The sequence below is a fragment of the Mchenga conophoros genome, linkage group LG4 (assembly GCF_057382185.1).
Source record: "Mchenga conophoros isolate Kocher_MC1m ecotype Shallow Benthic linkage group LG4, M_conophoros_male_GT1.1, whole genome shotgun sequence".
In the NCBI taxonomy this organism is placed as follows: Eukaryota; Metazoa; Chordata; class Actinopteri; order Cichliformes; family Cichlidae; genus Mchenga; species Mchenga conophoros.
The window spans coordinates 25,051,949-25,295,741 of record NC_140529.1 but is presented as its reverse complement, the minus strand read 5'-3'; the positions used below and the strand labels follow the sequence as shown (position 1 = coordinate 25,295,741).

Genomic DNA, 243,793 nt, shown 5'->3' with positions numbered 1-243,793 from the left:
AGACATAAGCTCGACTGTGTGCTTGGCTAGTACTTCATTGTAGTTTTCTGTTTTCTAGTTAGTTTAAATATATATATATATATACACACACTCATACTCTGAAAGGTGCTTCTTCCCAAAAATTAATCATCTACTTTCACACTTCACAGAGAATCTTCACTTGATTTTTATATAAGTAAGTAGACATAAGTTTGATGGGATAATATGTAAGTTTTTAAAACCTTTCCTGTAAGCACCAATAGTCACATACTGGTTTATCATAGCTTGTGTACTTGATAGTGTGTTCGCTAAAAGTAAAGGCTGCTTTATCTGTTTCTATATAACAGTGTATAGCATTGACTCGCGTTTTAGCCTGCGAAATACAAAAAAAAGTTCCATTTCAGGTAGCGACTGTTGGGTGTTTGAAAAGTTTGAAACAGGTAGCTCGTTTTTTCTGTGTAATCCACCCCTAGAGGCAACTTCTCGTACGTCCACATGACGCACGGTGGGGACACAGGTTTACGTCAGGGCGTCAGCGCGCCTCCCCCCTCCCCCCACAGTCTAGCTGGGAAGAAAAAAAAAACTTTTTTGTATCGGAGGAATCAACAGCCGCCATCTTGACGCGGCTCATAGTCTGGATTTCGGGGGGAGCATTAAATTAAAAAACCGATCGGAGCCACACGGAGCGGACTCAAACGGCTTTTTTCGTGCAGAAAATCGAAGCGTGAGCGCTTCCGATTAGAAATAATGCAAATATGTGAGGGCTAAGTGGGGTTTTGTCGTCTCGAAAGCCCTCTGTATATTTGATTTCCCTTTTAGAGAGCGCCGCTTCTCGCCGTATCGCCGTCCCGAGACGCTTTATTTATCGGGAGACAGCGACCAGAAAAATAATCCGTCTCATAGAAAATATTTTTCGAATTTTGATCTTTTTATTTAAGCCAAAAACGGAATTTATGGCTGCTCGTTTCGACTGCGAAAAAAATGATTCTGTGCGGACGTGAAATCGGCGATCTGCGGAGAAAGGGATTCGCTTATGCTTCGTGCCATATTTTATGATTGATTTTTATTTATTTTTCTCGGACTGAAATAATTTTTGGACGTGATTATTGAGGATAATTATGTGGGTGTTGGGTGTTGGATTATCATGGGGTGATCTTAGGTGGCGAAGCGTGGCGCTGTTGCCTATCTTTTGAAATCCTTTTTCTCCAGGCGGCGTTTCGCCAGTCTGCCAGTCAAAGAAAAGGAGGAAAAAACTGTTAAATTGCTCCTTGGCGCCTAACAATACAAGTGACCAGCGACTGCAAACCGGGGGGCGAAGATTTGGACTGATTTCTACTTTTATTCGTCGGTGTCTTTAAGCGCTTGTAATATTTGCCGACGAGGATGGCTGACAATCTTATGGATGTGGGACCCCCCACTGCAAAGCGACCCAAGATCAATTCACCTCCCTCAGGATCAGATGGCCCAGGTAAGGACAGGGCATTGTTTTTAGTGTACCTGTTGTGACGAAGGTGTAGTAATAGTGGTAATCACAGTTTTCAAGCTACACTGTGCACAGTTTGTGCCCCTCAACAGAAGTGAACGCATCATCTATGTACAGGAAAGCGGTCACTTGAGCGGACTGCAACTTTTCACAGGAAAACAGCACATGGTGATGTTATAGGAATAGTTTGCTTTAATCTATAGATCACAAAATAATGGCTGTAAAAGACAAATGGCGTAAAAGGGGCTCAAGCTCAATGCATTTCCATCACACGAGGTTTTCAGCTGCTCAACAGGCAGAATTTGCTCCCAACTTTTCAACCTTTGTTGGGATAAATGTTAAATGCCTCAATTGTGTTTTATCATCATAATATATCTTAAGATAAGGAAAACTACAGGGCTCTGGCAGCACTGATGAAAATGCTGCCTCGGTGTCTGGAGTTGAATCGCACTTTGTGTCGTGCTCCTTGACACTGGAGCCGTGCAGATTCGTGACAGCACAAGCTGTTGATAAACCTGCTGTTTGACTGAGTGATAGTCGGACTGCCAGTGAAAGATCAGGTCTTCCTCACATGCTGAAATAGGTTTTTTGCTTTAAGTTAGTTTAGAACACGAACTTTTCTGCTGTTTTTTCTTCTTCAGGGAAGCATATTTGCATATCCTTTCCTGTTGTAAAAAGCTATCATGGGGAAGTCTGAGGCGTTTAGAGGGTAGCCCAATGGTCTGCCTGTTAAGCGGTGAAACCTGAAGAGCAACTTTGCTGATCCTACTCGAGAAAGGACTTTCGAATAAGACGGAAGGACTTTTTTTTCTTTCCTTTACACGGCATGCCTCCTCCTTACAGGTTATGTCACCCTGTGATTTGTGTTTGTGGTTAGGAAAAGAAAACATAACAGTCTATTGGCTTGTTTGATATGATGAGCTTACTTTTTATTTTTGTCCCATTAAAATAAGAAACGAACGCATGACTATAGTAACAATGCAAGGATTGCTTCGCAATTACATGGGGACTTTTTAAACTTGAGGACATCCTTTCTTATTATGTCTCTTTAAGGTACACCTCAAATAGTCCAGTTGTATTGAAAAATACACTTTTGAATCAGAGCTGTGGAAAAGTAATATGCACTATTTTCACTTTGCTGAAAAGCTACTGCTGCAGAAGTACTCTGTATATACTTTCCATCTGTATACAGTGTAGTTGTCTACCAATTTAAGCCTTGATGACGTTAAGGGTTTACTCGTTGTAAGCATCAAAAAAGCATGTAGGGTCTTATTTCAGTGAAGACTTGCATTTCATTGCTGGGTTTGCATTAGTTAATCGATTCCTAATAAGATTCCTAGGTAATGCTAAGAATCTTAATCTTCAGGTGGCTTATTAAGCTGAAGCATCAATTTTCAGGAATATGTTGAGCTGTCAAACTTAGAATGGTGAAATGAGCTGCTCATATATTAAAATGCATGGCACTAAGGTGCTACCAAAGATGTGAAGGGGAAAGAACACAGCATGTTGTGGAGATAAGCAAAAAGAAAACCACCAAAAAATACACTGAGCAGAAATTAGGTGTAGCTTAAGGGGAGTGATAAAACACAGTCGGGGTTAATGTAAAAACTAATCTCCAGGTCGCCTACCCAGAAGGGTAGCGGGAACCTTCAGATGTTTCTAAATCTCCCTGTGGGAAGCACTTAAGTAGAGAATCTCTTTAAGTTTGAAATGCAATTTTTTTTTTGGGAATGCTCAATAAGGTTTAAACCCATGTAGGTCACCCACCCAGAAAGGTGACCGAAACATTCGCTGGGCAATAAAGCAGCCCTACCTGGGGCTTCTTCCTCCTCCACTGCAGTTGGAAACTATCTGTTTTAGTTGATGTTCACACAAAATGTATGTTTTTAATAAGCCATTGTAGGATGTTTAGTGTTTTCCACAGGAGCAGTAGAGATGCAGGTAGATGGTTGCGCACCCATGTTTTCTTTAAAGAATTATTAAATGTTATGTTTCAAGAGGTGTCCCTTTGCATGTTTAAGTGGGGCTATATGTTAAAAATAAACAGGGCAATAATGAGCTGCATCTTTCGGATATTTCTGTTCTGCTGGTTGGATTCAGCATAAAGATTTTGCTCAGCAGCCACCGGGGGTTTGTTGCAGGAGCGCATCAAGCATATTTCCACACTCTTTGGGTTCTGCTTAGGGTGGACACCCCTCCCCCTGACCAGGAGGACCACTGCAGCAGTGCTAAACAGCTAACCCTCATATTTCCCTGGTTTAAAGGGAAACATGAGGGTTAGCGGTGTAGCAGGCACACAACTTTTAAATTAAGAGCAAGGCGATCGTCCACTAGTAAATCAATAGAGGAGCGTGTCACTCGTGGTGCAACACTCATTTTCTCTCGGAGACCTCCTCTAGTTTAAATTGTGGCATGCTCGAGGGATAAAGACCAACTGTAAAAAAACGATTGTTCTGTTGCTCGTCAAATAAACGGAATTCATATTAATTCCAAAGTAAATTGTGTGAATGCAGTCCATTCAAATTTCAACGCTAATTACTGACTGATCATTTAAATATTGTGGGGCTTCAGCGTGTTTGTCCAAATCATCCTGACTGTTATTTACACATTATATTGCCGACTGAGTCACCTTGGTAACTATTATTAGTAGTTGGGCCGATAGGAACGACATCACCCTATGCCACATCAAGCCAACTGTGTACAGAGCTGATGTTCACAGGCACAAATTAACAAAAACATCAAATACTGCTAATGTGTGACTTTTTTGTTTTTGTTTTTTCCCCCATGGTGCACTACTCTCTTGTCAGTATGTGCCTGTGGCTTCAGGCCAGTGTCGCTTGTTTTCATTTGTATGACTGAGTGGGCGTGTCAGCACCACAGGCAGTAGCAGCCATCTTCAATCCTACCGCTCACCTAACGGGTTTCTCTCTTCCTCTTTCTGGCCTCGGTGTCTAGGAGACTACCAACTCCTGGGTGTATTGGTAGTGTTCAAGAGTGCTAAAATGTGCTTTTCACCAACCTCTGGATGTGCTGGCTGATGTCTCGTGTGGCGTAATTGGTGGAGATGAGAAGCAGGTGTGGCACTGGATCGCTAAAATCCTCTGAGAAAGTATTTTCAGCAGTTTAATTCATTCAGTTCCTTGCCCCAAAATTAATAAAAAAATTTATATTTTGTGATCTTAGATCGTTTTGCCCAGAAATTTTCTTGTCCATTTCTCTAAATGGTTGCGGTTTTTATAAACACACGGCCGCAAATGATTGCAGCCCCAGCTTTACATGTTTCGTGGGCAGCTAATTTTGAACATCTTGAAATCATCATAGTTCTTATAAAACACCATATTAAAATTTTTACAGTTGCAGTGCCACTCAAATGAGTGGAAAACAGCCCACTCGCACGTTTTCTCTTCACATACAACAGTACGTTTCCTATATTTCTTTGTTTCATCAGTTCAGAGGTTTTCTTTGATCATCATACCTAATTAAAAGGGAGCAGATTGTCATATTGGTCTTTTAAACAAGATTTAAATGTATAATTAACATAATAAAAATAATTGGTACAGAATACATTAACAACACACAAACAGTGTTTTGTCAGAGGTCATACAAGATGTTAGTAAGTATCGTGCTCTCACTATGTACCTATAATTTTTATACAAAAAACTTTGGCGTATATTCAAATAGAAATCTTTTAGAAACAAGTTCTGTCACTCTGCAGCCATGTTGGTAACACCTTGGGGCAGTTATTTAGAAATAATAAGAATAAGCCTCTAGGTGTTGTGTGCCATGGGTTTTATGATAACAATGTTACAAAGGAAATGGCAAGAATAAGCAGCCGAATGAACCCATTGTATGTTCTTTGGCCAGTTTTTTGAGTGTGTGCAGTAAATAATTTTTCCCATACACCCCTGTTAAGGTCTTCCCTTTGCATTGCTCACACTCTAAAGCCCCTTTTCCGTTAGTACCTACTCAGATTGACTCGGATCGGCCGGTTTTCCATTATGATCTAGTACTACCTAACCACATGCGTGGTTGTCGTCATTGCAAAGTGTTCGAGCGTACTGCGCCATAATTAATATGCGACATGAACGCTACAAAAAAGGTGGACGTTGAGGCAAGAATATACCTGCAGCTCGGTCTGTGGTGGTTTTTTTGTTTTTGTTTTTTTTTTCCTTCTTGGTACATATTTCCCTCGTTGCCGGGTTTCAAAATTGGCAGTTTTAACTTTCGTGAACTTAGATACTGAGTAGACTCTAATGGAGAAGGGCCCTTGTCCACTAGTAACTACTTGGGTTGACTTGGCACAGCTTGAATTATTTTTTAGGATTTTCCATTAGGTGATGGTACCAGATACTTTTGTAGTGCCTACTCAGCTGGAGTTCCAAGTGATCTGAAAATTTTATGTCAACAGACTGCATACCACGGATTGGCAGAGGTGCCATTTGATGAGTCTTGAGAGTGTCTCCTTCACGGAAATCAAAACCGCCATTTTTAAAAACCCGGAAACGAGCACAAAAAATACTGACAAAAAGCCGAGCAGCAGGTACACCATTACTTCAACATTCTGCTTTATTGTGGCGTTTGTTTGTTTGTTTTTTTTTGTTCTTTTGTGCCTGTCCCGTTTGGCTCTTTTGCCATCAGAATTGTTGTCTAAAGGCAAAGAAAGATGCCCAATGGATTTACTTTACCAAATTGACCATCCCAGCCTTGCCATAATGGTCCATTTGATTCACCTTTTATTGTTTATTTTATTTTCACTTACTGAATATGGGACAGACTTGACTGGGGGAAAGAAGGGGAGAAAGAAAGAGGGAAAGAGAAACAGCTGAGAAGAGGGACGGGGGAGAAGGGCAAAAACCAAAAACCAACAGAATGAGCAGAAATAAAAAAAAAGGAAAAAAAATGCATATATCAATCACCTGGGTCACCTGCTGAGAAAGAAAAAAGAAAACAAGCAGAAGAGAACAAGAGTAATAGAATAAACAACATCACAATGATATATGGGAATATGACAGTAAATATTAAATATTAAACATTATTGTGCAGCACATAAGATCAACAGAACACAGTGTGCTTTGAGGTAGGAGCCAAAAAGGGTGTAGTTTGTGGGTGTGATCACCCGTGTGTACACCTGTGAGCATGGACGCGTTTGTTTTTTGTTTTTTTAAAAGGTTCCTTCATGTAATGATCTGCTAGAGGGTGTGGGGGGGCCACAGCCCCGTCCTCCAGGGCATGAAGCAGGTATGGAGGAGATCAAAACTCCAGACATCCAGAGGCCCCCAGAACACAAGAGACCAAGGAAGACCAACAGAGGGGCAGCCGCGCCACTGTCCCAGAAAGAGCTGAGGAGAGTCCCAGATGAGGGCTCACTCAGCAGCCGCGGAGCAGAAGCCAGGGGGAGTTGCAGTGACGCGCCCGTGAGGTCCGCCGGCAGCCAGCCGTGCCTGAGTGACCGAGCCCCAGGCCGAGAGGCCGGGGGCACCCCACCTCCGAAGTGGCCCGAGCAAGCCCCAGGCTCCAGGCCCCGATAAGCGGCCGCCAAGGAGTGAGCCGGTGTGTACCTGGACGCCCACCCCCGGACACAAAGAACCACCAACGCACCGATGTCTGAGGGAGTCCGCCACTGGCAGGGGAAGTGGTGGTAGGGGGAGATATTGTGGCGTTTGTGTCACATACAGATAACGTCACGGGACTTTCGGCTGTGTTGCTATAATGACCCCATGGACATTAGGTGGTAAATGATTGTAATGGAAAACAACCAATACCGGTTTGAGTTTTGTCCAACCTCCTCGCTTTGAGCCAAGTAGGAACTAGTAGACAAAGGCTATATGTGGGATGTCCAAGGCAGCAAGCTGAACTGAACAATGGGCTTTGGCTAAAATTTTCATTTTATTTTGTTTTATTTTTTAGTCAATGTGTGTGAAGAAGGCAAAATTGCTCCATTTTCCTCATTTATAAAGTCTTGATTTCATTGTTGGTTTATGTCATTTTTTTTATTTTATTTTATGTTTGTATTTATTTTTAAAGAGCTGTAGTGGCTTCATAGTGTAGTGGTTTACACAATTCCCTAACATCCGTCATTCAATTCTGCGAGGAGAGACGGATCCCTTTGCAAAAGGCATCCAACGCTACCCGCTGTGGTGACACCTTGTGTTATCTTTTAGTAGCTTTTTTATTAAGGCAGTATTCGCATGTTGTGGTTGCCAGTGCCGCAGCATACACGATACATTTGTCGTCAAACTTGGTGCACTCCAAAGTTTCCTCCCTTTCAGGAGGTTACCTACCTTAAAGGAGGAACTATAGGAAAAGCAGCTTTTCATATCAATGGTCACTAAGTCATAAAAACTGCATTTAGCGAATTATCTGATAATAGAGAAAATTGATAAATGCCAGATAAAAAGTTTGGTAACTGAATAAAAATAAATCTAGAACCTCCTGCAGTTTATACTTCCACTCCACATGTGCAGTTTCACAACGCAACTTTAATTTACAACAAGTCCAACAAAATTGAGGCCTCTCATCAGTGTTTGAACAAATGCCATGCTAATTGATGGTGTATGGACAAAGAACAAAGCACAAACGCAGGTCGGTTCCTGCCACAGAACATTGGCTGAAAAGGCACGCAGTGATTGCTGCTACAGTTTAAGTTACCGCAAGAAACTTGTTAACTTGTTGGCGAACTTGGGTTCTAATTCACTCACATGTTGCCTGCATATCTAGATTAGATTAGATTAGGTTAGATAGAACTTTATTAATCCCTCGGGTGGGTTCCTCTGGGAAATTCGATTTCCAAAAAAAAGCACAGCACCGACAGAAGTTACAGAGTTACAGAATATTTTATATGTATATATATATATATATATATATATATACACACACACACACACACACACACACACACACACACACACACACACACACACATATATAAATACAGAGACAATATAAATAAAATATACGAAGGGGATAAAAAGAATAAATAGGAATAAAAAATAAAAATACAAGTGAATTGCACATTTCAAGTATTGAGGTCTATTTGCACCATTGACTATTTACAAAAGTGTTGCACAAAAGGTATTTCACAGTGAGGTGAAGAGGCACTACAGCTTAGTTGTTCCCCCCTCCTTTGTCCTCCTGTTTCCCCTCCCTCTCCCCTCCAGAGAGGAGTTAAACAGTTTGATAGCGTGTGGGACAAAGGAGTTTTTAAGTCTGTTAGTTCTTGTCTTTGGGAGAAATATCTATAGCTGATATAGCTCTGCTGTTTATCCAGCGTTAGAAAGACGCCCCATATCCACATTATCATGTTGTTGTTTGACTGCTTTTTGCAGCGTGGCGTTCTTTTCGTGCTGATGTCTTTTTACTGTCTCACATTTTCATTTTTTTCAGAAAAGTCGTCTTTCCTTGTTTCGGCCTTACATGCGTTAGGCACATAACCATGTTGGCTTGGAGTGATTGTGTAGATAACAGCTGAACACATTTTACAGTCTTTACTTCACCCCCTCTGCAATTAAAACAACAATCTTGTGACTTTACTGATTTTGGAAATTATTGCACTTAAATGAAAGGGGGACAAATGCCCACACAGCTTTGAGCCATCTAACGCGAGCTTGCCTGTGATTACCTGTTTTCCAGAAATTGTAATCTCTTCGCAAGAACTAATGACACTGTCTGTATGTCCTGATTTCTAATAAGCATTTCTATTGTGCTATATTCCTTTTTTGATGAGAGGGGACGCTTCAGATCCAGCTCAATTTCTACAACAGATGCTGGAACCATCTTAGCTGGATGCAGCTGCTGTTTATATGACCCAACACATTGGTATAAGTCAAATTTGTTAAGTTTGCAATTAAAACCGTTTTTGGCTATTTTCTCTTTTTCATAAAATGAAGCTGCCAGTAGGGCAGGGCAGTATGACCAAAAATATTTATCACGATATATATTTGAAAATTTGCGATAACGATATAACTGACGATATAATTGACGTGAGAGAAAAAATACTTTACAACTCCACAACTTTATTACTGCAAAAAAAACCCATCAATGTATTTTCACTTAAACAAACAGCTGTTTTTTATGTGCATTAAAGCTAAATAAAAATTTAACAGTGAAAATGCTAATTCCTTGCTGACCGTTTAACCAAAAGGCATTTCCAGTGGAATTTGGCCGACATATCCTGAGCATAACCATGTATAATATCCACAAAACTTAAAAAGAGGTTATACATACACACACACACACACACACACACACACACACACACACACACACACACACACACACAATATGGTAATACAGTGGGGCAAAAAAGTATTTAGTCAGCCACCGATTGTGCAAGTTCCCCCACCTAAAATGATGACAGAGGTCAGTAATTTGCACCAGAGGTACACTTCAACTGTGAGAGACAGAATGTGAAAAAAAAATCCATGAATCCACATGGTAGGATTTGTAAAGAATTTATTTGTAAATTAGGGTGGAAAATAAGTATTTGGTCAATAACAAAAATACAACTCAATACTTTGTAACATAACCTTTGTTGGCAATAACAGAGGTCAAACGTTTACTATAGGTCTTTACTAGGGGTGCAACGATATTCGTATCGATATTGAACCGTTCGATACAGTGCTTTCGGATCGGTACGCATATGTATCGAACAATACAACATTTGTAATTTATTTTATCAACTTTCCTTCTGACGATGCTGTCTGTGTTGAGCGCTCAGTGAATCTGCGTTCGACTACTCCGCCTAGGCTGCACTGTCGAGCGCAGATCCACTGAGCGCTCAACACAGACAGCATAGTCAGGAGGAAGAGCGCAGGGCAAGCTAGCAAGACAGAAGTTAAGCTCTCCTTGCAAGATGGACCTCCCCCACCCTCATTCAGATCTGGCGTTTGGAATTATTTTGGTTTTCATGTGACGTATGACCCTGAAGGTAAGCGAGTCATGGACTAAAGTAAAACAGTATGTTGGATGTGCCATGGAATGCTTAATTACATTGGTGTGAACTAGTGTGTTAGCGCAGTTAGCTCGTTAACGTGTTGGCCGTCTAGCCCCATGCACGGGGCGATCGGCGGTAGCTCGTTAACGGAGATTTGCCGTGTTGTGGCGTTAAGGTCATTTCAACGAGATTAACCTGAAAGCACTAGTGGGAACACAACGAATATGACTGCACATTTACGCCGACATCATCCTAGTGCAAAGACAAAAACAACAAGCATGCTACTAACTTTAGCCGAGTCATTTAGACAGCTGTTAGCACGTGATTCTCCTTATGCTGCTGAGAATATAGCCCAGAAGAAGCGGATAGTATAGCTTTTATTTTGGAAAGAGACATTTCTCTGTAATAAACTCTCTTTTCCAAAGATGAGTGATTCCTCAATCAGATACAGGGCTTGCAAAATCGCTAGCCCGACGTCCCAGAGCTAGCGATCTTTCCAGTCGGGCTACAAAAATCTCTCTGCCCTGCCCGTCGGGCTATTGTAGGAAAAATATATGTCAATGCTTTTGCATTCTTTCAGAAATGTAGCTGGGTAATTATGTCATTGGCATCGGTGAGCCACTGTCAATATGTGACATATTGAAATCGCGTTTGAATTTGCGCTTGTTTTTTTGCTTTCACTTTGCAATGACAGCACTGATCTGTGAGTGATGATAATTTGTGCACCAATTCCTCTGACATCGTCTTATTAATCGTTAGCTTACTATGCAAACATGACAAGTGAAATCTCCCGCAGCTTAAACATGTGAGAGGTTGATCGCGCAGAGAATCGCTGAGCTTATGTGAGTCCGTGTGTAAAAGTAGCAGGATTTATATTTCAGCTCTGCTGAGCCAAATAAGACAGGTCGGGGTGAAGAAGTGACAGCCAAAGAAAAGCTTACCACAAAACGGAGAAGTTATGACAAATGAGACTATAAGGCAAAAAGAAAGTGCAGCTTTATGGTTTCATGGACAAAAGAATTTCTGTGGCTGCAATATGACGAGCTAAATAACCAGGGGTGCACATAAGTGGTCCGCAGGTGCGCATTCGCTGTCAAAATAAAAAACGCGCACAAGGGTTAGGGTTAAATTTAAAAACTGTACTTTTGAGTTAAAATATATATTTATAATTTTAATAAATGACAAATTAAAAAGGCATGAACATTTTTTTGTATCGAAAAAATATCGAACCGTGACACCAAAGTATCGAACCGAACCGTGAATTTTGTGTATCGTTGCACCCCTAGTTTTTACCAGGTTTGCACACACAGTAGCTGGTATTTTGGCCCATTCCTCCATGCAGATCTTCTCGAGAGCAGTGATGTTTTGGGGCTGTCGCCGAGCAACACGGACTTTCAACTCCCGCCTCAGATTTTCTATGGGGTTGAGGTCTGGAGACTGGCTAAGCCACTCCAGGACTTTCAAATGCTTCTTACGGAGCCACTCCTTTGTTGCCCGGGCGGTGTGTTTTGGATCATTGTCATGTTGGAAGACCCAGCCTCGTTTCATCTTCAAAGTTCTCACTGATGGAAGGAGGTTTTGGCTCAAAATCTCACGATACATGGCCCCATTCATTCTGTCCTTAACACGGATCAGTCGTCCTGTCCCCTTGGCAGAAAAACAGCCCCATAGCATGATGTTTCCACCCCCATGCTTCACAGTAGGTATGGTGTTCTTGGGATGCAACTCAGTATTCTTCTTCCTCCAAACACGACGAGTTGAGTTTATACCAAAAAGTTCTACTTTGGTTTCATCTGACCACATGACATTCTCCCAATCCTCTGCTGTATCATCCATGTGCTCTCTGGCAAACTTCAGACGGGCCTGGACATGCACTGGCTTCAGCAGCGGAACACGTCTGGCACTGCGGGATTTGATTCCCTGCCGTTGTAGTGTGTTACTGATGGTGACCTTTGTTACTTTGGTCCCAGCTCTCTGCAGGTCATTCACCAGGTCCCCCCGTGTGGTTCTGGGATCTTTGCTCACCGTTCTCATGATCATTTTGACCCCACGGGATGAGATCTTGCGTGGAGCCCCAGATCGAGGGAGATTATCAGTGGTCTTGTATGTCTTCCATTTTCTGATGATTGCTCCCACAGTTGATTTTTTTCACACCAAGCTGCTTGCCTATTGTAGATTCACTCTTCCCAGTCTGGTGCAGGTCTACAATACTTTTCCTGGTGTCCTTCGAAAGCTCTTTGGTCTTGGCCATGGCGGAGTTTGGAGTCTGACTGTTTGAGGCTGTGGACAGGTGTCTTTTATACAGATGATGGGTTCAAAACAGGTGCCATTCATACAGGTAACGAGTGGGGGACAGAAAAGCTTCTTACAGAAGACGTTACAGGTCTGTGAGAGCCAGAGATTTTCCTTGTTTGAGGTGACCAAATACTTATTTTCCACCCTAATTTACGAATAAATTCTTTACAAATCCTACCATGTGGATTCATGGATTTTTTTTTTTCACATTCTGTCTCTCACAGTTGAAGTGTACCTCTGGTGCAAATTACTGACCTCTGTCATCATTTTAAGTGGGGGAACTTGCACAATCGGTGGCTGACTAAATACTTTTTTGCCCCACTGTATTATGTTGAAGCACGGCACGTATTACTCCGCGAGGCTCCTAACTACGGTAGCCATAATTCAATTGTCACAGCCAGTTATTATGAATACAGAATTTGTGAAAAGACGAAATGATTAAAAAAAATAATTCCCCTGCTGTCATGCAAAAACACCCCTTTTGCTTTACAGTGGGATGAAAATGGAGCCTTTGGGGAACAAGATCTTTCTAGAGGAAGTAAAGTTCACAAGTTTATAGTAGGGAAACCTGTTAAAGGATAATTAACAGTTGATTTTGTCTCCATTTCACTCATGGTCTCTTCATTGGTTTGTTTTCGGCAGCATGAAATACTTTGCTTTTAGCGTTGGCTCTCTGTTACACAACCTGTGGCTGCAGTACATGTTTTAAGAGGCATACAAGTCCATCCATCCATCCATTTTCTTAACCGCCTATCCCACCTGTCTGCGGCCAAATTATATTCATTTAATTAGGATGTTTTTCAAACACTTGCCATACGTAAAGCCTTTCTAATGGTTATAGGGGAGCTTGTGTCCTTGTGCTTTCATCTGGTTTGCAGTGCAAATTAATTACTTAATTACACTTAATTACTTTGATTTTCTCCATACACGTTTATCCAGGTTTCTTATAAATCTAATGTTGCTTTAGTACTGCTGTAATTGCTCAGATTTTTTTTTTCTTCCTTTGTTGTTAGGAGAAACTGAAGCACTTTACAACTGTCTGCTACCAGATGAAGAGAAATTAAAGATTTTAATGTGACTGCTGAAAACCTTTTGGGTGAATTATAGCCGATCGTAGTCTGTCGTCTCCAGAGAGAATAGTGTGGGATGGTGGGATTCTCTGAATAGTGGTTACTACCATTTCCCACTACTTGGCATGTAGTAGTAGTAGTCTGCTTCAGACCGTACTTTTTATTTTTTGGATATGGTCATCATATTGAAGGTCTTAAGCGAGGCCTGGGTGCTTGCTCTTTGCCTACACCTAGTTCACATAGTTTTCTTGGTCCACCAAGTCTTATTCCTCTAACCTTAAGCTTACCTCCGGTATTTTATTTAATGTTTGTGACTAGAATATTTAAGCTTTTTGTAGTATCTGCCACATATCATTGAGGAACAGGTTTGATTATACTCCAGTCGTAATTACCTAGTGGCCCTAGACATTGAGCCAGGCGTGCGTGCGGGTGTGGTTGTGGTGCTAGTAAAATGTTTATTGGCTGGCGTTCACAGCCACGCTCACGCCCCTACGTTAAGGACCTTGGCATAAATGCGATTTGGACTATAACCTTCATTAATGTTATCTGTGTGTTGAGTATTCATGTTTACTCATTCTTTGCACCATGAGTGCTCTGAGTTTCAGAGCAAAAGCTCCCCTCTGTATGATTTATTTTTTATTTTTTTGTACTCAGTGTTACTGTAAGGTCACAGCTGGGGCTGTGTTACTTTATTATTTTACTTTTAAGTTTGCTGTGTGTGAATGTAAACATTGCAGACATGCAAGAGTTCATCTGCAGTTTAATTATTTTCTCTGTTCAGCCTGATTGTTTCTAAACTGAAGGTTAGTCGGTGTGAAATTTCAGAAATGCCCGCTAATTGTCTAAAGTACTCACTCACCTATACAAATCATGGAATTCAGGTGTTCCAATCACTTCCATGGCCACAGTTTTAAAGTCAAGCACCTCGACATGTAGACTACATCTACAAACATATGTGGAAGAATGGATTTCTCAGTGAATTCCAGTGTGGTACCATGATGGGATACCACCTGTGCAACAGTTCAGTGATGAAGTTTTCTCACTACTAGATATTCCACAGTCAGCTGTTAGTGGTATTATAACAAAGTGGAAGCGATTGGGAATGACGGCAACTCAGCCACAAAGTGGTAGTCACATAAAATCAGAGAGCGGGGTTACTGGATGCTGAGGTGCATAGTGTGCACAGGTTGCCAGATTTCTGCAGAGTCAGTTTCTACAGACCTCCAAACTTCATATTTGGAAGAATGGCCATCCAAACCTTACATCACCAGTACAATGCTGAGCGGCAGATGCTGTGAGTAAAGCATGCTGCAGATGATCCGACTATGTAATAATGGAAATGGGGCTTTAGTTCCAGTAAAAGGAACTCTTATCGCCTCAAAGACATTTTTGACAATTTTATGCTCCCACCTTTGTGGGAACATTTTGGGGATGACCCATTTCTGTTCCAGCATGACTCCTCAGCAGCACATGATGCAAGGTCCAAAAAGACTTGATTGAACATGTTTGGTGTGGAAGAACTTTACTGGCCTGTACTGATTCCTCATGGATCACCTTTGGGATGAATTAGAGCAGAGACTAGGAGCTAGGCCTTCTCATCCAACATGAACATCTGTTCAAATGCACCTCTGGAGATTGGTCTAAAATTCCTAAAAAACACACGCATAAGTTGAAGTTGTGAAAACCCCCTCAAAGGACTCTACATATGCTTAAAAAGGAAAAATGATTAGGTTATTGTTTTGTATTTTTATGGCTCCATAGTCTAGTGATTTTCACGTGCTTCTAACAAGCAAAAGATCCCCTGATCACTCCCAGGAGGGAGACATCAATCTCTTGAGGGTTGTGTCACAAAAGGCATTCGGTGGAAAAATCTGCCAAATGAAAATATGTTGAGCCACCCACTCTGGTAGCCCCTTCTGATTAAGAGAGCAGCTAAAAGTACCTTTTATTGTTCAGTAACTTCCATGAAGACATTGATTCACTCTAAACCACTATGTACTTTCCCCCCATTGTTTTCTGAATGAATGAATATATAAATAAATAAACGAAACATTGCTGATTTCCTTTTTTTTTTGTTTTTTTTTTGCCTGTCCCGTTTGGCTCTTTTGCCATCAAAATTGTTGTCTAAAGGCAAAGAAAGATGCCCAATGGATTTACTTTACCAAATTGACCATCCCAGCCTTGCCGTAATGGTCCATTTGATTCACCTTTTATTGTTTATTTTATTTTCACTTACTGAATACGGGACAGACTTGACTGGGGGAAAGAAATTGCTGATTTCCAATAAAACCTTGGACGATAATGGACGATATTTCTAATGTAAAAGAACAGAGCTTCTATACAGCAGGGCTTGCAAAATTTCAAAATCACTGGTAGCCCTTCGGGCAGGCACTCTTCGGTTTTTGGTAGCCCAAAATAAATTTAAGTAGCCCGAATAAAAAAAGAGATAATTTTTATTGTATAATATTGTAAAGGAAACAAAACATCAATCAAAAAAAATTTGTTAAAACACAAATTACAACAACTGTATAAAAATGGCAATCATCAACTCAAATATCTGGTTTTAAAAGTTTGTGAACTTGTAAGAACTGTGTGGAACAGGGGTGGGCAATCCCAGGCCTCGAGGGCTGGTGTCCTACAGGTTTTAGATCTCACCTTGGGTCAACACACCTGAATCACATGATTAGTTCATTACCAGGCCTCTGGAGAACTTCAGGACATGTTGAGGAGCTAATTTAGCCATTTAAATCAGCTGTGTTGGTTCAAGGACACATCTAAAACCTGCAGGGACACCGGCCCTCGAGGCCTGGAGTTGCCCCACCCCTGGTGTAGAACTTGAATCAGTCTGTGTCAGATTCTGAATCTGAAACTTCCACTGAAGTCACGGATGAGAAAATGCCACTCGACGTTGAGGGCATAGCATCTCCTTCATCGGCTTTCTCTTCCTGTGCATTGCCCTCCATTTCACTGCTCTTTGTTCTTGTCGGGGTTTTATGATCCAGGTGTCTTGAACCTTTCAAGAAAACATCCAGAAATGAATAGACTTGTCAGGGCAAAAAGATTCAACTGTTTCCCCATTAATGGAGAGTTGCATGCAGTCATTTAGTGTTTCAGGGTGTAGAGAGGTACGATGTGTTGTCTTCACTCAGTTCATGCAAGAATATCCTCTCTCACAGATGGCTGTTGATGGAATAAGTGTCAGCATTAATTTCACCACCGCTCTTTATACACAGTTTGTGCGATTTGCAAAATTAAAGTGAAAGCAAAAAACAAGCGAAAATTCAAACGTGATTTCAATACATCACATATTGAAAGAGGATCATTGATGCTAATGACATAATTACCCAGCTAAATTTGCAAAAGAATGCAAAAGCACTGACACATTTTTCCTTCCTATGATAGCCCGACGGGCAGGGCTGAGATAGATTTTAGTAGCCCGACTGGAAAAAACGCTAGCCCCGGAACGTCGGGCTAGCGGTTTTGCGTGCCCTGTACAGTCAGCTAATAACTAACTGGTAGCTTATTGACTAATTCTTGTTTTCCTTTCTCTCTTCTTTAGATCTTGTCTCACTGTTTGACCTGGAAAATGACCTTCCTGATGAGCTCATACCCAATGGAGACTTGGTAATGGGAATGTCCTCTAATGGTGGCCCAGGTGCTGGTCCTGGTCTTAACTCAGTGGTTCCTGATGCTGCTGCGAAGCACAAGCAGCTGTCTGAGCTCTTGCGACCGGGAAGCTCAAACAATTTAGGAGGTGGCCTGCCACAAGGAAGCATGGTGGGAAACCAGCTAGGTGGTGTGCATGGTAAAAATACACTAGGGCAGGGATCCCCCAATCACCAGTCTCCCCAGGGCCAGAAGGGAGGTCCAGGACAAGGCAATGGAAGTGCAGGCATGGGCTTCAGCCAGCCTATGGGCCAGGTTCATGGTGGCATGAGCCAGACAGGACAAGTGATTAATGGGGCTATGGGACCAGCAGGGCGAGGGAGACCTGGTCTTGGCATGCAGTACCAGGGCCAGCCCATGCAGGGGACACAAGTGGGTGCTGGAGCTGGAAGCAGTGTGGTGGGAGATGCACTCACACAAGGAGGGCCACAGATGGGTGCGCACAACACGATGAGTGCACAGCAAGCAGGAAACATGAATAAGGTAAGGTTTGAAACTCTGCTCAGCTAACTTGAATACCATATTTTTCAGATCATAAGGCCCGTTAAGCGAAACAAAACAACCAGATAAGTCAAGCTTTACTCAGCTCATTTTTCTTGCTTCCTCCACTTCCGTACCATTGATTCATTAATGTTGAATTCTCTCGCAGCTGCTCTGTTCACATGTTTTTGCAGTATATTAATGACTAACCTCGTGTTGTGAATGGATTATTTTAGCTGTTCTCCTGACTGAAGTTTGGTCCGTTTACAGCATCCTGCCATGCGATTGCATTTGTCGCTAACCCTCACATTAACTTTTGAGTGGAAAAAAGTTATCATTCATCCTCCAGCTTCACTATCGATATAACGATATGTATCAGATGACGATATAAAAACGTCTATCGTTTCATTTTACGCTATTGTTTGTTTCGTGGTGTCGCAAAATAAACTGTTTATGGCAATATTTGCCACTACAATGACCAATTGTAGTGGCAAATATTAATTTCCTAAAGTTCTCTCTTTCTCTTATATTTAATATAACCACACTACGGACGGACAAGTGCCTGTTTTTATGCGTTGTCGTTAGCAACAACGACAGTAAAACATCGCGTGTCCGCTTGTTTATTTTCCACATAAACCTTTCACAATAAAGCTCAAGATCCTGTTGAGACTTTTCAAAATAAACTGAACCATGTGAAAGATTATGCAGTGTTTACGGATGAGAAGCAAAAAAAGAGCCGTCAGAACAGGCTTTTCCCCGCAGCACCCTGTGTAATAAATACTCACAAAGAAAACGGCGGACGTTACAACGTATGTCTAAAAATGTATAGCTTCATGCATCGGTTAAAACACTCGAATCCAGGTACATGACGTGCAGCTGGAAACACTTCACGCAAGTCGAGCTGCCCGAGATTCACTTGAATTTACAGAAAATGATAAATTTTTGTGATTTATATCGTTATCAGTAGGGCTGCTCAATTAATCGAATTTTAATCACGATTACGATCTGGGCTTTCAACGATCATTAAAAATGACTGAGCCGATTATTAGCCCCTCCCTCATTTATCCGCGACACCTTAAAGGCCGGTCCGTGAAAATATTGTCGGGCATAAACCGGTCCGTGGCGCAAAAAAGGTTGGAGACCGCTGATTAAGAGGACCCGAGGGAAGCTCGGAAAGCTAAGCAGAAGTTATTTGGAGAGGAGAGTGACTGCCGTTGGCTGAAAAGAGAGGTAAAAAAAAACTTCAGTGGTGTTGCACACTATTTTATATTATTTTTTAAAGTCATTGTTAACCCTTTAAAGCCGGTCAGAGCAGCACGCTCCGTTTTGTGTAACTATTTTTTAAATCCCTGTAGAACCTGAACCGTGTAAGCTAGCGCAATAATTTGTTTTGCATATGAAACCGGAGGAGTTGTACTTACATCTTATGCCATCAGCTTGTCCTCGGTCACGGTTTCCTTCCACATAAAGCTTTGCAAAAATTGCATAAAAAGCGCTTGCAGGAACAAAAAACATAATATTCCAGAAACACGCTTTGCCGATCCGATCAGCTGTTCGTAACACTTCCCACAGTGAAACAGACGCATGTCCGCCTTTTCCTGGCCGAAACCGGAAGTGACGTCATTTTCGCGGAAATTGTAGTTTTTTACTTGTAGGCCTTAAAAGCCTATACTGGTCATGTTTGACTTTTCTGAATAGTTGCTGGGATGCTTAGAACTCGAATTGCACTGCTGGAAATAGTTTATTTTGATGCACATGCTGTTTTCTTTGCAAATTTGCATCATAAGATTGTTTTTTCGTTTTTCCTGCAGTATATAAAAATTGGTGTATCTCCAAAATAAAACTATGAAGACACTCAAAATAAGTTTCCTGTTATTGTAAACTATTTTTTGCAACTTTTTTGTATTTAAAGCTTTGAGGGATAAGCCTCTTAAATTTCTCCAAGTAGAAATATATGTAAAAAATACAAAAAACGATTTTCAATTTATTTGTAGTTTATTGCACCTTTTTTGCAATTAATGTAGTTACTATGGACTTAATGCATACATATTATTAAAATATGGGCTATAACAGTTGTATAGCAACTTGAAATGCTCCCACAAATGGCACTACAGCATGTAAAAATATAATATAAGCTCTGGCGGACTTGGTTCTATAGTAGGTCTTAAAGGGTTAAATAAATATCGTCAAATAATCGAGATCTCAATTTCAGTGAAAATAATTGTGATTATCATTTTTGCCATAATCGAGCAGCCCTAGTTATCAGGACGATAGACGTCCTATTTCAGGATATGAGATTTTGGTCATATCGCACAGCCCTAACTGTGTTTATGTTATGCTAACATAGCTGTGTTGCTAGCGATCATGCAGCACATCATTATATACCAGCTAGTCCAAGTCCAACCCTACAAACGTAACTGCTGTTTAGTTTTCTGTCTTCATTTATGCTGGAAGTGACAGCAGAGCTGTACGTTTTAATTTTTTCAGAAATCTCTGTCAGAACATGCTAAATCATGTTTGGGTAGAAACTAGCGAGCTAACTTCCTGCTAACTTCTAACTCGGTTAAATTTAGCAAATTCTGTTTTCATGGATGCCTGAATGTTAAACTTTATTGTTCCACCTGGTAAAGCAGCAACGCTGATCATTTTATTAAAGATCAAAGAATTTAGACCGTTTTTATCTCTCAATGATGTTGCAGTGTTCGTTTGACTTTGGGACCTGAAGCAGAGTTTACACCCACACTGTTGATTTTTGAGAAAATTAAAGGATTTTAAGTGCGCCTTATAGTGCAAAAAATACAAGTACATACATTCTGAATAGGGCAAATGTGACGAGACCTGAAAATTGTGTCATCGTACTTCTACAAAGCGAGTCAAAGTTTGTGAATGAAAAATAATTTCCATGATGTGCTGCTGGTGCAGTTGGTTGTGATAATCTTTACTTTCACAGACTTTGAAGTGCTCATTGTGAGAACATGTCTTTCCTTTTGTCTGAGAGCTTTGCGGTTTGACAGGAAACCAGGGTTAAACCAGCAGGCTAGTTCTCACTAAGATTATTTGAACAGACATTGCCACATGAAAAAAAGCCCCTCCTTTCCTCATATAGACACATACGCAGTAATATAGGACTGTTTGTGTTATTTCATTGTTTAACAACGTGCATTGCTTTGAATCTCCCTTATATATTATGTCATTTGTACGAAACTGAAACTGTCACCTTTTGATCGTACTGAGACACCATGATTATGTTTGAGGTGAGGAAATGGGGTAAGAAGAATAGGTCGATTTGAACCAGCTTGTGAGCAGTATGACATGCGATCAAGAAGTTTTGTGATTCGATTTGTAAAAAGGAAAACGTACTGTACCTTATTTCAATATGGCTGCTGTCCTCGCCATAGTTGTCTACTTGTGGACCGAGTGTAGTCTGATCAAATTGTTGTGATTTTTGTGAGGAAAAAGGTTAATTTAAAGTAAGATTTTTTTTTTAAATTATTTTTGTTTCTTTTGTTTGGGCAGATATAGCTAACACAATTTTTAAATATGGAGCAATTTTTTTTATCTTTTTGACCAAACAATATAGTAACATAGCATGATTATTTGAATTTTTTTTGAAAGAATTCAATTGAATTGCCATCATACAGTAAAGTGGCAATAGACAAAAAAACCTCCACTTTAAAATAATCAGTTAATTTTAGTACAGCATTTTTACATCTCTGATAAACGTTTATTAATCAGACTGTAAATACTTAAAGAAGATGAGAAAATTAGATCCACTGAGAATGAGGGGAAAGAGTCGGTGCTTCGTAAGGCCGCTTTTATGCTCAACACACTCAGCACTGCTGTTTCGGAGTCACTTTAAGTAGCCATGCACCGCTGCCGCTATTGCTAGGTTGACAATATGTCAAGTGTAGAAGCTAAGAGATTAACAGGTTACACATAAGGAGATTTTGACTTCTCAAATCAATGCTTCCGGTTTTGACCTCTTCTCTTCCTAAATCAGCGGTGATGTGGCAGTATTTGTCTCCAGGTGCGTGCGAAGCCACCACTTTTATTATGGTGTCTTTCCTCAACTTTGCTCGACTTGCAAACAAAACTTGTTAGCGCTGAAATGGAAGAAGTTGAAATGTGAAACAAAGCGTTTCTGGACCCTTTAAAAAAACGTTTTCTGCAGAAGTTCTCATGTTTTCCAATTGTTGCTGCAATCTCCCACTAAGCCATCTGGAAATCTTTGTACTCCTATCGTTGAAATTCATGTAGAGACCAAACGGCTCACGCTCTCGTGTCTCCAGCCCAGCTGTGCTGCGCGGGCCAGCTTACAAGCTAAAACAACACCAAAGCGCACTGCACGGAACAACAGAAGCTGTCACGTCATTTTTGGCGCGTGCCACCGTTTGCAGGCAATAACTGCCTGTAATACGTACAGATCATCAAGTGGGGGAATCCATGTGGGAGGCAGAATGTGTGAATGAGAGAGCGGTAGCAGGAAAGCATCTGTGTCTCTCTGTGTGGAGAAGTGGAAGGGGGAGGGGCAGGCAGCAGTGCAGTGCTCTGCTCAGCTGTTGTGCAAGCTTTGTGTTGTCACCTCCCTTTTTTTTTTTTCCTGGGCAAGCCCTGCCCAGCAGCGAAAGCAAAGCAGACTGCTGCTTTGGCCACCACAGAACAGCGTCAAGCAGAAGCAGCAGAACGGTTCAAGTTGAGGGTATCAAAGGGAACAAAAAGCTAATGTCGGCTGTGGTAATAAATGGTGGTCGGAGCTCTTGATAAGGAAGTATCTGTATGTGTGGCCTTAATGTTGTGTGATCAAGTCTGTAAATTTTGCTCCTGGTGAAGCCTGCCAAGACGCGGGAGATGATTGAAACTGAAATTTCATCAAAAAAAAAAAGGAAATATTTAATTTTAAGAAATTGAAATAAGCTTCTGGAACACTCTTTTAAGAAGATGTCACACTTGCTGGCTAATAAACGAGTGTTATGTACCTTGAGCTAATTTTCCAATACGCACACAACTTTGGTAACATAGATACTGAAGAGTATTTGTAACCACATGCTTTTGTTCTTGCAGGTGGCACATTAAATTGTCATTTTAATTAGTTCTACTTTCACTTGTTTTCTACAAAACACGTTGTCTGGGCGGCAGTGTTAATCGAAGCTGCAGATTCATTAGTTGTAATTAGATTACTATAACTTATGGACACGTCAGGATTTTCCAAGTCTGCTGCCAACACGTCTCACCAAAAGTTTCCTTCGTTGGCTGGGAAAGCAGGACGGTCTTTCGGTCTCTTCATCCATCTTCATTTTGTTTGGGATCATTTTCTGTGGACGATGGCGCAAATAAATATGGCCAACCGTTTAAAATCAAATGACTGATTGTCCACATAGTGGTATGTGGAGTAATCACTGGTGGGGGAAGGGGTTTAACCAAGAGGAAATGCTGAACTGTGTGTGTCAGTGATTAGTTCGGCTCGCGAGTTTTCATGCAAGGCAGCTAATTTCTGTTTACCTTCAGTCAGACGGAGGACAAATGATTCGTATAAAAATCTGCTGGTTTGAAAAACTGCATGGAGCCCATGCTAGCTCCTTCACACAACAGCATTTACAGCTTTTTTTGTGTCATTCCCTGTTTCCCTGTGTCTCCCCACAGTGGAAGTGAAACATGTGGAGTAGAGTCATAAAGCCAAACACATGGTTGAATTAAACTGGAATTATCCTTTAATGTGACTTTTCTTTATTGGGAAACACTGATGAGAAGACTGACCATCATTTTGTAGACTTTGAAGGATTTGTTTTTTACCTGCGCTTTCAACATAAACAAAAACAACAACGAAACTTTATAACAAGCGGCAGCAGCAGTGCTCCTTTTCTTGAAAGGAGAGTGCTTGAATTTGTTCTGTGTGTTCGTTATCAGATTAACCTCCTACGGTGCCCAGTAGGAAAACTCTTCTTGGGCTCCTGTTGACCTTCATTGGATTTGCAGTGTATGTTACAGTCTGTCCCATTTGCAATGAGACACAAGTGAGTGGAGCGGTAAAGGAGCTGTCCACTATGAGGGTATGCTGCACGATAGGTCTTCTAACTAGCCTGCATCCTGTTACTCACTGTAGATGCCGATCCCAGGAGCTCCATTTAGCCAGCAGTATGGCCAGCCTGGGGTGCAACAGATGGGGGCAGCGGGGGTCAACGCCCAACAACTGCAGAACAAGACAGCGATTTCCAACAACCTTCCTCAGTTCCCTGCTGATTTGAAGGGAGCTGGGAGTGTGCCAAACATGGTGAGTGTCCGTCCGTTGTTTAAAAAAATAATAAACGAGGGTAAACGTCCCAGGCTTTAGTTTAAAGTTAGTTTCTGTCCTTGCTGCTACACATTAAATTCTTATTTTAGCTTTTTTACTCTGACACAACTTACTGAGCCCTTCCTGAACTTGTACCTGTTGGCCTGGTTTCAGCTTTTTTTCCACTGTCATCTTCCTGTTGTGGAGATGAGCACCAGGAGCTAAACTTCAGCAAGTCTGTTTCAGCGTACTTACAGGGAAAGTGACTCAGTCCTAGTAGAGCTGTTGCTTTTGACTGGTCAACCACAGCTGTCTGTTGTTGATCATCAAACAGATGTGACGTTGCATCTGGTTTTGTAGGTCAAGCAGGGACAGTAAAAACAGTGTTTGATAAACCGCGTGGTCTGCCTTACAATGCATTTCGTTGCACTTATGGTTATTGAGCATTTCATGTTCTCCACTGTCTTCTGCATTGCTTTGCACTTTGAGTATGTCAACACCATGAACCAAGTTTAGTTGCAGGAAGTCCCCGGGCTTCGCTGTTGCCTTTTTAAAAAATGCATCCAAATGGTTTAAAGCGCACCTCTTCTAACTTGGTGCTATCCACCCACCCTAATGCGTACTGTGGCTAATTGGGACTTCATAGATGGACCTCTCACTACTGCCACTGGTAAGAGAGGGAGAGAAACATAACAGGAAGTTTATTTCATGCTTCCAGCATGATGGCATAGTAGCATAAGTTTGTTCTCATTGAGCAATGTATGTTAGTCAACCCTTATTACTGACCATAAGTGGACAGCAACCAGGATAAGAGGTTAAACTGTGTGAAATGGTATTTGGAGGGTTCTTTGTTTTTAAACATCTTTGTAGATCTTACAGTCTTTTATAAGATTTTTGGCAGTGTTGGCATGGTAGTTTGTGAGGTCGGGGATGGAGGATGGAACAAAATTTGTTTTCTTTAAAGTATTTAGTGTTGGAAATAAATCAACTTTTGTCCAAATTTAGTGAAGACTTGAGAAAGAAAGGATGACTTTTGCTTTAACTTGGGTTGGGTGTTGAATTTTCCAGTCACAGCACGCCTTAAAGTAAATCTTCTGTAGCATTTTAATAACCTTAATTAGCTTGAGACTATTAATTGGCCCGTTGAAGTTGAGTTGTTTTGATGTAGCGAATGCCAGCTCTAACAGTTTGGATGCAACTCTAGTTTTAATGTTATTTTGATGGACTTCTTTTTTTAAATCCACTTGTGTATAATGTTTCACTTATCTGAGTATCCATTTAACATTAACGGTCGTTACCACTTTTTCCTGTGATTACACTGTATGTCGTCTTTGCTGTTAATGCAATGTTATACGTGACATACATGACCGACAGTTGCGATGGTGTGTGGGAGCGCATGTGCCCGCACACATGTTCATACCAGCGCAACGGCACTCTTCCAGTTGAGTGTAGATGTACGGGCTACAGTGATCATTCACTTACAAACAAGAAAAAACAGACGGGGCATTTCTTTGGGTTTTTTTTTTTTTTTTTTTTTTAGTTGGAGTTTAATGTAGCTGTGCACTAGCAGAGATGGTAGGTTAACTCTTGTGTATTTGTTGGTGAAAGAGAGTATGTGTGTGAGGAGGGTTTGCAGTGTGGTGGGGGAAGATGGGTGCGCTAGTTTTTATGTGTGTAAAAACAGATTAAAGTTGGAGGAATTATATCAGTGGGGGGAAAAACTGAAAAGAATAGACTCCGGCGCACCATTCGCGCTGTCTTCTCTGCATCTTTCCCCTTTTCCTCTGGTAGAGTCGGACTCATCCAGAGGAAATATTCCTGTTTACCCTCAACTTTCTCAAGATGTTTGTCCACAGTTATTATTGTTTTAACTGTTCTGTCCCCTCATGGTCAGTAAAATTCTTTTTTTTTTGTGTGTGTGGTTAATGCTGGAAATGGGAAATTGTTTCACTTTCTCTCTCTGTCCGTCTGGTTCTCTCTGAACACGCTAATGTCTGCGACGGAAATATGTAAGCAGAGGCAGACATATTTGTCCCTAAAGTTTTGTCACTATTTTGCATTTTCCCTCATCGTCATTCCAACATTTTGTCATCTCCTTCCAGGAATTTGCTAATATCTGCGATTCCTTACAGTGGGGGCAATAATTATTTGATCCCCTGCTGAATTTGTAGCTTTGCTCACCTATTAGAAATAAATGTCTCTAATTTTTAGGTAGTTTTATTTTAAATCGAGAAAGAATATCAATCGAAGTCCCAAAAAAATATGACACACAAGTTATAATTTTGTTTGCATGTCAGTGAGTGAAATAAGTATTTGATCGCCAAGCAAAATTTGGAGAATGTGGGAAAACCCTTGCTGGCAAACACATGCGTAAGATGTTTTTGTAGTTGGACACATCTCAAGATTTAGGTCCACTCTTCTTTACAGAAACTTTCTAAATCCTTTAGGTTTCTCAGCTGCCGCTTGGCAACTCAAAGCGTCAGCTGCCTCCACAGATTTTCTGTAAGATTGAGCTCTGGAGACTGGCTAGGCCACTGCATGTTCTTGTAGTTGGTCACCAGGTTTGGCCACATCTCAGGAGGGAATGTTCTTCTTCTTTAGCCCCTCCTTTTTGCCTTGGCAGTATGCTTTGGGTCATTGGTCGTGAATGGGTCTTCTAAGGTTACAATCTTCAGTCTTCTGGCTGTGGGAAGCTTCTCAGTAAAGATTTTATGGTATTGGCCCCTCAGTGTGGTAAACTTGTCCTGTAAACTTAGCAGAAACACAGCCTCAAAGCACAATGTTTCATCCCTGACTGTGGAGAGGTGTTCATTGGGTTATACTTAGCATTTCTCTTCCTTCAAAGATGACAGCTCAAGCTAGCAAATTTAACACGGGCTTGTACATGTGCCTTCTTGAGCAGGTTGTCTTTGAAGGTGCTGATTACAGTTTGATTGATTACAGCATAGTGTGTTGCTAATGGTGTAATGCTTGGTGACTGTGGTTCCAACTGCCTTTAGATCGTTGACAAGCTCCTCTGTATTTTTGGGCTGATCCACCATCTTTTCTCATCATCATCCTCAATCCATGAGGCAAGAGCTTGCATGGAGTTCCTTAACGAGTACGAAGATTTATTTTTCTTCCATTTCTGATTAATCTCACCAAGCTGCTTCTTGATGGGTCTTGCAGCTCATTGCAGCCTTGTGCAGGTCGACAGTCTTGTCTCTGACATTCTTTGACACTCTTTGGCCTTGTCCATGGGGGTACAGACGATAGATTGGGGGGAAAAAAAAGGATTCTGTGGAAATCTGCGTTTCATACACTTAAGTTGTAATCAGGAGTATCTGCAAAAGACTCGTTGTAAAGGGAAAAAAACCTGATTATTTATCATATTGAGGTGAAAGTTGTACAAATGTAAAAAACAACTGCAATTAAAAAGTAGCCAGAAATGCATACTGGCCTGCAATGACATGTGTAGTTGCATTTCCAGGGAGGTGCACATCAGGTTACCGCGTAGATCACGTTGTGGGGTTTCATACCTATGATAAAGACTTAATTCTAAGGCCAAAAAAATATGCATAGCTTCAGTCAGAGGAATAATATTTTTCCTCTCCTCACGCTATGATCAATCATATATCCACATTTAAGTTTTTGCCTCCCGGGGTTTCACATCTGTGTCTGAGTTTGCACCTCTGTGCGTATCCATCACTAACTTGTGTGCGTATTGTGTGTTTATCACAGATGCCGCAACAGGTAGCATCAATGGTCCCTGCTCCCGGTGGTGTGTCCGCAGGCCCAACGGCCGACCCTGAGAAGCGAAAACTCATTCAGCAGCAGCTGGTCCTGCTGCTGCATGCACACAAGTGCCAGCGGCGGGAGCAGGCCAACGGGGAGATGAGGACCTGCACCCTGCCCCACTGCCGCACCATGAAGAACGTACTCAACCATATGACCCACTGCCAGGCTGGCAAAGCCTGCCACGGTGAGTGAAAGTGATGAGTTTTTAGAGACTGAATTAAAAAATAAATAAAGAGAAGCCTTGGATCTACCCATATGAGCTTTTATGTGACCGTGTTCTTCTAATTTGGTATTTTATCTGCTAACTGCTGCTAATAATCTCATAAAAACGAGATTCAGCTTCTAACAGATGGGTTTACTGTGCCATGTGTTTGCAGCCATAATTAGAGCCTGTGATGTGGGCCTGATGCCATTTCATTTAGCATCTAAACAAAATGGCAAGATGTCTTGCAAGTTTCATCCAAACGACAATAAACACCTGTTTCTTCAGACTCGCACATATACCATTACCACAATAGTTTTGAGTGAAATTTCAAAAAATAAAAAATATCCATGAAATTTGCCTTTTTGAAAATTACTGACTTAAAATTTTAAAATGTGGCTTTAAAATAAAATGCTGAGGATTACAATTGTGTCACTTTTCGATTTATTGCTTAAATGGAGACAGTTCAATTGTTTCATTAACCAAGCCTCAGTGATTGACATTACCCAACAAAAGTTGAATCTTAAGTTACAAACAAGTTTCTCCTACAGTTTGGTCCGTGTCTGTTAGTCAGTAGCTTCCCTCTGACAGTTGTTGGTAGTGATGAAGGCATCCAAGAGTTATAGACTTGGAAATTTGTCATTTTATATTTTTTTTCTCCATTTAACCAGCACCTGTTCTTCACTGTAGTGTGTAGATATTGGGGTTCAATAGTCTTGCGATTTCTCCTGAATTAACTGTCACCAGCACCTCACTCTATTTTTCCTATTTGTGCTTTATTTTTCTCCAGTTGCACACTGTGCATCATCCAGACAGATCATTTCCCACTGGAAGAACTGTACGCGGCACGACTGTCCGGTGTGCCTGCCTTTGAAAAATGCAAGTGACAAAAGGAATCAGCAGCGTAAGTAACTTAGCAGCTCCATAATTTTAATCTTAATTATTCATTAAACCCATATGAAAAAACCCCACATGGATTATAAAGCAGATATCTGAAATGCAGGTAACTTTTCAGTAAAGCAGTCATTACTCTGGGATAAGCCTCTCATGTTTGTGGTATAAAGTGGTGCCACCTGCAGGTTGTTTCACTGCCACTTCTCTGCTGGCTCGCAGACTGTGAGGGCTCGAGCTGCAAGAGGATTCCTCTAGAAATACTGGGCCTGTAATGTGACACCCAGGGGAGGGGCTCAGTGGCGCTTTTAACACTGGGGGCAGGTTCTTGGGACAGCATGCTCTCTAATTGGTTAAAAAGCCCTATGACAGATTTAAATCCCCCACAGAGGCAGCATGCTCCCTGTCAGCTATCAACACAGCAGGGAGCAGCACAGGGATGTCAAAGTCCCAAAAAGACTATTTGTAGGGTTTTTTTTTTTTTTTTTTTTTTTTTTTTAATTTTCACATAAAAAAAAAACAACAAGTTTTTCATTTTTATGTTTAAAATTGTTATAGTCATATACTAATCTTATTTTTTTTTTCTAACAATTTATAGGCTGACATTATTAATACAGGAGAGCATAGAAGCACATCTGAAGCCGCATTTACTCCTCAGTTATTGCAGGCTATTACTTGAGTTAATTCTTTAATATAATATTTATAATGCAAAACCAATTATCATCCTGTTTTCTCCCTACAGCTACGCTAAGTTCATCTGGAGCCAGTCTACAAAATGCCATGAATGCAGTTGGACCTGGCCAGCCCAGTGCAACAGCCATCAGCAGCGCTGCAACACAAATTGACCCCAGCTCCATGCAGAGGGCCTATGAAGCCCTGGGCCTGCCATATGGGAACCAGTCTCCTGCTCAGGTGCAGGGCCAGGGTCCATCTCAGCAAAACCCACAGGGCCCCCAGCACCAGCAGATGCGAAATATGAACCCATTAGGTATGGAATAAAACGAAATGCCAGTTTAGAAGTTTGTGTATAATTGCTTCTGTGCCAGTTTTTCATAAATTCTTCTGTGTTTTTACCAGGCTCTAATCAGATGAATCAGATGGCAGGAAGCATGGGTACCCCCTCCTCAAACCAGACTGGCTTGCACTCTGATTCCTCGTTGTCTGCGCTTAGCAGGTAAGACTTTTCATTCCTTCTGCATCACTTGAAACGAGGTCTACTGTACTGCCCTTCCCAAAATAAATTTATGCCTCTCAAGTCAGTCATAAATATGTGTTCTCAGTCTCTTCTGTAATTTTATTTTATTTTATAGAAGATTATTTTTCAGTGTTATTTACAAATTATGTTCAAATTGCGTCCGTCGTACAGTCAGCTGATGCCAGATGGGTCAGTAGTAGGAGGCATGGGAAACCTCCCCGCTGCCACCCCTCTGTCTGCCACAGGGCTAAGGAAGGCCTGGCATGAACATGTTACTCAGGACCTGCGCACCCATCTGGTGCATAAACTGTAAGTGCAACAATAAAACAGCTGTGTTTGTAGATAGATGAGTTCTCATATGGTACAACAGGTTATATTTGCTTATTTTATTTTATTTTATTTTTTTCATCAGAGTACAAGCCATATTCCCAACCCCAGACCCAGCAGCACTGAAGGACCGACGCATGGAGAACCTGGTGGCTTATGCACGCAAGGTTGAGGGTGACATGTATGAGTCGGCTAACAGCAGGGTAACTTGATAAAGCATCTTCACGCTATTCCACCTTCATCCTTTTTGAATATCTTTGAAGCTCTTTGTGCAGCTATCCTTGCGACTGAGATGAAATCATTTTTAAAATATCCCCCCCTTTGTTTTTGTTTTTTTGTTTTTTTGCCTCCTCACTAGGATGAGTACTACCACTTCCTGGCAGAAAAAATTTACAAGATACAAAAGGAACTGGAGGAGAAAAGGCGCTCCCGGCTTCAGAATCAGCCTAGCATGGGACCAGCTGGGCCACAGCAGCCTCAGCCCAACCCCATGGGCCCAGGACAAGCCATTCGACCTCCTAGTTAGTAACTTAAATTCTTAATCAGCCGTTGACTGTCCTAAGTTGACAGTACCAAAATACCTTATGTTATAATTACTTTAATGTTTCATCAAATCTCTGTTTTTATCTGAAAGAATCTTTTAAAAGAACCTCGACTTATCCTGTCTTCTCAGATGGACCTACACAGATGCCTAACATGCAAAATCAGATGATGCCCCGCATACCACAAGGTATGTGTTCATCTTCTGGTTTTTGTTTTGTTTTTTGGGGGGGAGGGTAGCACTTGAATTTGCGTCTTTTATTTCTAACATGCTCTAGTGGTTTGTCTGTTGAATGCCACTTTTATTTGTTTCATTTGTCCACACCTGTTAAATTGCTCTGATACAGGATATCAAATTGATCTGGTTAAGTCTCCCTTATATCCCATTTGGTTATGCATTATTAAATTATATTAATTCCCAAGGATCTTAACAAGATATGTACTTGTCCCCCACAGGAATAAATCAGTTTAACCCAATGGCAGTGCAGAATACACAGATGCCTCAGGCACCCATGGGAGCAAGGACTCCCTCCCCCAGGAACCATCCACAGCAGATGAACATGAACTCCATGCCAGCGGTTAGATACACTCCTTTGTTTCGTTTTGTTTTTGTGTTTTGTTTTTCTTTCCCTTTTCTCTTGCCTTGAAGCAGTTATTTTTCTCTGAGCTCACTTGCTTGCTCCCTTAAATTTCTTTTCCCTCTTCTTGACCGTGAAATACGCGAGTCTTTAACTGTATATTTAGTTAATGCTCTGTTACTATTGTCACACGGAAGCATCAATACAAAATGTGTTTCCTGTAGTTCACACAGATCTTGATTCATTTATGAACCAGCTGCTAATGAATAATCTGTACTGAAACTACTGCCCAGGCCTGGGCTTACAGCCGTCCCAGGTGTAGTTTGCATCTGTATTCTTCTTTGAGTCAGCCGAGGCTGTTAAGTTTACACCACAGGACCTTCAGAAAAATAGCAGGATGCCCTTGTGGTAGCTTGCATGTTGGTAGCATTTCCTTTAGAAACAAATGATTTTACCTGGCAGACACCTTCATAATAGGTGTTGTCTGTTGTTTTGATTTATCTATTTGATCTCTTTGACTTTACAGATGGGAATGTCTCCATCAAGGATGCCTCAGACTCAAGGAATTATGGGTAGTCATGCTAATAACATGGTATCTCAGCCAGCCAACCAAGGCCAGTTCCTGCAACAGGGCCAGTTTCCTGTAAGTGCGGGTGGAGCGATGAATGTGAATATAGGTTTGGGACCTGCCATGTCACAGGCTAGTGTCACACAGGTGAGAAAGATGCTGAGGTTTTTTCTTAATTCTCCTAGACTTTTTATTGCACATTGCTTGTTTCTTTTTAAATATACAATCTTTTGTGTGTGACTTTGGTGTCACACGCTTTGTAAATGGTTGGTAAAGTTATTCTAATAGTGCGCACACCTTTGTTCCAACAGCCACAAAACTCTAACCTCCCTCTGAATGCACTGAGCTCCATTGGCTCTCAGCTGCCCTGCGGCCCTACAGCTCAGCCTGCCCTGGGTACCACCCCTCCACCCAGTGCCTCTGCCACCCAGCAGCAGCCGCCGCCACCACCACCGCAGCCACAGCCACACCATACTCCCACCCACTCCCAGATGCTTCCACAGCCCTCCACTCCCGTGTCCACGGGTGGGCCCTCCTCCACCCCAACCCACATACCTAGTGGCCTCCCTCGTCCCCCCTCAGCCTTGGGGACACCACCTGACCCTTCTCACCCTCTCACACCCCTGCAGCCCCAACCTGAGCCCTCCAGCCAGATGCAGCAGCCCTCCTCTGTGCAGGCACAGCACCCCAGCACGCCGGTGAGATACTAGTTTTTCCCTTTCCCTTATGCCTTTTTCACTTTCCTTTAAACCAAACAATATTTCAAATTTTATTTAATAAAATTTAGCTGTCAATATTTTAATCGCAGGAGGGGAAAAGTTTTTTTTCTTATAAATCAGAATTATTTTTTAAAAACTGGCAGCACTAAACAGTTTCTGTTTCTGCTTTAAGTTGTCCCATCAAACAGCAGCGAGCATCGATAACAGAGTGCCTACCCCAGGCTCTGTGGCTGAACTGAGTTCCCAGCAGGCCCTGCCTGACATGAGCAGCACTGAAGCCAAAAGTGAAGTAAAAGATGAAGAAGACGACAGCAGCTCTCTGAAGACGCAGAATGATGTAAAAATGGAGGTATGTGCAAACTTTCTCCACCACAAATAAACCAGTTCTGTCAGTAAATCTGTCTTGTGGGATTTCAGTAACTTAATCTAAGGCGTTATGCTTCCATGGGTGTCAAGTGCTTGATGGTTTGCTGTCTTATCAGTGTTGGATAGATGGTTAACAATCATTGTGTTAATATATAATCAGGAGGAAGAAACCAAACCCCCAGTGGTGAAGAAAGAGGAGCCAGATGCAGCAGAACCAAAGCAGGAACCAATGGAAACTGAGGAAAAGAAGCCAGAAGTGAAGACAGAACCCAAAGAAGAGGAGGAAAGTGGGGCCAACAGCACGTCAACTACCACCGCTCAGAGCCGCAAAAAAAGTAATGTTACTATATTTAGATATAAGGTGTAAAAAAATTAGACATAGGATGAAATAGTTTTTTGGTATTTTTCAGCACGCTTGAACACCCAAATGCTTGCTCTTCCTTGGTAGAGTGCTCAAGTTAAAGGTGTTATACTTAAACAGCAGCACAAGGAAAATGGCTTTTTCACTCACTCACCACAACACTTTCACTAAAATATCAATGGATGCTTTTCTGTGTATATAGGAAGTACACTCTTGGCCTCAAAATCTTGTTTAGACCCTTTTAGCACGACGGTCTTTGTGCAAGAGTTTTGCGTGATTGTCCACAAGTCTCATCAGACAGATGAAAAGCTACATGTTAGCTAGCTGTAAATGTTCTATTGTTGAGGGTTGTTTTGCATAGACTATTTAAAATCACTCCACAACATTTCAAAGGAAATAGCCTATCTTTCACAAAAATAGTTGAGCTGTGAGCTGCCCAGCCCCGGAGGCAGGTCGCTGGCCTCAAACCACAAGATTTTTTTCCATCATACTTAACAGGTGGTCCAAGACGCTTCCTCTGAAAAGCCACTTTTGGTCCGAGCCTAACGACTGCTATTGTTGTATTTGTTTGTCCAGAGCATGTTCTTGTCAAAAGCCCTTTCTTTTGTATTCACTGGCAGACTGTAGTTTTGCGTTAATGCTTTAATAGGACAACAAAGAATTTTCTGGCATGTCTCCTGTACATGTTAAACGTATGTGATCTCTAATGGCTGATGCAATCTGGTTCTTATAGTGGAATTCCAATGAGCTGCTGTTTTAATTTAACAGATAAAGTAACTAGTTGTTTGAAGCCTTAGCCACTTGTAGATCATTTTCCTCATGGTGGAGCAATTTATTTATTTGTACATCTTTTTAATCCTTTGCCAGACTTAAAAAAGTATCTAGAGACTATTTTCTGAAGGTTTTTTAAATTCCTGGCATGATGACAGCAAACACTTCAAAAGCATAAAGAGAACTGGGCCCTGGATGTCAGAGGCAGGTTCTACTTGTCACTTCCCAAGAAGGCTGTAATCATTGACACCTAATCGTGATATAAGTGCGATTCCTTTTTTTTTTTTTTTTTTTTTTTTTTTTTGGTATTCGTCCCTTTTGTCAATGTTTATCAACAGCATTATCTACTGGCAGCGTCTTTGAAAAAAGAACAGCATTTGCCTTTCAGACATTTTAACATGAAGTCAAATTTTTTTATGGGTATTAGTATTTTGTGTGTATGTGTTTTATTTAAATATTTAAACTAATTCTGGAGTGGAAATCTATTGAACAAGACACAATTTTATGCCTGCATCACCAGGCATTTAATTTGTAAACCCAGCTGCACGCCACTGATCAGTACTGAGTCCATTTAGTTAAGGAATGTCACGATTCCTTAACTACCGGTAAATGGCTCAGGCTCAGGGGGTTGGGAAGCGTATCCGTAACTGGAAGGTCGCCAGTTCGATCCCTGGGCTCTCTGTCCTGGTCGTTGTGTCCTTGGGCAAGACACTTTACCCTACCGCCTACTGGTGTTGGCTAGAGGGGCCGATGGCGCGATATGGCAGCCTCGCTTCTGTCAGTCTGCCCCAGGGCAGCTGTGGCTACAACTGTAGCTTGCCTTCACCAGTGTGTGAATGCGAGAGTGAATGAATAGTGGCATTGTAAAGCGCTTTGGGTGCCTTGAAACGCGCTATATAAATCCAATCCATTATTATTATTAATAATTATTTTATTTTTAGACATAGGTATGCTGTTTATGTGTTTTTCCTCATGGGCTTATTCTTGTCTTTAGTTTTCAAGCCAGAGGAACTGAGGCAAGCCCTAATGCCAACACTTGAAGCCCTCTACAAGCAAGACCCAGAGTCCCTGCCTTTTAGACAACCTGTAGATCCAATGCTGTTGGGTATCCCTGTAAGTATACTTAATGATGTGCCTTTACTCAAAGCTTCGAATTGTTATGGGTCATTTGCTCAATCCTGGAATTGCTTCCCTGCTTCTGCTCCTGTAGGACTACTTTGACATAGTAAAGAATCCCATTGACTTATCCACCATCAAGCGGAAGCTGGACACGGGTCAGTACCAGGAACCGTGGCAGTACGTGGAAGATGTGTGGCTCATGTTCAACAACGCGTGGCTGTACAATCGTAAAACATCCCGAGTCTACAAGTACTGCACCAAACTGGCAGAAGTGTTTGAAGCAGAAATCGATCCTGTCATGCAGGGTCTGGGCTACTGCTGTGGTAGGAAGGTAAGATGGCACATCCTGGATAGTCAACACAAGCTACTTAGGGCAGCACACCATTCTGCTTACTGATAAAAGTCACTTACCCTTAGTTTAGTCTTTATTTGGCTGTTGACTTTAGATGAAAGCTGATTGTCACATTTACGTGTACCTTAATGTTTTGTGGTTTTTTTCCCACCCTGCAGTTTGAGTTCTCACCACAGACACTGTGTTGCTATGGCAAACAGTTGTGCACCATCTCGAGGGATAGCACCTACTACAGCTACCAGAACAGGTAAAGGTGCATGCTTTCTCTGCTGAAGGGATTGGCATGGGTAAAGAGGTGAAGAATTAATTATACAAAGTGGGTGTGAAGTTAAACCCTCAAAAGTACAGCATGACTAAAGATCCCACTTCACATTCACCATTCTGAAAAACTATAACCCAGGAATGTGGGAAAAAAACTTTGATCTTAAGTGGGCCGGACCAATAAAACTTCCCTTTTTCTCCTTGTGTGGAAGTTTAACTTCACATTGAATCCCTTAGATACTCAAAAAAGTACGATTCCAATATTTATTGTTGCTGTTTTGTAACACCCCCCCACCCCCCCCAAAAAAAAAAAAAAAAAAAAATCTGTCTGATCAATTGCTGTCATTGAGTTATACATGGCCATGGGGAGGTCTTCATCAGCAGGAAAAGCTGTAATACCTATTAAAATACAAGTCTAATACAAGTTTAAAAGTCCCAAATTTATACCTTTTTCGCTGAAGCCAATCTGTGGGCAGGGTTTGAGTTTTTACCTGGCCAATGCTGGTCTCTGGGCCTTATGTTTGACACCCCTGCTCTAAGGACATAATTCTCACCGGCTTTCCTTTATAGGAGTATTGCACCACAGTTTGAGTTGAGTGAGTCATATAATTAGGACAAGCAAAACGCATGATGGGTCCATCCCTCACATCTATCCCTTTAATTTCTTTCTAGGAAATGAGCTCCAAAGCACCCCCTTCTGTGCAGAATATGTTATTGCAGCTTAACATTAGTCCAATGGAACACACTTTAGTTGTAGATAATCAATGCTAAATGCCTCAAGATTTCCCAAATTAGAATTAAAGACTTGGACACTGTTAAAGGGAATTTAGTCATGTTGTTTCTGCTTAAAGGAACCGGCACAATTGTTTTTGCATCATCACTCCGGTCTCTTCTGACATGATCATCCATTCATCAACTCTTAATGCATGTTGCTTCTCATAAATGATTTCAGTGTAAATGTCTTTACCGTTTTGATTTTGCAGCATGCATGTTCGATGACGATGTTGAACACGAATTTGTTGTTGACGACAATCATTTAATGTCCTTAACATAGCATCTGAGCATGTTTCCCCACATTTCTGTTCCACTTTGAATGAGAGTGGCTGAATCATGACCGTTTTGACTAACCATGTACCTCTACCTGTGTGTGTGTGTGTGTATGTGTGTGTGTCCTTCCGTCTGTCCGCTGCTCATGCTCCATCCTCGGTTGTTGCTGTGTGCTCCGTTCACTCTGCATTCTGCCACCCGTACGCCGGTTTGCCTGTGCTGCTACTGTGTGTGCTGGCTGCAGTTCACCCAAATATGGCCTTATTGCCGACAGGTATCACTACTGTGAGAAGTGCTTCAATGAGATCCAGGGCAACAGTGTGACCCTGGGAGATGACCCGTCACAGCCACAGACGTAAGTTCCTTGGTCCCCGGATGTCTGAATATCACCCCGTGATCATCGTGGAACCATTTGCTTTCTGGCTCTTGTTCTCTGGAAGGGAATAAATAGTCACAGATTTAACATGAAGATCTCTCTTTTTGTGCAGGATGATATCTAAAGATCAGTTTGAAAAGAAGAAAAATGACACGTTGGACCCTGAGCCGTGAGTATTCTCTAGACAGTTTCATTTTGATGTGTGTGACTGCAGTGTTGCTTCTTTGCTGCTTTTTACCGAACAGAAAGAAAAAGCATGTTTTTGTCATCGTAGGTATATTGAATGTAAAGACTGTGGACGAAAGATGCATCAGATCTGTGTGCTGCACTATGACGTCATTTGGCCGTCAGGGTGAGTATAGCTTGACTGCTACGCTAGACAAATATCTTCAAGCACATAAAAGAAATGTTTGACCGTCATAGAATTTATATTTGTTAGTTGACACTAAAAATAATTAGATTCTCGTTTCAGTTTTATCTGTGACAACTGTCTGAAGAAGTCTGGTAAAGCAAGAAAGGAAAACAAGTTTTCAGCCAAGAGTAAGTTACATATACAAGTAAAACAACTTCTGACAAAGAATGTCAGTGTTTAAAACATGTCTTTGTGTGTTCGTTAAGGGTTGCAATCCACAAGGTTGGGTTCATACATTGAAGACAGAGTTAATAAGTACTTGAAAAGGCAGAACCACCCTGAAGCTGGTGAGGTGTTTGTGCGAGTGGTTGCCAGCTCTGACAAAACTGTGGAGGTTAAGCCTGGCATGAAGTCTAGGTAAGTGTCACACCTGCTTTACAGCGCTTATTTTTAAAAAATTTTTCCTTTGGAGGGTCCAGATGCATAAAAGCATCTGATAAATCTTCAATAGCATTGTGTTTTCAATCTTTTCAATCACGCGGCTGATTCCACATTTATCTCAGCTAGAAACTGAACTGCATAATGCCTCAGAGAACAGTTTTTGTATTTTGCAGCTCATAGAGTAGAAGGACCGATGAGCTTGTTTCTCCTACAGTATTGGGCAGAATTTAATCAAACTTGGACACCATGGTATGATGACAGCAAACACCAAAATGATCACCATTTTGGGTTATTACCAAATATCCCAAAGGTTTTTTTTATAGGGACTCATCACTCCAGCTGGACTATTGATCAGGATTTAATCAAATTTAGATACAATGATCACGTAATTGATCACCAAAGGCATATTTTTCATTTTATGAGCAATAACCTGGATCGTTTGCTGAATGCACTGTGCCAGTGATGTGCTAGTTTTAGGAAAATGTTGTTGGATAGCCTTGGCTCAGAAGGTAGAGCATGTCATCTACCAATCGGAGGTTGCTGGTTGGCTGCTCCAGTCTGCATGCCAATGTACCCTTGGCCAAGATACTGAAGCCAGAGTTGCTGTCAGTGTGTTCATTGGAGTGTGGATGTTGGATAGAAAGCACTCAGACAAAGAAAAAAGTGTGTGTTTGTGTGAATGGCTGAATGAGATGTCTCAAGTATAGTAGAAAAGCTCCATATATGACTAACTAGTCCATTTGCCTGTCCATTTGTGTATTTGATGCCTTGTGCAACGTCACAATGTCGATACATAATGCAATTTGTTCAGATATAAACAGAAATCTCCATGTTCATACTTTCATATCAAAGATCTGACTGTGGAAAGGGAATTGGTTCCGGAAAACATCAGAGTTATATTTAATCTTATGAAAATTGATTTACTTTTTTTTTTTCTTCTTCTTTTCACAAATGACTTGAGTTTGTCTTTTAAATGCTGTTGTATCCATCCATTCAGTAATGCATTTTAAACTGCCTGTCCAGGTCTGAGCTGTCTGGGCCTCTCAAGCTAGCTGAGAGATACAATCCCTACAGCATGTGCTGGGTTTGTCATACCCGAAGCATCTCATCTAGGTGATACTCAGGAGGCATCCTAGCCAGATGCTTCAACCATCTCAACTGCTTCCACTGGGCTTGAGTAGAGCCTTTATTCCTCCACACCAAAATGACCTCAGCCCAGACACTCTTCGAAGGAGGCTAATTTCCTCCACTTCCTATCACTACTCAGTTATTGCCAATAGGTGATTGTAGGAACATAGATTCACCAGTAAAGTGAAAGCTTTGCCTTTGTGCTCACCTTTAAACAGCATTTACATTACTGTAGATGCTGTGCTTATTTCTCAGTCTCCCACTCCACTCTTCCCTCACTCATGCACAAATCTTTGAGATATTTGCCCTCCTTTGCTTGAGGCAGGCACTTGTTACCAACCTGGAGTGGGAAATCCATCCTTTACCGGGTGGGAACCACGGCATCTGACTTGGAGGCGCTAATCCATGCCAGTTTGTAATGTGCTGCAAACATCCCCACTGGGAGCTGTAGCCCATAGCAGAGTGAAGCCAGCAGAGACATGTTAAGACCAATGAACATGACACCCTGTGCCATTTGGCTACGCCTAGAAATTCTGTTCATAATAGTAATGAACAGAATCGGAGACAAAGGGCAGCCCTGGTGGAAAACAAGCCTACCTTATTGCCAGAAAGATGAACCCAATGACCCATAATCATGAAGCAACCCCTGAGGGGGCACAGTTGAATTGCTTCTTCAAGTCAGCAAAAGTATCTGTAGAGTAGTTGGGGGCAATACCCCACACACATTCATCTATCATCATAGAGGGCACAGAGCTGGTCCAGTGCTCTGCAACCAGGTTGAAAACCACATTACTCCTGTGAATGGAGGTGGACTTTTCTCCACAGGGGAAGGGAAGCTAAAAAGTGTGATTTCCTGTTGGAGTTGATACCTCTGGCTCCCCACGGCCTACAGTGTGGTCAGAGAACTGCTTTCACCTCCCGAGTTATCTGACTTGAGGTTGCTAGATTTTCTTCAAGACTTATGGGAATCTTGTTCCATGGCTCTATGTACCAAACCCCTCCCACACTCGAGTTGGCGTAGTTGGCGGCTAAGAACGCTGTCTTCTGCCAGTACCAGTCAGCTGCTTTCAGAGTTGCACAAGTTAACCAGTCTTGAAAGAATCCCTCCCTTTTGATTGAGAACTCCCTTCACTTATGTCCATCTTCTGCCAGAAGCCATCGTAGGCGGATACTGCGTCAGGCACCAACAACTTTATAATCACAGTTCTGCACATCTGCGTCAGCAATGGAGGTGTGGTACACGGTTCATTCAGACTACATGACCCCAGCTTCCCCAAGGATGCTGTTGACATGCCTCTGCCAGAAGCTCTAAGAGCACCCTGACTATACGTTGAGGTGTACTCGATCTGTCCATTGCTGCTGTTGCTTACACCTTCTCTGTTTCCACAGGTTTGTAGACTCAGGTGAGATGGTGGAAAGCTTCCCCTACAGAACCAAAGCACTTTTTGCATTTGAGGAAATAGACGGGGTGGACGTTTGTTTCTTCGGAATGCACGTCCAGGAGTACGGCTCAGAGTGCCCCTTTCCAAATACCAGGTAACACGGGCAAAATGTTAGAGGCATTGCTCTAAGTTTCCTTTTAGTTTGTGTGCATTATTCTCACATCACATATTCTGTATCTCTTTTTCAGACGGGTTTACATATCATACCTCGACAGTATTCACTTCTTCAGACCGCGTTTGCTAAGGACTGCAGTATACCATGAGATCTTAATAGGATACCTGGAGTATGTGAAAAAACTTGGGTGGGTAAAAAGTAACTTTATGCAGTGTTGCATTTTAGCTCCTTTCAGTCATGTATTGATGCATGTTTAATTCTTCTAAGTGCTAAGTGAGTCATAACTTAATTCCTGACCAGGTATGTGACGGGTCACATTTGGGCCTGCCCACCCAGTGAAGGAGATGACTATATTTTCCACTGCCACCCTCCGGACCAGAAGATCCCCAAGCCCAAAAGGCTTCAAGAGTGGTACAGAAAAATGCTGGACAAGGCTTTTGCTGAAAGAATCATACATGATTACAAGGTCAGAAAATTATACCAGTAAAAATAACTTTGTAACCACCTGTGCATGTTATGTTTCTCAAGACATTCCCAGCTATAATTAACATTTTGAAGTCTGGTGTTGGCGGCAGGCGGTTACCACGCTGTTCAGCTGAACTAACGTAGTTTGCTTTAGGAATATAAATGATTATCTTGTAAGACTCTGGAGTGGCTGATGGGCACATTTACACTGGAATATCAGTGAATTAACATTTATTACCAAACGACTTAGACTTGATGTACACTCTGATGGGAGTGACTCCCCCCCCTCATTTTTCATAAATCCAACTTCCAACTTGACCCAATTAGAAGCTCTTGTTGCCCAATTCCATGATAAGAGCCTTTGTGTGTCTGTGTTCAGGACATTTTCAAGCAGGCAACAGAAGACAGGCTGACCAGTGCCTACGAGCTGCCGTACTTTGAGGGTGACTTTTGGCCTAATGTACTGGAGGAGAGCATCAAGGAGCTGGAGCAGGAAGAGGAAGAAAGGAAAAAGGAGGAGAACACAGCCTCCTCTGAGACAACAGAGGTGAGTTTGATGGATACATGGATTCAGAATATTTTTATTAATGAAAGAAAGCCTCTTCTGATCCCAGAATCAACAGCCCAGTGTTTTAAGTCCTTTGTCTCGCCCCAGATTGTATCATTCTCAACTACCCATTATATAAATGCTTTTGGCTTTCTGGCACTGTATAAACCACTCTGCTTAATTGCATAATCTCATCTTGCCTGTTGTGCAATCTCAACTTCTCTAAATGTCCATGTGTGTCTTTTTACAAGGGAGCCCAAGCTGACAGCAAGAATGCCAAAAAGAAGAATAACAAGAAAACCAACAAAAACAAGAGCAGCGTCAGTCGAGCCAATAAGAAAAAGCCTGGAATGCCAAATGTAGCCAATGATCTGTCCCAGAAGCTCTATGCCACAATGGAGAAACATAAGGAGGTGGGAAACCCTAGCAACTATAACAGATTTTTTTTTTTTTTTGTCTCTCCTAAATGAATAAAATTTCATTTCATGTAACATTTCAGTAACTTGACTCTTGTTTTAAAGCTTGGGGAAAAAATTCAGACAAAGCTGGTAGATTGTTGTGTGTGAAATTCTAAGTACAGAGCAGCGTCTCTCTTACTGTGCTGCTTCCTGAGGATAATTGAATTCCACATGAAAATTTTCTTCCACACAAGAGTTATGGAATTTGTCACATTGCACTACACTTCAGCAATGCCTATAGCTAACAGTGTTGCTTCCCCTCCTGCCACCAGGTATTTTTTGTTATCCACCTCCATGCTGGGCCAGTCATTAACACCTTGCCACCCATCATGGACCCTGACCCTCTGCTGACTTGTGACCTGATGGATGGACGTGATGCGTTTCTGACCTTGGCCAGGGACAAGCACTGGGAGTTCAGCTCACTGAGAAGGTGTAAATGGAGCACAATGTGCATGCTGGTGGAGCTGCACAACCAAGGCCAGGACCGCTTTGTGTACACTTGCAATGAGTGCAAGCACCATGTCGAGACTCGCTGGCACTGCACAGTTTGTGAGGTAAGATACAGTTGTGATCATTGACCGTGTTTTAAAAGCAACATCTCCATCGGTTTTGAATTAACACCTAGTTTACATTTTTAACTAAGGTTAATGTCATCTCTCTCCCCTCTCATCAGGACTATGACCTATGCATTAACTGCTACCACACTAAAGGCCATGATCACCAAATGGTGAAGTGGGGTCTGGGCTTGGATGATGACAGCAATGGTCAAGGTGGAGAGGCCTCCAAGAGCCCTCAGGAGAGTCGACGCCTTAGTATCCAGCGCTGTATCCAGTCCCTGGTGCACGCCTGCCAGTGCCGCAATGCCAACTGCTCTTTGCCGTCCTGCCAGAAGATGAAGAGGGTGGTCCAGCACACCAAAGGTTGCAAGCGCAAGACCAATGGTGGCTGTCCTGTGTGCAAGCAGCTCATCGCTTTATGTTGCTATCATGCCAAGCACTGTCAGGAGAACAAGTGTCCCGTGCCCTTCTGTCTCAACATCAAACACAAGCTTCGACAACAGCAGCTGCAGCACAGGCTTCAGCAGGCTCAAATGATGCGTCGCAGAATGGCCACCATGGCTGGAAGGGGTATGCCTATGCCATCTCCACCTACCTTAAATGCCCCAGACACTCCAAATTCTGTGCAGCAGCCTAATACACCCCAGACTCCCCAGCCCATGTCCAACCAGCCCCAACAACAGCAACCACCAAACCCCACCAATATGTCCCAAGGCTTTCCCAGCAACGGCCGCAGCAGTCAGCCTCCAACACCAGTGCCGCAAGGTAAACCGGGGCCTCAGTCATCCCCTCTCCATCAACAGCAGTCACCCATGCCCAACATGCCGCACCAACAGCAGCCTCCACAGCCTCGCCAGCAGCAGCAACCGCAGGAGTCATTGATGGAAGCCCTGAAGGTGGCCAGACAGATCGAGATGTTAGCTAAGTCAAAGCAGCCGCAGCAGCAACAGCAGCAGCAGCAGCAGCAGAAGCAACAGAATTATGCAATGAATGGGATGCCAATGAACCACCCACGCATGATGGGGCCCATGCCAAGCCAAATGCAGATGATGCAGGGGCCACGCGGGCCCCAGGTGATGCAGCAGGGCCAGTGGGGTCCGGGGATGCAGAATCCCCAGGGTCATCAGCCACAGGTTCCTCCTCAACAAGGCCCCATGCCCCCTCAGCAGCCTCAGGGAAACCCAATGCCCCAGCAAGGTCAGCCCATGCAGAGGCCCATGATGCCCCAGCAAGGTCACCAGATGTCTGGGGTCATGCCTACACAGGGCTCCTCACAGCAGGGCATGACACCACAGCGACAAAACATGCCCCGAGGTATGCCGGGTAACATTGCTCCAAGTGCCCTGCGGGAGCTATTGGACACCCTAAAATCACCCAGCTCCCCACAGCAGCAACAGCAGGTCCTGAGCATCCTCAAGTCTAACCCCCACCTCATGGCCGCCTTCATTAAACAGAGGACGGCAAAATACCAAGCCAACCAACCACAGCAGCAGGCCCAACAGCAGAACCCTCAGGCCATGCTAGGATCCCAGCCAGGAATGCACACAATGGTGGGCATGGCAAACCAGGTGCAAAGGCCAGGAATGGCACCTCAACAGCAGCCTCCTCAGCAGGTGGGACCCCAGGGAATGCCATCCATGGGCACCCAAGGCCAGATGGTACCAAACGGAAATCAAATGTTCCGCAGACAGCAAATTCTTAGGCAGCAGCAGTTGCAACAGCAGCAGCTGCTGCTGCAACAGCAACAGCAGCTGCAGCAACAACAGCAGCTGCAGCAGCAACAGCAGCTGCAGCAGCAACAGCAGCAGCAGCAGCTGCAGCAACAACAGCAGCAGCTGCAGCAACAACAACAGCAGCAGGGAGGTTTGCCTCCAGCCCATGGGCAGTTCCCCCAACAGCAGCCGGGACCAGGAAGCTATATCCGTATGCAGCAGCAGCAGCACATGGCTATGCAAGGAGGTGGGGGGCCTATGGGACCGCTCCCTCCCACATCTCAAATGGGCCAACCTGGGATGGGAATGGATGGACAGCAGAACTTCCAGCAACGCATGCTTCAGCAGCAACAGCATCAGATGATGAAGCAGCAGATGGGCTCTTCGGCACAGGCCAACTCGATGAGTCCACAGCCTCACATGCTCCAAGGCCAAGCCCAGGCAGGAGCTCACCTACCTGGCCAGACAATGGCAAATACCCTGGGAAGCCAGGTACGCTCTCCAGCCCCAGTGCAATCGCCCCGCCCACCTTCGCAGCAGGCACCTCATTCCAGTCCCTCCCCTCGGATACAACCCCAGCCGTCACCTCAGCATGGCGCACTTCACTCCAACTCTCCCCATCCCAGCTTAGGAGGTCCCATGTCAGGGTCCATGGAGCAGGGTCACATGGGAACACCAGAGCAGAGCGCCATGCTCCCGCAGCTTAACACACCAAACCGAGGGGGGTTGAGTAGTGACATGGGTATGGTGGGTGACACGACGGGAGACACACTAGAGAAATTTGTTGAAGGATTGTAGCATTTTGAGACAGAAGAAAGGCATTGTTCTGTTTTCAGCTGCAACATTTTTCTATTTGCTGATGTAAAAAGCTAAAAGAAATCACAAAATAAATTAGTCTTACGAGGCCTACGGACTGTGAACCAAGGACTACTTTTTCAAGTACACAGAGTGATTTAATAATTGCTGTTGAAGAAACAACAAAGACACAATGAATATATTTTTGGTTCAGACCAGCCTTGCAAGATTTTGCCCTGGTCTTTGTGTTTTAATTTGTTTTTCATTTGTTATTCTCTGGTATTGACTTTTTTAAAAAACCTTCTCTAAAAAAAAAAATTTCATTTTATTATTTTTTATTTTGTACGTTTGCAAATTAATATTGTATTTGTGTAAAGAAGACTGTAAAATTATTTGTGTGGGAATTGTTTTTGCCAGGCTTCACCTCTTGCTCAGTTTCTCTGTTCCTGGCTAATTTATTCTAATATGCCATTTTTCAAAAAGGACTGCCTTTAGGAAAGCCTTAATTTCTTTCCTGTTTGCAGAGTCTAAAGGAGATTAACGTATTTGTATAGATCTAGGAACTATTGCACACACCCAAACACAATTTGCAGGTTGAAGGTAAACCTGCGTTGACTCTTCATGTTCACAGGTGCAGGAATGTTCTTTTTACTGGCCTGGGCCCAGTGTTCGTCTTGCAGATGTTCAAAGATTGCTTTGTCTCTCCTTCAGTCTAAAGAAATTCTCATTAAGTCCTAAACCTCTTTCGCCTGTGGTGGGAAATTATCTTGTTTGACTGCTGATTTGTGTTCAGAGAGTTTTGTGCATCATTTTCTCTCGCATTAAACTTGACTTGATGATGAACTATTCTCTAATGTAAATCATGCAGGTGGACAGTACTGTAAATATGCAGAAATGAAATCACTGTACAAATTGGTTCAAATGGCTCATTTCGTACTTATATACCATATTGTTAAATAAACCTGTGTGCCACAGACTCTGCCTCGAATCTTTCTGCATGGGGGAAATTCGTATGTGTTCAGCAGCTGGGCTGATTTTTATTTGCTCAATCATTTCTCTATATTTAAAAAATAAATAAATAAAACGATCCATTAGATTTTCATCAGTTGCGTGTGGAAGCTTGTTTGGGCCACTGAAGAATTTGTTTGTTTTGGTTTTTTTTTTTTTTTTTTGGGGGGGGGGGGGGTTGCCCTCCTTAAGTCAAGGTTTCAGGTAAATTCAAATGATCACTGACATTTCAAACTTAGTTGGACATTAACATTTTGAAATGTGTAACCTGAAATTTTGAGAGATGATGAAATTATGAGATGTGTAACTTAAAGTTTTAAACTGATAACCTGAAGTTATTGAGATATGTGAACTGGAATATTGTGAAATGTAACTCAAATTTTGAAATAACCTGAAAATTCGAGGTAAGATTTTGAGAAAACTGAATTTTTATGTAGGTAAGAGGACAAATTGAAATATAAAACTTGAAATTTGGAGATGGGTAATTTGAAATTTTTGTTTTATTTTTTTCCCCCAGTGGTAACGACAAGCTTTCATAGTTTCCAAGAGTTTATTTTGATGTGAGAACAGGATCAAGAAAAATCTTCACATTTAAAAAATATGAACCATCAGATTTTTGCCATTGACAATTTGAAATGTAACAAATTGTTGCAAAAAAAAAAAAAATGCTGCTTGCATGAACATAACGCACTACTTTTACATTCTGTTTGACCTTGAATTGTAAATTGGGAACAAAGAAAAAAATCTAAATTTTAAGTAATCAGAAAACTCTAATAAATAACCGTACTAAAGATGAATATAAATATATACACATATAATATACACAGGTGATTAGCCGTGTATTATGACATAAAATTATGCACTTACAGTTTAAAGAGCATCCTATTCTCATCAGGCAGATTGCGGTCGGCCTTTTGGCGTCATTATCGCGCGCAGTCGCAGGTCCTTTTTCCGCTGTAGTTCAGCGTGTGTCCCTGTCGGTCAGTTGACCTGTCATTTGTTTCGTCTTTGGGTCCCACCTGAGTGTCAGCATGTCCCGCTGTCTCGCGCTGGCTCGGTTCGCTCTCGGTTCCTCTCAGAGGGCCAGCTCGCGGCTGGTGTCATCTACACGCGGGCTGAGCAGCCGACCTGTCTCGCGCTCCTTGACTGGAGGTAAGCTGTGCTTATTAGCCAGCCAAGTTAGCCTAGCCGCCTAGCTGACAGCACCAAGATTTCAGTTAAATGTAAACTCTGCTTCGGCTAACCTTTGTGGCCATGTTTTATAAACTAACCTGCGGCTCACGTGTCTTACAGTAGAAACCGATTAACGGTTAAAAATGAATTTAAAGCGATTCGCTTATAAATTTTATTGCATGGTTACATCACACTAAACACAATAGATTTCATTTATCGTTTAATATCCCCCATCTTTGAGGAAAGCTTACAGAAGTACCATACCATAAACCCCTGAGAACCGAGGAAAAAAAGTGTCTTTCAGTTGAACCTTTTTGGTAATTTCCTGCCTCTTTGGAGCAAAAAGAGGCCACCCAAACAAATAAGATATAATTGAAAAGGCCAGGATGTTCTCAATTGAGAGGACACCAGGACTTAACGTTACTGGTAGTGTTACACAAACACTTAAAAACACAAAGGTGAGACCCTTATTTTTTTTTGAAAGAAGGCTCATGCACACTGCTCAAACGAGTAAATCCATTTCACCTGCTTTGTTTCAAATCAAAGTGGCAGCAAGATGGAGCCCCCCTCCCCAAAATAAGCAATGGTTGTGCAGATGTTGACTACAGACCCTTGCTCGGAACTTACTTTTCTCTAGTTTTGCTTTTTGCTGGTGTCTTTGTGAGTCCTGGTAGCATGAGACGTCACCTACAGCCCAACTGCAAAAGCCCGATCCTCTCTATGCTTTAATCTGCTTCTCAGTACACCTGGATACAGGAGTCGAGCTACAGCATTTTGAACAAGCAAGAGATGTGAACGCAGAGCCTGACTAATGCCCAAATATAAGCTAGTGTGATAACTAAGCCTGGATGACACGAAGCCATGAATCACTTTCTTGAAGGTCTGTTTTGCTGTAGGCAGCATTCGGGCATTGTTTGGGTAAACTTGTGGCCTCAGAGGGTTAAGTAGATCCTGATTAGAGAGATGATGAGGGATCTAAAATGCTACTGCTTCCCTGTTAAATGGCCTCACCATCTTTACTTGTCATGCCATCAGGTTTGTCGGTTGGACAGCTGCAGAGGTGGAGCAGTCGCCCCAGGGTGTGGAGTTCGCAGCAGGCCTGCCTTGGCGTTAGCCCACAGTATTATTACAGCACCCAGGAAGCAGAGAAAGAGCCAGAGGAGGAGCCTCTGCACAATATCATCAGTGATACAGAGGCTGTGCAAGGTACTGGGACAGCTGCAGACATATTTCCTATGAAAGCTTGTTCTCAAATTCTGAATGTTGCTCTGCCTTTGATCTTTCAGGTAGTTTCCACAAACATGAGTTTCAGGCTGAAACCAAAAAGCTGCTGGATATTGTCGCCAGGTCCCTGTACTCAGAGAAAGAGGTGATGTAAAGTTGGACAAAAGCTACTATCATTACAGTTTACCTTCACTGCTCTCCTCTGACTGACTTGTCTTTCTTTCAGGTCTTTATCAGGGAGCTCATCTCTAACGGCAGCGACGCACTGGAAAAACTGCGCCACAAATTGATATCAGCAGGTGGTGAAACGGCTCCAATGGAGATCCACCTGCAGAGTGATGCAGCAAAGGGCACCTTCACCATTCAGGTACACCTGTTTACTGACTTTAGAAGTTTTGGACAAGTTTTAGAACAGGAAGAGTAACATTAGATCAGAAAGCGAGTCGTAATCCTAGCAGATCAGCTGAGCTCGGTGCCAGCAAAACACCAGCCGATGGCTCAGCTGTTACCTTTCCATGTATCCTGTCTTAACCAGGATAATTCTAAATTTGTTCAAGCTGCTTTGCAACCCATCTCCACCCCAGGTCCTCCTCTTTTCTTGCATTGTTACTTACTTAAATCAGTAGCATATCTCTGCTTTTTGTCCTGAGATCCATACAGCCAGCTATAAATAACTATAGCAGGTTGTTCCTAGTGCTTCTAGTGCACTTGAAGCCCTGAGATGGTTTACTGCCCCCTGCTGGTAAATGGGATACAACACACTAGGATAGCTTAACTCTTGAGTGACTGATTTCTATATTCAAACAGGACACAGGAATCGGCATGAACAAGGATGAGCTGGTGTCTAACCTGGGCACTATCGCCCGCTCTGGTTCTAAGGTGAGTGCTTCATTGTGACATTACTTATCTGATATAGCGCTCCTGTTTGGCTTTTAAAATGCAGCATCGTGTTTTCTGATGCTCACTCCTTCTGTCATTATTGTAACTTTCTCCCCACTGTAGGCGTTTTTGGACGCTCTTCAGAACCAGGCGGAGGCCAGCAGCACCATCATTGGTCAGTTTGGTGTTGGATTCTACTCCGCCTTCATGGTGTCCGACTGCGTGGACGTGTACACTCGCTCGTCTGAGCCCGATGCACCTGGATACAAGTGGTCCTCAGATGGGTGAGAGCAAAGAGTGGCTGTAGAGAGGTATCCTTGGTTTGAGAAGGGCTGCTGTGAATCAGAAGTGTAATCCTCAATATTTCACATGGTCTCCCTCAGCTCTGGGGTTTTTGAGATTGCTGAAGCCACCGGCGTTCAACAAGGAACAAAAATCGTGCTCCACCTGAAAGACGACTGCAAGGAGTTTTCCTCTGAGGACAGAGTTAAAGGTAAAAGTGCTGTCGCTGCTTTGGTAACTGTAGGACGGCTGCAGTGAGGAGACGTATTCATGCATCAGTACTTATTGTTTCTGTTTCAGAGGTTGTAACAAAGTACAGCAACTTTGTAAGCTTCCCCATCTTTCTGAATGGACGGAGGCTCAACACTCTGCAGGTGAGCTGCTGTTCTTCTGTTTTGGATGCAAAGGTTGTCACTGAATGGTCCAACCTCACAAAATAAATGGCACAATTGTACAGTACTGTGTAAAAGTCTTTAGCCGCCCCTGATTTCTTGATATTTTGCCTCCAAGGAGCCAAACGTTTGCTCCTTGTGTTTGTCCTCGTACCTGACAATTTTAACCAGAATGTTTTTGTTTGTTTGCTTTTTAACCCTGACCTAGGAATTATTTATTAAAAGGCACTAACAAATAGTAAAACTATCGTTATTTCTTTATTTTATTTTACCTTAGTTTGTTGTACAAGTTCCAAAAAAACAATTCAGTTAGATTAAATACCATGGGTGTGTCTACTAGGAGGCTGAGGGGTAGCACTGTCAGTCATTAGTATTTATTTAGTTAAGTTGAATTTAACTGTAATAATCTTGGTGTCTGTTTATAACAGACGACTTGGCAAAGAACCCGTTTTATATTGTATTTTGTGGCATTTTGTTGCTAGCATAAAAATCCAAAGACAGCAGGCATAAAATAGTATTTTTGCACCAACAAGCTGATTCCCAAAGACCTCTCAGCCCAAATTTGATATACATCGTAGCTGTGTATGTTGTGCAGTTTCCTTAAAGAATTTTAGGCACCTGGGGAGGTGGGAGACAAAAGAAGAAGTATTAAAGAAATGTAATGATTTAACTGGGTTTTTTTTTACCTTTATTTATACAAGTAGTTTCATTTAGACTCAGTGTCTCATTTACAAGAGAGCCCTGTTTCAGACAAACATATTAAAATTACGACAATGAAAATAATAATTTTTAATAATCGCTGTCTGTCTTCCTTCAGGCTTTGTGGATGATGGAGCCGAAGGAGATCAGTGACTGGCAGCACGAGGAGTTCTACCGCTACATCGCTCAGGCTTACGACAAGCCACGCTACACTCTGCACTACCGCGCCGACGCCCCGCTTAACATCAGGAGCATCTTTTATGTCCCCGAAGCGGTGCGGAGTATTTCGCAATGCAAACTTTACTTCAGTTGCTGTTTGGTTGCAAAGCTCTGTGAGAATCTTCATTTAGGAAACCGGCTGGTGTTCAGGTCCAGTACTGATAGATGACGTAAACTTTACAGCTTTATAAATTGTTCTTTAGCGACCTTTCAGCAGTGTTGAGTCGAGGAAGCTGGTTTCCTGTAACGTGTATGACAAAAGAATGTATTTGCCAACAGAAGCCATCCATGTTCGATGTGAGCAGGGAGATGGGGTCCAGCGTGGCTCTGTACAGCAGGAAGGTCCTGATTCAGACCAAAGCTACTGACATTTTGCCCAAGTGGCTGCGCTTCCTTCGAGGTTTGTTCCTCCTCGAATGCTTCTAGCATGCTCTGTATTTTTTTCTTCACGCAACACTTTGCAGAATGTTTTTGTTTTGTTTTTAGGTGTGGTGGACAGCGAGGACATCCCTCTGAATCTGAGCAGAGAGCTGCTGCAGGAGAGCGCCCTCATCAGGTACACTAGCAGTAATGCAGCTGTTTTAGGAATAAGTTTGGTTTAATGAAGGAAACGTACTGTACTCCATATCTGTATTTTTATTGTGGAACTTACTCTCCATTAATCAAATAACAGTCCCTCATGTCTCAGGCCACATCTGCATACATTTGCATTTTAACGGGGCGATTGTGGCTCAAGAGTTGGGAGTTCGTCTTGTAATCGGAAGGTTGCCGGTTCGAGCCCCGGCTTGGACAGTCTCTGTCGTTGTGTCCTTGGGCAAGACACTTCACCCGTTGCCTACTGGTGGTGGTCAGAGGGCCCGGTGGCGCCAGTGTCCGGCAGCCTCGCCTCTGTCAGTGCGCCCCAGGTGGCTGTGGCTACAATGTAGCTTGTAAAGCGCTATACAAATACAGACCATTTACCATTTTAAAACGGTGTTTTAAAAAAAGGGACTGAATTATCTCCCAACACGGCTGTAACCACGCATCTCATTGACCGCTCACCTTCTTCTGGAAACCGCTCCACACAGAGTTTCGTGACCTCAGAGGAAACGACTATAGTTCGTTACAAAAAAATCTCCTCTAAAATATGCATGTGCAAAATCAAAGCCATGACGGTAACCTGTGCTTTGACTATGCATTAAAATAGACGTTTGACATCACTAGAGCATATCAGCGAGAAGACTGACCCCTTACACTAAAACCGTGCAGTCAATTTTTCCGTTCTTCGCTTGTTCTCCCCTCGATGTTTGCTCATTCCTCTACCGTCTCCTTTCTTTAGGAAGCTTCGTGATGTTCTGCAGCAGAGGGTGATCCGCTTCCTGCTGGACCAGAGCAAAAAGGAGCCAGAGAAGTACAGCAAGTTCTTTGAGGACTACGGCCTCTTCATGAGGGAAGGCATCGTCACCACACAGGAACAAGATGTCAAGGTTTGCACCAGAGCTTTGCATTGAAATGACACAGAACTTTAAAGGTTAGCAGAAACACTTTGAGTCTGAGTCATGCTCCGTGCCCTCGCTCTTTGTAGGAGGATATCGCAAAGCTGCTGAGATTCGAGTCGTCGGCTTTGCCGGCCGGCCAGCAGACCAATCTGATGGAGTACGCGTCCCGCATGAAGGCAGGCACGCGTAACATCTACTACCTGTGTGCCCCCAACAGACATCTCGCAGAGCACTCCCCCTACTACGAAGCCATGAAGCAGAAGGACATGGAGGTAAGACTTGGACTCGAGTTAGCCAGCAGCCGGGTAACCCGAGCTGATCATTATCCTGATTAATCAACAACAGGTGCTGCTTAGAGCTTCACTATAACAAACTGCCGTGTCTCCATTTGCGTGCGTGCACGTATGCAGGTGCTCTTCTGCTACGAGCAGTTCGATGAGCTGACCCTGCTGCATCTCAGAGAGTTTGACAAGAAGAAGCTGATCTCAGTCGAGACCGACATCGTGGTCGATCACTACAAGGAGGAGAAGTATGAAGACAGCAAGCCAGGTGTGCCCGTCTTTCACAAGAGCCTCTCGCTGTTGCAGCTGTAGACTTGACTCCTGCTCATCGTCTTTTCTTCCTCGCAGCATCCGAGCGCCTGACGCAGGAGCAGGCTGACGACCTCATGGCCTGGATGAAGAACTCGCTTGGACCCCGTGTGACTAACATAAAGGTAAGAGAGGAACATTTGCATGCCTGAGATACCTGAAATGACTGTTTCTGAATTCGGCTGATGGGTTCTTGGAGGCTTGTTGGTCGTCTCTATCCGCACCTTCGATCGCTTTGTTTCCTTTCTTTTTTGTCCTTTTTCTTTCTGCACAGTTGTAGATTTGTAAAGTTTTGTGGGAAGAGCGTGAACTTTAGGTCCTGAAGGAGGGTATGATGGGAAAAGTTAAACACTTTTCTAAAGTGCTGGTTAAATCAGATTGGGAGCTGTGGTGAATGATCGGCTGATTTCCTGTCACGGACTCAATTTTAACCGTCGTGTCGGTAAATAAAAACCAATGATGTGGAAGCTTGCTTCCTCTATGTGAACTAAGCAAAGTGTGACTAATTCTGACACAGTTAGGGCGACTCGGACCTTAGTTTTTACGTTCGTAAACAGATTACAAGCCAACATCTTCACAGAAGCTCCAAAGCTTCACGTCAGGAATTTCAGGATGAAATCGGCTTGAAAATGCGATTATTTGTGAGTTTGACTCAGTTTATAATGTGAATACATGAGAGACATCAAAGTTCAGCACAACCAGGCTTTCTTTGGCTCAACAAAACCTAAAACCCCAGGTGGAGAGAACGGGTATCACTACAGGAGTAATCAGCTTTCTGCTTCAGGCTCTGTATGAGGAGTTTTGTGGGTCATGGGACTCTTCTTTCACACAGTGATCAGTATGAGTAGCACCTGCTCTAATCACAGATGTTATCAGAGGGTGATAATGAAATGGTGATTAAAAATCTATAAGGAACATAAAACACACAAAAAGGACGAGACAGTCCGAGCAGAGGACAGAAGATCGTTGAGCAGAGGACAGGAAATCACCTGATTGGATTTTTCTCTGTACAGAGTAGTAATAAAAACATTTTAAGTTAATCATTTTAATTGCTTAATTATTATCAGTGCTAATAAGGTGACGGCTGCACATTAAAGGCCTGAAACTTTAAACTACATTTAAACATTTAAGGTGACTGTCACACAGCGTGGGAATCGATTTGGCTGAAAACGATTTGGCACATTAGAATCAGGTTTCACATCATCACCTGTGGCGGCAGACGGCCGCCCCTCGCTGAGCCCGTTTCTGCTGGAGGCTTCTTCCTGTTAAAAGGGAGTTTTCCTTCCCACTGTCGACAGAGTGCTTGCTCACAGGAACTCACCTGATTTTTGGGGTTTTCTCTGTAATTTTGCAGGGTGTTTAACCTTAACTGTTGTTGTGATTTGGTGCTATATGAATAAAACTTTAAGGGAAATGAACATTTACACATTTCCTGCATCATTAAATGGACATTCCAGTAACAATGGGCGTCACAGTTTGTCCTCGGTTTTGGTAACAACCATTTCATGTTAAGCACCTTTAGAAACAGATTTAAACGTCTCTTTGTTACCACCGTGTGCTGTAGTTAATTTTCTCCTCTGGCACTTTAGCTGACGCCTCGTCTGGACACCCACCCGGCCATGATCACAGTGCTGGAAATGGGCGCCGCACGCCACTTCCTCCGCACCCAGCAGCTGGCCCGCACTGCTGAGGAGAGAGCCCAAATACTGCAGCCCACACTGGAGATCAATGCAGGGTGTGTGTGTGGACAAATTGTACTGGGTGGAGAGTGGGAGAAAGTGGGTTTTTGTCCTCTTCTGACTGCGCTCTGCTTTCTCACAGACACGATCTGATCAAGAAGTTGTTCGCACTGAAGGACACAAACTCTGAGCTGGCTGGATTATTACTGGAGCAGGTACTGTGCTCAGTTATTTCATCTCTATTTGCTCTTTGCCCATTTTTTCCATTAATGATTTCTAAACCAAAAAAAACAAAAAACGCCATATCACAATTTTTAACACTTTCCTTATATTTAGAAGAACAAAAATGAAATGTCAAATGTGTTTTAATGAAAAAATAAAGGCTGCGTTGTAGTGCTGTCAGATACTGCAAATTTTGGTAAATACAGGGCTAATATTGCCAATACCGATACAATAAGCATGTTATTATCAGTGTAAAACGTTGCCCAGCCTTTCTCTGCAGGCAGGATGCCATTAGCTTGTTCACTGGAGAGATTTTATGGTAATTAGTTTTAACTGGTAGCAGTGCAGCTTCTATAGTTTTACTTTTTTTTTCCAGATCTATGACAATGCCATGATCGCAGCCGGCTTGAACGATGATCCTCGACCGATGATTTCCCGCCTCAACGACCTCCTGACCAAAGCTTTAGAGAAGCACTGAGAGCGGCCCGCAGACACACTCTGCTTTGGTGAAAGCGGCCTGTAGACTGGAGCATTCGCAGCAGCTCAATGGTCGATAAAGCCAGAGAACTAGACTTGATAAAGAATACGCCACCTCTTTTCCCCTCTCAAGACTTTCATTTCCACCGGTGCAGCAGGCGTGAAGGCTGAAACAGGAACTGCCTGAAGATTCTCCATAAACACTTCAGTGTCTCTGCGCTTTGTGTTCTTTGGTCCTGCCATTAACAGGACATGAAGGTCATGGTTGCACCGGTCTGTTGTTACAGTGTGACTTTGCCATTACACTCACTCTTAGTGTACTTTCAGTTAATAGCCAGGCTCATTCTTAATCACATCATGAATACTCCAGGCTTCTCAGTGAGCGCTGAACTTCTGATGTGCTGCTGCCAGCTGGACTCATCTTAAATATCTGATATTTTTCCAAGTTTGGATTTATAAGCTTTATTGGTCTTCCTTTTGGAAATGTGCCACTTCTAAGTTTCCAGATAATCTGGTTTTTCAGAGTAAAAACGTTGTCCAGCTCAGCCACAAGGACACTTAAGAGTAAATCTTCACCTCTCAGCACATTTGAAATTCAGCCTGGTAGTTTGTAATCTTTCGCTGTTCTCACTTTTTTTGCTTGAACCATTTTTCTTACGCTCGTTAGTTTTGCGGTGTTAAAATGTTTCTGAGCAGCGGTTTGCGCTCGTACTCTGAGACTCTGCTGCATTCAGGAAGCGGTAAACGTCATTTCAGATAGTGTGAGGATTTATGGAGTCTTGTCAGCAAATAAACACTGATTCAACATAATGCCCGGTTAAAGAAATGAAGCTGTAATCTGGAACTTAAAATACAATTTTACTGCATTTCAAAGTAACATCTCTGCTGTGAGAGAGAAAATAAGATGAACCTCAGTTTTAAGACTTCATCCTTCTGTGTGCAGTCTGTCTGCACAGCTGTGTGACCGCACAAGTTCAAGTGGTTCTCAGGAGTTTCTCTGTCCACCGTTATCAGCACTGTCAGTCCATTTCAACCACATCTGGGCACTTTGACCCATCAGAACTCCCGCCCAGGCTTCCTCTTCTTTTGTGAGCCGTCATCGCGGTCTCACCTCCAGACTGTCCGAGAGCATCGAATCCCAGAGGAGCGTCAGGAGAGCTTATCTATGTTTTCTAAGAAGCGTTGGGCCCACCATTCATCCAAATCTATGGGCACAAAGTCTGAGAAGAAAACAGAAATTAAACCATTAGATACATCTTTGTCCATGGCGTGGATGGTTGAGAATAAATGTCAAAAGGATGAAAAATAAAGAACCACTAAATATTACGCTTTTCTCTTCATCTTTAAAATTTTCCTTACCACCTATTCAATACACTACTCCACTGCTGCATTTAGCCCAGTGGTAAAAGGTAATCCACTCAACCTGTGAGCTAAACCATCACAAACTGCAACAACAGCATTTTAAATGAGTCTTCGGTGCCCTCTTGTGGTCACAAGGAGGAACTGCGACGGTGTAGTAAATTCAAAGTAAACGCATTTTTAAATCTCATTTAAAAATAAAAGAAATGAGAAACGTAAAAACTTCAAAAATAAATACTAGCATCTTTTACATCAAGCTGTCTTACATAATGCTACGATATATATTTAACACTGCCGACTTTTATCAGTTACGTCTGCCTGCTGGGAATCTAAAGTGATCATCGCCCTCCGGTGGTCATAAGGCGGAACTGCAACAGCTCAGTCACACCACCACATTAAAAGTTAGAGAACCAACGAGTTGTATTTAATGTATTTTTATTTGACTCATCTTATTCATGAGTTTTGGATTTTTGTTCTGGGCTAGAGGTCTTAGTATTATTATGATCACTGTTACATTTAAAAAACCTACAAATACCATGAAAACGTGTGTGAGCTTTGCCTATGCATTGCTATAATAAAATTTTAGAATGAGTCAACAGATTTGACCCGTGACTTTGGGCTATGCTATTTGGCTGTTATAAACCAGTGCGACCTTCTGCACAGGTTGCAACAGTTACAGGCCTGTGAGCTGCAGCTAGATGAAATATGATTGTTACACTTGCACTAAATAAATAAAATCTCAGGACTTTTTTTTGTCACAGTGCGTAAAAAACAGACTTGGGGTCTGAAGAGAACACAAAAAGGAAAAACAGTAGCTATACTCACCGTCCATGTGTGGGCTGGGAGTGGCCTCTTTATAATGCACTGCTTTCTGTGCAGCCTGGCCCACCTCCTGCTGTAGCACCTCCTGCCAGGCTGAAAACACAAGACTTCGGTCAGTAAAGCCACCATGAACACCAAAATGTCCTCTGTCCAGTCCTACACTCCAGGGCCACACCCACAGTGCCTAACAAGTAAAGTCCAGCAACTGTTTCAGAGGCATACCTCTGACCAATGTTTGTGTTCCAAACAGTGAAGCACGTGGTCACAAACTGTGTGTGTGTGGTTGTACACTACGATTGAGTTCAACTTTGGCAGCTGTCTCCAGGTCACGACTTTGAGGAGCCCCCAGTGGATACGTTTGATTATACAATTTGTATTTCAGTGAACAGAAAAGAACCAATCCAACCTGAACAGAAAGGCGGTGTCAGGCCTACTTTGTGCCCTTGTCCAGTCAGTGCCAAGGTTACTCAAGTCGTTTATGAGCTGCTGTGACTGAGCTTCAATGCCAACAACAGGACACACAGTGTAAGAACCACTGAGCCAAGTGGGGGATCTCCTGGAGACCTGCTGGGTTTGTGAATGTTAAAAAGAAGCCCAAACTTCAAATCCGGGTCACCAGACCCAACAATCCTGTCAGAACGCTTTGGTGCTCTTCTTTAAAGTGATGCCTAGATTTAAACCCCAAGCCTGAAATGTCATTTCTTTCAGCACATGTGCCAGCGTGGGTCAAGAGGAGATTGATGTGGGCGTGAGAGCATTTTTCTGCTCAGTGCCTATCAGTGTCAGAGCAGCTGTGTGGGTGAGGCCTTGGAGGGAAGAAGGGGCTGGTTAGCATCTTGATAGTAAAACAATGTCATTCACAAAACAGCAAGTGAGGAATGGGTGTAACGGTCTCTCACTTTCTTACCCTCAGAGACAAACTTGACATTTTCTTCATGTGACGGGGTGAAACTCTCTTCGTGATGATTGTGTGCAGGCAGAGCTGGAGCAGGGTGATGGTATTTCTTACCATTCGGACGGTTGAAAACGATCTTTGGAGCGGGAAGTCTGAAAGGGGGACAAGAGAAGTACTGTGTTGATTTCTGCAAGAAAGAAAGTGCTCATTATCATTCCCAAGCAGGAACTTTCTTAAGTGATATCCTATATCCAAGAAAGGCTGGTTAAGCAGGAGTAAGAAGTTACAACAGCTGAATGAGGGACCTTGTGATCCAAGGTCACACACACATGAACAGGGCCAGTCTGCCTGGCTGGTTCAAACCAAAAATCATGAAAACCCAACAGAGTAGGCAGGCCAAGCTCAGAGAAAATCAGAGCGGAGTTTTATTCAATCACCAAGGCATCAGCTGATGAACAATTGCTGCGGTCTCTAGCTGATGACGTCCACAGCTGCTAGGACACAGTCATTCACAATCACAACCAAAAGTATCTGTAATGTCCTGAGACTATAATGCAATCATTTCTTTACAATTGTCTCCTTTCACGACCTGTGCACCTACCCAGGCATATTCCAGGACGTTTGTTTGTGCTTGAAGTCACTGATTTTGCTGTCCAGCTGCTGTGTGGGCCCTGGAGAGCAAGACAAAGAGGATAAAACAACTTGTTATCAGCAGTCCGGAGAGGTGAAAGTGGGTTTTCCGGTGTGCCGTGCTTCATAGTTTAGCCCCACAGTCTCACCTGTGCGTCGCTGCGTGACCAGTTTGCTGGGACCTCTTGTAATTGTGTACATCATGCGCGGGCGGCTTCACCTGTGATCCCCGAGTTCGACACTTTGAAGTGTGAAGCGAAGCACGTACATCCAAGAAGCTCTTCTGATGTGAGAAGCTGATCAATCCACTGTTCGGTAACCTCGTGAAGCAGAGCAGTGCGCCACGCGTAAAAAACACAACAACCCCAAAAACTAGCGACCAGTGCACAGTCAGAGTCCCGTCTCTCCGTGTGCCCCGATCACTCACAAAATGTAAGTCACTTTGGTGCTAAGGTGTCCTGGCCGGCCACAATGTCACATAACCTGAAACAGCGGCAGTCATTCGTAAGACACGAGACGCACACGGTCACCGTCTCGACGTGCCTACACGCCTCCTTTGGCGCTTTAAAGCGACAGCGTCCCCCGAGTGTGAAGTGAGACTTGCAGAGGTGTAATGAAGCTTGTTTCACTAATTTGCCTCAGGTGAGAGCGAAAAGGCAGGATGATTTCACGTTATCGCGATGATTCGGCCTCAGTGTGACGAATAAGACACTAAAATCGGGTCAGATGAGTGACGTGTATGTGCTTCAACAAGCAGCAAATGCGCCAACGATGTCTGTGTTTACAGTACACACAGGTGAGCACAGGTGCACCAACAGTAACACATCTGTGGGAGTTCTCCCCCAGTTCAATTCTGAGGCTTAAAAAGTTAATTTTGTGCGTTGGTCTGATATTGTTTGCAGCATTTCGCACCATTAGTGCGTCAATTCATGATTGAAATATATTTATTTGCGTCCTGGTTCTCAGTCAGAGTGTAACCAGGTCGATCCCAAGCCCGGGCGGGAGTTCTCGATACCAAGGCCCCTTTTTGTTTCTTCTGTAACCTTTTAAGGGGAAAAAACTTCCAAATCTTTCGATGTCTGTATCTCAGATGTGTTGCAGTTAAAGACAAAACAAATACTGCTGTTTTTGATATATATATATTTTTACTTATCTTTACACGAGTACAACTCAAGTGTTCATTAAGAAAGTAAGAAAGCAAACTTTGACCCTGTAAATGAAACTATTAGCAGCAGTTGGACACAGAAACACACCTGAAACATCAGAGGAATAAATATGAGTTACAGTAATGAATGAGATGTTCTGCGTGTGTCACCTCGCATGATTCATGACCCACTTTTTCTCAGATTAAACAAAACCCTCTTTTATTGACACACGCATTAAAACAATATAGAAATATTTGAGTTGGTGCTTCTGCTTGGACTTTTGAATTGTACAATTAACCCATATTATCACTGTCTTACATGCAGCACAGTTTCTTGTGTTTTTGTGCAGCTGCAGGATTAAATAAACATCACATAGCCGTGACATGAGATCTTTTACCATTATGACAATGTCATCATGACAAGCAGTAAATATGATGCCTAAATGTTATGTAACCACTATATACATACATTGTTGTCTCTTTAAAGGTGCAGTAAAACCTGTGGAAGATCAGCAGCACAGCAGGTAGAGAAAATGCTTATCCCTGGTCCAGGTGAGGTGGAGGTGTTACTGCCGGCAGTAGAATAAAGGTGACAAGTCTGCACATGTTCCTTCATGGTGTCGCATGTTTGTATAGCCTGTGTGCCAGCTACAGGTAACTAGAAGAAGAGTCAGATTTTACTGGAAGTTTTCAAAAGGTGGTCTTGAGCAATAGTTTTTTGGGCTTTCTGAAGGTCTTTCAAAGTTTTTGTTTGGACTTTGGCTGCTTTTTCACTCATTTTCAGTCCAGTCCTTGTACCTGATCATTTTCAGGGGAATAATTTCGGTTTGTTTGTTTTTGTTAAGGGACTTAACACTTGACCTATGAATAATTCCTATTGTATGTGTCTACACATAACAGACAACTTTGCAAAGAACCCATTTGAAATTGTGTGTTTAGGCACTTTCTTTCTAGCAGATATAAAAAAGTATTTTTGCACCAACAAGGTGATTCCCAAACAGCCAAAAACTGAAAAATCCCAGCATGGTGTGCAGCCGGTCCTTACAGCATTTGAGGAAGCTGGACAAGTGCAGGATAAAAGAAGATGTAGTAGTTTCTAAAAACTATATATATCTACAGCATCTGCAGATATATATATGAGCAGGAACAGTACATGAACAGTATGTGAAAGTCATCTTCTTAAGACATAGGAAAGAAAATTCAGGTTTGATACAGAACTTGAGAGATGCATCTGAACCTTCAGTTGAGCCGTCTGCTGTTCACTGAACGCTCATCACAAATGGTCTCGGTGGAAGGACGGCGGTCACGGAGCCATTTGTAAGGAAGGGAAAAGAGGAGAAAAGGCGGAGGTATGCTGAACTACACAAGAACTGGACTGAATGATGTGGACAGCATGACAATGATCCAACACACTCCCAATGCAGTAAAAACAACATGGATAACATACAATAGGAAACTATCAATCATGGATCGGCCTCTGCAGAGCTCGAGCCTCAACTTTACTGAAGCGTCTTGACACAAAAGGCAGAAACATCCAAAGAAGAGCTTTGAATGTCCTTCAAGAAGCCTGGGAACTACTCCTGAAGATTACTCAAAGATATATAAAGAAACAAGTGTTAGCTCAAGACTTTTGCACAACACTGTAAACCGGTGTATTTCTGTGGAACTGGTTGCCATCACAGAATTAGCTAGCACCAAACTTCTAGCTTTATTCCATTTTATAATTTATCTTTCAGTATTATCAACACTCTCACTTTATTATATACGATTTTTAGGATTATTAAAAGGAAAAATGACGTGTGTTGCTATTCTTTAAAAATTATCTGCACTGGTTATGAATCTGACTGATCGCCACCTAAAAGTCAGCTCCTTGTGAGGCGCTGCAGCACTTCAGTCGTGACCACTCGTTCTTGTGCCTCTTTGATTTCACTACACACCACGCACGCTCATCATTTTTGCAGCACCGAGCAGGTTTTGAGCTGTGACTGTTCCCATCCCAGGCTGACACTGTTCACTCTGAGGTGTACTGTAATGTCCTGAGATTTCTGAGGGAATTCAAGTTGAAGGGTCACCATTTTGACACAGAGGAGATTTATGGAAGAGCAAGAGGACTTCCTAAGGAGGCTGCCTTGAAGGGGAGATTAACCACTTTAAATCGGGTATGGTTTTTATTTACTTGTACGCAGGAGTAGAAATGAATGATTGCACTTCTTAATTATACCCTTTGTCAAACCAACGAGTTTCTAAGATCTAATTTGGTTATATTGAGAACCTGTAAGTCTGGAAGATTTCTGTGTGTGTGGCTGTGTGGTATCGCTCAATAATGAGGATCACAGTCCTCCAGCAGACTGTCAGTCATGTAGCTGATCTTCAGCAGGTTTTGGTAGTACTCCTTCTCCACAGCAGTGTTAACAGTCCAGCCCACCACCTCCACTCCTCGCTCTGCCCAATACTGAACATAGTCCCTGATTGAAAGGAAAGAGAACAAACTCAATTGTGCAATTCTCACGCAGCAAAAATATTTCAAAAATCGAGAGGTGGCTCGAGACTTTTGCACAGTACTTTTAAACACTAAATATGAAGTTAATCATTTATGAGTAACAGATGAATCAAAACCACCTTCCTGTTGGTCACCGTTGGTCTGCAACAACACAGTTTACGGCAAAATAAACTACCTGTCAACTCTCAATTACCGTGAGATGAAGTCTTTCTGCACAAGAATGGCAGAGATCCCACAAAGTTTCCACAGTACGCGATGGTGGGCCCAGTCCAACAAGACGTCCAGAACACCGGTCCACAACTGGCTCCACGTCGACAGAGAACGAGGCGTGCCGTCTCCAAAACGGCTCAGTCTCCAGGGCCGGTGGGTGAGAGCTGTGATCACGTGGGGGTCAGTCTGACGCATCTGCGGACCAGAAGAGGACAAAGGTCAACACAGTGCAGGTTTTAGTAGTTAGTAGAGCCTTTTATTTCGTTTAAACAAAAACAGTGGATTGAATTCAATCTGTACCGGTGGTGAGCAAGAAAGTCTTGGGTGATAAATCTCAGCAGGGCCCATCACTGCCACACAAAATGACATCACTGCCTCCATAAAACAGAGGCTGATTACGAGAAGCTGAAATCACTCACAGAATTCCTCCTCCTAAACATTATCCTAAACCGTTATGATTGGAGTTGTTTTTGACTGATTTTCATGATTAGTGTAATTCAGGAGTTTTTGAATTACCTTGTAGATGACTTTGGGTTCAAAGGAGGAAACGACGCTGGAGTTGTAAAGCACCGGGAACTTCTTAAACATGTTATGAAGCACTGATACAGCCTGTAAAGCAGGGGAATGAACAACACAAGTACTATAACTGTGCGGTAACGTCAGTCTCTTTCTTTTTTTATTACAATCATTGCATTAGTTCAGCTAGCGTGTAGTTTTTCTCTTTTCTTCGAGAGCCTTGTATGTATGTTGAGTAATGTATCCATAAGCCTGTTAGGTTAGCGCTTAGTGTATGTAGTACCATATCAGGTTGACCTTTGACATCAAAGAAGATGGTCAGCTGGTGCCTGATGCATTCCTCCACAGCTTCCTGCAGAGTTGGAACCTTCTCTACATTAAATCTGTCCCTGCAAATTAAAAGAAACCATTGGAAAACTGACATAACTCCCTGTTCTTACTGGTTACTGGTCTATGAACTACATCTGTGTAAAGCTGGTGGTCAGAAGTTTGCATCAACTCATTTATGCTTACAATGAGCATAAATGTCTCATTGTAAGCATAAATATATGATTTCTTTGAGCTGTTCTTTTTCCAGGATGATTTCACATTACACATCTTTAATGACTTTGAAAGCAAGAAGTGGGTGCACAAGTTTGAATTTATTTTGGATTTTCTCTAATCCACACACGGTCAAAAGTATAGATACACACCCACTAATATTTGGTTAAATGCTCGCAGTAAGTTGCACCTCAAACAGATGCCTTTGGTAGCCATAAACAAGTTTCTTGCTTCTAACTCAAACTGGATATTTGACCACTCCTCTTGACTGAATTGACAATCTACAAGTATAACTGGCAGCAAAAGAGCCCCAGAGCTTGATGCTACCACCACCATGCCTGAAATTTGGTATAGTGTTCTCAGGTTTGCAACCACAAGATATTTGACTCATCCGTGTGGAAAGACGCGAGAATAAAGGTGTCATTTTTGGAGCATGATGAGTGTATGTAAGGTTTTTGACCACAACTGTGTACATTCTATTAGTTTTATTCTACGTCTATGAAAAGAGATGCACTATTAAATCATTTTGTTGAAAAATACACATATAGACAAAAATAAGGAGGAAAAAAAGACAAAAAGAGAACCAAAGTTTCTGCATTTCTAAAACTGTGAACTTTTGGTGAAACACACTTCTAAGACTCCACATTGAGCAGCTTATTGTTCACAAACACTTTCCCCTTTTTAATTAGCCTAAACACGCTTGAATCACTGATCAATAGGCAGCCTACTTCATCCTGTGGTGAGCAGCAGCATTGAGTCTCCTGAGCTGAACAAACTGAAGTTTGCTGATTGGTCCAGACCCATTGGTGGTTCGGTCCACGGTCTCATCGTGCATCAGGACTGGGACTCCGTCGGCTGTGAAACTCAGGTCCAGTTCCACTCCGGTGGCCCCGTTCCTACTAGCCTAGAGCAGATGTAATGGGACAGACTGATACAGTGTGAACCAATGTATGATTATATACATGGATGGATGAATTCTGCTGTCCAGAAGACAGATAAGATTTTATCTTTGCTTCATACTCATAAAAAGCTGAAAACCAGCCTGTTGAAATAAAAGAAGCATTTCATCCAGAGGTTTAGGCATCTGGATAGATGCTAGGAAGAGAAGGCATTGTGAGATGGAGAGCAGATCTTCATCATAAAGATGGCATCAGATTATAAACGGCACAGGAGCAGAATCAGGTGCAAGATGAGTCTGACCTACTTCCACTTATTTCTAACCCCCCCCAAAAGCAGGTGAAAAACACCAAGAAAACCTGCTTTTACTGCAAAAGTAACAGCGACAGCATGTCTCAGCAATGGCTTTTAACCCAAGGGGCTGTTATTCCAGATAACACCATAATTAAATGTCCCTGCACCTGTCATTTGCTGCAGGTAGATAAGAGACAAGAGGCCTGTGGTTATAAATCAGAGCACTACAGCTCTCACCTCTCTGATCGCTGCCAAGGTGTTCTCCGGAGCGTCGTGGCTTCCTCCGCGGTGCGCCACCACCGGGACGCCGCCGCCTGAGGAGAGAGCGCCGGGCCGCAGGACTCGAGCGGCCCGGTCCGCCGGCACCGGAGGGAAGCGGAACATCACCATGAAGATGTAGAGAAACGCGGTGAGGAGGGTGGCCCAAGTGGCGCTTCTAGTTACCAGTACAACCAGCAGAAACACCACTGAGAAATACACCACCTCATCTCCGATCTGCAGCATGGTGAAAGAACACAGGACGGGATGTTTGTGTCACGGCCGGCTGGGTGGATGCAAAAGTCGCTGTTTAGACACGGCATGGATGGAGCTCTGCTATCAGTACGCGGGTGGCTACATGTTGGAGGCAGATCTCAAATAGATGAGCGAGAATCAGCAGATTGTGAAAAGGATGGATACAGGAGCGCTGCTCTTATCAGTGTGGTGCTGCAGAAATCTATAATGTCCTATTTAAAGAATCAGATTTCATGAAATATAACCTGGATTTAAACATCCAATCAAGTCGGTTTGGACAAATATAAGAAAAGCTTGTGCTTTTATTTTGAAGGCAAAAATCACATGACCAGCTCCTCTGACCGGTTTAGTACAAACAGGATATGCACAAACAACCAAACATACACCATTTTGAAAACATTTTTCTTAAAATCAAACATTAGAGCCAAAGGAGTGCAGCCGAGGAATGAATGCAGAACACAGCAAATTAAGGAGACTGTACATGAATAAAAAGAAATTATTAAAAAATCTTTTCTTTTTTTTTTTTAAAGAAAATTTAGTCATAAAACTCATAGTACTTTAGAACAATGGTGAGGTAATGAACAGGTCTTGGAAATGTTTTCTACTCTTGCTAAAAAACAAACAAAAACAATTAAATAGACTTCAAAGAACAGAAAGTGAACACTTTTTTCACAGTTAAGGCACAAACATCTGTCCGTTTCTCCGTGTGCAGCGTCACTCCGTGCAGCTTGCTGTGGACTCTGTGGGCAGTGAGCTGATGTGCTGGAGCAGCTGATCGCAGTAGACAGGACTTCGCTGTTTGTCCCGGACAGCCTCCACCTCCTCCTTCAGAAGTGCAGGGTGCACCGAGCTGCCTTTCTTCAGGATTTCTGCGCGCGCGCGCGCGCACACACACACACACACACACACACACACACACACACACACACACACACACACACACACACACACACACACAGAGAGAGAGAGAGAAACAAATTCAGAAAGATAGCACACATTAAAGTCAGCGTTCTGGATTTGAGCTGAACATCAAATACTTAAAAATTTGGGCCCAAAAATAAACATCTCCCATGATCTTCAATTCCACTCTACACTAAATAACAACAGCGAGCTGATGCTGTCACTCAGTGAGGGGTGACAGTTTTAACAAGCTCAAAGCCACTTATAATATTTGCACCATCATCATACTTAACAACTGGCACACTGTACTTCTCTTAAAGTGCTGCCTCATATTTATCTGTGAACATAAAAATAACTCAGTTTAAAGTTTTAACTACTGGCTGGATGTGTTTTTAAAAGCACTCTGGCTCATCAAGATGCTGCACATCTCACACAAATTGCAGCTAAGGTTTCCTTCCAGCATTTTTCCTGCCAGTAAGAAATTCTGACATTCCCACCCCAAAACGTTTTAGCCAGACCCAAAGCAAAATCTCTTTCCCCCATTCAACTTATAATAAGCTATTTTTAAAAAACCTTTTATGCTTAGGCAGTTTACAAAATCATAATGCACATTTTTGTTCAGTAAATAGTCATAAAAACGAAAGAAATGCACAGATTTCTGTCAAACAAGGTAACAGATTGATGATGTGCAGGTTTTTTTTCCGTTTTGTTTTTGCACTTCAAGTTTTTGCAGTAAAGAGTTGACAAGAAAGAGTCGGAGAAGATACTTAGCAACGGACTGCAGGTTGGATTCGAACCCTGGATGCTGTACAGCCATAGGGATTTTCAACCAGTGAGCTAAACTAGCACGCACTGATGCGCAGTTTTAATCTGAAAATTTTCATGGTCTTCCAGATCTCGTTTTCCATAGTCCCCTTAATTTAACAACAACAACAACAACAACAATAATAATAATAATAATAATATTTTAGCTAATAAAGGTGGGCGAGGCACTGTTTTTATAGCTTTACAGCCTTTCCTTATTTTATAGGCAAGCAAAGGCTGTAAGTTGACCTTTGAGCTCCAGGTGGATGCCGTCTGTAGAACAACCTAACCACGCATGCACTTTAACTACAAGCTCTGTGGTTTCCACGTCAACAGCACTTTTATGAGTTTTATTGAATTTGTTCTCATGTTCTCTTTTATCAGCTGGAACGCTCACTAAACCTAACCCCCCCCCCCCAAAAAAAAACAGCAACAGTGTAGCAAAATTGCAGGTGTGACCCTGAATCATCTTCATAACCTGTACAAGGTAAGGACAGGCCCAGCCTATCCTGGATGACTCTAGCCACCCTTTCTCAGAGAAGTTTGCCATTAGTCTTGTGAATAGCACGCTATTTATTGCATTTTGCTTGTTGATTGTGTGTTTTTTGCTGACTGTAAATCAAATGACCCTTTTGGAGATAATACAGACCTCCATGACAGCTTTTTTGAACATTCTTATTCGCTTAAAGGACTGAGCACACCAGCAGGTGGCAGCGATCAACTATATTATAGACGCCAAGTGTGCAGATCCTTAAAGAAAAAAAAAAAATCCACCAGGAGGCGATAAGTCACTGTTAAAATCCTCTCCTCCATTGCTCCCACACGCTGTGCTGATTTTCCAGGTATATTGAATTACTTCTATTGCTGTCCCAGTGGGTAAACACTCCACAAACAACAATGCAAAAGCGCTGTTTCAGTGGTGACAGAATATCACTCTGGATGAGTTATTGCATGTAAGCTAATCATTTGATACCCACCTTTGTTCTTCAAGGGGATTGAGGGGATTCTTAGCTTTTGTGTGTCCTGTACTCAGTTGGGATGGATGTGGTGGGGAGAGGCGGGACTTTGAATTAAAAGAGAACAATGATGGCTTGTGAGAAGCAAGTTACGCCCGTGCCAGCAGTGACAGAAGGAGGGATGGGAGTGTTGTCCATCATTCTGTCAGGACATGCTGCAGACATCAAGACAATTCGCAGATATGCGTTTGAAATACAAGAAGCGTAAGAATGGGATCAGCTAAAGGAAGAAGTAGAGAGAGATAGAGGGAAAAACAGAGGGTGGGAAAAAGAAAGCTTCAAACAGAGCCATGCATGAGAGGGAGGAATGCTTCCACCAGGATATGGGCTGGTTATGGGTGCTGTCAGATATAGATCACTCAGCGAGACGCGAGGTCGTGTATTCCACAAAGAGTCTCTGAGCACAGTTTGAAGAGCCCGACTCACAACCATATACTTAAACTGCTTGAGGCACATCTGCTGAAAAGAATACGTTCTAATGCTCTTGTGTCATTTATTTCAGCACTTCTAAAACACTTTGGAGCCTCTTGGAAATTTGAGAAATTTCCAAAAACTGTAACATCATTTAGGTACCATTCAAACCATTGGTATTCCAAACCCTTTCAGCCTAAATGCTTCAGACACACGTGACACAATTTTACACAATTGTATCAGAAAATAAATCTGGATTGAAAAGATAACATGGGTGAAGGTGGAATATGTTTATTTTGTTTGTGTAAATGTCCCTCATTTTTTCCATTTATAACAGCAATGTGCAAAAGTCCTGCGCCACCCCTCATTTCTTCAAATTTTGCTTCCAAGGAGCCAGTGTTGTGTCTATAAATAACACACAATTTTAAATTGTATCTTAAGGGAATTTTTTTACTGGCAGCCTGCTGCAAAACAGATAATTTGTTACCATTTCTTTAGTTGAATACATGAAAAATACCAACGATAATGCAGTTTGCCAAAAAGCATTTTTGCATCAACAAGGTGTTTTTACAAAGCGCTATTAGCCTAAAACTCCCTAGATTTCGGCACTGGTGTGCATTGTGTCCTTAATAAATTTGAGGAAACTGGACAAGTGGGGGACAAAAGAAGATGTAATAAGTCTTAAAAAATATCCAGCACAGACCTGACACAGGACCTGAGTGGTGCCTCTGGACCTTTGGGTGAACCATCGGAAAAACTGGAATTATGCGTTTGTACAATCGGATTTTGACCCATCATGTATAGAAAACGTGATTGGCTACAGCTTCCTTTTTCAGCATGAAAATGATCCCTAATACTGTGCCAATGTGGTAAATGAATACTTGAATTGAAAAAAAAAAACAAAACCCACACAATGAAACAAAACTATCACTGTACTTTTTGGCATCAACGATGGATGACCCCAGTGTGAGAGTCACTGGTTTCAGCTGAAATAACTAAACTAGATATTTAAACTTTTAAATATCAATTAAAAGAAAAATCTATTGTCTGTCACAGTATGTTGACCTAAAATCAGCCAATAATGTTAAAGAGGGCTGATGCTTTTTTTATACATTGAAAAGACCAGCAGTTGTTTATAAATTTCATTCAAACAGTCTTTTTTGGTAGTTGTGAGTGCTGCATCAGAGTCTCATGGCCAAGGAAAATGTAGGAACACTTCACCCAGTGTGACACGGAGTAAAGACTTAACAGGCTTTGGCTATGCAGGTACTAACTGCTAGCAGAATAAACCCAACAGTGATGTGGGACTTTTCATGGGATTTGTTGCCATTGTGTGAGATACGCAACTGTTTCGTGTCCTGGATAAGTTGAGACAGTAACCACATCCTCAATTATTCATTTCATGATTAAACTGAAACAAACAGAATCAAGGCCATGGACATCTTTCTCTCAGTTTTAAAGAAAGTGAGCAAGATCCAGGCCAGCGCTCTTCCTAATGCTCCACCTCCACAAGTGCGGCTAAACGAACGTCCTAGCCTTGCCAAGAGGAATCCCATTATTTTTTCCACCCACCAAGGAGATCCTTAAAAAAATAAATACAACACAGAAACTGCTCTCAATAAAAAAAAGAAAAGAAAAAACACTGAATGTGGGTGTGCATATAGTAAGTCTCCATCACAGAAACAAACAGTGTCTTTGTAAAGTCCTCTTAAGTGTGAGGCTTCATGGTATTGAGGCTTCGGCGGCATTGGGCGAGTATGAAAATGCTTCTTTTTTAAACCCAGAGAGAGAGAAAGAAAGAGAGGTCCCCTAGCGAGGCCTCCCTCTCGCTCATCACTGGCAAAGGCATCAGCACTCACCTGCGTCCTGTCAGAAGCAATGACAGCTAACATCCATATGAGAGTGGGAGGGAGTGCAAGTCCAGAGGAGCAGAGGCTTGGTTAGACAGTTCAGGAGGGAAAAAAATGTGCTCAGACTTTCCACTGATACGTAAATAAAACACAGCCGTGGACAACAGAGGGCACGAGGAGGAGGAAGAGAGAATGACAGATAAAAGATGAAGGGATTAAGTGGGATGTGAGGGCAGATGTGAAAAGGTGGCGAGGGGCAGAGTGGTCTGAATGTGGTTTTCATTTCGTGGGAGCGTTGAGAAGAGAGATCCTGAGCAGAGAGGCAAACCACACACACAAACACGCACACACTCCTGTGCGTGTAGGAGGGAGTTAATATACAGACATTAAAGCTCACATATTTAACCTGTGAAATGAACATCTTAGGTGGGGAGGTCTTTATCTGCAACCCCTGAAGCCCAAGAAAAGCCCAGCTCTTAATGGTCTTAAAATACTTTGACAGGGGAAATTGCACATGCTGCTTCTGGTGATAAACTGTGTGGAAAAGAGGGATAATGGTAAGCTTTGGAAAAAGGGAGCAGAGGGTACACTGGCCGACTGCCAGTAGCACAGTCTAACGTTTGATAGAAGACACCCCAAATTCCTCTCATCCCTGTCTGAGTGTTTTGGACACAGGGGGCTGATCTGCAGAGCGTCACACCTAAACTCTGCTTTCACCACTGCCTCACACTCACCATCATATTTCTCAGATAATCAAGATCGTAAGATCCGTCGCACATCATCTGAAACCAAACAGCGCACACGCAACTTGAGAACGGTGCGCTTAATGTATCCCAATGAATACAGTAACAGTCTTGCACTATTCTCACAGCATCAGGGACTGTTGATGTCAAGAAAAAAAACAAGCTGTACGAGAGTTTGTCATTGTACGTCAAGAGTTATGGTTTGGATTAAGAGTGCAGACCCAGAAGGAGCTACAGCACATTTCGTTAGCAGTAAAACGTCAAATTTAAATATTTTTTATTTGTTTTAAAAAGCAGGTTGAGGGCATGTTTGCGTCCTGCTATCAACACTCTGTCCTCGTCTCTAAACCCCACCCAGTCTTACCGAGCACTTGGTCCTGCACTGAACTGTCAGGGTCATCCAGGTGCAGGAGCAGCTGCTGAAAGAGAAGCTGCAGATGAGCACCGCAGAGCACAGGGTTGTAGTCTTTGGTCAGGCTGGAAAACCACAGCCCCACAGCCTGCAGGGCCACACCGCGCACCTCCTCGCTGCTATCATCCAGACGCTTCAGAAGCTCTGTGGTAATAAATAAATAAATAAATAAATAAATAAATAAATAAATGTTTTTGACTACATCAGGTTTATAATGAAAAATGTCAGGTACTGACAGGTACTAGAAAGAAAGAACATATTTCACCCATACTGGCTTCTTCCAGGCTCTTTACCTTACAATTTAAAACACCTTAAGGCAACAGTTTTGGTGCGATATAAATAAAAATGACTTGAATCGAGCCTGAACTGCATTCACACAAAATGACAGTGCACACTGTGACTTACCCGGGTAAATCTTATTGAGAGCCTCGTGGTGCAAACTGGTTCCTGTGAGTCTGAGTATGGAACACAGACAGCGACAAGCCAACAGTCGGCTCATCTGAGAGTCCTCCTCCAGGGCCGACAACACCAGGGGATGCATCCTCTCCTCCAGACTGATCAGCTGCGTACAGAACAGGCAGGGGGTCAAACTACATCGTTTCTAAAATGCAAGCCAACCAAGAAAGAAATTCTATCTCTACATAAGATGTCAAAGCCATTTTCATTTAGGGGTCAGTCAGCACCACATGAGGTTTTATTTGCTTAAATTGCGAAACATCAACCTGAAGTATAGCATTTACAGGTTTGGATGAGTTCACAATCACGTTGAGCTCGAGTCCAGCAGGAACTGATGTTTTAATCACACCGGCAGAGAAACAGACTGATGAACAAGGTGAGGCTCCAAGAAGTGATGGCTAAAACCTCTGTCGCCCAGTCTGTTTGCTATCGAAACCATGCAGGCGAAACAATAAAAAAAAAGAAAAAAAAAAAAAAAGAGAGCAAGGAAGGGGGGGGGGGGTCAAAAAGAGGAGGAAAACTTGGCAGAGAAGTGATCCGGCATTACATCAGTGACAATCTGACGGTGCCAAGTGCAACTGGAGCTGCTAATTGTTTTCACAGGGAGCAGAGAGGAAACAATGTCCTTTTAAACGAGTCGCTGTCGAGTCGCCTGTGGAAAACACACATGACTTTCTGTTCTCGCATCGAACTGGATGTGTTGTTCAACTCAAACCCAAAATTTCTCTTTTCGAGGCTTTCCGCTCCTGCAATCATGGACACGTACGCCTACGTTCACACCGCCCCACCCCAGATATTTGCAGCTAAAGATGTCTGAAAAGACCAGGTGCTTGAGCTAGTTTAAAATGGTCACTCTGTGCACGCGAGGGCAAGTACTGCCAGATGTGCGGGTGCTTGTGCGAACGCACATACTGTAAACTCGGCACATGCTCCGGCAGGCAGGTGCAAGGGCATGTTCCGGTGACAGTTCCTACATATAACAAGGGCCCAGAACAGTGGAAGCATTGTTCCTCTGGGACAAAGGTATGCGAACCCGATTGCCCCCGCGTACACCTGCTACCTGCCGTGGCCAACTCTTTCAGCCAAGGAGAGAAAGATGGCGGACAATATATTTTCCTAAAAGGCCGAGTGGGACCGTCTATTTTGATGTGAAATGGACAAAACAGAGAATCTGAAGTAAATGTCAAGCCCTGATGGATTACAGGAATGCACTACCACATCTTTTCCTTTACAGAGTCAATAAAAAGAAATTTCCTGCAGATTGGAGATCAAAAGTGCTGGAGGGAGCTCACATCCGGTATGTGCCTCCAGTGCTTATGAGTCACTCTGCACAGGTGGAAACAGAAAAAACTGTGCGCATCATACTATACATGTGATGGATTTGCTGATGTCCTTCAGTAAATACCTGTCCAGGTGTGATGGCACCTCCATGCAGCACTGCCAGCAGACAGCTGAGGGCAGAGGTGCGGACGGCAGCGGCGATGCGGCCTGCGTGCCACACCAGGTTAGGAAGCAGGATGTCACTCAGAAACCTCTCTGAATCGTCATGGAAACACCTGGGATGACGCACAGGAAGGGGGGAAAAAGACATGATAAGTCAGCAGGAGTACAGAGAAAACATCTGTTTTAAGTACAATACAGCAATCGGCCAGCACCGAAACATTTCTGATGATGTGCAAATGTAACATGACATGCAGCATTACAGCTATACCATCAATATCATGGACAGTCCTACACTCGCTGTCGTAACGCAGAAGGGGGAGGAAGGCAGCAGTGGAGAAAAAGCCTGACGCAATGACTAGAACATCTGGGTATCCTCCTTTCACTTCTCTCTGCCTCTGGCATCCATACCACAGTCTGCAATGCCCTTAACTGCAAACCAGCACTGGCCACTAGTTCTTCAGCTTATGCCACTAACCTGTCATATGCCACATGCGTTAAAGTGTTGCAACGATTCCCTGCCAGTAGAGGGGGACTGTGTGTCGCAAATACAGCAAGAATTGTGCAGCTGGATGGGCTCAGTCACCTTAACAGCTCATCACGAGTGATGCCAGAGGATGGAAAGACATATTCCCACATTACAAGGATGATGTCAAGTGGTTAGGGAAGCAAGATTTTGTGTTGTACTTACACATCCGTATGCATGCACACCCGTGCACGCAAGTGCTAGGTAATTTTGACTGTATACCTAATGGCTTTATATGTCCTTGAGCAATCTCTCAGAGGTACAGTGGGGCAAAAAAGTATTTAGTCAGCCACCGATTGTGCAAGTTCCCCCTCCTAAAATGATGACAGAGGTCAGTAATTTGCACCAGAGGTACACTTCAACTGTGAGAGACAGAATGTGAAAAAAAAAATCCATGAATCCACATGGTAGGATTTGTAAAGAATTTATTCGTAAATCAGGGTGGAAAATAAGTATTTGGTCAATAACAAAAATACAACTCAATACTTTGTAACATAACCTTTGTTGGCAATAACAGAGGTCAAACGTTTACTATAGGTCTTTACCAGGTTTGCACACACAGTAGCTGGTATTTTGGCCCATTCCTCCATGCAGATCTTCTCGAGAGCAGTGATGTTTTGGGGCTGTCGCTGAGCAACACGGACTTTCAACTCCCGCCACAGATTTTCTATGGGGTTGAGGTCTGGAGACTGGCTAGGCCACTCCAGGACTTTCAAATGCTTCTTACGGAGCCACTCCTTTGTTGCCCGGGCGGTGTGTTTTGGATCATTGTCATGTTGGAAGACCCAGCCTCGTTTCATCTTCAAAGTTCTCACTGATGGAAGGAGGTTTTGGCTCAAAATCTCACGATACATGGCCGATTCATTCTGTCCTCAACACGGATCAGTCGTCCTGTCCCCTTGGCAGAAAAACAGCCCCATAGCATGATGTTTCCACCCCCATGCTTCACAGTAGGTATGGTGTTCTTGGGATGCAACTCAGTATTCTTCTTCCTCCAAACACGACGAGTTGAGTTTATACCAAAAAGTTCTACTTTGGTTTCATCTGACCCCATGACATTCTCCCAATCCTCTGCTGTATCATCCATGTGCTCTCTGGCAAACTTCAGACGGGCCTGGACATGCACTGGCTTCAGCAGCGGAACACGTCTGGCACTGCGGGATTTGATTCCCTGCCGATCGAGGGAGATTATCAGTGGTCTTGTATGTCTTCCATTTTCTGATGATTGCTCCCACAGTTGATTTTTTCACACCAAGCTGCTTGCCTATTGTAGATTCACTCTTCCCAGTCTGGTGCAGGTCTACAATACTTTTCCTGGTGTCCTTCGAAAGCTCTTTGGTCTTGGCCATGGCGGAGTTTGGAGTCTGACTGTTTGAGGCTGTGGACAGGTGTCTTTTATACAGATGATGAGTTCAAACAGGTGCCATTCATACAGGTAACGAGTGGGGGACAGAAAAGCTTCTTACAGAAGACGTTACAGGTCTGTGAGAGCCAGAGATTTTCCTTGTTTGAGGTGACCAAATACTTATTTTCCACCCTGATTTACGAATAAATTCTTTACAAATCCTACCATGTGAATTCATGGATTTTTTTTTCAAGGGTTCAAGGTTCAAGGTTCTTTATTTGTCACATGCATAGTTAAACAAGTATAACACACAGTGAAATGTAGCCTGACACGCTCCTCGACATGTGCAAAAATTGGGGGGGGGGGGGGGGGGGGGGGTTTAGAAGAAGAACATTATATATACACATATATATATATACATATACACATATATATATATATATATATATATATATATATATATATATATATATATATATATATATATATATATATATATATATATATATATATATATATATATATATATATATATATATACATACATACATACACTGGGTGAATGTGCAGTAGTAGCAGCAAGCAGGTGAATTCTGTACATTAATATGAATAGACATCTGACTATTTTACAGGATAGACAATATAAACATATTTAAAATTAAAGGAATTCACATTCTGTCTCTCACAGTTGAAGTGTACCTCTGGTGCAAATTACTGACCTCTGTCATCATTTTAAGTGGGGGAACTTGCACAATCGGTGGCTGACTAAATACTTTTTTGCCCCACTGTAAGTGTCACTCAGAAGACAGCACAGCAGAAAATTGGTCTCAAAGATGGGGAAGGGAACAAGTCTCCTGGGCATCATTGGACAAAGAAATCCACAGTAACATTTCAGCATACATTAAGTGATCCAAAAGGAAAGCTGATCTACTCTGGTCTTTCTTACAAACCCCCATGGTTCCACACGTTACTCAATTACAGGTTTATTTAAATCAGATCAGAGCCTTCAGATGCAGTTGAAAAAAGGTCAAGTGGTTCATTTTCTGGCATGCTCCACATCGCACAACAACTTAAATCAATCATTAATAATGAAAAATGAAACTGAAATTATTTTAATATATATCAATTGGCACATTAACAGAAGTACACTACTGACTGTTTTCTCCCTAAATAAAATCATATGAATTTAACTAGATTTCACTCTATTTTTAATCTGTTTTTCTAGACCACACCTGCAGTCACCCTACATCCCACATTCTGAGAACCACTGGATTAAACAGAAGTGAATTTTGAATCTCATGTGATGCCAAAAGTCATCTTCAGACTGTGCTTTTTTCTGTAGTTGGTCTTATGCAGTGCACAGACCTCAAATAGATTTTGGGTCTTTCAAAATCATCATTGCACGTACACAATGTGGACAACAAGATTGGACATCTTAAACTTGAAATCTGGTGTTTTCAAGGTAGTCATGCAGTCTGCCTTTTCAACCATTTGTCAAAAAAAATAGCTTGTTTGGAAGAGCTCACTGAACTTGAGCATGGTAATGCAACTGGACGCCCCTGTAGCAACAAGTTAGTTTGTACATTTTCTTGCAGCTGAGATATTCCACAATTAAATGTAAGTTCTATCATTGCAATGTGGAAGTGTTTAGGAACCACAGGAACTCGGCCACAAAGTGGCAGACAATGTAAAGCTACAGAGCGGTGTCACTGAGTGCTGAGGAGCAGAATGTGGAAAATTCACCAACTGTCTGCTGACTCAATAACTGCAAACCTCCTCCGGCATTAACATCAGCACAAAAACTTTGCACTGGGAGCTTCATGCCATGGGCTTCCATGGCTGAGGTAGGAAGGTACCCCCCCCCCCCCCAAAAAAAAAAAAAAAAAAAAAAAAAAGGAAGGTACCCCAGCACTTTTGCCCAAATGATGGCGTCATGGTAGAAGGTAGGGCTGTGCGATATGACCAGAATCTCATATCCCGATAAAAGAATTCTATCGTCCGAATAACGATATAAATCACAAAAATGTAACATTTTCTGTAAATTCTGTGAATCTCGGGCAGTTCGACTTGCGGGAAGCGTTTCCAGCTGCGCGTCATGTCGGAGTGTTTTAACTCCGAGTGAAACTATACATTTTTAGACATAAGTTGTAAAGGCGGCCGTTTTCTTTGTGAGTATTTATTACACGGCGTGCTGCGGGGAAAAGCCTGTTCTAACGTTTGAGTCTAAGGTTTATTTTTTAGCACCTGGCGGCTCTTTTTTTAAAAATTCTCATCCGTAAATAATCTGCTCTTTCGCGTGATTCCATTTATTTTGGAAAGTCTCAACAGGATCTTAGGACTTTATTGTGAAAGGTTTATGCGGAACATAAATAAGCGGACACGCAATGCTGTTACCGCCGTTGTTGCTAACCACAACGCATAAAAACAGGCGCTTGTCCGTCTGTAGTGTGGTTATATAAAATATAAGAGAAAGAGAGAACTTTAAGAAATTAATATAGCCACTACAGTGACCATCAAAACCATGAAAAAATATTGCCGTAAACAGTTTATTTTGCGACACCACAAAACAAACCATAGCGTAAAATGAAACAATAGACGTTTTTATATCGTCATCGATATATATCATTATATCGAACAGCCCTAGTAGAAGGTGTATTGGAAGGTTTTTGGAATTTAGCCATATTATTATGCAATATTCATTTCAACTACCCTGTCATTTGTTTCATTCTATAATGTGTTATTACAGGGTCAATTCTGATAAAAGCACAGCTCAGTTTATTCTTTTTTCATGTTACTAATTTATCTGCAATAAAAAAAAAGATAAGAAACCACATTTGGAACAAGAGAAAGAGCTCATCTCTTTTTCCCTCCCGTTTCATATCTTGAAACCTGACATTAAGACTAAAGACGTATCTATTGCATATCGTTCATGCATGAAAGCACACCGTTGTCTTCCTTGTAACTCAGATTATTTTGTCCAGCCGCATACGGTGGAGAACAGAGGCACACACTTTCATTTCTTACACAACACCTTCTACTTAGATTTCATACTCAGCTTTTTAATCACGACACACAAATCCACATGAAACAAAAGTGTTATGAACGTGTGCGGATGAAAGGCACGTGAACGCACACAAACTTTCCCTTTCAGCTTGTTCCATAGCGGCGCTGTCATTATGCCATTTTGGTTTCAGAACAAAGACGAGAGGTTTTCTCTATGACTATCATTGTGCTCTTGATGACATATAGCACGTGTGTGGCCTGCAATCTGCCAAGCATCAAGACCAGTCCATAAATCATGAGGGGAGAGGACTTTGGCAGAAGGCAAAGCCCCATATAGGATAATTTAAGTTCACACTATATGAATCTGAAACCTTTTGAAGGTATACCATGATTTCCGTCATACTGAGGGTTTGTGATTACAGGAGATATAGCTCAGGGATGAGTGAACCAGTTAGCAGTGCAGGTGGCCACGTTGGAAGTGAAGAGACAGACTTCTTTTGTGCGATATGCCAAATTATGGATTAAAAAAACAAAAAATCTCACGAAAGCTGAATATCCAACTTCCACATTTTTGGCAAAGATGGCAGAATATTCTGGCTCAAGAAGACCTCCTGTTTATGTGATACTTTTCACTGAAATACATTATGTTGCCTTCTGCTGCCGCTGCCAACTCGAGCCAAAGGGGACTTCTAGTGTGTTCCCATACAAAGATTAGCACTAGTTTCTTCCTCCTATTAACAAAACAAACTTTCTGACTGCAGCTTTAAGATTAGTTACACACGACACAGATGTCTCCGTCTGAGGTTTTCTTTCTGATCGACGGGAGCAGCTGCTGCGAGGATCTCGGGTTTAATGCATTCCATCAGACGCAACCCCGAGCCCATACTGAGGGCTGCACAGCTGAGGGCTCAGAGGGGACCCTGTTGGGGTGGTGTTGGCGTGGGGGGTGGATGTCAGACATCCCTGCTAGACCCCCTCATATCTCCTTAAGCAGTCAATAACCATTCAAATTAGCGACGAGAGATTCAGGCAGCATGCGCCGTTTGCTTCAGGCAAGCTGTGAAGTGATTAATTAATCAGCGTTAGTTGATCTAATACTCCCAATGAGACCATCTGAACTCAAATGGGACTCCCCTGCAGTCTGTATGGTGAGTGAGGAATGTGGTTTATAATTTCAGGATGACTGGGCGTCTTACTGATTTTAGCAGACAACATCACATAACCCTAGCTTCTCTCCATTGGCTTCCTGTTTGTTTTACAATTGATTTTTATGACTTTTTTATTTAAAAAAAAAAAATTAAAGTATGTCTGGGCCTGGTGCCCAGCTATGGAGCAGAAATTATGACCTTGTGGCTTTGGAATTACCTGCCTGAAGAGAAATGTTTTACAGATTCAGAGATTCTTTTAAATCCCCGGTTCTGGCAGAATCGTTTAGACTTTTTTTCATTGTTTTCATCCATTTATTTATTTTTTTGATGGCATTTTGGAGCCTCCTAGGAGAGCCATTTCAGGCATGTCCTGCCAGGAGGAGGCCCCCAGGAAGACCCAGGACTCGCTGGGGAGATTATATCTGTCGGCTGGCTTGGGAACGATTTGGTATCAACCCACTGAGATTGGTGCCCCAAAGACCCTAGCCCAGATAAGCGGTAGAGGGAGCGAGGAAAGATGGATGGATGGCATTTTGCATTTGTCCTTATTATTTTACATGAAGATTTCTGGATGTAAACATAGTGGAAGCTTTCTGATTTATATTTCTTGTCTGTGTGCAGTTTGAGTCGTACTGACTAATCACATTTGACCAGGCCTTGGTTGCATGCAAGTAAAACTGTCCATGTAGAGAGAAAAAGGAGTACAATTTCACGCAATGATGTTTTACCCACGTAAAAATTATTTTCACTAGTAAACAACGACCAAGATGTGAAACTGGAAATCTTGGCCTTTGGAATATTAGATAATTTACATTATCTGATATTCCGAATTTCCTGGCCACACTGAAAGCTCCAAAATATTGGCCGTTGCCTCAGACGTTTTCCTGTTGTGTGTCAAAAACACTCTGCAACCTCTGTTTTTATAGGTGTGAATATAAAGCTAATTATCATTACATATGAATCCTATCACCAACCATCTCAAACAACTTCTACAATTACTCATTTTGTGCATGCAGTCCTAATTATGGTTCCTTGTTAGCATGTTTTGAATGAACACAGTGATGTAAAATCCAGAAAGTGTAAACTAAAACTGATTAGTTGGAAATTTAAAGTCTGAACCTCATCCAGAGAAAAGGATGAAAAAGGAAACAGCAAATGAGCGTGCTGTTAAGTGTGAAATATTCATGAACGTCAGACAGAAACATCTCATTCCCGAGTTCTGTTCTTTAGTGTGAACACGTGTCACTCTCACCCCTGAGAATCCAGTGTTTTGTTTGCATCCAGCAGCAACTTTGCAAGCATTGTGAAGATGCTCATCCTCATCTCTGGGTCTCTGTTTGGTTGGAGGCAGTTATGGAGAAGAGGCATTAACTGGCTCAAAAACTCGCCGATCACTGGACCTTTAAAAACACAGACAAAGTTGCATTACTACAAATAACATTTCTTTTTCTGGTCTAATACACTTTTGCACAAAAAGGAGTTGCATGAAACTGTAGATGCTGACTTTGTGTGGCCTGTATTTTAATCACTAGGCCACCATATGCCATAGGCTCCATTTATTTATGCAAGGACAAGGACAAAGCTATTCCAGGTCTACCTGCTACCTTTGTAATGCAGATGTTTGCAAAAGAACTGGGTGAATTTGTGACAGTGGGGACAGTATGTATTAAAAAAAGGCTCATTGGTGTACCTCAATATGACCTCAAAACACCTCAAAGCCTTCGCCAAAGGTATACTGAATGTTTTTTTTAATCCAGTGATGGCAAAAACATGACTGTACCCATCTGAACTTCAGTATCTCACTTTAATATATAAACTTTGATACACCACCACCTGACACCATGTGAATATGTAAGGGGAAACTCTGTGGATAGACATGCACAGTGGCACTGCATCCTTAAAATGAAAAGGTTTGTATACGGTATAAAGCTAAAAAACAAATTAAAGTAGTGTAATGCGGCTTCAAAACACAATAAAAGTTCATTTCTATGCCATTTAAAATTCAAGCACTGATTTGGAGGGACAGAATATTCAAACTTGATTTTCACATTTTAAAAAAAAACTTAGACTGCCTTTATAAAATGTGTGCAACAGTGGAGAGTGGACAAAAAGGTGGGGACAGAGAGTTAGGGGAAGACACGCATCAAAGGTCACCAGATCGAACTCAAACCCCACCTGCTGCCTTGCAACCTATGCTCACCTGCCCACCCTGTGAGCTAAACTGGCGCCCTAGAAACAGATTTCTGATGAACACGAAAAAGCTGCTTTGCGCTGCCATATTTAATCAAATCTCCTGTGTTCTCATACCTTTCCTCAGACCAGCTGACTGTGCGTTCTGCATTTGGAAAGAAAAAAAAAAAAACGCACAGATGCACAATGGAAATTTCAGTGTCCAGAAAGACTGTTGTTCAGCCTAATTCTCGCATTACCAATATAACCATTATCACTACTTCAGCAGTGCTTAAACCTGGATTCTTCATCCAAAGGACTGAAGTTCATTCAGTCTTTCAGTCTTATTTTTACCCAACTACTAAATGCTAAATCCCTCCATAAAAAGCAACAGTGCTGGTTTTACAGAGAAATAATATATTTGCGTTTGTGAATTTTCTCAACAGGACTTTGTCAGGACAAAAAAGAAAAAAAAAGCCCCTGTTTTTTGCTTTGTTCTTACCTTTTTAAAAAGGCACTGACCATATTGTTGAGTTATTAAAAACCGTGGACTGGTGAGGCATTAACACTGAGTCAGAGGAAATGAGATGTAAGAAGATCTTTGTGCGCCACTGTTTTTATACAAATGTCTTTTACAGGCAAATATCCCCAGTTACATTCATGCCTACGCACGCTTATCCACTTACAGTCTTGCAGCATGTTTACACAGCTATATATAGTGATCTCTCTATGTGTAATGAGCGATAAGTGTCCAAGCCCTGTTTGGACAGACAAACAGAGTTCATGACCTGTTTATACAGACACGAGTGGAGACGGAGGAAATCCTGACATGGCCCGGGGATGCTAGCCAGCGACATAAAAAGATATGGGAAAACAGGCAGGCCTTTTCCATCCAAAGGGAATTTGTGAATCAATCAAGAATGTGTTATTTAAGCAGAGGGAGCTCAAAATGACTACTGATGTGGCAAGGCAGAAACAGAATATTTTGATTATAAACAATTAAAAAACAGTCAGCATCTATTTTATCCTTTAACAAGAGAGAATGGGAGTGAGAGAGATTGTGAGTAATTGTGCCATACTACATACAAGCAGACATTCTGACACCAGCTGGAGAACAAAAGACTGAGGAGGATATGAGCAGGCAATAATTATTCCTGTCTCTTACAAACACAGATGGAGTGTTTGAAGAGCTGATGAGCAAGCAAAATGACCAATTCTCAGTTGTCATATCAACTACCGTCAATTGTCCAAAAGGGACCCAATTTTCCTGAATCACGTGGACATCAAACACAGTGATAAAACGATAACACGGCTGTCTGTTTTGCTGCCCGTAGCAAAGTCCTTGGGATGTGTTAATAGAACATCTGCAAGAATGAAGCGAAGCTTAACCCTGGAAAACATTTTGTGCAGTTCTGCTTTTTATTTCATGCTATTTTGGCTGTGCTGAATTAACATAGCTCATATTTGCAAGACAATATATTTTATTTATTTCTTTTATTTTAGAATTGTTGTCTCAGTTCCTTAAATTAGCTTAAAATGGCTAAGCAACGCAAAAACCTCCACATTTCATCCTCAGCCCCCCCCCCAAAATGCCCCACTGAAAATACAATTTTTGATCCCGCATTTATCTTGACATCAACTAACAAATTTCTTTATGTTAGGATTTTATTTTGGACCGCTCTTAAATTTTTATATTTGCCCACCAGGTGGCGCTACTTTTTACAATTCAAAGCATGCAGTAAAATTTCAGAGTTTTTTTTCTGTTTCCCTCAAGGATGCCTTGCTACTGAAATCATAAGTGTGTCCAGGTATTGATGTTAAATTATGGTTTGTTTGTGTGTGTGTGTGTGTGTGTGTGTGTGTGTGTGTGTGTGTGTGTGTGTGTGTGTGTGTGTGTGTGTGTGTGTGTGTGTGTGCATACCAAGTTTACACATCTTTGTGGGGACCAAAAATTGGAATTTTACTATACTTGTAGGGACCAACAGCCCTTATGGGGACAATCCCCACGAGTTTGAAGGCATTTTTGAGAATCAAAATGTGGTTTAAGTGTCAGGGTTAGAGTTTGGCTAAGGGTTAGGCATTCATTTTTTATAGTTAGGAGTAGGGTAAGCATTAAGTCAATTAGATATCCCCAGTAAATGATAAGTAACTTTACAGAGCTTCAAAGATGTCTCAGCAGCAAGAACAAAAAAAAAAAAGAAAAAAAAAATTGACTTTTTTGAAAATTTGGTTCTTGCTCAGGCAGTTTATGCAGCTGCACTGCAGCCATGGTTAGAAGTATGAACAGTACCTCATCCTCCTCTGAGCACTCTGAAGCTGACGTGGAGGCCTCAGAGGTAGAAACAGACGCAGTGACAGGATGGACCTCTCCATCTCCATATTTTGGTTATCCCCATATTTTGTCTCCCACAAAGACTGCAATGCCCTGCTACATCCCAGGAGCCAGAGGTTTGACCCCAGGACCGACACACCCTGCCACCAGCTATGCACTGGTGCTGACGGATGAAATCCTGCAGCAAATTGTGGTTATGAGAACCTGAAAGGAAGAACTGCTTATGTAGAGATGCTCATGTTGGATGGTGTTTATAGGTCAAAAAAAAAAAATCAGTTCCAATCTGCAGGGTGCTGCTGCAAGCCCCTTTCATCAGCAAATGTAAGGGCAGTGTGACCTTTGCACAGACAGAAAGAGAAGAGCTGGCAGCACCACGTGGAACGCATATAATACTTTTACAGCCATTTGTTTGTGGAAAGGTGGTATTATTTTCGTTAGGATGAGTTAAAAAAAACAAAAACAAAACAAATCTGACTCTGTATTAAAAATAAAAATGGATGAAAATAAATAAATATAATGACAATATAATCCTTGAAATGTAGTTTATTTTATTAGTTTGTTTGTTTTTTTCAATTAAAAAAAAAGAGTGGAGCTGTGCAAACATAATGGCCTTTAAAGGGTTAAAAGAAAAAGAATGATTAATCATCTTTTATACATTTCAGGCTGAAGTAGTTTTAGAAGACTGAGTCATTTAAAGTACAAATTATAATATATAATTTATATATAATATTTCTACAGCGGTTTTTGGGAAAGTGGCATTTTGTCGCTTTAGGGTAAAAAGAGTCCGTTTTTTTAAGGCTCATCTAAAGATTAAAGCATTATTCAATATGAAAACAAAACACACCTTTACACAGACACGCACATGGACACACAAACACTGAGCTTCAAAGTGTCCTTGATCCAGGAGAAGGTCAAGAACAGGCAGCTTTGCTGCTGTTTGATGTAGTGACCTGCACAGGGATCACTGGACTTAGAGTGGACTGGTCAGTAAGTGTGTGAGAGTCTGTGAAAGAGTAAAAGAGAGAGAGCACGTGTATGAGTGTGTGTGTGAGAGAGGGGGGGGGGGAGAGGATTATGAGGGGGGGGACCCAGCTGCCCAGTCAATTAGAAAGGGAGTAGTGAGATGGAGAAAGAGATGGAGATAAAAGCGTGGTGCAGGGAGGTGGTGATGATAGAGGGTTTTATAGGATAAAGGGGCGCAAAGAGAAGTCTCAGAACCAAACCGAGGGTCACAGCTTTTAACCCTCTGTGTCATCCACATACACACACTCTAACTGCTTTACAAACAGAAGGGAAGACAGAGATGTACAAAAGTCAGGAAGCCAAATTCTCTCCTGTGTGGACAGTCACTCACAGGGATTGATCTTAGACAGTGACACAGTATGCGCTGCCTTGGGAACTGTCAGGTATTAACTAGCATAATTTTTTTATCCTTAACATTCGACTATCGACATGGATTGTGCCGACAGCACTGACATCAGCTCTGACTGCTGAGATTAGAACCTCTCCAGCTTCTCTCAGGAGGAGTTGGGACCAGCAAGAACCAATGAGAGGTGGTAGGATGTGTTTTCATGATTCCTCCTGCTTCTGTGCATGCAGGACAAAGACAACAATACAAACCAAACTCCCCAAAAACCCAAAGCTATCCCAACTATTTGTGCAGTAAAGCGTATGTGCTGCCTTCAATATGGACTACATGTGAGGGACAAATAACTTTATTCTTAAAATATGATGTAGTATATCATGTCCGAACAAGCTGAAAAATTACTACCACATGAGGTGGACGTGAACCTGCTCAAACTGATGGATGTAGTGATTTTCTTCATGTGGCAATTCGAAGTACCCATGTCTTAAAAACCTTACTGCATATTTTTTTCCTCCACTTTTACCACTGTAGAGTCTATACATGCAAAGACTTCAGCACCTGCAGTATAAAGTGGCTACATCTTGCACACATACAAGCTTCAGCTCTCACCTGATTGTATGACTACGATATGCAGCTGAAGTCTCTCTGGGGAGTAACTGGACCAGGTGTTGACAGAGGCAGACAGCCAGTCCAGCAGCTGGCCCATATGTTGTCTATAGAGCTCCATCACCGAGTCCAAGCCCTGCACCTTACACAAGAACTGCACACTCTCCAACGCCTGAAGAAGAGAGGGGGTAGGTGGAGCAAAATTAAGTCAACATAAGTTTAGACTGCAAGGTTTACTTGAAATCATGAAGTGTCTATAAAAAAATCAAAAATCAAACAACAAACAAACAAAAAAAGCAGAACTGAGCGGGAGTAAGGCTTAGCAAAGATGAGAGAAAAGTGATAAGAGAATTATTTCAGCTGAACAGCTACTGGTTTCCAATAATTTCAGGAATTCGGATGAGACACAAAAGCATCGTGTGAAGCCATGGGAAGAATAACAGAGCAGACATGACAGGGTCTCACACAGACAACCACTCAGAAACTAAAACATAGATACACAGGATGTCACAAAGGCACAGGAACCGCCAGTACATGCACACACACATCAATAAAGCTGAGCTCAGAGGAAAGGGAAAGATTGAAAGAAAAAAGGGATAGTAAATACTTAGCTGAGTTCTTATGGCAGGGAAACAGACCTATGGGGCACTTAATAATTCCCGTTGTAGTCCCTTAGGGATGGACGGGGACAGATACATTGTTTGAGTCACAAATCGGCTCTTTCAGAAGAGAGCCAGACAACCCTGAGCTGTCCGCTGATGGGAAAGACATGCCCCTTTTCTGGGAAAACAAGTTCTTCTTTTCCTCTGGGTCCGGGAATGCCCAAGGCCATTCTCACCATTCCTCTCTTTCTTAATCCATTCCTTCCCATCTCTTCTCTACTCACTGCTCCCTGTGTGAACATACACACTGATGCAGACAGACATAAACACACTGTCACACTGGTGGCCCATGTGGTGTCTGGTGAGCATCTGTGCCAGTTCCTTCCCGCTCCTCTCCCTATCATTACCCTACGATTGGCGACAAGAAGTTAGATGACATGTTGACCTCAGATGCCACTGGCTTCACTTGTCACTGGTCCTGTTTGTGCTTGGCATGTGGAGCCTGACCACAAGATGAGAGGTAATTTATTACCAGGATATGAGATGGCTTTTTTTCACCTGAGAAGGCTTTATGGAACTAAACGGGGCTTCACTTCTGACACAAAGCTGTGTCACAAGTGCAACACAACTCATCCCTCTCCACCCCTATTTCTGTCCGTTTCTTTCATTCTCCACCTTTCCCCCGCCTCCTTTCCACAAAGACTGGATTTAAAGTTCCACTCCAAAGGTGCAATTTCAGCTCCTGTGGCTAAGTGGGTAATTATACAGTTTGAGCCCATGTAAATGCTTACATTCCTCGAATAGCTCTCGTGTCATAAAACCTGCTTACCTTTCTAGTAAAAAAAATTAAAGGGGAAAAACAACAAGTGAAGGGGAAAATTGTGTAATTTCAGAGCAAAATATAGACGAGAGCTGCAGGAAGGATGGATCTGGATCTGTGACTTCATGATGTGGATGTTTTCTCACCTTTTCGCTCAGCTGTGGCTCAGTGGAGAAGCTCTGGACAGCGATGAGCACTTGGAGCAGCTGCAGGCTCCCTGAGCTGCAGTCTGACTCACACTGATGCAGCAGCACATCCACACACGCCAGCAACTGCTCCAAGTACATAACCTGTGAGGCGTGGTAGGAATGCATTATTATTAAGACTGTCTTTTCTTTGTGAATTCTAAGAAGCAATCCCGCTTTTTTAACCTGGTGACATCATTCTGGAACAACTAAATGGCCGCTTGTCTCATGTTTCCTACCAGTAATAACAGATGAACAAGATACACAGTAACACAGAGTGAGAACGTTTTTCCCCTCATCTGAAAACACACAAGTGTGTGTGCGATTGCTGACACTTGTCAGGCAGTGTTGTGGTGAGCTCATGTTTAGACAAAGACCTGCAGGTCAGACTAATTTCCATGCCATCACTGGGACCGTGGCCCTTTTTTCCCCTTGTTTTCACACAGCCTGTCATTAGGGTGTCAAGGGGGTAGAGTTAGAAGGAGAGTGAGGGGTGGAAGGTGTAAGTGTGATTGAGAGTGTGTGATTTTGTATGAGTTGTTAAGAGGAAGAATGCCCTCCAGGTGTTTGCTTTGGTCTGCAGGAAGACCGGTTGGGTTTTGAAATGGTTTTGGTGGTAGTTGGCTGACTAGCACTAGGTGGTGCACTCTCTTTTCCCAAATTTGAATCTTGGGATTAATTTCCAAGCAATCAGGGGTTACAGCAAAGTCATATAGCAATGCAAAAATAGACTAGAACAAACACTTAAACACAACTTGCCTGCTGCACCATACACCGGTCTTTGAATGCATTTCTCATGTCATTGACCAGGGTGGGGGATCCCTTCTTATGACTGAGCTTTTCACTGGGACATACACCCAGCAGGGGCACCAGGGAAGCAGTACTGGAAATAACGCGGCACACACATTCAGATGCTGCATATTAAACATTCGCAGAAAACAACGATTAGGGCTGGCCGAGAGTGAGGGAGCGGAAAAAGTGGTGCGGTGTAATGACTAGGTGGACACCTGGAGCAGGTCGAGATACACCTGGTTTTATTGGTCTGGGCACGTTCCAGGGGCCCTCATCACCTCGCGTACGTGCATCTGTCCACCGCTGGATGCATCACTTACGATACTCCTCTTTAAGAAGCTATACTAGGACCTGGAATTTCTATCCAATGGGGAACCCCACCCCACTCCACCAACAGCTACCGACATTGCTATAGAAACAGAAAAACAAACACTGGGAGTAGATGCAATATCGACCCTTTGCAGTGAGCTGAAAGTTGCTCTTATGCCTTTTTTGCACTCTTTGTCTGCCCTTCAGTTGAGCAGTGAGCGGTACCCAGCTGTCGCTGATGGCAAGGTGCATGCACACAGGAGACTCGCTAATGTATGAAAGTACGCTTGCTTGTTCAGCAGAATAGTTGATGTTGCGACATTGTGAAGCTTCTCCGTGTGCAGACAAGATGAAAAGACCTTTCTTCTAAATCCTGGCTGTGAAACTCACAGAGCTCTTCCAGCTCTAACTATCTTTACCAATCCACACCAGCCCTGCAGACATGCTGATGTCTCTATCACCATGGCAGCCTAAAACACAGGGACACCACAGCTGTGAAAGGTGTGTATGATATGATCCACTGCGGCCATGTGGGAGTCATAAGAAAACATAAATTTCACATCTGAACACGGTGGCTTCTTTAACCACCCTCTTTCATGTCCGCTCAAGCTCCTGAAATCATCTTCAATTTATAACCAAAAGTTTTTTTGTTTTTCCACGAAGCATCTGTCATTTATTTTTGTGAGTCGTCCCACCCCCTCTTTCTCAAAATAAAGAAAAGAAAACACAGCTGAAAGAGCTTGTGAGGTTATGTCGTGCAGAAGCATCATATATCAGCTCCTTACAGGGCCTTCAAGTCTGCCTACGCTCACTTTGAAGTTTATTTATATTTAATTTCTTAACAGGCTTCATTGTGTTCAAGTCAGACTTCACCTTCTCCTTTTTCTCTGCCTCTTGTTCAGGTGCCACATAACTCTCTGAAGACTGCACTTATATTTTAAAGTCCTTTAAATGTCTATATTTATAAAAAAAATTAAGAATAAAATAAGGTTCTGAGTGTGCCTTACTTTCTATGCTGCCATTGTGCCTGCAGCTGAACAAACTTTTATCCAATAATAATCAAAAGCAGGTCAATCTAAAAGGTATTTGGCATTTTAGCGCAGAGAGATCACCGGCATCCTGAACGCAGGTGGTCCTGTCTCCGTTGGTGTTATTTACAGCTACACGGAGATCTGGCCCGTCTCCATGCTATGAACTCTGTTGTCAAAGAATGTTGCAGGTGCTTTGTCTCTGCCACCTCCCCTGAGCAGTGCTCTGTGCTTTGCCCTCAGAAACAGTGGAGGAGACTGACAGAGTAAGATAGATGGAGAGACAGACAGAGAGGAAGCAGAGGTCTCCCTGCATCTGTGCGACAGCATGTGACTGTCCCATCCGGTTAATTCTTTTTCTGGTTGACCCCACCAGACAGCAACGAGGGAGGACAGAAGGAGGTCAGTTTCCGTATTCATTTATCACCAGCCTTGACCAGTCAGGCTTTGAAATTTCAGGGATTCCTTGAATGGCATGGCTGAACTGCAGTCTGGCGCTAGGAGCTCGCCTGGCTATTAAAAAAACAAAAACAAAAAACCAAAGCCTTTGCGTTGCCTTGCCTGCTCAGAGGGGTCACAGCAGTCATCCTGGGGTCACATGAATTAGTGATTTTTTGTTATTATTATCTCAAGGAGGAAATTCTTGCAGGGCACTATGAGAAGGGATGGGGTCATGTAGGTCCATATAGGTAGGCCCGTCGTGCAGTTATCTGGCAGACAACTGTTATTGTGAAAGGGAAACATATTTGGCGCTAGAGGAAAAGAGGCATGGAAATGTCTGCTCCGCACACGATAGGAATTTTCCTCTTATTTACAAAGAAAGCCCAAATGTATTTCAGTCACAGTTCATAGCTGCGATTGAGCAGAGGCGGTGCCATCAAAGTGCAATGCTAGATTTGAAAAACACCATGTGGCCCTGAGTGTCACCTTAACAGACTTGGCATTTTGGAGAATTCCTCCACAGTGAACCTCCTGAACTCACCCCATACAGTAGAGCTATTGAAAAGCCTTGAAGACTTTCACCTTATCATCAAACTTATTTCCATAACGGACAAATTACACCAGAAATATATACAGTAGACGATTGCTGCAAAGTCACTGCCAATAATAAGAGCGCTAAGGTACACAGAGAAAGCAGAAAATGACCCTTTATGACACTGCCAAGATCATCTAACATGACTTTAAGAGAAACAGCTGGTGCACACAGACTAGCTGGGATGGGGAAAATCAAAACATGGCTTCCTGTGAGGGAAGGTAAGCTGTCATCAAAACAAGTGTGATTTTAATGTTTTAACTTTTTCAACGTGTCCCTCCCTTACCAGTAAACTTCATACTGGAAATCAGCTAAAAAACAGTAAGAGAATGTGTTTGTAGTGGGCGAGCAGGAGGTACATGGCATTACTGGAAGAACACTCATACTCAGGTAAATAAGTTCAAAACAGGCCAACCACAACGAAACCCGAGCTTCCCTCTGCTGACCTGTTGATATCCCTGGCACACATCGGGCTGGGCCAGAGCGTTGGCGACCTGCTGGATGTGTGGTTTAAGGAGGGGCCTGGAGCATCCTCCGAGCACGGCAGCCAGGACCATGAGGGGGGCCCAAGGGTGGGAGGAAGAGTGTGGGCTGGCCACGTGATCCAGCAGCAGTTTGAGGAAAACAGGTGGAGGGACAAAGGTCCCTATCAGTTTAGCAGCTGCCAGACACTGAAGGTGGAAACAGAGAGGAAGAGAGTCAAGAGCAGAGACCTGAGGGAGTGTCGAGGATGATGAGTTTTCCACACATCAAAGATCAGCGTAATCCTCATATGCAAACAGGTGCATCCCAAGTCCTTGAGCCCTGATTGGCCCAGTTCAAATATAGAAGCATGTTTAGACTGACATGAAGAATAACTGCTGACTCAGAAGAAACAGTGCTATTTTACAGTATGTGCAGATGTGAAATTTACTGAATTCCACATTTAAAACAATCAAAGAAAAAAATCTTTTAAAAAGTGATGTATAATGTGCTCTACTTCTCTGGTTACTCACATTGTTGACTACGTCCCTCTCACTATCTGTGCAGGCCCGATAGAGGGTCGCCAATAGGGCCGGCAGGTGCTGGATGCAATGGTCCTCGGCGTGGAGCAGCAGCACTGAGAGAAGCTGAGAGGTCTTAACCCGCGTTGGCACCAGCCAATCGGTCACATCGTGTGTGATAGCCGGTACCAGCTTCCCCAGATTTCTCACAACCAGCTCTCTGCAGCCTAACCCTGGACGCTCCACTGCAAGAGAAATTGAAAAATTCACCTAAGCATACTCTGCCACTGTTTGTAATCTGTATTTTCTTTGGAAAAACTCATGTTTTCCGTCTCATTCACTTAGCATTAAGATGGAGAGTTCCAACAGAAAATAGCAGATAATAGAGAGAGATTTGCTTTGCAAATTTACTGAACACTCTCCAGGATGCTAGGTTGTGATCAAAAGTATCTCAAATATCACACTAATATAGATATCAAGACCCATAATCGAAAATATTTTCTGTTCAGAGTACATTGCATATGCTTAATTAATTTATGTGTAGTCTACGTGTGAAATCATTTTGTTACGCACATTGTTATGAACTATATGAATCCTTAAAAAGAGCATTTACAGCACAAGAAATGCCACTGATTCACATATTTTCAAAAGTGTGCTGAGTGGGCTCCACATTCTCTAGAAAACCCCCCAAAACCACTTTTTATGACTGAGATTCCGCCAAAAGGGGCTTGTCAGAGCAAAAGTTAACACTTTTCCATATAGCCTTCTACATTTCACTTTTGCTTGTCTTTCTTTTCACTAACCTGCCACTTTATTGCCCTTCTCCTATAGGCACACTAATGAGAGAGGAAGGGAGGACTAAAGGAAGCCAGAGATAAATCAGAGAAACACAACAGGACAAGACCAAACAAGGCCCTTTCTGGTTGTCTCTCACTGTTTGACAGTGACCTCTTCACACTGGGAGGCCCGGGAGATTTATGATCACAAGACAAAAATGGAAAGAAGGACAGAGAGAAACGTGCTCTTCCTTTCCTGTCGCCAGGCAGAACCAGTATTCATTCATACTGTCCCATGTGGAGCAGTGTACAGGATCTTCTTTTTAAAAATGCAGACTTGTGCAACCGAGCTGTGCACATATTTGTCCTGGCCCTCTAGGCAAACTGCAGGCCAACTATTGTGGCCATGTTTCAGGTTCATATTGCTACCAGGCCCGAGGCAAACACTAATCTTTCCAAGCCAGTACCTGCCTTGACAACAAAGCTGTCATAGACTGCATCATTTCTTCTTACTGTACATTATAACTATGAACAGCTGTAATAAAGAGACAAGATTTAGTGGAGTAGGGTGCAGCTATTACATTTAGCTTTACGCTGACATGCAGCTGCTTTAAGAACTTTGAGTCTAGACAAGAAAGTAAAACTCCATATACAGAAAACTTTCTAATCCCTTGTCTCACCACCTACGCGGAGTCGAGGTTGATGCATTACACCGATGCCACCCACTCCACAGCTTATTCTTGTCTTATTTACTAAGATCCCTTGATCACAAACAACAACAGCTTTTAGAACTACTGAGATGGAGAAAAATGTCAATGTCAAAGTTCACCATTCACTCTAGCTTGAACTCTTTACATTATTTACCAAAATACCCAACTGGATGACCACACTCCTTAAAAATTGTAGCATAGGGAAGAAACAACACCTTCAGACCTTCTGATGGGTAATGTGGAGGTGGAGTGAGAAGGAAGTCCATTTTGTCCTTGATGTCATCTTCATTCTCCTTCTCCCACTGTGCGCCTACCTGCTTCCACAGATCAACGGCTAGAAGTCTGAAAGAGGAAATGGAAAGATGAGAAATGAGAAATAATAGTATGGTCATTGTTGTTTGCACTATATTTCATATACATCTAGGTCCAGTGGATCATATGGCCACAGTCAGACAGTTTATATGTAAATGAAATATGTAAATGAAAGAGTGTAAAAACAGTACTGCATAACCAATTACAGCCATTTTTATACACACTTGAACCTGCATTTGGCAGCTGTACACTAGAACTCTAAATATGAGGAACAAATGATGTTTGTGCAAGTGAAGGGGGTTCTTCATTAGGCTGAAAAACCAAAATAAACATTATCAGCAAGCTGGCAAACACTTCAGAAATGACACTGACATTGTTCAGCTGAAAGGCCATAGAAGTCAACTAAAGCGCACCATGGCAGAATTCTTTCACTGGCTAAGAAAACATCTAACACAAAAACCCTCTTGAGGAGAAAGGTCTATCCTTGTTAAGGTTCCAAGAGCATGAAGCCCACATTAGCCTTTCCAAAAAAAACATCTAAACAGGCCCGCACAGTTCTGAGAAAATAATAATTTGGACACATGAAACCCAGATTAACTTTTACTGGAATGATGGGAAGAGATAAGTATGGAGGAGGAGAGAAACATAATTCAAAGCACACCACATAATCTGTCAAACAAAGTGGAGGTAGCGTTGTGGAATGGGCATGTATGACTACTAGTGTTTAGTAATCATGTGACTGCTGATAGAAGTAGCAGAGTGTATTTTACAGTGTACAGAGCTCTCTGCTCAGAGACTGATCAGACAACGCTTTGCAGTGCGAATGGATGATGAAACAAAGCAAACTGCAAAGCAAACTGCAAAGCAACCTAAGAGTTTCTCACTACAAAGAAATGGGATGTTCTTCAATGACCAAGTCAGGTCACCTGATCTCAACCCAACAGAGCATGCTTTTTCAGTTATTAAATACAGAAACGAATGCAGAGACCCACAAACAAGCAGCAACTGAACATAGCTGTAGTAAAGGTCTGACAATATATCTCAAGGGAAGACACAAAGCATTTGGTGTGTCCATTTGGTGTGTACAGTCAGTGACTCCAAAAGATTTTCACTCAAGTATTACAAACAAATATAAAATTTGTTAATTTATCAAATTGGAAATAGGAGAATGTGTATAAAAATGACTGTAATTCTTAACCCCCTAAAAAGCCTTGAATTAAAGTTGAAAACATGCACTTCAGCATCATGTTTGAATTAAAAGCCGCTGTGTTTGTGTAAAGAAATTGTGTCATGTAGTTTCTAAACAGGAAATTACACTACAGAATAAAACTGTGGACTTTAACCTTATTTCTGGGATCTCATCATTGATGATGCTGAGCAGGAGAGGGATGAGTTTGTGAAAATAAGAATATCTGTCTCTGAAGTGCAACAGCCAATCACCGACGACTGCAGTCACAGCTTTTCTCACCTGGATCCAAAGAGAGAATGATAGGGGGGCAAAATTCAGGATCTTCTAAACATAGACAAAATGGTTTTGAGTTTTAGGACAAAAATGTTAATCCATGGTCATGTTATTCCTGGAAGTTTTTCCCTCCAAAAAACTGAACCTGAGGTGAGTCGTCAAACAGTCTCTGCGCCAGGTGAGAGAGCACGTCATCCACTTTTTTCCCACTTCCATGCTGAATGACCGCCCCAGTGGCTTCGATGACAGAAACCCGTACCCGAGTGTGCTGATGAGCAATTGTCAACATGAGGGGCTTAATGAGACACTCGGCTTGCATGTGAAAGTGCTCTGAAGAGAGAGAAGGGAAAAGGATTGCAGTCCATTCAATTGTCTAACTGAAAGCTGGATCATGCAGTGATATAATACACAACTTATGATACATTATCAGACCAAGTACAGTGCTGTGAGAAGTATTTGCACTAATCCAGATTTATTTCCTCTTTTTTGGATACTTGTCAAACTTGGATGTTTCAGATCATCAAACAAATTTTAATATCAGACAAAGGTAACCTGAATAAATAGAAAGTGCATTTTAAAATGATAATTTCATTTACTAAGAAAAATAAGTAATTTAGGTAGAAAATTGAGCTTAATCACAGCCAATTAATGATTTAACCAGAAGCAAGCAATTCTTTTTCTCACAGGGCCAGGTAAGTTTAAATTGTTTTCCCCTTAATAAATGAAACCATCATTTACAAACAGCATTGTGCATTTACTCGGGTATTCTTTGTCTAATATTAACATTCATTTGACGATGTGAAACACGTCAGTGTGCCTACGGGATCTGTTCAGGCAAAACAAGCAACTACTGACTGCTCTAGTTGCCCAGCACAAAAACGTCACTCTTGCCATTTAATATAAGTGCGGAGGCACCTGCGCAGTACAGGAAAGAGAGCTGTTGGGCCCCAAACATGTCTGCGTGCTTCGAAACCATGGTAACCAGCTTTCTCCACAGCCACAACAAAACCCATTCACCAACCTGGCACACACTTCGCAAAGTTCACGGTGCACTTGCAGCTTTCACGTTTAACATCGGGGAAAGGGTCTACGATGGTTCTCTGCAGTATGTTGATCACTTCGCTCAGATAGGGTGCTAAATTCTTCCCGCACACTTCCACTATTAGAGTTAGCATTTCCACGGCCGACAGGCGAAGTTCCTCCGCCGGCTCCAGGATCTCCTTCTCCCCAAATCGCTGAGCCAAGCAGGGCATGAGATAAGGCAGCGATTCCTCCGGCTTCGGGACACATCGGATAAACTCTGTCAAAACCGCTATAGTAGTTTCTCTGCATCTTTCCATTGGGTCTGACAGGCATTTAAGGAGAGGCTTGATGAGGGAAGAAAAGACTTCCTGTAAGGCGCTGCTGGACAGTCCTTTATCAACCGTCTCCTTCTTGATCGCCTCCAGAGCTCTTTTTCTTGTCGCCTTGTTGTCTTCGTTCAGACAATTTAAATGTCGGGCGAGTCCTCTCAAAACTTCAGAGGAAGCATGCTCGTCTCCAGTCGCCATCGCCGCCATCTTGGCTGTCGTTATGGCAACCGGCATTCGCACGACAAACAAACGACTGCTTTACGATAGTTTCAGATTCAAAAATATGAAACTTTATTTACATTCGCAAACACAAGACTATCATGGTGGCATCTAGGGCTATTCAGATGTTTTCATATATTATTACAGCAGACAGAAGAGATGTTCCAATACAAACACAAATTAAAGAACAAAAAATAGAAATCAATAAAATAATAATAATAATAATAAAAAAAACCACTAAAACACACACACACACACACACAAACACACCCCCCCCCCCCCCCAATTAAAAGTTCACCAAATTGCCAAAACAGAATGAAAATGACATACACAATGATTTTATTTGAAGTCTCCCAGCTATACAAACTGTATATTCTGTAAATTAGCCAGGTTTGGCTTACAATTAAACTTACAATTGCGGTCAGACACTCATCATGGCCATAAATCTCATGGCTATTTGGAGATTTTAATGACTTCCTTAAACTGTTTGTTTTTCAGTGTTGGAATCCAATACAGTATACATTTATTTAGGATTTTCTCTAATCCATGCAGGTTCAAAAGTATACATACAAGCTCAAATACATACACTTGATAAGTGGTGCTGAAAGTACTGTGTCTTTAATTTGACATGGCCAAAGTCTATTAACTTCTCATCAGTGATCATGATGGACTGCTTATTTCTCTGACCAACACTCAAAACAACGGGAAAATCCACAGAACTCAGTGAAGATCTAAGAAGAATTGTAGATTTGCACAAGTTGGGAAGGTCTCTTGGAGCCAAATCTAAACAACTATGGGCAGAAATCTGTGCCATCAGAAACTGAATTTGAATAAGTTCAATTTGAATTTGAATTGCTCAGATTGAATCTGAATTGTAACTTGAATAAATGCTTTTGAAAACTGAATTTGAATTAGTCTAATTTGAAATTGAATTTATGGTTTGAAAATGATCATCACTAAATTGAAATTGCATTTTATATTTTGAAAATGAATTGATTTGCTTTGAAACTGCATTTTATCCTTTAAAAATTCAGCTCTCGAATAATTTCAGTTTCACTTCTCACCATTCAGTTTCAGTTCTACAATTCAATTTCAGTTCCAAAATTCAGTTTTTTGGAACTTACATCCGGTTCCGGTTCAAGCGCAGATTAATAGAACTACGTTTTACTAGCGGACAGAAAGTGTTACTGACGGGAATCTACAGCATGTTGAGCTGAATTAAGACTTCAGAAGTCATTCGTCATGTCGAATGACCAGCGGATAAACTCTCAGGTTGGTAATAAATGTATTACATGTATAAGAACAAGCGTCATGTTAACAAATGATAGCCATAAGGTAACTTTTGTGCTTATTGTAGCTGTTAGCTAAAAACGCTAATTTAGCGTAGTTTGCCCTGAATTCAGCTTTGACAAACAAATATGATCGACTGTTTCTAGTAGAATTCCAAGGTTGTCATCTTGGACCCTCTCAGAGTACCCCCTCTGTATGCTTGCAGAGACCCCTACAGTAGGGAAACATGCAAAACGGTGTCCAAACCTTTGTATTTTAGCTTTATTTATGTCTTACACAGCATCCCAACTCTGTAGCTAACTTAATAACTTTAGCTAACTTAATAACTTTAGCTAAAGTGAATAGTTAGTCTAATTCATTAGTGCAGCATTACTGGGTCACCTCTGTTTGAAGTGATATAATATGATATACAACTATCACTGAAACAGCAAACTTTGTAAATAAGCAAACAACACTTCTCATTCTCTAAACGTTTGGCCACAGCTGTAGATTACACTATCAGTGCTTGTTCACTCTTGACAATAATTACATTTCTAAATTCTCTTTGTGCATTTACAGGTAAACAATATCTAATATTTTATCTAAATGACTGCTTTGTCTTTTAAAAAGGGTGAAGAGCCTGAGGCCAGTGACAGTCCAGTTCTACTCTAAGTACATCCTTACAGTGGCTCACAGGACAAGGCCACATTCTTGTCCTGCCAGAAGAGAAGAGAAACTTCAGAGTCTTCATGCAGTTCAACCACACCTGTCATATTCCATATGACAGGGGTCTCAAACTCCAGTCCTCGAGGGTCGGTGTCATGCAACTTTTCCATGCCCTCGAGGACTGGAGTTTGAGACCCCTGCCGTATGGTGTTCATGCTGTTTTCTACCACACAGTTACAGCATGTCTGACTGCCTGTTCAGCATGTGCAAAAATATATGATGAGTTTAAGCATGTGATGACTAAGGCCTTCCATTATGGTGTTTGTCATCACATGTCACAGACATCTGGATGATCATTTGGAATAAACAAAAAACTTGTTACTTCATCTTTTATCTTTATTATTATTATTGTTCTTATTTTACACTTTTCATTGTTAGGCATTAGGTTTATTTGTAGTAGTCCTTTCCAACGTCTTTCCCTCTTCCATGTTACTGTGTCAGCTTGTCAGGATCTATTTGGGTTTGGAAGTGGAACAGAAAGTAAAGAAATCCAAAGTGCCATTAAAACCAGGAGACGTTCTTATATTTCAGAAGAAGGGATTAATTCAAAAGAAATGACCTCAATGCCATATTTTATTTAGGAACCCGAGAGAGCACTTTGCAAAATAACACATTCTTATAATTTCACCCTCAGATGAGCCAAGCTACAACTGTCAGGGAAGGTGATGTAGGTACAGAGCATATGAGAGTGGTTAAGTTAATGTCTCTTGTCTAGATGAAGGCACAATACGGATCAATGGCAAGGCATAGAGATTCAGTGTCTTCAGTGGACACTCCATTTCTGGCACAAAACACCTGTAAAAGATGGTCGATTTAGGAGGTGACCCGACAACTTCAGCCTGTCAAACATATTAATGGAGCAGTATGCTTTTAAAAAAAAAAATCAAATTAAGCATGCATTCAGTACCCTAAGAATTATTATGGTAGTTAAACACAGTGATAGTTGTATATCACTTCAAACAGAGGTGATCCAGTAATGCTGCACTAATGAATTAGACTAACTATTCACTTTAGCTAAAGTTATCAAGTTAGCTACAGAGTTGGGATGCTGTGCAAGACATAAATAAAGCTAAAATACAAAGGTTTGGACACTGTTTTGCATGTTTCCCTACTGTAGGGGTCTCTGCAAGCATACAGAGGGGGTACTCTGAGAGGGTCCAAGATGACAACCTTGGAATTCTACTAGAAACAGTCGATCATATTTGTTTGTCAAAGCTGAATTCAGGGCAAACTACGCTAAATTAGCGTTTTTAGCTAACAGCTACAATAAGCACAAAAGTTACCTTATGGCTATCATTTGTTAACATGACGCTTGTTCTTATACATGTAATACATTTATTACCAACCTGAGAGTTTATCCGCTGGTCATTCGACATGACGAATGACTTCTGAAGTCTTAATTCAGCTCAACATGCTGTAGATTCCCGTCAGTAACACTTTCTGTCCGCTAGTAAAACGTAGTTCTATTAATCTGCGCTTGAACCGGAACCGGATGTAAGTTCCAAAAAACTGAATTTTGGAACTGAAATTGAATTGTAGAACTGAAACTGAATGGTGAGAAGTGAAACTGAAATTATTCGAGAGCTGAATTTTTAAAGGATAAAATTCAGTTTCAAAGCAAATCAATTCATTTTCAAAATATAAATTCAATTTCAATTTAGACTAATTCAAATTCAGTTTTCAAAAGCATTTATTCAAGTTACAATTCAGATTCAATCTGAGCAATTCAAATTCAAATTGAACTTATTCAAATTCAGTTTCTGATGGCACAGATTTCTGCCCAGAGAAATGACCACTTCAATTCACTTCAGTCAATTATGATCAACAAGAAGTATAGGATTCTTACTTCACAAGGAAGGACAATTTACACATATTGAACAATTTAAGTAGGTGTACAGTGGGGCAAAAAAGTATTTAGTCAGCCACCGATTGTGCAAGTTCCCCCACTTAAAATGATGACAGAGGTCAGTAATTTGCACCAGAGGTACACTTCAACTGTGAGAGACAGAATGTGAAAAAAAAATCCATGAATTCACATGGTAGGATTTGTAAAGAATTTATTCGTAAATCAGGGTGGAAAATAAGTATTTGGTCAGCTCAAACAAGGAAAATCTCTGGCTCTCACAGACCTGTAACGTCTTCTGTAAGAAGCTTTTCTGTCCCCCACTCATTACCTGTATGAATGGCACCTGTTTGAACTCATCATCTGTATAAAAGACACCTGTCCACAGCCTCAAACAGTCAGACTCCAAACTCCACCATGACCAAGACCAAAGAGCTTTCGAAGGACACCAGGAAAAGTATTGTAGACCTGCACCAGACTGGGAAGAGTGAATCTGCAATAGGCAAGCAGCTTGGTGTGAAAAAAATCAACTGTGGGAGCAATCATCAGAAAATGGAAGACATACAAGACCACTGATAATCTCCCTCGATCTGGGGCTCCACGCAAGATCTCATCCCGTGGGGTCAAAATGATCATGAGAACGGTGAGCAAAGATCCCAGAACCACACGGGGGGACCTGGTGAATGACCTGCAGAGAGCTGGGACCAAAGTAACAAAGGTCACCATCAGTAACACACTACAACGGCAGGGAATCAAATCCCGCAGTGCCAGACGTGTTCCGCTGCTGAAGCCAGTGCATGTCCAGGCCCGTCTGAAGTTTGCCAGAGAGCACATGGATGATACAGCAGAGGATTGGGAGAATGTCATGTGGTCAGATGAAACCAAAGTAGAACTTTTTGGTATAAACTCAACTCGTCGTGTTTGGAGGAAGAAGAATACTGAGTTGCATCCCAAGAACACCATACCTACTGTGAAGCATGGGGGTGGAAACATCATGCTATGGGGCTGTTTTTCTGCCAAGGGGACAGGACGACTGATCCGTGTTAAGGACAGAATGAATGGGGCCATGTATCGTGAGATTTTGAGCCAAAACCTCCTTCCATCAGTGAGAACTTTGAAGATGAAACGAGGCTGGGTCTTCCAACATGACAATGATCCAAAACACACCGCCCGGGCAACAAAGGAGTGGCTCCGTAAGAAGCATTTGAAAGTCCTGGAGTGGCCTAGCCAGTCTCCAGACCTCAACCCCATAGAAAATCTGTGGCGGGAGTTGAAAGTCCGTGTTGCTCGGCGACAGCCCCAAAACATCACTGCTCTCGAGAAGATCTGCATGGAGGAATGGGCCAAAATACCAGCTACTGTGTGTGCAAACCTGGTAAAGACCTATAGTAAACGTTTGACCTCTGTTATTGCCAACAAAGGTTATGTTACAAAGTATTGAGTTGTATTTTTGTTATTGACCAAATACTTATTTTCCACCCTGATTTACGAATAAATTCTTTACAAATCCTACCATGTGGATTCATGGATTTTTTTTTTTTTTTTTTCACATTCTGTCTCTCACAGTTGAAGTGTACCTCTGGTGCAAATTACTGACCCCTGTCATCATTTTAGGTGGGGGAACTTGCACAATCGGTGGCTGACTAAATACCTTTTTGCCCCACTGTATGTATATATTTGAGCCTTTATGTATACTTTTTGTGGATTTAAAAAACAAACAAACCTCAAATTAAACTTGTGCACCCAGTTCTTGTTCTCTTCAGTCATTAGAGATGTATAATGTCCAGTCATTCCACCCTGAAAAAGAACAGATCAAAATCCCAAATTACCATGACATTCATGCCCATAATGAGTTTATGTAAACTTCAGACCAGAACTGCTGATAATTAGAAAGCTATTTGTGTAGTGCTTGTGTACACTGGAGTCAAATGTCAAGAGACATGACAAAGGAAAGACACAGAGAGAGGTGGAGTGAGGTAATTAATTACCTATGTGTTTAACAAAACCGCCCCAACACAATAGATAATATAAACAAGTAAAAGCAAGGTATTATCAGTACTGCGGGTTTGTGAGTGCATAGGATAATCATATCACAAAAATATAATCACAATCATATAATGATATGACAATCATATGTCATGATAATATTTTATTATCAGTAATAATGAAGAATGGTGAACAAGGTGGACAACAAGCAAAAATGCATGATGGAGATGACCTTTTAAAAGTCTGAGAAAATGTGGGCGTTTTATATGAGAATATTCATAATGCAGAACCTTTGACACACTTATAACAGAACCAGGTCGCATTTGTTGGGGGGTTGGGCACAGAGACTAGTGTCTCAGTTTTAGATTAGAATGGTTTCTGAGGCTTTAAATCCAGTGTTATTTAGCCGTAGGACTAATCATGTGGTGGGAAAGCATGCATATACGTCATAAAAATGTGATATTAGGCCTGTAGCTGCAGAGCAGTGAGGGTGTAACCCCAAAGACTATGATGGAGACGTTCATACTTGGAAATGAACGCCTCTAAGTAATACTAATACTACTACTTCTACTACTAATAATAATAGCAGCACAGTTCTTTTTTGTGTGGTTATTTCCTCTAAGGGTGTTTAATCTGTAAATGCGCTGCCGCGTGCTCGCTGGCCTCGAGAGAGCGCCGCTGCGGTCGAGGAGATGACAGATTGACGTCATCGAGACTGACGCAGAGCGAGCGAGAGGTAGCGGTGAGGCAGAGGCAGCAACAGCAGCATCCCAGCTAACGAAAGGCACCTCATCAATCTCTTACCAACCAGCGAGGTGTTTTTTCCTCCACATCCTCCACAAATAACGGTAGGGACACGAGCGCGAGCAAGGACTGAACCGTGTCTACGAAATAGCGGTGGGGTGGTTTTAGACCGGGCTCGTGATGCTTTATGCTGTCGCCGTAATTCCCCCTTCGTTGTGGTTTGGTTGTCATTGTAAGGTTAGCAACTCTGGCTGTGTTAGCTGTGTATTGAATGCAGACGAGCAGGTGTTCGGTTTCATCACAAGCGCCACAGTTTACACAGTTAAAATTGTTCCGTGTGGACATCGCTGCTGGTGTATTTGTTGTGAATGAAGCTGCAGCCTGATGTCACCCTCAAAGTCATGCTCGAGTCTGGTTTATTATGCAGAAATAACGATACGGTTAACGTGATTTCCCTTTGAGGAAGTGATTCAGGGTAGTTAACTGTTAGCTAGCTACACCTGCCCAGCTTCCTGTCTTGATTTGAGACGTATTGCACAATTATCTGCAATCAGACATAGGCTACTAGCATTTGTTAGTAGTCATGTGTTGTTATATAATTACCATTGCCTCCACCTGCTGAAGTATTTAGTTTCACAAATAAAGGCACTACTTTCCAGTATTTCAATGTTCAGTCATGTTTATCCGCCACGAAAAATAGGCCGTGTTCCAGTGGACCTCCATTGATAGTAAGTTAAGTTCTGTTAGATGTGTTTACATTAACTTTTTTTTTATCGGTTTCAATTACATTGATTTCAATTGAACTTTATTTATATAGCACCAAATCACAACAACAGTTGCCTCAAAGCACTTTATATTGCAAAGTAAAGACCCTGCAATGTTAGAGAGGAAACCCCAACAGTTATATGCCCCCCACCCCATGATCAAACATTGGGCGACAGTGGGAAGGAAAAACTTCCTTTTAACAGGGAGAAACTTCTAGCAGAACTGGAGTCAGAGAGGGACAGCCATCTGCTATAACCAGTTGTGGGCAAGGAGAAGAAGTCAGGAAAAAAAACACCGTGGAAGAGTGTAATAATAATAATAATGGTTACATACAAAGTTGTGTATAAACACATAGTGGTGAGGGAAGAAAAAATGCTTAGTGAATCATTGCCCCTAGCCCCCAGCAACCTAGGCCTATTCCAGCAAACTGCTCTGTAGGGGTGATATAGTACTATGAGGTCTTTAAGATAAAGCACGGTCTGATTAATCAAGATCTTCTAACAAACAGACACAAGAGTTACACTTCTTTTCAACCATCTAGAAGCAGATGATAATATCCTCTATCTTTAGAATCTGTAACTTTATATTCTAAACACAAATGTATATTTTTAGGACAAACACTTGAAAATTGTTAGTGGCAGTAATAACAAGATCAGATTGTCTATTTTGGGCAATCTTCTAAATTAAAACATTCTACCTAGTTCTACAACTTATAGATTTGCTTTGTTATTTATACTTATATTTTGTTTAGTAAAGGGAATAAACTGGCAACAGCCTCTGTTGTCACAAAACGTCATACCTTGCTCGCAGGGTTGCCTTTTTGTGCAAGAAGTATAAAAAAAAACTGGTGAAATTTTAAGTCACCTGCTTCCCACGATCTATTCCCCCTCCAAATCTCTCCCCTGTGTCCGTCATATCTCATTATACACTCCTCATTTTGCCCCTCCTTCTATTTTTCTGCTCTCCCCCCCGCTACATTGTTCTCCCTGCTATCCTCCTCTGGCTTCCCTGCCCTCCTCTCATGGTCCACCCTGTTTCTCTCCCACTGCCACAGAGATAAAAGATAAGATGGCCACCTCCTCCTCCACTCTGGAAGAAGACGAAAGTTTGAAGGGCTGTGAAATTTTCGTGCAGAAGCACAACATCCAGCAGATCCTCAAAGAGTGCATTGTGAACCTCTGCATCGCTAAGCCTGAGCGTCCTATGAAGTTCCTGCGGGAGCATTTTGAAAAGCTGGAGAAGGTTGGTGATGACAAAGTTTTGAGAGTCTCTGTGTCTAATGTGTGGAAACTGTTTTTTTTTTTAATGGGGTGACTTTGGGTTAATTGTGATTGTATTACGTGACATGCACTTTTCCTGCAGTGTAACTCTATTTGTGGATAATAATGATAGTAATGTGGCTGGTTTGAATGAAGTAGTCTTAAGCTGAATCACATAAGGTGGAATTCTTTTTGAAATCAACATCTTCTGTAACTTGCTGGTATTGTATGTGTTTGTGAGGAAAATACACCTTCTTTTTTGGCCTCCTAATTTGTTACATTACATCTGCTCACCCAACGTTTGTACTACTGTATGAATACGTCAGTACCATCCCAGTTAGTTAGAGCATTAAAAACAGACGGTGCCCAAATTATTATCTTGGACTTTTCATTTTCCATCTCATAATAGGAGAATCCATTAGGGAATGCAAGAGGAGCACCCAGTGTCCCGCTTGCAGACTCAGACAGCAGACTTTTTGTATTTGCCCATCTCACTCTCTCAGTCTGTCTGTCTGTCTCTGAGCAGGGAGACAAAAGAGATGGCACATCCATTAAAAGATTAGAGGAGAGTTGGCTGTTTTGAATACAGACAAATGAAAGATCAGAGCTAGAAAACAGGTTAAAACAGGGGGTAATCTTTGTAGCTCAGTCCCTGTAGCTTAAACGCAACGTGACTACTCAGTGTGTGTGTGTGTGTGTGTGTGTGTGTGTGTGTGTGTGTGTGTGTGTGTGTGTGTGTGTGTGTGTGTGTGTGTGTGTGTGTGTGTGTGTGTGTATGCATCTGGCACTAGTACAGCAGTAAGATGTTTTTACAAAAAAGTTGCTTCCTTAAGTCTTCCTTTATTTATAAGACGCTTGTTGAGTTAAATTAACTGAACGGAAGCACATAAAAAAGTTCAAATGTTTCAACCCTCTCTGAAGTGTCATACCTCAAATGCAAATGAAGCACTCTCCAAACTAGGGAATATTTTGGAGCATTTAGCTTAAATGGATGTACTTTCTTGGTGTTTGGCTTCGATCATTCGGAGAATCGTGCGTTTGGGCAGTTCATTCATAAGCAGATCATAGGATTTGTGTGTTTGAACAATGGGCTTTACTCTTACAAGTGGTTCATTAAGATGTGTTATTTGGGACTGAAGGCTATTAATCGTGGTCTCAGGAGGGCTTTGCTTTAGAAATGCATTTCCAACAAGAGAAGTTATCGCGAAGAGAGATCAGATAGAGCTGATAGTGATTCTCACCATGCTCATGTCCGGGTGAAGGTATCCATCTTTCTTCTGTAGGTATGTATGTGTGTTTGTGTGTGTGTGTTTTGCACTGTCTTTGTAAGAATGACTGGATTACACTTAATTCTAAATGCTTGACTAAGAATTTCCCCTCACATTCAAGAAAATGTCTTGTGTTCAGTTGGTTATTACCCTGGCTTGTTTTTGTTTTTTAAAAATCTCTTTTAATACTATAGTTTTAATCTTTAGGACTGAATCAACAACAATGACAAAGTTCAAGGTCAAGCAGGGCTCTTTAGCTTGTATGTCCTGAAATTGTTGGTGTATTTGCGTCTTAAGAACAAAGAGCAGCAAGTTGAGGTCAAGCAGCGTTAGAGTCAAAACGAGAACACTGTTGATATTAGAGCTGCTGCTGGTGTTGATGGGGACTGTAATGCTGCATAGCCAGAGAGGCAGCATGAATACAAATCAATGTGATAGAGCTCAGCAGAAACAAGCTGTTTGTGCGTCACCTTGTGTGTATCCCATTACAATAACAACCTATCATGTTAAGAAAAGACATACTGCACAGTGTGTAAGAAATAGGGATACATTTGACATGAGTGTTTTGTACATGTTTTACATCATTAATAAGTATGTGATCTAAAGTGCTATTCTTCTTAGAGGGAAAGAAATATGAAAGAGAATTATTGTAATACCTAAATAGTGAGCATAGAAAAGAGGATATAATTAATACAAGCTGTAAAAGTGGCTGGATGGAGTAAATGCATGCAACATGCAGGACTGTATAAATGTATACAGTCATTGTGAATGACAGGAGCCTTGAGGCGGCTGTTGTTGTGATTTGGCGCTATATAAATAAAATTGAATTGAATTGAACTATGCAGTACATATCCATCAAAAGTCTTTATAATAAGTAGGGGTGTGGGTAAGAAATATATACAGCATAATATTGAAATATTTTGAATGAAAATACGTTTTCTTAATTAAATTAAAATACTCTGGGGATATTAAGTGTATGAGATGAGCCTTCTTGTTCAATTATCCTGAGATGATGCTAGTTGGGGAACTATCGAATTGGCTCAACAAAAAGCCATCAAACACTGGGCACACTTAACTTGACAAAGCTACCTTGTAATACTGAGCAAGCTCTGTGCTGAGTCCCAAAAGTAAAAATAGGATAGCAACCTCCTTGCGTTAGCAGAAAAATTGGTGGTTGCTTGGTGATTATATTATACATTCTGGGACTGATTGCAACCTGTGGTAAGTAAATGGTTGCTCATTGCTTGAGTGATCACAAAGCGATTGTACAGGTTGCTTGATAGGAGGCAACCTTTCTGCAAACAATCACAGTCTGACTTGGGTTGGCTGCTATCATCTTCAGAGGGACGGTCCGAGATTTGCAAATAATTATTATCTAATTTATAAATGCAGACTGACTATCAACATGTTGCCATTTTTATCAATGAGTACAACATGACTCAGCAGCCTGCCAGCTGGTTGTAATCTGGTTATATTTCTGTAGAACGGGAAGGCAGCAGAGCACAACTGTAATAGTTAAATGTGAATTTCTGTTAAGTGTGAATTTCTTTCTATGCACACAGCAACATATGTGGTTTTCGATGTTTTATCACAGGTAATTGCTTTATCATCAGAAACAGATTGCATGTAATTACAAACTTGATCGACAAAGTTTAACTTTGAGGGCATTCGCAGTTGAAACAGTATTGTCAGAGCTGTGGGTTACATGCAGCACTTGACCAACTTGCAACCATCTTTGGACTTTTATTATAATATAAGGGAGTAGAAATTTCCCACTGTTCAGTCCTCCCCACTGCAGACCAAGTGTTTTCTGCAGCAAACATCCGATATTATAATTAAAAGCACAATAGCCTGACTGTTCAAATGATTGTAAAACAAAAAAACAATATTTAATTTCTCTTCACATGACAGACGGTTTAATTTTTTGAGGAAAAAGGAAAAGTGCCTCAAAATCAAGAAGATACCAGTGATTTTTACATGTCTTTTACATAAATGTTTTCTGTCAATGTGAACTTTAAATTTTAGATTGTGTTTGTGAGGTTCCTGTGTGGCAATTACAAGGACATGGCCCTGTGATCATTGGTTATCATTGTGTAACTGTGTGCAAGGTCAAAAAAGCATCTTTGTACGGTAACAAGCATATATTTTATTGCTCTAGCTGCAGTAGTTGAATTGTTATGTTGTTGAATGTTGGTCTGTGAAATCACTCGGTGTAAACAAGTGGTTCGAATAAACAAAAAAACTGCAGACTTGCAGTCCTCTTTCGCTGACAGTTGCCCAACATGGTTCCAGTCAAGCCATCCAAATCTGTGCTTGTGCTGTGAGGTCAGTCATTTGTGGAACTGAAACAGGCCATGTTTTGGTGACCCAGTTATCTGAGAGGCTTATTGTGTTTCTTTTCTTCTTGCCCACTGTAACTTTGAGGACAGTATTTCATTCAACAAGCCATATCCATTTAATCGGAATTTAGGGCTGCCTTTCTATGTTTGCTAAAAAATATTCATCTTCATGTTTCAAAGTGGACATTTTTCACAGCAGAAGGCCACAAACAGAGGTAGAATATTTTAAAAGCTAAACAAATACAGAAATTGAAATATTTCTGTATTTTTCACCACCTGCAGTGTCTGGTGGATCAGGCAGCCTTTTAGAGCCGAATGCTTTTGCTACAGATAATAGAAAAAAAACAACCTTGCCATGCCATCTTTTGGTATATTTCAGCCTCCCTGATTGCGTGTTTCTTTGTCTTCTCTCACCACCAGTTTGTCAGCACTGCTCGCCCACTAGAGGCGGTAACCTAGGCAACAATAGTGGAGAGAAGGACTGTAGTCGATCCTGTGTTCAATAAGCTCTTTTATTCACAAGTTTATCCCCTTTGTCCTCTAATGTGTCCACTTTTTTTTTCTTCTTGTCTCTGTGCCAATTAGATCACTGGGGTATTCATTCTCCTCTTTTTCCAGACCTCGTCAGACCTAACCTCATATCTGCAGAGGATCAGTTTCATACAGCACAGCAATCTTATCTGGAAAATCTTTTCTCTGTTATCTACTCTCCTCTCTTCTTCTTTGGTGTTGTTTTCTTTCTTTCTTTCTTTCTTTCTTTCTTTCTTTCTTTCTTTCTTTCTTTCTTTCTTTCTTTCTTTCTTTCTTTCTTTCTTTCTTTCTTTCTTTCTTTCTTTCTTTCTTTGAGAATCACACAAAATCATTAGTCTGACAAGTTTGTTTCTGACTTTTGTTTTGAGGTAATAACACATCTTTTGTTCACAGCTGACATTGTGAATGTGGAAATAACAGCCATCTCTCTCCCTTTCATCCTGTCTATTTATGTATGGTAATGATGCCTTTGATCTCTACAATAGTAGCTTTGGATGGTGTTCTCATCTGCCATCTCTATGAGATCAGCTAATTTTGGCACATAGTACAAAAAGACAAAAGATTATTTCCATGCCACGTTAGCTGACATTTCCCCCCCCCTGTTATTTAACAGAAATAGGTTAGAGTTGTTTCTTGTTAACACAGAAAGCTATTATAAGATTACCAGTCTTTTGACATTAGGGCTCCCAAACAGTGATTAAAAATAATTACTTTCTAATACAATGGGCTGATTGTCCTTTGAGAACCCATAGAGAAGTCTATTTTAGATGGTTAAATGAATGCTGGACTAACCTAGAAATCTCATGAGTCTCCCAGGTTGCAGGTCTGTCTGAAAGCAGCACTTTATAATAGTGCCAGGAGATAATGTGTTAGTGTGAATTTATCACTTAGAATGAAACGGGCAGCTGGAAGCACAGATGTTTTATTGAATTTGTTATGTTGCATCTTCACTTAGCTTAATAGTGTTTTTTTGTTTTTTGGCATTTTTGGTGCAACTGCTGTTGCTGGTTTTGTTTAACAAACATCCAATATGGAACACCTGGATAGCTTCACTCTTTCTCCTTTACTTTCCATGAGAACATATTTGATGACTTAGGTTGTGTCTCACTCATACTTGTGCAGTTCTTGCTGCAGCCATGTAGGAGTCAGTGCTTTGATCTTTACATAACATGCCACCTGTGCTGGCAACTAAATGTTCAGCACAACGCCAGCCGTGACTCCTCGACTCCATCTGTATGTCTGGCAATCACTCATGCCTTAGCACTGTTCTGTTAACTCTTATTTTCACATCTTATAGCAGTTTCCTTGTTGTGGTTCATTTTTATTGTTATTATATATTTGTTCATTGCAGTGCCTGTTAATTGCAGAACATTTGTGGAATCTTTCCATTAATAGCTTGTTTGGGTATGGTTAGATATGCCCAGCTGCTGTTATTGAAGACTTTTGGGTTATTCTGAGCAATTTGAACATTCATCACATTTATTTTGAAATAGGAAAAATAGTTGACAAACTCCACACTACATACCAATGCTATTTTTTTTTTTTTTTTGAGTGATCTGACTCATAACTTGTCTCAGCTTCTGTCTGATTATGTTTACCTCTTTGTTGTTGTTTTTGTGGTAAATCTTGTTGTCAGAATGACTCATCATGCATTTCTACGAAAAAGTATTTGACCTCCTGGTTCATTATTTTTGACATATTTTTCAGACTTACGTTTCAGATCAGTAAACAAATTTTAACATTAGACAAAGATAACACAAGTTAATACAAAATACAGTTTTTAAATGATGGGATAAAAAGCTTATTAAGGGATAAAAGCTATGAAAACCTACGAATTCTGCCCTCTACCAGAAAATCCAGAAGAAGAATGTTTGGACATCAGTTCATGCCCTGAAGCTCAAGCACACTCTGCAGGAAAATGATCAGAAACACCCCAGCAAGTCCATCTTTTAACAGCTCAGAAAAAACAAAGTGTTCTAGTCAAGTTTTTGCAGCAGAATAGCGGGCTCAAAATTCCTCCACAGTGATGTGACACGTTAATTACCAGTTATTGTTAAATACTTGAGTGCAGTTCTTGCTGCCAAGGGTGGCACAATCAGTTAGGGCTGGGTAGGTTTGGATACCTTTTTTTTTCCCCTTAATGAAATAAACACTGATTTTAAAATAGTGTTTTGTATTCATTCGCCTTATCTCTGTGTAATATTAAAATTTGTTTAATAATCTGAAAAATTTAAATGTGACAAATATGTTTGTCGCACACTGTCGTTTTAAAGGGTTCTCCTGTCCCTGTTGCCCCTCATTATTTGATTTTTTTTCTACTTTTCTTCTGTCTTGTATCATCAGACATCTACTCTTGGTAACCCTGCAGAGGACTCATTGAAATAACAATAAATTTAGGTATATTAACCCACTATATTTATTAATTAAATTAACTTTTGTTTTTTAATCTCATCGCAATGAGAGAACAACATCATCCATGTTTGATCTAAGCGTGGACAACTTGCCCCTATTTTAAAAGTGTAGTTGCAGCTAACCAGCTAACTTCATCCCTTCCTTTCTTGAGTTCCCTCCTGGTTAGATCATGATTGTGGTCGTCCTTCCCAGTGAATCTCTCTTCACACGTCTGACAAGCTCTCTCTTGCAGCTTGGACTGCATATCGTGATGTTAGTGTTTGTTCAACAGTAGGAGATCTGATTCATTCAGTTTTAACTAGCCTCCAGGCGTAATTGTTTCTTTGGATCTTAGGGCTTCTAACTTGTAAATGTAAATTAAACACAGGCCTTTTAGGCATTAAATTTATGTGTTTTTGATTTGAGCTGTTTTTGGCTGTGTTAATATAAGCTTTGAAACATGCATTAAAACAAAAATCTTTTCTTTTAGCAACAGAAGCTGATTCTGGATTGAGAAGTAATGTGATATTTGTATCTCTTTGCAAAGGGGCTAGTGTTGCGATGATTTTTCATTGCGTCGTCGTCATATGTCAAGTAAAACAAACGTGCCACATCTCCTTCCGTTTGCATTATGAGAGAGAGTTCCTCACTCTCTGTCATTGGATCAGTCAATCAGTTGCTGTCTCCCCTTCCTATGTAAAATGAGAAGGCTATTCAGCTGTCACCAGAACCTATCATAACAACTCCACCAGTCCCTTCGAAGGGCTCTGATTGACAATTCGTCAGAAGGGTTTGACTGTTTGTTGAGTCTGCTGAAAACATTTAGAGGAGTATTATGAGTAGCTTTGGATCATCTACCCTATCATCTGCTTTCCTTTTTGTTTCTTTTACTTTGCCCCTGCCGTCATTATATTCTTTTTAAGATCAGTCTCCATTTGTGTAATTAAGTTTGATTGCACTAGAAGTGGGTGGATCAAACTAAGTATTGATAATACCAATACCAACACTGATATTTGATTGATACCAGATCTATACTAGCGCAAAAGCCCAGTTTCAAAATACCTAAAAATCTAAAAGTTGTGTTTTTTTTGTGTTAACTAGTTTTATGGAAAGTAAAAGTAGAGTATTAATATTGGCGATACTGTTCCTGTATTCACTTGATATTGGATGGATACAAAGTTCAACCAGCCTAGAAAGTTCAATCCATTTCAGCATCACAAACAATACTATGTGCCATGTGTGTCAAGAAGTTCTAAAGTTTTCCATCATAGGCGTAATTAGTACCTCCAGCTTCTGTGTTCATTTGTCACCACTATGTTAAATGGACGGTACTCTGTCAGATCAGTCTAGCTTTCGTGCACTCACCTGGACTTAAACCTCCTCCTATCTACCTCACCCTGGTCCCTGACAGGTAAGTCGGACCCCCAGCCCTCACTTTATGATGGTCCTTCTTTGTCTTCTTTTACTGGCCTTTCACCTTCACTTTTCCTCTACCACTTTTCCTCTTTCTGTGAAAGACGTTATTTTCACAAGGCTTACATGCTTATTTCAGTAGTTAGTCAATGTTACATTTAGAAATATGACTTGTGAAGCAGTCATTTCTTTGCTATCACTAAAAATGGCTATCATTACTCAGGATATTGTTTTTTCCCCCAAAGAAAGTCAATTAAATTCAATCAAAAATATATGTATCTCAATTTTTTGTCAATTGACTGGAGTTTTAGCTGCAAAAGATCCAGTTTTTAATTTGGACTTAAGCTGCATAGTTCAGTCTAAAATACTAAGTGTAGTATAAGCTGACGGTGCTAACATACTGGGGCTTAGATGTGCATGCAGTGCTGAAAAAAAAAAGGTGTAATGACTCTTTCACTGTTGGGTGTCTTTGTCTGAAAAAATCCAGGAAGAATCAGTAGATATCAGTAGAATCAGTAGAAACATTTATAGGAATGTGCACCTACCCTTGTCTGCTGGAAGGCAGACAAGGGTAGGTGCACAGTATTGCTAAACCAGAAAGAATATCATGAGAAAATTTTGTCACTACTCAGTGATGAAAATACTTATGAGCCCCTGAAACGAGATCCAGGAAGTGGCTACAGGAAGAGGGTGATAGACTATCTGAAGCAGTTAGAACAAGACAAGGCTATTGACCGGACCTTATACCACAGGCTATACCCAGGGGAGTCTACACCAAGTTTGTATGGTTTACCGAAAATACATAAACAAGGTGCACCTTTAAGACTGATTGTCTGCATGATCAACTCTGTCACCTATAACATCTCCAAGTTTCTGGCTTCGATCCTCAACCTGCTGGTGGGCGGCTCTGAACACCACATCCAGAACACCCTGGATTTTGAAACCATGGTCTCGTACGACGTTACATCTCTCTTCACTTGCATTCCAGTCATGGAAGCGTTGGAGGTAGTTCGTAAGAGATTACACGATGACACCAACCTCAGCAACAGGACCAATCTCAGCATCGACCAAGTGTGTTTGCTTTTGGAACTGTGTCTTCATTCCACCTACTTCACATACAAGGGTCAGTTCTACAGGCAGAAACATGGGTGTGCCATGGGCTCCCCAGTTTCACCCATCGTGGCCAATTTGTATATGGAAGAAGTGGAAAAGAGGGCTTTGCCATCCTACCCTGGAACACCACCAAGCCATTGGTTCAGATATGTGGATGACACCTGGGTGAAAATCAAATCTCAGGACGTACCACAATTCACGGATCACATTAACTCAGTGGACCGACACATCAAATTCACCAGGGAGGATATGAAAAGTTTGACTCTCATCATCCACTGGAGCACAAACTGGGTGTCATCAGGACGCTACAACACAGAGCGAACACCATCCCCGCAGACACAGTGGCCAGGGAGGAAGAAGAACAGCACATCAAGAAGGGCCTGAGTAAATGTGGTTATCCCAGCTCGACTTTTGTCAAAGCTGGAAAGGCACCTAAAGAAAGCTCCAGCCGATCCAGGAGAGAAGGACAACCGCTGCCTAAGCGAAAACCTGTAGTGATCCCATATGTGTCAGGAGTATCGGAGCAGTTGAGACACATTTTTTCTAAACACCGGGTTTCTGTGGCTTGGTCCACTCCAAGGATCAGGTCCCCCGACACAAACAGAGTAACATAGTGTACGCTGTTAAGTGCCAGGAGGATTGCCAGGATTTATACATCGGGGAAACCAAACAACCTCTGGCGAAGCAGATGGCACGACTCAGATTGAGCTACCTCGTCAGGCCAGGACTCGGCAGTCTATTTACACCTACAGGCCAGTGGACACTCTTTCAAGGATGAGGATGTACACATCTTGGACAGGGAGGAACGCTGGTTTGAGTCAAGGAGCTCATTTAACTGAAAAGGGAAAGACCATCTCTGAATCGAGGAGGGGGCCTAAGGGTACATCTTTCACTATCTTACAATGCTGTGATTGCAGCCATTCCCCAACTCTCTGTGAATGGTACTCATGGCCATTGATCAGTGGGTTTTGGTCAGTGGTTGTTGATCAATGGTCATGAGAATTTGCATAATTAACATTACGGAACTGACCTCCCAGCCCATTGTTCCTTCACTGGACTGGTTTCAGTCATTACGCAAATGTACTGTTTATAAGATTGGGAAAACCTGCAGTCAGCTGAGACTGAAGAAGTCACCTGGATGAGTGACGAAATATTTCTCCCACAAAATGCTACGTCCAGATGAACAGAAACAACTTTTGGAGATTTACTTTCCTGGATGATTGAGAATGCATCAAGACATTTATAGAAATTATTTCAGTGTATAAGCACAATGCTGCTAATCTAGCAGTTTTGCTTTAGAGTTTAGATTTAGTTTTAGGGCTGAGGTCAAAATACCTGTCAGTTCAGGATGATGGGTAGATTTTTAGGGTTAAGATTAGAGAATGAATATAGACAATGAAGAGTTACCGTTTAGACAGCGAGACAAGTTTGTGTGTGCGCTGCAATGATAAATCGAGTAAACATCTTTTCATTGCATTTGCACACCTAATACAGCAGTGAACTTTCTGCCTATTGTACTGTTGTAATGGTGTGAACACAGTGATGAGTAGACTGTTAGCTCCGCTGGTGGATCAGCTCTGCATGCTTCATTACCTGTGTGTGTCTGTGTGTGTCTGTGTGTGCGGCACTTTGCTGTTTTTGGTTCACTCGCATGTTTTCAGTCCCAGCAGTGGCGAGTAAAGCTGTCTGATATCGGACCAAAGGTGGCTAAGGTAATTGCCATGTCTCTTTTTCTCTAACTAATAGTGTTTGTGCAGTTTTTGCAAGAAGCATGATGGGTGGTCTCCCGGATGTGTGATTAATTACTGGTTAGTCAGAGCACTTCAAATCAGGGTTAGTCATATTTTTTTCATGTATACTTGGTGCAGATTGGTTCAGGGAATAAACAAAGCAGTTTGAACTACGTTTAAATGAGTCATCATCTGCAAATTAGTTTGAATTGGAATTGATGATGGCTTTAATAATGATAGGGAGTTTACATGGGACGTGTTTATGTGTGTGTGTGTGTGTGTGTGTGTGTGTGTGTGCGTGCGTGCGTGTGTGCATGTGTGGGATTGGATTTGTGTCATCTTTTGTCTGTGGCTTCATTCTTTAATCTCTGACCCACACTCACTAATGGAAAGCCCACTTTATAAAGAGCTTTTGTGTCCTGCTTACGCCTGTGTCCTCCGTCTCCTCTCACTGCCCCGTCCTATCTCTCTGGCAAACATCCGCTGATGATGACGCAGGCAGAGCAGAGGAGAAAAGGAGGGAGTGTGAGTCTGATATAGGGCAATAGCACAAAATCTAGAGTAGAAAATGCTATTTATTGGTGAATAAAATTAGCAGATCTGAATGCAGGATATTAATCATGTATTGGTTTGCTTTTTGAATGACAAATGGATTACTATCCTAGATCGAAAAGAAAAATATACTGAAGATGTGTTTTGTTTTGCTGCTGTACATAGCCCTGCGTAGAGTACTTTAGCTGTTTAGCTTGCGTGTTGCTAGAGAAGGGCTCAACATTTGTCTCTTGCAAATGCTTTTAGCTCGCAATGAACTAATGAAGCTTGCTGTGTAGGCAGCAAAAGTAGACTTCAAAAGTCATACTAAATGTGTTTCTTCCACCCTTTTAATGGAGCACTGGAATCACAACAATACAAAGACTTGTTGGAGCCAGACACAAAGTCCTCACTTGATTAGTGACCCTCTGACCTAAAAGCACGTGGGCAAAGATTGAAAAACAAAGCAGTACAACTGCAGAACACTTGCACACATAGGGATTGTATGGGATGATTATGCATCCCTGTGGGAATGTTTGAATCCATTCATTGGTGAAAAACTCAAGCACACCATTTGGTCAGAGCAGAAGTCCATCTTGAAGAGTGTCACGTTTTCCCTTGTGTGATCTGATTCACCATAGATGTGCAAGCGAGTGAGCGAAAGCGAGAAGGCGTCAGAACTGGTGTGTACAAAGGTGTGTGAGCCACCGTTCCTTCCTGCTCAGACTCACCAACTATTCAGGATGCTCGCAGTACCCAGTTGTCATAGTGACGGAGTATAGCAAGAGGAGACCGCTCATTGCGCCACCTGATTGTGCGTGCGAGAGAGAGCAAAAGCGAGCGAGAGAGGGAGAGAGAAAGAGGAAAGCAGAGACAGAGAGTTGCGCAGGACCAGTGAAGAGAGAAGCTTTTTGCTGTGATAAGTGTTTTCATCAATAGACTTGTTTTTTGGCTGCTGTGTCGCGGGGATTGCAGACATTTTGTCATTTGCACGCTATCACTTTGCCTCGCACACTACTTGGATTCTCTCCTTACTTGCATGCAGACAGACACACACAGCAGTTGCTGTGCTAGAATGGCAAGATGCTGATGCATTGTGGCATGTGTCTCAGGTGTGCATGAGATGGGGATCAGTGTGTGCTGATACCCATGCACACTTTGACTTGATGCCGAGTGCCTCTGACAGGCTACGGGACTCATAGCCGGCCAGGCCAAGGGGCCCTCCATGCCATGGTAAATATCTCTGATTACAAACTTAACTCTAGTTAGCCTCCTGAAGCTAATCTGTGTACCTAATTGAGACTGAAACAAGTAGTGCAATTCCATAAAAACCTTTTTGCAAGGTAAAGGTGCTTGCCCACTGAATTGTTTGAGTGAAAGTGTGTGCATTTAGGTGGCTGTTAGTCACAGACAGCAGCAGATTAACAGTGTTTGCTAGTTCATGATTCTGTCGAGCACGTTTGTGCGTAAGTGTTTGTTTCGGCTCTGTAGAGGATGCAGTGTGTTACCTGATTGCAGATCTCGCCACCTTGATTAAGCTCAGTTTGGAAGCTCTCCTCCCGGAGACTGCCTGTGCATGTGTCTGCAAGGTTATGTGTGTGTTTATGTGTTTGTGGCTGTATGTGTTCTCTGAATCTGCTCTCTGGTTCTGCTTCTCTTCTCCTCCTCCTGCTGGCTGTGTTCCCGCAGGCAGTGACTCTGCGTAAGCAAGAAGCGCATGTATGCGTGTGCACACCGGAGTGTTTTGCTTGCTTTTCTAACTCACGTGTTGGCATGAGATTTGCATCATCGTACTGTTTTGTGAAAGTGAGCAAAACATTAATACGAGTAAGAGGGTAATGGAGTCAGGCAGAAGGGGGAGTCGAATTGGGGGATGTTAGATGAAAGTACACTACATCAAAGGCTGAGTCAAAGTCTGAGCTAATGAATAACCTTGAAAACAACTGTTTAACTAGCTAGTGTTTTCTAAAATTGTATTGTGGATGTGTTGCCGTTCCAGATTTCATGATATTGTGCTGTTGTAATTATTGAAATAGTTTAGGAAGTATGTACAGAGAAGTGCTGACTTGTGATTTGACAGGTTTGAGTCTCCGTTTTCAGCTAATATGACAGTTTTTCACCATTACCTATGCTCTCCATCCCTTTCTGTGGCATTTTCTGTCTCTCTGCTGCAAGTTGTCTCTTGTCCTCTCTCCCCTTGTCGGTTTTTGACTACAGTGAATTGTCAGGAAATTTCTGCTCCCTGCATTCACTAACCTTCTTACTCCTAGCTTACTTCCAGGTCTTTTTTCTTCTTACCTGTCTTCAGATTTGCAGCAATCATTTCATCTGTTAAACATCAGATAATAGTCAAAAATGCATATTACAGTGCACTAAAGTGAAAAGTGCAAAACTCTATTTTTTCTGAAGTCCTTGAAAAGCAAAAGATTAAATCAAATGTCACTTTAAATTTTCATTTTTGTTGGGTGATTGAATCAGGTCATGTTTTGCTCAACACAGTTACAAATAGGCTTGGAAGAGAGACCACCGACGCTCTGAAAAATCTGTTCTTACAGCAGTTCTCTTTCTGTTTATATCTTGTCTGTCTGGTGTTTCTGTACTGCAGTGTGAGAGTGCCACTTCTTGCCACGTTTGCCTGTCTGGAATCTTGTCTCTCTGAGACATCTTTGTTTATTTCCGACTGCACAGTGGCAATGCACTGAACTAGCAAACAGAAGAAAGCCCCAAGTGTGTGTATGTATATATATATATATATATATATATATATATATATATATATATATATGTATATGTATATGTATATATATATATATATATATATATATATATATATATATATATATATAAAAGAAAACGTGTCATAGATATTGTTACTGCACCAAAACATGGGTGGTGAATAATACTGCTGTCAGCTCAGTTCTTACTGTGCTACTAAGTGCATTAATGCATGAAAATCCACAGATTCACACCAGCCATTGTCAGTGTCTGTGCAGGAACGAACAAAGCAGTGGATTTTTGCTACCTTTGCACAAACTGTTTTCCCATTTCCCTCGTCTCAAAGCAGTCTCACATACTAACAAGCGTTCAGTGGTTTGATTGTGTACTTATGCTAACGTGTTAGTCAAGTTTGCAATCAATAATTCATCACCTGCAGAGTGTTCAGCAGTTAAAAGAACAGCCAGCCAGAGGCATCCTGTGTCCCCCTTTGATGTCTCTATTCCTTGTTGTTCATTATCTGAAAGGAGGACAGTACCTGGTTGAGCCTTCTTCGTGCTGCATGGTCAGTTCTGCCAATATTAATATGTGATCCCTTTCATCATACCATGGCAGCCAGGAGTAGGACACTGATGTTTATTCTCTTACAGTGTCTGACCTAAAATTCCACATGATGTTTTGTTAAAATGGTGGTTTGTCAGCTCTCGCTCATGTGATTGTTTTGAAAAGAATAACAAATGCTTTAAGATGATCTTGTTTGTCTTGCTTGAAGTTACTGTAGTCTTTTGGCACTAGTAATAGTATTTGCTGTGTTCCTATGCACATTTTGTTACACATTAAAGAATTTGTCTTGGGTACTCCTTTTTGAAATACCAGCATTTTCTAAAAAAAATATTTAAATAGCCTTGTCCATTTATCTCCCTCTCTTTTTGCTTGCAGCTCAAAAAATCTTTTCTCTTTGCTTTTTGCAGGAAGAATGCAAGCAGATCATGGCACGCCAGAAATCTAACAGCCAGTCAGACTCGCATGACGATGAAGTTTCTCCCCCACCACCCAACCCTGTTGTCAAGGCCCGTCGCCGCAGGGGCGGTGTCAGTGCCGAGGTTTACACCGAGGAGGACGCTGTCAGCTATGTGCGCAAGGTCAGCCTTATGACGGATACATACATTAACATCTGATTGCAGAGACAAACATCTAACGCATAAAGAAGCTGTGTGCACTTTTATACAAAGTCATTAACAGGTTTGCACACAGTTGGCAGCAGGTATGTAGGTTTGTATGTAGAATACAACCAGTTTACTTAAATCTGTCTAGTTTTTCTGTTTTCTAAGCAAAACATCACATTAAACTATGATGCTATGATAGAGTAAAAACAAATGAACAATGAATACCGTTCAGTCAGAAGGTTAGGTGGGGTTTATTATTATTTTTTAATACACACTAGTGTAATCAATAACATTGAAGTTGTTTATTTTCATTCATTTAACACCCACCAAGAAATAGAACATTTCACCAGTGTGAAAGAGGCTAAACGGTGCAATTTTACAAACATTAGTGAAGAGACTTGGAGTTAATTTATTTGCAGCAAAATACTCCAGCGTGTGAGTCATCTATGTCAGTACAGATGCTGAGTAACCAGACTTAATAGCACCTTAAGTATATTAACATTCATACGGAAATCTGGGTTAATGTAGCAGGTGGATTTCTGGGACAAGATTCTTATTTTTCATTTTTTTGTGAATCCTAATAAATCTAAAAGTCAAAATCTTCTTCACATGATGGCTGATGGTTTTGGGATCACATTTCACCACTACTGAATTTTTCTCTCTCCACATGGACTGTTCATCTGCGTGCAATCAAAACTTGCTCATGCACGACTGGTCAATATAACTGAGAGTGGAAGTGGGAACCAGAAAGCTTCCAATTTCAAAGGTCTTGTTCGCATATGAATATGCACAGATTATGCAGAAAATAGACTTGATTCATACTTAGATTTACTTTGTATCACTGGTTAACACAGTGTGGTTAACAGGTAAAGAGGAAGAGAAAGTTCAGTAGTTGTTTTCTCTTTGTGGACAACAAGAGTTCAAGTTATCAGTCTTCTTACAAACTGCCGTGTATCCATTCCTCCATAATTTATTGAAGCTGGAAGAAGGGATGCTCTTGTGCCAGAAACTGTAACTCACCATTACACACAGACACACACTGTTATACACAGACACACACACCGTTACACACACACCGTTACACACACACCGTTACACACACACACACACACACACACACACACACACACACACACACACACACACACACACACACTTTAAGTGGTGTAACATTACCATGCTTTTTCAGTTGTAATTAACTTGACACGCCAATAATTGCTGGGTAATGACATAACGGCACGAGCCCCCATCACCACACTGTAATCGCATGCCCAATGGAGCATGCAGTGTGTGTGTTTGTGTGTTAGTGTGTATCAGGTGTGTGCAAACACCCACACATGGCTCTGAGGTCTATACCAGACTCTACAGACATGTGTGATGGCAAAAAGCCTGCCTGCATCTCCAGCCTCGTTTTCTTTACACATCCACGTCACGTCAAATCCGCATCAGTAGCATGTACAAAAAAACTAAACAAAAAAAAGACTTTGTGCTGTTACAACTTAGCCTAACACAACAAATCAACCAGAGAAAAGTGATTTTTTGTGTATTTCTTCTTCTGTATTTCTGGCCATTTATGTGCAGTAAGGTGCCATACACACAACACCAAACACACACAGACTCAAAGCCTGTAATACACGCTTACAAATTCCTACATAAATATTTCTATCAGTAGTCCAGTGTAAAAAGTAACAGGTGATTTATTTGACAATGTCAGTTAGCGAACTGTGCTCATCTGATTAAAATTGTTTTTGTGTGATATCATTCTTAACAAATTATAAGGTCTGCCAACTTGGCCTGGAGATTGTGTTATGAGAATTGAATTGCGTGTTTCACCGCTAACATCACAGTGCATGTTGATTTTGTTTAAAAAAAAAAAAAAAACTGCTCTGAAGGTGGAAAGTGTTTTTGTGTTTGCAGCAGATAATTGCTTGCAGGTGTAAATGACTGAACACCAGAGATCCATCTTTTTCTATCTGCCTTTACCTAAATTGTTTGCTTGGACTGAATGATAATTTCTTTCCATTACATTCAAAATGTTAAGCCAGTTAAGCTTTTGGAGTGCAAATGCATCCAGCCGACTGGTAACAGGCTGTATGGAGCGACACTGGATGATCTTCTGGGTGACGGAGCTAGAGATGGATCGGAGGCTGACCTAAAATCGGTGTCCACTTCCAACTGCATTTTCCAGGCCTGACCAGCCTGTTTCTCTTTCTGCCCACTAAGTAGCCAGTTCTAGTTCTAAAATTTGGGTACTTTTTAGTTTGTGTGTGATGTGGTTCTGTGCGTATTTGTGTGCATATTGTGAACAGCACAGTGCGGCTGTCTTCATGTGGAGACATCTGTTGCATTAACTTAATTACAGCTTACCCCCTCCTCTCTCCCACGACAAGAGGGACACACACACACACACACACACACACACACACACACACACACACACACACATATATCACTCCCTCATATCACTCCCTCATATTTATATAAGAAAAAACGTCTTTTTGTTTTACTTTTTGCCATTTGTGCTCTACAGTTAAATGAGCATTAGGACATCCTAGAAGAGAGCTATACAGACGGACTTCTCTCTCCAGCTGCTTTGTTGTGGCTCCAGACTTTACCATTCCATTTTTTTGTGAACACACACACCACAGAGTCTGGGACATGAAAATGCATGTTTTATGAATGAGTTCAGGGCTTTGGTGAATTTTTAAGGCCTGTGTGACATTTTGAGTGCAATCCTTGAACAGATGGGCTTCCCCAAAAATATACAGATGCACGTGTGGGATATTCCTTTCAGAGTTTGCCAGCACTCTGGTCTTTAATTACTTAATTTACTGAGCTTTTGAAGTGGGTTCTGCTTTTTGTTTGTGCTGGTTTGTTTCATGTGTCCACCTGCATGGTGTTGTTAAAGCACACATTCATGTGCTGCCTCTTTCTTTTGCCTTCACAGGTGATTCCAAAAGACTACAAGACCATGACTGCCTTGGCCAAGGCCATCTCCAAGAATGTCCTCTTCGCTCACCTGGATGACAATGAGAGAAGGTACAAAATCTTTCCGTTTGCCCAACATGTGATTCCAGCGACCCAGATGTGTGTTTGAGGTCTGAATGCTTGTTTTTAGGCTGATAAAATCATAAAGAGGCCATTGTTTCAGTCGGGTCTTATGCCCTTGTGGCCACTATGTGCCAGTGTTGTCAGCATCTCATTACCTAAACAGCGGAACATGGACAGATGTGGAAGAGAAGGGGGTGCCGTTATGTGTGGGTAAGGGGCGACTGGATGTGTTTCATTGTGTTGTCGGTTGCCATGGTAAGCGATGTGAGTATCCGTATCATGTTGCGTATATGGGTGGAGTTGCACAGACACAGTGCTCAGTAATCAACGATTCTCCATAGTTGTCTTAAAGAAAAAGAAAGATGCCAGTTTTCTTCTGTCTCCCCCCATTTTATTTTTTTACCATCTGCTCCTACTCAGTGTTATTTCACATTCCCCCTCTCTTCAGACGCCCTTTCACCATCCTTCCATCTGTCCCATATCTGCAGTTCATGGGCTGGGTTTGGCTCAGACAGGGGACGGGGTGTTGTGGGAAAGGGTTTCAGGTGGCCGGCGGGCAGACTCGCCAGGAGGAATAGTGTTTCATTGGCGGGGAGAATCCATTATGTCCCATGAAGAGGAAACACCGAAGCTTTCCTGTTGGCTACAGAGAGCACAGGCCAAACCCAAAACACAGTTTTTCCACTCTTTCGTCAGCTGACAATTTACCGTGCTGCCTTGGCACAGGCACACAGACCTCTGATTGCATGTCAGTGACTCTGAAGGAGCCTCTAGGCGGGCGCAACATGTGATGGAAGTGGACAGTTTGAAAAACCATGCCCATGGGTGGCTGATGTGGCAGATTAAAGTTACAACAGAAAAGAAATATCTGGCAGCAGACCATACCCATCAGGTTTTAATATACTTACAGTCTCTTCCCATGCAAAGCAATGTAATGGCATTGTCATCAGCCCATGAAACCATGCATGATGCAGAATTTATTTGACTGGCTGTCATGTTTGCTGTCTCAATATACACAGCAAGCTTAAACCATTAATGGTGTGCACACAGGAATTTGTTGTTGTGGGATTTGTGGGTGAATGTGCAGCAGTGTCTCGGCGAGTGAAAACCTTGTTGGATTTGCTAGATTTTGCAAGGACATGGCAGTTAGCTGGTTTTGTCTGCCCCTAACTTTCTATCCTAGTTGCTTTTACACTGTCCATTCCTCAATTCTGCTCTTCCTCACTCTTCACTTACAGCTAATGATGCTGGACCACTGGCTGGTGGCTTGGTCGCATTGCAGTTGCATTGCGGTTGTTGTGCCTGGAGTGCCGCTGACAGAAATGTGTTGATCTATGCCCAATGTGGTCTTGCAGCATTAATGAAACGCTGCGCAAAGCAAGCAGAAGGCCTGCACACATGACTTGGTCACTTTAGAGTACACTACAAGTTCTCATTGGCAAGGTTTGCCATAAAATCCTCAGTCATCTACCAGACGACTGTACATTCCTTTACAAACAGGCATCAAAGCATAAAATCAAGTTAAACTGAACTTCAGAGTGAAGAATATTTTTTGCTTGTTTGTGCCTTCTGTTGTTGGCGTTGATGGAGTGACAGTAAAGTACATCACCCTCGCTTGATGTGCCAGAACTGCCTTGGACTGACGCAGATTAGCAGATGGAGTCCGACTACATCGCCCCCTCTCTGCCTCTCACTCTGTCTTTCTAGCTCTCCTTTCGTTCTGCAAACAGCTGTCCATTTGATTTATCAGACATTGAGCCATTCATGCACATATGGTCTAATGGGGTAGGAAAACTGGGGAAATACACAAATGCTGAAGTTATGTGTCTGTTTTTGACCTGATGGCGTATTTCTCATCATCACGATGTATCAGGTCATCTAATATTACAGGGAGGGCTATGCATGTGAAATGTTTTTTCCTTTCATTTTTTTTATAATTATTTTCTTGATCTTAAGTGTTTTTTTTTATTTTATTTTGTGCAATAATTTCCTTGAGACCTCCATGAAATGGAGGTGAGCGTGTGAGCGGCACAGAGCGGAGAGAAAAAAAGAGGTGCTGATAGCTGTGTGTGTGTGTGTGTGTGTGTGTGTGTGTGTGTGTGTGTGTGTGTCAAGGAAACAACTTGTGTGATTAGTCACTCAGCAGTTATGTAAGCCGAACACCACACAATTTGTTCCCCCATTAGCACTATATTATGCTATCATCCCCTTCAGTAATGAGTAAAAACAAAAACAATGAAGCCCTCTTTGTTTTTTGCTGCTCTCTCCAGTGCTCTCTTTTTTTCCTCTCATCGCTTTTTTTGTGGCCAATTTTCCCCTTGTTGTCTTGTCCTCCTTCATCCTGTCTCTCATCCATTATCTGTCTCATATAACTTTCTAGAAATTCAGTGAGACTATGCTGAGCCCTGTGAGCATGTCACTTTTAATAAGCTTAGTAACAGACACTTGTAGACAGGGCTGTTTTATGCCTTATACTTTTTATTCCCATGTTTCCTTTTAAAATGATTCTCTATAGCAGTTAAGCACACATATGGTGCTTTAAAAGTCTTTTCCATTTCATTTTACAGAGTGTAGCCAGAAACGGTGAAAAATATGTTTTGTGTATGCTGTATGCATTAAAACATTAGACATTTGTGTTTAGTTAATGAACATATATCATGCCACTTTCTGACCTTTCTCAGATTATATATTACTGAATAGACTAGAAGCTTATGTCTGGATATGCACACCGATTAAGATAAAGGTTATCTGATTGTATTAGATTTATAAGCATTATAACTCATGCGTTTTCATTTTTTTTTCTCCACCAGTGAAGCTAGTCTATTTGTTTTTTGCTGGGGCTGAGATGGGTCTGTATAATTACAGGAATGAGCCAGACAGGAGGACAATGATGCAGGAGGGCATCTTGGGACAAGAAAAATATTACTTAAACTGAAACGGAGCCAGGTTGTGGTCAGCATTCTGGTTATATCCTGTTTTGTAAATGTCTGCTTCCTCAGCTTTCATTCCAAGCTTTTTAAAGATGTCAGGGTAATGCGTGTTTGCGTGTCTGCTGTATTCACAAAGAATGGCAAGAGAAAAGATACTTGTCTTGTCTCTTTTCAGCTTGTCTGGCAGAAGGACCAATGAGAAATCCATCCATAATTCCGACAAATTGCTTCTCCTCCTACAAAATTTAATCAAACTTGCACACAGTGATTACCTAATGGGTGTTTAGTCAAAGCTGTGCTCAAAGTTAAGATCACATTTGTTGTTTTCCAGGCAATAACCTGTGAATTATGACGGATGTCATGAGCCAGATGAGCTACTACGTCACTGACATTCTGGTTTTAAAATTGCCGAAGTGCAGAGCTCCCCAACCACATGTAAAGGGAGAAAAGGAAATACTGGAGCATTAAAGGGGAAGAGACATGTCATTGGCTCTTTTTGCGCTTACTGCTCTACAATCATGAGATAGCTTTTTATTTTTTTGGGACTTTGCATGATTCACAGTGCACAATAATCCTTATTTTTCCTGTACAGAGTCTTGATCCTCCCGTTATAGCTCCTAAATGCCATACTCCCGTACTTCTGATTGGCTGCCAGTCTCAAACCGAAGATTTGAACAGTATGTGCACAAGACTGCTGTCTTCATGGAGCTGACCATATTAAAGATATTCCCCTCTTTGACAGTGTAAAGAAAATCATTATTATCACCATTTTAAAAAAGTAGTCAGAAACTAAAGGTTTAGAGGGAAGTTTGAGCTTCTGGCTTAAAGGGAATTAGTTATACATTGTTTGACCTCATTATTTGAAACTTTAGCCATGTGTAATATGATCATCTAACTGTATAATACAGTAGATCCACTTTAAACCAAAACAACTGAATTTAGTAATAATATGTTATTTTAGATTAAATATGTGTAATTCTTTAAATAAACTACACAGAAAGTTGGAAAAGGGTACCAGGGTTAGGCAAAGGCACACACACGTGCATAACCCGGCTCACAAACTCCACCATCACTGCAAAAATTGACAGGCTTTACATTATTATGAGAAACATGCACACACACACAGACACATGGACATTCACACACACGTGTTACAAGTGCATTCTCCAGCATGCATGTGAGAATGTTTTTCCAGTGTGTCTGCTCCAGCTGGGAGCATGGACTCTTTGATTAACACACCATTCCATATGTCAGCCTTCATGACCTCAAAGTTTTTGAGCTGCACCAGCCATGTGTTTGTGCGGTGCATGCAGTCAATCTTTCCTCAGATGCCTGGAAAAGGAGCCATAACAGGTTTTGCGGCCTCACAGATTTTAACACATGAAAACATTTCTGTGTTATTAAATAGAGGATTTAAAGAGAAATACACACTTTTCTTGCATTTTCATCATTGAAATTTTATGTTTATGCTCATCTTCTAAGGGGTCTAAGTTCTGTTTAAAAGTCAGGGAACAGTTTTGAAGATGCTTCTGCTTCTTTAAATTTCACTGTAATAATAGCATGCACTTGAGCTGCCTGGACTCAGAAAACTGCATAACCTGAAAATGTGTGTTGTCACAGCCTGATTTGAGAGTCTTTCAAAGGGCTTATTGTTATGTCAAGGGTGCTTTGCTTTCGATTTCCTGAAGTGCCCCATGCGTCTGAGGCTATGTGTCTATAGAGGAAAGTCCACGCTGGCAAATCACAGGTCACACGTGCAGTTATCCAACTCCTGAAGATCCCAGAAACACTCTTTGATTTGAATTATTTTGCAGTGTTTCACACTTTCCATCATGTTTGTCTTCTTACATTTACCCTTTTGTTAATTCCAGAAATCTCAAAACTGGATTCATCAATACACACTGCCTTTTTCCCCTCCTAAGAAGAGGTTTCCACACTGCTACTAATTCTTGAAAGGTTTATCACCCAAGTGTCATATAGGCAACCTTAACTTATTTTGTAATTTTAGCTTGAAAATTACAAAACAATTCTCATCTTTCAAGAACTATTTGAATTTTCTCCCTCGCCCAAAATGATTGAGGGGTAAAATAATGTGAAGCACACATGGTAAAATGTAGGCGCAGCTGATTTTTTTGTCTGTGTTCACACAGCAGCGCCTGTGAATGCTTTGTGCTACCGTGAAACACTGAAAATCCCCATGAAGCTTGATTTTTGTCTCTAGTACAAAAAGGAGTTAGTTATTTAAAGAGCACTTGTAAAATAAGCCCGCTGCTGGGCCGATTGATGAGTAGTAGTACCAGTAGTTAAAATAAGTTCAAACATTTTTTATGATGATTTTATGATCTTATGATTTTATTTTATAAATTCTGTGTTTGGTGTGTGGTAACATCTACAAGTGTCTCAGCACTAGCAGAAACTTTCTTTCTTTATCTTACTTTTTTTCCTTTTGTATTGTTGTGCATATATAAAATTTGAATGTTATATATATTTATTTCTTGTCTAAATAAATGTAACATTAGTCTAATTCTGAGCAACACCCTTTTTGTGTAAAATAACAGCATACGTCTTATAGCAAGGCTCCCCGCTATCAAAATGCAGCTTTTTGCTGGAAACATCTTAATTTAGCTTTGTACTCTGCTTTAACCCACTGAAATATTATGAGCAGTGTTTGGGAGCACCGAGAGACCAATTCTAAATGAGTGCCACCTTTGAGGAGTGGATCCAAGCCACCTGAGGGTAGTGAACTAACGCTGCTATGACAGATTTTTTTTTTTTAATGCAGTGTCAGAATGTTGACCCTGTACATATAGCATTCATGTGAAACACCTGTCTGAATGAAGTACAAAGTCAGGAATGCTTTGTTACTGATAAAAACTGAGTATCTTCTATGTGCTTATCTCTTTGACCTTGGCTGGTCTCTAAAGTAATGTCTAAACCTCGAACACGTTGCTGCCAGCTAGCTCATGGTCAGACCCCTCTATTTGCTACCCATTAGGTACCATAATGACCTCATTATGATGCGTCCCTATAAACGGACATGTGGTTACACAAGATAAGCAAGGAGCAGGTGTATGGTTTCACATTATAGTCAGTCAAACCAGGCCACGTCAGTGCTGGAGCTGTATTGAGTGAAACTATCATCTTATCTTACTATCTACGTCTGATTATTGTGTTTTGGTTTCAGCTAATTTACAGCACTTAGATTAGAATATTTTTCAGATTACATGTTTAAATAGGAAAATATCAGGTTTGATAAGAGAATCAGGTCATACTTTCTTTTGCACCAATTTGGATATGGTCTCAGCCACTCAAGATTACACCGCTTGTATATGCATGTGCCAGTACAGTGTGCATGTAAATACAGCCTGTTTATCCAGGTGTGCCCTCATTTGCCAGCCTATCTTCCCAACACTTCCTCCAGCTAAATGCCCATTGTGAGGCAGTCTTTTAATATAGTAAATCAAAGCACTGTTGGCTATTTAAACAAGTTTTTCTTATCACACTTCCTCCTGAAGAGCTATGATTTGAAATGAGCTTTTTGATAGCAATGGGCCATTTATCTGTTAATGTTGGCCTGTTTATTTTCAGGGTTTTTTTTTTTTCTGCACACCTGGTTAAACGACCTTGATGACCTCCCACTTTCCTGTGTATAAGAACAACAATTAAGAGAAATCACATTAATTCTTAAAGGGGTATCTCAGGAGCCCGTTTTATATTTCCCTTTACACAAACAAAACACACACAAATAGACTCATCAGGTTGTCTACTCCTGCCCACCTCCATTAGTGCAATGCCCTCACACCACAAAATGCTCTCACAGGGACAGTGCACATAGTAGAAACCATGCTCTCTTACTATCCACATAAATAGTCTGGCAGGCATGAGGAAACCCTGTTTATCCCATTTCTTTAGCTGACTTGGCACGGTTTGTAGTATTTTAAAATAACATTGCCATCTGCTAGCAGGAGTTGTTAAATCTTCTCAGGTCAGGACCTGAATGTAATTCAAGCAAAAGCTGCTCTTTATCTCTGATAAGTAGAGAACCAGAAACTGGGAAAAAAAAACAACCTCAAAATGATACTCCAGAACTAAAACTGGTTTACTTCTAACCACAAGAAGCACAACATGCACAACAACAAAACAATAGCAGTTAAAATTTAAGGTTACAATGGGGGGAGAGCACGGTTGTAAAGAGGTGGTGCTTACCTCATCCTGCCTGCTTTAATCCTCAAATTAACTAGTTGAGTAATGAGTTGATGAAGTGACTCATTAGATGGCCTTTGGCCCTTAAACCCTGACCTCTGCACCTTCCCAACCAGCCCCTGCTGATGGACAGGGAACATCTTTAGTCTACGGGCAGTCTTTTTCTGTGTGTGTGTGTGTGTGTGTGTGTGTGTGTGTGTGTGTGTGTGTGTGTGTGTGTGTGTGTGTGTGTGTGTGTGTGTGTGTATGAGAGAAAGAGAGACTCTGTGTGAAGTGAAAAAACTAACAGATAAATTAGCAAGCGACAGAAAACTTAAACATATAAACAAGAGCAGAGGGAAAGGCACTAAAAGGGCCTCAGGGAGCTCTGTCTCCTCTTGTGTTCCAGCGGAAGTTTATTTAAGGCCCGTGTGAATGGACAAAGCAACGGAGAGGATGCAAGAGGAGATAGTGTACTGTCTGACCTAATCAGATGATCATAACTGTCATCGTCATATCTGATAGCTCAGCTGATCTGATGTGGAAATTGGGCTTCGTGCTACAGTGTGTTAATATCTGTTATACACGAAAGATGCTTCTAAAATTACATAGGGTGTTTTGCTAAAATGTGACACACAATTCATCTACACAGTTCCTACATGAGCATCCACTTAGTGAAGCTGAGTATGTTGTTACCACATTGCAGCCCCTAGGGGGTGTTTTTGCCACACAGAGATAAAAGAGGTAATAACAGTCATTGGGCTCATTGCTTTTTTTTTCCTCGAACAGATACACCTGTTGTACTGGAAACATACAAGATGTGTGCCTGCCTATAGTCATGCACACTTGTATTAGGTGACCCTAGCGGACTTCCGGGCAGTGTAGGGTAAACAGGATGTAGAATAACGTGCTACGTGGATGACTGTGTGGGAGTCTTCTCACACCCAAATCTCTTTTTCTCAAGATTTTAGAACTATTGAGGAAGTATCCCATTGACTTTGCGTGTCTTTTCCCATGATTGTGAGGATGTGTCTCTTTGTGTGTTCGGGTGAAGAAAAGTGAGGATGTTTGACTGTGTCTATGATTTGTATTTTATGGTGGGCAGTACACAGTGTGAACAAATTAGCAGGTTTGTGTTGTGTGCTGTTTAGTCTGTTTGTTTGAATGTGTTTGTATTTCCTGTCTTGTTGGTCCCCTCATTGACACTCTGTGTGTCTTTATGCTTGTTTTCCCTGAGAGCCTGGTGGTCTTCCGTTTCCCCCCCCCTTTTTCAGAATTCACTACTTTCTCTGTCTTTACGTTTTTCTCTTCCTGTTTTGCTCCCTCTCTCAGTCATGCAGGCTCATTCGCATCTTCTTCTACACTCACATCCACTCCCTCCCCCACATTCATGTGTAGTCTTCTATCTGTCCCCTGCATGGCTTTGTGCTGCTGCCACAATACCAGGGGCCAGGCGATGAGGTCACTCACCACAGGAGACCTGCAGGCCTGACTGAACCCCAACCATCCCCACCACCATCCAACCCTTAGCAAACTAGCAGGCTAGTCTCACCTCCCCCAGCATATCACATCTTTGCTTCAGCTGAGGCAACTTCACCTTTATGCCCATACAAAAACAGTGCACACACTAAAACATATAGTTCGTAGGAAGTCCATATCAGCCAGGCTTTTTGTTTGCATGCTAGCGCAGATAAACATCCAGCTATGCACGTCAGAAAGTGCACACATGCATGCACAAACACAGTTAAACACAGTCATCCGCACAGAAAGCTGGAAACTTCTGTCCTCTCTCATACTCTCTCTGTCTCCCCAACCTTTCCCTTGCTGCCTCTTCCAACCCGGCATCTCTCTCCATCCTTCACTTCATCCAATTCTCATCAAATTCTTCATAAAGTAGTGAGTAATAGAGTAGTAATGGTGTCTAAAGAAAGCTGTGTTCCTTCCAAGATGTACCCCAGAGTCTGTGCAGGACTGTTTTCCAACTCGCATAATTCTTCTCTGCCCTTTCATCTGCTTATAACATCACTGTGAGGATGTTTGTATGATTATGTCTTTTGTGTGTTTGCAGGTGTGTGGAGTTTTTGTGTGCATGTACGTAATGATTACAAAAAACAAAAAACAAACAAATTTGGGCTGTGCATTTGTGTTTCTTTTCATGCATGAATGCATTACTGCATATCCATGTTTGTGCTGGAGTAAAGTAAAACAGTTATATTTTGGACCTGAGCATCAGTTACATCAAATGTCCACAGTGGAAGAAGCAAGGAGTTGTTTGCAGTGTCTCTGTATGAAATTAGGCTGATAAGTGGTGAAGAAGACCAAAGAAGTTGGCACTTTTAGGCCTCTGTGTGCATACCATAATGATTAACAGTACCTAAGGTCATTTATTATTGTGCACAGTGTCAGGTTTCATTTCATGTGAACACATTCGTAGGGTAAAAGTGGGCTTGTAGATGTCACTGTAGCAAGTGCTTGCCCCTGCTGTGTGGACATGATGTTCCTGCAACCCTTTGGTGCCTTTATAGCTCAGCCATTCCCAAAATACTGCCCACACACTGACCACCACATTGTGACAGAGCAGCCCAGCGCCTTACAGAAGAGGCTCAGTTGGCCCATGGCCTCCTATTGTATACATCCCGTCTGCTTTGTCTATGCTAGTGCGATAGATTCCAGTGCACAGGAACAGACAACAGTCTTGTTATAGTGTGTTAATTCTCCCATGACCTCTTCATTGGTTTGATGGTGTCACTCTCTTTGAGATTTATTTAGACTAGATGCACTTGGCCCATTTGCATGCTTGATAAGCTACAGTATGGGACATCTCATAGAGGTTGTTTAGCATAATTTAAGCCACAGTACAGTGGTTTATCGTTTTAGGAAATATTTTCCTCTAATGATTTAAGATGTGTTAAAATTGCTTTTTTGTACACAATGAGTACTTGAAAAAAATCTGTTGCATGTCATCAATTTACAGCTTGCAAGACTGTATCTTGTATAGCAGTGTAAGGGCAGAAATGAAGACAAATCTGTATGTGCAGTCCTGTAAAAAAGTACGACCCATGATTCAGTAGCTTTTAGAACTACCTTTAGCAGCAGTAACTTGATGCAACTGTTTTCTGTATGACTTTTTCAGTCTCTTACATTATTTTTGCCCACTCTTCTTTACAACATTGCCTCAATTCATTGAGGTTTGTGGGCATTCGTTCATGCAGAGCTCTCTTGCTACCGCATTTCAGTCCAGATGAGGTTTGAACTTTTAACTGTGCTATTTCAACATCATGATTTTTTCTTTTTTTAGCCAAAATTATGTGATATCCTGTTGCATCACCCAATTTCGGCTTTAGCTGTCATATTTGACTCTACAATACTTTGGTATACAGAAGAGTTAGTGGTCAAATCAGTGACTGCAAGGTGCTCGGGTCCTGTGGCTGCAAAACAAGCCCATATCATCACTCCTCCACCACTATGCTTTCTGTGGTTCAAAGTGTTTGTGCTGATATGCTGTGTTTGGTTTTTGCCGAACCTGATGCTGTGTATTATAATCAGGTATCTCAATTTTGGTCTTGTCTGTCCAAAGGACATTGTTCCAGAAGTTTTGCAGCTTTACAAACACAAGCTCTGCTGCAATGTTCTTTTTAGCGAGAGGAGGCTTTCTGTTGGAGATCCTCCAAACAGGCCGTACTTGTTCAGTCTCTCTCTAATTGTACTGAGGCCTGTAGAGTCTGAGATGGGGCTCTTGGGATTTTTGCAGTTTCTCTTAGCTTTGCACGGTCTGACTTTTTACTGGGACGTCCACTCCTGGGAAGGTTATGGTGCACACCTGAATGCTCCAGCACAGCAAACTGCCAAAATGTCTGCTTTTATAGAGGTGCTCACATTTGCTGATGAACAGTTAATGACGTGCATTTGATTAACAGCATCTGGCTGCTACTTACCATGTTTATTCCCATGGAAGCAGTAACAGTGTACTTACAGCTTTGCATCGAGTTTAAAAACTTTCTTTTTCACATGATTTTATTTGAGAGAAAGGAATAGAAGGAGAAAAACAGAGAGTATATCCGTTCCTAATACAGGAAAAACACTGATAATAAAAATTGAGAATGGTTCATACAATTTCCTGTCAATTTTCAGGACAGAATCCTAAACTGACAAATGTATTATTTTTTAAATTGTTGATGTCAGCATGTACTCTCTCTCACTTTTGGGTTCCTTTTAGTGTTGATAAATTCTAGGTTGAAAGAACATTTTGTATCTACTCCATTGAATTTGGTGTTTTGATAGCCAGAATGCTTCAAGACAGAAAAGTTGGAATATTAATTTAGGGCATCAAGTAGAGTGCAGAAGAAACCCAATTTCAGCTGCTCCCGTATTCACAAGGGGTCGCCACAGCGGGTCGCTCCACATGTTTGATTTGGCAGATTTTTACACCAGATGCTCTTCCTGCCACAAAACCAAAGGGATTTGTGTCTCCTCCCAGGATTGAAATGGGGATCTTTTGCTTGGTAGGCAGATGTGTGAACCACTAAACTACAGTGCCACTACCAAGTGGAGGATATCAAGGATAATGAGTATTTCTGATTACACATGATTTCCTTATTTGGAATCGAGTGAAGTGTTCTGTTTGTTTCTGGTTAATAATTGTCTAACATTTGTGCATTCCATAGTTTTAGCATATTATATACAAGTTGGTAGGTGGCTGCGCTTTTTACAGCTGGAAAGGCCTTACGTCAGTCAGATGTCAGCTACTGAATGTCTCTCCTCTGAAGCACCCAGTGCACCATGACCTCACTGCCCATTGTGAAGGTAGATAATTATAACCACACACACACTATGGTAAACACCACAGTCCTTCAGTCCTTAGTAGTTCCTTCTTTACTTTTTTCCTCCTAGTGATCTGATCTTGCTTGGGGCCCCCAGGTTGTTTTCAGAGTTTTGTCTCTACTTCATTCATGTGTTCGAGCACGTATATGTAATGTGCAGTGTTGTGTAAACACCTCTCAGGTTTAAACCCCAACAAAGGACCGTTTGCATCCTGATCTGCTTCTCAAATGCTTATCTTGTTTTAGCTCTTGTCTTCTGCAAGGTGGGAGGGACAGAGGAAGGGGAGTGCGAAGGAGAGTGGAAAGGAAAAGACATGCCCGCAGGACAGCGGTGAGCCTTTTGATGTTAGGCAACATGTCAAGATTACATGTGCATGCGTGTATGTGTGTGAGTATTAGAGAAATGGCTCTTGGCTTCTCTGCAAAATGTATAGGGTTATTTTAGCTTTACACTGTATTTTTTGTGTGCATTCAGTATAATTACGTGTGTCTGTGCACGCTGGGAGAGGAAAAGAGTACGGCTCACTCTCTCTCTTTCACTCATTCCAGTGACATTTACCCTGTAGACACATCAGAGAGGCAGAGGCTTAGTCCTGTCAGCACCTGATTCAGCCTGACCCTTTTTTCTCTTCAAGTGGAGGAAGAGCTCGCTTTTTCCTGCCCTGTGGCGATGAACAGAGAAAGGGGGCATTAGGCAGGTGTGAAAATCCAGTACTGAAAATGTGAATTGCACTGACAGGATGATGAAACTTAGTTAAAATAAGCAGGGGAGAAAATAAGTTTTAATACAGTGTAGCAGTAGCTCAGTAGCCTAACTGGTATACTGAGAAAATCCAGGAAGGAAAAGAGAGAAAGGGCGAGGCAGCAGGGTTGGACAAGTTTGATGTTTTTAGGCTGACATCATGACTGCATCAGCAGGTGGTATGTGTTGGCTCATCAGGTATGCCTGCAAGACAGCCTGTCACATTTACACACAGTACAATACACACAGTGGGCCATTAAAAGTTTGCCAGGAATTCTCTTCCAGTGCCACCAGAAAACTACCAATATAGTCAGAAATTTAATCGAATGCTAAGTTTTAATCAATTTTCTTAATCCAGCTCAGATTTGGAAAACAAGATGCAGTAAAGAAGGAGAAAAAGCATTTGATATATGACTGCTACTTTCCCCTGGAAATCATTCAGCGTTTTCCTGTAATAAAATAAAAAAAAGTTACAATTATAAACTTTTTGAAGTTTGGGGCATAAATTAACATTGAAGAAACAGCCAAAGTTATACACCCTATTTTCTTCTCACATCTTCCCATCAACTTCTTACTCTTTCTCCTAAGTCTGGTTCTTTCTTCCTCTGCCATGAAACACTGGCTCTCACCTTCCTGATAACAACCCGAGTGTGTATACCTTTGCTCTGTGCGTGCTGGGAGAGAGAGCGTTTGAAGCAGCAGTAATGGAGGGGAAATGAGATTGCTCTACTTTTACACAATTATCACTCGTAGCTCTTAAGACCTTTGGAAATTCTCGTTAAATAGGGTTTGTAAGCACGTATATGAGTATATGTTTGCATGTTTATTTAAAAACAAGTGTGTTAACAAGGTGTTGATTAAGCTTGGTCTGGTAGAAGTCCCAAGTTGTCTGGTACTCCCTGTTTCTGCTGGATGCTTCTCAAAACTCATAAAGAAACTTGACTCTGTGGTTTCTCTCGCTAAACCTTCACATCGCTGTGCAAGAAGAAATAAGGTGAGAGGAAATAACTGGTGCTATTGTAGGTCCCAGGCATGTGAGAAGGTGATAAGGCCATATTGGTCCATCTGAAATGGACATCCACAGTCTGGCAGGGTTTAAGGCGCCAGTTCCAGTTCAGTTAAACCTGATATTTTATCTGACTGACTCAATTAAGTTCAAAGGTTTAAGGAAAGCTACTGTGTCTGTTAGACTTTTCCTCCAGACTGGCTTTTTGTCCCTGTTACCATAGTAACATGGGCTCTTACTTATTTGTTCCTTTTGTCATTTTTTGTGTCAGTTGGGAGAATGACTGCTGGGGTCTAAAGTTGTATAAGGTGGATTTTACAGTAGTTTCCTCTGCTGTGTCCTCGTTCTGTAACTGGACTAATGCACAACTTCTGTTATAAAAATGTAGTTTTCAATGGATTGGATCCAAAGCATGAGCAGTGCAGTTGCATGATGGCACTTTGTATATCACATGTTTGTCAAACACTCTGTGTAGTTTGCTCACTAGCCGAGTATGTTTTTGACAGTTCAGAATCAGAAAAGTTTTGCTCTTATAAAGTAACATTGATGTTCAGTTTGTACTTCACCTACACTGTCAATAAATGTCAAATTGTGTAACATGTCTGAAAGTAAAAAGTAAACACAACTAATTTAAATCATGTTGCCTTACCATGGCATTTGAGTACATTTAAATCCACATAAATTGGATTTAGGAGCCTAAATACATGCTTAGACTTTAACAGTCTGTCTTCAACCCCTTCTTTTTTTCTCTGAGGTGGTCCAATCAGTGCAGGGTGCATAAATGGCAGTTTCCTTCATCAGCATTTCAGTAAAAGTCTGCAGGTCAACCAGATCACCAGCATAAATGCACTGGCCCTTAGGTGGTTAGATTCTCTAGTGTGTACATACTGGGACACGTTTACGTTTTTAAGCAACAGGATGCATTCACGTTTACACCCCTTGTAAACCTGTGGAGCCAGGTGTGAGTTTAACACAGTGGACTGCGTTGCCTCTGTTGGTTTCCACTATTTAAATTGCACGCTATCTGAGTCTTCAAACCATGTGAATGTGAGACTGCACCAGATCTTTAAAATAAAAATATTAGTCTGTTAAATTGTATGGAGAAATGGAGAAAAAATGAAGGTTTTCTCTCCCCTGTCATCTGCCTTTGGCATCCTCCTCTCCCACATTGTTGACCATCCCTAAGTGCTCATTGCCACTAGCCATGACCTGTTATGTCCATGCATGAATGGCTGGGACCACCTCTGTGCTGTGCTGCAAGGTTTCCGTGTGTACTCAGGTCCAATCATCCCAGTAGGTGTAAAATGTTGAAAAATAATTGTTAAAATTGCAGTGGAAATGTTCAACATTGCATATAATTTTATGTTTAAGTATTATAGCTTTAAATTTAATATACACTTACATACTATACTACTTATAGTGTAACTTTTATACTATAAATAGAATAAAATCTTTGAGTATGTTTAGCCTGCTCTTGTACTGCCATTCATTACACTTTTGATTTGGTTGGAGGAGATATCTGTGGTTTGTTTTGATCAAATAAGACACAGTTTCCTTAGGAGTCTCAAGGCCAGTGTGAAGAAATTGGCAGCAGCTGGCATGACCTGGTTCTTCCACTTGCTGGTGGTGCTTCGTGATGAATAAGGGAGCGTGCTTGGAGCTTTTATGTCATAAATATTCTCCTTGAATGCTTCATTGCTTTATGATTAATCCTTCCTCATCTCTTCCTTTTTGTCTCTCATTCACTCTCTCATACTGTTGCTTGTTGTCAGGGAATGTGCTTTCATGTTGATGTAATTACAGATGAACTGTACTTTTTTTTTAAAGAAGTAATTGTGTCAAAGGTAATGGTAGGAACGCTGGCTGTGTGCGCCTAACATTAAATGTCACAATGCTTAGTCAGCCTCACAGAGCGGTTTTCTAGCTTACCATGGTGTTTATAAAACTTAAATTTTACATGCATATGATCATGTTTGTGAATATCCTGCTTTACACATCATCCTGACTGTTGGCTGAGCTGCCAACTCAGAGCAGTTGTGTGTATTATTCTAAGCAACCTGCCCCTTGGTGGCTTAATTTCTGTTGACTAGTATGTACGCAGCATACATTATTTACTTTACTTTGTTGTCCCTGAAGAAGAAATTTGTTCTGGACGCCAAATTGCAGATAGTACAGCCATATAACCTGAATAACGATGTTGGCATTGTCTCTGGTGCATTTCCATCTCACTGCTTTCACTTGCATCTTAAAGGCTGTAACATGTCTTACCATAGGAAGTCATTTTTTAACTTTCATTGCCAGTGTACATTTGGTATCCCCAGATCATTGCTTATATAATGGAAATGATTAGACTCGCAAAACAAAGACTATTGTTCTGGTTTGCCAGAGTCAGCAGTCTGAATTACTATCAACTGTGGCAGTGGAAATTAATCCTTCAAGCACTTACAGCATGAACGCTGCAACAGCCAAACCAGTGGCACATTGCTGCCAAGCTGAGACGCAACTTGGAGCAGGGAAGTTCCCGTATGTGGTGGAGTTGTTGATTATTTCAGATATTGCAAAACCTCTCCTACCCAGACAAAGAGCATACTGGATGGGCTCCCCATTAAGGACTTGTGTAACTCAACATTCTGCGGCCCATTAAGAAACACAAAGACATGGCGGCATGCCGTGCCCCTAAAGAGGCCTTTGGTGTTAATGGTATAATGGCAGCGCTGTGTGTTGATGTAGTAATGTAAAGATAAGATGTCTGCTGCTGAACAAATAAACATTTGGGCTGTAGAAGAGATTAAAAAGGAGGGAAGAGGAGAGCGAAGAGGGAGTCTGTCATTGTCAACCTGTAAGAACAACAAGCAGTCCAGCTACAACAAGTAGCGCTTAATTTTATTTTATTAATGACTGAATCCCTCCAAGCTAACCACATTTTTATGGGTGTTTGAGAACAATAATAGGCTGTTGCTGAACTTTTGAGGGCATGTCTGAGGGTGAAGGAGCGTAAAAGCTTTTCCTGTCACAACTGCATGTACAGTACACAGTACATGCATGAATTCACATGCTCAATGTGCGTACATGTTGCAACCTTTCACATTCAGCGCAACACAGCTTAATGCAGGCTGTTAGATAAAAGCGCTGATCTGTTGGCCTTAGCGGTCCCTGCTTTGAACTTGAACTGCTGCTTTATTTTTATGCTCACATTATTCCACAGGTGTCATCTCCACCTGCTTCTGGCACTACAAACAGACACATATGGGCAATGTGCCATCCATGTGATGTCAGCTGCACATGACTTGTGTGTGTGTGTGTGTGTTTGGACATATGGTAAAAATTCAGATGAGATCAAACTAATGTGACAGTGTTACCAGCGTAATTAACATCTGGGTTTTTACATGAATGAAATTTTTGGTCTGTTTTAACACTGTACACATGGACGAGTGAATGATTATCCATGTGTGTATGTTTTAAGGAAGAATCTCCACATAGCTCAACCATGACAGAAGCTTTGTCTCCCTCCATTGGGTGGAGGTGAGCTTCCTAGGCCCGTCACAGTCTACAGGGTCTCTTTCTGCCTCTTTTTCCTTCTATCTGTCTCTGTCAGAACAGCACACTCATTGTTAGTGGGGTTGCTCTGCCTTTTCATAAGGTCAGAGGGGCTACAGGTAGCGGAAAGGACAAGATTAATCACTTCATTTGAGACACGCAGAGAGGGGGTGATAGACCGAGAGATGGGGAAGTGGGTGGGGCAGCAAGAGAATTACAAGGAAGAAAGGGGTAACTGAGATGGGAGATGTAGAGAAAAACCGAGCAGGAACCGACATGGACGAAGAAAGGGAAAGAGAGACGGGTAGAGACAAGGGGAAGTAATTACCTCCATATGCATCTTTGTTGCGCTCACTGATGCATGTACTGAGTGGATGGAGAGAGGCGGTCAAGTGTAATTAGGTAAACTCAAGTTTACTGCCTTTGATCCTCTTGCTGTGGCAGTGTGGGCCAGTCTTGCCCATCCTCCTTAGCCGTGCCCCGCGTGATCAACAACGCATCACCACCACCACAGCTGAATGTAACCATGATGCCACTTATGTGCCTAGTTTTGTCAAAACTTAAAAAGTTCTGAGTTTTGAGTACTTCCAGCACTTTCTCCATGTTTTCTCACTTAATGCCTCTAAATTGGTCTACACTGTTAAACCTGGCATTTTCCAAAGTAATTATTTTCATAAGCCACACAATATAAATTGCACATAACCTCAAACCAACTTCTCAAAAGCTCCCTGAATAAACACAGTCCACGCCAAGCACAGGTGGCCACAGATGCAAAGAGAGTTGAGGGCACTCGTGCAGATGTTGACTGACTAATCATCATCATCAAAGTGTTTGAGCGAGCGTGTCACGTCACAGTGCCAGTATGCAAGTGTTCATCAGAAAATATGTTGTTGCATTGTTGTATCAGTGGGCAAATTGCACAACTGTGGGTCTGTGAGTGGATTGGTTGCATGCGTCATTATGGTGTATGGGGGTGTGGCATCCTTTAGTTGTGCGTGCAGACTTCAAAGAGTAAGTGTGTTATTTGAATGTGTGCTTGTGTGTGCTGCTTGTCCTCAAGTATGAGTGAGTCAGTGGCCAGCTGCAATGCACCGAGCCTACCTGTGGGTGAAGTTGGCCCAAATCCATCTTCTTAAGTCTGCTTTTTATTCAGTGTCACATAACAAATACCAGCCAGGTCCATTCACTTCCAAACCACTCAATAACATCCTCAGATCTCTCCTCAACACCTGTTGACCTACGTTACTTTCTTTTTTCTTCTTAAAATGGCAAAGTTTATGCAAAGCAACATTTTTTTAATGTTTGTAGTGTGCTGTAAGTTTGGCTGTGTAAGCCTTTTCATTTCCAAGTACTACGTAGTCTTGTGCACTGTTAGGAGTGCACACTTATTCAACACCCACACATCATTTTGCGCAAACCTGTGTGTTTTCATAGGCAGCGTTCCACTTAGATGCAGACAGACTGGCTCAAGTGCACACATTCAGTGACACACACACACACACACACACACACACACACACACACACACACACACACACACACACACACACACACACACACACACAAACATAACTGAGAATGGGCTCTGACTTGTCCCACATTCACTCAGCAGGTCTTGTATGTCTTTGATATGCCTGACCCTCTTTTATTGTTTTCTTTTTTTCCCTATGTTTCTCTATGAGAGGGGTGGTATGCAACTGATTAGATAGATAAATATACCCCGAAGGTGTGAGGCAGGCAGAGAGGAGGAGAGGAAGGATACTTAGTTTTCTCTTGTCCCAACACATCCCAGCAGTGGAGCTTTTGCGGCTTCATGCATTTAAACAGCCTGATTAGCAACAGTCTAACAGGCGCTTTCCCTGGTGGGCTGAAACAGAAATTAAGTGCTTAGACACAGCCATCACTTTGTTTGTTTTCTCAGTGCCTCTAAAGGAAGATACACTCTGAGATATGGGCTTTGATCATGGGCTGAAACAAAACAGTCATTGTTAAGCCTGCGCACAGTACCGGTCCAATGTAAAGAGGCACATGGGGCTGAAATGTTTTAATTCTTATATGTGATGATAATATTCTGATGTGTTTAGTATTTCTACTTAACAAAAATAAACACCAGTAGTAACAGAGTAGTAACAATGGCAATGAACAATTTCAGAAATGGAGAGTAAAAAAAAGTACAATATTGTAGACTGATGATAAAATAAACTGTGGTCGGTTTGTTGGACTAAACTGTGTGTTATAACTGGCATAAATGTGTTCTTTATGATGGCACTAAGTAGAAATAATGGGTGTGTGGCTGGATATGGATGAGGACAAAGAAATCAGTTGTGTACACATTCAGATTCATGTGTCTTGTGCAAGCTTCTCCCCCTCTCTCTCTCTCTGTGTTTGAGTGTGTATTGGGGTCACCCAGAGTTCCCATGCTTGTCTCTTTGGCCTTTTCTGCCTGTTGATCGAGTTTGCAAAGTGATGATGGCTGCTGTCTTTCCCATAATGCCAGTCCTACACAAAAAGTCTTGTGTTTACTGTATATTTGTGCATGAAACTCAGCAAACAATTCAGAAAACTGGTGGAATAATGTAGCATAATAGCAGGTATGCGTTATTAACTCTCTCTCTTTTCCTTTCTCTTTGTCTTCCAGTGACATATTTGATGCCATGTTCCCGGTCACCCATATTGCAGGGGAAACAGTTATCCAGCAAGGTCTGTATGAATATTTGTTGAGATGAAGATTAAAGTCAGCCTGCTGAGCAAAATCCACCTTGGTTTACGTACTTAATTATAGCAGGAATATGTTACTGTTTATTTTCCTCTGGTGAACAAAAACAATCCTTAAATTCTAATCAAAAAGATTCAATTTGAAACCTAAATGGTTTTTAGCGTCATAACTTGCACTCAGAGGTGCTCCTCTCAACAAGGTTCTGGAAGCATTCCTCAGAGATTTGGGGACATACTGACATGATGGCATCACACAGTTGCTGCAGATTGTCAGCCATGTTTAAAATCTCCCATGACAACACATCTGAAAGGTGTGCTACTGCTCTGACCCTAAATTCTGACCCTGCTGCTGTGTGTCACAGCAGAGATCAGTAGTCATCAGACCAGGTAACATTTTTTATAATCTTCTGTTTTTGTTGAGCCTGTGGTAATTGTAGCCTCAGTTTCCTCTGCTGTTGTAGTCCATCATAGAGGCTCTTCTGCATACTTTTGTTGTAATGAGCGGTTATTTGAGTTACCATTGCCTTCCCATCACCTTGAAGCAGTCTAGCAATTCTCCTCTAATCTCTGGCATCAGCAAGGCATTTTCAACTGCTGCTCACACATCATAGATGGTTCTGCAGGAAAATTCCAGTAGATCTGCAGTTTTAGACCACCCTAAGCAGATGGACAGGTATACCTGATAAATGTGTATTATGACCATGTGTATCTATTCACAATCTGTAAAAGGTCTGAAAAGAGAAGCCAGTGCAAAGGTGCCTCAAGCCTACATTCTTTCTAATGGCCAGCAGTGGTATAGAACACTTGTATAGAAGTCCATGGAAAGAACACCCTTATTGCTCACTTGACCTTTGACCTTAGTAAACACTTATCTAATGTATTTCTTAGTCTTACTGAATGATGTTCATTTCATTCATTCTGGTCCCAAGTACAGTAGAAATGATAATGGAACAGGCTGTGCTTCAGGGTGGCGTTACCTTGCACTCTCAAATTCAACTCTTGCTTGTTATATCTGGTTTCAAAGCACTAGAATTATAACAGCCAAAACGCTCAGCTCGAGGCTTCAAGATTAACCATTTGGTGATGTCATAGTGGTTGTAGCCATCTTTGACACGCTGGAATGCTCTGCCATGGTCAGGAGTTACATCGTCTTGATGGACTTAGCCACTTTAATGGAAAGGAAACAATTAAAGTGCTATTCTCACTGATTACCTTCGATGACTTTATCTTAAAGAATACTACAATTGTGCTGCAACCCCTGTTTTTTTTTCCTCTGCCACTCCTACATTCCCTCCTGTTTCCTCTCATTGCCTCACTCAAAAATTCCCCTCAGTCTGCACCAGATGCCAGGTCTTTCTCCTCTGCCTAACTGCAGTCATCAAAACCTTTAGTCTAGGCATCCCTGGACTTTGACAGAACACAGATCAGCAGGTCCAGACTGTATTTTTCCAGCGCTCCTCCACACAAGCTCCTATCAAACACAGAAGTGGACACATTTAATCACATATTTAAAACACTGAAAACAAACATTCTCTCACACAAATTCCCAGTTCTAGATAATATTATGTTCACACCTGCTCAGAAAAACATAGTTTACATGTGTGGAGCATGCCTTACAAACACACACTCATACAGACACTAGGTGCAGGAAAACTGCTAGTGTTAGACAAACACTCCCTCAGTCTCTCCCACCTTCTCTTAAGACAGCATCCAGGAGTATATCAGTCCTAATTTGGTGATAATAAGTCTAGCTAACTTTTCTGGGGGCCCTAGTCCCAGTCCCAGACAGTCCATTGTTATATACACTATAGAGTGTGGTATACACTATATGCAGTGCTGATGTCATTGCTAACGTCTGGACTACTGTACACCATCAAGAAACCAACCACGCCACTGACCACTCACACACTGTTTAGACACAGCTGGGAGTTATTGACTGTAAGGTTTGAGTGGGATTTAAACAGGAGGTGATTTACTGTATTATAACATGCAAAATGTAGCATAGAGCTATTTTCATTGTAATATATTGCTTATAGAGAAGTTCATCTGCTGTTCCTGACATAAACTGTTTCAATTAATAGTAATAAGATGTTTTCAGCGCTGATTCTTGTTCTGTTTGTCAGCAAGATTATGCAAAGACTATAATGAAACTTTGCATAAAAATAGAAGTCGATCAAAGAAAGATGGCATTAAAATTAGAATCAAATCCAGATCACTTTCTTTAAAAATGCAGAATAGCAGTATTGCCCTTGGTGCCCTACTAATTTTATATGAGGGAAAAAATATTCGAAGATGAAAACAACTTGATGATGGACATGTTTACTTTAATGCTGACATTGTGTTTACAAAGCACCTGAGAGACTGAGGATGCAACCAGCGTTGTCCTTTTCGAGTCGCAGCATAACACCTAAAATAGCTTGTATTGAAACAAAGCCTGTGTGTGTGAGTGTGTCTCTGTGTGTGCGCATTATGGTCAAATATTTGCTTGCACTCACAGAGGGATTGGAAATGATGCAAAACAAAGGATTGGGCACCAAAGTGATAAAAGACAGGAAGAGCAGGAGAAAAGAAAGACACAGTGAGAGGGAACTGAAAGACCGATAGATGAGATGAAAGAGAGAGACAGAGACAGACAGAGGGAGATAGCCAAGGGCCAGGTTGCAGCAGGTTGTGAGTAGGTGTATGTATGTGTGTGTCTGAGGTTTCCACTGGGACAGACCTTCAGATAGACAAGGAGCGTTTTGTGTGACAAATAGAGCTGTATGATTAACGAGCCCCCTCCACTCAGTATTAATTAGCCGTGTGAACTCCTGTGAACTTTACTCACGGGGTGCTCTAAGCCTTTCAACTCTTTAGGTGAACATGCACACAGAAACACAAGCACACACACATACAAGCTCACTTTGTATCTGCTAAATGCACACAAATGCATACTTGTGTCATCAGGACTCATGCATCATTACCTGTATGTACCTCTGAATGGATTTGCATTTGCAGTTTGGAGTTGTGGGGAGAGATTTGCGCTGCTCATGTTTGTGGTTGTCAGTCCTTTTTAATAATTTCCCCTGAACCCTATGTAATGGATAGCATAATTAAAGGAACACTTGCCATTTTTTAGCCTTATCTCCAGACTAGATGCTTTTAACGGACATTAACCATCCGGATCCCATGACTCGCTTCGAGGGTTATTGTTCGCTTTGAAATCCCACCACACTTATATCAGTGACACAACATCAGACCAGACAGCACATTTAGTTCCAAGCTTTGTAAATATAACAAGCGGTATTCTTTAATATAAGGAACTAAATAAATTAAGCTGCTGGCTGTGGTTGGTTGCTATACTATGGATCTCTGTTCTTTACACTTCAGAAGGATCTAGCTATGCATGCTCAGACACTTTGGTTTCAGAGCTTGCATTATTAAGCCACCCAAGAACCAGTAATGAACACTGCTGCAGTTGCAGTCTTCTGCTTGTGAGAGCCTTATATCACAAATATATTGGCAGGCCCAGTGAAATATGCGTTCTGGAGAAGGCAGTAGCACTTTTGACGCTGGGTGTGCCCTGAAGCTTGAAGTAGGTAATTGACGATCTGAACAAAAATAACATCCAGACAAGAAACCCAACAGTTTCTTTTTTTTGTTGTTTCTTTGGCTTTTCGGAGAGGGCCCAGAACCAAACAGAGACATTCCAGTATTCACAAATCCCCAAAGTTTCTCAAATTATTTGTGTGAATTGGCTTCAAAAATACTTTAATCCTATAATGCTTCAATTTTAGTTTAAAGGTTCTTGATGGAGTTTTTAAACCTCTTTGAACACTACTTTTTTATGAATATGCTCTCTTTTTCTTTATTTGTGTTCATGCACAAGGATGCTCACAAGCGAAGTGTCACACTTAATTGCAGGGGACGATAATGATGATAGAGATGGAGAGAAGATTGCATGCTAGTAAGCAGTTTTAAGAGGCTTATCTTTTTTTTTTTTAATGAAGCAATGTGTTTGTTTGGCCTCAAGGATACATTCTGTGAAGAACATAACTAGATTTGTTTACAAGAAAACATTATAGGGACACCTTTTACTGGTTAAAAAGTCCACATTTGAGAAATAAACAGGAGGTGAAAGTAAAAGGGGAAAAAAGCAAGTAAAGGAAGCTTTCTAAATGGTTTAAAGCTAGCAGGTATTGATGTCTTATCTGTGCTCACCTGTGTTTCTCCTCCTTTCTCCCCTCTAGGTGATGAAGGAGACAACTTCTATGTGATTGACCAAGGCGAAGTGGACGTAAGTGGGTCAGAGCACATTTAGAGTACACTCTTACTTGTACTTTGAATGAGTCAAAGCAAAATATTTAAATTAAAGGGGATTCCAGTATGGTTTTATTTACTGTCTCATGTGTAGTCTAGAAGAAGGATTGTGACTCAGTAGAAAAACCCAGCCTTCTTCACTCACGTAGAGATAAAATTTCCTTCTAACAATGGGCAGGTTGTAGGATTGCCCCTATGTTTTGTTCTCTTCAAAGGTCTCTCCCACTCTGATGACAATCTGTGCACTGCTATAGATTTGAACTGGCTGTGAGAGGCACACAAACTGAGAGATCTTTTGTCTTAGCAAGCCTGACACAGAGCGATAGAGTTAAATGGAGGGAGATAAAACAGAAGCTAGTTAAACAGGAAGTGACCTTATCAGCTTACAACAGTGAGCACAGAGACAGTGGGCAAGAGGAGAGAAGCAGGTTGGCAAGCTTGGCTGAAGTTTGACCCACCTGAGCAGGAAGAAGTAAGTGTAGGAGTAGTGAGATGGTGCCTTGATAGAAAGATGGTGTAGCAATGAACCCTCAGAAAGTGAATTGTCAAATATCATTTGATAAGTTGTGGGGCTATTTTTAGATTCCTGTGTAAGAGTAAGGATCCATGGTTGTTTATGTAGTTCAAGATTATATTCACGTTAGATGCAAAGATAGTTGGTAATATCTGGAAAAACTCAAAAATCTGTCTACAACAATCAAGACAAAGTTTGCCTGTTTAATCTTATAAAGTTCCCTCTTAAGATTTCTTAATTCTGATCTGATCTAAGTCCACATCTGCATCTGCTCAGTCTGTGCATCTTTTTTTGTTCTGCCGGAGGTCGTCTCCTCTGGACTGACACCACACGCTCCCAAAGCCAGGACCCTGTCACCCTGCACTCCTACCCTCAACCTCACCCCTGTCCAAACCTCGTGTTCATTTGTGTCGCCTTCACCTCATCACCATCGTGCCATCCACCCCTCTATCTCTACAGACAGCTGCTGCCTCCCAGCCAAAGCCCAGGCGCTAAACTGCTTCAAGATCAGTGCCGAGGTTATTAAAGTGTGGAGATGTCTCTCATTAAGCTGGGGTGTAAATCTGCCAGCATCCCATAAACTGCCTGAACGCTGACAACCACTGCCACTACTGTAAACACCCCTCCATGTCTGCACTCAAATCTCCTCACTTACGGCCTGTATTTATATGCGTGCACCGCTAAAGAAATTACAGCTTTCATGCCAAAATGTAAGATGATCTTATCAGGGCAAAGAAATGGTAGCTGTAATTAAATATTGATAGTTGTTTAATCACAATTATTTGGGTAATCGTTGAAATTACTTACCTTAACAGTCATTTTAAAGGAAAGCTTATTTTATTTTTATAGTGGATTTGGCAATGAAATTAATTACATCATGCCAAACAGATGCAGATTTTTTGCTGCACCTACCTGTATGGGCAGCAGGCTTGTGCAGAGAAACAAACTCATGACTCATCTAACCCTTCCAGTAAATTTGATTCATTGGTTCTTTAATTATTCACAGGCACATGCGATTTGCTCTTGAAAATTCACTTATTGTGAGAGACAGCATACAGCATGTTAATCAAACTTTTCTGTTCTGTCATCTCAGCCCCGACTGGGAGTAACTTCACTCTTGCTCCCGTTCAAGTATTAAAGCAGCTCTGTCTATCCGGGATTTGCAACAGAGTGTTCATGAAACTTTATGACACCACATGTACAAAAGTGAGGATGAAACAGTGACTCATAGGTCAGGAGATACCTGAGGACTGGACTGTTAAAAAGCCTGTATGCTACCTGAATGCTCTGATGTAACTCTTTCTCAGCGTTCATTTAATTGCTCTTCTAGGCTTGACGTAACCAAAGTCAGCACTCTGCATCTCTTTGAAGCCATGCCACTGTATAGTGAAGGATGAGTCCCCTGTGGTCTACTCAGAGCATGAATAATGGCCTGCAACAATTCTGGCAATTCACAACAACCACCAGAGAGGAATAAACCCTGCTTCCCTCTGCCTCTCTCTGTGTTATTAAGTCAACAAGATAGTGGATAGTGTGTCGACAGCTGAAACCGTAACAGCCCTAGAGACAGCCTGAATGAGTCTCACTGAGGTTGCATTGTCTGTAGAGCTACAGTGGTTGATCTCAGTAGAGCTGTGCATGTGTGTTCCTGCACATGTAAGTGATGAAGCATCATGAGAATGTGTGTTTCAGATGACACACAGCCCGAACAAATCCACACAGCTTTCCGACCTCCCATCACTTCCAAATCACAGGGATGACTCTAACAAGACAAGACAAAGAAAATAAAAGGGATTGATGGAGAGATGGTAGGGATAGAGGGCATTTTAGAGGGTCTCATCTGAGGGCTTAGTGGGGATCAAATACTTAGGGACAAGCCTAGTGAGAAAATCAAACAGCCCGGAAACTGAAGGGGGATGGGGGAATGGTGGGCCAAGTGTTGGATAAAGTGTCTTTGGATGGGTAGCTGAAATAGCAGAAAGTTTTAAATTCCTACCTCAAAACAGCTGTACCCAGAAAATGTTTGTATTCTTCAGAAGCATCTCATCTTATATATGACCCTCTTTATAAATTTTGCTTTTGTTCTGTCTGCAGGTGTATGTGAATGGTGAGTGGGTGACCAGTATCGGAGAAGGAGGTAGTTTTGGAGAGCTGGCCCTCATCTACGGGACTCCTAGAGCTGCCACCGTCAAGGCCAAAACAGACCTGAAACTGTGGGGCATCGACAGAGACAGCTACCGACGCATCCTCATGGTATGAACTTCGTCATGATGACTCTCAGTATTTCTGTAAACTCCATGGTAACAATATGCAAGAGGCTGGTTTGTAGCAACCATACATTGCAAAACTTGATGGGTAAATTGCTTCCACTGTGCACCCATCAGTACAGCTGTATATTTTTTTCTGTGGCTGTACTGTGGTGGTGTAGGTTCAGAAAAGCTTCCAACCTGCTGATGATTGTAGATTAGCTGTAGATGTAGATGTGCGAATGTACGGTTGTCTGTCTTTCTTTGCGTTTCCCTGTGATGGAGTCGGATCTGCCTTGGCTGTGCACTGCCTCTTGCTCTACATCAGCTGGGATAGGCTTCAGCTCTCCTTCTTCCCCTAGTTAGATAAGCGGCAAAGAAACAGGTTGGAGTACTGAATATCTTCTTTCTTGTGAGTGAAATTACAGTATGACAGTTTTGGGACACAGAGTGCTTGCTGTGGTTCTTCGTAGTGTAATGCTTTACACATTTGACTAACAAGCTAAAGACACTTGGTTTGATCACACAGCCCTTAAGGGTTGTGGTTAGGCCGGCTAGCCAGTGCAAAAACTCTGCCAAATCAAACATATGGAGCTGATAGGGTGACCCCCTTTTGTATAAGGGAGCAGCCAAAAGTTTCTTCTTCTTTACGTGTTACTCTCTTGATTACTAAAATAGATATACTGGCTACCTATAAATGTATGCATTTGAGCACTATGGAAATTTCTATATTATATAATTAAAGAGGAATGCTATTACTCCGTTTTGGGCATTTTAACAGTAGTAGACAAATAACCAAAGGGGTTCTAGGTCTGTAGAGCTTGTTATTTGTAGGTAGGTAGGTATTTAAATATATTTAACCCATGAATTGGAAAAGATATGCTATCATAATTTTATGGTATATTTGAAAATATTAAACATTAAAACAAATCCACACTATGACACTGTAGACAAATAATATCTACATCCCATTAGTAGGCTCTCTACGGTCATCAATCACAGTTCTTTGCTTGCAGTATTTCCTCCCAGTCAACCACTTAAGGCTCCTTAAGCACTTAAAACATTTGCTTTCTTTTTTATACTCTAAATACGCTTTAACACACAGAGGAGTGTATCCTCCCATTTTAATGCGTCTACATCTCTTCTTAGATGAAGAAAGCCAAATGAGGGGAGGGAGTGAGAAGAGGAGTAAAAAAAGTCAATATTAATGCCTCCTCTTGCACTTCCCACTCTGGGAGCTTATCTAGCAGGAATGTCGAAATGTTTAAACTGGAAACACAAGGAACTGTGCCCTTGCCCTCATCTTTGCTCATAAGTGCACACGCACACACGCGCACAGATTGGTTGTTATTAGAATGACTAAATATTGTCCATGTGTGTGTCTGTGCCCAGCTAAACACTTCCTCAAATGTTCCTAATACCATATTCCGAATAAATTAGAGAGTTCCCATTTAACTTTTCAAACTACCTCTTGCATTTAAGCCTTGGCCAACTGAAAGTTCAGTTCAGTGTAAAACCAGCAGAGATTGAAGCAGGTTTGTTTTCGGACCTTTCAGCTCAGAGTAAAGTTGGCATTGACCTACACAGCACTCATGTCACCTCTTAAGCGCATAGTTAAACTAAGGGCACAGTCCGCCCTGGTAACCTTTCTTTGAGAGGATTCTCCTTGTCTTACACATTTCATTCCTTCGTTGCTTCCAGCAGCAGCTGCAGGAGGGGAGACGGGGTGAAACAGAATTCAATTATGTGAACCTGTAGTTAATTATTGCTGTCAATGATTTGTAAAGCTGTTTTTACAAAGTGTGGTATTCTGGCAAGGACTTAGGCCAACGAGTGAGCTTTCTCTCTGAGTGTAAATGTGTGTGTGTGTGTGGTGTGTTTCCCAGCGAAAAATATGCTGAGCGCCTGTGTCTGCAGATAGTTAGCTGGAAGCTCATAAGGTGCATTGCCACTGCCATCAGGTTCATTGTTCTCACATCTGCTTTCCTGTCCCGAGTCTGCTGTGTCTCCAAATCTTAAAAATGATTATGTGTAATTTAAATTACACATAATTTACATTTACAGTCACTAGTTCATTCCATTTCAAGACACATTATTTTGAACAATTATAGCAACAGTTGCATGTTGCATGCAGTTGCATGTTGCAGGCCATGGAATACCAGATAATCTCAGTGCCAGCCCACTCAGCTGATACCCATCTATGCTTTCAGTTAGGCAGATCTCATGTTTAGCTTCTTCATCCTGCACACATCCTGCAAATCACTTTGCAACCCACCTAAATCTCAGCTCCTGCTTTTTATGCCATTTCTGACTTTTTTGCACTTAAGTGGCTCTAACTGCATTAGGTTTTTGAATAACCGTCTATATTTGATCCTTAAACTGAATATTAATTTCAACGGATCAAAGTGAAATTCAAAACCAATCAAGCCACATTTATGTGATTTTTAAACTGCATCGTGCGCAGTCTCCTCCCCAGTTAGTGATCCACCAGAAATGTAAATTTTGTAACCAGTTGATCATCCAAGTCACTTAGACCTTTAAAATGGTAAATGGAAAATGGATCAATCAGGAATAAATTTAATATTTTTGAAGAACTATTTGGTTAAAAAAAAGATACTTTAAATCTCAGAACTTTTATAATTTACTATTTTAGTTCTCTAAAAAGTGCTTCTTCTTACTTCTTATATACTTCATATATTTCATATAAAACCTTTAAGATGAGCAGAAATTATTTATAGGTGCCTTTGATGAATTTACTTGTAGATATTTCTCCTTACACCATGCCCAGTGGAAAATAATGACACGCGCACAAGTCATTATATCACAGTTTGTTTATAGTACGGCCATGATTTTATCATGTAGAGCCAAAGAGCCTCTCACTACACCACCCACCCTACCAGCTTCCTTATCAGGGTGTACATTGAGTAAACAGTGTAATGCCATTCCCTGTGATAACCACACTGTTTCTATTGTGTTACTGCCATTTATACAATACCTTCCTTGTTGTGTCATCTTGGTATTTAAACACACATAGCTACAGACAAAGCCGTTAACAAACCGACAGACAACTGTCAACAAACAGAACATGAGACGAAAGGAAACAAGGAGAAATTATACAGAGAAATGAGAGGGGATGTGTGCATGGCGGGTTGGTGGTGTATGTTTTTCCACATTGGACAGAGATGAAGGTGATGGAGATGGGGTGTAAGGTACAGTTGGTTTAGTCTGGCTTCACTCCACACCTCAAGTCTTTGATGACTCTCCCTCAAAGACTGAACAGACACAGAGGCTGGTTCATCTTTTAGCCACAGGAGGAGTGAACACTGGGGCCAACAGGAGCAGAAGAGTTTTATACATGAAACATGTGCTCAGGCCCTCCCAAGTAGACAAGATAAAACAGAAGACAAAGAGAAAAAAGATGTTCACCAGCAAAATAAATGACAACTTGAAATTTTAGAAATAGAAATTTGGAAACGCATCATTTTCATTCCTTCCACCGCAGCGAGCCTCTTTGAAACCCTGCGATGTTACTCCGGCCCACCCATAGGTTCCTACTGCACTCGTATAAATCACATCTACTGTATTGTAATGTAATTTCATGTACACATGTTAAGCCTTTAAGCCTTGCAAGGCTGTCTGATTAGCTCTATGGGGAGACTTTCAAATCTGAAGACCAACTTAACATCTCTGTGTAAGCTGGAGTGTGCGTGTGTGCGGTGTGTGTTAGAGGTAGAGCGTACATGCGTTACTGTTTGTATTTGCTTGCTTAACGAGCAAGTTTCATCTCTGCGGAGACGGCAGCAAAACATAAGTGGCAGAACTAAAAACAGACTGCACGCTCTGCCTGCACACACTGACGACACACATGCACACAGACACACAACTCAAATCATTTATCCAGGAGGGAGGCAGCGGAGGCTAGAATTCCTTTAATCAAGTTGTTTACGATTCTGACTTTGACATTGGCTCACTTGGGAACATTTTCTCCCCTTTTAAGACAAAATGTGAAATTATATGAAATTAGAGGCAGCAGCGGGTCTCAGGCACTTATGCACTAAAGACACCCCAAGCCTCAATATATCATTTCCATATGCAAAGGCAGGGCGGACAAGATCGTCTCTCCTCACTTGCTTTTACTCTCTTCATGCTCCCACTCCCTCTGAGTGGTTCTGTGCAGTGAAGGAGAAATGCAGCGAGGGAAGGGGTCCTCTGGGTCTAGACTTGTCAGGAAGCACCTGATTTTCATGGCAGAGGCAGAATGGGGGAAAGTCCCCTGCCTGGTGGGTGGGGTGGGCCACACACACACACACACACAGACATACACGTATCAGAAACACATTACATACACCTGCATAACCATGACTCCATGAACTGTCATCTATTCATCACAGATAAAAAAAAAAAAAAAAGTGTATTCATGTTTTAATATTTTGGCAGTATTAATATGTAATATTTGGAGTTTTTTTTTAAAGGTTGGCTGTGGAATGAGAAACATGCAACCCTTTGGATGCTCTATGTTAAAAGGTGCAGATTTTCAGGCTCTTTCCGATATTTGCACCCCAAAGAAATACATTTTTCACAGTTGAAAAACTTTGTCGAAGCAAAGTTGCTGTGCTTTTAACTTTGGTTATTAATAAAGGAGTGAAAAAAATTAAACAAATTAAAAGTTTTAAAGAGTTTCTGATTAATGAGAGTGATCTCTTGGTTTTGGGATAAAAATCAAACTTATGACCAATTGGTGTGCATTAATACCATAGTATTACAACAACTTCCTTAAATGGTAAATGTGTTTGCTTTTGTGTGTGTTACAGGGCAGCACACTGAGAAAGAGAAAGATGTATGAAGAGTTCCTGAGCAAAGTCTCCATTCTTGGTAAGTCTGTGTTAAATATAATATAGACAAGACGTGCAGCATGTTGTTACTGGTGACCATAATGAATTCTTTTACACTTTGTTAATCAATTTGTGACTATGCCGAAGGATATGAGTGTGTTTATACATATTTATGCATTCATTTTACACAGGTCAAAGAGTTGAGAGTGCAGAAAGTTACTTATATACTGTAGATTAATCCACATCAACACAGGCGCACGCTGTCACACCACAAGGCCCATAGCTGAGTGAGGTCTGTGTGTACAGTCCTAATCTTCTCACACTGTTCATGCTAAAGCCAGTCACACTATGCAATGTGTGCAATGTCTCCATGTGGACAATTAAGGAATAGTGAGTTGAGATAAGCCTCTCTTTGCGGCTGGAATTTGGATAACCAGCCTGCACAGGCAATTTGGTTTTCAGGGATGGTGAATGAGATTCATTCAGATTTTGAAAACGAGTTGCAATTGGAGCTGACATCTCATCCCTTTCCACTTGATTGTGTATGTGGTGTATAAAGCAAGGCCATGCCCTCTGTACAGAGTTATTAGCTGGCTGAGTAAACACATACACTCAATCCTGGTCTTAGGAGGATGTCTTTGCGAGGTCCGCTCTCTTTTCATTCAGCTCTTTTCTTTCACAGCTCTCTTTTTGACAGCCTTGTCGAGGCCTGTATTCAGACAGCACCCTCCTGCTTTTCCTCTCCTCATTCGCTTTGCTCGGCCCCTTTGAATTGGAGGAGGAGTAGGAGGCGGGGGTGTTTTTGTTTGTCTTTGATTTTTGAGATAGCCACGAAATTGGGTACAAGCCCTTGATGTCATGGAGTGAAGGGAGTAAAAAAACACAACCTGTTGTTTGTCGTACACACACACACACACACAGGCCCTAGCATATCCACGGGCAATTCCCTGCGCGTCTACCATGTATGTGTGTAGCATGGTGCTCCAAGTGGTTGCAAGTTCTGTGAAGCATGAAATGTAGGTTCTTTAGTCGGCACATTTGTGTATCATGTTACTGCGCTAGTTGTTAGGGTTCACCTCTATAGGACCTGCTGCCTTTAACTGACAGCCAGAAAGAAGACATCCATCTGGGTCCAGCAGACACCTCGGCCCCACTGGCGGGGGACACTGGACACCTCCAAACCGGCAGGCTTACCTTAACTAATCCTAAGTGCACACACACAAATAGACACACTGGGATCAGTTACTGAGCACATCAGGGACAAAGAGAGTGCTGTAGTTTTACACCTCTAACTCATGTCTGAGTCAAATCAAAACATTGAATCTTTTAGACAAAGCTAAGGATGAGCAGTGCTTTCACTGCAGCAAAGTCACATTCCACGTGTTGGTGTAGCTGCTTTTAAGGCAACAATAATCTGCTCCATTTTTAAAGGATTAGCCGATTCGGTAACCAATGTCTGAATGGAGATGTTTACTTAGTAGCGGGTCCTGTTTCTTTAAGTATCATTTCATCTGAATTGCCTAAAAATCCTTTGGTTTAAGCATTTTTCCCAGTGAGATGTATGACTGTGTTTTTGGTTTCTAGAAATATCTCAGGCTAACCACGTCACTGTTGCTGTGGTTGGATAATCCTAAAGACTATCTGACTCGCTCAGAACAAACCTAGAAAGATGCTGTAAAATGTTTTTAGCAGAACTCCTTCACATATCTTGACCTTTACTTCTGTCTGATCTTTAAAATGATATAAAAGTGAAAAAAATATTTTAAATATATCATTTTAATAGTTATTAAAGCATTGCTGCTTAAATCGAAATCATATTTATTAGTATATTTGGTTATATTTCAGATAATTTCACTGATGAAGTTAGACTGTAGCTATGAGATCATATTTTGCAACCATAGAACGGAAGTGATGGAAAGGAACTTGATCGCACCACTTGAACTTGATTGGAGTATAATCAACACAATCCAGAGTGAGTACAACAAAGTTTTAGGAGTCAGTTTTAAGGTGTTTGAGGTCCATGAAATTAGGGAGGAGACAGAGGGGCTGATACAACGGTTCCTCTTAAATTACTGGATTGTAATTAGTGTTCCTACCAGCTTACTGAACAAGGGAAGCCTCTATCTACAGGCCATGAAACAGTAATCCACATTGTATGTGCATCTACTACTGATCAATGTAAATAAGACTGTCTTTTCAGTAATCTGTATTTGCTGTCCTTTCACAGAATCTTTGGATAAATGGGAGCGCCTGACTGTGGCCGATGCCCTGGAGCCTGTTCAGTTTGAGGATGGAGAGAAGATAGTGGTGCAGGGAGAACCTGGTGATGACTTCTTCATCATAACAGAGGTAAAGTCTGTGAAGAATATGATGTTTTACAAAGCACTGGAAGCATGTCTCTGTGTGTGAAAGAGACAAGTTTGATGATGGAGTTTAACCTAGTTCCAACACAGAGCATAAAGCTGATTTTTTTGCACATTGAGTGCTTTAGAAAAAGCATTAAAATCACCAGAATTACAGTGTATGTAGTGGTTTCCTATTACTGTCACATTTCCTGTAAGCTGTAGATGTTGACATACCGGGGCCTAAAATCGTGTGCATGTCATCAGAGTCATCAAGGGGGGCACTAGGGTTGATGTAAATGTCATCATACAGAGACGTTGGTGGGCTGTTTGCTGACATTGCAACTGATCCCAGTTTATTGCCACCAGCAGACAGAGTACCCAGTGCTCCCCTGCCCCAGCCTGCAAACACACAGAACCTGTGCAAAGAATGGCTCCCTCACACTGGAGGCTTTGTGGAACCGAGGCCCCTGGTGTGACTTCATGAAGGGCCCCCTGCCTGTCATCCTAACGCACTTTTTATTAACTCCATACTTATTCGGCTTTCACCAGCATCGAGTCAAAAGGGGCATCTAAAGGGGGTTGGGGCACAATCTGCTGTGGTTGCGTCCTTATTTTCAGACCTGCTCGTGGGTTAGTCAGTCTTCTTCAGAGTGTCATTCTTTCTGTCACTTACTAAGTTTACCTAACTTACTCGTTTCATGTCCATCGATAATAGGAGCAGTACACTGGTTACAGGGGATTGAAATGGCTAAGCTAGAGGTACTTCTTTATCCGGGTTGGTTAATGATGTATCAGCCTTTATCCCTATTTTGGCTCACACAGATTCCCTGCGCCCCTGCAGTACAACACTCTTCTTCATCCTTCTTTTTTATCTGCATTTTTATGCTCCTCACTATGCCCCTCTTAACACATATAATATACATTCATTTTCCAGTTATTTGAAATGTTCTTTTGGCTTTTATCCAGCTCAGTAAATTTGCACGTCAGCCGTTAATGCTCCGAAGGAGATGGGTTAGCAAAATGTAGCACTCATGGTCCCGCTTACATCAGTCTCACTTGCTGAATTTCAAACTTTAGTATATACAAAGAAAGCCTGAAGACAGCCGAACTACAGCTCTAGCAGAGCTTAACCAGGGAGGATATGCTGTCAAAAATGTGCATAAAATTAATATACTAGTTATATTAGAGCTGTTTAGATTTCCTCCAAGTATAGCAACAAAATGTAACTTTTGTAACAAGCGATGTTTACAGGACATTGTTCAAAATCCTAAAACTACTTGAACTACTTGTCATATCAGACCAAATAAGGTTGTAGCATCACTAAAGGCTTTTTATATTTCCTATGAACTTTCCTCACAGATGCTCATACTTTTCACTTGTAGGAAAAACACTGTTTTATGTCTTGTTTAAAGAAATGGCAGCCCCCGGGTACTGATATAGCTCATGAAGTGGTGCAGGTGACCCATACGCTGTGAGGCTGTTACACGTTCAAATCTACTGCTCTCTCTCTTGCCTTTTCAGTCTTTGCTCCACTGTCCTATTTCAATAAATGCTAAAAAGCTGCTCCACATTAAAGCTGAAGATCTTTGACGTTGTAAATGACCTCTGGAACTCCAGGAATTTGTAATAACCGACAGCGAATGTCAGTGGTCTCAGTCCTGTACGACAATGCCAGGATTATCGATAATTTGTAATGCAAAAATTACCCGCACAAATTCCGTATTGCTACTGTTAACCTGTATTTTATCAAATAAAGAGGTCATACTATTAGGTCTTTGAAAATTGGCATCTTGGTGATTTTTATAGAGGGTTTCAACAGACTCAACCGCTTTTATGTTGCATCCTGTGAATCTAGTTTGGTGTGAGGCTCCTGATGTCAATCAGTTTGAGCTCATCACATCCAATGCATATATGCTGCACAAAACACAGAAATTAAACTGGAATTTTTTAAATTGCATGGAATTTATTGGTAATACTTTGAAAATATAGACCTGTACATATAGACTGCACTGTATATATTTGACATACACCTCACATTATCTTGTTGTCTATTATCGCAGTGCTGCTCTAAGTCTTTCAGAAGCCAATTTGCGCAGGAAATGCAAAAGACACAACTATGTATGTGTGACTCATCAATCTGAGACTTTGTACATCCCAAAGAGGAAAAACAAAATAGCAAAATATGTAGAGGAATGTGGGGGGGGATAGCAGGATGGAGAGATGGAGGAGGAAGAGGAAAAGGAAGAGAGATACAGGAATCCACTTTTACAGGCAAGCAGCCCATTGGAGGCAGCTCTCTAGGTCTATGTGAATGTGTCACAATGTGAGACTCATCATTTTACATGCAGGCAGCCACACGCAGCACTGAGGAAGGGGGACCAACACTTTCTAGAATGTGTATATATTTTGAACCTAAATACTGCTTTCTCTTTAATCCCATCACCCCAGCAGCAGCTTGTCTCTTTCTTTAACCCCGTTTCCCTTTCTTCTGTCTATTTTCCCCTTTGTGTCTAAGCTCTCACCCCCTCTTTTCCTCCCTCCCTCCCGCTTGCTCCCCATCTCTCGTGCTGCAGAGCCTGACTTTCCCAGAGCAGGGCGGACTGTGGTGGAATGTGTGTTGCTAACTTTCACACAGGGTCAGGAGCCCTCCTGGGAGGGAGACGAGAGAGACAGACAGAGGGATGAGTCAAAGAGGGCAGGGACATATGGGTTGTGAGGAGGTTGATTCAAAAAGGACCACATGTAAAGAGTTAGAGGACTTTGCGAGTGCGTGTTACAGTAAGATTAGCCTCTCGCTGTGCACTTCTTGTGATTCTTTTTATTTCTTTGCTCTGTGCTTTGCTTAGTTAGTTACTCTTTTTTCTTTTTTTTCTTAGTTGCCCACCGTGCCTCTTTTTTCTGTCTCCTTTCACTGTCTTTTGTTGTTTTGTGTGGTTTTGGTAGATGAAGCCAAAGACAAACCCCACAATCACAAATTACATGCTCCTGATGGGGAAGATTAACTAAAAGGAGGTATGGAGACATCACTTTCTCTTCCTTCTGGGTGAAATGGGGCCCTAATGAAAAGTGACATGTTTACATTTTTTTTTCTCACACTGTACAAACAAGCCTTTACAAGCTCCGGGGGCCACAGAGACTCAGCCTCACCTTCCCTTACGTCAACCCTCTCTGCCTTTTCCACCGTTTGCTCTCTTCTTAAGGGCTCTACTCACCTAATGTGCAGACTCTTATTTTCTCCATGCCATTCAGTCAAGCCTTTGAGAAAAAGGGCCAGTTAAAGATTAAGATGCATTATGTGTTGCCACTTAACTATAAACAGATGTGGGAAAAGTTACAGTTTGTCAAGTCAAAATCAGTGTTTTCAGTCTTTAACAAGTCGTTTGCACCTTTTACACTGTGATATTTCAAGATTTCACAGTATGCTACTGCTAAGTATTAACTAGAAATAACATGTGCGTGTTTTTTTTTTTTTTTTTTTTAATGCCAAATAATTAGTACCATAACTTGCGCTTTCCCAGGCAGTAATGCAAAACTGTAACAGCAAACAAGGCTACCCGAAAAGCTATTCAGTGCACTCCTGAATCAATGCAATCTAATCAATTCATAAGATTTATCTTTACATGAGATAACTGGAATTGTAAGGTTGACATGTTGAATAATATCATTTTTATTATTGATGTTTAATTTTTATCTAGAAGGTCACTCAGAGTACATCCTCTGGAAAAGCCAGTGTCCATCTTTTAAATTCTTAATGAAAGCGATGCAGATGTTCACCCAAGCACCACTCCACCACCTTTCATGAAATTAGTTTTTGAATAACAAACAGATGAACAGCTCTGATCATATACCAATCACATACCTTTGTAAAAGGAATTATTATGTCACTTTATGCCAAAAAGATGACGTCCAGCTGAGGTTACGAATGTCAGAAGTCTAGCTGAAGTCTTCCACAGCCTACTGAAGTCAGATGTCTCTGCTGCTTCCCACCTTTTTAAAACTGGGTGATGACTCTTGAAGAACGTATCATCCTCTCCGCTGATGTGTTCTTCCAGTCATCTTCCAGTCATCAGTGTAAATGGACGTCTCCCATTTGTTCTTTGACCACACACAGAACGAATCATTTCTCAGGAGTTTACAGGTTCCCTGTGGGTCCCACAGATGGTATATCCTCTGTGGATTGTCTGCAGAATATCTCCCGGTACTCGCGTGTAACCTGCTTGTTTTTTGCTGAAATGCAATTTAGCTAATGGAGATTAATATTGCTTTTATAGAATGAAGATCAGTGCGGTTGATCTGAGTGAAAACAAACAGGTAAAGATTAACGGGCCTCATTAGATTTGAACCATTTTGAGTCATTTTATGTTCAAATAAGAGCCCCTCAGGCTGTTAGATGCAAATCTTGTGAGAAACACTGTTGTCCTACCGTATGTTGAGCAAGTGATCTATGCGTGTGTGCTGGCGTTTGAATGAGAAGGTGCAGACTCTGCTGATGCTGGGTGGTCTCGTGAACAGACAGACTCGGGATATCACCTTTCTCCATTTCTGGCTGCGCCTCTCTTTCTGCGAGCATGTTCAAATTGTTGTCATTTCTTTCATGCAAGATGCTACATTTTAACTTGTCACTACAAGCTGGTGCACTTTCTATGTGGCATGTTTGTTTAAAGTGTGTATACACAGAAATGGATGCAACTGTGACCGGTCCTTAAAATACGTCCAAAAATCATCTGATACTTCTTATTTAAGTTGAGGGCTGAAAGTGGCTCACACGAATCCTTTCTTTGTCTCTCTACTACTTGTTTGTATTCATGTTCATTCATTCATATTCTCTGTTAGTGTTTCTCGCTCTGGCTGACCTCGTCTGCTGTCTTTTGTTGTTACCGGTCTCAGTCTCCCTGAGGCGGGGAGGGGAGGCTCTCTGATGTTTATAAAACAAAATATCTGTGGAGCAGAGCGCTACCCTTGGGGTGGTACAGTGTGAGATGGTTATCGGGACCACACTGGATGAGGCCTGTTCACCAGTGAACTACTGTACTGGCAGCGCTGCACTGTCTCACACACTTTGTTTGGACATGAATAGAAAGAAGAGGTTGTAAACACTCGCGTCTGTGCCTCGTCCACCTCATTCTCTCTCCATTCACATCTTACGGTTTTGGGCTCTCAAACCACAACACTCGAAATTTGCGAGCGAATTTGCAGAGACGGAAGTTTCAACAAAACGTGACAAAAAGTGCAGTGGAAACAAGACTAACAATGGAGATACAAGCGACCTATTAGTCACTCTACTTACGCTCCATTGGAGAGAAGAAAAATATCAAAAAGATGAAAACATCAGATATCTGTGGGCTGAAACACTAGCAGTTTATCTTAATACTCTTATCTCTGTAATGGCAGTAGTGGTCGCTGTTTTTTGTAAAATGGTTAATGGTTAGATGAAAACCGATGGGGGGTTAAGACGGGAAAAGTGTTCATTATATTTTTGGAAACATTTTTATACCTTGCATGAAATTAGGCAGAGTATAACAACAGACATAAAAGAAATGTGATTATTTATGTAGCGCTTTTCTTGCAGTGTTACAAAGAGTTTAACAACTGAAAAGTTTTTTTTTTACAATATAAAAAGAACTGTGATCAGCATAAATGCAAATATGCAAAAATACATTTGCTAAAAGAGCCTTTTAAGATGTAAAAAGCCTGATAGAGCTAATTCTGCTAATGCAATTCTTTGTGTAGATGGTGTGGCTGTATACGCTGCAGTCTACAAACCCTCGTCATCTTTATACATGTGCACAATGTGGCTTAAATGTCACAGAGGTTAATGTGCCATGAAAGCCAGCTTGGTCACATAGCAGCATTTTAGTCAACCACAAAGGCAAACTGTGAAGTACCAGCTTTTCCTATGCTGCATGCCCATGAGGAGATGAGCCGCAGCCTGCCACAGCATTAGGATTCAGAGCGGCAGACAGAAATACTTACCTCCACGCAGTGGCTACTCTTTTATTTATCAATATGTCTAATCAGATAAATTTGATTTAGCAGTCAAGCGATTATAATTAAGTAAGTAAGCATAAGCACTTTCCAGTAGCTTACCATTTGAACTTGATCGAATCAAATTCTTTACTTCAAAGTTCAGTTAAAGTGCACGACTACAACAGGAAAGAAAATATATCATTAAGAGCTTTAACTGTTAAGACATTTGCCCATAGCGACGTACAAGTTCAGACCAGGATCTGCTTTTGCTGTTTATTTTGGACGGGACTTCCACAGTAAGCAGTAAATAACTTTGCACAGTAAGGAGTAAGGCCAAGTTTGATAGGGTCATCATCAAAGGCTGCTCCTATAATACTTCTCATTTTTTTGAAGCAAGCCTGACGGAAAACAAATATCTTTTAATTTTGGCAGAAATAAGCTTGTTTCCAAAAAACTGAGTGCACTAAAAGCAAAAATGTTATAAAACCTCAGTGTTTGAATGAAAAAAACAAGGGTCTCAGATCAGTTGTAGGTTTTCTTTTTGAGAATATCTGACACCCAAAATGTATTTTTTTTTAGTTTAGCAGCCAGCGATATAAAGTAGTCAGCACATGTCAAATAATTAATAATTTTAGTAGAGGAGCGTAAAGTACCACCAGTCTTGCTTTTGATCCAACAAGTTCTCATCCTACACTGTTGTTAATCAGATGTGGGTGTCTCATAGACAAAGCGGCTTTGACACAACTACACTTTCTTAATCCCTGGAAATGAGAATGGACCGCTATACCACGTGGATCATAATCCTAATTTTTGGTGGCTACACAACTACTTAAAACATCACCTTCAGCCTCCGTGACCTACAATATCCCCGCTTTATTTTAATATGGTTAGAAGACCTGTCTCCAGAGATAAAACGACATCACGCCACGGTTTGGCCAGGTATTACTTGGAAGTGGCGCTCTCACGGTGTTCTCCACTTACTTGGACAGTACCCCTCCACTCCTCCACAGCTCATTTCTAGCACAAACCCACTAAATCGACACACACATCCCTTTCTCTGAAATACAGTATTACCTTTGTGTGGCCGCAATGAGTAGCTGGCAGTTTTGAGGTTCTCATTAAGGCTCATTATATTCATATTTAGCATTATTAGCCTAGTCGGCACAAGGAGGAGAGAGCAGAGAAGGATTAGAAACGGAGAGGGAGAGCGTTGGAACCGTCAGGTCTGTTATATGAAGCGATCCAAGACAAGCTGGGAAGTTTCTCTACTGATTTTCTTTTACCTACTACCAATTACAGCAGCTTGTGAGAGTACATGTGAAGGTCCAGTAAATAAATATCTCCCAATACATCTGCATGGCAAAAGGTGGCAGCTGCACTTTAATGTGAATATACGTCATCAGGCGCAGCTTTGAACACGCGTGTTCTGGTTTATGTGTTAAGATAAATATTCAAACATATGCTCACTCACACACACAATTTTGTCAACAGCTGCAAGATGTGACAGCATAAACTGTTATCATCTGTTGGGCAAAGTGAATGGAAATCAAATTTCCTCCCTTATACTTTTTAGATGACTCACAAACACTCAGCCAGCCGTTGGTGGTCAGTCTCTCCAGCAGCTATCAGCTGTATATATGAAAATTGACATTTTCCGAATGTGAGAGTGAGCATTTGAGTCTTCTTCTATCTTCTTATTTAACATTGCGTGGTTGTGTGCACTTGCAGATCTAAAGCAGACCATTAGCAACATGCTATTTGAGCTTTTTTGTGTGTGTACACAAAAGCGCTTCGGTTTTCCGAGGTCATTTAAGGACTGTGTTTTGGAGAACTCTCACTCTTGGACAACGCAGTTGTTTCCATTTAATAGCTGAATGCTGATAAAGGGGATTATGTGATGGAGGAGGAATCAGTTCAGCCTCTAAAAGGCTTAGATGTTTGTATTTATTACACTCTGGAGGAAATAATGCAGAACCAATCAGTTTTTGTATCGCATGCAATTTTGGGATACATGAGAGTGTGTTTCTTCTTCTTCTTCTTCTTTTTTTGTTTTGTTTTGTTTCTGCTGTCCAACACAACAGATGTCCATCCCACAGCAAAGTGGACTAAATCCTGTGCACCTGTGTTCTTATGAAGCAAAGGAATTTCTCTTCGGCTTAATCCTCCTGATGATTTTCAGTTCCTCGTTAAATAGCCCCCTCCAGACCCCTCCTCCTCCTCCCCTTCTTCCATCATCTTTCCCTTCTTCACACACTATCCTTCCTCTCCCTCTCTACCTTTTTTCCTACAGCTTTAAACTTTTTTCCTTTTCTTTTCTGTGTTAGGGAATCGCCTCTGTTCTCCAGCGCAGGTCTGACATTGAGGAGTACGTGGAGGTGGGACGCCTTGGACCTTCTGATTATTTTGGTAAGTGTGTCCCTGCTGCTTCTCTGCACCACATAAGTTTGTGAGACTAAACTTGGTTTATTTTACACCTTTTAATAAATATCTTAAATACAAATTTTGCTAGTAGAAGTCAATAAAGATCAATGAAGACAGTACACAGTGATCTAGAAGATCAAACACAAGTCACATTGCTTACTGCTTTTTTATAGTGTTCCAATTAATTTTAAGCAGTTATGTCACAAACTGGTTTTTAAAGATATGGTAAATAAACACGTTATGAGAAGATGAATCATTCTGAACCAGACTTATTATAGTTTTAATTAGTCTTTATTTTTTTGCTTTTAATTCAGTTTCAGTTAGTTTCCAGAGTGAAAATCCTCGTGTCGGTTTCGTTTTTACCCCTCAGCTGTAAAAGGCTGATGGGCTGTTGTCGTCACCCTGCATGGCATGCAGCGTGGAAACCCACGTTTGTGAATGCGATAACTCGAGAACGAGGCAACATAGGAGCTTCAAATTGATACTGAGTGACCTAAAGGTCAGAAGTCAAGGTCACTGAAAATCTTGTGGATAAGATAAGATAAGGAAGATTATTAAATTAATACCATAGGTGTGTCTACTAGAAAGCTGAGGGGTAGGTATTTTTATCGTTTTAAAATATTTAATTTTAGTTTAGTTTTTATTAGTTCAGTCTTAGTTTTAGTCTCTATTAATTATTATTGAATTGAGGGCATATGTCAGAGGCAAAATTTAGGAAAACTACAGTACAGTTATTACATTAAAAACAGAACCTTTGAAAGCAGTTGACTCACAGTCTTGTAGTCAAGTTTTGATCAGATTTTACTAAACTAACAAACAGGATCTTTCCTCTATATTTCTGTTTTGTTTTAGTTTGTTTTCCAAGTTTATAAATTCATTTCAGTTTTTTTTTAGTTTAGTTAACTTTAATAATCTTGTTCTGAAATATAAATTGTAAAAAGTCTTATTAGCAGTTGCTTTTTACTAAAACACAATACTCGCAAAAATGGCAAATATAAGTATTTTAAAGGGTCAGCTTGACTAAACAGGGTAAAATAGTGTACGAGCACAATCCCCAAATAGTGCTGTTAGGTGTGGTTTGTTTTACTGGTGATTTACAAAATATGCTGGTTTTTAAAATCATGTTTCAATATCAGGTGCAAAAATTAAGACATGCCTTTTTTGGGTTTAAAGATCATCGCAGTTAGCTGTAAATCTCTATGTTTAACTAACTTTCTTTTAATTTGTCACTTAACTGCACTGATTTAGGGCCTTTTGCCCCATTTCTCATACTGTTTGTATTTAATGTTTGAGGTCAAAATTTGGGGCGACGTGCTGATTATTCTCTCTCATCCAGGTGAAATTGCCCTGCTGCTGAACCGTCCCAGGGCCGCCACCGTAGTCGCCCGGGGTCCCCTCAAGTGTGTGAAGCTGGATCGGCCACGCTTTGAGCGCGTGCTGGGTCCTTGCTCCGAAATCCTCAAGAGGAACATCCAGAGATACAACAGCTTTATCTCTCTCACTGTGTGACATGTGCCCCCTCCACCATCTGGGCCCCACCAGCAGGGGTGTGCAACATCAGCATCAGAGTTTTGGTCAGTGGGTGGGAAAGGGGTGAGGATGCAGGGTGAAGGATATGGGTTTTACATGCCCAGATTTGGGGCGCTCATTTCCTGCCTTTTTCCATTTTGCGCGTTTCTCTCTTTTGACCTTGTGCACTTTGACTTGATTCTGTGCTGTCACGTAGCTTTATGTCAAAAACAACATGCAGGGGTGTTTTAAAAAAAGAAAAACAGAGGGCAGAGATTATTTATCTTGTTTCATATTGTAAATGAATCATGCATACAGTGTGTCGGCTGTATACGATGCATGCTTCAAGACTGACAGAGAATGGCGTTTGCACTTTCATTCGTTAACAGGAGGGTACGGATAATTTCAGGAAATAAGAAGGAAGTAAAGTCATGTTTACGTACGGCGGGGGAGGAAGACGGACAAGATTTGGTTGCACGCTGGCTGAGGTTTGCCTTTTTTATTTCTGGAGGTCGTGTTTCCATTTCTACACTGAATCAGAAATGCACTGCACAGATCTCTGTTCCCTAAAATGTAGCTGTTAAAGGTATGAAGAAGATTAAATTACTTGCTGTTGTATTCATTTTCAACGCTTCTTGAGCTTTTACCTTTTATTGAGTTTGGAGGCTGTTCGAGGCCTAATTGAGTTAAATTCTAACTTTGTTGGTATTCTGTATATTTCTTTTATCGAAACACCAAAACAAACACTTACTTTATTGTGCTGAAAGTATTGTGTGTGTATCAAACGCATGTAAAGCCTTAGTCATCCAAAGCACACAAAACACAGGAAAATAACATTTCAAGGCACACCTGTATTCATATCTGTGCAAAACTGCCTCTGTGTCACCTGATGAGTTGTCGGATCTTTTGATTATTGGCGGTTGAAGGAACTTTTGGAAGCACATTTGCTCTGGAGCTCTCATTCTGCATAAGAGTAATAAGAGACCAGTCCACTAGCTTATCACTGTCCTCCACTGGTTTATTCGACACCTCTACGCAGTCCAAACGGTCTTCCTGCATCTGGAAAACTCAACATCTGAAAAAGTGCATGAACAAAGTGCTTACAAAGTTCATTTAACAATTCATTCAAACAAGGTATGATTGTCACAAAATCACAAAGCACACCCAGACTTACCTCATGGCACAGCATCCATGGATGAGTGAACAAATATATTTAGACCATAGTTTGTTTAGGAACAGCTCCGTGCACTATTGATGGCACTTACTTTCACTGTGTTTCTGGAAAAATTTGCTCACAACATTTTTTCACTTAGCCTTTTCATCATATCAAAATTTTGCGTTATTAAATGTTGGTTTTAGAAGTTGCATTTCCAGTGCCAGCGTGGTTCCTGGGAACAGATGATTTATTGCTTTATCCCTTCAAATCCTCGTTTTCCTTAGTTTGTTCATCTTGCTCAAAGGCTGAAGTGTCTTATTATCCACGTGTCGTCATGTCATTACTTTGTCACATACAAGCATCAAACCTACTACAGTGGTTTTTATGAGGAAAGTTTCGTCAGTTCAGCAGTGCAGCTCAGTGATGTCCTTTAGTTTTTCAGTGATAATGGAGCTCGGTGGCACAGAGGAATTAACCGAAGCTTTTGATACACAAACAATACTTGTTAGTGAATCAATTGTCGCCAATAAAATAAGAAAAATGTAGGAAATCACCAAAGTTTATCCCCTAAGATTTTACAATGTATGTTGTGTCAAAATAACTGACAAGTTGCTTTTTTCCCACCTTGATATTCTCAAAGCAGACAAACACAGTTATAAACACACTAACATGAAACACACACCCACACTGTATATACGTGCACTGTCTCAGGACTAAATACATTTTCGACACACACACACGTTTTACCTGATGCTTTTTTTTTTAAAGCTGATTTTGTTCGTTGTTTGCTAGATGAAAACTTTTGCACCACTTTTAGAGTTTGTACCATACAGCAGCTTGATTTAGGTGTTTTTAAGACATCAGTTCTGTGTTCTGACTGAAAAAAGTTACGATATATGAATATATACAAACTTGTGTTGCTTTCCTTTGATCTGCTGTAATCTGTCAAAGTTGCACAACTGACCCAACAACTGATGTTGTAAAAAAACAAAAAACTTTCTGTATTCTCTCTCTCTGTATCTTTTTCTTTGAAACCATCTTGAACAAATAAAGAAAAGCTTCTGAAATCTCTCTGATTTGACTCATTCTTTTCTTCCTTTCTGTTTTTTTCCGCCTCTATATTTTCGTCCTTTTATCCCAGATCTTAGTTCTCTTTCTTTTTATCTATACCTCCTCTAAATGTTCCATCTTTGTTAATCTTCCTTTTTCTTTCCCAAAGCTACTAACTGTCACCCTCAATCACACTTTTCATATTTATTCCTGCAGGTACCTAATCTCCTTTTTGGCCTCCCTCTGCTCCATCTGGCTCCCTCCGCTTGTCTCTGCTCTCCATCCTTCTCACATTAAGCCAAGTGTCAGTCATCCGTCAGGCCGGCCTGTCAAACCTCAGAGCTCCTCCCAGCCAGTTTACATCTTAGTGGACTTAAAGCCTCCGCAGCTTTGACACATTCCTCTTCATCTTAATGCCCACTAAATCAACTAAGGAATGTGCCCCCGACTCACTGACATCGAGTTTAATAGCCGCCCCCTCCCCACTCATATACACACACTGACCCATACACCTTCTTCACTTTGACAATACACAGTAACGCACATGAACTTGAGGGAGGTCGGGGTTTGTACCTCCGCGAAGCACCCCTTTGCCTTCAGTCTTGATTGTAAGTGCAGCTCCTTGCGTGTAGTGCTCGACTTTTCGTTTTCTGACACTCATCCTCAGCGGCAGGTCTTCAGGTTGCTTTTAGACCAAACTCACTGTTGTGCAATTTGGATCCATTATTTTAACACTGCTGACTCTGTTTTTGGATGACAGGTTTAATACAAATGTTGTTTGGGCTTCCTAATAAGGATGGAGTTCAAACTAAACCTGCACTATAGCTCACAGTATAGATCTACAGTATAGATCAGTATAGATGCCTAAATTAAAGTCTATGTGTAATCGTACAGGTTAGACAAAATGTTATTTCCAAAAATTAAAAGCAAAAATTTCTAAACTTCATTTCTTTTAGCCATCATGCACTCTTTCAACTGAAAGCAGTTGGGGGAAAAAACAGGCGCTGAGCCTGCACGTCACCATTCATCTACATGACAAATGAGCAAAAACATGTCAAACGCTTTAAAACTCTAAAATAAGCAAGTGAGTGGACCTTGAACGGGGTTTGTTCAGTCAAACATGCTCCAAGTTCATGTCTACCAAAGAAGCAGCGACATTAAAACTAGTTACACCAAAATGAGCAAAATAAAAGCTGTCAGCGTGGAGACTGTGTGTGTGTGTGTGTGTGTGTGTGTGTGTGTGTGTGTGGCCAGAGTTTTTGATTAAGCACGGCCATTAGCGGGCATTCTGGGTGGGCCAGTTAAGGGCAGAACTTGGCACCGTCACATGAGCAGCAAGATGAAACTTTGATAACGCTTCGTTCTGCCAGGGGCAAAATAAGAAGGTGCTAACACGTACACACGCTCCTTTACTGACTTTTAATTTAGGTCGCTGTGTTTGGTTTTCCTTTATGCTTTTATTATGTCATAATCTATCATAAAACTCCAACTTTGTAACACTAATGATGACATTTCCACGAGCTAATCTGTTTTCACACTGGATCCGATAAGGGAAAAAACCCCATCTGTCCATTACCAGTCAGTCCACAACCTGCAATTAAAATTTCACTTTTTTTTTCTCTTTTGCACAGCGATCCTACAAAAATAGCTAAACGGTGAATCAGATTCATTCCCAGTATATGTCTGTTAAATCTTTTAATGTTTAAACACAGCAGATCACGTGATTATTTGGTTCAGTGAGTCTTTTGGTAACAGCTACTCTGTTTCCTTCACAGAAAGCTCGTCTCTAGTGATTCTGCTACTGCCAAGTTTTAAACCTGCCTCTCTTTTTCTAAGCACAACAAGAGGGAAATGGTCCATCAGACAAGGAAAGTATGACTGGATACATGACCCCAGTTGCACCATTACTTCTACTGCCTCCATCCATTTTTATCTGCACGGTGTAGCTCCAACTTACTTAAGTGATCTTCTTCTTTCCTATCACCCCAGCAGGTCCCTGAGGTCTTGTGACCAGGGGTTGCTGGTTGTCCCGCATACAAGGTTAAAAACAAAAGGTGACAGAGCGTTTGTATCAGTGGCTCCCAGACTCTGGAACTCACTCCCTTTGAGTTTGAGATCTGTGGACTCAGTCATGTCTTTTAAAAAGCAGTTAAAAACCTGTTTAAACTCGCTTTTGGTTGATTTTGTTTTGTTTTAGATTTTAATGTCTGTTTTCTGCCTCTGTAAAGCACTTTGTGATTTTATCTTGAAAGGTGCTATATAAATAAAATTTTATTTATTTATTTATTATTAATTTGCTACAAGATATAACTAGCTGCTCCTACCGTGCAGGTATGTTTGCAGAATCCTTAGCTGACCAGCAGTTGATGCTTAGTGAGTTGGGGAGGTTGGGTTACAGGAATCAGACAAGATGTGGAGAATAACCGTGGAGGTGGAGCAGATGGTGAACATGCAGGAGGTGGAAGTGGAAAGTAAAGAAATCCTGGGCCAGCTTCACTGACAGTTTGTAACAGGCTTTCTACTCACTCCTGATTAAAGTCCATTGAGATTTACTGACATAAATGTGAAAGAATTTATCCCACCATGGAAACATGCCGTCTCCTCATTACAGGATGACTTCTTAAGTGGATCCCTCCCCCAAATTCCAAGTTTTATTTAATGATTGCCAAAAATTTACAAGATAAGATGGCCTCTAGGCATTTGGTATGTGTGTGTGCATGTTTGGATGTTTATTTGCTGCATCCCATGCTCCCAGGAGAGCATGTTTTATTTGGTGGTGCATATTTAGATCTGGCACAGTGACTCTGGCCCCTGGGTATTTGACCGCAACAGCCCCTCTGCTCACAACGCCTCCCTGATTCTCTCTCTTTTGTTTCCTGGCTTGTTGCGCCGAGTTCCCATAGATGCCATCTCCTCTCCGCTCTATCCCCCTCATTGGGGAGATTCAGGCTAATTAAAATGCCTACCAACCTCCACTGATTTGTCTCTCCTCTACGATCTCCACATCCTGGTGGAAAAAAATAAATCAACCCCCAACCGCTGGCGCTAATGACCAGCGCCCTTTCATACACAGCTGTCTAGAAATATTGGGTGTGGCGACCTGTCTGCTCCGGGGCAGGGTTCAGCCTGGTTGAGCTGAAATTCTCAGTTCAGAGGCATCCCATCTCTGCCTAGTTCCCTCCCTTCTCCACCACTGCTTCTGCTGCTCTAATTCTCAGCGCTAATCATGGCTTTCTTAGGTCAAAGGTCACTGCCCAGGCCTGGTCACAGGTGACTGAGCAATAGTGAAGCTGATGGGATTGAAAGGATGAGAGGGGGGTAGAAGGAGAAAAGAGTTAAAAATTGGGTCAGGAGCTCATCACAAGGTCTGCTTAAGTTAAACAGCAGCAGTTGTTGTACACTGAGTGTGTTACCACAGCAAAACAAAATGTCCCTCAAACTATTTTGGACTCAATCTGTGTCGCATTGTGAGACGCAACAGCTGGGCCTATATTACACACAGTGAAGCTGTACTGATTACTCGTCTTTGTTCCGGTGTCAAAGGGTGGGCAGCTTTAGCTCAGAAGGTAGAGCGGCTACTCTGCCAATCACAAGGCTGGCGCTTCAAACCTTGAAAGGATGTGGTGACCAGGGGGCATATAAAGTAAATGACAAAGCAACTATAGGCAACGTACATGATCAGACCTTTTAGTGCTCCCTCTGCAGCAACAAGACTTTATGCAACTTCTCACAAAGTAATAATACTCCCCTACACCTTTAATCTTCCCATTTCTTAAGCCATACAGCCTCGGTCTCTCCTCAGTTTCCTTGCAACCTGTTCCTCTTCCTCCTTAACCCCTTCCACCTGAGATGAGAGTGGAAAGTGTGGGAGGAATCATGAGGAGTGAAGTGTCTGGGCAACGGCCATATTATTTTGTTATGGTCTACTGGGGTATTTAATGATCCCTGTCAGATAAACACAAAAGGGTTCATACCTACTTGTATGTAAACTAGAGTCTAGTCTAGTTTACTCTAGAAGACTAGAGTCGCGTAATTCCTCCAGGAAACCACCTCTCTTCTCAAGATACATTTTAGCAACTGAGATATTATTTATCATGGTTCCACATATACTTATTACAGTGGGCCAAATTTCTTCCACAATGATGTAACACACTGATAAAGTCATTCACAAAGCAGTTACTTCAGCTTTTTGCTGCCTAAGGTACTTAAGGAAAGGCCTGAATCTTGGGCTGTACTTAAATTTTCAGAGGACTGCGCACAGTGCTGTGAAAACCTGTCACAGACAGGAAGGCACTGAACAGGTGAAACAACAATTCACAGAAAGAGAGACATAAGAAAAGCCTCCTTTAAAAAAACACACTCATTTTAACACATTTTTATACGTGTGTTAAAATGAGCAAATCAACCATCTCTGCTGTAAAAACTAACAGGTCTGAGTCAGGCATAATTGCCTGGAATTATTTACTTTCGAATTATGTTCGTCTTTTAATTTGACCCTCGGAGGAGACAAAAGAAAAGAAAAGAAGAAAAAGGAGAAAAACAAAATGAAGGAGGTGACGTGATACCATCTGTTTGTTTTTCTGTATTTCTTTCCCAAGCTTGTTATCGTTCCTCATTTCCTGCTGGACGACAAGTAAATAATTCACATGTATACATGTACCAACACTGAGACCAAGCCTCCCCAACTAGCCTCCGTTTTGGCCTCAATTTCAAAGCTATTCCCAGCCTATGAACCCTTCTGTGACTCGCCTCTGAAACGGCGTGTAGAGAAAACAAACAAAAGACTAAAATGTTCTCCCGACATTTTGCAAGGGAAGGACAAAAAAAGTAGGAGTCGGTAGCATTTTTCTGAGTGAGATATTCCCTCTTGCACATGACTCTGCAATCTCCTGCCCACATTGATCCCAACACAGCACAATCCCTCTCTTGACTTCATTGCTCAAGTCATTCCCTGAGGAGGCAGCTAAGCAATTGTCTCAAGTGTTCGCTTTTCTTTTTTTTGTGTGACTCCTACTCTCAGAGCAATCATTAGGGTTTTAAGTGCAGGTCATAAAAGTAGTCAGAGTTGCTTCTAATCACATTAGGAACATAGAGAAATGCATTGAGCAAAAAAAAGTCCCTGTTGAGCTGTTAGGGAAAGTGTATTAAAAGCCCACTCTTGTGTGTGCTACTACTGTAGACCTTTGAGACATTTGGATGATTAATGGTTTGCTCCACACTTAAAAGCATCTTGCAGACATTGGACCGTAGACTGTGTATCTACAATGTCTCAATTAAATGTGACATGCTCCCCATGAACAAACATGTGCCAGGGTTTAGTAAATGGGACTTTGCACAGCAGAAGGTCTTTGCAGGTGCGCAAAATCACAACGAATAGGCTGTCAAATCTCTTGATTGTCAGGCTGCCCTTAAACATCAACACCTCTCCAACTCCTCCTCGGGCGCTCTGTATCCCTTCATTTGTCCCAGCTGAAAAATGCCCCAGGCCCGAGGTAGCGCCTTGAGAGTGGAGGGCGACCCCCTAAAACCCTGCAGGACCCAGCTCAGGGGGTGACCCAGCTCTCTCTAAACCCTCGAGGAATTTGTGGATTTGAAGCTAGAGCTGTAACAAGAGACCACCACTCTCTCCTATCTGTAAGACCATAATGGAGCCACTTCCTGTTGATAATCAGTTTGTTGTGATCTGACTGCCTCTGGATTTTGACACTTCATCTTGATTCCTGTAGTAAAGGAGGAAGAGGAGAGGCGTTATTATGGTTCTGGTCTGTCTACCATAATGACAGTGTGGGCTGTCATCAAAGGCTCGGGCACCAAAAAATGTTATCTTTCTAATTCGAGTTCTCCATCATACAACAACCTGCAAAATATGCATATATGCACACACTCAAACTTGGGCCACTGTATCAGTCTTTAGTATAGGCAGTAAGAATGCCAAGAAAGAAACGAAACATGGGTCCTGCTAGCTTATTTTTTCCATCACAATTCCTTTTTTGTTCCCAAGGTTGGTGTTGGATCGGGGCCGGTACTAGTTTTATGGCCTTGATTAATAACAACAACAATAAAAGAGCCAAAACCTGCTGTAATTATTTTTTAAAAGCAGCTACAATGCTGTTTGCAGAGCATCTAGCAGGGAGCTCTTTGGGGTAGGGGGCTTCCATTTAACTACTGTTAATCGTTACCACGATGCATGTGAAACAGCTTCACGGTATGGCTCATAAACTGGGTAGGGCTTCTCTCCTGGAGGTAAAGCGCTTTCATTGCTCAGTTAGGTGTGGTTGCCAGAAGAATTGCATGGTGTTGAGGAAAATCTCGGGCACACTCCAGACAACGGAGCTGCGGCCGATGAGCATCGTAAAGCAACCGGGAGCCATAACTGGCTTTAATCATCCTCTAATCCAGAGGATTCTTTTGGTGGATTTGTTTTTTCGGGTAACACTTTATGACACGGCCTGTGACTAAGGACGTAATTCCCCTTGTAATGAAATGGAATTTCAGTGCATTTTATTTAAAATTACTGTAATTATATTTATTTACAAATGCTTAAAGGTGGGTACGCTGGAATAAGGGCGTATGAAGTCAGGTTTTAACAGGAAACAAAGAAATAAGAGTTAAGTACAGAGTAAATACATTTAAGCACAGTAAATTTAAAGAACAGTGAGAACAGTTCTGTCTTTGTAACTTACAAGAAAAAATAAATACCATCAAAGTCTGCAGGCCTATGTGACATTAAAATGAGGGAGCCAAGTCTAACTTATTTTTTTAACAGTTCACAATCGCTGTTCAAACAAAACTAAAAAGTGGAGGGAAAAGGAAAAGCGATCCGTTGTGCACATCAACATATTGAATATTACACAAAGATGTGTAAAGGTAAGATTAATCCACTCAATAATATAAGTGCCCTCAAAAGTACAGTATATTAACAATGTGAGGTGAGGAAATGTATTTTTTCTATAAAATTACCATGAAATTAAACACTGGTTAAATTTCCTTGTGCTGTACTTAAATGTACTGACAGTATTAAAGTAAAATTATGAGGTCACGTAGGCCTGCAAATTTTGATTGTGTTCGATATTTTGTGTAAGTTGCAGAGGAAGAACAGTCCTTACTGTTCAGTAAATCTGCAGTAATTAAATTTACTTTAAAATAATTTACAGTGTAATTTTTTCTTTGTTTCCTGTAAATTCCAGTGTATTTATCTTTAAGTCTTTGTAGATAATTAATAAAATTGAGAAAATTCCATTTAATCACTGGCGAATTGCACCCTTAGTCGTGGGGCGTATTACAAACTTTTACCATTTTCTTTCCTTCAAACCCATCCACTCCTTCTCTGTCCCCTTACACCCGCTCTCCTATTTCCATCCAAGTCTTCAGCTCTGTCACAGATGTCTAGTGTCACTTGAATCAAGCAGACAAATCTCACCTTAATCCCATATATCACCACCATCATCACAACCACCACTAGAGCCCCCTCATCTCACGGTCCCTACAGCGTGACTGCCCATGGCTACGGAAAGACACTGAGAAGGAAGGGTAAAGTGAAAGCCCCCACTGACATGCCAATTGGAGTAATTATGAGCTTATAGTCTCCTAATGCATCTCTGAGGACAGCTTTGTGCAGCCCCTCTGAGAGCTGAGCTAGTCTGTCATGTAGTGATGTAAAGATGACTTGTCCTTTTGCTTGTGATCGAGCCATTTAACCTTTAACATGGTTTTTATTAGTTTTTTAGAGAAGGCTCATCTATGAAGATATCAGTTTCTTTATATTTGTTTTGATGACTTCTCTCTGCAACTTAAAGCCGTGTTTTTCTGCTCACTACTGGTGCATAATCCCATCTATTCTAGTGTTTATTATGAGTATGTCATTGTATATGTTTCATTCTTTAATGCTGTTATTCCAGAGCCAGAGTCATGAAAGGCAATATTGGTCCACTCTTTTCCCATTGGCACCGACAGAAAGCTAACACTTCTGCTACTATAATGTCGCACAGACCTCCAGTTTTCCTACATCCCCCCCTTGGGACCCCAGGGAGACAGGGCAGGTCTGTCTTTTGCTGTCCTTTCCACATCGCCTCGTCCTGCCTTTAATGCCCCCCACTCCGTGGCAGGACCTTGATGGTGTGTGTGTTAGTCATGTCCTCCTCTCTAGACTCCAAATTTGCACATGTGGCCACAGTGGGAGATCCCAGATTTTTGGGGGGAGCTGAAGTCAAAAGAGGGGAGGGGGATTGGGTCAGACCACCACAGCGTCGGGGAGACCCCTATCTTCCTCCTCGCCAGTTCCCACCGCTCCCACCACGGCACACACATGTTGAAAAGGTCAGGTCTTGATAGACAACAGAGCACCGGCAATTACAGTGCTATTTCTTAGTAGCTGGAAGTCCCCTGCTTTCAGTGTGTGTGTGTGTGTGTGTGTGTGTGTGTGTGTGTGTGTGTGTGTGCGTGCAGAAAGAGTGTTTTTTTTCTCTCATTCGTAGAGCATAAAGAGGTAGTGTTTAAGGGGAAAATGAGCTAGGACAGGGGGAACGGAGGAACTGCATGTAGGAACTTGTGCACGGATTGCTTCATGTCTCCTCTGTCTGTCCATTTGAGGAAATCAGTGAATGCACTGCAGGTGCTCCCAAGTACACCATCGACTCTATGAGAGAATTCTCATACCTGAGTGCTTTTGCTTCTAAATGGGATTTCCTTTCTTCACATCTGGAGCTGTGGTTTTCTGTCTGAGACTTCCCTCTGCACTGCTGTGGTCAGGAGTCCATCTCTGACCACAGTAGTGCAGGGTTAAACCCTTCGTGTGGATGCTGAGTCTGCAAGCAATCTGCAAACACACACACACACACACACACACACACACACACACACACACACACACACACACACACACACACACACCTTCTTCCAATGTGTTCCCAGTCTTTTCTCTCTTCTGTGCCATTTCTCTTTCACACCGACCACCTATTTCTAGCTCTCTGATGATTACTTTCATCAAGAAGTACAGAATACAAAAAAACAGAGAGACTTATGAGAAGAGCAGACCTCAGTTTGACAGATCTGGAGATCACACAGAAAGGATGCCGCGGCCTCTTAAGAACTGAAGTGTGCTGCTGTAATGTATAATGTGTTCCAGCTGGAAGTTTGCCTCGCATACCTTGTACCACCGGATTTCTGCGTTTATGTGTGCATATGCCATTTTTTTTTTTAACCCAGAGAGTGTCAGTTTGCTTAACGTTGTGGCTTATGAAACAGCCCTGCCATCTGAAAAGGCTACACACCTACAGAGGTTTAAAGGAAATGGGCTCCTGAGGGGTGCTGGGGGTGCTCTATGTTAGAGAGATGAAGTCCTGTAAATCGTTGCCAGTAATCATCCATATAAAAGAACAGCTGCGTCTGGGACCAGTTTTAAGTATGGCTGCCATACCGTGCCTCCCTCCGCTGTTTAATATTCAGTTGAACAAGCAGCAAGTGTACATGTGTGCGTGCACGCTCTGTGCCACTGCTTGCTTATGTGCGCAGAGGTTGCCCTGGATATGCACTCTGCTCTGGATAATTTCCAAGCCCAATCTATATTGCTACCAGGCTCTGGAATGCACCTTTGCTCCTGGGAAATTTCACCTGAATTGCTTGGCCCGTGTGAGCGTACGTCTACATGAGTAACCTAACCATAAATGTTACTGCTTCTTCTAATAGGTGTATTACAAGAGTGTGTGTCAAATAACACACAGCTCCGCACTAAAAACATCAAGACTCAACCCGCTAATGGCATCAACTTTGTCATCATGGACTCTGATGAGCTGGTTTGGGCTTTAGTTTGCAGAGCCTAATTTTACCTTGTGGAAGAGGGAGGAGATCTGTCTGTAGTTTGCAAAGGGCCTGCTCCTTGTGTCCGTGACTCATGCGTGCTCATGATATGGCTGGGCGGTGCTGGGGTGGGGGGTGGGGGGAGACATTGGGATCTATGTTTGTTTCTCTGTTGCAAGGCAATCCACTTTGGTCTTTGACGTTATGAGGTGTTATAGAACGGGGATGCCGGTGGACTGTCACGAATGTGCCGCTATCAGTGTGCAAAGTTTCTATTGTCTTGCTCTCTCTTTTTATGGTTCTGCACCAAAGTGTGAGATTCTTTGTTTTGTTGATAATGAGCATGCAACACTTTTGCTGCTGTAACACGTGACACTTGTACTTTAAGCAAATCTGATTTATACCATTCTAATGAAAGGATATTATTATAAAGACCTGCAGTTCTGACCTCATGGGGTCTCCTGTATTATCCTGAATTATAACCATTTGTCTAAGTGTTAGTGGAGTGTGAAAGATGGAAATGTGACAGTGATTGAAATGCATCTAGACTCCAGTGCAGTATTTTTGTTAAGAAAACCAAATCAAATAGGAACGCTCTATATTAAAATTAGAAAACAGCAGTTTTCTCAAGGTGCTTTATATTGAAAGGTAGAAACCCTGCAACATACACAGAAATCCCCAACAACCAGGAGATCCCACTTTGAGCAAGCACTTGACAGCGGAAAGGAAAAACACTTTTTTAACAGGAAGAAAACTCTGTCGGAACCAGGCTCAGGGAGGGGCAGACATCTGCCACAATCGGTTGGGGGCTGGATTCAGGAGACAGGATAAAAGATGCTAGAGAAACGAGCCAGAGGTTAATAATGATGCAGAGTGGTGAATAAAGACAGTGAGTGAAAAAGGTGAGTGAAGAAGAAACACTCCATGTGAAGCCCCCAGCAGCCTTTGCCTAATTCAGCATAACTAAGGGAGGATTCAGGGTCACCTGATCCAGCCCCAACTATAAGCTTTGTCAAAAAGGAACGTTTTAAGCCTAATCTTAAAAGCAGTCTGTCTCCAAAATCCAATCTGGGAGCTGGTTCCACAGAAGAGAGGCCTAAAAGCTGAAGATCGGCGTCCCATCCTATTTTTTAAATATCCCAGGAACCACAATTAAACCAGCAGTCTGAGAGCAAAGAGCCCTGTTGAGGTGATATGGTACTATGAAGATTTTAAGATAACATGGGGGCTGATTATTCAAGACCACCTGCCTAATATTTTGCATGTGGGCCTGTGTTGCTAAAATAGCTGACTCAGGTGTCTGTTGAAAGGGAAGATCCCACCGTTTCTCAGTTTTGGGGGCCATCTGAAGAGTTTGGAAGCCTGCTCTATGCCTGGATGACTTTTTTGTGTTCCTTGAGCTGTTCATAATTTTTAAGATATGATGGTGTGCATAATGTTGCTGGGGGGGGGGGGGGTTGGCCATTGGCAATGTCTACACCCACATCCACACGAATGTCCAGCAGAATGAGCAGTAATATTGTTTTTTATAATACGGTTAAAATGCTAAATTTAAATAAATATCATACAGGATTTGCAGATTTTTGACTTTTTTAAGTGATTTTAATAGATTTTTTTCTAATTACACTCAGCTCATGTTTAGAAAAATCCTGTCACAGCTTGAAAGATAATGATAAAATAATAAGCTCAGGCATTCACAAATGATCACCTCTAGCCTTTACGTAAATGAGTTAAACAGACAGTTCATCCAGACGGAGCCACACTTCAATTCCCCAAAGGCCTCACAGCTCATATCTACCGCATTCCCAGTAAAAGTCTCTCCTTTTTCCTATGTGTCTCTCACTGGGAACTATGTGTGGCCCAGAGGCAAAACGGGAGTCATCACCTCACTCAGAGAATCCTCTCCGCAGAGTCTTTATGGCTCAATTTACTGTGCAACAGCATCCATAAAATGATTTAATGGGGTTAATGTTGTTAGGTACACATGCCTCAGTTGCCAGTAAACATGATGTCTAAATAGCTCATGCAGGAGGGGCAGGAATGAGAGAATATTTTCAGATCTTGTTGTTTTGATATTGTTTTTTCCCCTAAAGCATGAAGACTTTGCTCCCTCTGTCTGCTTAGTTCTGCTTGAGTTTTACCCTGATCCATCTTTCACCACTTGTACCATCCTCTCCATCTGCTTCCTACATCTGTGGGACAAAACTCCAGATTTTGGTTCTCCGTATTAATCTTGCTCAACTCACCATAAACCGTCTCCAAAACACAAAATAAACACAGCAGTGCTTCATTCTCACTTTCTACTCACCTGTTCTGATAGACGGACAACTATTCCCTTGTACTTTGTGTCCTGTTATCTCACACCTGACTCTTGCTTTCCCATAAGGAAGCCAAATGTAGACTTAAAAAAACCAAACATGTATGAGTCACATGAGTCATTAAAGTCAAAAATATGAGTGAGAGTATCTATCGGTGCTGGGAGGCTGGCGTGTGATGTAATCATGACCACACAGGAGTCAGGATGAACCCGGCTGTCACCGGCTGGTCTTAGTCACGTTGCCATTGAATCATAAAGTTTAATTCTCTTGTGGCACCACCAGATGAGAAATGAATGATTAATGCAGTTTGAGCGAGATGTCACGTAAACTGCTTTAGCAGAGGGACTTTTCTTTTAAAAATATTTGATTCGTTTAATAGCACCCGTGCCATCTTAACACGAGCTTCATAGGCCTATTAAAATTGTTTCATTAATTACTCCACCATCTGCTGCGGCGCTTTCTCTGTGCAACGTTTCCAGCCAACGTGCCCTCTGGCTCGCCTCGCGCTGTATTGATCCAGTTAAATGGACAAGGTGGTCGGCAGACCTATGCCTCCCCGCTGATTGTCACCTCTGGGTGATAATGTGTGTGCAAGCAGTCTGTCTGCGTCTCTGCTCCTGCAGGTATGTCTCCTTTATCAGGCCCTTGGGGCTTTTCTCCCAGACCTCCCAGCAAAGCAAAATGAAGCCCAGCACTGGTGCACTGGTTCCAGCTTCTTCTCAACAAGTTAGGACCAGCCTATTGTGAGCCTTTGCTTTAAGTAGAAGCTTCCTGTGTCCTCAAATCTTACAAATACAGAAAAAAAAACTACATGGAAATTGGTTGCGCTGGCTCACAGAACAGCGGATGTGGTGTGCACATCTAAACACAAAATCCAGAAGGCTCTTCCAAAAGGTTTATGGTGTCAGCGATGATGTGCTATATTTAGCAGCTGGAGTGGATGGATGATTTTTTACCCATATATTCAAATGCAAACAAATAAATACAATTAAAGTCCAAACCAAAATAAATTAAGTAAGCATCAACTCACATTACTAATGCAACCACCATCTTAGTATTTTGTTTTCTTTAAATTTAACATTACAGTGATCCAAGTGAGGAAACATCCCTTTATGCTGCATGGTAATCAGTTATGAGGTTAAGCTGTCTTCTTAACGTCTTTGTTCCTAGTCTGGAGGTAAGGAGGAAAAGGGCCAACCAGGCCAAAAGGGTGGAGTTACATACGGCAGACTCCTGGGCGTGTCCAACAGATTGACAGGTGAAAGGATATGATGCATGTTGTGTAGTGGAGCTGGAAAGGTTGTGATTATAACACACACACGCCCAGCGTTATATAATCAGATTATCATCTGCTATCACCATTAGGAATTTGCTGTCTTTTGATAAAATTGCTGAACATTGAATATTTGTTTTTCCTGCCTTAAACTCAACTTCAGAGTGAGACGGGCTGAGTCACCACCATCACTGCCGTAATGATCATAATCATTTTTGCCCCCCCCCCAGTTTTGTCTAAATTAAATTACGCCCAGAAAATCACAAACATCCTGAGGGATATATGATAAATTCAGTTTATAACTTCCCCTGATCATTTGTTTTCATGCTTATTCCGTCAGATGATTTAATGAGAACAGTATCTCTTCAGTATCTCCATCCTGCATCCCCCTTTTCTAATCACTGATAATCAATATCGATTACATCCTGAATCTCTGAATGGGCTCTCTACTGAAGGGCGCACACACACACACACACACACACACACACACACACACACACACACACACGGACTGAGGGGGTGGGGATGTGCTCTTGAGTCTTAAGTCATCTAAGCAGCCAACCAGCTTCCCTTCACTGAATAAATGCACGATCACCAAAGGAAGGGGGGAGGCGCAACGGGCACGGAGCTGCTCTCTATATCCAGAGCCTCAGAGTCGCTCTGACACCATTCACTCCAGAGTCCCACGCAGCCAAGGAACTCCGCAGACTGCTGCAAGACAGGCTCTGGATAGCACAGCACGGACAACGTTCCCCAGTGTGATTTTCTCCTCGTTTGGATTATAAATATTTGATGTAGGACTATTAAATACTAAAAAAAAAAAAGTCAGCAAATTAGTCGTGCTATTGAATCCTATGTGACATTTTCTTGAAAGTAGCCGGGTTTATTGCATTTTTTCCCAAATATATATATATTAAACTGGGTTCAAGTTTGAAGCCTGTAGTTTCTTTTAAGAAAGTGAAGGGCAATGTGCGTCCTGCTTGTCTCTTGGGATTGTCTCACTTGCGTTTGAGGAGCTATGTCGAGTCGCAGCAGCAGAGTGTGTTCGGGAGGACGCGATCCACTGTGAATAACAAGAATCAACTTCCAGCCTCTCACAGCTTCAAGCAAGTGCAGCGCGGTGTCTTGACTGAGCACGCTGAGCTGCCTGACACTCCGGGTTTCTCTCCCAGAGGGGATGGTTGTGGATCCTCTGGGGCCAGGAGCGACTCTGGGGCTCCTACACGTTCGCACTTTTTCTGAGATTCGAGTAAATTCTAAATTAAAGGGAAATGAGAGCCACACTTTCCTACATCCTGCTGTGGACGACGTACCTGCTGGCCACTGCTGAGGTAAAGTTACTAGTTAACTTGGTGGAGGCACGGTGGGGTCAGATAGACGGTGTCTTTGGCCCCCGTGTCATACTTGGTGGTGTGGGGTTTTTTATTCTTGTGAGGGTGCAAAGTTCCCAAAGAGCCTTTGCACCCTCTCACAAGAGCCACACATTCAGCAGCACAGCTTTAATGTCCAGATAAAGAAAACCACAAAAGTAAGAGCTCTCAGATTTGATTTAAGCCATTTGAGGCTCGGATACACACAGATGGGTTTATGTAAGACAGTTTTTATTTTAATTTTTTTTATTTTAACTCACTTTTAACCGATATAAATGATGTATTCAAAAAAACATGGTGGTGTAGGCTCTGATTTTAAACATTAGTGTGAATGTGCTTTCATTTTTTTCTCGACAACAGCGTATCAGTGACTGTGCGCTTTTGAACAAACATCACGTCTGCACTTGGATGCATATCTCAGTTATTTTTGGCTTATGTGCCAAATCTGTTCGTAGCTTGAGTCAACTGGGCAAACGTTTTGGTTGGGCTGAGCGCGATCATGGGAACCGCTCCGGCTGATATTTTTAGCCCCTGCTCCTGTGCGGGTCGCACGGTTTGCTCTGCTTGAGGTGCCTGCAGGTCCGCAACAAGTGCAGAGTGCGGAGAGGATATTGTTTATGATAGTACAAGCAACTCTTATCGCAAGACAGCTATTTTTTTAAATGCTGATAGGTAAAGTTAATCCTTTTTTTAACGCACATTTTAAAGTTTAATGATAAAAGTGTTTATTCTACAGTTATCTGGGTTCCAAATGAACGAGAACTACCTAAACTGCAGAATTCTTAAGAGACCGCTTTTTTTCCTCCGTGGATGAGGTGATGTGTGGCAATGAGACAAATCTGCTTGCTTGTTGGCACACTGTTGTAAAGCTGTCCATCACATATTTCTAACCTTCATTTGTCGTTTGATTTCTTTGCCCCGACCGTTCTCCTCCTCCTCCTCCTCCTCCACCCTCCACCCTCGACCCGCGCCCACCCCAAAGGAAGTGGAGTTTCCCCAAGAGCTGATAGACCGACTGTCCCACAGCGAAATCCACAGCATCAGCGACCTCCAGCGGCTACTGGATATCGACTGGAGAGGTAAATTCTGCTTCTTGATGCTTTGAATCATACATATGAATTACGTTAAGAATCCTGACGCACTGAAGGTTATTCAGATGTGATATTACATCATGAATAGCCTTTTATTAGCATCTGATATATATTTTTCTTTGTAAATCAACACATGGATTTACTAAAGATAGTGTTTTTTGTTTTTTTTAATTTTTAAAAAAAAAAAATGTATCAGCGCTTAGTTTCTATGGGCTATTACTATGGAGCCTGTAGTCGAATGGCTATGGCGATGTTTAAGAAAGAACTTAAGTCCAGAAACCACTGACAGTATGCTGGTATCAACACTTAATCAATTCCAGATTTAATGAATTACGTAAACAAACAGGTTTATGAAATGTGTTGGCACATTTTTGCCAGCTCCATTCAGGCGGGAAACCAGTGCACACCAGAAATGAATCTTCAAAAACATAACCATGTGCAGGAAATTGCTGAGGGATCTGTGCACCAGTGGGGGTCTGCCAAGCACGATAAAACTGCAACAGGTGCATTTACTGTGCACGTGTGACAAAGGTTGAATGTTCACTGAGACCAGGTCATCTTGGACCCTCTGAGATCAACTTACCGGGTGAAACTCTCACCCATAGAGATTAGTTGATGGACACAGGCAATTACAAAATTTGCTTTAACAGTCCCAAATGATGTAAGCTGCCTCACCAGTCATAGCTCATTAGCAACCCTTAACCATATACTCAGCAGAGCAGCGCTGGGACCGGACGTTCGCTCAAGTATTCTTCTGTGTGAGCATGCATTTGCCTTATTGATGAACATGTTAATTAGGACTAATCGCTCCCACATCATTAGTATGTTATCAGTTCACAATCAAACCAGCCTGTACTGCACAACAGTGATCACTCCTCTTTATGCCGAGCCCAGAAAAGATTCCCTGAGTGCCTCTAGCATGAGGAGAGGTGTTTATAATTGAATTAAAATGTCTTTCTGAAAGCGGAGTAATGTTTTTCAGGGTAACAGTAGTAGGCTGATCATTGATACGAGGACATAAATCTGTCCAAAGGCCCACTTGGCTGCCCTGGTCAGCCCATTAAAAGACTTTTGACGCCAGCCAGAGGGATATTTTCAGAGCTTTTGTTGCAATATATAGCAAATGTTGTAGCATATTAAACAGGGAGGGAGAAAGAGAAGCATCTGAAAGGGTATGCAACACATTGCACCTGGAATATTTCAACAAAGAACTGTATTGTAATGATCAAGAGTTAAAATAAATCTGCCTGTCAGGATGAATGTTTCATTTAGTGCTGCTTTGCTCATCTTGGCCTGCATTTGCTTTCGGGAGGATGGTGTCTTTAGCTCTGACTGACAGATGAGATGACCCTGTTGGAGCCTGCAGATGGCCGTCTGGCCCCTGAGGTGCTCCTCTCCTCTCTGCTCCTCTCTTCCCTCCTGAGGTGGCCCCCTGCCTGCCTGCTCTTATCTCTTTCACTGAAGAACTTTGACAGAAAAGGGAACCTGACTCTTAGCATGGGGCAGAGGTGGAGGAGAGAACAGGAATCCGGAGGTTGTATTCTCACTTTCTGTAGAAAGACTGCAGTAGTTGTGCAACCCGCTTTGTTTCTGAAAAGCTGACAGTTTACGCCCTGTACACCAGGACTACCCGCAAATCTGCAAAAACAACGTTTGTGTACTCTCTACCCGCTCTCGCACCCACAGAGGGGGCATGCTGCCCTTGTGACCTAAACGAATGCTTTGTCAACTCAACCATGTAGATGCTCTCAAATAACAAATCAAGGAAGAACGGCACAGAGAGAGAATTATGGGGGTCACTTATTGCGATGAGTCAATAGAGTGCTAGCTATTTAAATAAGCAGAGGGACAAAGGAGAGGAGGAGAGGAGGAGGGGTAAAAGGAGGGAGTAATTTGCCTTCAAGGCATGAGATAGTCTCCTTCATGGTTTCTTTTCTCTTGTCTCAGTTTGACAACATTCTGGGGGTGCTGTTGCTTCTTAGTCACCTGGAATCAGCAGTGGAGCAAACCCCTCACCCCCCTGGTGCTGACTCCTTTCTTATTCTGCCCGTCCTTATTTTTCCCTTCTTACCAACATTTTCTGTCTTTTTTCCATTAAGCATAAAGGATTACCCAGTGATGCTGAAAATAAGGAGCGGGGGGACTTAAGAGTCTGTCACATCTCCCTTTTCCACATCAGATTTTGAAAATCTGGGTGGCCAACAGTGTCACATTCTTCTTCACTCCTGAAATGAGGACAGGGGTAAACTGAGCACAGCCTGAGTGACCTTGTATAAAGATTGTTAGTTAGACGTCCAGTCAGAGGTAGGTAGGTGTTGTGCACTCACTCCCTGTCTGACTGAGCGCACGACAAGTTCCTTTGACTACTCACTAAAGAGACTACACTGAGACCGAAAGTTGACAAATGTGGAAAAAGACAGCATCAAGAAGCAAATAAACAACCAATCCTGAAGAGGGACTTTATATAGATAGAGGAAATCCCTTTAGATGACTCTGGTCAGATCACAAAGCGGCTCAGGGGGTGGAATGTGTTTGCCTGTGGGTAAGCTTTGTTGTGCCGGTGTACATTGGGTTTTAGGCTGCCATGCTGAATAATAAGAGTTTGTGTAACTGTCGCTATGTGTTTCTGTTAAGTGTACATGCATAGGAGTGTGTTAGCCAGGTGAAGCATTTGTGCTGTGCCTACAGACAGGTAGGACCCACCCACTTAGCAAACACTCTCAGACTCTGCTCTCTTAGAAAGGGCAGTATCCTGCAGGGAAGTGTTATCATTTTATTGCTGCTCTGGTACTTTTCTGCAGTGCACCTTATATCCTGGGTGGGGACCAAAACAAGCAAGCTTTATCAGATGACCATGAATGTGGAAAAAAAAAACTGGCTACATTGACCTGAGGTTAGAGAACTTTGAGGAGCTAGCATAACAAAACATGTACTTTTCCAAGCCACTAAATGATTGAAAAAGCAAACATTTTCAGGCAAATGAGAGACACCAAACCGCTAATTAGGGCAGGAATAATGGTGGCTGAGTACCACCTGTCAAATGACCACTTTAGTCCCCCCCGCGTGTGTCTGTGAAAGCTGGTTGTTTTTGAGGGAGCGTGCTGACTCACCTGTGTCTAGCTACTTCATGCGTGTGTGGAAAGTTCCTGCCAAATGAGTGAGTGAGGCTGACACACAGAGCTTTACAATTATGCAGAGCTGTGTGTAAAAATGGGCCTCCTGCCTGCACCCTGTGTCCTCTGGACTGTTTACCTCAGTTTGTGACCTCACCAGCAGTCACTTTGCCCTCCTGCCCACCAGCATGTTGAAGGGAACTATAGGCCCTGAGAAACCAGTCAGAAGTTACCATCTTATTATGGTTGTGTGACTAACCAACGCACAATTTGTTGTGGATCGGGTATATAAAAACATCAACGGCCGATCGCATGCCGGCTTTTCCTGAGGTCTACCAAGCCACCCATCGCAGCCATTCAGCATTGTTAAAGCTGCAACTCATAGCTGGTTTATTGGCTGAATAAGCTTTGTGTGTGTTTGTGTTTTGCTTTTATTCTCTTTGTGACATTATTAACATGGCGGCCTTCTTTTTTGTTGAGGTACGGGAAACAATGTTATTGAGGAGCCCAAGCACCACATGCACCACAAGCAACCAAACCACCACAAGAACTCCTCTCATCATTATGGTTACTACGGTGACCTGAAGAGCTCCCAGCTGCACAGCCGACGCAAGAGGAGCATTGGTAAGGCCGACAGAGTACAACGTGCTCAACTCAGAGGTTGCATCATGATTACTTTTTACACCATATAGCCTGCATCACACTTTGGCACATAAGATTACAGTGTAAAGACGCCCTAAAAATAACCCGCGTCTTAAATATCACCCCCGACACGAGTTCCCAGGAGATGAAACTGATCACTTTACACTAATTTCAAACAAAGCTAATGGTTAGTGGCTTTTATGTTGCCTTTTTGTGGATAAAAGGGAACCCTAATGAAGACGTCTACTCGGTATTTACTGCAATCAAGGAATCATGAGAAACGAGACTGGTGCGCGAGGTTGACGAGGCCGTCTGACACGAAGCCTTGTAATTGGCCGGAGGCTCACAGATCTAAGGCACACGCGTCAGGAGAGAAATATATCCTTGAGCGTGGAAATTCCAGGCATTCAGGGCTCAAGTTGCAGCTCGTCTGGGCTCTCAGTCAGATTTCTTCATAAAACGCCACGCGGTACGATATCTGATAGAGGCGTGTAGAACACCGTGTGATGCGTGTGCATTAAGACTCTATACCCTAAGTGGCACAGCATTTAAAGCCACACAGGATAATGTGGTTGGTTGTATTTCATATATATCATAAGTGTAATGTACTGTTTACCATTGTGGCAGCTGTCTCCACATGATGCACATATCATCTTTACGACATAATGGCATCTTACTGTACACACTCTATCAAGTCTTTAGGTTTAAGTGCCTCTCGGAGCATTAAATCTGCTATGAATACTTAAAGTCTTCATTACAGCCAGCGGGGTCAAAGGCCATTATTAGATTTCCCACCGGTGCACGTGAGGTTTCTGGCCTTGTCACGCTGCATTAACTCCACCGGGTTCTCTGAACAAAAGACTACTATTTTAATGTCTCATCGAGTCCCAAGCTTCTTAGCTGATATGAGATCAGCTTTGTGTTTTGTTTTTTTTGGATAGCTTGTCTTCTTAACAGCCTTAAATGGGGTTGGGTGTGATCTTAGCCTAGACAAACAGCTCCCACATCAAATGACTCATCAAATAACGAGCAGCGAAAGAATGCATGAAGCAGCTGTGAGCGAACAGGACAGATTACAACAGTACATCGAGATGGAAAAGATGATAACAAATGCCGGCGCAGACCAAAGTCATTAACTCGACTTTCCCTCTCTCCCCCCTCTCGCTCGTCTCTGTTACAGTAGAGGAGGCAGTTCCAGCAGTCTGCAAGACACGGACGGTGATCTACGAGATCCCCAGGAGCCAGGTGGATCCCACGTCTGCCAACTTCCTGATATGGCCGCCTTGTGTGGAGGTGAAGCGCTGCACGGGCTGCTGCAACACCAGCAACATGCGCTGTCACCCTTCCCGCAAACACCACCGCACCGTTAAGGTAAGACGCACGCCTACAGCATAGGTTGTTTGCATAAATCCATGACTGCATCATATTAAACCCAGTCACCCGCTCAGTGCAAACACACTTGCTTCCACATCCATTCACCACTTTTCCTCTCTGCAGGTAAGTAAAACAGGGAGGCAAAATTGGGCTAATATGTTTTTCTGGATACTTGTTCCACACTTTACTCCCTATTTTCTTTGCAACCCTCCTCCTCACGGTTCCAGAATTGGCCACCTAACCTAACCTGCTGCTTCCATTCCTTCCCTCTATCCTTCTTTTTTTTTTTTTATCGATCACCACCCTCTCTTCTCATGTTTGGTGAGAGGCCCTGGGTTGGCTGTGACAGGACGGTGGAAGGAAGGAAGAGGAGGAGATGGGGCTGTTGGCACTTGGAACCATGACATCTGTTGAAGGAATGACCCAAGAGGGATGCTCCTGGCAGATGTAAGACAGGCTAAGAGACAGAGATGGAGTCTTGTATCTAGAAAGTATCTGTCTCTCACTATTGCACAAGTACACCTCTCCTGTCTTCTCTGTTTGGACCTTTCGGGAAACAGTAAGCCCAGAGAAGACAGGGTGACAAAGAGGATGAGAGAAGGGGTTGCACTGTTCTCAGAGACTCTTTGGCAATGGTTGCTTGAAAACATGTCCTGTTCAGGATCAGAGGAGAGACTCAGCGGCTGGAGCGGGAGATGTATTTTTGACGTATTTACACTTCAGCCTGTTAGCCTGAGCATAGCTCTGTTTGGAGGTATGGGAGTTATGTGGTCTGTTCTGTAAGTAAGAGACAACCAGGGAATAAACAGGGTAGCCTGGAACAGTCTGACTGCACACTCATCTTCGCGCTCTATTGTTTCTTCTCCAATTCTGATCTTGCCCAGCTGCCCTCGCTGGTACATTGCTTTGTCTCCTGGTCCTTTTGCAGGACTTTAAAGATGCCGCGTTGATAGACCAGCAGAGGAATAGGTAATAAAACAAATATCAATCTTGGGCTTGCCCCCTCTTTCCCCTTTGGCACCCTGGCACAGGCCATGCAGATTTCAGTATTAATAGGAGGATCTCCTCGTGTACTTATGGTGCAGGGAGGGTGAGGCAGCTCTGGCAAGACGGTCACTGTAGGGCAGAAGCCATTGCACCCAGGGCACAGAGTTTATGGTAAGACCTGCTGACTCATAGCGTGGAAGGAGAGTGGAGCTCTGATGTACAGCACAGCTCTGTCTGTCTGCATGCAAGCTCATCTGTCTCTCCGTCTGCCAGACCTCAATGGGAGCACTGTCTGTGATCACAGCGATGAGGGATGGAGAGAGACTGACAACAGCATGGAGGACACTATAAGGCTTGATTCAGCTATTCCTGGAATGCAGTGATCCATGCAACTTTGTCAACCCCCCCCACCCCCACTCCGCCCCACCCCATCTTGACACAAAGGGCAAAATGAGCCCACTGACTTGAGGGACCTTCAGGCATGGTGGAACGGGTTTCAAGGGGGTCAGTTTTTCCATGTGGTTCCAGCCTCTGGTGCGGGAGGGCGTCTGAGAAGCGTCGTATCCCTGTAAAGGTCATCCGTCAGGGCTCCGGTCAGGAGACATTCATCGCATTGTGCGTGAGAAACATTGTCTCATGCCAAGTTGTTTTTTTTTCCTTCTTTTCTTTTCCTGTGTGTCCTCTGTCTGAATAGGGGTTCAATTTGTGTGTCTGCCTTCATTTATTAGAAAACTAAAAATGTTGTTCGTCTACCGTTGGCCTGGCTTGTTTTTTTTTTTTTTTTTTTTCCTCCAAAGCAAGGATGGGAAAAGAACACATTTGCGGTGTTTCTTTCCATCTCATGACACTTTGCATTTGTCCAAATACACCTTTATTTATTTTTTTCCCCCCTTCTCTCTTTCTTTCCCTTATTCCTTTTTCATGCTGTGGACCCAAAAGAAGCAAGCGGGTCTGTACAGGCCCCGTTCTGTAGAAGGCTGCCCTGCCCTGTGATGGGGTAATAAAAAAAAAAAAAAAAGAAAAGAGCCAACTAACCTGAGGGGGGGAAACAGGGCCATATTCTAAATTCATCTTTTCTTTTCTTTTCTCTTGGTTTTGCCCATTCACTCACTCTTTTGCATTTTGCACTTTACTCCTTCATCGAGATAAGTCAGCCTCTGGGACCTTGTACGTGTCAATTTCGTTTACACACTTGTTTTGTGTTGTCTGCATGCCTTGGCATGGAAGAGAACACACTAAAAGTGAGAGGTGTAAAGATAAGCGACGTGGCAGGCTTTTAGAGATGGTTCAGTGTCCGTAAAAGAGATCAAGTGAGGAAGGTGGAAAGAGAAACAGAAAGAGAAACAAAGAGAGGTAAACAGTTTCTAATGAGCTAATGTTATTATGTTTTCATGTATTTACATCCCAGCATTCCTTTACCTATTCCTGCACCCCGCCTCCTCTTGCACTTTCAGTGACACCATAATCACTCTCTTTATCCCGGCATCTTGGCTCTCGCATTTCTTTTCTATTCAGAGTTCTCATTTGTCTTTTCTTTGTGGTGTTTTATCAGCAGAAGGCTGCCAAGAAACCTCTTGGCCAGCATGCTGCTGATTTTGTGCCACAGAGTTCTTAAACTTGTTATAATCTTGACATGGCATGGATAGCTCAAAATATAAACATGCCCAAATTTATTTATCGCTGGCACAAAACACTTCCAAGTTTCTATTTTTGTCTTCATCTCCTCTCTCCTGTATTCCCTCAGTTCATCCTCTTTGTGTTTGTCTGTCTCTGCTGGCTGACGGCTGCAGCTGTGTCCGGTATTTCTGATGGTTTTCTCAGCGCTTTTGGCTCCGAGTGTCTGCAGACGCACTCACTCATAAAACAGGTGATTTTGAAGCAGGCGGGATTCGACAGGAAAAGGGATACAAACTGCGTGGAAAGACGTGCGCTTTTAAATTCTTTTGCGCGTCTGTGTTTGTGTGTACATACATGCAGAAATACGACTGCAAACAGGCTGTGGCGGAGGCAAAGAACAGAGCTGTCATTCAACCTGTCACTCATCAGCTCTTAAGGCTTTTGCAGTATACTGCATTCCCCATAAACATGGACAACTATGCCTTTTTGAAAAAACAAAGGAAAACCTTTTCTTAAAGCAAGCAAATCAGAAGTTGTAGATTTTTAATGCATGCACAGGAGGAAATTGTGAGTTGTGAAACTGAAAAATTGGGGCTGTATATACATGTCCTGGCACATTTTTAAATCCCACTATAGAAAATAGGGCCTTAGTCTAATAAACTGTTCATTCAGTTCAGTTCATCTCAGTCTTGGTTTGGTTCAGTAGCTCGAGGCTTTCAGTCACCTTTGATGTACAGGTATTTTGCAGAGGTTGTTGAGGGTCATCAGCACATCTGTGTAAACCCAAGGGGTGTGTGTGTGTGTGTGTGTGAATAGCATGAGCACTCCATGCTAAGCGATGTAAGCTCACCAACTGCAGAGTAGGGACAAGACCGTTTGTGCAAAGAGGAAGACGGGCTGCAGAGTAATGAAGTGTTGATGGCTACTGGATCAAAGTGGAGGCTGACAGAGGCCAGGCGGATAAAGCCACAGTGCTGAGTGTGGGGGTCCACACATCTCGCTGCGCCGACCCCGACCTTTACGCACAAACACACAACATACGTACTGACAGTTACCTCAGCAACAGTAGGTCACATCCGGGTGTTTGGTTTTGGGGGGTAAAGCAGTAGCTCTAGCCCCGCGGTTGTGTGGGACCCTGACTTACGGGGTGTTTCATAAATAAAAGGCGTCGTGACGGTGATACAGTGAGAATGATTTATGATCATTTGAAGGGTAGGGGTGCAGATGGAGAACGAGGGGCCTCCTGGTTTTGAAGTCTTCTGCAGCTGTGAATTATTTTCCCTTTGATTCACTTAGCTCCGCTAGACAAAGGAAGGGTGAGAGAGTTTGTGTGCGCACAAGCGTGTTTGTGGTGTATATGGCGGGGGTTGCGGGGCAGGTCGTGACAGACCAATGGGAGTGTCCTCACGAAGCTCCAAGATGGAAAGTTTGGCCTCTGCTGCACCGGCTGGAATGCATCAGTCCGAACAGGAAAAACCATATTTTAATCACATTTTACTTCATTTCTGTATTTTTCTTCAATCCTCCCCTGCTTTGCTCTTCCCTAAAGACTTCATCCTCCCCCTCCACATCTCCTCTCAATACAGAACTGCCCCTCCACCTTCCCTTTTCAGTCTTGGAGTCTGATTGTCTGTTCAGTCAAATAGTTGTTCACTCCCTCCTTGCTCTTTCTGTCTCTTTCCTGAATCCGAGCCATCCCCGCTCTCTAATTTGACCCCTCTGCCATTTACTTTATCTCATTTGCTCTCTCTCATTAAAACCTCGTTTTCTCCTCTCAGTAATGTCTCTAACTCTGTTCTGTTGTTCACTTAAAAACAAAAACAAAAAAACCCCCCCAAACAACCCCCCAAAAACAAAGATTATACACATCTTCAGATTCTTTGATATTTGATATTGCATGATAGTTGTGCAGGAGAGGTACGTGATGCGGTCTGGGGAAGATAGATGTGCACATCTGGAGACGTATGTGTGTGGCTACGCGACAGTGGTGTACCCTGAAGTGTTGCAGACCTGCGAGAGATGTGATAAATGTCCTCCTTGCTTCCTCTCTTCTTCACACACAGCCTGTGATAAGCTCTTTCACCCATTATCCAAAGTTTGTGTCTGTGTGAGCAGCAGCAGATTATCTTGGCAGTCTTTGTCTAAAGTTCAGTTTTCATACTTGTCTTCTGGCTTTTTTTCCCTTTCTTTTTGATCTCAGGACACAGACAGACACAAAGTTGTAAGTACAAGAAGCCTCACAGTTGTGGGACCCCCAGCAAAGGTTCCTTTTTGTCAGGCCGCTCTTGCCTAATTTCCGTCTTAACAGATGACTTGCCACCCAATCCTGCCTCTTTCCACCCTCCATTCTCCAAGAGCACACATACATTTTTATTTATTTTTGCTCAGTTCTGTCGCTGTTCCAGTTCATGATGGCCTGCGGTGCACATCTACATCCTTGCTGTGTTTTCCTTGGAAGGCCGGAGTAAAACTTTCCTCTCCATCATGCTCTCATCAGTGCCGTGCACTCAGGGAATTCCCAATTAACTCTACTGGGACGACTGCATTCACAAGTAAGGCTGCGGAGACACTGGGGACAAACCACGGGGGTGCACTTCCCAGAGCCCCCGGCCTCACCCCAACCCTCTGCATCGGATATCATTCCACAGCGACTCAGGGGACTTTTTCTCAGGGCCCTGGCTTTCCAGGGAGTTTAGAGGAGCTTGATTTATACAAAGAGAGTGTGGGGCCCCTTGTCATAGCATGGGGGTCTCTTTCTGATGTATGTTTTATTTGGAAAGTGATTGATTCTGTGCCAGATAGGAAGCCGGTGATCTTTGTATGAAGGTTAAGAAGTGCTTAAAAAATATGACAGAAGTAAATATGAAAGCCAAGTGGAAAAAATAGTTAAGAAAAAAAAAAGGGAACAATGGTTCCTTCCACGACAGCATTAACGGTTCCCCATAACATAGGAAACAGGAAGCGAGGCAGAAATTGAAAGAGAAAGCGTCAACTTACTGGTCAGAGCACATGCACTTTGAGGAAAACTGTTGCACAGAAACTTGTTTAGATTTAAAAAATAAAATAATTTTTTTTGGGTGTGTGTGAATCTGTGTGTGTGTGTGTGTGTGTGTGTGTGTGTGTGTACCAACTCCTGCAGGGAGTGCTTTTAACCCTGCTGTGCGAGGGGCAAGGAGACAAGCTTACTGCTGGGCCTCTCATCATGGGGGCCCATTGCTTTATCCTTCAGTCAATAGCTGTTTGTTTAGGCGTGTGTGTGTGTGTGTGTGTGTGTTACTAGGATCAGCAGTAAATGTCAGATGTGGCGGTTTCTTTATTTTTGCTTCCTACAGACTTCTTCTGAAGTATTCCGACATTCCCCTTAGCTCCCTGTTTTTCAGTTAGATAATCTGATTAAATATTAGCAAGTTTTCTGGGAAACGGCGATGCTGCTTCACTTTTGGTAGATAACAATAAGCCTTGATAACTTCTCTAGCTGTCTGTCCCCTCGGTGTTAGTGTAGTAAACTTTGTTTCTCAGTGGGCAACCCAGGATCTAAGCGTTAATAGGTAACGCATGAATGTCATCTCATGCGAGTCATGATCACAGCGAGCCGTCCGTCTCACTGCCTTAAATGACCCCCTCTGCTTCCACACACACACACACACACACACACACACACGGGAGTGATGGTTCACTTTTTTTTTTCTTTTTTTAAAACTCCATCTTCTTCTCTTCTCTCGGCCTTTCACCTGCTCTCTTTCTCGGGGCCTGACGATAGAAAATACACCACCGCCACTAGCCCAGACGCCATTGTCCGTTGTTTGCTCACTGCATACCTCTTGTGCTCGCTCGCCCTCCTTTCACTCCCTTTCTTTACTCGTAAGAAACTGTTGCACAGGAGTGACCGGTGAAGCTCCTCGTCTTTCACTTCTTTCTGCCTCGGTTTTAGTCTCACCTGATGACCATCGACTCCGAGCCACAGTTGTAGCACCAACATGAAGCTGGCCTCTCTGTGTGAATGTCAGCATTATACTTTCTTTTATCATACAGGGACTTGTATGTTTATTAGTTTGCATGACTAACTTGACACCGACAGGCAGCCTTGGCAGTACGCCACCGTGGGTAAGAAAAGGTTTTGCGCCTTGTCTGCGTGCAAATGATCCCTGTGCTGACTGAAAAACTGTGTTGTTCATATCGCTTGAGAGCGCTGGGAGATTTTGCCCAATATCCCTTCTCGTGCAGCAACTAAGATGGTTGAAGCTGAGGATATTGTTTCCATGTGGCCCCCGGGCCCCTCGGCGGTGGATGGGGAGGTTTCTGTGCCCTTGGCACTCAGATCAGAGAATGAAAAAGCATGCAGCCACCTCCCCTGAGTTACACAATAAGATCATCGTAATCTAAACACAACCCTTTCCGTTCAGCTTTCATTTAAGCTTTAATCAATACAGCGTCTTCATGAACTGCCGACAGGCAATTGTTTTTGTTGCTGGCAGTCGGGTGAGAAATAGAGGTCTAAGGCTTAAAGTAAGTGGGTGTTACCTGCTTTGGAATTCCTGCATTGCTTCTTGTGTTTGCTTGATGGGAAGGTTTGCTTTTTCTGCTTAGATTACACCTAGTATTTCTTTAATGCATGCTAAGCAACACTTTCCCTAACCCACAAAGAAATGCCTCCAAACGTGTTATGACAAGGTGAATGACTTTAGGCGTGTGTCTGTCTGGATGTGGATGCTCCTAGCTTCTTCTCTTCTACCAGAGTAAACTCTTTCCTGCGCTTGAGGGCCTACAATGCTCACGCCCCCTCCCACCACCACCCTCCATCCCTTTCCTCCTTGTTTGAGCTTGCTTGGACAAGGTCATACACTCCACTCTTTTAAACACCTGATCAAGAGTCTATATGAGCACACGACTAGTGGAAGTCAATGAATCATCCTCAGGGGAATGCTGCTGTCACACTTCAAACACAGCAAGACAATGTTTTTTTTTTTTTTTTTTTTTTTTTTTTTTTCTTTCTGTGAATCGATTTATGGATGTGTCATCAGTCACAGAGCTACGCCTCTTGATATTAGCAGATGGGCAATGAGTGTGTGCATTCTCCGAGGCACACAGAAGAGTAATGATGTTGCTGAAGCAGGGTCTGTAGCTAACCTTTTCCCTCTTCCTCTCTTCAGGTAGCCAAGGTGGAGTATGTGAGGAGGAGACCCAAGTTGAAAGAAGTCTTTGTGCGATTAGAAGACCACCTGGAGTGTGTATGCACATCACATCATCACGCGGTAGAGCCCTCGGATCCAGAAGCAGGTAAATGAAGCTTTGCTTCTTTGCAAAAAAGCACTTAGAAGCTGAGTTTGATTGCAGAAACCGACCCCTCTTCCTGATCGTGCATTCTACTTTCCCGTCTTCCTCATATCGGTCTGATGGTCTTCTCTCTGTTTGTCTCCATGGCTTTGCACTGGATGACCCTTTTTTTTTTTTTTCTTTTCTCTGTGATTGCCCCAAACGAACCCATGAAGCGGCTCACTATTGCAAAACTGTAAAGCTTGTGTGCTCGTGCCTTGTAAGATGAGGATGTGTGCGTGTATGTGTACTTGTGTGTTAAGAGAGGGTGTCCAAAGGGCTGCTTGGCATGACAGCAGGTAAACCGCCGGTGCCTTGATCTGAGGCCTCTTTTCTCCTTGGGAGCAGATAAGCGCTGTAATGTGTGCTGATAAGGCATCTCAAGAATTTATAGTGTTAAATCTTTGCACTCTCTGCTTCTGTCCCCGGGCTGTTGTGGCTCTCTGTATTATAAACCCCTGCTTCTCGCTTGTAACCCTCCTTCCTATCCACCCTCCCTGACTTTTGTGTTTTCAGGCCACCGTAGGGCCAAAGGTAAAAAAAGGAAACCTAAAAAGCTAAGACGCACCAAGGGATTATTGGTGACTTAAAACAAAAAGTTGCACTCATTACCCAAAGTCCACTGGAGAGCTCTGAAGCGAACAGGTAGGACTTAAGAACTGCAGCCTTTAATCACCTTTCGGCAGTGCACTGGCCCAATCAGGTGCAAAGAAAGGGCCCTGCCAATCACCCAATAACATCACAGCCAATCAGTGTGAAAAGAGGAGGAACTAAGGAGTGTCATCCTCCGTGCTGTCCTCAATGCTGCATGTTGAGCTTGTGGCCTGCTGAGCATGCACACTGCTTTTATCTGCTGTGTTTTGTGCTTGCATGATGTCATTTCATTGTACAGTAAAGCAACTGTTTGTTTTGCTTCACTTTCTAGAAATCACTCCTGAGTTTTCTTTTGTCTTTCACCCTATCATATCATCACCCTCTAAAAAAAAAAAAAATAAAAAAAAAATAAGAGACCAGTATTTGTGATTTTCCTCATTCTGTCCTTTACTTCAGCCACACGCACACAAGCAAAAACACCAAACATAACCAAAATAACACACACGCCGTATTTTGACTGGACATGATGTCTGGTCTGAGCGCTGTCTTTGAAATATGGAGAAAGGTAATTCAGAACACTGCAGATCTTGTTTGAGCTGTGTTTGAAATGCATGACCAAACTGGTTAAATTGGGCTCTAAATCCAGTAATCTAGTTGGATATCTTTTTCCTGATTTTAAAAAATCAAACTTAAAAACAAACATGTATTGTTTTTGTAAACCTGTGATTCTAATCTCACCCTTCCTCTCTCTCTCTCTCTCCCACAGTGGATGTGAGGTGAGACCAATCAGAACAAGGGACTTCAGCGTGGGAGGTGCCTAAATAGAGGAGGCCTCCAAAAATGACACCTGCTCTGTCCTCTTCCCCGCTGCCGTGCAACCTTCGTCTCAAAAAAACAAAACAAAACAAACCCCAAACTTTTCTGTAAAGATGTCAGACTGAAAAAGAGACAGCAGATAAAAACAACTGAGATACCAAAGGTGCTTTTGAAAAAGAAAACAGCCGGTGACTTTCTCTGCGGTAAGCCACTTACCTAAATGGCTGATTAAGAAGAAAAGAGAGGATGCTGCGGATCTTGGGCAGGCCAGGAAAAAGGCCAAAGGGAGACGATGAAAGGGATCGATCGGTGATGGACATTTTGACTGGGCGACAGTTGAACAGCTGTTGAACAGTTGGACCACATCTCGATGAAAATCAAGTGCTCCGATTTAACACAAGTACTCTGACCTGCTTAAATGAGTCTTGCATTCACAGGAAAAAAGACAGAGGGATATAGGGAAAAAATGATGGAATGAAAGAGACTCTTTCTGGAGCATCAAACACTTTGAGTTGACAGATGTTTGCTCCGAGACCTCTGGTTGTGACTTTGCCCACCTGCTATGTACAGTTCAATTTGAAAAGAAAGTAGTCGTTCTTCTTGCAAGCTATTTATGTGTGGATGTTTGCTTTCCATTATGAAAGAAAAAAACAAACGAAAGATGTTTCATCATGTTTTTGCAGTAGGTCTGGTTCTTTGCAACCATCAGTATCACAATCTCAGTGTAATTTTGTTTTCTTGTCAGCCATGTTTCTTATTATATTACAGTATATCTGATGTCCAGTCTTGTATATGGTTTGGATACATGTGTGAGGAGGAGTTTTTGAGAGTCAGTACAGGAAGATGCTTTATTTTTGTTATGAAATATATTATGCATACTTATATCCAAGCGGGAATTATGTTTTCTTTTTGTTGTTCTTGAATGTCTATATTTAATCCATCTGGGCGGGGCGGGGGGGGTGCAAAAAAATTAGGTCAGGGGTGAAAGTAGGCGCGTGCGTGCGTGTGTGTGTGCGTGTGTCACAGCTGTGAACAGGATAAAAGATGGGGATAAAACAGCCCAGGTGTGTGTGTGCGTACGCACTGTGGCATATGCTAAGGCAGTGACACGCCCTGCCCTATCCTTTAGGCAATATTTACCACAAACATGCATTCAGCAAATCAGTGTCTGCCAATCACATGAGTGCACAAAAAGTGCACTAGCATGTCTAAACTAGAGCATATTCATAGGCTGTATATATGTGTGTGTGCTTATGCACAATTTCTCTGCTACGAGAGGCTATTCTTTTGTTTTTTGTTGTTTTTGTTTTTTTTTTCTCTCTCTCTCACCCATTTCAGTCCAGCGCTGATAAGGAAGATACGCGCCCGGTCTGCTACATAAGCACACATGTTGTGCCTTTGAAGAGCAAAGTCCATCTTAAAGACTGAATGAAAGTGCAAAGCAAATCGACAAGTGGATGAATGGGCTCCTTGTTTGGTCAGGCTTTACTCCTCTGTTGACAAGAGAACAGATCTCAGATTACTCCACTCCTGTGAAGGGACTCGCACTTTATGCAGCTCTCCTCCGTCAGGACAAATGATCTGAGGTGGCTTGAAAACAGCGCGGTGCTAGCCTGAACTCGTGCCCCAAAGGAACAAACAATTACTTCCTTACCAGTTCCTATGATAGTGATGAATGTGCGGCAAGGCCTGGGGCTTACGCGAAAACGTTCCTTTTTCAGCCTGTGTCGAAATACGGAAATATGACTGAGATTCTTCTAGCGGACAAAGGCATGAGAGTGAGTCACAGTGCAATGAAAAGCAATTCAAGTGAGAAGAGCTTGACTGAAACATGGCAGAAACAGCTACTGCTGAACTGTGGGCTACATATCACACACACACACACAGCGCACCTGCTGACTGGTGCCATATTTTGTAAGGCTGATGTTTCACCGGTATTCTCAATCACAGTTGCATCAATATAAGATAGTGTTCTCAGTGAATCAGGGACCATGCATAGAGCAATTTGATTGCAGTCCACCACAATGCTGTTATGCTATTGCAAAGCCTTTTATTACTTTCCTTTTGAGCTTTCATTGGATAAACATAGCAATAATCATAATTTATATATTTATGTTATTAACAATAAATATATTTCTGCTCATGAAATTCTTCACTGGATGTCCTGTTAATTGCACCTTGTGTCTCAAGGATGAGTTTTTAGGATAAATGTAGACGGCGTAAAGACAAACAAATGGACATGAAGGGGAAGGAAAGTGAAGCATGCGCTTGCTATGTGAAGGCAGTAAAAATATGTACAGATTATGCAAGATCAGAAGAGTGAAGTGTTCTTATGTTGGTACTGCCGTTGTTGGCATAACATAAGCTTGATGTGAAGGTGGTGTTGTTACAGGAAATGTGAGCTTTTACCGGCTTGCAGGCCGAGCAGGAGCCGGGCTTTATTCCAGGATCCACCGGTAGCAGACGGTAGGTTCTGGGGGGCTTTATTACTTTTCCCCTGAGCAGCTCACCATAATCCCCGGGCTAAGGGACATGAAAGCCCTTCTGCTTTGCACTTCCCAGCCATATACCCTGCTTATTACCGCAGGAGGGGAATGAGATAAAGAAAGGCACAACATGAAAGAGACACAGGATCAGAGAGACAGCAGCTTGGCTACCCCGTAGAATAGGGGATAAAGTCAATAAAGCAAAGATAAAAGGAGGAGCAGAGGTTTGATTGATTTTATTGTTTTTAACCTGACATGCACAGCTTTATTCACAAAAATGAGGGGAGGGCCAAAGTAAGGATTTAGAATAGCGTGTGCAGTGTAGTCGCCTTGCAAGGCAAAGAAAACAATATGTCATGCTGAGAAAAGAAGGAGGAGTGGGAAAACCCTGATGAGTAAGAGTGCAATGGGATGGGGTGGAAAAAAAAGGATGAAAAGAGGGGTTTAGGTGGGCTCAGGATGGGGGTAATCGGCACCACAGCCTGAACGGGCAGACGGGGCGACACTTAAGGGGACATGCTTTATAAGTAATACCAGAGGGACACATGGGGGTAGGTAAGGTGAGCAGAGGGCTGATGAATGAGCTTTATGTCTGTGAGTGTGTGAAAGTGTTTGAGAGAGCGAGCCTGGCAAAATGTGTGTGTGATTGTGTATGTACTAAAACAATGCAAAGGAGGTGTCTCAGTGTGAAACATGCTGCACTGGAATTTCAGCCCTCATAGAGAGCTAAGTGTCGTTCGACTACACAGGGTCAGAGTTTAGGATTCAGGGCTCATATGAGGATGCTGTTATTGATAAATTTTGAAGCTTTCGCGGCTTTCCCTTTTTTGTTTTTACTGTAAATAAATTCCACCTTTCACAGGAACCATTTTTGGTAACGTTTTTGCTACCCTGGATTCAACGCATCCTCAACTAAATCTAATAGACACAACCTCCTCCTCCAGGAATTAGCTTTTGCTTTATTCCTTAACAGATTACAGATTGTTTAACTTTTGCTTCATTACTCTCTTCCCTCCTCCATCCTCCCCTTTCCTTTTCCCCTCATCGTAGCCCTGTTATGTTTCTTCTCTGAGCCCCAACCTGTGGCCTCTGGGTTTTGAGGAAAGGCAGAGGTGGGCTTTGAAGATGGCGACAGCCAAAGTTTGTCCAGGGCCATGGCCATGAATGCCCGCCTTTGTTGTGCGCCACTCTCTCACGTCTTCATATCCTCCCCCTCCTACACTCCTTACCCTCCCTCTGTCCCCCCGCAAACTTACATGGACACGCTCATGCCCTCACTGGGGCCCTCTTTGCACAAATGACCCTGCTAATTATGTATTTAAGGTATTTGGCTCCTGTGAAAACAGCTTTGGGTTAGCGGTGGAAGGTGGTGGGGGTGGTTGAAGAAAGGAGGGTGTATAAGGACGTGGTGTGGTCCATGGTCTCATGGCTATCATTACTGCCCAGCGTTGAATGTAAACACTGGATTAGGGCAGCAAGGGGTGATTCAGGAGAAGGGCGGTTGAGGTGGCAGTGGTCGCCTTGCGCTTCAAGCGTTCTGTGCTCTGGTTTCACCCCTGGGTGACAGTCCCTCAGAAACCTTTCTCTCATGCACACACTGCTTACCTCAGACAGGTAATGATTTATTAGCAACACGGGAGAGGCAATGCAGTGCGTAAACATCATGGGCCTTCTTTTTTTCTCTTTCCTTCTGATATTATCTGTTTTTACAAATTGTTTTAGGAGTTTTTTAAAATATTCATCATCACATTTCTCATAAAAATCTTTGATATATGAACATCACTTTTATTTTTATTCAACTCATTACAGTGACCTGAACAGATCCCTGAAGGTCCTTTATATTGTAAGGTAAAGAGCCCACAATAATAGAGAGAAAACCACAACAATCAAAATACCCTTTTTGAGCAAGCACTTGGTGACAGTAGGAAGGAAAAACTCCCTTATAACAGGAATAAACCTCTGGCAGAACCAGGCTCAGGTAGGGGCAGTCATCTGCTGGGTCTAGTTGGGGGTGATGGGAGGACAAAAGACATACTGTGGAAGAGAGCCAGAGATGAATATTATTTCCCTTACAATTAATATTGATGGAATATGGTAAATGGACTGATTCTTATATAGCGCTTTTCTACTCTCAAAGTGACAACATTCCACGTTCAGCCCTTTCTTCTAAGCTTTTAGTGCATACACATTTATACACCAATAGATCCATCGGAGAGCAACTTGGGGTTAGTATCTTGCCCAAGGACACTTGGCATGCAGACTGGAGGAGCCAGGAATTGAACCACTAACCTTCCGATCAGATGGCCTGTTCTACCTCCTGAGCTACAGCCATCCCATTTGAAAGTAGCATAGCTACAGCTCTGTTACTTTCAAATTTAGTCAGCTTTTGTTTACATTTCTGTAGAATGTTACCTTCAAAGCAACTTAAGTAGTTGATTGACCTATTGCAGCGTCTAAGAATAATAATCACAGATTCCATTTATGCAAATCCTCCCTTTAGTATGGAGATTCAACACTTTCAATGCATTCAGTGCATTTTTGATATAAGTTTAACACCAAGTCACCCAAAAGTGAGATGTAATAGTAAAACAGACTTTACAAGCCAATATAAGGCATAAACTGATACATATCAATTAATAGCAATAAATTAATAATTAATACAGACTGCTGCTGGACTCTTGACAGGTAACACCCTTCTGACTTCCTGTCACCTGGAGCTGTACTGTTAATAAACACTGAAGCCCAATTCGACCAGAATAGAAATAGAAATCGTTAACAAACTGAAATAAAAAGCACCTCTTTTGCCGGCAACTATACCAGCAGACTAATGGCTCAGAAAGCTAAAAGTAGCTGATAATCTCTAGTGATTTAAGCCACATTAGCTAATGTTTTTGATGCTTTTTAGAGAACAAATAAAAATAAGCAGACACTTTGCAAGCCACAGCGACGTCTCTGCATTATCAGAACAGTTTGCATGTTTGCTATGTTTCATTTGAAGTTTGTTTTAAATCTGATTTGTGTCATGAAATTGCCCCTTTATCTTCTCTCTGCCACAGCAACACAAGTCTCATTTAGGCGATTAATGACATGCCATGCTGCTGAAGACATTATTATTTCAACTACTATTAATACTGTTATTTAATACTGTTATTTAATACTGTTATTTAATACTGTTATTTTTAGGGGTACTGTGATGAAATTTATGGGATGCTTAAGCATCCCCAAAAGGGTCTAACTTGCCTATGACTCAGTGCATTATTGGAAGCCTAGACCTATTGCAGTCTAACTCAGGGAAGGTTCAGGGTCACTTTGTCCAGCTCTAACTATAAACTTTATCAAAAAAGAAGAGAGGGTGTCTGTCTGTCTCCCGAATCCTGGAAGCTGGTTCCACCGAAAAGGATCCTGAAAGCTGAAGGCTGTATGATTTTAAATACCCTAGGAACCAGCAGTCTGGGAGCAAAGTGCTCTATTGGGGTGATATGGTATTCTGAGGTCCTTGAGATAAGATGGGAGCTGATTATTCAAGGCCGTTTTGTTATGAAAGGATATGAACCTGATGGTAAAGTGCGAACAGCAGAAACAACTGTTAGACATGCTAACACAACACTGACAGCAGTGAACTCAGAATGATGTTAAAGCTGAGTGTGTACTGATCCCAGCCAAGAGAGAAAACTCAGAAAGAAGATGGTTGCAGAGGATCCTTCTTTCCTACACCCATCTTCTTACCTTTATACTTCCCCTTTGCTAAAATGCTTTGTCAGACTCTCACCGTCTGGGCTACAGCAAAGGAAAAGTCTTTGGAGGTGTAAGCAGCTTCTGAAGAACTCTGAAACCGGATCGTTGTAACTCCCCCAAAGGGAGAGAGGGTGGCTGACTGATGGTGCTGATAAACTGGAGGTGGACCATAGCTTGCATGGTCACTCAGTTGGAAAATGCTGAAACAGGACCCATCTCAAAAGTTTTGAAGTAACTTGTTTTGAAGTAATCACAATTCTGACAAATGAACCAAAAGACACAAGCATGAAAGGTATGAAGTTAGGGACACTGATTTACTTTCTCTTCCTCTGACTCAGATAGACCTATACCTCTTTTAACTGCTTAAGCTGGGGTTGAATGAAAAGCCTGGATATCTTCACAGTCTTATCGGTTAACATGCAACTTGTTTTCTTAACACTATCTTACAGAAGTGATCATGGCAGGGTCTGCATCAGGTCTTGTTAAACTGAGGAAGGGAAGAAGCAAGAGAAGCAGGGAGTAAATGAGACCATCGCAGAGGTCCTCCTGAGAGTATAGAGGTCTCCAGAGGGAGCTAAGTCACGCCCGAATGGGAGCGGAAGTTTGCATGTGTTGTAATTACAAAGGAAGATGCCTGGAGTCACTGATTCTACTGTATATGTGTTTGTGAGAGAGGTCGAGTGTGTGAGCATGCACGTTTTCCGATGGGAGCGCAGCTAGGAAAGCCAGTTTCCCTTTGCACATCAAATAAATCAAAAGTCTACAATTAGAAAGAAGGAGAGAGCAGTGTTTGGTTTTGTGGGAAGAGAGGAAGAAAGCTCGGAATGTGTCACTGCTATTGAGGAATGAGGACTTAGTGCGCGCGTGTGTGTTTGTGCGCACGTTTGTGTGTGCACAATTATATGTGTGAGGTCGGGAGTAGCCGGCCCAGCCAACATTCTTGGGCCGGCAGTGTTATTAACTGCGGTGTAACCATTATCAGCATTTTCTTTGATCTAACCACCATCAGGGGAGTAGTGGACTCAGATGAACCTGGCTTCTTTCAGTTTTTCCTCTCAGAGATTTTTGTCTTTATTGACATGATGAAGTTCAGGGTGTTCTTTTCCCTTCATATTTTAAACCGAGGGCTTGTATGCCGAGAGCAAACTTCATTAGGATGTTGACTAAATGACATTTGATAGCTCACAGCCTCTTAATGAAAGGTGCTCAACTTTTTTGGCACATAAATCTAATATTTTAGGAGTGTGGTCAGTGCTCTGAGTTCACACTTGTTATAGTCCACACATGCACACACACAGGGCTCTCTTATCTCTAAAGGAAAACTATTGTCAATAGACGGCGGAGGCACACACACACACACACACACACACACACACACACACACACACACACACACACACACACACACACAATGAATTTGTTGTGCTGATGCAAAGAAAAAAAAAGCTCTGTTCAACATTAATGTTGGACTCTGGACTTTGGTATGTGTGCTCCTGCAGTTTACATACAGATTGTGGGGCTGAAGGAGGAGCCAGCCTCGTACCTCTCTGATGAGGGTGTGATGAGCGCATCACAACAGACCTCCCACTGTTCACCCGAGCTGGCAGGTGGCAGACGCACCTGGCGCTCACGTGAAGATGAACACGCATTTTATATTTTGTCTTGTCCTTGCAGGTGTCGCTTATAACATCAATTAAATGCAAGCTGCAGCACTGAGGCAGGATACAAAACACAGAGTAGGACATAACAGAGATCATGTCTGGCCAATATTCACTTCATTTTAGGTGTTTGAGCAGTTGCTGTGACTACTGCGTTCTGCACTCGGTAATTTGGCTTGGGTCTGAGCCAATAAACTCTGATAGGCTTTTCCCCCCTTCTAAAATTAGCTGTCTGCTGCAACCAAAACATTGAGAAGCAAAGGAGTAAGCTTGCAGGCTACCTATTATTTTTCTGGCACTGATCTCTGTCCTTAACCACAAAATTTGGACTTACTCAGCTGAATTCCTTCTAGGAAACAGCTATCACTAAAGACAACACACAACTGACTGAATCCCCAAAAGAGACAGCCATTATTGGTGCTATGGTACACCTAGTACTACAACTACTACATTCATGTTTTATATGTAAAAACTGAATATATTTATAGATATTTCTTTTACTTTTTAAAACTTTGAACTCATCACTTTTCTACCGTCAAATGGACTGCAACTTAAGAAAACACCAGCAAAAAGAAAAAAAAACACACAGTGGAAGTTGAAGAAAATGTAAAGGAAGCAGAGAAATCACATAAAACCAATTGGAAGTGTTTTTGGGGACACAATAAAGTGAAGCAACAGCTGTGGATGTGTTGGAAAGCTAAACATGCGAATTGGACACATGCTTAAAAGGAGAGGGGGATTCAACAATGTAGTGCTAGAGAAAAAGATACAAGACAATGTGTTTTTTTAAACCGCATGATTCATTTAATAGATGTTTGCTATTAGCTGTTATCTGTTAGCTTGTCACTTCCTTAGCTGGTCCGTCACCTTATTGTGCCCCAAAAAACATTTCAGCTGTGTTTGGCGTGTTTTGGTGAGTATTTGTGTATCTCTCTTCTGTTTTATTCTACTTCTGTGTACTTTTGCGACATTTTTTCTTTAGCTGTAGTTTAATTTGCCCTCTTGGCAACCATAGTAGTGAGATTTTTAAGATGTCAGCTTCTTCCGGTGGCGGTGTAACGCATTTTCAAGGGTTAATTTCCATCCATCAATTCATCCATTCATGATCCAATTCTGGAACCTATTTCAGCTGTCATAGGGCGACAGGCAGAGTATACTGTGGACAGTCACCACCATTCACAGTCACGTTCACATTTATTGGCAATTTAGACTCACCAGTTAACCAAACCCTACTAACTGTATGTCTTTGGATTGTCAGAGAAAGCCAGGGTTCTGGAGAGAACCCACATAGACATTCAGAAACAGAACAGAATTTGTTTTATCAGATGGTGGATGCAAAGCAAATGGTTTGCATCCTATTGATTTGGTGTGTTACACTTTTCCTTGAATGACACAGAGAAAAACTCCCAATCTTAAATAAGGAAGTCAAATTCCAGTTTCACTGTTATTCAAAACAATCTCGAGTGTTCGGGAATACTACTAATACTCTAACAACATCTGTCTTGTGAAAAACATTTGTGAACTGCTCTGCTGGCTTTCAACTTCCTGTTACATCCACTTAAAGGCTGCGAGGGTATTTTTCTGAACCCCCCCCCATGACATGACCGTCTTTGATGTGAGGTGAGGCTGAAAGTCAGGGTTCTGAGTGGAAGCTGTTTGACAGAGTGGCTTCTGAGGGAAGGTCATGACAGTGGGGGGGAAGCAGGAGTGAGTGATGGAGAGATGGCGGCAGAGAGGAAGGACTGTGTAGGGATCTCTGACAGCATGTTAACATTGCCCGCTCTCAGACTTCACAGCACCCCATTTGTTCTCTTTGTCTTGCAAAGGAGCAAATCCCTTTTTGTTTCGCCTTCTCTCTAAAGCTTCTCATCTCTGCGGCGTCCTTTTAACGTTCTTTTTATATAACATGAGGGTTTCTCTGTATTCCTACATCATTCTTGCATTATTTGCCGCTTTCTCTCTTGCTGTTATCATCCTCTAAGTTTTTTTCCCCCTCAGAAGAAACATAACTGCCTTGGTGGTATTTAAACGTTTTCTGGTGGCTCAGTTGGTCGGTGCAGTTTTTCACATTTCTCTTTTCCTCGGCGAAATGATGTCATTGCAGATTGTGCTGAAACGGGAGCACTCAGACACATGCATGCACAGTTCCCACTAACCCCAAATGCTTTAAAATTCAGTGGTTTTACTCTGACCCGAATATCTCTGACATGACTTTTACCAAAAGCTAATAATTGTAACAGCATAAATGGTACCACTTCTGTTTGAAGTAGCCTGGCAAAGTTATTGTCCCAGGATGAGAAACAGGCCCAGCCACGGTTGGGAAACTCAGTGACCTGCCTGCCAGTTTGACTACCCCATTTTAGACTTTAATTCAGCTTCAGACCTACCCCCGTCTCCCTTCCCTTGCACACACACTCCTCTCTCTTTCCCCCCTCTCCCTTTAATTTGCTTTCCATGAGCTAAGCAGCATGCGAACACCTGCTATTTTAAATGACATATTCATTGTTGTGCGGTGTAGGAGGTGTAAATCATTGTTGGCCACTCCTCGAGGCAGCTATGCACACACTCTCAAACATAAATGACTGACGTCTCTGGCCTGCTGACAGAGGAAGAAGGGCAAAACATAACATGTGTTCAGTGTCCGTGAATTCTTCCTTCTTATTTAACCAACAGAACACACACACACATACAAACATCTACCACACTGTGTAGATTGTTCAGGAGCTGACCAGCATTACCTTTTCTCTCTGTTCTGCAGAGTGTGTTAACCTGAATCAAGGCAAACATTGGAAGGGAAATACAAGAGCCTGTCATCTTATTCATAACACCTGCAATCGGTGTTTGCCACAGGTTTATAAAATCAGGTATCTAGCCATGCAATCTGCCTTTACAAACATCTGTAAAACAATCGTAAAAGAAGCTTCATGGCACAAGCGTTCATGGCTTAGCAGCTAGGTGGCTGATTACAGCATATCCTAGATATAAGGTGCAACCTGTAGCTTCTGAGTGGGAAAAAGAAACTAAAGAGAAAGCACCTTAAACCTGTAATTTTTCCAGTTGTGACTACCTGGGTTTCAAGAGGGCATCTGAGACAGACACTATCTCTACTTTTAAGATTAGGCTTAAAACTTTCCTTTTTGCTAAAGCATATAGTTAGGGCTGGACCAGGTGACCCTGAATCCTCCCTTAGTTATGCTGCAATAGACGTAGGCTGCCGGGGATTCCCATGATGCATTAAGTTTTTCCTTTCCAGTCACCTTTCTCACTCACTATGTATTAATAGACCTCTCTGCATTGAATCATATTTGTTATTAACCTCTGTGTCTCTTCCACAGCATGTCTTTTATCCTGTCTTCCTTCTCTCACCCCAACCGGTCGCAGCAGATGGCCGCCCCTCCCTGAGCCTGGTTCTGCCTGTCATGGTCCTGGGCCATGTGGGCCCAGTATTCTTAGTTTTCATGTATTTTTGTATTTTGTTCCTTATTTAGGCCATGTTTTCTGAGTTGCCCTGTTGTGTTGTTCCCTAAGTGTTTTCCCTTCATGGCTCTTCCCCCCTGTGTGCCCTCTATGTATTTATGAGCCCTCGTCTCCCTTTGTGCTTTATTCTATGTTTTCCCCAGCCCGTTATGTCTGCGTTCTCCCCGTGCTCTCTCTCCTCCTGTTTGAACCTCTGTGTACGTCCTGCTTTACTTTGCCCATCTCCCATCAGTGTTACGTTCACTCCTGCCGTGTCTTGTTATGATTATCAGTGTCACCTGTGTTCCCCGTGTGCATCCACTTCCCCTGATCATCCCTCATGTGTATTTAGTCTCTGTGTTTCATGTAGCCTGTGTCGCGTCGTCTGTGTTATCTCCCCTACCCCTTGTCGTAGTATCCCAGCCATAGTTTGCATTTTGCTGTCTAAATCTCATTAGAGTCATAGTTTCCCAGTCTATGTTCAGGTTTTCCCTCAGTTACTTTGTTGTTCTTTTCTATGAGTTTTTCAGCCATAATAAAAGGCTCGTTTTTGTTGGAATCCACTCCTGCATCCTCGTTTGTGTTCGCACCTGGGTCCACCACACACCGTTCCGCACGGTCTGCCTCCGCAGACCTTGACAGTACGACGCGACCAGTATGGACCCAGCGACACAGAGAAGGGAGGTCGTTCAGACAGTGGAAGCGCTATGCTGTCAGTGGATGCAGCGTTCCGGGGAGGAGGATACGGAGGAGTTGCTTCACCCATTGCGGGTGAGCGTAACCGTGTTCCCCTGGCTGTGGGAGGCGCTACCCCCCCTGATTTCTGATTACCTCCGCACCATCCTCCAACCCCGTCCTCAGGAGCAGGCGCCCAGCGCACGGGCCGCGTCACCACCGTTCCGCTGTCACGCAACTTCCCCATCACCGCCTCCACCATCTTGCGGCTCCGGGGTGATTAAAGTTGGCTCACTGAGACTCGGACGCAACCTGGGGTCGCTACCATCCATGCCTTCGTACACGAGCCGCTCACCCTCGCCGTTTCGTTCGGACTTCGCTTCTCCAGCCTCCTTTCTGGCACGGATGTGGTCGGAGGATGAGGAGCCAGCCGTCACAGCTATCAATGTTGTGTCAACAGCCGCTGCTAGGAGGAAGCGGCGCCTTCGTCGCCGCCGCACGTCAGCGCAGCCCGAGTCCGGGGTGTCGTCAGAGCAGTCGCCTGGGCCGGAACCGCTGGCCGAAGCCGCCTCCGAGTCCGTGTCAGCAGTGATTTTCGGCTCTGAGGAGATGTCCCCACAAATCATTGCCCGGGACATCGCTGAACGGGAGCAGGTGGTTCTCGCGGAGCTGGAGGAGAAGCTCCGGTGGGAGCCGTGGCTGACCCCCGACTGTGAGCAAGTCTTTCGGGGAACGCGCCTCGCTCTCGGGGGTCCCCGGAGTTGCCAGGGACTTCCACCGCTCACCCCGCCCGCTTCCACGGATAGAAAGAAGCGGCACTCTCGCCGCCGGCGCTCTGAGCCCCTCACAGTTCAGTTAGCTCCCTCGCAGCCACCCTCAGTTCAGTTAGCTCCCTCGCAGCCACCCTCAGTTCAGTTAGCTCCCTCGCAGCCACCCTCAGTTCAGTTAGCTCCCTCGCAGCCACCCTCAGTGCAGTCTCCAGTGCCGCCTGCAGCGCAGCCACCCTCAGTGCAGTCTCCAGTGCCGCCTGCAGCGCAGCCACCCTCAGTGCAGTCTCCAGTGCCGCCTGCAGCGCAGCCACCCTCAGTGCAGTCTCCAGTGCCGCCTGCAGCGCAGCCACCCTCAGTGCAGTCTCCAGTGCCGCCTGTAGCGCAGGCCCCAGTAGCTCCAGTGCCGCCTGTAGCGCAGGCCCCAGTAGCTCCAGTGCCGCCTGTAGCGCAGGCCCCAGTAGCTCCTGTAGCCCAGTCCCCGATAGCAGTACGGTCCGCTGGTCAGCTTCACATTCAGCCAGGGGTCTCAAATCTCTCTGGCTCTGCATCAGCTCCTGCTGGGAGCTCGGATGAGCTCATCCAGGACTCCGCGGCTCCCACGCCGCCATCTACCTCGTCAGCTGGAGGGTCCGAGGGGCCCGTCCAGCCACCTGTCTCCGCTGGAGGGCCCGGGGAGCCCATCCAGCCACCTGTCTCCGCTGGAGGGCCCGAGGGGCCCGTTCAGCCTCAAGCCTCGTCAGCTGGAGGGCCCGAGGAGCCCGTTCAGCCACCTGTCTCCGCTGGAGGGTCCGAGGGGCCCGTTCAGCCTCAAGCCTCGTCAGCTGGAGGGTCCGAGGGGCCCGTTCAGCCTCCTGTCTCCGCTGGAGGGTCCGAGGGGCCCGTTCAGCCTCCTGTCTCCGCTGGAGGGTCCGAGGGGCCCGTTCAGCCTCCGGTCTCCGCTGGAGGGTCCGAGGGGCCCGTTCAGCCTCCTGTCTCCGCTGGAGGGTCCGAGGGGCCCGTTCAGCAACCTTCCTCGTCAGCTGGGGGTTCTGGAAAACCGCACCAGCCTCACGCCTCGTCTGCTGGAGGGCCCGAGGAGCCCATCCAGCCACCTTCTGCTACGCCTGGTCCAGCCTGTGCTTCGTCCGCTGCAGCCTCAGAGCCTTCGTCCGCTGCAGCCTCAGAGCCTTCGTCCGCTGCAGCCTCAGCCTGTGCTTCGCCTGGTCCCGCCTCGACTGGTCCTGTGCCCACCGGGCCTCGGCCAGTACGCCTGACACTGGAGAGCCGCCGCCGCTGCCTTCCGCGCGGCCGGCCCCCTGAACTGCTCCGTCGTCTCCTTCGCCGCCGCCGCTGCCTTCCGCGCGGCTGGCCTCCGGACCAGCTCTGCCACCCGCCTGGTCGGCCCCCCGACCGTGTGACCCGTGGACTCTGGTGCCTGTGGGCTCTGGGTCGGCCCCCTGAACTTTGTTTTGACTATGGTCATGTGCTCCCGTGTTTTCTGTTGTTTATTTTGTTTCCCGTTCTGGTCCCTCCGTCCTGGTCCCCCGCCTCCCGCCCTGGGTGGGTTGTTTTCTGTTTTTGTTTTGGTTTCTCGGGTTTGGGCTGTCGGGAGCCAGCCCTTTAGGGGGGGGTGGTGTCATGGTCCTGGGCCATGTGGGCCCAGTATTCTTAGTTTTCATGTATTTTTGTATTTTGTTCCTTATTTAGGCCATGTTTTCTGAGTTGCCCTGTTGTGTTGTTCCCTAAGTGTTTTCCCTTCATGGCTCTTCCCCCCTGTGTGCCCTCTATGTATTTATGAGCCCTCGTCTCCCTTTGTGCTTTATTCTATGTTTTCCCCAGCCCGTTATGTCTGCGTTCTCCCCGTGCTCTCTCTCCTCCTGTTTGAACCTCTGTGTACGTCCTGCTTTACTTTGCCCATCTCCCATCAGTGTTACGTTCACTCCTGCCGTGTCTTGTTATGATTATCAGTGTCACCTGTGTTCCCCGTGTGCATCCACTTCCCCTGATCATCCCTCATGTGTATTTAGTCTCTGTGTTTCATGTAGCCTGTGTCGCGTCGTCTGTGTTATCTCCCCTACCCCTTGTCGTAGTATCCCAGCCATAGTTTGCATTTTGCTGTCTAAATCTCATTAGAGTCATAGTTTCCCAGTCTATGTTCAGGTTTTCCCTCAGTTACTTTGTTCTTTTCTATGAGTTTTTCAGCCATAATAAAAGGCTCGTTTTTGTTGGAATCCACTTCTGCATCCTCGTTTGTGTTCGCACCTGGGTCCACCACACACCGTTCCGCACGGTCTGCCTCCGCAGACCTTGACACTGCCGGAGGTTTCTTCTTGTTAAAAGGGAGTTTTTCCTTCCCACTGTCGCCAAAGTGCTTGCTCATAGGGGGTCATATGATTGTTGGGTTTTTCTCTGTATCTATGAAGCGCCTTGAGGCGACTTTTGTTGTGATTTGGCGCTATATAAATAAAATTGAATTGAATTGAATCTGATTATATAGAAGTCTGCTGGGAGGCAGACGTTATCTACTTTTGCTCTATGGCCTCAGTAAACTGTTTCCTGATAAGTTCATGACCTGACTCAAATGTTTGTAAATTATGATCCCAACAACAGATAAAAATTAAATAGTTGATCTTTTATTGTAAATTGACTGGTTCTTATATGTCATTTTCTACTCTGCTTGAACACCCAAACACTTTATACTACAAGCCTTATTCGCCTACATTTATACAAGCACTTTTCTCTATGCCTAAGTGCTTTTTATGTAACATTCACACTCTGATGAACCCATCAGGAACTTGGGGCTTAGTATTTTGAGCAAAGGTATTGTACTAACATATTGTGCAGACTGGAGGAGCCAAAGTTGATATCCTGCTCTACCTCCCGAGCTATAGACTGTGACTGACCCACTAGCCTATTTAGCTACGTTCCTCAGTATTTTACCCTGTAACAAATACATTTCCCAGCTCTGCAATGCATAAAGTACATCTTACTTTGTCTTATCTTATCAACCCCTAACCATTGCTTGACAAATGCAAACCACCCTGTGACAAGCTCACAGAACAGCCTATTAGGCCAACATATGAAGCAAATACAGAACTGGGGAACATGTTTTTCAGGTTCCCATTATATATAGAGCTGGGAAACACAGGACCCTTTGTTATGTTCCCATTATGTGCCATATAAATCTGGGGAACATAAGACCCTGGGAATGACTATGGGTAGTGGACAATTACTGTACAAATTGAAATTTTGACCCAGTGATTTTGCTAGATGAAAAGAGGACCTCTGAAATGATTGGTCTATAGTCTACCCTTAGGGAGACATGAAGTTATATATGAAATTTTATGGCAATCCATCAGATAGTTGTTGGGAAGTTTTAATCAAAACCACAAATGCGAACCTGCTGGCAAATCTGAATGAAATGTCCAGGGATCACCGAATTCAACGATTTATGCTCCCGGGATGGAAATTCATCCAATAGTTATTGAGATATTTCTAACTGGGTCAAAGTGGCGGACTGACATTGGACTCACTCAAGCTATACTGCTATATCAAAATGTGTTTCAATCATTAACTTGCGCACAAATTACAGATGATGATCTTTGATCTTCTCCCCAAACATTTCCTTAAACCTCTATTTTTAACCGCCACTAAAACTGATTTAAACTATGGGCTGTGGAGATGAATGGGTGAGTGTGCTTGAGTATGTGTGTGATTGTGTGTGTATTCCCAAAGCATTAAGATTATGTGACGCTATGAACAGAAGATGAGCTGTGGGAGGTCTTCAGGGTTATGGAGGCTCTGGAGCTATAAAGAGTTCAGTAATCCTTGGCGGTGCAGCAGGAGTCTCAGGCGATAAATCCAGTGAGTCTCCTTCTTTCTGCCCCTCTCATTCAACCCATGGAGGCTTCCTTCAGGGTGGGGGCATGATGAAACTGATGATGCTTTGTCATCATCCTCTATTGTTGCACAACAATAGAGGAATAAAGCTGGAGTATGGTACTTTTAAATGTAAATGAAAGTCTGTAGCATTCAGGTGCTTGCAAAATTATTTCAGATTATGTTGATTAAATCTACTGATGCCTGGTAATTTTCTTGATATCTTACAGTATACTGAATATACACACTGAAAAAATGAAATTGACATCAAGCGATGATGAGCTGGTCCTGGTGTTTCCAAACAAAAAAGGAAGAAACTTAGATTATCTAATTCTCAAGAGAAGGCAGAAGGAGAATTTCATGGCGTGATCCAGGAGGTGAAGCTGTATCTTCACCATTTTCATACATGTTTGATTCAGATTGATTCCCATATCATTGTATATTCGCTACCGGTGTGCATTTTGAGCTACAATCTCACTCTTTGCCAAATGCAGTGGTCCAATTGAAAAACTGGACAAAAAATAAATAAATGCCACAAATTGGTATGGAGAAATTACACGGTTGGTGTGAATGGCTGCATTAAGAATACGCAAGTCTGAAAATATTTTTAACGCAGGAAATATTTGCACAGATTTTATGTGTCTGGTGTGAGCGGGTTGGTGTTTGCCATTACCAGTTATGTTACAAAAAGCTTCAAGGTTATCAGTCTTAAAAAACATGTCCAAAGTTGTCCTTTCCCTGCACGTAGCACACATCAATGGACACTCTGCGATGTTTGGGTGATAGAGCTGCCTGTTCGTGCAGGAAGCAGGACACAGGATAAGTAGTCTCTCACTGAGAGTTCAGTGGACTACAACCTCGGCTATTCTTACATCGACACAATCACACTTGTACTTTGCACTTGGGAGCTGGCAGGATAAAAACAGTTTAACGACTGCGTTGGACATCTAGCGCCTCAAATACAACTTCCTCACGTAGTTTCTAGGAAAGTTTAGGCCTCCAGTGCATGTATGAAAAAGACTTAAGGAGCAGTGTAAGACATAAGTTTTTAATAATTTCCTGGCTTTATAGGTAGCAGTTATCCCCAAGCACATACATGATATGACATAAACTGTTAATTGTGTCTGTTAAACACCTCTTAGATAGGTTTAGTGAGTTATTGTCATCAAGTAGATTCTAATATCAATTTCTGTGACCTTAGGTTTTATTGCTGTCAGTGTGGAAACTCACACAGGTGAGTTGTAGGACAAGAGAGCAAAACGTTCATGACCTCAAAAACGAGTGGAAAACTTCAGCAGCTGCTCTTTTGCCTTACTAGTAATGCCTCTTGAGGATCACACGCCCTTTCCCCACCGTCAGTGCTCAAATCAGTGCACTGAGGTAAGAGGTGGATAAGCAGTTAGGGAGATGGATGGATTTTCTGGGTTCTGTGCAGTCAGATGGTGCTTTGTCTGCTTACATCCAACAACAGGTCATACTTTTTTAAAATTTCGGTTGCTACTGTAAAAACCAAATAGCTAAATCCTCATACTATAGCCTACGGCTTAAGCTTTCCAATTTGGAAATAATAAAAGAATTATAATTACTGCTATTTGGCAGCAGGGTTATTCATGGTTTTACTGATGGGTTTTATCTCACAGTTAGTGGAGAGACTGGTCCGCAGATCAGCTTGCACGATGGATTTCTTCTATATCCTATGTCTTCTTAAGCTTTTGTGGAACTTTGTGGAACACATCTGCGTTCTCATGTCTGTCTGCATCCCCTTGGTGCTTTGGCTACTTCTGTTGCTCTTTTTTGGCGCTTCCGCTTTCCCAAGATGCCAAACTTTCCTCATCCTCAGTTCTGCCCTTATCTCTCTAATCCAATAGAACTCTTCCACGTTCTTTGAGTCACTCAGTCTCTGTTCCTTATTCTTTAAAAGTCATTCATATTCTGCTCTGTCTTTATTGCAACATTCTTACCCTCAGCTCCACGTGTTCGAAAACCATTGTGGACATATTTTAAAGAGAGGTTACCCTCCTAGCCTTTTCCGATGAACAGCAATAACTGTTAGAACAATAAGCAGAAAGCAAATGAAAAATGCATTTACAAATGCTTAACTTAAGCTAAGGCCTGCTGAATGCCGGTCGCACATGACAGTATATCTGAGCATCCAATTTACCAAATCCAATTTACATCCACTTTAAAAATAATTAATTAATACAGTTTTGAGAAAGCAGAACCTATTTATGTTGCAACTTATTGCATATAGATATGTGAGCGCTGTCTGACCTTGGGGTGAATTTGCTGAAGTGCTCACTGCTGGGAAGATTGTGGTATTGTGTTAATACACACCTAAAAGCTCCAGACCAGCAAGCTGTCAAAACTTCTGCTTTTATAGCGGTATTCACAATGATGAATTAATCAGGTGTAGTTCATTAGCAGCTCCTGGCTGCTACTCACCCTCTTAATTCCCATGGAACCAGAGAGGATGTACTTCATTTTAACAGGAATGCATGCAGTCCTATGAATACTTTCTATTTCACATGACTGTACATTTGAAACAGTAGTAAAACATGATAACATCTAGCCTCCAACTTTCAACTCAGATACACACATATACAATTCTAGTGCAGAACATTACAGAAAAACAAACAAACAAACAAACAAACAAACAAAAATTCATAAGTTCACTAGATTTCCTTGACAAATCTGTGTCATTAAGTTGGATAAGCAGTTAAGAAAATGGATGCATGTGAGGACTGGTGGAAGATCACTAGCCTGAAACAAACGGTATTAACGACTAGGGATGGGTATCGCTTAGGTTTTATCCGATACCAGTACCAAACCAGTACTTTTGAAACGGTGCTGGTGCTCAAACGGTGCTCAAACCGGTGCTTAAAGAATGGAGAACACAAAATTGGTCCAAAAACCTCTCACGTTCAGCTGTTGTTGCCGTCATCATTCGTCATCATTTCTGCTACACTGGCAGGGCTAGGGGCCAGGACTCTCCTCTTCGGGTTCTTGGGAGATGTTGCTAACTCCGGGTCCGATAACAGGCAACCCACCCGCAGTAGATGTGCTCGATGTGAGGTCCCGCAGCAAGCTATCAAATACGGCACATTTCTCGGCTTTTAACAAAACGCTATACGTCGCCAGGTGTTTCATCGGATTCGAGGTGTTACCTCCTTAGCACAGTATCACCTTAAAGCACTTGTTGCAGGCTGCTGAGTTTGCACCTTTTGCTGTGAAGTACAGCCAGAATTTGACCGCTTCGCCTTGGGCATTTTTAATCTGTAGCTCTGCTCTAAAAGAACGTACGTACCTGGGCCCGCCTACTATCCTCAGAAAGGTAAAATGATTGGCTAGAATAAAAAAAAGGTGTATGACATCTCAGGAAAAAAAAGCACCGAAATAAAGCACCGATATGTGCGCTGCTTTTCGGTCTGGTTACTACCGTTTATGTCAGAACTGGTGCCATCATGGCACCGGATACCGGTACCCATCCCTATTAACGACACGGATGAAAATTAGCCATCTATCAATATCCTCAGCTCTCTAGAAACAGCAATGATTAACTACAAGATACCAAGAAAACTAGCCAAGTTACATTTTAGATGCCACAAAGTTTATCAAAAAATGTTAGTACCACAACAAGCATTGCCTGGTATACAAGGGAAGCACAAACAAAGGCACAGTTTCATGTTACCTTGTCACTAGATGTCAACTAGATTCCCATCTGAAACAAGCTTCTCCGGCATATCTTTTGTTACCATGGCTGTGATTCCTTGGTTACCACATTTATTTAGAACGTTTCTTTTTAGGTGTTGATAGAGTGCTTTGGAATTCAGAAGTGCTACCTGGGCATTCAAGTGAATGAATGTGAACAAAGTCTCCAGGCTTATTTCCTGCCTTCCTTTAATTATATTCAAAACTCTGCCACGGCGCGGCTACCTGGGAGTCACTCACGCAGTCCGGCTGGCGCATCTCCATCTGAACACCCCCGGTGTCGCAGCGCGGGCGTCTCAGATGGCCAACAGCCCCCGGTGGCACCTCCTCTCTCCACGCTGGTCCTCGGGGATTCCATCATCAGGAACGTGCGGATGAGGGGGGCGCTCACGCTTTCGTTCCCGGGAGCCACTGTTGTTGACATAGTGGACAGAATTCCCAACATTCTGGCATCCCACCCACAGGTTAACCGGCTCATCATCCACATCGGCACCAATGACATCCCCAAACAGCAATCTGAGCTGCTGAAGTTGGACTTCCTCCAACTCTTCAGCCTCCTTGGTCAGTTGCAGGTGAGTGCTTTTATCTCCGGGCCCACCCCCACCTGTGGCAGAGGGATAGGCCGTTTCAGCCGGCTGCTCAGCCTTAACACCTGGCTTTCCTCCGCCTGTGTCTCCCACGGCGTGGGTTTTATTAACAACTTTGATGCCTTCTGGGAGAGGAGGCATCTTTTTGGGGCAGACGGGCTCCACCTCAACGCCTGGGGATGCCGTTTGCTGTCCGCCAATTTGGCATTTGGCGTACAGCACTCCCGCACATCGCCCTGTCACTACCCCAAACTGACATTACCTGCTGATCCGTCTGCCACTGACTGATGTCCCCTTGGTCCCAACTCCTATATTTGTTCCACTTTTAACAGTAATACACAAAACTCTGGACTCGGACCTCTCTCTCCCACAGTCAACACAATACCCGTCATAATCACAAACAGAGAGCAACAGAATTATCATAAATCCAGTAACTCCAAAAACATTAATAACCTCCGGCCTCTTCAAAAATATCAACATCCATCCAACTCTATTGTCAAAAATCCACCAGTCTCAATCAGTATGGCACTTTTAAATGTACGCTCTCTGTCGAACAAGTCTTTTATTATTAATGATTTAATTTTAGATAATAAACTTGACTGTTTATTTTTAACTGAAACATGGCTGGGCTCGGATGCACCAGTTGTTCTCACTGAGGCCTCCCCACCAAATTTTAATTTCTCCTTTTCTATTAGAAGTGGTAAGAGAGGTGGTGGGACTGCATCTTTAACCAACAACACACTCACCTCCAAACAAATTTTATTTGATCATTTTACCACTTTTGAATTCCACGCTATTGTTTTCAGCAGCCCTCCAGTTTTATCTGTCACAATTTATAGACCACCTAAAGACAGCGCTGCTTTTATCAAGGAATTCTCAGAATTTTTAACAAACATACATTCAAACTATAATATGATAATCTTAACCGGTGATTTTAACCTGCACATAGATAATCCTTCTGACCCTGCAGCAAAAGAATTCTTAAACATTCTTCACTGTTTGGATTTTATCCAGCACGTCACGCAGCCGACTCACAACAGAGGACACACTCTGGACCTGGTCATCACCCATGGGCTGTCCACCAGCGTGTCCTCTGTTGTTGACTTGGCTGTCTCTGACCACTACTGTGTGTTTTTTAACATCACCGGTTTTATTCAGCGGGAGACCTCGGTGCGAACTGTGAGGAGGTGCTATCTAACCTCTGAAGTGGCTGCAAATTTTACCAGGGTTTTGGACGAATGCCCCCCTGTGATTTTACCTGCACCCTGCGATCTGATTTTTAATCATTTCAACAGCAAACTGAAGAAAAGCCTTGACTCCGTTGCTCCACTCACCACCAAAAAGATTAACGTAAAACACGTATCACCCTGGAGAAACGAAGAAGTCAAAACACTAAAAAGAAATTGCAGGGCAGCAGAAAGGAGGTGGAGGAAAAATAAAAATACTATCAACCATCAAATATTTTGCGAGCAACTTAAAATGTACAATAGTACATTAAGGAACTCAAGAAATTCATACTTCGCCAAAATAATCAGTAATAACAAAAATAATCCCAAGGTCCTCTTTTCCACCATAGATCATTTATTTAACCCTGACTTTAACAGCTCCCAAAGAACCCCACAGACTCACTCTGTGAGCAGTTTGCAGACCACTTCAGGGGAAAAATCAGCGCCATCAGATCTGATATTTTATCTAATCGCGATATGTTTGTAAACACATCTGAGGGCTCGATTGTACCTGAGGAGACACTGGACAGCTTTGTCCTGGTTAATGCTGAGAACCTTCAGAAAGTTTTCTCCACAGTGAGACCCACCACATGTCTTTTAGATCCAATCCCTTCTTCACTCTTTAAAACACTTTATGGATTTTTTGAGGCTGAGCTTTTATACATGATGAATTGCTCTCTTCAGTTGGGTGTCTTCCCTGCTGCCTTTAAAACGGCGGTGGTGAGGCCCCTTCTGAAGAAGAGCAATTTGGATTGTAATGATTTTAATAACTACAGACCTGTATCCAACTTACCATTTTTAAGTAAAATCTTAGAAAAACTTGTTTTTACTCAGATTACTGATTTTCTCAATGATAGACAGATCCTGGAGATATTCCAATCTGGATTTAGGGTGAACCACAGCACAGAGACGGCTCTCCTAAAGGTTTTAAATGATCTTAGATGTAACTGGGACTCCCAAAAGCTCTCAGTCCTGGTGCTACTGGATCTAAGCGCAGCCTTTGATACAGTAGACCACGCTATTCTTTTAAACAGACTGAAACACATGGTGGGCCTCTCTGGTGCTGTACATAACTGGTTCACTTCCTATCTCTCTGACAGATCTTTTATGGTGAGTATGGATACATGCTCCTCTAAGATCCATAGAATGACATGTGGTGTGCCTCAAGGGTCGGTTTTAGGCCCTGTACTTTTTAATTTGTATATGCTCCCTCTCGGCAGTGTCATCAGGAGGCATGGAGTGAACTTCCACAGTTACGCTGATGACACGCAGCTGTACATCTCCGTGTCTCCTGATGACACCAGACCAATGGATGCCCTTTTTAACTGTATCTTAGATATACGATCTTGGATGGCAGAAAACTTTTTACAGCTTAACCAGGACAAAACTGAAGTTTTAATCGTCGGTCCCGAGGCTCAGAGAGAGAAACTCTTGTCTAAATTAGAGGCATTTTCACTATGTCCTTCGCTACAAGTGAAAAACCTGGGTGTTATTTTTGACTCTGAGCTTGGTTTTATCCCACATGTTAAACATGTAACCAAAATTGGATTTTATCATCTAAAAAATATAGCCAGAGTCCGCCCTATTCTCTCTTGGGCCAACACGGAGATGCTGATGCATGCTTTTATTACCAGTCGCATTGATTACTGTAATGCCCTGCTCTCTGGTCTTCCTAAGAAGAATATTTCAACTTTACAACTTTTGCAAAACTCGGCAGCTCGTGTGCTGACGAAGACCAGAGGGCGGGCCCACATTACACCGGTTTTAGAATCGCTGCATTGGCTCCCCGTGTGTTTCAGGATCGATTTTAAAGTTCTTTTATTGGTTTTTAAATGTCTTAATGGTCTTGGGCCTTCTTATCTCTCAGATCTGCTTTTACCATACGAACCCTCGCGGACCCTGAGGTCCTCTGGTACTGGCCTTTTGATTGTCCCTAAAGTCAGGACACATACTCACGGAGAGGCAGCTTTTCAGTGGTATGGTCCTCGTCTGTGGAACAGCCTGCCGGAGGAGCTCAGGGCCGCATGTTGATGTTACGTCGTTGGAGTGTGCTTTACTTTTAGATAACAATAATAATTTACTGTATCTGTAAAGTCAAAGTCAACCTTTTTTCTCCTCATTTGGTTAGACTGAGTCAGAGCAACAGTGAAAGCTTATGTTGTACTAGCACAATAACAGGGCATAAGCGTGATTGTGGTAAAAGAAACGCCTCCGGGTGTTTTCTGAATTGTGAGAAATAGCTGATAATGTCATTCACCCCACCCCCACTCTTTCTGATCTAATCACTCCGCGATTCATTTATTACCAGCCCTCTAATGAGATCACTCTCTGCACCTAAAGTAAAAGCAGAGACTTTGTTTCTGAGCACAACAGCTTCAGCTGTAACTTTTCAAAGTCCCATTAAAAACAGATTGCGCTGTTGCTCAGCCTGACTCCTGAATCCCATTAAAAACACCCCACAGACATGAAGCAGCCATTAGCAATTAACTTTCTCTCGCGCTGCCAGCCACTGTGTTTATCATTCTTCTCAGAAAGACCTTCAGGGCTTGAAGTGGCGAGACGCGACTTCCTCGCTGACGTAATGTTTTGATTTACCTGAAGTCCTGCGGGCAGGAAGTGAGAAAGCGCATTTATATGATGTGTAATCGGAAAACAGGAAGTCAGAGTAAAATAAACCAAATTTTGGGCGGATAGTTAAATTACCTTCACCTCAACGTGTTCCCACAATGAACTTCGTTGTAGACAAAGAACACCACCACTGCTTTCAAAACTGCAGTTGTGAGACAAGCATGCAGCGGGCACGTTCAATAAACTTAAAAGTACTTAATGTACTTTTTCTGCTTTATTTCTCCTCTCATTCTCATCAGCACTTTAATGGAGCTGTACCTAAATAATGCTCCCTCTTTAACGCTCAAGCTTTCTTTTCACTGCCCCCCGTTTCAAAGAGCTGGCCTGATTCTGTCGGTGCTGTCAGTGTTTCAAAGGCAGTGTTTCAGAGCGGGGCTCTATGACGTCCAGTGGCAGCGTTTCAAATCACCTCTGGTGCAGAAGATATAAAGATAGCATTCATCTATTGGCTGCTTTATGTTCCCACTGTGGCACAGATAACTACCTTACTGTCCCAGGACAACAGGGCCTGTGTAGACCTTTGTTGCTCCTATGCCAGTGGCGCAAGTGTGCATTTCAGAACTGAGTTCATCCGAGACATTGAATGCTATGGGGCTTGTGTGTATATGAGTTAGAGAATGGTAATCAAAGTGTGTTTGCACTGGGGAAACCAATACTGCAACAGGAAAATGTTGAAGCGTTTGATAATTTGATTATATTACCAGCTTGAAATATGTGTCTTAGAGCAAATTAGGACAATGGCTCTTTTTTCTTTTTAAAGTTTAATGTCAAGCTATCTCCAGGAGAGCAAGTTGAAAACAGGGAATGAGAAGGATATAAAATAAAACAAATCAGCTTAAAGGTGGCGCGCACTGTGTTTCGGATATGCTATTTAACAGATCAATCAGGCGTCGGAGAGTTCAAAAAGGGAGAAAATGCTTTTTGCAGACTTTTTACAGACAGCTGGAAGGAAAGTTACCCTTCTCGGTTATGTGTTGTAAGAAGTTTATGGTGTGTTTATGTGAAAACTTTTTGCCCCAGCCTCGGTTCAGCGGGAAGCTGTCCTCCTGTCACAGGGTGAGTTGCTGTGGAGTCGATGGAGAGGAAAGATAGGCAAGCAAACAACAGGCATGCCCACACTGCTCTCATTTCTCTCTGTGTGTGTCGATCTCCGCTTTATGATAACGCACAAAGATGCGAAATCAAAACCCCTGAATTACTGGCATCAGAGGCAATGTTTTTGTTCTTTATTTCCATTTTCTCGCCCGTTTCATCTCTCATTCCCAGAATGAGAACAAATGGTCTCATCAAACTCTGGTGAGGCATAAGCATCTGGTTGTGGGTGACGGGCTTAAGCATGGGTGGCATGTTCCCTTTGAACAGCTGGCTCACACCGCGGTTGTTGCTACAAAGTGGCATTGCGTGGTTTAATGTGTAAAGAAGTCACGTAAGGCTTCTGGTTAACCTCAGAATCTTTACACACTGGGTTCACTGCACTGATTGCTCAGTGCATGTTAGCTTTAGGATCACCAAGGTTGGAAAGTATATGATTTAAAAGTAGCATTGTTACATGTTTTCTTAATGTTTTCCAGTTAAGCTATTAACTAATTTATTATTAATTAGTCAGACCATTAAAGATAGATAGGGATAGGGAGGCTTGAAATGGAGAAGGTCAACAATTGTGGGTGCAGACAGAGAGTTAGATCATTTTGACTTTAATCTTTGAAATATGGCCTCTTAAGGCATGAAAAAGAAGCAATAACTGCCTTTTTAACCCCCTGTTTACTTATTAGTGTCCACCAAGAGTGGAGCTGAAAACTGAAGCTTCTGCTTTCTGAAAATAACCCCAATAAAACCAAAAAAACACAGTGGAGACAGATATGAGGTCATCCAATGATCCAAAGATATTTTTTTTATTCTATTTTAAATTTGCACAGCGAGACATCAAACGTAAACATCTGCAGGCTCGCTGGAGTTACAGAGGTGGCATTGTGCGAGTGCGTGGCACTCTCAGCAAGACTGACTGCTTGGAGTGGAGCGCCCGCATGCAGCTTGCAACGCCTTTGTGTTACCATCTGAAACAAATCTGGCTGTGACAAACCAGAGCCGAGGAATTCACTGCTGCTGTGAAACCTCAAGCACCAGAGACGGCAGCCTGAATCCACCTAGCCCAGCCGGTGACCTCTCTGGTGTCTGTGATAATCAGATAATCTCAAGTTTCAAAATCACGGGCAGTATCTTCCTCATTCTTCAGCATTAAGGATTACATGGAGTCTCCACAGTGTCAGCACTGTGATTCAGATGTTGTCATGCTGGAATCCACCGATGATTCTGTTTTGTGGCCTCATTCTGCTTTTCACCGATATAGCAAAATGACTGCGTGTCTTCAATGGGCTCTCGGCTCCCCAGGAGCTTAATGAGTTATAGTTTAACTACTTTCCTGCTGTTGATTTAAAGTCCAGATCAGCAACTTTCAGCACATCTAAAAACTTCCCAGGCAGTGAGGTCACAGCTTTTTGTTTGTCATGTCACGATGGGGCTGTGCTGCCTCACTCTGTATCTCCAAACAATTCCAGCGTCACCTCATCGACCTCTCACCTCTAACCCCTGTAAAATGGCAGGGTGACCGTGCGACTGACAGCAGCTCCTGTTGCTACAAACAAGGCAACAATGCTAACGTGGCAGCTCAAAAACATCTATACTGGTGCAGTGCTGTGTGCACGCACGGGGCTTCCACACTGACTCGCATGCGCAAAGTAACCGCACAATACCTGACATAACTGCTTAATCGCCTGTGTGCTCTGTGGTGGCACTGTAGTGCTCTACTTCGAGAAGCGAGAAGGAGCTGTTGAAAGCTCCTCTGGCATAATAGTTTATAAGGTCATTTGCATGATTTTCAGGTGATGGCCGCTGAGAATAGCTGCAAGTTGGCTGGATGTTTTATTGGGTAAAAACAAAACCTTGTGTTTAGAGTCTAAAAGAATGGGGGGGGAAACAAAAATAAGCAAACAAAGGAACCTCAAGGCTGACTTCATGAAAGAGAAATGGGAAGTGAGTGCAGCCTTCTGCATTCTCCTAATGATCGTCACTGTCTGAGACTCGTCACAGTAAGAGTGATCTAGTTCTAGTTCTAGTTCCTATTTTGCCTTTAGCCAGTCAGATAATTTCTCTGCCTGGTTCCTCCCTCTCGGTCCCTCACAATAATAATAACAACTTCCCTTAGTTTTTAGTTGTTGTGCTATTATAAAAAAATGTATTCCTCCATGCCACGTCTTTGCCTGTTACCTCACAGACCTGTCACCTGTTCTTTGTCTTCTTTTTCTTGGCTGGCAGGGAGGACAGACAGCGTTGGATGATTTTCTCTCTTATTCACTTGTACTTTCTTTCAGTTCCCCTTTCCCCCCCCACCTCCGCGTTTGGCTGCTCTCCAGCAAATTTTAACACCCATCATGGTGCTCTGGGCATCATCCAACAGATGCCCTTGAGAAGGACATTCCTATCTGGCACAATTCCTCTTTTCACGCTATTTATACTCAAATATCTGCGGCCTGCACTGATACCAGAGCAGAATGTATCAAGACCATTCTTCTCACACTGTAAGACTACAGAAAGTGAGTGAATAATAAAAACTCTGTACACATTGTTGCAGAAACGCACAATCGGTTTGTGGCACAGTGTTAACATTTGTTCATCTCAAAGGTTATTTTTGATAAAGCCACAGAGACTCTTCCTGAATTGTCTCCATTGTTCTTTTTGTTAATGATGCATTTTACCGCCAGCAGTTTGGGATTCATTTTCGTTTCTTTTCTTTTTTGGGAGGAGGGGGAGTTTGAGCAGAGAGATTTATAAATTAACTCTTCAATGGCCCAAGCAGAATGAACCACTACTGAGGGACAGAATGTGCTGTTATCAGAAAGGTAAGTGGGGTTATTCTGAGAAGGCCTCAAACACACCACTTAAGCTTTTACATTTTCTCACAGTGCAGGCCTCCTGAAAAGAGAAGGGAGAGGTAAGACTGTTATCACTGTGGACTTTAGCTACATCAAAAACTAGAGTGCTAGTGAATCACAAAATAGCATTCCAACCATATAGGTGGATCAAGCAGCTATTTCCCCCTCATTCTAAAAGTAACCTGCTGGTCTACACCAAATGTATATTCGTTCATCAGCTGGCTTGTAGAAACACACCAAGCCAATGGACTTGTGTGTTTGTCTTTGGTTTGTCCGTGCTTACTTTTCAGTCCATACCTCAGATTTAAAAGTGACTGCTTGATATGTACAAAATTAACACCGGTGGAGTGCAGAATGCTGCCACTATTGCTGCACATCCACAGGATCAAGGCAAACAGCGAGCTACACACACCAGTGCCACACTTAGAGACACTTAATACTGTCATCAAAGCTGATGAGGGGGTTGGATGGTCTCACTGTGACGCTGGGTAAGTGGGACAAGAGGTGGTAATGGACAGAGAGAGTTGTGTTGAGAGGTTGTTGAGGACTCCGCATGGACCAGAATGCTCTACTTGGGTTGGGAAGCAGAAGTCTTATGAAACTCAGAGAAGCAAATATGCTTCTCGTTTAGTGCTGCCCACCATGTATTTACGTGTTTACACAATAGTAAATTACTGCTATGATCATCATAAATCCTATCTTACATTGAAGATATGCTGTATTTATACTGCAACACAAGGATCTTAAAGGTGTTGCCTAGAAAAGCTTTATATTGCATATCTGGTGCATCTCGCTCCCAGTTGATAATAAGGAGTTACAGATAATCTGTGTTATGACATGCAACAATGTTGTTTATCTGGAATTAAACCAGGTAATTGCAAACCGTGCAAATCCCTTGAAGAATGTTAAATCTAGTTCAGTGATTTTACAGACAAAGATGTAAGGCTTTCACACATGCAGCTGTTCACACCAATCACATAATTTCGCAGGATGAATTTGCGGCTTTTATCTTTCAAGCTTAATTTTTTTGATTTTTCACAGACAAATGAACAGATCTGACCAATCCAACCATTGCATTTGGTAGCTCAAAACGTGTGCCGGTTCTATATAATACCGGCAATTGTAAAGTAAAACTCGGGGTGTCCTGAACAGTATCAGTAAATGTCTTTCTGTGCCTAAGATAACTGTGATGAGTTATCATATCAAAGTACTGTTTAGAGTTTAGTCTGTTTAGTCTGCTAGAGGCTGTGTGGATTATTGCTTGCAAAATGTGTGATTGTTCCCCCCCTAAATCGGGGTGGAACTTGACATCGTGTAGACCTACAAGAAAAAGGAGCTTTGCATCATTTCAGATTAATGCTGTAAAAGAAGGGGGCCTGGAGGGGTGTACTCCAATTACAGGGGGATCACACGCCTCAGCCTCCCTGGGAAGGTCTATGCCAGGATACTGGAGAGGAGAATCTGTTCATGAGTCAGGCCTCAGAATCAGGAGGAACAATGTGGTTTTTGCCCTGATTGCAGAAGACATGACGAGCTCTTTATCCTCTCCAGGATGTTTGAAGGTGGCAGGGAGCTTCCCCAACTAGTCTAGGCGGATGTTGTCCAAGATAAGGACAGTGTTGGATAACGCCTCCCACCCATTCCATGACATGCTGGCTAGTCACAGGAGCACATTCAGTGAGAGACTGAGATTACCAAAAAGCACCACTGAACGACACAGGAAATCATTCCTGCCCGTGGCCATCTCCCCGTACAACTCCTCCATCTAACACACTGTCAACACGGCAATAGTTACACCCTTTTGCACACGCTCCACAGTAAAATAGCAAATGACAAAGTTCCCAGGTTAGAGTCAAATGTCACACATATATAATCACCTCTGTAATATTCCTGATATTTATAATTGAATAATTTGTATATATATTAGTGCTATTTCTTACTGTTACTTTCTTGGAGCAATTCACATAATTTCCTTAGGGATTAATAAAGTATTCTGATTCTGATTCTACATGTGCTTTGCTGACTTTGCGGAGCAGTCGACTGCATTACTTGGAGGATGCTTTGGGAGTACTCAAAGTATTGGGTTTATTGTTACAATTTATTCAGTCCCTGTACCGATGAAAACAAAACTGTCGATTAACTGGTGGATCCACGTTCCTACTCTCATCTATGACTGTTAGCTCGCACTGAAAGAATGAGATCACAGATTCCATAATTTCCTTCGGGATTAATAAAGTATTCTGATTCTGATTCTGACAAGTGAGCTTTCTCTGAAGGGCAGCTGAGCTCTCCCAGTTGAGCCGAGGAGTTTGGCCATTCGGTAATAACTCAGAATAGAGCCACCACTCCTTCACCTCAAGAGGAACCAGTCGAAGTGGTTTGGGAATCTGACCAGGATGTTTTCTGGGTGCCTCCTAGGTGAGATGTTTCTAACAAGTCCTACAGGGAGGAGGCAGGCCCAGAACACGCTGGAGAGATTACATATCTTGGCTGGTTTGGGAACAACTTTGTGTTTCCCTGGATGAGCTGGAGAAGTGGGTGAGGAGAGGCAGGTCTGGGCTTCTGTGCTTAGACTGCTGCCCCTGTAACATGGATAAGTGTCAGAAAATGGTTGAATGGATGGGTGAATGCATAGTGTAAAACATTTATCTTAAGGCACACTGTGGTCTTTTCATAACTATAATTAAGAGGTTCTCTCTAACTAAACTGTGAAAGAAAACAATAATAAAACACCCAAAAAGGGAAAGTTTAAAAGCATTCACAATTGGTCTTCCTTGGTCTCTTGTGTTCTGGGGGCCTCTGGATGTCTGGAGTTTTGATCTCCTCCATACCTGCTTCATACCCTGGAGGACGGGGCTGTGGCCCCCCCACACTCCCTAGCAGATCGTTACATGGAGAAACCTTTGGAATACAAGCATGCTGATCCACACAGGTGTGCACACAGGTGTACACACGGGTGTTCACAGACGCGGACTACAGCTTTCTTGGCTGCTGCCTCAAAGCACATTGTGCGCTGTCTATCTTGCGTGCTGCACAATATCGTTTATTATTTAGTATCTACTGATATCTACTGCTAGCTAGTTTATTGTGATGGTGCTGTTTTTTTTTATTATGTTGCTCTTTGTTGTTTGCTTTCTCTTCTGTTTTTTTTCTCCATACAGGTGACCCAGGTGTTTTGTTTTTTTTGTTTGTTTTTCTTTCTTTCTTCTCCTCCTTCTCACCGTCTCTTCTCCCCTTTGGTTTTCTTTCTCTCCCTCTCTTTCTTTCATTCTTTCTCCCTGTCCTATCCCCCAGTCATATTTGTCCCGTTTGTAGGAACTGAAAATAAAATAAATTCATAATTATAATAAAGGTCAATCAAATGGACCAATATGGCAAGGCCATGATGATCCACTTGGTAAAATAAATCCGCTTGGCATCTTTCTTGGCCTTAAGACAACAATTCTGATGGCTAAAGATCCAAACAGGACACAAAAAAATAAATAAATAAATAAATAAATAAAAGCATTCACAGGTGGATGTCAAACTCAGATTTCGTGTCCAGACGTTTTTGTTCCACCTCCATCCCTCTTGCCACCTAACTAAGACTTTATCTGTTTATTAATTGGAAACACTTGTATGGATTTTTTTCAGATGGTTGGCAGGACTAAAGTTTGGTTTATCTTGAGTGTTTCACGCAGTCTGTGGATAGTTTTCAACAAAACTTATGTGTCACTAGGCTTCATACACTGTAAACTCCAAATGTCATACAAACTTTGCTGCCAATCTCCAGAAGAAGATTATATATATTTGTTAGATAAGTGAAATCGTGTTACTGCTTCCTACTCCTGGTGCTTCAAGATCACCCCAGCTGACCAGTATTCATCTGGGCACCATGAAATGTCCTATGGAAAATAGCATGAAATAATTTTTAAGCCATGTCATTAACTACTAGAAGTGTTCACCTCAAAGAGATGTCAGTTAGAAAGCTTCATTTGTCTCCTTTCTCTTGCATATGTAAAACTTCACAGCAATTCATCCAAAATCCAAGACCTTCCCATCTGGACCCAAGTGGTGGACAGGCCGATATAAACAGATAGTCATGCAGATAAAGGATGGCGAAAGGTTCTACAATAACAACAGCATCATCATAATCTTTAGGATCACAAGTGTCAGCAGTTTTCCTGCAGCTCAAATCCTTATAGATCTATGAAAACATAACCAAAGCTACTTGCATGGCTCCATATTACTTGGGGCAAGTGAGAAAATGTTTTTGTAATATGGCTGAACTGACCTTTTAACCTTATAAACAACCTGAAACATTTTCCTGTGAACCTCAAACCAACAATGTTTTCTCTTCTGTGATTAAGGCTGGAAATGTGGATTGAGGAAAGACAAGCTGTGCGCTTTGTCAGGGTTAGGATGGAGGTTCATAGGTCAGTGAACCCAACCACCGTGACCATCTGATGTCTGTGCTCTGAGGTTGTCTGGCTCTTAGACACAGCACCTGTTGAGAGTGGAGACATATAGACATTTATTGACCTTATTCAAACAAAACTGTCTGTTATAGTAGTCATCCTTCTTCTAAACTGCTCATCGCTGAGCTTTAAGCTTCAGTCCAGGCCAGATTTTCTTTCAGTTCTGTACATAAAGTGGCAGAGACGCTGACTTTTGGGTTTATCCAGGGCAGCAGTTAAAATACATGACCACAAGCGTAAAGCTGTCAACATGTGGACACGGCCATGGAACACAGTCTTGACTGTCCCCACAGCAACTTTATAGGAATGTTTAACGCCCCCCTCCACCTAAACATATCTGTCCTCTGTATCGTATTTTCCCCACTGCCAGCCTGCTTAATATGCAGGCTGCGATTTCACCCCGCATTCCACCGGATAAATCTCCACTCAGGATCCTTCTAGAACAAAGCCGTTAAGACTTCTTGGGAAATCTCCCCTTTCATCTCAACACTTGCCCACCTATGTGCGGTGTTTTAAGCCGTTCCTGCTCATATCGTTTTACACATCGAAAGATATTTGTAGTGTTGATATGAGCCACTTAAATTGTCGGTGTGTTGGTTTATATGTCGAGACAAAGTGAGAGGTACTTGTGTGACAGTGTGTCTCCGTGTGAGATTATTCTGCCTCTTTGAAGTGTACAAGATGGGACGGGCAACCTGTCAAAATGACAATGAGGAGTCTCTGATGTGTGATTAAAGAAAATGTACAGAATACCTTTATGTAATAGGTTTCAACATTTGACAGGCTGTAGCCCACAATGAAACACTTGTGAAAAAAGATCATAGTTTGAAAACATTGTTATTACCCTGCCTGTGTGTGAATGTGTGTGTGACTGGGTGAATGACTGGATATGTAAAGCGCTTTGGGGTCCTTAGGGACTAGTAAGGCGCTATATAAATACAGGCCATTTTACCATTACCCTGCCTGTGCTTTTTGATCATCTCTCGGTGTCCTCCTTGTAGGCTGGCAACCAGGATATGTGGTTACTGAGCTCACTGCCAGACAAATCTTTCTGTCAGCTTTGTGGGATAAGTAAGGTAAGAGATCAGTGATGGTTGCCACGGTTAGCTTAAGGCAGCAAAAAAGCGTGGAAAATGTACAAGACCGAGCGAATGACAGAGAACCAAACACAGTTGTTGCCTTGGTAGGAAACTGAAAATTATTTCACGGTTCATGCTTTTATGAGTTCGACATGATTTTAGCTTCGTATTTACACTAAGTTACAGTTGAAGCAGTGTTGTCTTTGGCATGTTTTGTAGATTTAACTCAAGAAATTGTGTTTTTGTGTGTGACAGTAACAAAGAGCCTAAAGATACAATTTAAAAGTGGTTCTTCACTAAGTTTTCTTTTATGTGTAGAGTGAAGACTGGTTCATCACTTGAGTTAGGTACCATTTTATCCTTGAGTGATTCATAGGTCAGAGTTAAGTAGCTTAACAAATAGAAAAAAAAAACCCACATTCTTCTGCTGAGGTATGAGGACTAGTTTGAAAATGAGTGAAAAAACAGCCAATGTCCAAAGAAATTGGACCTGAAAAAATATACAAGGAAAGTCTGGCTCTTTGGAAGAAAAATATAAAGACATGAGAAATGTCTCAAGAATTTTTTATTCCTTTTATTCCTTATTACAAGGAATAAACCATCATTTATGTAATTAGTTACTTATCTTTTCATACTGAGCTACGTTTTCTACGCCCCGGGGTACTTGTTCCACTGGTTGGGAATGAGTGATCTAATAGCACACTGACAGCATGCCTTTGCTAGCAGCAGAAGCAGCTTTTCTGTAACGCTACCAACCTCCCAGCCAGGGCCTAAGCCGCTCTATCAACATGGAAATCAGCCAGAACCTGGCTATGCAGCCATGCCAATTTTGTTTTACTTTGTTCTGCTGCTACTTTCTAGCTCCCATATTTATGTTCCTGCTTTATATTCTCACTTTAAAGTGGAGTGACACACAAGCTAAATTCTTCAGCGCAGGTTTCCTGTGTTTGGAAGAAGGGGGGCAAGGATATAAAAACAGAGAAAGGGGTGATGGGGTCACACGAAATGAGGGAAAAACAGGTTGGAAAGTGTGGGGGTCAACTGAGTTTTAAGCCTAAGGAGAGATATTTGCACTCTGGCTTTTAAAGTTTAGATCCTCACAAATCCAATGTAAGACTAGAACTGATTTAAAGTGAATAAATTAAATTGTTAAAATTTTCTAAACCTGTCTTAACATTACCAGTACCTGGGGGGGTGGCTGAGGTTATAAAGTAACAATTTAACAACAGAGTGAGCTGTAACATGAGCCCAAAATAATAAGACAGTTTAACGATGAAGTCACTGTCTCTCCCCCTTTCTAAAAAAAATATACAAGCAAGATACTGCCTGGTTTATCTTGTAAACAGGACCACAACAGAGACGTCGTCAGGCAACGACCACAGCAACCATATCTAGGAGATGGCGGTGGACTCCGAGACATTATCGGCTCTAGATGAATGATATCACGCTTGAATGAGAGATTGTAGCCGTCTGACATATACAACGTGTCACGATGTTACACCTCATTTAAGAAACAGCACAAAAGACATCTTGTTTTTTAGTGAGCTGGGGACTGATTGAGAAGATGCTGCTGCCCAGTGGCATCAGCTATGCTAGCAAGACACAACTCTATAAGGTGCATTAACCCTTCAGAATAATTGGGAAAGAGCACCAGTGTAGCTCACCTAGTGGATCAGGTGACCATATGTTAGGACTGGGCGATATATCGAGTTTTTAAATGTATCAATATATTTTTATACGAAATATAAGATGTAACAATATTGTTTATATCAATATAGTCTATGTTACCTTATAATTATACTTGTGGAACCGCAATTTTACCTCTCTTTTGTCCACTTTTGTCTCTACTCTCTACGCAACGTTACTCTGCCTCGCCTCTCCTTCACTGAACACAACTCCCCCATTGCTTCACCTGCAGGCAACAAGATGGACACGGCAGCTATCAAAGAGGAGCTGGTCGGTAAAAAGAAAACATTTGGAGATTACTATTTTAGTGTTGGTAGCGTTAATCTTGTTAAAATGACGTTAACGCCATAACTGCATTAACGCGGCTGCACGGCCAAAAGTCCTTTCATACTCTCAAAAATCGACAATGCGCCTTATGGATGAATTCTGGTTGTGCTTACTGACCGCGAACCGATTTTATGTGGTACATGCCGCTCAGCAATCTCTCAAAAGTGTTTTAGTACGGCTTTGGTAAGCTACGAAGCCACACCGCTTGATGGATTGTCAGAGCATTACGGCTACCATAGTCAGGAGCCTCGCGGAGTGATACGTACTGTGCTTCAATGTAATATTACTGTATTGTGTGTGTTTAAGGACCACAAATGGCACCTGTTCAGAGAGGTGGTTACAAAGAGGATTTCAAAATCCAGGCTGTCAGTCTTGGGAACAGAGCAGCTGTGAAATCTGTCTGTCTTTGTTATTATGCTCAGCGTCTTTTTAGTTTACATTTTGACTGCACAATTGTGAGCTTTTTGTTATGCACAAAAACAGGATTGTTTTATTTTATTTATGGAGCATTATTATTTAATAAATGCTGATAATTTATTTCTGAGTATTTTTTTCATGTACATCCACGCTGTGATGTTAATAAAAGTGCCTGTGTGAGATCTGGGACACAGCTTTGGCTAAGAACTGTCTTTTTGTTCTTACTTTATGGCTTTAAAAAAATATTGAGATGTATATCGCCATCCAGCTAAAGAATATCGAGATATGAATTTTGGATCATATCGTCCAGTCCTACATGTCACAAGACTCAAGCAGTGGCCCGGGTTTGATTGTGACCCAGAACCCTTTGCTGCTCGCACTACTTCCCCTGTCTTTGCTGTCCTACTAAAAAAAAAAGCTAAAATACCCCAAAAAGTACTATGAAAAGATGAATATCAAAAGGATTCTGATTTGCTAGGAGCATAAATAGAGGTACGCGATGACACAAAGAAGTAAAAACTTAGATAGTTAAAAATAAAACATGTGACCTTCCTATAAGAACTTAATATTTGAACTCAGTGCTGGTAATGCTTTTAAAAAACAACATGATCGTTCACCAATCTGACACAAGAACATTTTCCAATCAGGACCTCTAAGTTTTCCATCTTTGCAATTCTGCGACCTTCACTAGAATCAGTTAAGCTTTTATATATAAAAAAGATTCTTCTTCTTTACTGTTGAGGATTTATTTAAGTTTTACATTTGTAGTTTATGTCTGTGGACATGTTTCACCTCCATTAAATATTGGGACTCGCTGGTATGGCATTTATGCAGTTGCATAAAAGCATGATGTCATGCTGTGCAACTCTTTATTCATTTATAAAAACGTTAACACTGATTTAAGTATTCCTTTTCATTTTTGTTTTTCAGTAAGGAATATTGAAGAAAACAATACGTTGTGTAGAGAAAAATACTTGAAATCTGCCATTTTTAAAGGTCTCAAGAAAAAAAGACACATCGGACTTATTATTGCCCTCTCCAGACCAACAGGCAGCTGTCTGGTATGTAGTTTAGACTTATAATGGTCATTTGCTGTACTTTGGTAGTACAGTTAATCCAGCATTACACTGGGCTTCTTATCTTTTCTGTTTGATGGGTTTAGAGTTTAAAGGTTTTCCAGAACAGGTAGAATTCATTATAATGGCGACTTTATTTGGTGGTATTTCTAAATATTTGTTTGTGACTTCACTCTCCAGAAGAATGATGTAAATATGAAAAAGAGAACGCAGGAGAGTGCAAAGAAAAAGGGGAAGAGTACAAAAGATGAAGTGAAACTTGTCATGAAATACTGTGTGATTCTGTGGTTTAGCAGTGATGTGTGGAAAACATCATCTATGTGATGGCCGGAGGTTAACCTGTGACAAAAACCAAACATGGATGGGATTAAAACTGAGGTGAGCCAGAAAGAAAATCGCAAATGCAGCTCTGTGGGAAAAAAATGGCATTACCTGATCTGCCGAGGGGTCACTTAAGGTCACATTCACAGCAAGACACGCTGTTTATGATGCGGATTGTTGAATATGTTTTTGTCATTGCTATTCAACAAACTTCCAGCTCCCTCTTTCTTTATCCACCCACAGTTTCCCCATCCAAATTATGCAGACAGTATTTCCTCTGAGAACCAACTTTATGTCTGTCAGTCTGTTTCTTATTTGGAATAAACACCGAAGACAACCCCCTCATTTTGAAATTAGGAAGTTGCTTCTCTTACCTTCACATGACAAAACACAGGTAGAAAATAAACCATTTATAATATTGCATTACTTAAAAAAACAGCACGTGAGATCGGGCACAGACCCATTAGTGTGATCATGGGAAAGTGATGCCTTTGCGCCCTTTTTACTTCCGTCTAGAGAAGACCGTTAATAATTGTCTGGCCTTTTGTTGGTATGAAGCTATTCCATTAGTCTTCAAATGTCAAAACACAGAAGAGGTATAACATTACCGTCTACTACATCCACAAGCAGAACAACCATACACACACCCTTCTTCCTCCCACACCCGCTCCTTTTATCACTTTACCAGCCACACTACACGAGCTTCCCTCCCTCACATGGTCTTATGCTACTTTTATACAATTTTTCTCTATTCAATCCCAAGTGCAGTGAAACATTTGTTTTTTTTTTTTACATAACAAAGCTATATAACGGTTTTACTTCCTCATAATTATGGCTATATAAAAGATTATTTGAAATGCAAGAAAATGCGGGTGATATTAATGAGTTTGTCTTAATTTAAAGGCTCCAGTCCACTTATACTTTTATAGACCATCACCCCAGTTTGAGTCTGAATCCCCTGCGAGGCAACCTGCTAATCTGCTCCAAACAAAACTATAAGACACAGGAGGAAAGCAGACACGCTGTGGAATGTCATTGCTGTGCAGAAACCTTCTAATGTATCCTAATCTGCTCCAAGATATTTAGTCAACGGCGAGTACACAGACAACGCACAGATGGGGCCACACGTGAACACAGATGATCAGACGGGGTTAAAGGGGAGACTTCAATAAATTATCAATTGAAATGTCTGGCGAGGAAATATTAATTGTGTCTGAATTACTGATTGAGTTCAGATGGCAGACCTGTGTAGACATGTCAGTGGTTCAGCCATCTGCTAACAGACGTAAACACTCTGAATTGCATACTGGGGTTTGGGAGGGTAAGTTACCTCTCCTTACAGTCATGACAAAACAAGTAAAAGAGTTGGGTTTTTCTGCTGCTATCACTTTAAATATATAGTTATTTAAAGAAAGAAAGAAAAAGTCCACCAATAAACTAGAAGTTTACATAAACAACCCTTGATGGACGGGCTTGGCAGTCCTGTTTTGCTTGGAGCCAGCCATGAGCCTCCTGAGGCTTTGACAGGTCCCAGCTTTCCAACGCAATCAAAGCACACGCACGGCATTAAAATAAACATATACCTGCTTAGGCAGAGTCCGGCCCCCATTGCTGAATTACAGCCGATCATTCAAAATTAAAATAGTTTACACACAGCGCATTGTAGGTCGTGTTTTGGTGCAGGAGATTAAGCCGACAGTTTCGGATGAATGAGGTCAAAAAGTATACCTGTCATATTTTTGGCCCTAAACGATGGCAAGTACAGAGGTATGATGTTGGTGCGTGTGATGGAGTGGCAGTGAGCTGTAACGGAAAGAGAAAGACAAGCTGAAAAGAGGGAGAAAAAAAAAGAAGAACAGGGAATGTGATAGTTCTGATAACATCCACATCAGAGACAAGATCCTTGAGTATGTAACAAATTGAGGATGGGGGGCTGGGGCGAAAAAGGGTGACAGAGAGAGTGAGAAAATGGATGCTTTTAACAAACAGAAATGCAAGTGTTAACGTTTAACACAGATGGAGAGGTTTTGTTTCAGGGTCGCGGTATGTTTTAGTTTACAGTCAGCGTGTCGCAGCGTTCATAGCATGTCCAAGAGTCTTCTTGGCCAGACTGTTCTGAGTAAGAATTGTTTACAGCTGCCCAGATAGCATCAGCAAAACACTTCTCTGAGCTCACGCTACAGCCTTGGGCCACCTCTTAACTCCTGGTTACCGTCTCCCTCACCCTGTGTGTCATCGCACCAATTCAAAGGTGCTGCTGTAGACATTACACAAGTCTAACACAGATGACTGCAGGTAGTGCATCATGCATCAGAAATGAGACTCAAGTATTTTTGTGATGACAGCACATGCAGGGGGAGGCTAAAATGTCCCCTTTGTTTTCTTTGAGAGATTTTTGTTGAAAAATCATCAGGAATTTCCCAGTGATAAAAAGTAATCAAGTACATTTACTCAACTACAATACGAAACTGGGATTCCTATGCTTGAATATTTGATTTTCAGTCAACAATATACTTTACTGGATGTATTATGTTTCTTAAAAGTTTTGTAAACTACAGCCTATGAAATATTATGCAGTAAAATATGGCTATACAGAAAAAAATAAAATATTGAATTTGTGACAGTTTTACTGTTGATACTTTAAATATTTGTAATCATAAAGTAACTAAACTAATATTGTATTTAGATGAATAAAGGCTCTGAATACAGAATGTTTCAGAGGTTTATGTTTATATTCATAAACTTGAGAAAATGTGGATTAAATGGAAAACCATTGCATGCCAGCTTCTGAACTGGATCACTGTCAAATGATTTGACTTATATTTACATTATTATGAGTTATATATTTTAGGTTAGGCCCCACACTGTGTTCAGGGTCAGCTAAAAGCTAATTTCTTCTTTTCTTTTTCAATTTTAAGCCATTGTTTTCTTCTATATGTGCTCATCAGTCTTGAATAAACCGTGGGGTTTCCTAATATTTTGCTGTCATGGCGTCTTTTCCTCATTTGAGTGTGTGTGTGTGTGTGTTTCAGCTTCTCCTCATCTTGTCTCCACTCGCTTTCCATCCAGGTATGACATCTCTATTTCGCACACGCGGGCTTTATATCTGTCTGCACGCTGTCTGTAGGCTGAGGATGACTTGGGGAACTACCCCTCCACACTTTTATTACCTTCACAGATTTCATGCTGTTGCTTCAGAGCTGTAGATGAAAGGGAGTGAGAGAGAAGCAGTCGATGTGTGGGATAAGCATGCAGCTTAATTGTGTGGTTTTCATTTGACTTGGATACAATCCAAGTCTGTCTTCTGTCATCATATTCTTGTTCTCTTCTTCCTTTTTTGGGGGCTGATTCACCATTCATCCTGGCTGTCTTCTTCTTTTCTTTTTTTTTTTTTGGTTTGTTTTGGTTCTAATCAATTGGTATTCTTTCTGTATTTATCTTAAACACTTCCAGCTTTGTATTTAACTTCTCTTCATTTTGCCCTCAAGTTTTCAATCTGTTTTCATATTCACATACTCCCACCTCTGCACTACTATACCACATTTTTTCCCTGTCCACAGTTCCTTGCATCTGTCCTCCCACATTCAACTCAGTACACAGTATCACTTCCCCCCGTCTTTGTCTTCATTCCTCTACGTTTTCCTCCTGTTCTCCGCGTCTTTATGAGCTGTAATGATTATCTGTTAGTGGGGCTGAGCTTTAGTTCCAGCAGGCCAAAGGCGGTAGAGCCTGTTATTCTTTCCTCCCTGCTGTCTGGCATATGCAGAGACTGGAGGAAAATTTGGAGTGTACACTGCTGTAATTTCAGCCCTTCCGTCTAAGTCAGCCAGTAGGAGTGGAAAGGTGAACCTGGTTCTGTGATAAGCAGAGCGATGGGCATTGCTTTGTTCAACTTTCAGACCACCTCATTTTAGCTTCAGTTCAGCCCAGATGCCCACTTTGATGACAAAGATTACACTGTGGGAAAATGTGAAAGGAAGCCACTAATTAACTAACTAACTGGCCAAAAGCAACAACAGCTTAGTTTGTTTCACATGGAAGGATCAGCTTGTTGATTATTCTTCATACAAACCACGTGCTCCATACAGTTAGATCCATAAGCTTTTGGATAAAGACTAAACTTTTTGTAATTTTGCTTCTGTACACCAGCATTGTGGTTTTTAAATCAGTCAGTAAAGATGTGATTAAAGTGCTGACAGTCAGCTTTAATTCAAAGGTTTTAACAAAACCATTTTGTTAAATGTTTCAGAGCTATTTAAAAAAATTGCCCTCCATTTTAAAAGGCTCAAAACTGAGCTGGCAAGGCCTGCTCCCTTGTTATAACTAAATAGATAGATAAAGTATCCGTAGCCAAAAAAAAGATCACAATGTGAACATGTCTTGTGAAAATTATTTATGCACAGGAAGAAAAGAATGAACTGGGGTAGAGGTGGGTTGCAAAGCGGCTTGCAGAAGCAGAAACAACTGTAGACAGGCTAAACCAACTTAAATACTGCACCCTATATAAGATATGTTGGTAGCATGCATATCAGCTGAGCCCTCTGCTGCTGTTGCCTACCGCTGAGACTAGCTGTTATCAGTTCGTATACTTAGATCGTGAGCTTGATTTAGTACTGTGGGTTCTGATCTCCTAGATGGTACAGACACGCTAAGGCTGATCTTTAAAATGCTAACAGGTCCACTTGTTTTGCAGATCAAAGTAAGTAAATAACATCGTCTTGTATCTGTTTTCTGGTTTAAAAATAAGTATGGACACGTGCTTTACATTTCATGCTCTGTAGTAAGTAGATGGTGGTGCACACAGGGGTGACTTTTGTGGAAATTCGTACTCGTACTATCATCCATCCACCAATACTCTTACATGTCTACAAAAACGTCTGTTTTATCTGCATTTTGGTGATTCATAAAGCACC

At 42.2% G+C, this 243,793-nt stretch overlaps 7 protein-coding genes across 11 annotated transcripts; 4 read left to right on the top strand and 3 right to left on the bottom strand.

Moving 5' to 3' along the window:
• Positions 1 to 584: 584 nt before the first annotated feature.
• crebbpb (CREB binding lysine acetyltransferase b) lies at positions 585 to 46,611 on the top strand. Of its 2 annotated transcripts, none has more exons than XM_085271236.1 (31): positions 585 to 1,447; positions 17,319 to 17,908; positions 24,006 to 24,173; positions 27,894 to 28,134; positions 28,943 to 29,056; positions 29,786 to 30,031; positions 30,121 to 30,217; positions 30,410 to 30,547; positions 30,651 to 30,768; positions 30,924 to 31,086; positions 31,239 to 31,295; positions 31,562 to 31,683; positions 32,210 to 32,398; positions 32,563 to 32,949; positions 33,143 to 33,319; positions 33,497 to 33,671; positions 35,463 to 35,581; positions 35,679 to 35,918; positions 36,098 to 36,186; positions 37,522 to 37,602; positions 37,736 to 37,792; positions 37,898 to 37,975; positions 38,096 to 38,163; positions 38,242 to 38,392; positions 40,934 to 41,080; positions 41,175 to 41,288; positions 41,402 to 41,567; positions 41,946 to 42,113; positions 42,365 to 42,526; positions 42,844 to 43,125; positions 43,245 to 46,611. In XM_085271236.1, the coding sequence occupies exons 1-31, from the start codon at positions 1,363 to 1,365 to the stop codon at positions 45,636 to 45,638; spliced, it is 7,383 nt and encodes a 2,460-aa protein (XP_085127362.1). In that variant the 5' UTR covers positions 585 to 1,362; the 3' UTR covers positions 45,639 to 46,611. The 2 variants fall into 2 exon arrangements, with proteins under 2 accessions (XP_085127362.1, XP_085127361.1); XM_085271235.1 differs by having other exon boundaries at positions 37,492 to 37,602.
• Positions 46,612 to 47,586: 975 nt separating this feature from the next.
• trap1 (TNF receptor-associated protein 1) lies at positions 47,587 to 57,283 on the top strand. Of its 2 annotated transcripts, XR_014892223.1 has the most exons (19): positions 47,587 to 47,795; positions 48,852 to 49,022; positions 49,103 to 49,185; positions 49,267 to 49,407; positions 49,848 to 49,919; positions 50,043 to 50,203; positions 50,303 to 50,412; positions 50,502 to 50,575; positions 51,411 to 51,566; positions 51,791 to 51,911; positions 51,998 to 52,067; positions 52,830 to 52,977; positions 53,076 to 53,261; positions 53,400 to 53,538; positions 53,619 to 53,704; positions 55,169 to 55,314; positions 55,401 to 55,473; positions 55,857 to 56,295; positions 56,328 to 57,283. XR_014892223.1 is itself a non-coding variant. In XM_085271233.1 (18 exons), the coding sequence occupies exons 1-18, from the start codon at positions 47,675 to 47,677 to the stop codon at positions 55,956 to 55,958; spliced, it is 2,160 nt and encodes a 719-aa protein (XP_085127359.1). In that variant the 5' UTR covers positions 47,587 to 47,674; the 3' UTR covers positions 55,959 to 57,283. The 2 variants fall into 2 exon arrangements, 1 of the variants encoding a protein (XP_085127359.1); XM_085271233.1 differs by having other exon boundaries at positions 55,857 to 57,283.
• LOC146576159 (MAPK regulated corepressor interacting protein 2-like) lies at positions 57,040 to 60,257 on the bottom strand. Its single transcript, XM_085271234.1, has 5 exons — positions 59,813 to 60,257; positions 59,635 to 59,704; positions 59,046 to 59,185; positions 58,142 to 58,231; positions 57,040 to 57,177 (listed from the first exon to the last, which is right to left on the bottom strand). Exons 1-5 carry the CDS (start codon positions 59,865 to 59,867, stop codon positions 57,107 to 57,109), a joined length of 426 nt encoding a protein of 141 aa, XP_085127360.1. The 5' UTR covers positions 59,868 to 60,257; the 3' UTR covers positions 57,040 to 57,106.
• A 529-nt stretch (positions 60,258 to 60,786) lies between these two features.
• Positions 60,787 to 66,270, bottom strand: LOC146576158 (glycerophosphodiester phosphodiesterase 1-like). Its single transcript, XM_085271232.1, has 6 exons — positions 66,002 to 66,270; positions 65,302 to 65,477; positions 64,317 to 64,422; positions 64,034 to 64,126; positions 63,501 to 63,712; positions 60,787 to 63,272 (listed from the first exon to the last, which is right to left on the bottom strand). The coding sequence occupies exons 1-6, from the start codon at positions 66,266 to 66,268 to the stop codon at positions 63,125 to 63,127; spliced, it is 1,002 nt and encodes a 333-aa protein (XP_085127358.1). The 5' UTR covers positions 66,269 to 66,270; the 3' UTR covers positions 60,787 to 63,124.
• A 721-nt stretch (positions 66,271 to 66,991) lies between these two features.
• Positions 66,992 to 97,411, bottom strand: dnaaf5 (dynein axonemal assembly factor 5). Its single transcript, XM_085271228.1, has 13 exons — positions 96,838 to 97,411; positions 95,962 to 96,146; positions 95,698 to 95,822; positions 94,266 to 94,384; positions 92,569 to 92,801; positions 92,020 to 92,244; positions 88,373 to 88,516; positions 86,808 to 86,976; positions 81,584 to 81,731; positions 74,275 to 74,425; positions 72,819 to 72,975; positions 72,366 to 72,557; positions 66,992 to 67,146 (listed from the first exon to the last, which is right to left on the bottom strand). Exons 1-13 carry the CDS (start codon positions 97,400 to 97,402, stop codon positions 66,992 to 66,994), a joined length of 2,568 nt encoding a protein of 855 aa, XP_085127354.1. The 5' UTR covers positions 97,403 to 97,411.
• A 6,480-nt stretch (positions 97,412 to 103,891) lies between these two features.
• Positions 103,892 to 170,515, top strand: prkar1b (protein kinase, cAMP-dependent, regulatory, type I, beta). 2 transcript variants are annotated; one of them, XM_085271229.1, is made up of 11 exons: positions 103,892 to 104,059; positions 105,775 to 105,962; positions 120,982 to 121,152; positions 124,124 to 124,215; positions 144,083 to 144,144; positions 148,389 to 148,435; positions 151,067 to 151,225; positions 156,030 to 156,090; positions 158,278 to 158,399; positions 166,687 to 166,768; positions 168,120 to 170,515. In XM_085271229.1, exons 2-11 carry the CDS (start codon positions 105,789 to 105,791, stop codon positions 168,290 to 168,292), a joined length of 1,143 nt encoding a protein of 380 aa, XP_085127355.1. In that variant the 5' UTR covers positions 103,892 to 104,059; positions 105,775 to 105,788; the 3' UTR covers positions 168,293 to 170,515. The 2 variants fall into 2 exon arrangements, with proteins under 2 accessions (XP_085127355.1, XP_085127356.1); XM_085271230.1 differs by lacking the exons at positions 103,892 to 104,059; positions 105,775 to 105,962 and adding an exon at positions 118,164 to 118,528.
• A 14,017-nt stretch (positions 170,516 to 184,532) lies between these two features.
• pdgfab (platelet-derived growth factor alpha polypeptide b) lies at positions 184,533 to 201,690 on the top strand. Of its 2 annotated transcripts, XR_014892222.1 has the most exons (7): positions 184,533 to 185,215; positions 186,237 to 186,333; positions 189,939 to 190,082; positions 191,281 to 191,471; positions 199,229 to 199,355; positions 199,908 to 200,036; positions 200,752 to 201,690. XR_014892222.1 is itself a non-coding variant. In XM_085271227.1 (6 exons), the coding sequence occupies exons 1-6, from the start codon at positions 185,156 to 185,158 to the stop codon at positions 200,763 to 200,765; spliced, it is 633 nt and encodes a 210-aa protein (XP_085127353.1). In that variant the 5' UTR covers positions 184,538 to 185,155; the 3' UTR covers positions 200,766 to 201,690. The 2 variants fall into 2 exon arrangements, 1 of the variants encoding a protein (XP_085127353.1); XM_085271227.1 differs by lacking the exon at positions 199,908 to 200,036 and having other exon boundaries at positions 184,538 to 185,215.
• Positions 201,691 to 243,793: the final 42,103 nt, after the last annotated feature.

Coding starts and splice junctions, on each gene's coding strand:
- pdgfab (XM_085271227.1), top strand. CDS start 185,156: ATGAGAGCCACACTTTCCTACATCCTGCTGTGGACGACGTACCTGCTG. Junction 185,216..186,236: donor ACCTGCTGGCCACTGCTGAG/GTAAAGTTACTA, acceptor CCCACCCCAAAG/GAAGTGGAGTTTCCCCAAGA. Junction 191,472..199,228: donor AACACCACCGCACCGTTAAG/GTAAGACGCACG, acceptor TCCTCTCTTCAG/GTAGCCAAGGTGGAGTATGT.
- crebbpb (XM_085271235.1), top strand. CDS start 1,363: ATGGCTGACAATCTTATGGATGTGGGACCCCCCACTGCAAAGCGACCC. Junction 35,582..35,678: donor CAATGCTGTTGGGTATCCCT/GTAAGTATACTT, acceptor CTGCTCCTGTAG/GACTACTTTGACATAGTAAA. Junction 42,114..42,364: donor CCTCCTCTGAGACAACAGAG/GTGAGTTTGATG, acceptor TCTTTTTACAAG/GGAGCCCAAGCTGACAGCAA.
- trap1 (XM_085271233.1), top strand. CDS start 47,675: ATGTCCCGCTGTCTCGCGCTGGCTCGGTTCGCTCTCGGTTCCTCTCAG. Junction 51,912..51,997: donor GTGGCTGCGCTTCCTTCGAG/GTTTGTTCCTCC, acceptor TTTTGTTTTTAG/GTGTGGTGGACAGCGAGGAC. Junction 53,262..53,399: donor TGAAGCAGAAGGACATGGAG/GTAAGACTTGGA, acceptor GCACGTATGCAG/GTGCTCTTCTGCTACGAGCA.
- LOC146576159 (XM_085271234.1), bottom strand. CDS start 59,867: ATGATGTACACAATTACAAGAGGTCCCAGCAAACTGGTCACGCAGCGA. Junction 59,186..59,634: donor ACGTCCTGGAATATGCCTGG/GTAGGTGCACAG, acceptor TCCCCCTTTCAG/ACTTCCCGCTCCAAAGATCG. Junction 58,232..59,045: donor TGTCAAGTTTGTCTCTGAGG/GTAAGAAAGTGA, acceptor TTGTGTTTTCAG/CCTGGCAGGAGGTGCTACAG.
- prkar1b (XM_085271229.1), top strand. CDS start 105,789: ATGGCCACCTCCTCCTCCACTCTGGAAGAAGACGAAAGTTTGAAGGGC. Junction 124,216..144,082: donor CTGGATGACAATGAGAGAAG/GTACAAAATCTT, acceptor TTTGTCTTCCAG/TGACATATTTGATGCCATGT. Junction 148,436..151,066: donor TTGACCAAGGCGAAGTGGAC/GTAAGTGGGTCA, acceptor TTCTGTCTGCAG/GTGTATGTGAATGGTGAGTG.
- LOC146576158 (XM_085271232.1), bottom strand. CDS start 66,268: ATGCTGCAGATCGGAGATGAGGTGGTGTATTTCTCAGTGGTGTTTCTG. Junction 64,423..65,301: donor GCTGCTCACCACAGGATGAA/GTAGGCTGCCTA, acceptor TTTAATTTGCAG/GGACAGATTTAATGTAGAGA. Junction 63,713..64,033: donor AACCCAAAGTCATCTACAAG/GTAATTCAAAAA, acceptor TCTGGTCCGCAG/ATGCGTCAGACTGACCCCCA.
- dnaaf5 (XM_085271228.1), bottom strand. CDS start 97,402: ATGCCGGTTGCCATAACGACAGCCAAGATGGCGGCGATGGCGACTGGA. Junction 95,823..95,961: donor TGTTTGACGACTCACCTCAG/GTTCAGTTTTTT, acceptor CTTTGGATCCAG/GTGAGAAAAGCTGTGACTGC. Junction 74,426..81,583: donor AAAACACTGGATTCTCAGGG/GTGAGAGTGACA, acceptor GCGTCATCCCAG/GTGTTTCCATGACGATTCAG.